The 288358-nt window shown below is 37.0% G+C and overlaps 2 protein-coding genes and 2 long non-coding RNA genes across 5 annotated transcripts; 3 read left to right on the top strand and 1 right to left on the bottom strand.

Annotated features, from left to right (window-relative positions):
• Nucleotides 1-692: 692 nt before the first annotated feature.
• On the top strand, nucleotides 693-12314 carry TDO2 (tryptophan 2,3-dioxygenase). Its single transcript, XM_048304306.1, has 12 exons — nucleotides 693-780; nucleotides 1132-1237; nucleotides 2323-2413; nucleotides 3599-3669; nucleotides 5266-5393; nucleotides 7080-7266; nucleotides 8044-8151; nucleotides 9112-9223; nucleotides 9348-9405; nucleotides 9912-9991; nucleotides 10569-10659; nucleotides 11524-12314. The coding sequence occupies exons 1-12, from the start codon at nucleotides 746-748 to the stop codon at nucleotides 11675-11677; spliced, it is 1221 nt and encodes a 406-aa protein (XP_048160263.1). The 5' UTR covers nucleotides 693-745; the 3' UTR covers nucleotides 11678-12314.
• A 56-nt stretch (nucleotides 12315-12370) lies between these two features.
• Nucleotides 12371-21901, bottom strand: CTSO (cathepsin O). The gene is made up of 8 exons (XM_048304307.1): nucleotides 21573-21901; nucleotides 20783-20888; nucleotides 19637-19770; nucleotides 18413-18580; nucleotides 16891-17012; nucleotides 15532-15695; nucleotides 14985-15077; nucleotides 12371-13649 (listed from the first exon to the last, which is right to left on the bottom strand). Exons 1-8 carry the CDS (start codon nucleotides 21747-21749, stop codon nucleotides 13615-13617), a joined length of 999 nt encoding a protein of 332 aa, XP_048160264.1. The 5' UTR covers nucleotides 21750-21901; the 3' UTR covers nucleotides 12371-13614.
• A 39845-nt stretch (nucleotides 21902-61746) lies between these two features.
• On the top strand, nucleotides 61747-205442 carry LOC125326800. Its single transcript, XR_007204008.1, has 4 exons — nucleotides 61747-61821; nucleotides 61936-62041; nucleotides 196642-198778; nucleotides 205321-205442. It is a non-coding gene; the product is annotated as an uncharacterized LOC125326800 (long non-coding RNA).
• Nucleotides 205443-254975: 49533 nt separating this feature from the next.
• On the top strand, nucleotides 254976-273610 carry LOC125326749. Of its 2 annotated transcripts, XR_007203978.1 has the most exons (3): nucleotides 254976-255758; nucleotides 269358-269403; nucleotides 269501-269661. It is a non-coding gene; the product is annotated as an uncharacterized LOC125326749 (long non-coding RNA). The 2 variants fall into 2 exon arrangements; XR_007203977.1 differs by lacking the exons at nucleotides 254976-255758; nucleotides 269501-269661 and adding an exon at nucleotides 273527-273610 and having other exon boundaries at nucleotides 266825-269403.
• Nucleotides 273611-288358: the final 14748 nt, after the last annotated feature.

Raw genomic sequence — 288358 nt, forward strand, 5'->3', positions numbered from 1 at the left:
AAGCTGATGACCAGATAGAATTGAGTAACATTTGTCAATAAATGAGAGAGAAACTTCTGTGCAAGGAGATAAAATTAAGAAATTATTATGAATTAAATAACTGGAAAACCATCCTGACAGGTACATGAAGCTTTTAGTTCTTTACTTAATCTGTGTACATTTAAAAAAATTATATGTATTACTTGAAATCTCTTTGAATAAGCCCTATTTAGTCTGCCACATAAATATGTTTCTCCCCTTCCCCTCCTCCTTTCCCCTTTCCACACGTTTGATTTTTTTAAACTTAATAGTATCCTGATACAAAAGGCTGTACGTTAAAAACCTACTTTAACAATTCCTGAATTTATTAAATACTGCCTTTTTATCACACACAGGCCTCTCATTGACTTACACCTTACACACTATACCTTACACCTGCACCCAAAGAAGCAACTGGTGGAAACCTTGCAGTAAAAGCACAAAAAGCTTGTACCATAGGATGAAGCATGTCATCCATTCATTTTTTAACTGGCAGAGAAAAACACAATCCTGGAGAGCCAATGACACATGAACTTCCTGACCTTTGTGTTGTGATAGTTTCTGTAATTATTGAATAATGGGGATGGGCTGGGGGCTAAGGAGGGGAATTTGGGGGCTGGCCTTGGCAATGAGATAAGGTTACATATAAGGGAGCTGCAGCAGGTTTGGGAACACTACCAGAGTGTATTCCCCGGTGCACAGCTCAGCGAGTTTGGATCCTGAAATCATGACTGGTTGCCCCTTTGCGGGGAAGAATTACCTGTGAGTACTTCCTCTCTGTGTTTTGCTTTATATATTCAATTCAAATGGTATTGTGTTAGTGCAAAATAAGAAATTCCAGAGAGGAATTACTAATTATCAACAAGTAGACAGCTGTAGCTATCGCTAAATTACTAGAGATCATACAAGGTCTTGTTACTTCATGATCTAGATGTGATGCTCCCAGCTGTTACTGTGACAAGAGGAATTTCAGTTTTTATCAAAAGCCTGCTTTACTGGTTCTGTTTATCAAAAGAAAGCATCATTTGAATTGTAGGTGGATCTGTTAGTAGAAAGGTATATTCATAATTCTTTAATTAAATAGTTTACATATTTACTTCATTTTCTTCTTAGATTTAATTTTAACAAGCTATCTTTGGAAGATGAGAATGATGACAAGTCTCAAGAAGGAATAAATAAAGCCAGCAAAGGTGGGCTTATCTATGGAGAATACCTACAAGTAAGTTTAAGGATTTCATGTTAGCTGTCCTGGTTGCTCTTGTAACTTGAGGCAGAACATGTGTTTGACACTTCTCCCTGCAGTCAGCTAGTTGCTAAGACAGGTCTCCAGGTGTTACAGTCACAGGTGCCCACCTCAGCTGGGACCTCAAGGTGGACTGTGGGAAAGGCTTCTCAAACTGCAAGGAAGATGGGGTTGGTAGGGAATTATCCATATTGGTAAGCCTAAACTGTAAAGTGACACACCACAAAAAGCTTTCTTTGGTCTGGCAATCATCACTCAGCAATTTCTGCACGTCAGCAGGCTGTGTGCAACTTCCTTGAAAGTCCAGAATACTTGACTGGAAAAGTGTATTTCAGAAATCTAGGGGGTGGGATGATGACAAAGGGGTGATATAAAAAAAACCCAAACAAAACCTGCAAAAATTAGAAGTAATTAAGAAATAAGTAAAAATAAAATGCCATAGGTAAAAAAGAATCCAGATTTTCTTTTTTTTCTGACAGCATGAACTAAAGTGAAGGGAATAACTCTATAATTGTGAACTGATTTGTTGATATACTGTTTGGAATCTTACAAAGATTTATTTGAAAACAGGTATGATTAAATTGTAAATTTGGCTAAGAAAAAAAAATTAGTCATGTCAGAACTGAAATTCTACAGCCTCAAATCAGAACTCTTTTGCAGATGTTATTGAACCGTTACTCAGAATTTTACTATAGGAACTCTGTTTTCATGGGACACAACAGTATAGACCTAAAATCTGGAAAGCATGCTGGATATTTTGTTTTCTCTATTTTTATATATATATATATATAAAAAACTAAAAATACCCTTAAAATTATTTTCAAAACTTTATTACTTGAGGTACCTAAATGTTCCATTTTAGGCAAGATGTTTTTTAAGTTAAAAAGTAAAAGTCATACCTGAGACACTTTAGTCAAACTTCTCATAGAACCTAGAGTGTGATGTCTGTTTGTGTATTTTTAAAAAATATTATCGTTAAAAATTAGCTATACACAGTAGGACTACCATTGCTAATAGTAGAATTGAGAGCTTTACAGAACAGTCTTACCTTTATTTTTAAGCTGAACAAAATATTGAATGCTCAAGAACTTGAGAGTGAGAAGAAAGGGAAGAAAATCCACGATGAGCATCTTTTCATTGTGACACATCAAGGTAAGTGGAGGAATGCAGTCGTGGTTGACCAACATTTTTGCCACAGGGAGTTATTTGGTGCCGACACACGCAATTCACAATTTGTTTCATTTTAGACACTAGCACAGCAATAGCTCTGTCTTTTATCTGCTTTCATATTTGTATATATTCCTATATAATTTGTAAGACTGTAATCAACTCTATGCTTGTGAAGCCATAAGTTATTACTGTATCCCGCAGCCGTAGGGAGGAGAGGAGAGAAGATCCAGCAGGCAGGAATTGTGCAGCAAGATTGAATCATTTAATTATTTTACAAACTCTGTTATAGACTTTTTTCTTCATAGTGTAATTGGACAAAGGATCAGCCACCCCCTGGGGTGATTGGCTAGAATCCTAAAGCATCCATTGTCAAAATATTTTTCTACTGTACCATAAACATAGTTCTACAAGGTCACAGGTGTTCATAGTTTACAGAACTTCTGCAAATATCCTTGCGAGAGAGAAAAGTATCCCACGGGCTTAGAAAGGAGCAGGAAAATTTCTCACTAACAGCATTTTTGTATCCACAATAAGTATAACCTTTGGATTTGGTAAACCAAGGTATGGATGGTTTTATTCTCAGAGAAATTAAGGTGGTGAAAATCTTGGTGTCGTCCAAGCAACAGGCTGCTATGCAGTTTATTGTAGGCAAATTTTGTGTGTTGCTTTGTGCCTTCTCTGAAACTTCAATCCAGTTTTGACCACCTAGAATCTGTCTAGAAATCAGCACACTGGTTAGGCACTCCATAATGCCCATCTCTGCCTATTTTCCAGAGCCTGGCCTGATGATGTTTTCTGTTATTGACAGAAAACATGCAGATTGTAAGCAGCTCTGGAGTTAGATTTTATTGAAGTATCAGATCTGGATTTTCTCTCTCCTCCTTTTGTAATGAACAATCTGTAGATCAAATATCTGACATGTAAAAACATATTTTTAAAAATTCTGTCAATATTCCCGACTCTAGATTATTTCATGGAATACTTTCAGTAAAGGACAGAATACTGTAACAAGTAATAGTGTATGTGTCAGCATCTTCTTGTGCACTGGCAGTGTCAATGCAGGCCATTCATTTCAAATCAACATGCAAGAATTTTTCTTTCTTGGTGCTAAGAAGAAAAAACAAAGTAACCTTGAAGTTGATGCTAACAGTGTCTTTCTTGTTGTAGCATATGAACTTTGGTTTAAGCAGATTTTGTGGGAAATGGACTCTGTGCGAGTGATCTTTCAAAATGGTCATGTAAGTTAAAAACAAATATTAATTTTTAGAAAATTCAGCCCCGTTTCTCTCTTGTTTCCTGCCTCTGAGCCTGATATACTTGGGGTTACTAAAGCAACAAGTGCTCTTTTTAGAAAGAGCATCAAAAGACCAAGTAAAATTTGGCCAAGTGGCTCTTATATCCTCATACTACAGATCTTTGATCAGCAAAATCTTATTTCCTCTGGAAGTTTGCCTTTTGTGTAGATCACCTTTCAAGGCCAATTTCATTGGCCATGCTCTCATATTCTCCTGCTAGTGCTGGGTAACTGCAGAAACGTAACTTGGAGATATTCTACTGCAGAAAAAGCAGCCTCAGAGGCAAAACTGAAAAGCAGAAGGCTCACAAGAATTTTTATGTTGAAAAGTCATTTCTGCATTTGCTCAGTTTTTGAAGTCTACAGATTTGAACTCTTTGCATTTGTCCAAAGTTAAACACATGTTATAACAATAGGCAACAATGGAAAACTCTTGACTTGATACTACATCCACAGAAAAAACTGACTGCATGCAGTTTGAGAAATACCTTGAGGACATCATGACCATGTGTCTACAAAGTAAATTTGAAACTAGACCAGACTGAAAAAAGGAACCTTATTTTCACAAGGTGCAATGAAAATGTTCTCTGTTGCCCACTATATTCCTAATTTCATTGGCTTTTTAGTTTAACATTTTATCAAATTATAACTGACCAAAATCAGTTCTTAAGAAGAATAATCTTTCAATATTTATTTTTGTGAAAAATGAAGCCATGCTTGTAATTAGAATTTGAAATGTCAATGTTAAGGTCAAGTACACAGCCAAGCAATTAGGGAAATGGTTATCATTTGCCATTTTTTGTAGTTTGATATTTCCTGGTTGCATGCCCAGATTTTAGAGAGAAGTTTAATCCCATTGAAACTGAAAGGAATTTTAGCAGACACCTCTGCAGGCAAAGTGTTCAACTTAGCCAAAAAAAGAACTTCTGTATTCTCCATTTAATATTTTCTATTTCCCACCACTTTTTTTCTATTTCCCACTTTTCTCTTCTTCTCTGCTTGCTACTGCACAATTCCGATGAACATGTTTTAGATGCGCTCTCCTGATGTAGCTGTCAGATATTCTGCTTCTCAACTTCTAAGTAATTCCCATACCTGCCTTATGGCTTGTTCATTCACAAAAATAGGAATCATTCTGGAAGTAATTATAACAGAAAGTATATAATTTTTGTATTATGTAATATGAAGTTACAATAATATTGTAATTATTAGAATTCATAAATTATTTTGCTTTAGAATGTAATTTCTTTGACTTCTATTTTAGTCAAAAACATAGAAAAGAAAAATCCCTATATGATAGGCCTACTTGTAATGTAACATCAGTCAGAAAAAAACAGATTTCAATCTGTGAAAATTATAGTTTCAGTTTTCAGTTGAAACCAGAGTGCTCTATTCCATATGAGATTCTGCTGCTATGGATTTCACATGGGAAGGACTTGGGAACTGTAGTGATGTACAACAGTGAAAAGACATGAAATAACTAGGTAGGATCTAGAGAAAACACCATTCTGTCTGGTAATGATCTTTATTTTTTCTACAGGTAAGAGATGAGAGAAACATGCTGAAGGTTATTACTCGAATGAACAGAATTTCACTGATTCTGAAATTACTTGTGGAACAATTCTCAGTTTTGGAAACTATGACTGCATTGGACTTCTTTGATTTCAGGTGAAGACTTCTTATTCCACACAGTAATCCACCAGTAAGCTGGTAATTCCCATCCTTAGAACTGACTGTGAGTTTTGCATGCCTGCTGGTGTTTTTCAGCAAGCTGAGAACTCACCTTGGAGAGGCAAACATGACATTAAAGTGCAAGGGTCAATTACGAAATTGAGCCCGAGTGTGAGTCCAGCGTGTTCTGCAAAGAAGTACAAGTGTTGACGTTTTGGGGCAGGGTGCTGCTGACTGGTTTCAGAGTCAAAAGTTAAAACAGCAGAAAAAACACAAATAGCTCATGGTTCTGTTAACAATATAGTTGAAATTTGGCACTGCAGAGCTGAAGCCTTGTTCTATGGCAAATCATAGAAATGCTTGGGTGGGAGAAATGCACTCCCTCTAGATTATCAAACAGGCATTTCAGCTGTCTTGGTTTGCATGGTGTTTCCTTGGGTCTGCAGCGCTGGAGGCTTCAAGTGGCTGAAGGAAGCATTGCTGTCCCTTGTCCTTTTTCCCCAATAATTTCTGCTCTCCAGTAGCAGCTCAGTGTATTGCTGGGCTCGGTGGTGGGTAGCTCTTCTGCCTTCTGCCCAGGCATTCTCTGGGATCCTTTGGCTTGTCTCACTTCTCCCATGGCATTTCTTTCTCCTCCCTCACTACATCTAGGTCCTTCCACCACACTACCATGCATGACAGTTTCATCCACTGTTTGCCTTCCCTGTTCTTCTGCTTGTGTCATTTGTGCATATCTGTCTGCCTGGTGACCTCAGTGCCATCCAGCATCCCATCCACTTCTGCATTTTGGAACCCTTTTCCTTCTATCTTTTAATGTTCACTAATAAAAAGAGCAGGAAACTACAATTTTTCTTCACTTTTTTAAAGTTTGAAATGTCTGTATCATCTATCATTACATTACAGCAGGGGAAATCCATGGGCTAATCGTCTGTTTTGATCCATACTTCCTTCACCTTTTCAACCACATACTGTCATTTGATAAGTAAACCTAAGATTTAATCAGTGATCTGCCTCTGTCAAGTCTTGTACTCGCTATTCAAAATGCATTACAATTATCTAGCAATGTAGGATTTCAGGTTACTTTCACTAGTAATTGTTTTTCAGCATGGTCAGATGATTTAACTCGAAAAGACTCCATTAATGAATCCCTCAAAAAAACCCACTGGAAGTTTTTCTGAACATTATTCTACTGTATAGAATAAGGCAATATATAATATTGCACACATATATGTAGTAATATATAGGAATTATGCTGTATAGCAAGACTTTAAAGTGCATTTGTTGACACTTTTTTGCTGTGAAAATTTTTGTAATAGCAATTTGGTGTGAAACTGCCTGTTCTGTTTGGAAAAAAAATGGCATTCACTAATGTTGCCTCCTGTACATTGTGTGCACAAAGCTGCCATTTTAAAACACAGTGTAAACATAAATGTGTGAATGTATCTCTGTATGCACAAACAAGATAGAAATAGAAAATAAGATTGTTGTACAAACATTGTAGTTGCATTAAGGTTGCATGTTTTTTTTCTTTTCTTAAATGCAGTCATATAAAAAAATGCTGAGATAGCTGTTTGTTATTCTTCAAATATGAAATATGGGTGGGGTTTTCTGAGAAAAAGATAAACTCACCATTGTAAAATAACATCCTGCATTTTTGTATCTTCTTTTCCTTTGTTCCCAAAGATACCACCTAAGCCCAGCCTCAGGTTTTCAGAGCCTGCAGTTTCGCTTGCTAGAGAACAAGATTGGCGTTCCCCAAAGTCTGAGAGTCCCTTACAACAGAAGGCATTACCGTGATAACTTCAAGGGACAGGATTATGAACTACTGCTTCAATCAGAACAAGAACCAACACTACTGCAACTTGTGGAGGTAACAGTGTCTGTCTTAAGCCCTGCTTCATTTTCCCCCATCTCCCGAGAATGTCCTTCATTAGTGTCAGCGACAAATTCTCCTACCTTAAGAGAAGCAAGCGTGCCGGCAAATCCTCTGTCAATTGTGTTTTGGATTCTTTACAAATTTTGCATGAAAGGGAGTTAGTTGTTAGTAAACCAACTGACTTTTCACAGCATCTCCTTTCATCTGAAAATTCTGGCTGTTAAACTGGCAAATTGCATTGTGGAAGTGTGAACTGAGAATGTAAATGTACTGTTTCATTTGCATGTTTTCATGACTGTAGGCCCTTCTGGGAAGAAAATTTTAAAAATAGTCCCACTGTTGGTGATGGCTATTCAAGAGGTTAAAAACTATAGATGGCTCTGTATCTTCCTTCTGAGATTTATCATTAATATTACTCTATATATATATATATGTAGAATAAGATTTGTTTTCCTGTAGTTTGTTTTAATGATATCCTTAGAATGAGACAGCTTCTGTATTCCAACACTGGCCGTTCAATCTGGAAGCTGAGGGGGGTTGGTATGGCACCATTATGCAGGTGTAAATTATCTGCATGGACATGCTGAATTTAGCAATAAGCACTTCTACAGGATACTAAACCAGAACTGTAGTATAATTTATGTTGCTATAACTTGTAATTCTAGGATAATGCACTTGCCTTGTTATTGTTTGTACATATTACTACTATTATTATTACTACTATTATTATTACTACTACCACTAATATTATTACTATTATTATTATTAAAGGCATGGCTGGAAAGAACTCCAGGACTCGATTCAGAAGAATTTGATTTTTGGGGACAATTTGAAGAGAATGTTTTAAAAGGTCTGGAAGAGGAATTTGCCTTGATACAGGTACAGAGTGTACTCTTGAACTACCCATAAGCAAAGACATCTGGCAAAATGATAGTCTGCCATAAGTTGAACTTTTGGCTCACTCACAGTTTCTCACTCACTTCACTTAATCTTCATCAGTCTCTGTCTGCAAGAAGCAGAAAAAAATGCAAATTCTTAAGGAAATAGGAATATTTTTTAAATTTGACATCTAAAATGATTTAAAACATGAGATACATGGATGATTTTGATGGCAAAAGGGATGGATTAGTATCAATGGGAGGGCTGAACTTGATTCTGCTGAAACTACAACTCCACCTTTAGTTAGTACTTGCATCTACAATCCACAGTAAATATGAAGTTTGGGCCCCTAAGCTGTGAATATGGATTGTCACCATAAACAGTCCATTTCTGTTTAACAGTATATGGCAATTTGCTGCTATGTGATCATTTGAATTATGCTGGCAAAAAAGGACTAGAAAATCCCTGAATATTTTAAGACCTGTGGCTTTAAATAACATTTTTAATTTTTTCATTTTTAATGAAAAAAATAGTAAGAATTAATCAACTTCCGGAGAATATCTGTTTATGACTTTCTAACTTATCTAAACTTTTTTTATTTACAATTTTCTTGCCCACAGCTCTGCAAGGATGTAATTTTTTTGCCTTGAAAACAAATAAATCAGACTTCAAACAAATTAAATTTTTTTAAGGCCTCTAGACCAAAATAAGTGATAAATTGCCAGCTTGTTTGAATATTCATTTATCTGAGTTATGCTGGAATCTATTTAATTGTACATTTCTTGGTAATTGTACTTTTCAAAGGACAGTGACTCATGTATCTTATTTGCAAATACAGTTCTTACATCTAAGATGCAAACTTCAGAGTATTTATTTAAATAAAAGTTGCATAATGAGTCATTCAAGTGCTTAATTTTCCCTACTGAATTCTAAAACTTGTCTTTGTTTTAAATACCAAAGGCCAAGGCAGAATCAGAAGAAAAAGATGACTTATTGTCTGAATTCCAAAAACAGAGAGATGTATTACTTTCATTATTTGATGAAAAACGCCATGAACATCTGCTCAGTAAAGGTAGATTGCATTACCATATGTCAATATGCACTTTGTATGTTTTATACATCTTATTTATAACCACATAATAACATTAAAATTGCAGGAGAATGAGCAACAAACTAAGGACACTTTTATCTTGCAGGAGAGAGACGACTGTCCTACAAAGCACTGAAGGGGGCCTTGATGATCTACTTTTACAGGTAATGCTGTGTGTCTTTGATGGTGACTGGCAGGAGGAGAGGTGAAGGGTAAGAACAGCAGCCCAGGTTTAGTTAGGCTGGAACAGGCTGTGGAAAGCAATCTACTTCAGCCCTCCACAGGAACCCTGATTAGTCAGATACAGCTCGAAGGTCAGACCAGGCTGCTCAGGGCCGTGTTCAGCCAAGTTCTGAGTATCTTCAAGGATGGAGGTTGCACATCCCCTCTGGGCAGCTGGTTCTTGTCTGATCAGATGCTGCTTCTCTGATTGTGACTAGTAAATGCCTTGTTCTACCTGTCCTAGAAAGATTTGGAGTCCTTTTCCAAGTACAAGGGAAAAGGGGCAGATCAAGACTTACATGGCAGAAGCATTTGTTGAAGTATCTACCGATATTTCAGTACTAATTTTGGAAAACTATACTTTAAGTCACTGAGCATTGGTGAAATGCAACTTTGAAAAATAACAGCACATGCTAAGAGGTCTCACTCTTCTCTTTCACTTTCCAAGGGAGGAGCCTCGTTTCCAGGTTCCCTTTCAGCTTCTTACCTCCCTTATGGATCTCGATGTGCTCATGACTAAATGGAGATGTAAGTTTGACTTTTTTGACTGTGACACTCCCTCTTCTGGACGCAAATAAATTGTTCTGTCTCTGAGTTACACCCAGTCTAAGAATTGAGCTTTGGAGTTCATGCTTTAGGAATGACTTTTTTTTTTTGTTTGTACTTCAGCCAAGAGGAAAGATAAAGAGCTGCTTCTGTGACCATTAGATACATAGGTATAGCTACCACTTGTATGACGGGCTTTAAGTGTACTATCTTATTTCAAGGCCAATTATATATTTTTCAATGTATCCCAAGTGGTCATAATGACATGTCTTTATATGCAAACATTCCTTCTGCTCCTTCCCTATCTAGGCATACATAACTGAATATATAATTCTGTACTAACAGAACATAGTAATGTTTAATAATTAGTGTATTCATTCTGAAGTAACAATAATTTTGTATTAATTGACTGAAGAATGGCAGAATTAAATCCTGCATTGCTGAAGACCTAATAGTTCTATAGCCCTGTAAAGATCTCTGAATAACCTTTAATAAATGTGACTCTTTAGTTATATCTAAACACTGACCATGTGCCATTTTCTCCTGTTGTATCATTTAGATAACCATGTCTGTTTGGTGCACAGAATGATTGGCAGCAAGGCTGGCACTGGAGGCTCATCAGGCTACCACTACTTGCGCTCAACAGTGAGGTAGGAATAACATGTTTCCCCTGTTACCTGCAGTAATGCAGTTCATAAATACTCTAATGCTGGGAGACTTATTTCAGACGGCTCACTGGAGGCCAAAGGGCTGCTGCTTCTCTTCTAGAACTCTAGCATCTCCACCTGGTTGTTGTACATTTATTTATCAGTGACATATATAAATTCCAAGGCTTCTAGGGAATAAGAATTCCTTTTGATCACTCACACGAAGTGCCATCTATAATTTGCAGCCAAGGGGTCCAGGTGTTACAGTGCTAGCAATAATATTAACCCTGCATTGTTTAGTTTGTGTGCCAGCTAGCCCAAGTCCACAGAGGTGACACAGGCTGGAAGTGAGTCCCAGCTACTGTGTAACTGAGCTTCTTTATTCCCTGGCATGACCTCTAATTGCACAACCTCCTTACAGGAGGATCTTTGAGGTTTGTTCTCAAAGAGCACTGAACCACCACGTATGGCTGTGAGCAACTACTATCACAACCATTGGAAGAGAGGGCAGAGTAGAAAGTGGATGGTTAGACTGCTAGTGAAAATTAAATGTCCACTGTGGATTTTAGAAAGCTCTCCCACTCTTCCTTCATGTCAGGTTAAGATTGTTTCTAGATAAATTTTACAAGAGATCACACCCTACGTACTCTGAATTCTCAGAAGAAAGATGTTACTATAGAACCCTACTTCCTTTTTAAGCCTAATCTGCTATGCCCTAAAAAGTTAGGACCGGATTCTTGCTCTGCAATATTCAGGAGGGTTAGTGCAAGGAATCTTATTAAATACATGAGAAGGAATGGTTACAGAGGATTTAGAAATTATGGCCTTCTATGCTGATGGAATTATTGTTCCGATTGTCTTTTTCAGTGACAGATACAAGGTGTTTGTGGATTTGTTCAATCTTTCAACATTTCTAGTGCCAAGACACTGGATACCAAAGATGAACCCAACCATTCATAAATTCCTTTACACAGCAGAATACTGTGACAGCTCCTACTTCAGCAGTGATGACTCTGACTAGCCTGCCTTTCTAGGCTGGTTGCTGTAAAGAACTTCCTGACTTTCACCTTGAGTGGTGCTACCAGCTATTCTCACAAAGAGTGTGGGCGTGTAAATATCTATTTATGTATGACACCTTTGTGAATAGTATAATTGGCTTGTGAAAGAAAGTAATTGCTTGTAGAAAAAATAAATCTGTGTTGAGTTAGCCCACATTACGAGTACAATGATACTCCAATTCAACCTAATGACCAATTTAACTCTTAGTTGACTTCTTAAAGTCTACACCTAGAGAAAGGGAGAAAATTACATGCAATTGTTATGATCATGACTTATTTGTACATAGTTTTGTATTTGCTCGTTTGCCTAATGTCTAGTTGAGGATATAATCAGTCTCATTGCCTTCAGAAGAATATTTGTTTCTGAGCTCTAGTGCAATTTCAAAAGGAATTTTGGGTTACAAGTTTCAAAAGCTAGATTCAAAAGAGTAGGTCCTGAATCTGTAGAAACCAAAGCATCCTGAACCTGTAATACATCAAGAATCATGTTGCTATCTATGGGTTACATGTGAATGTAAATCCCTTACGTAGAAATACTGTTAAAAATAGCAGATTATAAGTACTTACTTTGCATTTCAAATAAAGCAGTATTAAAGCTCATCTTTTGTTAAGTCTTCTTCTAAAGCAAACTCTAAAGTTCAAACAAGAGTATGACAGGCATTTAAAGTGGTTTTTATTCAAATTGGTATATAATAAAAGGCAACTTTGGCTATAGAATACTGATAAAGCAGTGTCGTCTTCTCATTAAATGGACCTTTGTCTTTTTAAGTGCTTCCTTTGGAAAGACACATAGGCTGGAATTTCTGGTAAGTTCTCCCTACTCCAGCATCTCAGGGTACTTATACCTGGCAGTAGCACCTCAAAAACACTGGTGGCACATCTGTGTTTCATATTGCTATGACTACATTACTCTTATCTATGCCTATTAGGAACTTTGGCAGTTGTTTTCCAGTTATGGAAGTGTGCTATCTGTTGTTTGTAAGCCACTCAGGGAAGGCCAGACTACACAACAGTCAGAGTACAGAAGACTTCACATTTTGTTCAACTGAAGTTTTCAGCCAAGTAAATTCAGTAAGTAGCAAAACCTGAAGTAAAGAAACACCACACTTGGTCTTCCTTTCATTTAAAATATTAACAATTAGAACAGGCTATTATAAATACTCACTGCATTTGTCATAAAAAGGTTATAAAAAACTAATCTAAAAACATGGTGCAGTAATTGAGTGCAAAATTAACAGAATTTCTTCAATACTTTTTCTAGTAGGCCTCCTTAAAAGATACAGGTAAAGCATTCCAGGTGAAAAATTCAGAGCATTTTAGAATTACATGTTTGGTTGTGAGTTCTAGTTACATTTGCCCACAGCTGCAGTTTCAGAGGTCAGCGAAGCTGGAACCCCTTTTTCATTACCACCAAGTCCCACCTCTGAATTCAATTAATGAGGGAAATTCAACACTCACTCTATTTGATGTATTCTGTAATTGCTGACTTTGTAAACTGTTACTCATGACTCTTCTTATATTCAAATAATTTCAAATATACTCTTATACTATTGATTTTTTTCCTTCTCATTTGCCATCACTTCTTTTCTTTCAAGATTTTTCTATGGAGTAGTATTCAACACCTGGATAAAGCTCACATTTGAGGCTTCAGTCCATCTTTGTAACTTCTTTTTGTGCACTCTGGAGTTGATTCTGAGTCTTCTTACTCCATGAGAAATTTGGCACACAACACACATTTCAAATAAAAGCATTTTTAACAACTTCAGCCAGGAGTTGCAGGAATTGTCCTTACAGCCATTTGTTATATTTAAAGACGTTGTTTTGAATTACACCTTCATATACAGTGTATGTCCTAATGATACTTGTGGTCTTTGATCAGTTGTAGAGGCCCAGCTACGTGTCAAACAAATACTGCTGAAACTGTATCTGCTATACCTATAAAGGAAATAAAATTTGGTTTTAATAAATACTGGAGACTTCCCAGAATTCATATTCATACAATGGCCCCTCCCCTCCATGCTATGACAGTAGGAATCCAGGGAATCAGCTGCAACCCTTTTATTTAATTTCTTCCTTGCCTTGCACTATGTATAGTTGAAAACCTAATCTCCTCCTTCCTCCGCTTTTATGTTCAAAATTTTGTATCCTGGTGCTATCAGAGCACCTCTAAATCAGAAGACAATATCTCTGTGGAAAATGAGCAACTACTGTCCTTTGCTGGATTGTTCTGGTGTGGTAAACTGCAAAAAATGTGAAAGACCCTGCTTTTTGAAAGAACAGGTTTTGAAAATAACACATCTGTTCTCCCTGCCATCTCTATTATTGACTTGCTTTATCACTACTTCTTAATTTCTCTTTCCAAATTGCTTACACAGCAACAGTAAGAACAAAAGATTCAGCAACATGAGAAAGCTATGACTGGATACATTGCTCTGATCTTTACTAAGTGCAGGCAAACTGAATGTTGTCTGTTCTTTATTTGCAGAAGTCTTGGGTAATCTAACACCTTTTGCAGTGGCTGAGAGCTACTGTGAAACACATGTGGAAGGGAAAGCCAAGGGGTTACTCTAATACATAAAATTACAACAGATACACAACGCTTCCTATGTAGTGGCAATATCCCACCAATCTGGTTCAGCAATCTAATGATAAACAGGAGCTTGACTTGTCTTACCTCTGTATCCAGCAGAAACTGGGTAATTAATGTTAAAGAAATCCCCCAAATACAAAGAAAAATTTCATGCAAACAATAATAGGGCAGGAGATCAAACTAGCACTATAAAAAGATGTATCTCTGTCCTGCAAGAAAAGCCACAAGCAGGGTGCACAATTCCCAGGCAGATTCGCTTTTCACACTTGTTTGCTGAGCTGAGCCCAGAGATAATGGCACCAAGCAGACAAGGACAGCAAGTACAGTGATGGCACCCACCTAGAACCACCACACATGGCTGGATACTCTACAATTACCTCTACCTGATAAGGGACAACAGTACTTTGATTATTTATGTCTCATATAGCTTTACCTTTACATGGTGCTTTTCAGTCATTCAACTAGGTGGCTTCGTTGAACTAGCAGCCACTTTATTTATTTTTCCATCTGGACTCATTTAACCTGTTTTGAAGTATAGCAGTGATTTGTACTGCCTCTCTGAGGATCCCATTATACCTCTGTTACATTATTGTATGTATTATATTACTTTTTTACAGCCATTGAGAAACATATCCCAGCCCATGGCCTTTACCACCTTACTTATTTTTTGTCAGACTTACCACAGATATTGCTGCCTATCTTAACACGAACGTAGCCATCTATTCCCCATGTCGGCCCCCAAGAGTTCTGTACAATCCAGTAAGGGATGCTACCTGCAAGAGACATTCATTTCATGAACAAGAGACAGCACGAAATTTGGGAAGCTTTGGCCTCCTAACACTCCACAGAATTAATTAGCATTTTAGTATCTCATAGTTTCTGATGGATTGATGATATAGGCCAGTGAAACCAACTGTTGTTCATATCCAGAACAGAGCTAATATTCTGGTATGGGAAGACTGGATATGGGCTCTTCTAGCATAAGAGACACACACAGCCATGTTCTTGACTTTATAAGGATGAAGTCCCACAGAACTGAAGGAACAACAAAAAAAAAAAAAGAGTTTTTCTCCTGGGATCAGGCTACGTTTCCAGAACTGATGTGACATCAAACCAAACAGCTTCCAAAAGAAAACCAAGTTCTGGATTTTAATCACTTGTCCCACAAAAGGCAAGTAGCAAGTAAAACAAACCTACTGTGCTCAAGTTCAGCTGGTGGAAACGCACCTGTTCTGTCAAAACCAGTGATAAGAACAGCATGGTTTGCTCTTCCACTGGAGCAGTGATATTGTATGATTCCACCGAGATAATCCTGCCAGCTAACGGCATCGACTGTCACTGCCAAAGGGCCCCAGCTGACAAGCATCCTCATCATTTCCTCTTCTTGACCACTGTGAAAGAAGTGAGTAAAAATGCTAAGTTACTGAAGTTAGCACACTTAAGTGATTAGGGTGATTGTAATCTACTTGTTAAGGACAGTTTAAAAATCAAATAACTAAACTCTTTCCTCCAAGTTCTACATACCACATAACACACATCAGTAATTATGTATTTCATATACTACAACACAGTCATAAAAATACAGGACATACAAACTATGGGACAGGTGCAGATCCAAAGACATAATGCTATTAAAAAGCAGCAGGTTTCTAGGTCAAGCTAGTGGGCAATAGAGAGCACTACATACTTTTTGTACATCACTCTTCTCAATCAAAACCAGCTTTGGACAAATCATTAGTCCATATTAGAATTTCCCACTGTTTTTTAAACCTACAGAAGTACCTCTCATACATAATAATACACTAACATATGTCTCAAACTTATTAAAACACAGGACACTTCCACTATCAGCCATTTAGCATTAGCATCCTCATACAGCTTTATTTATCTAATATACTGGAACAGAAAATTTTCATCACTGCATGATTATGTTCAATAACTAAATTTGGCAAATAGAGATTGGCAAAGATATGATTGATTTTAGTTACTTATATCGAGCAGTAACACAATTCCTAGTTGGAACAGTATTTCTTGTCTTTATTCAGTATGTAGATGTATTGTACGGCTAAAACTCAGAAACAAAGTTTCTTCACACAGAGCCTAAAATGCTGAAGTCTATAGAATTCAGTTGGTAACACTGTTTCTAAACTCATGGGCTGGAGAAGATGTGGGTGGATATGTAAATGCATGAGTACTGAAGTAACTGAATGCTTCTTAATTTTTCAATAAATTCCAGTTACTATCGGTAGGCTTTACTGTTTCTGATAATATAGCAGTATAATGTTCATTTATTAAAAACTGTAACTAACTCTATGTTCCAGTTTATAGCCAATTTAAAAGACCTAATTTCAAGACACAAGCTTTCTCATTTGAACAGGCTTAGTGATAGCAGTGTTGAGTGGATTCGTTGTGCCATGCCATTACTGTCAAGGAGTTAATCAATGCATTAATCCTACACAGCTACAGAACTGATGTAATCAGCCTCATAACCTTTGCCTGGTCAATGCACTATTCACTCCAGCTTATTCCATGATTGCTGAACACAGAAGGAAAGTACAGCAAATAAAAAGAATCAATAATAGCTACCTGAAGTCATATGCAGCAAATCCTGTTATTGAAACTCCAAAATCTGAGCGATCAAAATAATGGCACAGTCCTGTCTGAGCTTTAAAAGTGTATTCTGAATCTCTCACGAGTTTTACTTTTGTCTGCAAGAAGGTAATTGAGTAAGAATTTAATGCATTTGACTTTACTACTATGCAGCTCAAAAAGTATAGAAAACTACCACATAACCCACTCAAAATTAAGTGTGTGTTGGGCAGGATTAGAAATAAGAATGTGACACTGTGAAATATGTATTTACTACCTCTAGTTTCCTTGTTCCCCGAGACAGCTTCAGAAGGGATTCAGAAATCTTTAAATAAGGAATGAAATTTAAAAGGCATCTCTGGTTTAAACTATCCTCATAAGCAATCCTGTCAATTTCAAGACACAGAGATACTCATTCAATGAATGACTATGCATTCTCTTCAAATGACTTCCACACACAAAATTACCCTCTCCTTGGGAGAGTTCAAGAGGCACAAATATCCCAAAAAGTTACATAAAATACTGTAAAGTCCAATTCTGTTCTTAGCATCTAACTCTCATGCTAGTATATGATGTATGATCAGCCTCTTATACTTTCCATGTCTTCTGCAGTACAGTATGTTTATGACAGTGATTTCCTCAGTCTAATTCATCTGTGGTCCTGCTGCTGCCAAGCAAGAGGGAATTCTGCTTCACAGGAATCAAGGTGAGTATCCTTTGTTGTTCTTGATATTCAAACTTAAACAAGCCATCTAGACTTATTAGCCATGGGTATATTACTCTTCAGGGATAGAATTACAGTCTCTTAAAATAAGGGGGTTTTTTTTAGTTCAAGAAACTGAAGAATTCTTTTTATATTCTTGTAATTCAGGCTAAGAGAGTACTTTTTATTTCAAAGACACCAAAATGTTTTTGTTTACCTATGTTATTTTTTGAATTTTTCACTAAATGAAATGTGTTAGCAACAACTGACGTAGAAACTTTGTCTGCATTTTCAATGGTTTTGGCTGCAAGTGAAACAAAGGTACAAGCAATTCATTTCATTCCGAGGTTTTATATAATTTTACAGTGTTTGCAACAGAAACTACTGAGATTTGAAAAGAGAAAATGTCAAGATCCTTCCTTTTCCCCAGATGCTGGTGCCTCAAATCCACAAAATGGCATACGCATAAGTGAATCTGTCTACTCTGGTACTTGTATGCCTACAAATGAATTCAGGAATGTTATTTTCAACCCCTGTGGACTGATTTGTTATGTTCACAAGAACATATATGGAGCATAAAGTTCCAATCAGATTTCAATTCTGCTTGAACAAATTCTCTCTTGGTTCCAAACTAAATAAATAAGCATACATACCTATACACTGATGCATATGTGTATGCATATATGCACACACACACACACATTTAAAAAATAGAATCTGTACATTTCACCTTCTCCATCAATTTTTTCCAATAAATAAGAATGGTAATATGAAAGCTGATGAAGTCTTTTGAGACTTTCATGAAGAGTTTCAGACCTGGTTCAGCCAGCTCAAAGCGCTAACAGTGGATCCCCCGTTGCAGCCGTAATTATTGTATGAGCAGTCAATAACTTGCTGCACACTGAGCTCTTCCAGGGTGTTTCTTTTAATTGCATAGGCAGACTCTATGCCACCTACAACGCTGAAAGCCCAGCAGCCTCCACACTGAGAGAGAGAAAAGGGAAATGGGGGAGAAAGCAAAAGTCAGCTTTGTTTTTGAAGCCTGATATGAAAAGAAGAAAAGAGGCAAAGGAGTCTTGCCATGCTCTTCATTTAATACATCATCCTTGAACTCTGTTTTTTAGGCAATAAGAAATGTAATAATCCATTTAAAATGCTGAACTGTTTTCCCCCCTGTACTGCTCTGTGAAAACTAGAAATGCATTATGGGTGTCTTACTTTAAGGACTCCTTCCTGATGAAAGTTTGCTCTTGAAGATAGGTCTGAGGATGCTTTTTACTGTGAGATATCTGTTTTCCAAAGAAAAATGTGGCCTCAGGATGAAACTGGTTTTTAACCACATTAGCAAGTTTTTCTAAAATTTTGTAGAAACAGATTACAGTTTAAGAAATGATAAAGTAAATTAAACATTATAGAAAAATTCTTAGACAATTACAATCTATACTGCAGTTCTAAGCTCTTTAAAATAAGAAGCACGATTTATTCCTCACAAGGTCCTAAGTGAAGCATGGAAAGGAGACACTGGGGATTTAATAGCTTGTTTTTTACCAGTGACCATAATCACTTTGGGATAAACTGCAATTGTGTGGGGTCTGCTTACTCTCCTATCACAAATGCATCCCCTGAGGAGTTCATTGGTAAAGATATGGATGGTGACCAGCCAAGGGGATTCAGTCATGGCAGAAAAACAACAGGAAAGGATCTAAACCTATCCACGTTAACCAGGGGGATGAGGTTAAGTACTAAACTTACCTTGGTTCCTTCAGAAAAATACAAAACGCACATGGTGCAAAATATTTGCTGAATTAGTTAACTAGATCAAAAAAAAATTACACACAGTTTCTAAATGCACAACTTCTACACCTCATACTTTAAAGTCTAATACCACCTGGCATAAAATGCTACATGACTTTGTGTACATTCAACCAGCCATTCTGGTGCCAGTGCTCCAAGGAATCTTCAAGCAAAACCTTGCAAAGCTTCCACTGTGCTCTACAGCCTGTGTGCTGAGAACCAGGAACAGAAAACACCAGGACTTACTGTTTGCTGATTTCTCACTTGTGCAATGACTTTCTTGTCCCTCCAGTCAAACTTCTTTGGCAGAGGTTTTTCCTTCCCCTTTGGCACTTTTATGTATCTGGGAAGTTTGTGAGGTATGCTTCTCAAGTAAATAGCTAAACACAGAATACAAACATCTATAAATCTATGAACAGAAAAAATCCCATGAACAACTTTACTAGAATTCAGAGGTAACTTTGATCTACAAAGATCTACAAAGATCTACAAAGTTACAACCATGAGATTATATCTCATTCTAAAATCCATAGAAAATTCATGTATTTTATAATAATCATTATACTCCAGAATGAATGTAAATATTTCTGCAGTTCCACAAAGAACAAAAACACTCTATGTAGGGAATGTGGGTAGAAAAGTGTTAAGATTTTCTGAAGTTGAACAATAACCATAACCACTCCACAAAACAAATTTCACTTGAAAATTTCCAAAACATTTTACTTACTTAAAAAATACTTTCTTTTAGCCATGTATAGAGAAAATAAGAGAATAAAGTAAAGATTCTGGAATACCTGCAAGTTGCTGTTTTTTCACTAAAAAATTTGTTTAATTATTTAAAATTAAAACAAAATGTTAAATCCTTTGATGAATAGAAAATGTAACAACAGACATGAACAGCAAGAAGGGAAGGTTAGATCAGGTATCAGACAAATTTTCTAGAAAAAATGAAATAAGTATGTCATATTGCTCCAGAAAGCCACAGCTGTCATTGTGCAGCCATGGACCTCCAAGCATTGTCTGGACTGTAGTCAGATTTTGTGCCGGGGTAGGGAATACGAATTTACTTGAGAATTTACTCGAAATTTACTTACTTTTTAAAAACTGTTGCAACTGAAAAAAGCTTTAAAGCACCATCAGAAGAAAGAAGGAAAAATAGAACTGCCTGAATACTAAAACATATTCAGGCTGTGGGCAATTCAACCTTGCAAGACTACAGAACATGAAGAGGATTGTTGTATCCTCCAGAAGTACTTACAGTTTGGTACCAGCCATTGTAAATTAGCTGACTATCAGGACAGGAAGAATCTGTAAATGTGAAAGACACAAGGTTCTGGGAAAGAATAAAAAAAAAATAACAGAAAATGCACTAGAAGCAACCAGAAAATGTACCTTTGAACTCTTCAGGAAACAGGTGAGAAAACTGATTTATTCCATAGATAGCAGTCGTATTATCTTTTGATGATGAATTCAATAATCTAATTCTTTCAGCGCTTTCCTGAAGGAATACAAAAATAATTGTGGGCATTATTAAATTAGCAGCAGGGACAAAACCGTAAGAGCAGAAAAAGAAAAGGTTAGCAACAGTAAACACAAAATTAGATAACAAGAACTGTTCACCTCAAATTCATCCTGTATCCCTAGCAAACCAATAGGAAAGCCATTAGACTAATTTAAACTCCAACAAATACCAAAAAAGCATTTGTTAAGTGCAAGAAATTGACATGAATCAGACAAAACAGGCAAGCTGAGAACAAGTGCCAAACTCATCTGATGTCCTTCTTTGACAAGCACAACAAACCTTGTGGTTCAGAGATATGCAAGAATGTCTTCAGACAAGAGTTAACCCCATCACTTTATGTCTTTATAAAGCAAAAGAACAGCATAATGACCTAGAGGCCTCCCCGCCTCGCCCGCCGGTCCCGTGTCGCGGGGCAGCCGCTCTGGCGGCCGGCGGAGACCCGCGGGGCTGGCACGAAGGGAGCGCCCGCAGGAAGCGGCAGCGGGCGGGCGCGTCCCGGCCCTGCGGGAGGGGAGCTCCGCCTGCCCCCGCCTCCCGGCCTCCATCACCTGGCCCTCAGCGGCTCGGCGGCACCTCGCCCGCCCTCCTCCTCCGGCAGAACCCGCACCAGCCCCGCGGTGCGGCGCGGATGGCGAGCGAAGTGCGGGCCGGGACACCCACCCGCATAGCCGCCGCTTCTTCTCGCTCCCGGCCGCCTCCATCCCACGCAGGGCGGCCCCGACCGCCGCCGCCGCCCTCCTCCCGAAGCCGGGTGCCTGCAGGTGCCGGGAGGGCGGCACTGCCCGCCCGCAGCAGGCAGAGGAGCAGCGCCAGCACCCGCATCGGCCAGCGTGTCATGGCGGGGTTGGCCGGGGCACGCACCCGCACCCGCACCCGCACCCGCGGAGCTGAGGCCCGTCGGCTTCCGAGCGGGAAAGGGGCTGAGCCCTGAAACCCTTCCTGCCCGGCCCGTGGCCGGAGGCTGCGCCCGCTGCCGCTTCCCGCAGAGCCGGGCCCGGCGGGGCGGGGCCAGGCGGGGCATCCAGGAGCGCCCGCCCCGCCCCGCCGCCCAGGGCCGGGAAAGCTCTGCCGGCGGGGGTGGTGGGGCAGCGAGGCTGAGCTGTGCTTGACCGTGCTCCGTGGCATCTGGGCAAAGCTGTGTTTCTAGCGGTGTTTTTCCATGTGGGAGACGCGCTCCAGGCGCGCAGGGCTGCAAAGGAGGGGCAAAGGGATGCTGAGCGTTCAGTTATCTGCCAGGTTATAAATTCGTGCAAGCTCTTCTCCGAGAGGAAAGTTAATTGGTACCTGCAAGCTGGGCTGCCAGTAGGAGAGTGAAGCAGCAGGAATGCAGGTTACAGGCTTTAGCAAGGGAAGGCACGGGCGGGGAGGGCGGCGCTGCCTGGTGCTGCGCAGCCGGTGCCCGCAGCCGCTGGGTCCCAGTGAGATTGGTTGTGCTGAAAGAACACACGGAGAGAAACCATGACTTTCCTCAGAGACCGGTCATACTGGTACTTGAGCAAGAAGGACAGTGTTCAGCTTTTAAAAGCTCCATTAGGCCATTATGAGTTAACTTCAATCACCAGGTATTTTTACGCAGTACCTGTAAACAGGATATTTATATGTTTTAAACCTGCTGTACGTTTCAGCTCTCTCTGCTGCTTTCTCCCCACGCACCCTCTTGTTAACACAACTTGAAGGCACCGGTCCCCTGGCCTGGGGTGCCGGTAGCACACCTGGCAGCACTGTGCTTGGGGAACAAACCTGTGGGGATCACGATCCAGCTTTGTCTTTGCTCTCCTTCTCCCATGGAATGGCTGTTGGGGGATTGCTGAACTGCCACCAGTTTTGTTACAAGGAGGGCTATTTATGGCTGATGGACAGAGTACAGAAGATCTTGTTAGCTGGGCAGATTTTATTGGTTGTTCTGATACAGTTTATCATTATATACCCAGGAGTGGCATTGGAGAAGTTATTACAATTTATTACAAACCCATGTTGACAGATTGAGGTCTGGTATCAGCATGATGACTAAATAGGATGAAGACAGTAACAGAAGAACTGAGTGGTGAAATGTTTTTGAGGATGGTCTGAACCTCAGCAGCCAAATTCTGAGGCAAATTCCATCAAAATGTGACTGAGCACTGAGATCCTCATGAGAAGTGCAGGGTGTAGTGGCTGGCAGGAGTGTCAAAGGAAAGCTTGCTGTGGTCACCATAGCTTTGGCTGTACTGAGTGTACATTGAGCCTTAATGCAACAGTCACATGGTTTTATTCTCTGTGGTGCAGTATAACGGAACAGGAAAGAAGTTACTCTGCCAGTAAGTGTAAGCAACAAAAAGATGCTGAAATTATGCTTTATTTAAAAACATACTTTTCATTAAAAATTTAAGATTTTCCACCAGTCCAACATGATCAACTTTCTCTAAATTGGCATGCTGCCCTTGAAATCTGTTGTTTTGGGATTGTGATTATCTCAAACTGAATACATTGTCTTGTTTTTAATGTATCATCATTAAATTTTAAACTGGTCAACTTAGCTTTTATAGGGCAAAGACATTAACTTTCAGGGTTTTTTTGGTTATTATTTTTATAGACTATGCCCTTTTCAAACAGTATTCTTGATTGGAGAAGCCGTTTTGTTTTGTGTGTGGACTTCAAGGGTTACTTTTCCCGTGGAACACATGAGGGCAGCAAAGGACTTCTGAAAATGTAGTTGCAAACCACGTAGCTTTAATTTTTATTTTAATTAAAATAAATAACCCCCAAGCAAACAAAGAAGCAAAAAAATCCCTTCCTATTTTGGGAAAATGGATATATCTCAGATTGTTTTGCATTAAAAATTCTGTATATTATAGGAAGAGGAAAAGGCTTGTTTCCCCTGGATTTGCCCTCTGTGTATGAAGTAGGTGTTTCAATTTATCTTGTTCTGGAGGAGAGAGTGTAAGAAAAGTCAGTGTCTCCTCTGGTGACTTTCTCAGGGGGAATAAAGTGTAACAAACAGCCAAAGGTAGGCGACTGACAGCAAAAGTGTTTCAGAAGGTTTTATTTTTCCACTGAACTACCTACTGTGCTATAAAAACATTTTGTGCCTGCTCTTAGATAAACAAAATCCCACTGAAGTACACAGAGAGCTCAGTCTGCAAGCATGCAGTCCCTGCTCTTCTTTGAATTACTCCAGTGTAAATTTAGCCATGCTTTGTTAAGATAAAAGAAAATACACTTGTAAAAATAATGTCAGAACAAGGCCCGTAAAAAGAATAGGACATAAAAGTGTTTGGTGTGTGTGTTTGTTTTGGGTTGTTTTGTTCCACTGAGTTTTTAAAAAGGCTTTATTGATACAATTCTGACTGCTTCATTGACACAGGTAAGCCATATATTAGTTACACTAGTCATCTCAGACAGATGATGAAAATACTTTTATGCTTTTTTTCCCTCTTTCTAAATTCTGATTTAGAATTTTATAATTGTAAATAGTTTTTAAAAAATATATTTTAATGAAATATTATGAATCTCTATCCCATTCTGCCTATCCAGAATTTGATGAGTTGAAACAATGCATACTAAGGGAAGAAGCAATAATGTATATATGTTTAGGAACCTCTAAACTCATTGTAAGTTGTTTTCTTTAAATGAGGATATTCTTTTATTAAGAGAATTTGCTTCCCATCAGGTGCAAAACACTAATTTCTAAAATTACTCGTAACACTGCAGTGTTATTAATGGGTGGGTTTTTATAGCATTACAGGTTCAGATTGAAAGATCATGTTAACATTTGCTAGTCAGGCTTTTTTTTTTTTTCCTCCAGTGATTTTTGCTTACCTGTTTGAAATAGTTAGTTGAATCTGGTTGGACAGCCCAGCTTCAGTGCCCTCTGTGTTTATAATTATCACAGCAAACAGGGCAAAATATAAGAAATTACTTCTGAATTGGTGAGAGGTTTGCCAAGGACTGGTGTTGCTGCCCCTAAGGGCAGAATTGAGCTGTATTAATGAACCTTCAGGTAGGAGCGATGCCTTTACAGCACTTTGGGAGGTATCTACTTAGCAGCAGTTGGACTCCTATTGTGGGCATACAAGATGTTTAACAAAGGGAAAATAAATCCATCTGTATTGTGTGGTCTTCAGCTGCAGAGAGAAATATTCCAAGCCCAGCAGATGGGGCTAAGTGCCTTTTCTTAGAAAGGCTGTGGGGAAAAGTTGTATCAGGGTAAGTCCAAGGATTTGCTTGTTTTAAGACCTTGCAGAGGTGCTGTTTGCTAATACAGTTGGCACTGGTAACAATTATTAAATGTAAGCAAAGCAAGTGAAAATTGCAGTCTTGGGATGAAATCTATCCCTGTGAGGGTAAATGAGTGGTGTTGATGTAGCCAATGTTCAGAAGTTGTCTTTTCTGAGCCCCAAGGTAGACTTTTTGAAATCTGTGACAAGCAGAGAAAATTGCACATGGGAGCACTTGGGTTTGCAGGAATAACGAAACTGCCAGGGGCTGCCTTAGGTATATCATGACAAACATCTGTGTTGACCATGAAGTCTCTCCTGCTAGAATGATCTTCCTTTGCAAATAATGAAATAACTGTAGGATCTGCTTCTCAAAGGTGACTTGTCTGTATCCCAGCTGAATATCCTTAACACCAGTAAGTCTCTAGCTCTTTTAAAAATGTTCTTCAATCTTGTCAGTAGGGGATGAATTATGAGTGAAGAAGGCTGGCAGTAGAGCTAATAATTCAAATCAAACAGTGAATCAAAAAATAAGAATGCAGAAAGGAACAGCACCTAATCTTGAGTGAGACTGAATTAAGAAATCTTGTCAACTTTAAGGAGCTGAGAATTCACTTTCTCTGAGAAATCTGATTTGCTGATACTCTGATTTTCTGTCTTTATTGCCCGTCCCACTTGCCAGTGTCTACAAATTCACATTAAATATTTTCAGCTGAGAAAATTTCTCAGATCTAGGTCATTCAAGTCTTATTTTCTTGTTGGCTTTTTGCTCCAGAAAGTGGGCTAAGTGGTCAGCTTTTCGGGAAGAAATTCAGGCAATATTTGGTGCAGCATGGCTTAAGGGCACAAGCATAAACATTTATTCACTGTAATTGTTCTTATATCTTCCATCAAACTGTTTGACCACGGGAAGTGGACAAAGAGCTCTTATGTAGAAGTAATGCTGTTTTACAGAATCTACTTCGCAGCTTTCTGTAAATGCTCCAGTTAATTTGTTTGGATATGTTTCATGAATTCATCAGTGACTTTGTTGGTAGGGGAATCTAGCAATAGGTTAAGAGGGTTTGCAAAATTCACCTGAAAGGAGAAACAAAATTAAAGAGAAAAGTACCGTTTAGGAGTTGAGGTATTTCTATCCTACATAGATTTTTGAACTCATTTTTGGAGGATCTGTTTGCTGACTTTCTCCATGCGTGATTATAATTCAAAAATGCTGTTGAATCATCCCAATCTTATATTCTTTCTGCTTCATATGCAATACCTTCCTCTTTTGTTTTACTGTGAAACTTAAAAGAACGGATTTACAGTCACATTGATGTGAATGAGTTGTGACTTACTGCTATGATTATAATGCTATTGAAGCTATACTTTGTCCCTGTAGTGCTTTTTATCCATAGAACTCCAATGCCCTTTGTGGGAAGGTCAGCAATGTAAAACCAATGCCAAATTTACACGTCAGGCATGAGATCTGTGTCCATGACTAACCTATGCACAGAAACAGGGGATCTGTTTTATATCAGTGGTTGAGTTTTTTTATTGTGTAAAGTTTTGGTGGAAGGTCAACTTGTTTTGTTGCTTTATGCTTTGGTCTAAAAGGCTTTCATGTAAGAGAAGTGACTGTCCTGCCTTCCCTCCTGCTGCTTGTGTGAAATGCACCTCCACATTACCGCTGTTTCCACACATGCTGCTAAAGAGGATGAGCTTTTTCTGAAGTCTTGCAGCTCTGACATGCCAGGAGGATATTAGGACCCAGCTGCCTGTTGCAAATGGGAGGATTAGTATGCAGGAAAATAGATTTAGAGAAAGAGGTATAGGACTATGCCCTTTCTTACCTCTTTTGTTGCTGTGGGAAGCACACAACCTGCCATGGTTGTGATCTTCAGTCTGCATCTATAGCCAGTATAAGAGTGCCATGTCATTATCCTGGTATTTTAATCACAGAATGGGTGAGATTGGAAGGAACCACTGTAGTCATCTAGTCCAGCCTCACTGCTCAAGCAGGGACCCCTAGAGCATGTTACTCAAGGTTATGTGCAGATGATTTTGAATATCTCCAGGGAAGGACACTCCATGACCTCTCTGGGCAATCTGTACCAGTGCTCAGTCACCTGCACAGTAAAGTTTTCCTCATGTTCAGGTGCATCAGTTTCTGCCCATTGCCTCTTGTCCTATTGCTCAGCACCACTGAGCAGAGCCTGGCTCTGTCCTCCTGCCACCCTCCCTGCAGGTACTGACAGACATTGATGAGGTCCCCTCTCAGTTATCTCTTTTAATGGCTGAACAGGCCCAGCTCCCTCAGCCTGTCAGAGGGATGGTCCAGACCCCTCATCATTTTTGTTGCCCTCCTCTGGAGCTGCTCCAGGAGCTCCACGTCTCTCTTGTCCTGAGGAGCCCAGAACTGGACACAGCACTGCAGATGTGCCTCACCAGGGCTGAGCTTCCTCATCCTGCTGGAATGTTCTTCCTAAGGCACCCCAGGACACCATCAGCCTTTCTGGCTATAAGGGCCCTGGTAACTCATGGACAGGTTCTTGTGTACTAGGACCCCCAGGTCCTTCTCTGCAGAGCTGCTTTCCAGCAGGTCACCCCCAGCCTGTACTGGAGCATGGGTTTATTTTTCTCTGGGTGCAGGACCCCACATTTGCCTTTGTTGAATTTTGGAGAGTTCCTCTTGTTCAGTTGCAAGAACCGATTCTTCTTTTTAGAAAGAAAGAAGTGCAGCAGGAATGTGTCATGTACACTTCCGCTGATAAAAGTTTGGAGATGAAAGGTAAAAATGCTTTTGTTATGCAGAAAGGCAAAATGCTTTAGGATTCATAAAGGTGTCCTTTCACTTGACTTAATGAAATCATCTTATAAATAGGAATTTGGACATATTTTGAAGTTAGGGGACCATAGGATAATTTATTATGCATATGTAAAGCAACAGTCTAGCAAATGCTGGGCTTGTAGTTGTTTATACATCATGTGACTTTTGAACTTAAATTGTTATTTTAACATAATTTCAAATAGATGTTGACTTTTCAATTGAGCTGATGCTTTTTTATGACTCTAAATAAAAGTTTAGTTTCACTGTTCTATGGTCCTACTGGTCATTTTAGATAGTGTAAAGCAGGAGGAGCTCCATGTAAGTGTGTAATTATAGTGATGTGAAGTTAATACCATGGTGAACACAGCTGAGCCTGGGATATTTGTCTTAGTTATGGACTTTGAACTTGTGTCTACAGCTTGTCAGGGGGAAGGGAGAAATCCTATTGCAGCTTCTAGTTTTCTTCTTACAAACCAGTACTGTCGGCCTCCTGTGTAAGACCATAAACGGCAGTGCACACAGAGTTTCCCAGATGATTAAATTACATTGTTTTGAAAAAATTAGATTATGTCAGGAACTGTTGCACAAAAAAAAAAAAAAAAAAAGAAGAAATTCCATTAATTAGTCAAATATTTATTGTATTTGGGTTGATTTAAAACATAACGACAGCTTACTTCACCCTTTCTCTGTTAGAAAAAGTCAATTTTAGTTTTAAAAGGGTAGTTCAGGTTTTGGGTCTTAAGGTCTGACTTGTTTTGGTTCATGAGGATACTGAGCAGCTCTTCTAATTTTCCCAGGAAGTAGAAACTTTATATGTCATATAATGTAGTTTCTTAGTGATGGGTTAGCATTCTCTGTTATTATTCTTTAAAAAGGACTCAAGAAATATGTTCTGCTTTTACAAAAAGCCCTTGACATTATCATTTTTCTCATAGGTTTTTTTTTAGATGTGTTTTAATAACCGGGCTAGCCACATACACAGCATCTACAGTGTGTTTGTTGCAATAGCTCAATATCCAAAGACTATGAATAGACAACATGGTAGAATTTGAGGAAAAGTAATACATGTTTAATATTACATGAAAAGGATTTAATATCTAATTTAACACCTACATTTAAGTTTCGCTTAAAATGAACAACATTACAGTAATATATTTTAAACAACAGTTTTTAAATAGATTGAGGTAATTCTTAAGGCAACATTTTGTCTGAAGAAATAAATTTATGTATATAGGAGATGTTCATGCTAAAACTGTGTGAAAGCGTTTTATACTTGGCACCCCTGAGCAGAGCCTGGCTCTGTCCTCCTGTCACCGTCCCTGCAGATACTGACAGACACTGATGAGGTCCCCTCTCAGTTGTCTCTTTTCATGGCTGAACAGGCCCAGCTCCCTCAGCCTGTCCTCATAAGAGATGTCCCACTGAGTTGTGTTGAGTTACCATTTGTCACTGGGTTTTAATACTGATGGTGAAACATTGTGTCAAATTATGGGTTTTTGTCTTTGTGTGGTCATTTCTGGGGAATGTAGCCACAATATTCATGGACAGATGGGAGGTTGGTACACGCTCTGTCTTCTCTAAGAGGAGCAACTATCTCTCCTAGTTGTTCAGGGTGTGTTGCCAGTCATTTTGTGTGGAGCACTGCTCTATATTGACAGGTTACCCTGTATGTTTCTATGCACATAGCTTTTTTTTTTTTTTTTTTTTTGAGACTGAGATGCTTATCCTTCTTTTGAACTAAACAGAATTTCTTGTTGGAATTGTTAAAGAAGTTGTAGTAACCTCTACCAGGCTACCTAGAGCCAACACCAGACATGCTGCTTCTTTTGGTTGATGGTGCATATACAATAGGGTTAATATTTCCTGTGTTAAAAACACAAACAGTTTCTCTCATTCAGTTGGTCACGCTTAAGTATTTTGAAATGACTGAGAACTTAGTGAAACTAAATTATGTGTAATTTGAGTTGAGAAGAACTGCAGATATTTGGACTACATTTCTTGGCCCAATGTACTTCATTTCGATGTTAAGAAGAGAGGATATTTTTAGTTAACGCCACCATTTATTTCCAGCCAAAATGAATGCAAAGAGAGTATGAAGTCCTACAGAATCAGATTTCACATTTGTAGACTGCTGAAGGAAATGAGCACAAATGACTGCTTAGAAGATTTTTATTATATACCTTTGTGGTCCAGATTTGGGAAGAATGTGCATTACCTGAGAAGTCATCAATTTAAAGCACAGGCTGGCTGGCCCTAGCAGTTAAAGAACTGTGATGTTTTTTGCCTTAACAATTTATTGTAATTTGGAGCCAACGAAATGTTTGCAATTAAAATGGACACTAAATGCTGTGGCAAGAGGTGCTTACCTAAGCCCAGCTTCCAGAGCTTTCAGGAACTCATTTTCCCCAGCAGGCCTGCCATATTACAATCTGTCCTTGCTAATTACACAGGTGGTCTGCCTTAAACAGTGCAGAGTTTGAATTGCCACAGGACTTTTTCTTTATAAAGAGCATATTTCTTTGGAGCCTGCAACCACAATGCACTAGCTGCACCCTGTGAGCTCCTCTTTGCCATGCAGTAGGCAGCCTATGAAGTAGAGATAATGTGCTTATCAGCAAAGCAAGTGCTGGGAGCCTACTTTTCCTTAAGATTGGTCCTATAGCTGTGGGATAACTTTACTCAGATCCTTTGTTTTGAATCTGAATAGACTTGGGTTAATTTTGCTCCTTTGTTTGAACTTTATTAAAGGGAATTTAATATTTTTCATTCTTCTGCTCTTTGAGTGTGATTCTGTGTAGTGAAAGGTATCCTCTGGGTCATGCAGCAGGAGGAGAGCAGCAGAGGTAGCCAGCTGGGCAGGGGCAGCGAGGCAGTGCAGGAAAGTACCACCAGGGAAATGGCCAGAAAGTCATGATTTCCAAGTAGGCCTGGCCTGGCTGTATTTTCAGTGCATGTCAGCAAAGGAAGTAAAGCCACTAGGGTAGGGTGATTTTCCCCTTTATAACATTAAGAAATACATTCTTGATGGAGCCAAATGTATTGGAGAGAGAACAATTTCTGCCTACACAGAGAGAATGTGTCCCCTTCAATGTTCCCAGTTATATCCTGCAGTGGCCAGGGCTGACTGCAGACTTGGCAGCCGCCCACGTCCCTGGTGAGCAGCTGGTGCAGCCATCCCATGCTCAAGAGATACCAGGTGACCTGCAGACAAAAATGGAGATATTCATTGTTTTATTTGGATGTAGGGTCAAATGGCTGGTACTTTCTAATTTTCCTTTTGATAAAGGTGTTGACCATTTTAAGGACCGCAAAGTTAAGATAATGACGTCTCATTTGAACGCCAAGTATGTTGTGTGCTGTGTTTTCCTTGTTCATTAGAAGAATATCCCATCAGACTGTATTGTTTGGATCACCCCTTTTTTCTAATCCTCTTGGAATGTGAAGATTGTTTTCCAACCTCTTGCAAATCAAAATAAAAAAGAAGACAAAGACCAGCAGCTGCTCTGTTTGATAGAAATCCAAGCATAAGTCTCTCCTAAAGTACAGATATAATGCCTAACTAGAATTGCAAGGAGTGCTGCACCATGAAAACTTGATAGGTCATTGATAAGTTGCACACCCCTCTGGCATGCCTGGTTAACCTTCCTTAAATTCATTGAAAAGCTCTCAAGTGGATTTTAGCCTCTGGCTGCTTTTTTTTCTAGACTAATCCTGCAGTTATTGAGTTACCACCTCTGGGGAGTAGGAAGAGAGTCATGATAAAACATGATAAAAATCTAAATCAATTTCTCCATGGCTTGCCAAGTGAAATATCCCTACAAATGCACTTGGTTCACTGAAATATCAAACTCCAGATTGTTGAAGTAGTGTTCAGTAATTGTAGAGAAGATAAACTGGTTTGAATACAAATTTAGCTCTTAAATACTGGCTAGTCATCAGAGATGACTCCAATTTTGACTTCACAACTTAGTTGTTGCCCAGTCCCCTTTGATTCTTGTAACCACTCTGAAGACTGAAAATGTCAGGGCAGCAGCTGTGTCACTAACCAAAATGCAGCACTAAATTGGGTGCTCAGTGAGTTTTACTGAGCGGTCTTATGTTCTGTAAGTAGGAAAAAATATCTTGAAAATAAGTGGTCCCACTGCTTTGGGAAAGAATAATTGAAAATGATGATTAATTTATAAATTCTTTTCACTTTAATTTTAAATAAATTACTCTGGAGGCAATTAAGAATTTCTTCCCATGTAATGAGTTAAATTCATGTGAGTTAAAGTGATGGTCTAGAAATGGCTTAGATTTATTTTGGGCAAGTACAGTCTATCAAGTTAGAAGTTATTAATATATTTTCTAACAGTCTTTCAATAAACAAAGAAGCCTCACTGGGACTGGTGATATAAATACTGTTTGTAAGTGATTTATCTTCACCTCACTCTTTGAGGTCTTTGTCCAAGACTTAAGTTCAAATTTTGCCTGATATTATTTCAGGAAGACAAACAATTAATGCTTGTGAATCAATGAGTTATGGGCAAAATACATTCCTTTGCTGAATAGTTTTAATCTGATTAAAAGATATTTGAAGAACTGTATATAATATATCAGTTATCACCTTTGAAAATACTGTAAACAATTTTACTTTTCTGCACTGCAGGTACTTAGCAATAGTCAGGGATTTCAAGCAAGTTTCCTTGCATTAAAGAGTTAATTTAAAGGACAAATTAAAAAATCATGATCTAAAGCCTGTGGAGAATCTCTATCACCAGTTTCTAGTCCTAAGGCCTCTATCATCTTTTCTAAACACAAAATCAAACTAATGGTTTACTGTGGAGTTAATTCACTGTTAATTAACTATAAACCCAGAAGGATAAAAAGCAGGGTTCTACAAAAGGACTTGAAAAGTATATTTCATCATCTCTCAGCTAATTCTCATTAACATGTAGCTAAAGGAAAACTGAGGTGCCTAGTAGTATAATATCTATATATTAGTATAATATCAGCTAATAGTATAGTATCTCAGGTATTATGGAGACATTCAGGTGTATTCCTGCTGTGAGCAAGGAGAGGAGTCCTCTGGGAAAACCAGTGGCATTGATGAGGGCATGGTGGAGCTGCTGTCATTCCTCCTTCAGCCTGATCCATGCTAGCTTATACAGGCTCCATGATATTAAAAAGTAAACTAAATGCAGAGAATTTGATGATGATGATGATGATAATAATAATAAAAATATGTAGTAATAGAAGAAATGTATATATGTATGTAATTAACACAGTGCAGTCTTAAACATGAATGATAATTTTTTTATTATAGAGTATAAACCTACTTTATATACATAACTATATTGTCTAAAGTTATAAGCTTGAATTACTGTAAGTTTATTTAAAGTGCATGTTACTTATAAAGAAAGCATTTAAGAGTTGAAATGCAGCAATTGAAATGTTTTTAAACAGTATTTTACAATTCTTTTCACAGTTATTTATGAAAGAAAGTATTTCAGTTAAATATTATTCAGAGTGTATTTCAACAGGTGACAGTTTTTTCCTAAGAGATTCTGGGTGGTGATGGTAAAGATCTACATTTTCCAGGTTGCAGCTACCAAGATAGGGTCATACTCAATCTTTACTCAGTACCCGTTATTTTAGTAGCAGAACCACTTGATGTAGAAGTATTTACAAGGGTGCATGGCTTTTTGTTGCATCGTTTTTATCTGTCAAACCCTGCCAGTCTGTGGGAAAAAGAATGAATGCTGAGAAATATCTCAGTGCATCATAGGTGAGCAATATATAAAATGTGAGCACATTTTTTAAAAATCTGCAGCTGGAATAAGAAATCACAATAAAGTTCACCAAAATTAATGGGTGTAGAGGTGATCAGAACTTCTAAGATCTGATTGTCTGGAAACTATCTGTAAGTGCATTTCACAGCAAGAGTCAAGCAGGCTTTTTGTACAGAACAGGAAGTCAGACACAAAATGTATCAATAAAAGATACTGAATAAACTGCACCACAGTGACATGTATCTATTCTTAGAATTTCAGGGGTTAATTTAAACCTCAATCTTATACCATATTACCATTTTAAACTCTGTCTGGTCTGATGTATGTCCCACTCAGGCAGTAGCAGGGATGAAAATGGTATTCTGGAGTTGTAGAATACTGTACGTAGGATAGAGGTGCTGGCTGAAATAAACCTCTGTGTAACTCTTCTGCCTGAGAATCAGTTGCACTCAAACATAACTTAATATCAGGGAATACTAATATTATATGTCGTATCTAAGTCTTATTTTTTCACTACTTTTCCCTCAATCATAATCTGCTGCACCATGTAAGAATGTAGCCATTAAAGGGAGGTTTCAATGTGTACCTGTAAAAATACCAACAAAAAGTTTGTATTATTCTTGTGCTGTTACATGCTAGCTTTCCTGAAAAAAAAGCTGCCTAACTAGAAAGCTAAAGCAGTCAGAGCTTCTGTGCCTTATTTTTAGTCTAAAATAACCCTCTTTCAATTTATAGCCATTCTTCCTTGTGCTATCCCTACATATCCTTGAAAAATTCCCTCTCCAGCTTTCTTGTAGGCTCCTTTTACATTCTGGAAGTATCTTTGTTTTAAAAGCTTTTTTTGATCAATCAGAAAAAAGAAAAAGCAACAAAAAAATCCCCAAACACACTGAACCCAAAAGTTTTTTTACTTTTGATTCTGATTCCATGCAGTTAGCTGTTCCCCCCTCAATTCTTCAAAAGCTGATTTTATCCAGTTCCTGTGACCAGTAAGTGAGCTTTGTGACAGTGTTTCTTCTATTGTGTCAAGCTTCATATATGAACTTCAGATTTAACTAAAATTGATTTGTTCTTTTCTATCCTACATCTATATTATACCTATTTCGAGAAGAAAAAGCTTGAGTGGCAACTCAAATTTTCGTCTGCAGTTTCCTCCCCGTGAAATAAGTAGAGATTTTAAAAAGAATGCTGCACCTACAGAGATGTACAGACTAAGAATGTCCAGAAGGTACTATTACCAGTTGTACTTCCTTGTGCAGGTAAGCATGATTACTTCAGAGATTTATCTAACTCTGTAGCTTCTTAATATGCTGTGTCCCAAGAGCTATCAGCTGTGACTTCTGCTTTTGCTATTCCCTACGCCACCTGCCGATGCACAGAGTTCTGTGTGGGTTAGGACTCTGAAGACTCTCCTGGCTCCACAGCCTGTAGTATCACATCTCAGATGCTGCTCTGTTTTCCCTTTCTGTATTCCTCTGTTTCACTCAGTCTTGTTCCAATGAGACTATGAGTAGGCTTCCTTAGTCTACACCTGCCTCCATAAGGGCAGCTGTCTCAGGCTGGCAGTACTGCAGTGTCTACAAAAAAAGGAGATGTTTTACATTATCTTTACAGTGCTGCAGTTCTTAAAATGGATTTCTTTTATTAAATCAACATCATAGTAATGAGTGCCTTAACCACTGCCATAATCTCATTAACTTTTCTTGCTGTTGGTATAGAAATATATATTTGCGGTGTTCTGAAATAGATAAGCAAGTTAACAGAAGGTGGAAATAACAAGAAAACCACGGGGGTTATTACTATTTTACTTCCTTGAAATGTGATTATCTGTTAAACCCTGTTAGCTAAAGCAGATATTGAAATAGAAAAAGCTGACGTTAGGTTGGTGTTATATAATATATAAAATAGTGTGTCTGATCATCAAAGTTATAAGTGAGGAAATGACTTAAAGCTGTGAAAGGGGAAGTTTAGATTGACTATTAGGAAAAAGTTGTTCACTGAGGGAGTGATCAAGCACTAGAACAAGATCCTCCAGGCAGTGATCATGACTCCATGTCTGTTGGTGTTAAAGTGTTTGCTCTTAGATATAAGGTTTAACTTTTAGGTTATCCTGTGTGGATTCAGGAGTTAGACTTCATGGTCCTTTGGGTCCCATCCAACTCAGGATATTCTATAGTATAGTATATATATTCTACTGTTGAATTTTCTTCTGAAACTCTTGTCTTCTCACATCCTTTTATATTATCACCAGTCTGTAATACATTCCAAAGTATTCAATGCAGGGATTTTCTGCTGTCCTATTTGTGACTCTGTAACGTCATAGTTAATGCAGAACTTTTATTAGCTCATACACTTACATACAGGATGTCAAGAAAGAGAGTGATATGGGTTTTTTTTCTTTTTTAAATGCATTAGTGGAAGAGGAGGTAAAAAGTAGGAGTCAGCTCCGTGTGACTATTCTGCTGTCTTTTGATAGCTGATGTATCCATACTTTATTGTTGCAATTATTCCCCAGTGCTGCCTTAGGATTGTTTTACTATGTCTTCATGGAAGCTCAACTATGGTCACAAAAAGTTGTGTTTTAGCAGTAAAAATCAGCTTCAGGTGTAATGGCTGCAGTGAATACAGATCAAGATCTCGGCAAAATCTCTCTGGGATGTTTGACAGATTTCACTCTTTGCTAAAAGAAGGAAACATGTCTTGCTAAAACAGTAGCATTTTACTCCCATTGTTTACAGATGTATAGGAATGCAGGCTGTAAAGGGGTAAAGAATTAGGCATTCAGTTTTGATACTGGGCTGGTAAGATAATTTTGCTCCTGGTAAGCTACTTCAGGAAATTACAGTATCAAATGCTTTGCAGCTTGCATTTATTTTCCCAGAGCAAAATTTTCAGTGTATGATGTTATATATAATTCAAACTTCTGCTTACAGATACATTGATCTTTATATTGAGGTAAACAGTGCAAAGAAAATGAGACCAAGGTTTGGTGTCTGCTCATAATGAAATACTAATTCCAACCCCCTACTCCACAGAATTAATTACATAATTTAGTGGTCAGACACCCAATGGCATAACAGAGATTGTTTTTCTGAGCCAAATGAAGATTTCTGCACATCACATATCAAAAGACCAGAACAATGAAGAGGAAGTAAATGATAGTATGTTCAAAAACAATAGTGCCAAATTCTTATTTTGTGGCTGTAAGGTGATGTTATAAGGACACTCAGGTTGGTGTAACCATACAACATTTGTGAGATGACTCATAGCAGTCTCTTCCTAGCTCCCTACCCATGTGAACTGAGTACAGGATTTATGAGGTGATACACAGTAACTTTCCTTTCTACCAGCACTGTCTTGGCCTTGGTTGAAAATCCAAGTTCTTTCTTGGCTAATGAAAAGGTTTGGTTTGCCTTTTGTGCTTACATGCTATGCTAGAGTAGAGCAATAAACAGAGCTTGCCTGGTTTGCTGTGAAGAGTTATGACAGTGTGAAGTGCTCAAGTGTGGGATACTGTAGCCCAGATGCTCTTAAAAACATAAGCAATGAAGATGAGTTTACTGTCTACAGGAATCAAGCTACAAAAGTCCAGTCTGGAGACTTCTAACTGCAGAAAATAATTTAGGTGCCCCTGTAGACAAGCTGAACTTGTGAAAGTGATGTATCCTCTCAATAAAGAAGGCCAACTACATACTAGACTAAAAGCAAGGGCATAGAGAGCAGGTGGAGGGAAGTGATTATTTCCCTCTGTTTGCTGCTTGTGAGACTGCATCTGAAATATTGTGTTCAGCTCTGGACTCCCCAGTACAAGAAATACATAAATATACTGGAGTGAGTCCAGAGAAAGGCCATCGGGATGCTAGAACAAATTATATACAAAGAGAGGCTGAGAGAGCTGGGTTTGTTAAGCCTGAAGAAGGAAAGATCCTGTTGCTGTCCTAAACTGTCTGGTGAGTAATTAGAAAGATGAAGCCAAACTCTTCTGGTAGGTGCACAATGACAGAACAAGAGGCATCAGAGAAAAGTTGCAATGAGGTAAATCCGATTAAATAGTAGAAAAATAGTTTTACATTGGGGGTGGTCAGACATTAAATCTGAGAATGATTGTGTAATCTCCAACATCAAAGATATTCAGAACTCAAGCAGAGAACCTCAGCTAGGCAAATTTGATCTCATGAGAGATTTCTAAACTGTATTATTCTGATTTTTATTTTGTAGTCTGCCAAAAATGGTAGAAAATTTTATTTATAGATACTATTCAACAAAAGGTTTGCCTTGAGGGGATATTTCAGAGCAACCTGTGGTACTGATTGTGGAAGCTCATTCCTGTCTCAGTTGAATGTAGCCTTTATTTATCAGAGTGCACCAGAGTGAAAAAATGTTCAGTCACTGTTGTTTGAGCCAACAGCTCTGTTTCTCTTCAGATAGCTAAGAGAGAGAAAATGACTTTCCAACAATGGATATATTAGAGAGGTCTGCTGTATATCTCCGTGTATCCCTTCAAACTTCTTCTGCTTTCACCAGAAACTAAGTGGGTTCACTTGCCCTTTTGTTGCAGCTGACATTTTGTGCTAGAATAGCAGAGTAATTGGACTTTATTGTTATGTTTTGTCCTAAAATTTATCATAGTCTCCTCCATCAAATAAGATGTGTGTTAGTGTTTTTTTGGGGTTTTTTTGGTAATAAGGTATTATGAGCACTTGAAAAAATAGTACAGTTCTTTAAACCTTCTTCCATTACTTGGATTAAAATATGGCTTTGAATTCGAATATGTGGGTTATTTGTGCTTTTCCGACTGGCAAGGACAGAAGAAAATCACACTTTCTGTGAATTTATTCACCAAGAGTTGCATAATATACATAGGCTGATGGTGAAAACTGTCATGTAAATTGATACTATGCTTGAGCCCATCTGAAGCTTCTCCTTCTGATTGCTGCTGCTTCTCAAAGGAAAGGAGAGCTTTTGTGCTGGTGCTACTTTTAGTGAGGACTCTAGTCTCAATGAAAACATACCCAGTTCCTATCTTAAAGTAATGAATTTCTTGCATATAAAGTCAATGCAATACTTTTAAATGCTCATCTGAATAATAATCCATGTAATTTTGACAATAACAGAATTATTTAAATTGTTGTTTAAGGCTACAGAGATTAAATCACCTGAATTGTTTATATTTCACACCAGTTAAAATCAGGGCAGGGAGTTTTTTTTACCTAATTATTTGCTTACATAATTTTCTGAAGAGAGTCAAAGGTAGTGGTATTTGTGATAGAGATGACAGTCATATCCACATCATTTGTACATGGGAGATCCAATAAAGATGAAGAAAACTAAATGTGAAAAGGGACAAAATTCATTAACCTATCTTAGCAAAATAATTAAACCCGTGTTAGTGAACAGGTTTTCACAGTATCATCCGATGTAATGAACAATTTGTCTTGTAAACAAGATAATTACTAATACTTTATTCTGCTTGTCCTTGATTGTTTTGACAGAAAAAGAGAATGTAATTTTGATTAAAGGGGAACTTTTCAATTTAAGCTGTTTGGAGAACTGTAGAATTGTTATATATGAAATATGTGTTGTTCTAGTGACTCCACCCTCCTGTTCTATTTGTTTATTTTCTTGCATGTTTTCATTAAGAGCCTATTTTGTACTTGGTTGCTGCCTCTGTGCCCAATTTTGTGTCTGTGTAGCTAACAGATAACCCCTGCTTTAACAAGGGGTGGCAAACAATTTGTTTATATATATCTTAATTTTTTTTTAGTATTTTCTACAATATTTTCCTAACACATGTAGGAAGCTTTAGATCACAACTTCACAGTCTTAGGCCCAGTTTTGTAACTTTTCTCATATCTAAATTTATTTTTTCTCAGTTGTTTATTAATAATTCAGTTAAATTCTAAAGGTTTCATGGTGTATAAAGCACTAGATGCTTCAGAGGTATTCATACTATCTGCACTAGATAATTTTCATCAGCTATCTTAATCAATTGTTGGGCACGATGACTTTACAGTGTTGCCTTTAAGTAGCTGAGAGTAGGCGTTATGAATGTTTCATGGCTTTTATCTATTTTCTGCAGATTCTAAATTGTATCTCCATCCATGCCCTTTAAACTGCAATGAGTATGTTAGAGGAAAAGGAATAGAAATGTCACAATCTGTCCTCTTTATTCAGAATTCCCAACTGTGAGAAGAAACACAGCATAATGGTGAGAACAGTGTCTTTGACCGTGCCCAGGTGTAATGGGTTGACTAGCCTGCAGAAAAGCACACACCCAGCCACTGCCCCCACAGCAGGACAGAGGAGAGAATTAGAAGAGCAAAAGCTGGCAACCCCTGGGTTGAGATGAAGCAGCAAAGCTGCTGCATGTGCAAGTAGAACAGTAAAATCAGAAATATGTTCACTATCTGTTGTTGGCAGGCCGAGGTCCATCCAATTCCTGAAAAGCAAGGGCTCAGCATGCATAATGGTTGCTTGGGAAAATGAAAACCATAACCAAAACCCTGCTCCTTCTCCTTGCCCTGAGCTCTTATTGCAGAGCATAATGGCATATCATAGGAAATGTCCCTTTGGTCAGTTTGGGTCCACTGTCCCAACCGCGCCCCTTTCCAACCTCATGTCACACCTCTGGCCTACTTGCTGAGGTGGGCAGAGTAGTGAAAGGAAAGAAAAGTGGTGCTGTGAAAGCCAGAACACTGGTGTGTTAATAACACTGGTTTAATCACAAATCCAAAATACATCATGATAGGGGCTGTAGAGGATTAACTCCATCCCAGCCAGACCCTGTACACCAGAGAAGGCAGCGTTTGTTCAGGGGAATAGTTTGCTTTCTCTCTCCCTGTAATAAAGTTATCACTGAGGAAAAGATAGCAAGATATATAGCTCATAAATATAATATCTGCTTAAAAGTCTCATTCTTTTTTGCTTAAAATATGCTAGATCAAAAGAAGGGAACTGTAAAAGCTTGCATGTACTGATTAAAAAATAATAAATTGATGAACTGTCTTGAGCACTGTGACTATGCCACCATTAAGGACCTTAGGCTGTTTCCACCCTTGCTGTTTTTCACTTTTTACACCAAAATCAATATTAGTTGTCAATCTTTAATTAGTGTATTTTGTAAACATACCTACATTCTGAACTGCCTTCAGGTAATTTCCTTTGTGATTATATCTAATATTTCATTGATTTGTATAGAATTTCTCAAAATAACTGAGGAAGGTTAAAAAGAAAAAAAGAAACGATTAATAAATGTTTTCCGAAAACTAACCCACTGAAGAATTTCTGGCTTTCTGTTAGCACTAGCAGCAAAGGAAGAAAAGGGAAAAAATAATAGCTCAAAGGCTGTGCTTCTGTGCATAAAGTTTTGTTTTCATTTGAATATCCACTTCATGGTAGAGTGAATTTAGCTTTGTTTGAAGGAGTAGGAAAGGTCAAGGATGTATATAGCTTTGACTTTGAATGCTTTCTGAACTAACTGCACTTAAGTCCTGGCAGGAGGTTGCCATGCATGACTTCTGTTGATGCACAGTCACTTCTCATGCTTGTGGATATTTGTTCTCAAAAAAGAGGCTAAGTCAGATGTTTTAGAAAGATCTAGGAAAAAAGTTGTTACCTTGGTGATGTAAAGGCCATAATGCAGAGAATAGACTCTTAGACTGTTCTTAGGCTCTCTCAGATCCTACAAAACATGTTTTCCCATATTAATAAACTATTGTGTGGTTTCAGCAGTGAGTTTTGCCTGATTTTGTAGCATCAGCTCTAGAATTCAAGTAGAGGCTACATCTGGAGCAGTATGGTTGACTTCAGTATTCATTTCTCTCTTGGTTTTTCTTACTTGCTGAGTTTATCTCTGCTGCAGTTTTCTGTCTCTGTGAAAAGTATGTAACCTAAGGCAATCCTGCCTCTCTCCAGACTGTTGCATGCAAACCAACTTAAAAGAAACCTAAACCAACTAAAATGTCTTATTGTGCTAAAACCAGTCCTTGTTTGGTCCCAACAACACTAGGGCAGTGTTTGTCCAACAGCAATGTGCTAACTTTGTAGTAGTAGCTCAGTTGATTTCCTGAGATGATGATGAAAACTAATACCGCAAAGCTATGCAAATTGTGTAACATAGAGGACACGTTTAGGTGCCTATGCATAACTGAGCCTTCGGTATTTGGGCAAAGAGTTGATTTGCATACTTGAATATATTTTGCACCTTATTTGATCACTAACTAATCAGTGCATACAGATGGCAATCAGATTTCTGTTCTGAATACACAAGTAGTACCTTGTGAATTCAATCAAGGGCTGTGAAGCTGCAGATGGGGAGCTCTACTCAGTTGGAGTGAAAAGTTATTAATATATCTCCTGTGATTATGAAAGTGGAGGAAACAGGATTTTTTTCATTAGTACTTTGAAAGGACTTGCTAATTTATTCGTATGTGGAAGATAGTTGAGAAAGTAAAAATTGGCTGTGGACTGACTCCAACTCTGCATCCCAATTTTTATTTTTAAATTTTATCTACAAGAATAATATAAGTGTTATCACTTACTGAGGAGCAAGTGAATGGAATGAGTACTTTCAATACTTTTGGAGTACTTTCAAAGATTTCCCATTTCTGTCTTTCACCTTAGGGGAAGGAAGAATTTCTGTGGATGCTATGTGCCCACATGGGCTTGCATATTCCAGAGAAGATCACTAAGACTGTAACACTGTAACTGATTCTTGTTTCCTAATTGCTGTAAATTTTGCCAGCAGTTAAAGAATCCATATGGATGAGTCTGAAATCTGAAGATTCCATTTGCTATTTTCTGGTCTTCTAAATTTTAATTCTGTGTTAATAGTTCAGCTGGTAAATTGCAACTGAAAGATGTCCCTGCCCATGGCAAAAGAGTTGGCATTAGGTGGTCTTTAAAGTCCTTCCAAGCTAAGACATTCTGTGATCTATTAGAACATCAAGCAACTTTTATATGATCTTAAGATTTCTATATTCTCTTGTAAAACTGTGTATTTTTGTTTTGTATTTCAATAGCTTTTGAGAGGTACATTACTCTGCTTTGCTAATCAGTCATGCAGGTAGCATTTTTTAAAAAGTTGGTAAATGGTGAGCTTAAATACACTGTGACTTGTAGTGCTACTTTTTTTTCAATCTTCTTGTTCAGTAGTCCATAGCCATTTCAGCCTTGGAAGTTATTTCTTTCCATGAATGTTGTCAGCTATAAAACACAAGCTATTGACCTATCAGCAGACTTCTCCCTGAAAACAATTAAACTTCAGAGCCCTGTTCTTTCAAGGACCTTGAACTTCTAACTGGCTTGACCTTCGATTGACTCCTCAGCCTGCTTTGCACTGAACTGAAATTTCTGTGATGGTAACATCATTAAGAATGCAATTTCCTTTCCCTCTGAAATATTAGCTACATTGGCAAAAGCCTTCCTACAAGCATTTTCATATGTGCAAAAAGCTGCTGTTCAAGGGAAAACACTGCTGTTGCTTCTTGCAATAGGGTTTTCGTTAGATATAATGCAGTGATAAAATAAAATGATCTCTGCATTAGGTGAATCTTCTGGCCTGTTTCCTATGACTAGAAAGATTTTAATCCAGCCTTGTAATCCTGGCCAGCATTTTAATGCTTGTGTATTTTACTGAAAAGGTGCAATTGATATGCAAGCTATATTTTTGTTATCTTTTGTGTTGCAAACCAAGCTGCTGCTGGTTTTTAACTGAAACTATTGTGTAGCTGTTTCATTACTAGTTTACTCAGCAGCAGCTTACAACACAAGATTGTTATTAATGTAAAAATTGTAAGATAAATGGGTTTCATGTTTTGTTATTTAATTTACATTCCTATTAGATGGAGTAATCAAGTAGACTAAGGCAGCTTCTTAAAATAATGAGATTTTCTTTTATCAGAGTAGACATTTGTTTTAAATGAATCATTAATCTTGTAGTTAAAGCACTGATTAAGAATATTCTTTGATTTGCATTCCTTTGTCTAAATTTGATTTAGGACAGAGGTAATTATAAAAGAGGTTGATAAAACTATTTATTATAAAAAATAATATCGCTAGTATCTTGTATATCCTTTGTTATTCATCGTCTGTGCTCCATTTTACTTATTGGACCTAACCTTTCAAGCTGTGAGATAAATTGTATTAATATTTTCCTTTTCAATAACTCAAGTACTATAGGCCTAGTCAAGTTAATCTAAAATACTTCTGCATTTTCAGAGGTGTCAGTGAGTGCTTGGAGCTACAGTTTCTGGGGCTCTCCACAGGCCTTTCCTGCCCATGTTAGCTTTGGTGTGGTGACCACATTCTATACAGCCTAGGGAAGTGCAGACACACTCTGCAGTGCCTGTGCAGGGCACTGAATGTGCCCGCAGTTGTGGCCTCTGTGTTGGGTTTTGGCTGGGAGGAGGCACCTGCTGCCTGTGAACTTCCTGCTGCCTGGCAGCACAGCCCAGCAGTGCGAGGAGCTGCTTTTCCACAGCTGGGGAGCAGGAGGCTTGACGTTCAGAGGTGTGAAGCTTTAAAAGCTATGGAATCACTGTAAAAAATTATATCTAGAAATAGAAATAGTTACACAAAACTGTCTGTTAGATGATAGGAAAAAAAGACTCAGATATCAGCACACAATTTTATGCCCTGCTGTTTGAAATCCTTTTTGTCATTCAAGTTTAAGCATGTAGGGAAGTGTTAAAGAAGTGCGGTGAGTCACAACTGCAGCACAACAAGCGTGATGTCAGTGGCCTGTAATGGGCTCTGACTGGTCACTGTTTCTGCTCTGTCCACGTCTCAGCCTTCTTTAATTGAGGGTAGAGTACTGTTTGTATTTTCGGGGTCAAGGCTTCCGTTTATATGCAGATGCACATGACTTTCCATGTTTGCCCTCTTCCTTTCTCACTTGTTTGCTCACATTGTATTTTTCTCTTTGCCTGAAGAAAATAAAAAGTGTAATAATAGTCTATTCTCTTAATTCTGAGGACAAGAACAAACCAGAAATTTGCTATTTATCTCCCTTCCCCTCTTCGCACTTGCACAGACACATTTCAGAACTGAAGCTTCTACTTTCATGAATTTTAGAAAAAAATTGACTTCTCTTACCCAAAATTAAAGGCTCTAAATATAAAAAAATAGTTACCATATGAAATCTCACAAAGATGCTGCAGGGCAAGTAAGAAGATTTTCATATGACTGTAAACATACCTAATTTTTCCATTGCTGAACAGCCCACAAGTATGAAATACTTATTTTATCTCTTAAGCAGTTATCAGCTAAAAAGGAAAAAAAAAACCTTTGTGGTAGCATTTCAGATGCTAATTGTATTTCAGAAGCATATCTCTTAAACAGAATTCTTGTCTAAGAGTCTTAAGTGCAATATTTTTAAGTCTAAATGTAAACTAACAGTTCATAGATGTAAATTATGATTTTTTTTTTTGGTTATTACTCTCTTCCTTTTGTGACTTTGAAATTTTGCCTCAAGGTCAGGTTGGAAAAGGATTGTACATTGCCAGTCATTGGTTCCCGGAATTCAATGTAAATTTAAAACAGACTGCCCCTTTGCAATTAAATGGTGTTTACAGGCAGAGTTACTAGCATCACTTTGTAACAGCTTCTGATATAAAGAGTGTGCCACTCTAATGCTCCAGACCAAAGGCAGATGAGACATTTGTCTAAAAGAGAAAACATCTCCTTTGTGCAAAGCTGTCAACAGTAGTGCACTATAAATCAAGAACTTGCAGGTGTTGATGCTCCATCTTCTCTCCTTTGTGAACACAGAGACAACAATGACTGCAGATATTCCATGCAGGAGTTTAGAGCCGTAGGTTGGGTTTTCTTTCTTTGGTTATCCCTGGTACATGTTTGTCTCAATTGTCTCTTTTGTTAAGTTGCATGGATAGATCCTTCATTGACACATGTTCCACAGGTCTGTTTTAGTTCTGCAGGTGTGTGCTAGGCTGGACTGTGCCTTGTTATGCACCCAAGTAATGAGATTCCAAAAGCAGAATCAATGTGTTTTCAAGTAAAATGGTCGATGAGTATTTTTTAAGCTAATTTAATACTTCTTTTTAAGACTAGGCTGTTTTGTGATAAAGATAATACTATTAAAATTGTGTGATAATTTTTATTTAATTAACTTTCAGAACTATAGGAAACCTGTAGGAGAACTACAGCTCACCTTCCCTAGGGATGCCTTTCCTCGGGATGCTTCCCTCATGGTAGCTGTGTCTGGGTTCCTTGTTTGGAACCATGCACTGAACTGGGACATTTGTATGTACCTTGGCTGTGGCTGAGGCTTTGACTTGTGTACAGACTGCTGATTATGATTTGACTTGGTTGTTAAGTAATGTTTTCTGCTAATTATTGTGTTATCCTGCTTTTGTTGGTATCACCCAGTGTTGCAGTCAAATCTTAGAATTGGATACCTTTTGTTTGGTGAGTGAGGTTTTTTTTTTGAACTCTTCACTGTTGCTTTCATGTCAGGCAATGACCATTGCTGATACTTGAGTATCTTGTGTGGAAAGGCTTGATCTGGAAGTATTAATTGGAGATGGAAGCTGTGTGATTTATCTGTGAATCTAAGAACACCCTGGGAAGCACAAAAGTGAAAAGGAATAAGTTGGTCACTCTCTGCATCCGACTGCTGAGGGCTTCCTTAGGATGTGTGATGATTGGCTATGTCATGGCACACAGTGGTAATTCCTCAGAATTCATACTCATGGCAATGCACTGTTTATCCACTGCTTATGTGACAGCTGTTGCCCTCATAGCAGAGTGTGTTTGCACTCCAGCAAGAAACTTGTTCTATTAACTTAGTCTTAGATTTCAGTTCACAGCCTGCTCATCTTCAAAGATGGCAGTAAACTCTCTTGATGGAGTGCAAAGTTTTTTTTCCAGAGGTCCAACTTCCATCTAATCCCTCCTTAGCCTTAAGCCACCTAAACTTGTCTTACTGTGGCTCAGAGCTTCATGCCAATGCAACACACAGTCTTCAGAAATGATTGGTTTGTTATTGCTGTGCTTAAACAATTTATCTGCTTTAAAAGGAAAAAAAAAGACAAAAAAAAAAAGAAAAAACCCACAAATGGTATCCATAATTTTTAAATTGCAGGAGAAATGGTTTAAAAATATGAGGACTTGTACTTTTTTATATGAACTACTTTTCTGTGGTCACTTCTATACACTTACTGGGAATTATTTCTGCCTACAGCTGTTTTGTAATATAGAAACAAGTCTTTCTGTAACAATATCTTTATACTTTCCTGTAAAATTGTTATGAGCAGTATTTTTGTACATACCTATATAAGCTAGATATGATTACGATGTGTTGTGGATTTGTTCTAAGAGTGACCTTTAGCAAAATATAGTTGTTTCTCAGATTGCAGGTGAGATAACAACGTTGGAAGCAGTAGTGGAAGCTTTTAAGATGTTACAGTGGGCATCTCAAATCTATAAATGTGTTTGGAGGAAAAGGGAATAAAATGAGGAAAAAAGCAGGCAACTGATACTGGTAGGGATCCGTCTTCGTTGGGAAGGAAGAAAAGAGACCTGGGGCAGCACAGGGGAGACAAGCTGAGATCTGAGGCTTTAGCGCATTTGGTGCCACTAAGCATGACTGTCTCAGCACTGTAAATAACACTCTGCTTTTGGGAGGAAAGAGTGGGGGATTGTTGGTTTAGAACTAACTTCTGTCAACAGTTCTCTTCAGAATAATATGTAAGGAAGGGAACAACAGTGCCATGAAAGACTTGCAAGCTGGATCATTCTTTTTTGATCCATAAAGAGAACTTCCTAGGCCAAACCTGAGGAATATAGGGCAACAAACGCCTTCCTGAGGATATAGGTATAAGAACAAGAAATGCCCAGTGGGCTGCCTGCAATGCTTCTAATGTCTAGATTTGAAATGTGTGGGAAAGCGAAGGTGTCCTGCAGGACCTGTGGAGATAGCATTATTCCAATGAATGAACTCTGCTGTGGTGGTCTCGACTGGAGTCTCAGATGCTTCTTCTGTCCTGTCAAAACTATATTTTCTGATTGCCTGACTTCTTTTTCTAAGTAAATGTAAAAAATCTCCTTTGACTAGAAAACCTCAGAAATTTATACTAAAATGTGGGAGGTATTACCATTTCTTAGGAAGCAATGTTAAAGAGAAAAAAAGGCTTAACTTATGGCATTGTTTCATACCTTACTAAATTGCTTCTAGTGTGTATATCCTCCTTCTTACAATAAATTTAATAGAACAGAAATCATTCATTATTATGCTGGACAATGTCTTACACAGAGTAATGTGACCATACTGATTCTTCTAAAAATCATCCACAGTTCCTGATTTTGATTAGTATACTTGCTGGTGGATGTGATTGCAGGAAGCATTTGCATTTGTTTGGAGTTTTGGAGTTCAAACATCCTAACTCTTTTATATAACCTGCAAATTGGAGAGGTTTAACATACCACTTAAATATCATGCCTGTTTTTATTACAGAGTCTCCCCCATTTTACTCTGAAGTTTTGAGATTATGGCACTATTTAGGATCTTTGTATTATCTCTGTTCCTTTAAACTCTCCTACCTAGTGGTTCATGCAGAAATGCTTGTGCTTGTGCCTTTCAGGGTGAATTTTTTGCTTTTGCTTATCTTTGCTTTGTGGAACCCGATCTCTGAGATTTTTGGATAGATGTGAAAAGATCTTTGTTTCAATGGTAAAATGGGGTTTTATTCTGATCTGTCTGGGGATTAGTGTATTTTCATTCTTCTCCTACTGTGCTGAGAAGAAAAAAGTAGTTTTTATGGCAAAACATGCAATTCAGAGGTAAGCAATTAATTTTCATTATTTATTCCTTCAAGTGAAAAATCTCCTTGAGATATTTAGTCATTAGGATCTTTGCACAGGTCAGGACAACTCAGACACCCATGAACAGTACTTGATGGAATTGTGTGTGTGTGTGTTTGTCATGTGAGCCACACAAGACCTCTCTTTTTTTTCCTGGAAAATGAGATTTTTATCCTTAGGCCACTCTTTTCTCCTTTTTAATGGTCATTCAATATATATAAGTAGTTTATTAATCATCATTCTTTACTCTCTAGGAAAATATTCTGTGTGTGCAGTAGGCACAAAATTCCTCAGTAAATGAACTAGATATGCTATTGCTATTTTCTCCCATAAATCCAGACCTGCTGAGATTTTATCTGCTGGTACAAACCTAAAATGAAATTTCTATTATCAAATCTCCTCAGAAAAACCCCAACCTTTGTCTGCCGATTGCTATTATAAACAGGCATGCTGAGAAGCGAGAAGGCTACAGTAGGAAAGTGCTGTTTTTCTATTCAGTGGCTGGTCTTCTGCAGTGGGAGTCCTGGATAATCATTCTAGTGTATAATTTTCTCTTTTTGATGGAAGTTAAGGATTCTGCTTTATTATCCAGTAAAGTTTATTAAGTGTAAAATAATTCTGTATTGAAATAGAACAGTTCAGAGGTATTTGATGGGACAGCCACAGCAGTGTAGCTAAGAAATAAAATATGTACTGAATTGAAGGGGGAGGAATTGCTCCCTTTAGTTCATATTATAGCATGACAAGTGTCAGGCTTCTAATGCATCAATTTCCTTGTTTCCGTGGTTTGCAATTTACAGGGTCTCAAGAACATTGGTTAGCTCTTATCTCTTATTGGAACAGGATGAGTTTCAGTGTCCTAAATACTGGCATGTTGTGCTCTGTTGTCTCTAAGACAAGCCAGAGAATGTAACTCTAGTTAAGTTTGTGTGTCAATGCTGGTTTATGGAATTGGTGTAGAAGTCAGTGGAGGTTCGAAAATTGGAGGGTGGTGGGGATTTTGTTGTTGTTGTTTTTTTATCTTGCTGCAAAGAGAAGCCTGTTTGACTTCTGAAATAGGTGAAATAAGCATTCAGAAAACACTAGTCATTCTATAATTCTTAGTAAATATGTTAATGCATCATGAATATGCCAAATTATATTCTTTTTATTAAATAACCATAGGAAAAATTGGATATTGTCTTAAGGGTTGAAGTTAAAGTGGTGGTGCAGTATTCAGTTTGTAGTATGAGTGTTTCAGAGTTGCACAGCAGTTGTATTCTGCATCTGCTAGAAGCAGCTTCACACATGCTCACTTGTTTTATGAACATAAGTATTTGATTTCTCATGCGGTCTCTTGGGAGATTAGACTTGGCCACAGCAGTAGCCTCAGAAAGTTTTCTTGATCTCCTTGCATCTGGTAAGTGTTAATATGGATCGAAATAAGGACTTGTTTACACAGTACATGTGTATTTGTATCTTACCTTAAAATGAAACCAGAGGTTACAGCAGCCCAACTATCCCCAGATTTTTCAAGCACGTGCTAGCCTTATGCCTCTCTGTAAAGCATTTTCTTTACTCATTCATCTCTTTTACCTGTCAGGGAATTCTAGAGGAGACGGTTGTACCCATTTCAAGTGCAAAGATCGTATAAAGTGTCAGTACAAAGCTTAGAACAAGATTGTAAAACCATTGCAAAATATCACCTTTGCATTTTAAAATTATAGGTATGTGACTGTAAGTCTCCTGGCATATCTCTCACGTCTGTTATTAGTGATGTATTGTCTTCTTTGAAGCATGTGTGTACACAGACCTGTCTGCCTTGTTCACCTTACCTGCCACTCTGGTCAGTCCTAGGAGTTCTTGTGTGTTCTCAGTACTCAGTGAATTCTCAGTGCTCTGACTCCACTGACAAGGGCCACAGCAAATGGTGACTTCTGCATGCGACCTGTGTCTATAGCCCTTTTAATAGTAGGACTATACAGATGGAATGAATCTCCCTTGTGAGACCCACGTGCATTACTGTGTCCAGGTCTGGGGTCTTCAACACAAGAAGCACCTGGCCCTGCTAGAGAGTGTCCAGAGGAGGGCCACTAAGTTGGTCAGAGGTATGGAGTACCTCTCCTGTGAAGACAGGCTGAGAGTAATGGGGTTGTTCAGCTGTGAGAAGAATAAGCTTTGGGGGGACCATAAAGCAGTCTTGCAGTACTTTAAGGGGGCTTGTAAAAAGGAGAGAGAGAGGGCCTTTGTATACGGGCAGATAGTGACAGGACAAGGGGCAATGGTTTTAAATTGGAAGGGGGTGGGTTTAGTCAGATTTTAGGAAGACATTTTTTTACTGTGGGGGTGGTAAGGTACTGTAACAGGTTGCCCAGAGAAGCTGGGGATGCCCCATCCCTGGAAGTGTTCAAGGTCCTGAATAACCTGGTCTAGTGAGTGGCAACCCTGCCCACAGCAAGGGATTTGGAACTAGATGATCTTGAAGGTGTCTTCCAACCCACACCTTTGTGATTCTGTGATTCTATACTGATTATTTGGGATGGTAATACCAATTATTTGGGACTTTAATACCAATTATTTGGGAAAAGGTTCAGTGTCATTTGGGCATACAAGACATACTATCTTGTTTGCAGTCCCAAAGTTCAGTTAGTTAAGTGCCCAGCATATTTCAATATTTTCTTTGTGAGAACTCACAAGCTCTGTAAAGTAAACATGAGATTATTCATATGAAGAAAATTAATCTCAACACTTTCAGTTAGACTTTAGACATGTAGATAAAGTAAATGCCTGAATGCTTCAATGTATCATATAATTTTTCTAGCATGCAATGATAAATCTGTCAAAAGACAATGTATTTTCCTTAACCTGTTCAATTAAGGGTAACTATTTTGTTAATTTAAGCATTGGCAGACTTCACATGAGATATGTTTTTAAGGTGTGTTTTGTGACCTATTCACTTTACCTTAGTATGAAGTCCCATTTTGTATACATAAGGATTGAAAGTAATGTAATTTATTTATTGTGAATAAACAGTGAATGTTTTGTTGTCCGGAGTACCATGGAGGAGAAACTCTTGCATGTTTAACTCCCCACCCCACCTCCTACTCCTTCACTGGAATGCTGAACTATTGTTTACTGTAGCCAGTAATTGATAAGAATTGATATCTATAAACCAGCATTCCTTCCAAGTGTCTCATAGTTCATATTCAAAGTCTTTGCTATAATTCCAGATCAAAGGCAGGTTCCCTCTCTCCTCTCAAAGATCTCTAAAGCAGTGCCTTATATTACTCGTAATTTTGAATGGTAGTAAGTCTGATGGGTTTTATACCTAACAGAATGATTTAAGAGAAGTAGGGAATGGTAATGGGCTGATAGCTCTACCATACATAAAGTGAAAACATATGCATCTAGTTCCAGTCACAGGAGCTTTTATGAAATAAAAATGTTGCGGTGGTAATACGATGAGCCACATGCCTGGAGATTGCTGTTAACTACTCAAGATACATCTCCTGAATATCCTCTGAAATAATTTAGTGACAAAGGATACCTCCATTTTTGTTTTATTTATTTTTTTTTTTTTTAAACCAATACTATATAAGAAGTAGTCATAAAAATGTTGTTTGAACGAATAACAGTTATTTATAATTCCACAGACTCTGATGAGGAAATACAGTAATTCCATATGTGTTTCCATAAGGGTTTCTGTGATAAATTTTTATTTTTTAAAACTTTCTTAATTATCACTCAATTTGATCACTTTGAATGTTGGTATTTAAATTATGCAGCATTTATTGCCTTAATTTATAATGTCATTGTGAGGGTACCACTCCCTCATTTCAGGTAATGAGTTTTGCTTCATTTCAACAACTTTTAATTGTGATGTGGCATCAATTATAAAACTTTGCTTTGGTTTTCTTTTCACTTTTTTCTTTTTGTCCCCGCCTAAATTGCCTTTACTAAATATAGATTTCTTTGCATGCCATTATTCAGTAGGAGAAAATGGATGTCAATATTCACACGTTCTTCCTCTTTTTTAAAAAAAAAATCTCTACAAGGTGTATATGTTTTATCTTGATATTTTTAGAGAAATATCTACATAAAAGAATAGGTAAGTATGTTCTCCTAGAGAGAACCAGAGATGTATAGATTTTTACTATAGGGAGGGAGTGATGCGTTGATGGGGCTACCTAAAAACAGAGGCTAGACAAAATTAAGAGAATAAAAGCAGTTATATTTATGGAAGGGCCTTCAAGGGCCATTACGGCAGTCAAAGCCCCAGGAGCTGCACCCAAAATGGATGATGGCTTTTCATACTTTTATAGATATGGTCCATTTGCATATCAGGGGTTAATCCTCCAATTACAGCTTCAGGTAATGAAGTCATTTACTCCAAGTTTGCTCCCCCCTAACACACCATTGTTTACATTTCTCAGGGCCTGGGACAGGAAGGTGTCCTTGAGTTTCAGGCCTAGAGAGGAATTGTTTTGACTGACCAAAATGGGAGAGCAGTAGCTAACACTGTATATGGAGTTTAGAGTTATACACTTAAGAATTACAGGATATGAAATATACAAAAGCTAAAGTCCTAAGGCATCAGGAGAATCAAAAACTTTCTTCGCAATAAAGATTTCATCTGTGTTTCCACATTTGTTGAAATTATAATGTGCTGTATATTTTATAAGGTTTAGGAATCCTTATTGCTTTATTGCAGTGAATGTGTGCCAACCTTAATACTTGAATGTATTTTATCATAAATAATTATTTTTTCTTCTCATTTTTCACATTATTACTTACACTTGTACAATAATAGTTTATTACTGTTTTCTAATGATTTATTACTATTTTGCACTAAATGTTGTGGTAAAGGTTTTTTCTTCAAAGATATGTTGGCATATTTCATGTTTTACTCCATGATTTCATTGAGACTGACTCACTAATCCATCCTTTTTGTGTTGTGTCCTGTTTCACTTCTGCTAGTATAGTTTTATTTTACCTCACTTGGTATAATTTTCCTATAATCTGGTATAATTTGTAGTGTAAGGACTATTTTGCCAAAAATTTTTGAAGACTAATGTGTAAGAGAAAATACTATGGGGCAATTTCTGCCATCACTTGTGCAACTTGGTAGAAGTTCACCCTGTAAATCTGGTGAGGAATAGTGGGCATGAAATAATTTATTCAAGTTTGTGATAAGCACAGAGTGCCAGTGAGGAAAGACAAATAAAAACTTAAGGATCTGAATAAATACCACTGAGACCAATGGGAAAATTTCATTCAACTACTTAGATTAGTCTTAATGGAAATGCAGCACTCAAGTATTGGTAAACTTGATGTTTCAACTGGCATGTGGAAGCATACCAGTCATTACCATAATTTTGCACAGCCTTGCAAAAGCAAATCCTCAAATCTGTTTGGGAATATATATAAGTTACTGAGAATATGGTTGCTTATCTTGTATATATATTCTGTTCAAGTCAGAGTTTGCATATGGACCACAGAGAGAATTCCTTATGGTTCTCCAGGTCACATGAAGTTTCTTCTCTAGAATGTTCAATATTTTTCTCAAATACTTCCCTGGAAGGGAAATTTTTGCATTATTTTCTTTATGTGATAGAATAATATTTTGACTCAAAGTGTACTTATTTTTGGACTGTTTTGTTCTAAAATTAAAAAAAGTTGAGTAATATGCAAAGCTTAAAACAATAAAGTTATGATTTATGTGGAATTGTACTTCACAGGCAGTGGTGCAGCACAAAGAATATTTAAATGATTTTCAAAGCATCACATAAGAACTTTGTATTAAAGGTAAAACAGTTTTCCAAGTCAGTAGTTAAAGGTCATTTCCATTTGGTCATCACCTTTTCTTTAATGTTTCCAGAAAATGTAGTACATTTTATTCTCAATCATTGCAGAGAAAAAATCAGGGGTCTTAGATACTTGTTGTTCATTATAGATACCTATTTCATTCTTTAAGCTCCATTTCCTCTTTCCATGCATCAGAGCGGGTTGTTTTTTGCAATAATAAATTATTTGAACTGCTAAAGAGGTGGTTTTGAAATTTTTTTTTTTCCAACTGGAAAATGCACAGAACTTGTGTGGAAATAGAGCAGTCTGTAAAACTTAACTGAAAACACTACTCCAACTCAGGAATCATATGTTGATCTATTCAAGGTTAATTTCTCACATAAATGACCTGTAAGAAGTACCTGAAAATCAAAATAAGGTCCCTGTAGTTTGTTTATGTAACTATAAGTGAGACTGAAATGGGCAGATCGACTGACAAGGAGTCATTTCTGTCTGGCTGCTCTCTTCTGTTTGCTGCATGAAAATCTCAAAATGTCTTAGGTCCATGATGGAATAGCATAGGAAGTGCTTGCATTTTAAAAAGGCATAATGGGTCATGAAAGCCAGTTGCCTTCAAGCTCTATGAAATGTAACCATCTTTCCGGGTTTTCGTTTTGTTTGTTTGTTTGTGTGTATGGAACCTCCTTGACTTGTAACCCAAAGTGGGTAAGTGTTCTGTAAATATTTGTGTCCTAGTGGTGTGATTTAGCAGAACTAGAACTGATCAGTAGGAACTTGTCTCCTTACCTTATCAACCTTCAACAAGGGTGGACTCCACCTAAATGTGGAGTCTGGAGCTTCTGACAAGATAAGAGCTTTAAATTGCAAACAATCCATTTTAGCAGTGTGCAAAGGAACCTCAGTTAATTTGGTTGAGGGTCTGTTTTTGTAATTATCAAGAAAGATTTGCCTTGATAGTGATATTGTTTTGGAGAATGTATGATTTTTTGGGAAAGTTGTCCAATGTCTATTGTTTTCTGGGTTCATTTTTTTTATTTTATTCTTTGTTGTTATGGGATATGTCCCTTTAATATAATTGAAGCAAATACCTTGTGTATGGAATAAATACAGAGCTTTTAAGAGCTCTATAGGTTGCTAGTGCTATTTTAATTGAACTAAAATTGATAAATAAAACAGTTGATACAGAAGTGTCATACCGACGATGAGATCTGTAGGAGTCTTTTGTGTTTTCCTGCTATGGGATATACTGGTTATATTGTTATTTCAGAAAAAGTCATTTGCTCTTCAAACAGCTTGGCGTTTAGGGGCTTTTCCTAGAGGAAGGCTCCTGTGGCTATCCTGCATTCCCTACCTGAAGTATGACATTGAGCTCCTATGTCAGGTATTTTGTAAAAAGACCCAACACTTGACACCTTCCATGATACCCCTGATAGCCTTTATTTAAGAAAAAAGTTTAACTAATCTTTTGGAGAATCCTTCAGTGATGTATGGATAAAGATTTGGTGGGGAAGGAGTACAGGAAGGAGGGCCAAGCTGACTTGTGATTGTTTCAGTCAGTTGGAAAGTCTTGTACTTCCCATCAGGCATTTATATTATAGTGGTATATGGTTAGATGACAAAACTAAGTTTTTATAGTAGCTATCCACCTTTATTTTCTATTTAAAAAGAGGAAAATTCATTTCCTTTAACAGTAGACAGTAGAATGTGGCATATAAATTTAAACACCTTTTTTAATTTTTCATGGTGACTCATTAAAAATGAATGGCTATGGAAAGGCAGGAGCTCAAAAATTTCACCCTTTGGCAGTCTCTTTTCTGCGACAAGTTTCTCTTGTTCTTCTTTATGGTGGATTATAAGAAATGTGAAATGTTCTGAGTTGTGTTTTGTCTCTATTATTCCTTGTAGTATTGATACCTGCTTTATATTCATACAGATAATTTATTCATATTCACCTGTAGGGCATTTTGCATGCTGTCACATGTAGTGGAAAATGCATACGAGTGATTCACTGAATATTGATTTAATAGAACTGTAGAGTAGTTCAGTTTGGAAGGGATCTCAGGAGGTTTCTAGTGCAAGCCACTGTTCAAAGCAGGGTCAATCCTCAGGTCAGCCTGGGCTGCTCAGGGCTTGATCCAGCTGTATCCTGAAAACCTCCAAGGCTGGAAACTGCACAGCCTCTTTTGGCAGCCTGTTTTGTTTGTCTGACTGTCCTAACAGGGAAAAAGCATCAGGCTGATCAGGTCAGATATACCCTTAGTAAATCCATTCTGGCTTTTCTCAATCACCAAGCTTGGCACGTACTAAATATGAAGGCTAAATAACTTCTCAAGTGCATGAAATGTGGCAGATTTGTTAAGCCATTATCCTAGAGAGTAATTTCAGAGGAACCTTGGTGTACACTGGAAACACAAATGGAAACATTTTGATGGTCTGGTGGGTACTATTGACCTTGAACCCTTTTTCTCAGATTCATCGTTTCTTCATGTCTTTGCATTTAATTTCTGTTCCTGCTGTATAAAGTCCTAGGCACAAGGGAAAGTGGGAAAGTTTTTTATAGATGTTTTTTTGCTTTAGAATGTGAATACTGATTTTTTTGTAGTTAGTTCTAAAATTTCTGTTAGTGTTTTGTCATTCTGGAATGTCTCTGAGCCACAGAAAATCTTTTACTTCGTACTGCAGTATAAATAATGGATATTTAAGAAAGTCATGGTTATGCAACTGATAAGCTTATCTAAAAGTGTGAATCTTCTTTGCTGCTAAGCAAGAAGCAGTTGTCTATAAAAGTAGCAACACTTCAATGAGTATCTCAGTTTAATCAGCTTTCAGTAAGTTTTTATCAGAAGAAATATTAGAGTTCTTAACAGTACAAAACCTTCACTATCTTACTTTTAATGTCACATCCCTTCCTATTCCTTTTAGTTGTATGACATAGGCCAACATGACATGACTAGACCCAAGCTCCAGTGGAATGACGTATTCTATTTTCTAGTCAGATTGTTTAAGCCTCATGTCTCAACTGGTATAGCAACTGCAGTGTTGAATATAGATGTACTTTACAGCTGACTGTCAAAGACATATGGCCCATAGGTAAACCTAATACTTCTTTTTATATGTCTGAGGAAAGAATTAATGAAACCACATTTTAAAACCGATTTGGCAATGGATTTTGTTAGCTATGGACAGAAATGAGAAAGAAGTAATGGTATGTAGTAAATGTTGAGGCAATCCCAAATAGAGAAATTATTAGGCACAAGGTCTTTAATAAGTGCATTTCTTTTCCATTTGATTTAAATATTCTATAAATGTTAAATTAATCTAAATAAAATCTGAAAAAGGTGGGGCATAGAAGGTTTAAATATAGTAGATCTATTGTAGCTAGCTACCAAATAAATTCTACATAAGCAGACTTTTCTTTAAGTGTTTCTTCTTCAGTCTAGCTCTCAATTGTATTTGTTGGATGCATTAAGGAGCAGCTAACCAAAAATATGGGTATTTCTGATCTAGTGTAGTATAGTGGTACTAACTGGGGTAAAAAAGTGACGCTGAGTAAACCTTCATTTATTAACATGGAGTTAATGAGCTAAGCTTTATTACACCAGTAAAAATGCTTCCAGTTTAAGAAAGAATTTCTATTTTATATGAGTATATAAACCATATGTTGTATATGCTTAATGAGAAGTGTTTATAACTTGATTTTATATTTTGATTGACAATGATTCCTCCCATCCCTTTGTTGCCTTTCCCTGGCCTTAAAATTAAGAACCAAACATGGTTTAAGGGAAAAGGGGTTTTTACCTCAGTATTTATTTAAGGATCCTTAAGGTGCACCACTTTGTCCAGGTGAAATTCTGCCAGAATGCACACCGAAATGCACACATACGATAGATCATGTATACAATTTATAGGCCTTGCAAGTTAGCATATCTATCAAAGATTCCCCAATGAGAGGCTCGAATGAACCCCCCCATCCCAGGAAATGCCCCCCTGGATGGGCTTATTTTAGTTTACAGGATGTTCTAGGGAAGACCTTGGTTTCTCAGGATAGCTTAGGGCTTTCTGGCCTCCAACTGTGAGGCCTCCAGGATGTTTGGTCTCCTGGCTTTACGGAATATTGGGTCTAAGCTAAGTTATCAGACTTAAGGAATTACAAGTATGCATGCTAAAAGCACTGGGGATACATAAAAGCTATATTAAAGAGTATATATAAAAGGTATATATAAAAAAGGGCAAAAAATCATCATGGCATCACCTTTTTAAACAGAGGAGTTTGCAGAGTCTTGCAGACACGTTCTAGGTTAGTGAGTTATTCTGTTGCTCATTGTGTGGTTAAATGAAATAACTGAAGAGCACAGGAATTACAGGCTGGTGGTAGTGCTATTACTGTGCCTGATATATCCTAAAGACACTGAAATGCTGCCTGTGGGGGATATGCCTAAGAACACATTTTCACAGCTGTAACTCCACTTCCATTTTTTATGTGTGTCTTGCCAATTTTAGCTTTAACATATTTAGTAAGTTTTTAATTTCTTTTGTCCATTTCAAAACTGCAATGAATTCTATAGCTAATACAGAAAAAAACCCCAAAACGATAGTTGTGAACACAGACAAAGCCAGATAAATTACAAAGGCAACAGGGGTTTTCAGTTACCAACCTGTCTGGGCATGTAGTCAGAGGTTCATCGTGCCACCCTTATTTTTATTAATTGTTTTTATTTGGTTCACTCTTCAAGATTTAAAGAATGAGAATGAGTGACTTATGTGGTGTTTGAAATTAATTTGTTTAGTGTAAAAAAAATTGGGGGTAGAAGTTGAAAAATTGAGAGCCTCTATTTTTTCTTTAAAAAAGAATGTATTTGAACAAGGAAAAAGATGATTATGGTTTGCTTAATCCTCTGTCACATGGATGTTAAAATGTAAGACTGTATTGGAAGTTCTTCAAATTTGTTAGGACTAAAGTTATAACTTACTTTGGAGAGTTATGTCTAATGATCCATCATTAATAATAAACACTTGCGCAGCCTTAAGGATTGATTTTAACTCGTGGAGAAAATAAGCTGTTAAAAAATAAGCTGTAAAAAGGTAATTCAAGTCATACAAAATTGTTCTCAGATCCAGATAATTATTTTATTCTGGCCTTTTAAATAATTGAGTTGTGTATTACATCACTCTTTCCATTTCAAAGGTACCTGAAATGAACCAGAAAGAATAGTGCTAGTTGTCTGTCATCTTAGTACCCATTTCCCCCCACCCCATGCTGTTTTTTGCCAACTTGCAGCCCAATTCAAAGCTTACAATTACATTGTTAGGGAAATAGAAGAAAATGTTCTGTCAGTCAACTATTAGCAAGAGATACCAGGAATGCAAAATATTTTACATATTTGTTCATTGGATTATGGAGCAGAAATCATCTGTAACATTGAAAACTACAAATGCATACACTGACTTTTATTCTTTCTTGTGAAAGAAGCAACTATAAAACAAAATAAAACAAAACAAAACCCTCCAAACACTTAACTGATGTTACCACTGGCACTTTTTTAGGTCTATTCCCTCTGCTATGCTGCCACTGTCTTTTCTCAAAATACTGTTTTTCTCATTATGAATCTTTTTCCAGGGAAACATGGAGAAGGAAATTGAAAAAGTAGCAAGGCTAGTCTCTGAATTGGTTTTGCCACTGCTCTTAAAAAGATTTGTTGAGATGGACCCAGAGTACTTGTTACCTTGCCAACCATAAAGTAAGTGCATACAAGTTCTTTTATTGGTAAATGAAGAGCTGAATGGCTGTTCCCTCAGTCCAGATCTCTAGTGCAGTGTCCAGGTATGCAGGACCATTACTTCTACGAAGCTAACCATCCCTTCCTATAACAGAAACAACCACACAGAGCCCATAGAAAAGCTTTTCTTCGAAGGAAGAAAACTGGCAAACTTGAGCAGAGAGAGTCATAGGAATAGGGATGAATGTAAAAAGGAAGGCTCTCTGTCAAGAAGAATGGAGGAGTTGGTCACCTTAAAAATAGATGACTTTGAAATACATGAGACATGCTTCCTGCTTATATATCTTACAATGAAGAAATTTAATCCAGATATGGTTTAAATGACCCAAATCCAAGTCCTTTATGCAAAATCAGACCCTTCTTTACTAAAAACCAAAATTAAACTCCTGTGAGTAAGGGCTTATGAGACAAATTAACAAAGTACAGAAATGTAAGCAGGCATGATTGTAATGAAAATTTTGTTCTGATTAGTAAGAAAGTTCAGCTAGGTCATGAATACAGGTTGTTTGTTTGCTTCTTTTTCTGAGGAATTGAAACTATGCTAACCTATGAACCTATCATTTACTTTGAATAATCAATTTTTATAAAAATATATTTTTTAATTTTTTCATTGAGTCAGTGAGTGCTGTTCTTCTAATGAGAATTTTGTTGCATATTTCACTGCAACTCCTCCTTCCCACATTATTTACTGTGAGAATGTGACCTTATTCTGGGTCATGATTCAGTTTAATATTTTAGTATGTTTTTTATCCTGGAAGAAAGGACAATATGTAATAGATCACAACATGAACAAGGTTATTTTCATGAAGATTATTTGCTGTAATTTTTCAGTAGCACTCTGGTAAAGAACCTTTATGGTTGCCATTAACCCTGAGTACAGGGTTATTTTATCCTTCCTGAATTGCTGAAAGAGCTTTAAATGAAAATAAAGCTTTCTGCCAGGAGAAACTAGAAATGTCTGTTTATAACAAATGTTTAAAAGGCTGATAAACTCTCAAACTGAGACAGCGTAAATATGAATGATGTGTACAGTTGTTATTGTAATTTATTGAGAGGGGGTTGATGGACAAAACATTTCCATATGTTTTTTCTGTGAATTCTAAATTAGGACTTGCAGAATTCTACGTAATGATCTAAAACAAAAAAGCCTGTGTACTCAGGCAGGCAGGTGTAGGAAAGCTATTGGTCTTATATAGATAGCCATACATTACGAGAAATTTACCTTCCAAGTCTACAGCCTAGGCCTATATGTGCAGATGTGCTGTAAATATTCTGATCCACCAGAAGCAGCGTTTCCTTAAGCATTTAGAGATGTCAGAATTATTTTTAATAATTAACAGAAAGTCTAGTAGAAAATGAGAAATATGAACTACCTAGCCTTTTTCATGTGTTGACATCTGTGTTACAGGCAATAAGTGAGATTTTACTGGCTTCACTGGTCTGCTCTGATCCATCAAAATCTCTGTGGAGCGAATTTATGTTGATTATGAGTCTAATTACAATTCCTTTTTTGAAATCTAATTGCTTGTACAAGGTAGAAGAATGAACAAGTAGGAGGTTGCTACCCTCTGTACATGTTGGGTAAAATTCCAGCTGGCAGGGCACTGCTTTCCTCATCTCATTTATCCTCTGTGCTTTAGCCTTGATCTGAACATAATAGTAGCTTCTTTTATTTTCAGCCTGATTTGGGTTCCACATTCTCTGGGAATTATTCCTGGTCTACAGAGATGTAAAGGAAGGAAAAATAGAACTGTAAGTCTCTTTTAAAAAAATCAGGGTCTTTGGGATATTTATATATATATATATATATAATATATATAAAAGCTGATTCAGATTCATTGGACTTTTTTTTCCTTCTTCACTTAGATCATGGCCAAATAAAAATTCTCTAGGAATAAAAAAAACCCCCCGTAGGATTGCGAACAATGTGGTTACATGGGGGAGAGTGGTTCCAAGGTTATTCATCCCTCAGGTATGTAACTGTGAATGGACTTAGTATTTTCATGTGGAAGGGTCTTTTATCAAAAATGAGGTGGTACTACAGAGTGAAGGAAACACAAAAATCTTGTGAATTCTTCCAGAACAGAGATTAGTGCCATAGGTTATAGAACCACTTTATGACGGTAAGACCATTCTCTTTCAGAAGTATCTACGAGTGTACAGCTTACTGGAAAATGAGCAACAAAATTTGGGACAATAGTGGTGTAAGTATTATTTGTAGAACTTAGGCCTTACCTGTCTCACAACCAGTGCCCTTAGTGGAACCTTAACTGGGTACCAACAGGCATTGCCCAGAGGAAGGAGCTGTCAGGGGAAATTTCCTTTGGCAATCCCCTTTGGCAGCCTTTTCCTGGCCCTATACATACTGTAGCTCTGGGATCTCTTTGGCAACCTCTCCCTGCCAGCCCTAACTAGATGGTCAGATAAGTCTTTACCTTGGACCAACAGCCATGACCCATAGAGAAAGGTTTCAGGGGAAATTTCTTTTTTTTGCCTTCCTTTTTGGCAGGCCTTTTATCCTTATTTACACTAGGTGTATCTCTAGGGTGTGTTGTTTTCTCAACATTAATTCTATGCCTTCATCTGAGCCTTAACCCAACATCTATAAAACGAATTTTTTTTGCAGCCCACCTCTTGCTTTGGCATCCCCTTTTCAGCCTTACTTGGCAGCTTTAGGCTTTCTTTGTTCACAAACTTTAAGAAAAATTGCAGGTCTTAAGGACAGTTTATGAGTGTGTGTTTGGCAACTTTTATTCTTTTAGGAAAATGTATCAGTCCTTCATTGTTATGCTGAATGTGCAGTAAATTCATATGCTGCATGCTGAATAGGCAGGCTGTTAGTGCTACTCTTCTCAAACCCTTGTTCTGACATAATTTAGTTTATACTAAAATTCATTCTGAGGGGAGATAGTTACTTTTATGGTATGGAATGAACAGAAAGACCTAAACTCCTTCAGATGAACATATGTGATATCTAAAAGTCTATTTAAAGACTATGTAAAGAAGATATTTCTCTATCATCTAACTGCTATATTCTCTCAATCCCCTAAAGTAATTGAAATACCTAATTCTGTAGATGTTGCATTCATGATGCATACAGAACCAGTGTGCATAACAAGGCTGTAAGCACTTCTGTATTTTACTTCAAGGAAGAAGCGGTCTCAGGTGATTTGAGTGAATATTGCTGTCACACTTATTTTAAAGCAAGTTCAACTACATTTTAAACTGGAAATTTAATAACATATGATACCTTTCATTTGAGCATCTGTTAGAAAGAAATATATTTTCTTCTCTGTGTAGAGGGAGAAGAATCACCTTTGCTCGTTAGGCACATGCAGAATGTAATGTCACATGATATGTCTGTTCTACTGGCAGATTTTGTAACATGGCTGGAATGATAAAGCTCACAACATCATTAAAGTGGCAAGAGTTTAACAATCCCTGGTTTACTGCTTAAAATATAACCTTCTGGTGTTTCAGAAATTCATGAAGTTTTCAAGTCTTGGAGATAAAAAAAAAAGTATGATAAAGTTACTTCATCTTGAACTATGCAGTAGAGGTGGAATACTAACCTATATGCGGGTGATTCCATTTTGGTAGGAAAAGGCTTAAAAATATATATGATCAAGTTCTAAAAATTAATAGAAGTGATAGCTGAGGAGGAAAGTGATGACAAGCAGAAATGTTACTCACAAAATTCCACAGTTCTGGAATTAAGGGGCAGTCCCTGAAACCACTAGGATGTCAGTATAAAATAGATACTTTTTCATGCAGAATGTAGAAATTCTCAAATTTCTCACTCCAGCAAATTGTGGAGTGGCAGAGTTTGAAACAGACTTTAGCTGCATGCAACAGAGGATGTCACAATAGAATCTTTTACGTTGTTAAACATCAATCCCTACCCAGAAAGTGATTGAGCTGCTCAGCAGAAGTTGCTCCAGAAAACTAAGCCTCCTCTACCATTAGAAAGGAGAAAACCAAGGATCCATCCCCTTCTGTCCTCTGGCCTTATTGAATAGTTTTCCACCTTCATCCTCTGCAGGACATGGTATGTGATCTGGTCACAAGGATTGTATTGTGCAAAACTAGCATGCATACTTTTTAATGTCCTTTTGAAGTGGAATAGTATTGATTGTAGATTGTTTTAAAAGAAAGTATCAGAATCACTGCATATACCCTTAAATGATATTCACTTTCAAAAGGCCTGTTAGCTATTATTGTGGAGATTAACTTGAACAGTGAGAAATGTGGGCAGAGATCTTTGATAGTATTGTTTTCTTAGCTTATGCTTCAGTGAAAACTAGGAAATAGCCTGTATTTAAACTTGTGAGTCTATCTCCCCAGAAGCCTGTTAATTGCTGAGTGATGACCCTGTGTGGTGAGAGCATATTGATTTTTCATCTTTTAGTCAACTCAAATTAACTCTTTGTTTCAGAAAAGGTCATATTTGTTATTTAATTGTGAATTATTAGAAGTAATTGAGCATTGGTTTGTGTGTTGGTAAACAGGATATAATGTTAATTTGTCTTCTCAAACTGTGGTACATTTTAAAGTTTCTTTTTGTTGTTTATGTAGTAATTGCTTTCAGATTTTTCATTTATTTTCCACTGGGTTTTCCCTGATGATATAACGTTCAGATTCTTTTTACACAAAATGTCAATTTTTGATGAAAACACATCATTTCTAGTAATGTTTGCCTTTCTAGACAGTGTGGAAGATGGATTCATATACCTGGCTGAGCCATAAAATAAGAATTTTAATTTATAATTACTTGTGCTTTGGCTAGTTCTCCCTGAAATGTTAGGAATCAGGACTTACCCCCAGCAGACATTTGTATTTGATCTCAAATAGTTTCAAAGTAATTTTTTCTTGTAGTAAAGGTAGAACATGTGATTTAACGTATTATTGCTGCATGCCATGGAGAGTTTAATCTTTGTTAATATGCAGTGAAACAGCATGTTTTCTTAGATCCAGAGCCTCAAAAGCCCTTGGGTCTCAGCTATGGAATGGAGTTCCCAACTGAAATTCCTGACATGGTGCTGCCAAACTTGCCTTCAGCTGAAGTTTTCTGGGCATCTAGGCATGTACAGAAATTTTGCTTCCATTGTATCCCAGTTAGATGACCAGGCACATGTTTTGTGCTCAATCCTGCTCCAGATCCTCACAAAAGGGTCCTTCAAGGGTTTACTGAGAGAGGCTACATTCAATAAGCCTCTTCTTTGATACACCACAGGCATGTGCTTGAATTCCTTTTGCTCAATATTGTAGCTCCATTTTGCAGAGGTATGTTAGTCTGAGATCTCTTGTCTTTCCCTTGTGTGAGGGATTTTACTCTATTTTTTCCACGTAGGTGAATGTTGGAGTTGGAGGCTTTTGCTAATTTGTTTGGAGGCACTTGCCATTCTTTTATTGAAACAGTTGCAGTATGCCATGAGCAACCAAAATATTGTTGGAGCAGGTAAAAAGCAAGCAAAACTGTTTGAAGGGATTTGGAAATTCTGAAGAGGCCTATTCTTCAACTTCTACTTCAAGACAAAGTCAATTTAGAATAGACAGATATTTTATTGAAAGCACAAATCCAATCTTCAGAACAGGTGTCCTTTCAAATTTTTTTTTTTCTTTTAACATCTTCCAGCAGCTCTTCCCCTGCCCATGTTCCCTCTCCACAAGGCTGAGAGATTTTGGGCTGTTGCAGTGCTTAATGTTCTTCCTGCCTGCCAAAATCTCCTATGAAAATCCAGTAGACAGTTGTTATTCTAGATTAGTTATTCTCAGCTTTTTCTTAGTGTGTGGACCTCTTTAGAAAATTCCCATTAATAGTGTTATACAGCATAAGAACCTTTCTTTATGCACTGTGGATTTTTTTAGAGGCAGTTGAGACACAGCTTGTATTATCTATAGAAGAAGAATATTTGTTGCATCTTCATGGTTCCTCTCTGAGAATACTACTTCCTTTTAGATAGAAAACTGAATTTAATTTTTGTTTTTGTTTCACATGATCTGGATTTAGGTTAATGATCTCTAAATAAGAAACCTCATCAATTACAAGTAATTTGGTTTAAATTCCCCAGCTTTTTTTTTTCCAGCAGAGAACATCCAGAGCTAATAATTACTTCAGAGTAAATTATTCACCATGAGTATATAATGTATACATTAATATATTTAATTCTTCTGATAAGCTGACTGTAAGCCTGAGATACTCCATAAAAGCAGCAAGCCTATATTTAGAATAGCTTTACTTCTTTTCATAAAGACAAGCCATCTTCAAAGTGTATGTGCGTACATACATTGTGGGAGTGGGGCACTTAGAGGTTATACCTCTAGCAGTTTGGTTCACTTAAAGTTAATTTATTTTCTTATATAACTTGATTCCTTTTCACCAAGGCTGAAAAAAAAAATCAATTTCTATGATACGTCACCTCTTCAAAGTTGTTAGCAGTGCTGCTGATTCATGACATGATTACCATGCCTTCAGAAGTTCAATTAGCTCAATCTGAAATAGAATTTCCAAAGGCAGTGTTATCCTTTGAGGTAATATAAATGTCAGAAAAAATGTACTAGCTGAATAAATACCATCCACTTACAGTTAAATACTAAGACTGCAGATGGATTCTACTTATGGCACTTAAGCAAACAGAGCCATACTGTAGAAAAGGTTGCAAATATGCCTTTCAACCCTGTGAATTCTGTCCAAGAAGAATCAATATTAACAAAAAATAGGCTTGCAGAGTTCTAAAGTAAGGTGCTTCTCTAAGTTCTGTATTGTTGTGAAAGTCTTTCTGCTTTGAAATCAAATGCACTTGAATCCATTTATTTGCTGTTGCATTTTTTTGTGTACTGCTGATACTCTAAGTTCTGAAATTTCACTAAATTTCAAATTAAACTTCACATAAATTAAGAAAACAGAATTATTTCCATTTTGGAAGAGTTTAACTGTTTTGGTGAATAGAAGGTTTGGCACCCAGTGCAGCTGCTATGGATGTGTGCTGGGCTCTTCAACTTTGCACATCATGGATACACCTCTGGCTTTTCTTTGGAGGGGTGACAGTTGCATGCTCTGTACAGTCTTCACTTCTGTTAATCTGGTAATATGAAAAATGGATTTAGGATAAAAGTAGTCACTGAAAAGGGAGATTGATAGACAAAGTGATTTAAACCTAGCCCAAGGTTACTGTGTGTTTTTTCTTAAGGGGGCAGAAGAATATCCCCCAAAAAACTATGATCTGTGGTGACAGCTGGGGTAAATGAGGTGGGTATGCTTGACTGGCAGGTTTATATGAAGGGTTTTGTATTGTGCAGCATGTAATACGTAACAAAGCTGGCTTTAATAGTTTGCCTACTGGGCCTCAAAGGCTTTCAGTCAGTTTCTTTTCAGAAGGTGTTTGTAGTGCTCCTTCTCTTCATGTTGCTATGGAACTTATGGGGTGTGTGGGGTATACAGCTTACTGTAACAGATCCAAGGCTTAAGAATAGTATAGGTTTAAGGCTTTCACATAAGCATATGAACAGTGCAAAACAGACAGTGGAAGTTTTCAGAAAAACATTCAGAAGCAGTGTGGTTATTGGGACTTGGATTTTTTTGGGATATGTGATATTCCCTGACACTAGATTCTCTGGATTCAATATACCTCATAGAATATTCTAAGAGCTGCCTAGGCACACAATGATATGCCTTGCCCAGACGTCATCAACATCTTGGTGTTTTTTCTACATCAGACCTTAATCTAGGACAATTAAGGAGACAGTAGGTGCAGTAAAAGCAGTATGTTTGGTGCTTTTGCAAACACCTTGTTGCAGCTGTGTTCTGCAAACCCACATGTTGTAAAAAATATGCAGAAAAAACTAATGTTGTATTTTGCTTCAGCCAAATGATGATATAAGGGAACAGGTTGGGGTTCCAGTGCACAGCTGAAAGTTATGAGGCAAAGAAGAATAATTTAGTAAAGGATGCTCCTCTTTCTAGCATTAAATCAATCAAAACAATGGTTTAGGTTCAATATTCTCACCAGCAAAAATTCCTCCATGAGCCAAAATGGAGAACAGGACAACCTGTTCATTTTCAGTTCCTGTGCAGTGAAAATGTTGTGGTATTACGAATCAGCTTCTGAAAGCTGCTAGAACTATCAGGCATAATCCAAGCCCTGCAATTTATTTTGAAACATTATTCTCTAAATCTTAATATGTCTCACCATCATTTTTTCAACTATTGGTTAGTGTTTCTGAGATGCAGATGACCTTTATTACACAGACTCTGGGGTAACAGCTCGAGCATTTTTTTTCCAGGGCATAATGGATGGATTTGATATGAACAGCTTGCTTTTAGGTTTAGTGTTGGAAAAAGTAATTACTATAAGGCAATTGCACTGCTGTTGGTTTTGTTTGGAACATAAGGTGACTATTCCAGCACAATTTTGGATGAAATCTGGTTATATTTTGATAAAATCCCAAGTAAATATTCGCCAGTAAGAATCATGCTCTGATAAACATCCCATATCTATAAACAAAAATTGTAGTGGTAACCAAGCAAAACTTCATATTTCTTACACTGGTCAGATGACCCTGGTGCTGCACAGGACTGGTGTTGAAGGGAAAAAGACCCTGGATGCAGGTTGAAAGTTCAGTGGTTTTTTTTTTTTTCATGACATGTCAGCTTTTGATTTTGTGTGGTGTTTGCCTTATTATATATTTTACTTTTTTCTTGATTAAAAATTAAAATACTAACTTGTCATGGTTTGGGAATGGTATTTTACAATTTAGTAGTCTCACTAAAACCATGCCACTGCTCACTTCTGCCGTTCTCCTCCAACTGGAAGCACAAAAGGCAAAGATCGTGGGTGGAGCTGCCCTGTGACATAGGAACTGGCTTTCTGACTATTTATTTTTTGTAATTACCAGAAACATTAGAGTGAGTCTAGAACTATAGGAGCTCAAATAGACACCTGTATTGTTCACTAAATAGTTACACATTTGTGATGTCATAACTGGCTATTGTAGAAATGATTACAGGGTACCAGAGTTTTGACTTAAAGTGTTGAGTAAGAGAAGAAACCAATTAGCACTTATAGGAAAAATTGTCATTTCTTGAACAATCTCAGCAAGAGAGACACAACTATCTTGATTTCTTCCTAAAGTAATATTCTCCAGTTTTTTGAAAGCTGTCAGAGTAAGCATTTTGCTCTTGCTAAGAGATACCCTTGAAGTGTGTCGTATGATGTTATGCAGAATATATGCTGTCGAAGTACAGAGATTTGGAAGAGCCTGTGGGACAGGTGAATGAAAGGATTTGTAAATCTTCTTCATCAAGTATTAAAAGTATTACCATAGAGAAGATAGTTCTCTGCCTGTATAATGCAATGGGAGGCAGGTACTTTCAGTTCTTTCCAAATTCAGGTCTTAAGCTTCATGGGTCTCTTCAGAAGGTTTGCTTTTGATTAACTCTACATAACTTGCACAGCGTCTACTTCATGAACTTCTGAATTTTATTTTTTTTTTTTTGCAAAACCAAGTGATACCACTGAACAATTTAAAAGCAAATCTATTATGCTCTTTTTGATGAGGAAAACAAGAATATAGCTTTACTGATAAGAAGTCCAACAATACTGAAGGAGTAGCACCTCAACTACCTTATCTCTCCAGGACACAAATTAGATAAGTATGGAGTCTGACAAATGGTATTTTTGTAAAGCTCCAAATATCTTGAAAATAATGAACTTAGTGTAATCCAATCAAAAATATTCCTAACTTTGCTTCAGGTTTATAAGTATACTTTTCTTCAGCTAAGAAGTATATTTTTAACTGAAATGTGAGTCACAGACTGGCCCCACAGTTATCTGTGTAAGATTCAAGGAAATTGGAGAACGCTGTAAAACAGATTGAAGTTCAAAACTGTTCTAATGAATAGCTTTATCCAGAAACAACTATTTTGTTTTATAAGGACAAATAGCTCCTTTTTTTTATGTTGACAAATTAGAAGCACTGCTGCGACTGTGACTGAAACACTTTCTTGGTAGGTCAGTGCTATTTAAAGATCACACAAAAGCTACCAAAGGAAACACACAAAGAAAGGGCAAACGTTTGACTCTTTGCTGGAAGTGACCAACAACAAATAGAGTTTATGTGGAACTTTTAAGGGAGGTGATTAATTTAGGAAGGCATGGAAAGGAAAATAGGAACACCTGAATGTGGTAACACTTTGTGTTTAGTAAGCACTTTGTGTGTAATAAGCGGTGTTATTTGTAATTGTGAAAGTCATATTCTGAAGCCTTTAACTTAAGATATTTTGATGTGACTTTCAGAGAGTCAGAGTTAAAGGATATGGAAATGATAATGTACTCCACAGCAGAAGTTATTCCTAGGCTTTTAGTTATGCAAGCTCTGAAATGGGGTTTATCAGTCTTACAAAATACACAAATTGTTAAAGACCAGTTTGATATTAGATTAATAGCAAAACTAGAGAAGGATGAGTGGGAAATATGCAGCATGAAATAACTAAGAGAAAGTTGCATAACTTTGAATTAACCAAGTAATATTTTCCAAAATTAGTGGTTATTAGATTTTTCTTCAAAACAAAACTATAAAAAATAATATTTTATAATTTGCCAGTTGATCACAACTTACAATATACAGGTACTTTATGTTTCATTGTTTGCTAAAATTATTTTAAAACTTCTTGAAAATATTTGGGAACATATAATTGCATAACTAATATTGTGCTGCCCTTGTTTAATGCTGTGGTAACAAAGGCCTTAACTTTTCTCTTTTAAATGCTGCTTATCATTCTATGTACTCATAGCCATGTTCTTTCAGCTTTCAACACTTTCATTTTTATTAATTTCATGAATTATTGTTTACTTTTTAATTCTGCAGTCTTGGATTTCAATGTTCTTAGGTCTTGTCAGTACCAGAGATATCTGTATCCTTCTTTGATTAAGTTAATGTAGCAGCAGACCTAAGGGTGGATTTCTGATTATTTCATGCATTTTGTGAGATTGAGACACATCGGACTGGATGGCTCCTGTTTTCAGCTATTACTCTCATCAGGATAAAATCGAGTTTTTTGGTATCACTTGTATATAATGACTTTAGATTTGATTTTGAATCCTCTGGTATGAATGATTGTGTGAAACTGAGCATCTGATAATACTACAATCAGATGAAGTCTGGATTAGTAAAGTATCAAATTGAAATATAGGGTATACAGGTTCTCTTTACTGTTAGTCCAAGGACAGAGCAGTGATGAGAGAGGTGCTTCATTTCTATGTGCTGGACTTAACCTGCCTGTAAAGTGGGTATAACTATGCTAATACATGTAAAGTGCATGCATTAGATGTTTAAAGCACTGTAGGAGAAAAGTTACTATTAAAGGCATGATTCCTGTGTTATCTCTGTTCAGTCTAGTCTGGGAAATCCCAGTCTAACTGCTGGACAACTGGACTCTTTTGAATAATTGAAGTTTTTAACTTAACACTGTTGTTTTTCTTGGTTTTTTTGTTTGTTTTGATTTTGCTTTGTTTTGGCTTTTTTTTGTTTTTTTGGGGGGGGATTGGGTTGCTTCTTTTTATTCATGAGCATCTTGTTTTATTTCAAAATGAAGAAGTAGCTCTGTTCTTTCAAAGATTTATATGTATACCTGTAGTATAAAGTGGTGTACTTTAAGAGCCTTACGAAACAAGTCAGATCAGTAATCTAAAAGTGGCATGGAAATAAAAAGTTCTCTTTCCTCTAGAAGTATACCAAGATAATATACAGATGTTAAGTCACATTCCCAATTTTTAATCCTCTGTGGAGGTGATTCCCTTTTTCTGAAGTTTTGCCTGTACACTAGAAGTGCATGTATGGAATTAGGAGGATTGGGCAACTAGAAATTAGTGAAATACTGATAATATCTTGTTTTGAGTAAAAACATTAATACAAACTCTAGTTTGCTCCTAGTAGTATGAAATTTGTTTCTTGTTAATGCTCTCAAGTATAGGTCTTCTGTTGCTAAGGTCCTCCTTGATCGTCCTAGTTTGTCATGAAGAATTACTGCTCAAAAAGGTGGTTTTGACCTTACCTTATGTTGGTGTGGCCTCTTGCAGCAGCTTCCAGCACACCAAGGTTCCAGGGAGGATTGACAGGACAAAGAGAACTAAACTCTCTAACCGCAGCAAAACACAAGACTACAGGACATCAAATAGCACTGTAAAGAGAAGCTGAAAGGAATTTCTCTTCACACATTAGAAAATCTTTGATTCTCTGTTTCATGTCTCACCAGCTTGGGCAGGGGATGTTCCTCTGTCTCCAACTACATTACTGGGTGGCAGTACTGTAAGAGAGTGGCTGCTATTTTCAGGGGCTTGTCTAGTATGAACAGAAGAATAAAGCCAGTGTAATAGTAATAATTAAAGTAGTATGTAATAACACTGAAAAGTACCTCTCTATCCAAGTAATTGTGTGAAACAAAAATTTCTTTTATACTTTGCCCGTAGACTAAAAGGAAACCAGAAAAGAAACACTAATAAACCATAGCAAATATAATAAAATAAGGTGGTTTTTTCCTGCATGCAAGCATGATTTTTTGAACTATACTATTCATATGAAGTAGAACATCTCTAGATGTGGAAGGAAGAAAGGTTTACTTATAAATAGCCAAAAAGTAGGTCTGTAATCTGGTATGAGAACTACATCCCTATTTCAAATCAGTAGGAATCAAAAAACCCCAGAATTTGTGACATCTAGGCAAGATCATAAAAGATGATGATACACTGGCTTGTCACAGTTTCTTTGAAAACTTTGCTTATGACTGTTTTTTAAGGTCCTGTGTGGTAGTCAGATAAAAAGAATGTTCATTGGTCAGTTAGGAAGGCAAAAGAAGCCAGAGTATATGTGATTTCAGAGGGGCTTAGAGGATTATGCTATACTGTGTAAAAGCAAAACAGTAATTAAGGTCTCCAGATCGAAAACATGTATATATGCAAGAAAACATCTAAAATAAAACAAAACCATTCAGATTCAGCCACTGACTATGGTTTTTGCTACATTCGTGTGATGAAAGGGTTGAGGGAGGTGAGGGGTTTTAGTTGTTTTTGGGTTTTTTTTTTCCCTTAAGATGAATTTAAATAGTTTCAGGCTGAGATTCTCATTAACTAGGAAAACATTAGGATGAAATAACTCGAATAGCACCTATGTAACCTGTCGAATAGATCTACAGCCACAATTACTGAAAGGCTTTCATGTGCAAAGTGTATCCTCAAACTTTAATAGAGTGTTTGAAATCAAGTTCATCTGATAATGACTAAGTTGAAAATATTGACAGGTTCCAGGTAAAAAGCTGTTTTCTTTGTCATCAACAAGTGGCAAATAATTGATCATTCAGTGGAAGAATGGTTACTTGAGAGTTTAACTAGGTGACTTAGTATCCTGTAGTGTAATTCTTGATACATCACTTCCTCGTTGCCTTAACAATTTTGCTTTAAATACCCTGTACTTGACTTATAAAACTTATTTCCACCTTCTTTTTATTTAGAAAAAAGGTTGGTATATAAGCACATTTGTTTGTGGGGAAATAGAAACAGCCACTCTTCTCTATAATTTTTAGGAACCGTTATTCAAATTGCTTTTTAAAAATTCTGTCCATGTCTTGAATGGAAATTTTAATTAGGTTCTGGATGCCAGTCTTGTGATGTAAGGTATAGAATACACAGAAGCACAGAGGCTTCCTGTACCAAAAATGTTAAATTTTTTTTTCATAATAACTGTGACCTTTTTAAACCATTTTAAAATTAGTTTCTTGATTTCTTAATTTTGAGTCAGATTATATATAAACGCTGTTGTTCTCCTTTGGAGGAAGTCTTGCATCATTTAGTAATAAAACAAATATGCTTTGTTATACTCTTTAAAATCTCAGCAGTTCTAGCTCATATCTGATGTGCATGGGTACTGCAGTCACTAAGAGATGACATAATGTCCTATAGTGCATTTCACATGAATCTATACAATTCTAAGGGAAATGTAAAATACATAGTACATGCCTATATTCTTTTCTATAAAACATGTGTGGTGTAATTTGAATCTCCTGAGGAATCTGATGAATATTTCTTCCCCTTGAAAATTAAAGGGAAACAAAATAAAATACTCCCTACAATATTTATGGTCTATATATTGACTAAGATGGAGACTATACCTAGTTGCATTTCAAATAATGAAAATGCATTTCTTTTCTATCTAATTGGGAATTGGGATGGCTTTATAAGCCTGTTTTGGTGTCCCTGAGGACATTGCCAGGGAAAATGTAAAACCCACATGGTCTCCACAACTCTCTCCTAAGACCATGTTTTTGTCTTGGAAGTAACACAGTGTAATATGAGATACAGCAGTTGCCAAGGTAACTGTTCTTTTCTCATTTGATAGCAGCAGGTGAATGGTTGCCTGGATATCCACAGTAATTTGCTGGGGCTTTAGTAATTCACGAAGGATGTACACATTCTTTTCCAGGTTTGTTTTTCTCTCACAGAAGCTTTGACTAAAATCCCAAGGTACATGATAAGTATTAAAATATTATTCAATATTATTAAATAATTATTCTTCCTTTAGTGCTGTTTTTTTAATATTAATATTTTAATACTGTTTTAAATGCAGAATATTAGACCAAGATCTTTTTATATTATGATAGCTCTTTTCAGAGGAACTTATTTTCTGATTTTTTTTTAATCTTGGTTAACTATTTAAAAACCCTTCAGAAATTTAACTACTTAACACTATATTCAAATCTGAAGCTAATGAGACAAATCCTGCAAGTGGAATTTCTGGTTTGTTTCTATTGCACTTTCCTTTAGTGAAAACAGTAAGATGTTAGAATGAGAGACCAGTCTTATTTTCAAACTCTGCTGCAGCATTCTCCTGAATTTAAAAGGAAATACACTCAGCAAAGAGGTGTTCAGATTTCATGGACTTTGAGAATAGATGTGAAAGTTCTCATGAAATGTGACATAATAATTTCTTTCAGTGATTAGAACCTAAGTTGTCATTGTGTCATTATTCAGTTTTAGATTTACTGTATAAGACTTACAGTTTTATTCAGTCTGTTGGCAGGTCCAGAAAGAATCTGTTGTATTGTTTATACCACAGTTTATTAGCTTATTACATACACATAATCAGAATGGGAAGAAAATCTTAAATTTGGGACAAACAGAATGTGTTTTAGAGGTTTCACTTGTTCATGAAGTTGACTATACAAGCCCCTAAACATGTCATATGTATGTGGCCTGAGTTCCAGCTGTTAAATACCCCAGAACTGAACAATCTCCTCACATAATCACTAAATTTAGCCCTTTCTTTAAGAAATAGCATTTCTTAAAGAAAAATATATATTTCTCCATAGTTCTTTTTCTATTATGAATAATACCAATGTCCCCAAATAATAACATTACAAACAAGCTGGCAGTACATAAGTAACCAGCTAAATAAAACCACCAGCCATATTTATGAAGAGAAGGACAAGACAAAATCAAACCCATTCCACCTAAGAATTAAATACATACTCTCAGTGGAACTGTTCTGTATACTGGCAATCATGACATTCTGAGAGATTTGATGGAAATCTTGCATTTATTTAATTTATATAGGTTTTCTCTTTATGGACACTTGATTTCTGAAAAGTAGAATTAGTGCTGGAAATGAGTCTTCTAAAGCTGACAGTGAAACTGCATTATAACAGAAGTTTAGTCTGCTTTCTTTCAGTTACTGAAATAAAATGGAAGGTATGCTATTGTTGTATGGGTTAGACAACTCTTGGCTCAGAAGTAAATTGTTTTGCCTGTCTAAAAAGGAGTTGGGGAACAAGTAGATTTTTAGGCATCCATCTTAGCCAAGACTACCATCTGACAGGTAGACTCAACATCTTGACACCACTGTAAATGTTAATGTTAGCTCTGCTTTGTTTTGATAGCCTTGTCAGACACTTATTCACCAATAGTACTTATTTAAGTAGATCAGACTCTTAGAATTAACAAAACTACTTTAATTCCCACTCTGAAGGACACATTTTTACTGAGGCGTGTAACTTCAATCAGATGTGATAGTTGTTTTCTTCTCCCTTCATGACTTGGCACTAAATCCTGTAGCTCAAATGAATGACAGCAGTGACCAAAGCACAGCTCTAAGATTCTAGATTGACTTAGAAGTTACCTGAAGTGCAGCAATTTGTAACAAATAAACCTCTACAAGGCTTCTGGAGAAGCTTTCATAAAAATTATTTTTTAAATGTTTAATTATTAAAATAAATTTCTATCTCTTCCTGTAAAGATTTCCAAACTCATATCTGCTATTAAACACAGGTGAACCAAAAGAATGTTACTGTAGCTGCTAGTAATTTCTGAACAACAGAAAAAAATGCCTCATTGATATATACTTATTCCCTCTGGTTCTAAATATCATGTTTTCAATTTATAAAGTCTCTCATTAGTGGAACAGGATGGAAAACACAGTCCTTTTAAGCTGAAAAACAAGTACTCCTGTTTATTTCAGTAGGGCAAAACTGACGCTTCTTCAACAATACCCTGGAAGTTTGCAACTTCAGTACAGTTATAGGTAAAAAGCAAAATTAACCCAACCAAACATAAAACATCAAACAAAACTGAGGGTACTTAGCTCCTCCTAAAGTTGCGTTTCTCTGTGGTAATTATATTATTTCTCCCATAGGTGTAATAGGGCTTCTAGAAGTTGTTAGTACCAGGCATGTGTTTTCTTCGAAATGACTATTGTTGCAGAGGTGAATCATCAAATGTGTTGTGTTTTCAAAATTCTTCTTACTTTATAGAAGTAAAGGTTGGCAGTTGCTGGGAATTTTAACAGCTCTGACAAATTTAACCTGTGAAATACAGACCTGGGAGTCCAGAAAATAGCTTTGAAAGGATTCAGTATTACATTTCAATAGAAGAACCACTGAATTTAATTTTTTCTTAACTATGATGTTTAAAGTTTGGCGCTTTTTGTGTGTCCAGAAGCTGCAGAACAGATGTAATATTTATGAAAAGATTAACGACATAGTAATGTTTGAAAACATGGTGATATATTGTGACATGAGTGATCTTTGTAAGTTGTTAGAAAACGGTGTGTTCTGCAGCAAACTTCTCAGCATCTTTGTCTACTTTATCTACTCTTCTTGCGGCTGAGTTTTGATATCTAAAAGGGTAGGTGGAAGTCCCTGGAGAGCAACTGCTTGAACAATCTCTTTGCAGAAGAGTAAAATTACATATATAAAGCTTTCTTAGGTGAGTTGTTTCTTCCTTAAAATACGAGTGAAAAGATTTTCAGGCCACAGATTGAATTTCTGTCTCTTGATCAATAGCAAATCAATATCAGATCGATTAAAAATATGTCTGAATGTCTTTTAAATTTTCTATAGTGTTTCAGTGCAACTGCTTATATAAACACTTTTTTTCCTTATTGAAATGATACAGAAGTAATTTTACTGGCTATAATCCTTCCAGGGTAAATTAGTTTGAGGTGGAGGAAAAAGCTGTGAGAGAACAAGTGCTTGGACTCCTGAAGTCTAGAAGCAGAAATGTATCATTTGAGCTGCTTTAGTTAGAGGAACTAAAGCAGTTAATAGAAGTGAGTCCTGTGAGTGAAGAGGTAGGTTAAAATAGATTTTAAAAGAGAGGTAGGTTAAAATAGTTTTGGATAAGCAGCTATACTGAGGCAGTCACATGTTTAACAGCAGATTGAATTGAGCCTTGTGAAGATCAGAGCTCCTAAAACTGGTTTCTAGAAATAAGCTGAGAATGCTCTTTTACCAGGCAGTGGGAGCCCAGTGTGTGTGTTAGGGCTTCACTGCACTGTGGCAGTAAATGATGTTATGGACTGTGTGTGTATTACTGACTCTTATAAATGGAATTTATCAATGTAACTGGTTTTGAAAATAATGATTTTAAATAATGGATTTGAAGTGAGTAAAGTTTTTCCTATTGCTTATGATGTACCATTTAAGAAAGCAAGCTACACTGATTAGAAAAAAAAAATTGTTAAATCACAGTTTGATCTTGTGTTGGTCCAAACGGCCACCACAAAACAAATGCTGGTAAAATCCTACTTTGAGTTATTTTGACAACATAAACAATATTTAGGGACTTAAAAGTTGAATGTGTGCAAATTCCATCCAGTATAATGTAAAACTTCATCTCCAGCTTTCATTAGGCATTCTCAAGTTCTGTATATTGTGGCTAAATACAATCCAGGCATTTATGAGTGCAGATGGTGGTTTTAACCAGCTGTACTACTGTGATGTAAAAGGAATTCCTTGTAACATAGAAGGGCACCTCATCAGCTGAGGGGAATGCAAGGAGAAGCCATCTAAATGAGCCCATAGAAACATCTGTTGCAGTCATAAATATATATGAGTCTGTTCAGCTGTACAGAATTAAAATTATGTTTCACTAACACTTACTTTAATAAGCTATAAAAGAGATTGCATTGCAAATTATAGATGCTGACTGAATTTTAAAATCAAACTAATGCTTATTTTTGTGTTGCCTTTTCACATCAGGATAACATTGTTTCCCTTAATAAAGCTAGAAATAAAGCAATTTGGCAAAGCAAGTAGCAGGCTTACCCTGAGATTTTGTGAAGAGTCATAGTTTGGGCTAGAAATGATTGATAAATTTGAAATATATTTTGTATATTACTCTTCACATAAGAAAAAAAATTAGGAAACTATCTGCTCTTTATCCAGGTCTAAAGTTTCTTTCATGTTCCTGTCATCTTAGAACTAGCAAAAACTTTTTTTAATGAAGTTCCTCATTGTCTTCAATGGTTAATGGATTAAATTAATTTATAAATTAGGTCAATTGTTTTGCAATACTTATAGTCTTAGAGAGCTCTTGTCAATGCTGGTAAGGTCACAATAAGTTTCTATACACTTGAGAGCAAAAAAGAGAATGAGTCATACCCATATCCCAAGGGTGGGATTGTTTTAAGTCTTGGCGGCAGAATTCCCATTCACCTAAATAAGACAAAATTTTAGCCTCTTTTCATCTCTTCTATTTCTTACCTGCAAAATAACTTTCTTAACATGTTTTCAAAGTTGTGCTTCTGTCAGGCCCCTGTAATTTTTCTTTCTGCTTTTTTTTGTTTTCCAGAATGATCTTGTGGTTTAACCCCAGCCAACAACTAAGCACCACACAACCACTTCCACTTCTCCTCTCTCCCCACCACTGCAGTGCAAAATAAAAAAACTCTTGGGCTGAGATAAAGACAGTTTAATAGGGAAAGCAAAAGCTGTTCACACACAGAGCACAAGGGATTTGTTTATTACTTCCCATGAGCAGGCAGGTGTTCAGCCGTCTTCAGGAAAGCAGGGCTCCATTGTGTGTAGTGATTACCTGGGAAGATCAGTGCCGTCACTTCAAATATCCTCCTGTTCCTTCTTCCCTCAGCTTCATATGCTGACCATGGATTATCATGGAGTATCAGCTTTGGTCAGTTGAGGTCAGCTGTCCCAAATGTGTCACCTCCCAGCTTCTTGTGCACCTGCAGTCTCCTTGCTGGTGGAGTGGTGTGAGTAGTAGAAAAGGCTTTGACTCAGTGTAAGCACTGCTCAGCAGTAACTAAAACATCCCTATATTGCCCAGTGTTTTCAGTACATATCCAAAACACAGCCCCATCCTAGCTACTGTGAAGACAATTTACTCTATCCCAGCTAAAACCAGCACAAATGGCTAATTCCAGTCTTTTCTCAAGTTGACTACTTGTGTGCCCTCTTTAGAGTGGTGAACTCCATTGATGATGATTTTTTTCCATTATTCTATTATCATTTTATTCTACAGGTATAACTTTGATTTTTGCTACAAATACTGTTTCCACTTACTGATAGTCTTCAACCAAATATATAATACATGCCATAATCATTCTATCTCAGTACCCTTATCAACAGCTATTTAAATGCAACACAGGTTTTATGTCTGTCTGGACTTGCCAATCTAGCTGACATAATTTGGATTTATTAGAAAAGTTCTAAATACTGTGACACTTTCAATTAAAAATAAAACTCCTGAAGTAGTCTGAAGAACATGCAAGTTGATATGTAGCAGTTCAGTTTTTAAAATAACCCCCTATTTAACTATAAATACTGTCATTAGTACTTGAAAAGCAGATTACTTACTTGCAATGCTTAGCAGTGCATTGAAATTGTTATCTCAGAATATTTGAATTGTGATTTAAACCAAACATTGAAATATATTAATCTTTTTACTCCTCATTTAGGAAGAATACAATAATGAAAAAATTAATGGTCTGAAATTTGTTTGTATGCACTACTCAAAGAGAAGCTTCGATAATTCCTGCTCCTGAAGGACTATTTCTGTCAGGCCTTGTTATGCTTGACTTGTATCATCCTTAGGAGCTGCTCTGTCAAATTGATGTTTATTTGATATATATTTAATTTCTCTTCAGTAAATTTGTCCAGACACATGCATTGTGCGCACACATGCCTTCTTGTATGCTAAGAAGATAAGCAGAAAGGGACACCAGGAGATGTCAATCCATGTTTTAGGTAGTTGTGGCTGACTGTATGCTGATGGGCATCTTCAGCTTGACTGCACCTTCTACGAACATTCGCTGGGTCCTACCTCAAGGTGGAGCTGTTATATTTGCAATAGAGACAGCACTTGAAAAGCGTTTTCCTCCCCCAAATCCTGTTTCTGATTTAAATAGATGTATGAGCTCTACTGGTAAAGAAAAACGACAAGCAATTTTCCTCCCCCTCAGCAAAAGCTGGAGTCGTCAGTGTGGCACGTAGGTGGCTGGGCCTACAACACTGACTTTTATTCAATCTGACATCACCTTTTGCAGGTTCAGGAAGATACATACCTTTCACTTACAGTAGGTATCCAGCAGGATTATGACAATATGCGCATTCCAGCTGTCAAAAGCAGTGCTGTTCTTCTTGTGGCTCTTTGTAATTGGGAATGTTTTCCCAGAAGAGTGTGTGTGTACGTATTGTGTTCTAATTAAGACTGTATGAGACAGTGATGGCAGGCTGTCAAATCAATGGGACACTGGGTATATTTTAGTCTTCATGCTATAGTCTAAATAACCTTTTAAGGACTCTGTTCTCTCGATGTGGTAAATAAATGCTGAATGTTTCATACTTAATAGGCTTTGGAGTAATGTGTTCCACATGGCTTTATTGCTGGAATGAGACCTTCTTATCACTAAATACACAATAGTGACATGAGGTCATTTCAGCATGAAGAAATGCATAAATCTCATAGATGAAGGAAGTCAGTTTATTGTGAAGTTTAGTTAAACAGGAATACTCTAAAGTAAACCTTGGTGGCAACTTTAAGGAAAATGAGAGAAACCCATAAATACTTAATCTAGTCATCTTTGAGCTCTCAGTTTAGTTACTGTGAATGTCTATCTTAGCTGGATCTGTGAAAGTGATGCTCATTTACTGTTTATTTTTACTTTTTTTTTGAGTGAGAATATCTTTATTCTGGTAACTTAGAACATTGAATATATCATACATTTCAAAAGCTTCTTTCTTCAGAGTAGCCTCTCAACAGGTGTAATAAATGACCTGCTTGTAGTTCATTTTGTGTGAAGTTTACCAGAAGTGAGAAGAAATTAAATTAGACCCTGAATAGCTTGTGTGACCAGAACTGGGAGCAGGTCTGGGGGGCTGTCTGATGGGCTGGGTACAAAGTGCCCATTGGTGTGGGGGTTCACATTTTTAAGCCAGTATTCTATACAGAGTTGGGTGACATTTTTTCGTTAAGACATTTATTCACTGAAAAATGAGGCTTCTAATTGCTGGCAGTATTGGTGAAATGGGATTCAATTAGCGTTGACTGGCAAAAAATGGAAAAAAAGAAACATTCTTGAGTGGTGAAATATTTTAGTGTTCTAAAAACCAACATTTTGATCATTTGGGCCTCGACTAGGAACAAGGAGACTTGAAGATAATGCACAAAACTGAAGATAAATTCCATATTTAAATTCAAATCTTGGTTTTAATGGAGGTTTTATTTGCACATTAACAATGAATGGTTTTGCCCATTTTGTCTAATTGCCTCCAACTATTTAATTTTTTTACCTGTTCCTTAGAATTCTTTTTGTCCTTCTAATATATGTATTAGTTCATGCAGGGAGAGAATTCACTTCAGGTAAGTACCCTTCATCACTGGAACATATTGCTAAAAAAACCAGCAACATTGATTCATATCTTAGTGATGTAAATGATAATTCTGCTTCAAAACTAGTTCTCCTATTAAAAATTACTGGGGTGAAAGTAGTTCCAGCTGGTTGAAATATTCAGTCTTCCCTAAATCATACTGGGCCCTAAATATGAATGAGAAAGACTGAAAACTGTGATAGCTTGAGCTTTTGGATTGTTTGGGGAGCACTTACTCAGGAGGAGTTAAACCTTGTGTTGTGGAACTAGTCTGTTTACCTTAGTCGGTGTTGGTTGTCTTGCCCAGTGCTTTTCAGAGTATTTAGGGACATGTTTAATACCCTTGATGAAAACAGATGTTGAAATTCTCTGCTAACTGGAGTCCAAGGTATTTGGCTGTGCAGTCAGTTCTGCAAATTTACTTCTGAGTTTTCTATGTCTTTTAGGTGCCCTGGGTCCAGTTTGTGAGTAACTTTGGTTCTTGCCTCATATGCTATTTATGGTTCTTGGATGGTTCATGTCTGTTCTGAGAAAGAGAAAGATAATTCCTTACAGCAATATTTAAAGTTATTTGAAACTAATTGGAGGCTGTCTGGCACTCAGAGCACAATTTTGTCAGTTTATCCTAAGTTGGTGAGAATTAACTTGAACTTGCTTTCAGACTGAGAAGCAACTGAACACAGCCTTGGCAGTCGTCAGGACTGTATTGCAGTATTATTATTATTATTACTACTACTCCATTGTAGGATGCATGTATGGGTGCTTCCTCTTTGTTTTACAGGGAAGTTTCTTAATTTTAGGGCTTGAGTCCAGAAGAATTAAAAATAGTGTGGAATAAACCTTCTATCGCTGTCCCATCTTTCTTCTCAGCTTATGCTGAGAACTATGCTTTCTGTCTTTCTGTTCAGCTTTTCAGAAGTACTGCAGATAGCAGCATTTAAAAATCAAACTTTCAGTCCCAGCCAGTTTCAGTCCCTGCTCTTGCTTCTCTACGCTGGTTCTAGCTGGCAGCTTCAGCTCAGCTTGGGTTGGAGTGCCTGGTGTTGTCAGAAGCAACTTTTGTTATCCTCTTAGCAGAAGTGATCTGAAAAACATGGCAGAGGGAAGAAGACGAGCTGAATAAGCTTCTAGCCAGCTAATAAGGGTACATTCACAAATCCAGCAGGGCTTGAATGTCTGAAAAGCATACTAATGTTCACATTTCCTGAGAAGGGCTTGCTGCTGCCCTTCTGTCAGACAAAGGTATGTCATCAGGAAAGAATCCCTAAAATTTATGAGCTGCAGACTCATTTGCATTTTTCAGCCTTTACTGGTATTTTAGATATACAGATAAAGTAATGAATAGAGTATTCAAAACACATCCCCATTTTCTTTAAACTTTCTGGCACATTTCAGTTATTAAAACTAAAACGAAATCTTAGAGAAAAATTTAATAATGTTGAGAGACTGAATTGATTATAAAATTGAAATACAGATGACAGCCAAGTTGTCCTGGACTTGTCCTATCCCTTCTCTCTCAATGCAGTGGTCTCAATCTTCATCCTCCTCCAAATCATTTTCAGAGAGAATGAACTTGGAACATTTCCTTGGGATTTCAGCAAGTTGTGATGCTCTACAAATATCAACTATACTTATTTAAGATGACTCTGTACTGGATATTATGATGCTTTCAGAATGTATCTGAATATCTGAAAGTACTGTATTTTGTGCCAATAAGAGTGGGTACATATTTGATCTGGCACATGCTGAACAGATATCACCTATATATAAGAATAGATCCTATACAGAGCACTGTTGTGTGAATCAATTTTCCTGAATGAATGTCTTTGGCATAGTAGAAAGAACAAGAATCTGTGGGGAAGAAGACCCTCAAACAAACATGTAAAGTGAATTCTCTAGGAAATGTGTTTTAATACATCTGTAATTTTTTATTTGTACATCACACATATAATGGACTTTATTAAGTAATCCTAAAAAACCAAACCAAAATTAACCTAATAGGTTATTTTTTCTATCAGGCAGGCTGTCACACTATTTAGAAGTCCTGGAAACCTTGCTTTTATAACCAAGACAACATCTCTTGAGCACTGAGTTACCCGGTTCTGTTCATGCTCTTCTGCTGTGTCCATCACCAAGTTATTTGTTTTCCTGATCTGTTCCTATGGGAACCATGTGGTTTTAATTAGATGTTATGACGTGGGATTATCTTTTTGCTTTGGCAAGATTGCTTAATGTCATTCCATCTCTGTAATGAAAAAATATGTATTTTTCAGTTGGCATAAAAATATCGTCAAACGATAAACTAGTGGTGATACTTCCCCTAAATTCTGCTAGTGTGATATTCTGGGACTCCTTGTTTCTTCTTTAGGGTTTTTTGCTGTTGTTTTTAAAGTACTCTCTTTAAATAAAGTCTTAAAAAGTCTTTCTGTACTGTGCTGATGTGGTGGATGAAGGCAGTAAATATAGCCATCATGTAAGATGTAAGCAGAAGTAGGACTGCATTTACTTGCAGAGGAGGAGTCAGATAAAGCAGCCTACCATTTAGGATTTGAAGGGGTATGACAACAGCCTTTGTATTCAGAAGTTTTGGATTTCTTAAAAAACCCCCATGTTTGCTCAGAGTAGTATACCCTCAAGTTGTAGAAACAGTACTGCTCACAGCTGTTTCTGAATCAGAACTAATGTATGCAGCAGTAATAATGTTAAAGAAAAATGACTGCCTGGCGCCTGATTTTTCCAGGAAGCATTTGTTTGACAGGTAGACCTATTGAGAAGCTGGCAAAAAGTCAGCAGGAGCACTGGAGGTAATGCATGGTCAGAAGGAGGCCTAGAGGCAGTGGCTGTGTCTACTCCTCTTCTTTTGACTTCTCATCTTCCATTTTGTGATTTAGTGACCTTTTATAGTTCAGCAGACAAGGGGGCTAGCTGGAAAATACATCAGTGGGGCTTCAGAGACAATATTATTTCAAGATACACAAAATACAGTTGTACAGTAGTGGTGTTGAGGGGAGTATGAGAATCAGACCATTTTTGCCCAGGTGTTTCTTGTATGGATTTAGTCACGTATGTTGCCACGGGTAGTGTCAAAGCATTCTGTGAGTGCAGTGCTTGAAAAAATAGTTATGACCAGCATTATTCTGGAATGTGCTGTCTGAGAAATACATTAAAACCTACAGAAACTGAAGCCCTTAATGGAACTTGTCTGAGCCTTCTAGTGATGAGTAATTTTCAAGGTTATTTCATAATATTTCATACTAAGGTGAAAGTTGATAATATAATTTCAGTACTATTTCTCTTTATGCTGAGAGAAATCTGCTAAAGATAATCTGCTGAGAAAACTCTGTTAATTACTGTAGTTTTCGGAATAAATTTCTTTCCCTTTCCCCCCCACCCTTTCTTGTTTGAAAGGTTTTATGGGACCTCAGCATAAATCTTGTACAATAAAACGTAGGTAATTATATTTAGTTTTTGGAGTTTAACCCCTTGAATTAAGAAAGATATCATGGCTTTCTGCTAAGAAATTGCTAGTTTTTGTAATAAAGCAGCAAACCTACATTTTTCTGGCCCTCTCAACCACAGCTTCCAGAAAAAAGAACCTTACTTTTACAATGCACTGGGGATAGTAAAGGATGTGTGTGTAGGCTGAAGTAGTGTAAGGTTAGCGCATCCTTTTATGTTAAGTGTTTTTCTAAGCTTACATAAACAGAAAATTAGAAAATTTTCTACCATAATATCAATACATGTGTTGTTGTCTACTTAGGGAGAATAGAATGACCTCTTGATTTCTATTTTATGGCAGAAAAACTTCAACTATAGTTTTGTAGTTACATATTTCTGATTATTTTTTAAGCCTGCAGAGTAAGAAAGGCTGACATTATATCCAGGTTTTACCCAATAGCCTTATGATTTCATGTCAGTCTCTAGTGTTTTCATGAAAATACAGATTGGAAAGTTAGCATTTCCTTACATGTTATTTACAAGAGGATGAAATGGTTAATTCTTTTGTATTTGTATTAATTAAGTCGGAACTAATTACAAAACATCATGGATCATGAGCTGAAATGACTTGTGTATTTCTATAGTTGCTTTTTAGAGCAAGCAATATTTCTGTTGAGACTTGCCATACATCTTCAGACAGAACAATCGATACAGGGATTTCTATGCTATTGGTCATTCTTGATTTCTTAACATTACTGATATATAAGTATTAAGATATCTTTTATAAAGCACGGACTTTATATGGAGATGAAAGTTATGTATGAATGAAGTGGGAGTGTTTTATAATTACAGTGCCTTAGCCAAATGATCTAAGCCTGTGGTGTCCATAGACACACTTGCTCTGCAAACTCAGTTTAACTGCTCTTTAACTGATAGGGACTCACTGAGTATGTGCAAATGCATTTGCAGGAATTAATTGTTATTTTCTTGTTTTGTATAATCTCAGACTTCACTGACTTTAGTTGTAATCAACGATGCTCACAGTTTCTAAAATCAGATACATCATAAAGTGTGTTCCAGTACTTTCTGTTGACTTTAACAGTAAGCAATAGTGAAATCTGACGTTACAGTTTAAGGACAACAGTTGTCACATCATTATCCTTTTTGTATTCTTACTGTAGAAATTGGTTTTGCCCATGCATATGTTAAAAGAGAACAAATTTCTCTCTTGAGCCCTTCTGTGCTACTCAATAAGTACAGAAAACCATGCCTCTGATAGTAATATGTATTTTGAATCATATTCAAAAAGAGAGTGGAGAGGAAATTAACTCCATTATCACAAGCTCCTGTCACTTGTCTTTTGTAGTAAGACCTGTGGAGATTGTGTTGCATGGAAAGGAAAATTGGGCTGCTTTCATTCATTTTCTGATCTAATTAATTGTAGTATTGCAACATGAACTAGAGAACAACTTTAGTTAAGTACCTGTGTATTGATGGCTGGGCATACCCCACATTCTACTACCATTTTAATTGTATTTGAACATTCTTTGTTAGTGCAGGAAACTATCTTCCAACAGCTCAAATATCAGGTTTGCATGCATTCTCTTTAATAAGCCAGAGTTAATGTCATCATGATGTTCACCTGAAACAGTCTTCTAACTGAGGCTTTCTTTGTGTGCTGTTTAGTGATTTGCTTTCCTTTTGCTATTTGCTATTTAGGTTTTGATTGGTTTGGAAGATTTTGAATTTTTTGGAAGATTTTTCAAAACTTTGCAAATGTGTTGTAACAACCTGCAACAGTCAAGCTATCCTGTGTTTAGCATTGTACGTTTTAATTTTTGTTTTCCTTATTTTTTTTAAAATCAGCTTGAGGTGTAATGTTGTTCATACAATAAAATATTTCGGGATCGCATCCTTTCAGTGTGTTACTGTCTCACTTTGCCTAAAGCATTTGAACAGCTGTCTTTAATAGTTTAATGACCTCATTGCTCAAGTATTTGCTGGATTTAATTCCAAATTTCCACTTACAAGATAACCTTACTTTGGAGTAATGCTTAAGACTTTATATGTGTTTTAATTGGATCAGTATTTTAAGTCTATTCTAATTTTTCTCTAAGGAATATCTCAGCATATGAGAACAATTTTTGGTTACTCACTGTAGGACAACATTTACACGGTATTAATTGAACAAACTTCTGAATCTGTAAAGTGAATTATGCAAACTACCAAAATTTTATCACCAATTTTATAAAAATGTATCAAGTAAAATATTATTAACTTGTTAATAGCTACCTTATTTACATGTGAGTGGCCTGTTCCATTCTTCATTTTTCTCAGAATTCAATTATTGCATACCCCAAACTGAGGCTTTTTGTTGTATTATTATTAAATATACTGATTTTTATTAGTTTTGATTTGAAGCGTTTTATTGAGTGATTTGGGTGGGGTTTTATCGTTTGGTTTTTTTTCAGGGGGTGGGTTGTGGTGTTGGTTTGCTTTGCTTTTATTTTTATCAGGAGCAGTCTAATTGCTTATTATATATAAAAGTTGCATTAGTGCCACTCTCAGTACCGTAAATTATTTAGTTATGCGTGGATGCTTTTGTCATGGATGCTCAGCATTGTCTCTTATCTGTGTGTAGAAATAAGTCAAGCAGTTTGAATGCTGTTGAGGTCAACTAATCTCCTTCCAGTTTTCATTTCTATTTTTAATAGGATACTATTTTTGCTTTGCTCTCTAGATTTTTTGCTAGTCTTTTATTTCTCCAAAATATCCAATATCCATACTCATAAGTGTATGGATTTCTGGATATCAGTACTGTCTCACAGTATATAGCTTTGTTGAAGTCAAAGTGTAGTGGGTGGTTGTGAGTTTTCTTGGGTATGGCTTTTGGTTTGACTTTTTTTTCTGCTGCTTATAGGCAAAACCAGAGAGTTGATGCCTGTGTCATGGTATGATGCTGGCCTGATGCCAGGCACCCATGAGAGTCGCTCACTCACCCTCCCCTGCTGCAGCTGGGCAGAGAAGAGAGGGGGAAAAAACTTAACGAAGGCTTCATTAGTTGAGATAAAGACGGGGACAAAATACTTCAAGGGCAAAAAACAGGCTTAACTTAAAGTTACAAAGTGAATTTATTGCTAACAGAATCAGAGGAGGATAATGAGAAGTAAAATAGGCCCTTAGAACACCTTCCTCAGCCCCAGCCCTTCCCTCCTTCCAACCAACAGCACGGGGAGACAGGGCATGGGGGTTTGGTCAGTCCATCACCGAGATTCTCTTCTGCTGCTCCGGGAGAGAAGTCTTCCCCTGTGAGACCATGGGGTCATTCCCACAGGAGACAGCTCTCCACTAACCTCTCCAACATGGGTCCACTCTCACGGGCAGCAGCCCCACCGCACCCTCCCACGGGCACACAGCCCTCCCAAACTGCTGCGCCGGGGCTCTCTCTTTCCATGGGGTGCAGCCCTCCAAGGACAGGCTGCTCCAGCCTGGAAGCAGGGCCCTCTCTCTCTGCCAGGTGTTCCACTGGATCACAGCCTCCTCCAGGCTTCCACCAGCTCCGGCACAGGCACCTCCCCCACGGGCTGCGGGTGGATCTCTGCATCCCCTGTGGATCCCCATGGGCTGCAGGGGCACAGCGGCTTCACCATGGTCTGCACCATGGCCTGCAGAGGAACCTCGGCTCCAGTGCCTGGAGCACCTCCTCCCCCTCCTTCTGCACTGACCTTGGTGTCACCATGTTGTTTTCCTCACCTATTCTCACCTCCTCCTCTTCTCTGACTAGAATCCTGTTAAATTCTCTATTTTTCTTTTACCTCTGTCTCACCAGTTCTTTTACTCAGAGTTTGGATTGAAACGCAGGAGATGTAGAGTTCCTCTTTGCACTCAGATGTTTATTATTTCTTTTCTATAGCACAGCTGCACGGAATGTGCCTCTAAGTTAACAAGGTGGAAATGGCCCCTGAGTGCTACCTTCCAAGGTGTTTTAAAGTCCAATCTATCCAATCATGGAATTCCAACTAATTTAGTTTTACTTATAATCCAGTAACTAATCATTTATGATCCACACTGTGGATTTTTTGAACCAATACCAGAACACCCAGATTTGTGAAGAAGGAAAAAGGAACAAGAGCTACCCACACCCAAAATCTTCCATTTTGTTACATGCATATTATTATATCCCAGAAACCTAAATTTTCTACTTCTCTACCTATTCCACCCAGTGATATTACTGTAATTACACAGCAATAATCTCAGTGCTATCACATAATTTGGGAGGTTTTTCCCAAGGCCTCAGGTAAAATGCAGCGTGCTTCTGAGAATCATTTCCTGTCAGCACTGAAGGACTGAAATTTTCTGAACTCAGGGTTCCAACAGAATCCAAAATCTTGTGACTTTGTTTTGATTTTCTTCTTAAATATATCATCACAGAGGCATTACCAGCCTCTCTCATTGGCCCAGTTTTGGCCAGCAGCATGTCCGTCTTTCAGAGCCATCAGAGATTTGCTCTGCTGGACATGGTGGAAACTTCCTGGACGTTCTCACAGGAGCCACCTCTATGGCCCCCCTGCTACCAAAAACCAGGCTGAAGACCAATACAGCCTGAAACTGAAGTCCTAATAAAAATCACAAGGAAAATGCCTTTGTGTCTATGAGCACAACCAATGTGGTGCACTCAGAACAAATTTATTTGCCAAAACATCAGGGAGTAAGTGGTTGTTCCTGGAGATTGTTGCTTGTGTATTGGCAATAATTGGAAAAGCTGGCAGTCTTAAGATAAAGTATCTAGCTACAAAGTAATACTAAAATATCCTGAAAATTATGTTTTCAGGACCTTATATACTGTGAATTTGGTGTTGAACTAGCAGTATCAGAGAACTGGATTTTTATGCCTCGATCTAAGAGGCTGCTGTGTTCTACCCTACATTCTCAAAGGACAAGGTGTATCAGTGGTTTGGAGTGTGGTGCTACACTTTGGGTCTTGTTGGGAAACATTTCCTCTCTTAGTTTGTGCAACTAGACTTTGTAATTAAAGCTGTTCAGATCTTCCTCTAACAAGTTTGAAAAGGCTTAATAAAAAGCTGGTAGTTTTTTTATTAATATTTTCACCAAAATAAACAATTCAGAGCTCTTGAAGTAGTTCTGTTAGATGAGTCTGAAGTAGTTTTGAATTTAAGACCTGTACTTGTTGGCCGCATTATTAGAGATTTGTCACTACCTCATTTCCCAGCACATTCTGATTTTAACCTTATATATGATTTTACCTTATATGCAAGGTAAATGCAGAGCATGGATAGAAGATTAGTCCCTTTAGGAGATGTTGGTAAGGTTTGACAAGTGTCTGGATATAGAATGGGTTTGGGCAGCAAAAAGTAGCTGCCACAGCCACCCAAGCATCATGGTACTAGCTGTTGATGCAAGGGGATAAAAATATTTCAGAAATCTCTGACATGTGGGAGGAATTGAGTCCTTATACACAAACGTAAGACCTTGAAATTCCAAGGTGTTTCACTGGTGCTCTGGACTTGGCTGTGATACTCTATTATAACTGCAGGTCTTCCAATGTGTATGTAGGAATAAAAAGAAGTTAAAGGAGGGAGGAGTCCCTTTAAAACCAAACCTAAAATCTGGCCCATAAAATGTCAGTAGGACACTGATCACTCTTCCCCGAGGTGCAGTTAAGTAAAACTAAGTGTAGTTCCCTGCTGTTGTCCCTCAATAACATTACATTGTTTCCATGAATTTACTGGCTGGCACCTGCTCCTTTCTCATCCTAGGTGTGATCCAGCCTTCTGACATGGACAGCTGCTGGATTGGCTCAAGCAGGGCTGTGGGTGGTCTAGCGTGGCTTCTAGCTAGGCGAGTGATCCAGTTCTGTAATCTGTCACCTTTTGCTGGCAGCTGTAGTGAGGAGGTGAAGACAAGCTGGAATTAAGAGGGGAAAAAAAAAAAAGCTGTCCTCCTTGTCCCACTGGAAGCTCTTGTCAAACAGCTGGGGGGGACAGGAGGAGACTGGTCTGCCAGTACTGCTCCCTGCTCTGAGAGAAGGAAGCCCAGGGACTCAGTACCCTTAGTTTGGCACTGGTATTGAAGAATTTACTGAATTTCTAAACCTGAAGGAAACTGTTTTCCTATTTATCTCTATCAATTTGCTCGCAAAATTTTTTATCAATTTGGTAAACAATGTAACTTGGTAGTATGTCAATGTATTGCATAGAAACCTGGCTTTTTTCTGGCTTGGTTTCTGTCTTTTTAGCAGATACTCCTATATTTGCTGGTTTACCTGATTTTATTTCTCACACACTCTTGCAGAATTCACTTAACACAGAATTCATCTTTACATCACATGGGAGCAGATCTAGTTCTGTTTGGATTGGGATGGTTTTTTGAAGACTACAGCTGGTGTCAGCTTTCTGTTACGGCAGTGGTCTTAAACAGGGGAAAAAAATTGTAAATCATTAGGTATCAATGCCTTGTTGTTAATCACATCCTTTAAACCATACAGGTATTCAATTTGAATACTGAAATCCTAACATACTTAAAATGCAGATAAAGGAAAACTGCTGAAATTACTTCTGGGCAACTTTTATTTGTCTGCTAGGTGAGGACTAGTTCTTGATGGCATAGTGGAAAAGGAATTTCTACTTTTTTTGGTCTATGCATCTGGTCCTCTTACATGTGTCTTGAGAACTTGGCAAACATGAGCCTCGAAGCAGTGCTTGGATTCTCTCAGAGAGGAATAAAAGCTAAACCTTTTTTATTTTTTTTTTTAAATTAATTTTATTTCTGTAGTGCCTGTGAGACATTAAATATACTTTTGGCTAGATTACTTGATTGTATGGCTCTGGGTAAAAGATCTATCCCAACTGTCCCTTGTTGCCAGAGGTAAAAATTCTGCCTTTTTCAGGAAATCTGGTTATCACTTTGACTAGAAAAGTAACCTTAAAATACTTGGTTCTTTGTGAACTAAATTCTTTTTTCATTTTTGCATCTTCATGTCTATCTTCGTGCATCTGTCATGTCTATAAAACCAACTGCTTAACACATGTGATTTTAATGTGTTGTAAAATTACAGTTTAATATAACAATTTACTTTAATGAAGTAAATATAAAGTAGTAAATAGAAAGCAGCTTCAAATGTATTCAGAAATGGCTATTAATTTACCAGAATGCTTTGCAATAGAAACTTTGTCTCTTACATGAACTAAGCAGTTTTTGAAAATTACTATTTCCCATTTGAAAATTTTTGACTTCTTAGGAGAAAAGAGAGACATAATTTTTCTCTGGTGCTTCTTTCCTTTCCTCCTCCCACCGCCACCAGTCAAAAGGAAACCTAGAAATACTGCGAAATATCTCACGTGAATTAATTCAAGTGCCTTATGTCCCACACGCTTGTCCCTAAAGACCCAGTTTTCAGTTTAGATTGTTTCCCATGACATGCTGCAGAGATTCCATAAGTTAATTTATTTTGCAGTGCTTTAACAAGAACAAAAAGTTTGAAAAATATTTTTTGTAAGGGACTATGGGACTTTTTCTTAACTAAATATTTTATTTTGTTATCTGAAATGTTTTTAGTTGTAATATTTTTTTCTAATATTTTAATATTTGAAAATTTGCAATTTATACCTTTTCAGCTGTATTTAATTCCATAAGTTTCAATGTTTCCATTTTGGTCTTGAATTTGTTATAATATTTCTTCCATTAGTGCACAGTATTTCATCAGTCATCATTATAGCAAATGTCTTTAAAGATAGTACATTTTCTCTTAGTCTTTTGGCTAAAACCACAACCACTTGCTTCTGCTTTTCATTCCTGTGTCACAAAATAGCAAAATACAAGAAGCAATATTTTCACATACTACTATATAACAGTATGTAACAGAATAAAAGCTGCTTTGCAAATGCCTCGCTTTCCATGCAAATTAACTTATTTAAGTTAAATAATGGAATTAGTTTTATTGAACTTATTAATGGTTTGGCAGGCCATGGGTCCTCAGCCCCCAAAGTTCACAGGCAGGCTTTGGGGCTGTAAAAATTCCAGTGCTTTTTAAGTGCTGTATAGAAAGGAGATTTTCAAGCAGAAAAGGCTGAAAAGGCTCAGCTTCAAAGCTTTTGCATCTCAGACTCCAGGGTTTCTGAAGGCAATACTGAGTCAAATCTGACTATTGGGACATAATCTTCTCCAGTTTAAGAAAGTCCCTATTGACCTCAATTAGAGTAGGCTCAGACTACTAGAAGATGCCATAGTACACTGTGTACTACAAAGGCTTTGGCTCTTATAATTTTCAGAGTATCAGTATTAAAATTGGGTACTATCTTATTCTGTGCAACAAGAGATTTTGTGGTTAGAGAGAGCTTGTCTTCCTGAGTCTTGCCTTTAGGTCAGATCTAAAGAATTTCTGTTGGGAATTATAAGGTTTGCTCCCGAATTCACATTTTTGAGAGTAAATAGTGTTGTGCAGGTTAGCAAAAATGTAAATTGGCAATAACCTTGTCACAGAGTGGATACAGCTTGGATAATAATGAAGTAGTTTTCATAGTTTTCTCAGTTAAAGGCAAGTACCTGATATTTCATTGCATTTCTGGGAGAGAGGGATTTATGGGGAAAAGACAGAAAATTAAAAAAAAATTAAAAATCCCTAAACCATGCTCTTTAAATTACTTATAGGTTATCAACAGTTAAGGCTTGACATGTTGATTCTGCACTTGGCTTCATGAAGCAAAACCAGATTTTTCTCCTTCTCTCTTACGATGCATATCTTGGAAAACACAGCTGTCTTTGGAAGAACTCTTACCATTCTTGCCATGGTGCCAAAATCAGTTCTCTAAGAATAAGAGATCAAGAGAACTCTTGAATATTGTTGCTCATCCTTAAATTAGGAAAAGAAGTGCAATAACAAAAGAGAATTGTATAACTTAGAATAATAAACCCAAATCCTAGGTAAGTGACTGAAAGAGAATAGAGAGGAACAAAGTAAAATCTGTTTAGTAGAATTACAAACATGTGCTAACACTTTATTTCACTGATTTAAAATATATCACCCCTTTTAGCTTTCCTATAATGTTTGTACTACTGGAATGTCACAAACCCTTTATTTTAACTTTTCTGATGATCAGAAAAAATAAGTAGACTGAGAAAGAGGTGTTTGTCAAAGCACATCATAATTATTTTGGTAGCTTGCATACGAGGGTCAGCTTTTTACTTTTCTGAGTGAGTTCTTCATTTGTACAGTGGCTTTTAATTTTGATCTTTTACCCTAAAATATTTTAAAGTGAAGAGAACTGGAGAGGGGGTGAGGGGATGCAGTAACTAGTCACAATGAGGTGTTTGTGTTGGTTCACAAATCAATTGGTAAATACACACTTTATTGTAGGACACTGCAAGGATGCTTCTTAATCTGGAAGTTTTTCCAGTGATTTTATTCTTGGAAATTACAGAATATTAAGAATTCCAGAACATGAAAATGTACATCTGTAATATGATACTGGTAGCTGGAATAGCTGTCCAGAAAGTCAGTTAAGAATATTTCATCCTGGAATTTTTGAAGAACAAAAGCAAACACTATTTATATTTGTGCCATGTAGTAATGAGTAAAATTTTTACCTGAAACAAGTTTCCTATTTAAAACTAATTCACTCCCACCAAGCCACATCATCATCATATTATTCCTAAACTAAAAAGCAATATAAAATAGAGCATATTTGAAGCATTAGGTTCAGATTAAAAAAATCTTACTACTGCGAAGGATGCATTTCTTCACATGGCATTTTAAATTTCCCAAAAGTGTGAAACAGACGAATGAGAAAATACAGATTGGATGAGAAGAATTTATGTTAGAAATTTTTATTTCTATGCCATGTTTTATTATTAATAAGATAATATCTCATAGCAGGAACTTTCAATAAGAGAGCATTAGCAGGGTGTTTTCGTTTTTTGTTTGGTTTTTTTTTCCCTTTCATAATTTTTTTCTTAGAAGGAAGTACATTTCAGTGTGGATAAGCTAGTTTTCTTTTATATTCATATACTAGCAGGTATGCTTCAAAGAAAAAAAAAAAAAGTAAAGTGGCAAGTTCCTTTAAGATATATTTCTTTATTTCCCTTAAAACCAAGTTGCCAACCTAATTTCTATTGTGAAGTAGCTTCTGCAATATATAAGAAACAAAAGAAGGATTTTGCAGCCCAGGGAGTCTTACTGTTTCTTCTATGGCATGGCTGCATTAAAAAAAAATGAAAGGGGAAAACAATGCACTTATTTTTCTGCTCAATGCCACTGCATGGAGAATTGTTGATGCAGGCCCTATGGACTTGCATGGAATCTTAATAGCTGTACTGTTGCATACATATGCTTATGTATCATTCTGTGCTCATCTAAACTAGGTACCTTCCCTTTAACTATAGGTTTACTGATGAACCTAAAAGGAATCAGTGTTTATGGAAGTGATATTACAACCCTCCAATTACCTCTTTCTGCCAATCCATTTACTAGTGGTAGTATTTTATTGTATTTAAACAAAACACTCCGTTCAGTTCTGTGTGATAACAAAGCAGGTGTAGCCAGTTGTTATTCACGTGAATTCTGTGCACAGCAGAACACATCTTTTCAGCTGGATTCTATTTTCTGAGTTTATCTATGTCATACAGATAGTGAGTCTGTTAATTTATAGTGGGGCTACCAAAACATTATTCTTCTGGAACATACAGTTTTGTGGACATGTATCGAATCTTTTTCAGCATACTTATGTTGAGAATAGTGTGGCTGGCTAACCACGCTCCTGATAATGTACTTGATGGCAAGTGAGGCAAGGCTGGGGACGCCAGCGAGGTCTCATTCCAAGAGATGAAATGCCATATTTATTGAAGACACATTATTGTCTGTATGTCCTAGAATTCAGGGACACTACTTTAGCTTGATCATAATTCTTGGTTTTGCTTCAAGGCTTCTCACTCTGTACCTCACAGATACAACATCAGTGGAAAAGAGCAAAGAAAAGGACTGAGTATGTTGATGGGAGGACTGAAGAGTACACAGGTCCAAACACATACAGAAGTAGGTGTAATGAGTTTCCCAGGTCCTTCTAGGATTGCTTATGACTTTGTTCTAGTTCTATAGATGTTATATCATTGTGAAGGGAAGGTATTAACAAGGCAGATTATATCTTAATGGTTTTTCCATGGAAGACATTTGAGAGCGACTTCATCAATTCAAAGGATAGAAAAGATTATGATCTTAGTAATGAGGCTTCTTCCTCCAGAAGTTAATAAGTACTGTTATTTGTCGGCATTCTTTAACCATGTTCCCATGTAAGCCCATTTTAGTATTTAGGTTCCCTAGTTTTCCTTACACATTAGTCAACACCAGAAGAAAGATAAATTTCATGTATCTACTTGATTAGGAGCATTCGCCCTGTCTTTCTTTATTTGTTTGGGAGGAATTGTTGGTGGTTTTTGGTTTTGTTGGTATTTTGGTTTTGTTTGGGTGGGTTTTTTTGGTTTTTGTTTGCATCTTGTTTTGGTTTTTGTTTTTGAGTGGGACATTGTTATTATGGTAGGCTTTGGGTATTTTATGGAAGAAAAGTGGATAGTGGCGAGTTAGCCTGATTAATTTCATCTACTTAATCTGCAGTAAAATTTTGTACTTTGACTTGTGTGGTCTCTGTGACTGACGAATAAAATGTGCCTGTATCCAAACACTGTGAGGCATCTATATTTGATCTATTTTGTTTTAAATAAATTTATGAGGAATATAGTTCAAGTCTGGTTCAGGTCTCCAGGTTCAGAGCCTGGTTTTACTTAGTTGCCTTATAGTCTTTGCTTAAATTGGACTTTCACTGCTTGTCTCAAAAGACATGGTCGCTTCTTAGTTATCCGGGGTGGAATCCATGTGGGATAAGCATTACAGAGAAGAGAGAACTGCCTGGCAATGAGGGTGAGTTTGGAAATGCTTTGTTTACAACTGTGGTGAGAAATTGAGTGAAATTTTTGAGAGAAAGCTGAAGGATGTTTATTAATTCATGGGTATCTGCTCCATGCCCACTCACACAGGTGCAACACATACTCCTGGTTAAAAGAATCTGATCTGGGTGTGCATTTATGTGAACAGAACATATCCAAGTATTGCATTTGCTGTGAGAGATGATCCTTCCGTGCATGCAAATATTTTATTTCCTAACTATACGTACTGTAGGCTCTGAAATGAAGTTATTTTTGTCTCATGAGAAAGACCACTTGTGTGTTAAATGGATTTATCATCATCTTTGGTCTTATTTTAAGATTCAAACTAGATTTAGCTTCAATCTTTCTTTAGGCTGAATCTAAAGAAAAATGAAAACAGTTTTGTTCTGCATTGAATGTATATATATGAAAAAATGGGAAGAAACTATTATTGTTAACTGTTGTTTTTAATTTCAGGTGACTTTTTTTCCTAATGCCTTATAATATAAATACTTTCTTACCCTTCCTAGTTATCACAATGGTCTCTCTTTTACCTTGTATTAATAAGGAACGTCTTTTTTGTCATAGCCTTAGTAAATTTGTAAACTACAGTACTATTTTTTTACTTCAGCAGTTTTTCCTATACATGCCTGAGGCACAGCAGCAGTGAAAGAAGGAGGAAGCATAATGCTTGTTTTCCATATATACACCTTCCATATAGTACTAAATAGCTTCAAATAAGGGAAACAGGAGTAATTTTGCTGATAAAAATCTCATCTTTGCACCTACATTTATGAAAGACCTTCCTTTTTGAAACAACTGTTTTTGCAAAAAGACAAAGAAAACACTGCTGTAGAAAGAAAAAGTGTGTTACAAAATAAATATTAGTGCCCATGAACAAAAAGACATCAATAGGACACTCTAATATGTATTTCCTTGTTTTCCTTATACCATCCACTGCCTAACCTTTTACTGTTTTGATTACAAGCCATGCCTTTAAAAAATTAAAATGTCCAGTCTAACCACTTCTGTTTCATCAGGTTAGCTGTTTGAATACTATTAGAAGAGGGTAATGATGCATAAACAGATTGAATTGGTAATACAATAGCAGTGGTTTTTTTCAGATACAGGGTAACTACAAAATGAGGAAGATATTTTGTTTCGATTATTAAATGCTTCCTAAGTCAGTGAGTGCCTCAGAGAAAAGCAGAAAACTTCAATCATCCATTTTCAGTATTTGCCCACACAGAAGTGCTGTAAGAGCTGCTGGAGACCACAGGTTTCAGACAACTGCACCCTTTCACAACAGCTTTTAATTAAAATGAGATATGTTCACTTCCATTCCCACCACCCATTCCCCCCTCAATACTGTGAGTGGAATCCTGTTTCAAAATCTGATTTTTTGATAGTTAGAAATCTTCTTTTAATAGATATTTTTCATCCAGTTGTTCTTTCCCCAGTGTTGTTCTCTATAATAACTATTTGATAAATCTGTTACCTGTTGTATCCAGGATTACTCTACAATCTATTTCTGGAAAGTCAGTCTCCTGTAATGATGTGATTCTTCACTTTCTGTAATAGCATTATATAGATCTTTAATATATCCAGGGTAACATATCTATGTGGCAGGAAATGGGCCCCATTAAACTTCCTTTAGTACCTTTGTCAATTTTGGTTTTTTTAATTTCCTTCATGAAATGGACTTTTTTTGTTTTTTACTATTTTTTGATCTCTGACAAAAGAGGGGATGCTTTGTGCCTTCACAGTGTGAAAGATAGGTTTTCTTAGAGCCACTTTTTGCCTCTATCAGGTGGCAGCATCTTTTAATTTGAAACCATGTCATTATATTAAAGTGGGTAACATCACTGTAGATATGGGTAGTTATACTTGTTATGGAAAACCAGGTCCTATTAAATGGATGAAAATTGCTTAGAAAGAAAAAAGTCATATGTGTGATAGAAAACTTGCTACCTGAATAGAATACTTAAAATATGATGCAGAAAGAGAAAACTTCTTGCTCTATATTTAATAGCACCATAGATCTCCTTGTAATCACAGAACAGAATGACATCTGAGCTGGAAAGGGTCCACAAGGATCAAGTCCAATTCTCTGTGAAGAGCCCATACATTTGATCCGCATTCCATCCGTGTGGATCAAACCCCCAACCTTGGTGTTATCAGCACCATGCTAATGTTGTCAGGCCTGCTTTTTTTAATAGATGGACCTGGTGAGGATAGGCTGAGAGAAATGAAAAAGGGTATGAATAGACAATAAAAAAAATTAAAATCAGATCTTTAAGAACCAATATCATCTTAGCCAAATATGAATATTTGTTAATTAGCAATTTGAATTAATTTAGAAGTAAATGTTGAACACTGTATTAGAGAGTAACTGAAGCAGAGGAATGACAGCTCAATTTTTGTTAAAGACTAGCACATAAAAATGTGTAATATTTCTGTAGTTCTTCTTAATTAAGCTGATTCTTAGCAATGTAAGAATAGAAAGATTAATATAAAAGTGTTAAAGCAGCTGCTGTAGTTTTTGTCAGGAAATGAGCCAGCCTGGAGAATCAGAGTTATAACAAGTTCCTTCATGGACCACAAGTACGAGGCCAGTGAGGAAAAGAGAAAAGGTTTTTGATACTTGTCTTTCTAACAGACTTTAAAATAGAAAGTTTTAGTGTTATGGGAAAAATATATCAGAACACTCTCCTTTTGAGTACTGCACCTTAGGAGAATGTTTGATTAACGAGGAAGGGATTGATTTCGTGCAAGTTAAGATGATATTGTTATGTTTTTTATTATTGAAAAATCAGTCTCTCTGAACCACCAGAGACTATAGGTTGTGAATTGATACAGTTCCTCCTCCCACACTTGCTTTAATCACTTGGCTAACAACAGCAGTTTCACTTCTTGTTCTTGACTGCTGAGAAATAGATCTTAACTTCTGAGCTAAGCAAAAGTTCATAGGTACTATTTTTATTGTTGAGACTATATATAATGACTTAGAAATATTTTCAGATCCTTTAAGGAGGTGACTTTTAGACCACTTTCAGAAAAAATGAAAGTAATTTTATTAAAACTTGATGACTATTTTTACCAGAGCTCTGTAACTTTAAACAGAAGGTCATTTAAACCTATGAAGCCAAGAACATGAGAATAAGATATAAAAAAGTGTAATGGATCTTGGTTGGATGGTGTGTTCATCTTTACTGTCGAATTGCACCAAGATGTTGTATTGCTATATATTTTGTAATTTGGAGTGACATCTTGTTTTTGTTTCAACCCTGGAGAGCTAAATATTACAAAAAACTCCATCTTTATTGAACCAAGAATTTCCAGTTCCTAAGGTTCATAAGGAGCCTCTGGAAGGGATTTGATCCAAACATCCCAACTTTCCACTGGATTCAAACTGAATCGTGGAAGTTTCAGATGGGCATGTTTTGAAATGGCCACTTGTCTGCTGGTAAACCAACCAAACATGTTGAGAATGGTTTCTTTGGCCTTGAGTGAGTGAGACAAATGTTATCTAGGCCTGATGCATTGGCCAGAGTCTCCTAGACATTTTCTTTTGGTTGTTTCACTGGGAAAGAAAGCTGCATTGCTTAAGGCAATCAGTGAGATGATAAGGCACAAGTGTAATACCTGATTGAGCTTCATGTTCAACAGCTTTATCCCACATAGGAATCTCTGATCTGCAACATAACTTATACCACACTCTTACATACAAAATTTACACCCTTAATTTTCTCACACTTTTGCATAAAATTCAGTCCACAATTCTTGCACAGGAAGATAACTGATGTCTGTGTCATCAACAACAGTGTTGACACTGATTCACGTCTGCGTGCTCTACCGACTGAGCTAGCCAGGCTTCACGTTCCTTGCTGGAATCCACTTTGGTCCTGCACCTGTTAAGACACAAACATTACCTTTGCCCTACGTTATTAGTTCAAACGCACTTTCAGTTTTCCCTGTCTCTGGATTTCTGATCTATACCAAAGGGTTTGCCTATATGATGTTGGAAAAATTTCTAATTATAGGCGAATTTGGTTTTGCAAAAGAGCTGTTTAAAAAATTTAAAACGTACAGCGCTTTATTCAAGCGCATTTGAGGCGTAGCCTCTGTCTCCCCCCTTTTTTTGTTTAACCAAAAGGGGATTTTTAAAGTTTGGTGGTTTTTTTCAATGATTGCTTACCCTGTAGGAGAATGAGGAATACCGAAGGAGTGACATGCACTCTGACTCATTAAGAATTAATGTAGCTCTTTTGCTATATAAGCTAGACTACTGTTTGTTTTTATTTTTTAAAGTACATCTAATGATGCAAATGCTTGCAGAAAATGCTGACATGCATGTTCTAATATCTCTCCTGTATGCGGGGAAGCAAATACCGCAAGGAGGGTGAGACGTGTAGAGTTTTGCCAGGAGAAAAAAGGAGGCGAATGGGACTTCATGCTTCTCAGTCTCCAGACAGGTGTTTATTAATTCTTATCTAAGGAGTACAAGCCACTGGCACAGCCTAGACATAGTACAGAGCAGAGAGTGCAGCAAGAAGACAACTTATCAAGACTTCACAGCCTTTTTAAAGGTAAATTACCCAATGAAAGCTTAAAATGCAAGATATTTTCACTTTTTTACCAATGTCCAACAAGTTCCTAAATCACATAGACAGGAACTGAGGAATTCTTTACCCAATCATCCCAAACCACTATTGCTGCAAAATATGGAGTTAGTGAAGAAAGAAGCTTTTAACTACAACTTATCCTCCATTTGGTGGTTTTCTACTTCTATCTATTTACTATGCAAGTAGACCTAAAAACTCTAAATTTTTCACCCTGTGATAATCTCACATAGTATTCTATCACCTAATTCACACCATTGTAGTTTCAAATTCTTCCCAGAGGCTAGGGAAATTTTCCCATGGACAAAGGTCAAAAACAGTGCTGTCCAGGGGGGTAAAACCTTTCAAAACAGGCAGAGAAATATCCTCTGCATTCTAGGTTCCCACAAAAAAGTTTTTAAGTGACTATGTCAAAAGTGTGCTACTTTAACAATTAGTACAATAAGATAAGGTGAGAGGTGTTTACCATTATGACTGTCTCTTTGTCATTAGAGATAAGCATTTCTTCTTGACAGGGAATTTTGCCTGTTCATCCATCTGTCCTCAGCCCTCACACAGGGGTGCTCATCATCTCTCTATCAGAAAACATTCAGTGAAAATTGGTATAGTGGCAAAGAACCAAATGATTTTTTATGGATTTTCTGTTGTCCCCCTTTTAAAGTATATGCATTTTTGGATTTGAAGTTTCAATTTTTCTTTTTTTTTGGGGGACTGAAGAAATGTTAATGACTTGAGGATAGTATAAAATCCCATTGATAAAAAATTCAGATTTCAAAAAAGTGTATCACATGAAGAGGGTTGTAGAGGTGCTAGATACAGTAATGCCTTTTCCTGGTCTTAAAATGTAGGCAAAAAGCACTAGGAATACAGAAGCTGTAAAAAGGTATAACGGGTATAATAGGGGTAAAAAAGAAAAAGCAAAAATCTTCATGGCATCAACAGAAATCTGTAATATAGGTTATTTGCCAGGAAAGTACTGGGTTTTAGTGTTTATAGAACAATGCAACTTAAATCTCTTAATATCTGCTCTGTCAACCCACTTCAGCTTCTAAATTATTCATATAATTTGCAATCTTTAAGCATAGTCTGTATATGCCTTTACTTGCATTCCCTTTCTTTCCCTGTGCTGCGATGGATATTGCTCTTGCTGTTACTAGTAACTATTAATAATAAAACTCCTATAAGCATTGCTGTTTTGGCAGGGCAAGGAAAGGACTCTAATTTATATCATCCTATATAAACATTTTGATCATGCGAGGAGAAAAATAATTTTAAATCAAGAAGAGAAAATGTGAAGGCAATCTGTTCCCTGTCATGTGCTCCCATGCCATGCCACGTTCTCTGGATAAAGTTCAGGGTGAAGAGTACCTTTGTGGTAGCTGAACATCTGATGTTTTGTGATGTAATAGCTGATTCTGATGAGGAAAGTTTAAAATTTAGTTAATAAATCGATTTATTTTGATTCTGTAACCACAGACTGCATTATAGCCACCTCCATCAGCAGCAACAATAAAGTCTAGTTAAATGCTCACAAGGAATGTAAAGAGTGTAGCTTTCATCTATACTGAAGCTGAAGAAACTTAGGCTCTTGACCTCGTTTTCTGAGTATCAGACCCCAGATTAAGGCAATCTGTGTTTCTTACATCTGAATTCTGCGCATGCATGGAAACAGGATTTTGGCGTGTTTTGAAAATTTATTTATTTATATTTTTTTACATGAAGCAGCTATTCTGAATGGGCACTCGTTTCCCAAGAAATGAAAGGTAAGAGCATGGTCCATGACAAAGCTTTATCTTGGTATTAGAGGAGTTTATTTGGGGAACCCTCAATACTTTCAGAAAAAAAACCTACTTATCCAATATAAATATGTATTGTCTAGTGCCTAGAAGGAGTGTTCTGATCCAGATCCTTTCCAGGATCTTGTTTTGTACTCAGGCTTTTGTAGAATGTGGTAACAGATACAGCAAATTTGAGAATGCCAGGAGTGCAACAGTCTTTAGTTGACAAATCATCAATTTAATGCAATAAAACATCTTTCTTTTTTTTATTATTATGATTGTAGTTCAATTCATGACCTCTTCACAAATACCAAAGTCAAGTGGTCCCAGTATAATTCTGAATATGTAGCTAATAACAAAGCTACAATAATACCAGCTAAAGAATAAAAATAGAAATCATCCATTCATTTGTGGAACACCGTTCTTTTCATTTTCTCATGCTTCTGTTTATAACTCTTTGTGCAAATAGGTTAAGCAGCTTGCAGTGTGACTTAGAGGATAAGGTAAATGCTCTAAAATGTAGTTGTCAAAGAATGGGTCTCTTTGCTTTCCATTCTCATGTGAATTATCCTTTCTGAGATGCAAACAAGCTTAGGCAGATGAAAAAGCTGCTACATGCAACTTTAATATGGACTCTGTGGAAGAGTCAGCCACTAGATACCAGAATTCTGAGTCTGATGGTCTATCTCTTTAATCAGCATGAGGATTTATTTGGTATGTTTCCTGACACAGGATATACAATCTGATAATCCTTAGCCAACAAACTGGCTGTGGCACTATGCTCTTGCTGCTGATGTGCACTGCATACAGATTACTTAAACTAAAATGATCTCCTCTTGTGTTCTGATGTGTGCTTTACAAAGATAAAAACAGACTAATTCCCCTTTGCCAGCTGGGTCATTCACTTTGTTAGGCATCTAACCAGAATTCATAATATGATCAATTACAACTTAGAAATGGAAAAAATATGCAATATAAATACATCTCCTAATGAATAATCACATTGAATTGGGTTAAAACACACTTCTCATTAAACATTACTGTAAATGGCACTAAGTTGTCTCAGAAAGAATTATTGCTCCTTACATTAGTGTTTTGACCATGTGTAGTCCCTGATGCTGTGAGTGGCTTGTTTTCTGAATATATCTGTCTGTGGCCCCACACAGGGCTGGAAAAAGATTTTCATACTCTCTTCAGATCTTGAACTGATTAGAAACAGAAATGTTTCATTAACTTTTTTCTTGGACACATTCCCCCTTTAGAGCTATGTAATAAGAGAAAGGAAGGAGATGGGAGATGTTAGAACCTCTGGATTCTTTGCCGTAGCTGTGAACACAGCCTTTTTGCAGAGGATTCTTCTGAGCAATTGTTTTCAGCTGTGAGGATGTGTCAGGCAGATGGTCTAGTGAAGAGCAATAGTTGTAGCCCACTGCTATAGAGCAAGATGACAGAATTTATCTTTGACAAGCAAGTAAACAAGTGGCAATCATGTAAGCGGTTTCTTAAAACCACACTTAAATACTGGTGGTTATTTTTGGGAGATCAAAACACTAATTTCATGCAGTTGTCATCTATTGAATATGTGATGTTCCTTGCTAGTGCAAGGAAGATGCTGTAAATTTTTTGGTCCCTTTAGAAATTCTTCTTCAATTTAAACATTTTTCTGTACTTCAAATGTGACATTGTGTACAAGCTGAGGAAGAAAATAAAGAAGCAAACCAACATCATAATGGAAGGAAGGAAGTTATTATCCGTTTGACCAATTAGACAAGTGATTCTTGAGTTCTGACTGCTATGCTGAACTCTGAGATGAATGCCAAAATTTATCCAGCCCAGAGGTGGTTCCATTTACACCCTAGAATGTGAAAAACATTTTCACTTGTAATTTAGAATGTAACTTTCCTTACAGAAGACATTTGCTAGGTATTTCAAGGTGCTATTTGAAAAATAAAGATTCTTATTTCACTTTTTGCAGTTCCCTACTGAGAAACCACAAAGACTTACACTTATTTTTTATTAAATTTTTGCAGATACTGTATGTATGTAAATAATAAATGTTGCTGTACTACTTCGTTACTTGGCAGCCCAGTGAAATATTTCATGTAAGAATTTAGGAAAATGTTTCATATTGAGTGACTATATCTCTAGTTAATAAGCCTCCTAAAGCTTTCTTATTACACAGAAATCACAGCAAAGTTGATGCTTTCAAAACCAAATATTACAAGATAATTCTAAGAGATCACTAGAATATCAGTACATTTTAAAATTATCTTGAAGCATGTCCAATATTTCTGTCTCAGCCTTTTCCACTCCAAGTACCCCAATTTACCTTCTGCAAGATACTTTTCATACTATTATTATCAACAATAATATCTCAAGTCTAAGAAAACACCTTCAATCTACCAGCTGAAATTTACTAAATATATTTAGCATATCATAAAAACAATAAAAATCTCTCAGAGTGTTAGGAAAATGTGACCATCGCTTCTTTTTAGCCTTGTTTATATTTTTAAAACATTCAAGCAGTCAAGAGAAGCAAGACTTCTATGAATATCTTATTCTAGTTTTGCTCATCATTTTTTTGGTTTAGTTTCCATTAACCTGGCATTTTGGACTGGGAGGAAGAGAGGAGTAAAATTAACATGAATTAATATGCATAACCCTGTGCTGGATGAAACTCTTGAGTCTGTGCAGTTCTCTGCTGTTACTGCTTGAGGAGTTGTTCTAATGGCCATGTTACACAGCCCCTCTTTCCAACGTTTCCGAACAGTGGTTTTGGCTGGGTTTTCAGTTTGGTTGATTGGGTTTGGGTTGTTTCTTTTTTCCTAATTTCACTCTGAGGAGAAAGACAAAGGATTTTTGGGAAGAGTTGTGCTACCATGTTTTAAAGAGAATTGGAAAATTCTGTAGAAAATGGAAGGATAGATGGTTCCGAGGTCGTTGTCCAATTCTTCTTAGCAGCCGAAAAATATTCAGTGTTCTGGATCTGTGTTTCAGAGAGTACTTTAAAATACAGAATATTTTATTTCATTTCAGGAAGCTCTCTTTTATTCTTAATGGCAACCCCCTAACATTTAAAAGCCTATAAAATCTGCCATTACACAGAAAATTTAGGGAAGAGAGTAGTGTAGTACTTCTAAATACTGCACTGGTAATTAGATACTGGATGGCATAGCTACTGCTGATTATTGACTTCTCTGTTCTTCATATAATCTAAGTGCTTAAAGGATAACAGAAAATGTCACTGCTTTCCCTGAAGGAAATTGGAAAATCTAATTTGTCATGAGATTTTTCAGTGGAGCTAAAGACAGTAAATTAGGAAGTATATTTTCTACTGCTCACAGACTCTGACATTGGACTCCATGTGCTTGCAAAGCAGCTGTCAGTGAAGGCAACATTTTATACTGAACAGCACGTGTGCAAAATCATGAATGATGTTAGTTAAATTTTACTTCCCGATACAGAGCTGATTTGAAAAAAATACAGACTATAAACATGCATGTAGTGGATGTATTTAATGGATGTTGTAAGTCCTTCCTCATTATTGAAATACTTCTCACCCTGCCCCCAATGAAAACCAAATTCCACAGCAAGCAGAAATTGAGTATTCTTCCAGTATAACATTTCCTCAAGCATCCATACCTAATTCAAAGTAGCAATTATGAGATTTACATATGTATGTTGCCTTTTTAATGAGGAATCCTCAAAGTTTTTCATATTATATTAGCAAAATTTAAATTAATACCTGAAAGGCAGCCCTTCCCAAGGACTGTGACTGTTGTCTGACAGTGAAAATTGGAATAAAACCATTTACCTTTTCATACTGAAAATATAGATAGCTGGACCTTTAATGGGAGGCAGGACAGACTGCCCTGATAAGGTTCAGGGCATAGCAGGTTCAGCTGCATCAACCAGACCTGCTTATAAGCAGAGAGTAGCTGAAAGGAAAAAATACTAAAGAAATTATGAAGTAGTGAAATATTTTTTGTCAGACCTTTGGAAGAGTAACAAGGCTGGAATCTGAAGGACAATACATTAGTGTTCTGCAATATTTATAAAGTGTGGGACAGAAGAGGCTAATAATTTGTGTGTGTGTAAAATTTGTATTTACCTTGCCCTGTTTGTTTTCTTTTTCTTGTATTTATAATCCTGCATTTTCAGGATGTTTTGCTCTACGTGGGGAGCTTAACATTGCCATTATATGTACAACAAATAAATCTGTCCTTGAGTATCTCCTTGCTATCAAATCTCAAAGCAACAACTATGCAGATGCTATAATTATTTGGAAGGCCACTTACATCCTAGGATTTGTTTTTTCCTTCCTCTGCTGAGTGAGAGTAGTTTGTTACAAGTGCTGAAGAAGCAAAAAAAAAAGGTTTTTATTTCCTTCTTATGAAAAATACTCCTTTTAGAATTAAGATATTCATAATCATAAATTCTTAAAATTCTCAACAGTTAGAAGACTACTGAACATGAGAAATTTTTCTGAGAATGTATTGCGTAAAAGCAGATATACGATATTAAGGATACTTTTGCACTGATGCTTTCTACATTTTGTGCTATGTATGTATATATTCTTTTTTGATATATAATCTGGTACTGGGAAATGGCTTTTAATTTGTTGTTCCTATAGTTTTAGCAGGACTACATTCCACTAATTTAAGAAAAAATACATTAATTCATCCTTGGTTAATTATTTAAATGTTGGCTAGCATATAGTATATACCGAGGACAGCTGAAAGAAAACAGAGATAAGGGAATTCTAATATAACAAAATGCCTTTTAACACAGAGCTTTGGAAGATTATTAAGATTGGAATAAAAAGGGTATGAGATTAATTTTCTGCAATATTAATGTTTGCTGCAGAAGAGCCTTGTATAGTTTTTATGCGTGCGTGGAGTTGGTGACTTCAAAGTAAGCAATGTGATGAGGACTAAAAGTCAGGGAACAAGGAATGAGAAGCTGTGATGCCCTCATGCTGCTTTTCCAGAGACAAAAGTTGTGGAGAGCTGAGTAAACAGAGGGAATACTAGGACAGCAGTTCAGGGGAGCTTGCTGGAAAGAAAAGTTTACATGGGCTATTTCTGCTGTATGAGGAGCCCAAAGAAGATTTTTCATGAGATTCCGCAAAAATGAGAAGGTCACTGTATTGCACCTGGCCAAAAGTCAGGTTAAGTATGAGCTTAGCGGAAAACAACCCCTCCATCTCTTCTCTGGACTTTATTTCTGTATTGATAAGTTTACCTGCATTTATAGCACATGGTACATAGATAATTTTGGTATTTCATCAATGAGTTCTGTTAAAGATCCCTGGTGAGTGCTGTCTGGCTCTGGTGGTGTGCTATCCTCTGCTTGGCCTGTGTGTACTCTCTTCTGCAGGATTCCCAAGTTAGGACCTCAATGCTTTCTTCCTCAGAGAACCAATTCAGAGAATGCACTTTGCTTCTTTGCAATAATCTTGTCCTTTCCCTGTACTGTCTCTATGCCATGAATGCCAATTGGCATTATAGACACTTTGGTGGGCTCTTTTTTTTCTGAGGTGTTAGAAAAAGGATATAGAACTAGTTTTGATCCCTATGTCTCCTTGCTCCTCAAACTCCTTTTTCACCCTTGCTAACTACATTATTAAATTTAATCTGCTGAAGTTTATGATCCTTTCTTTATTGTTCCTTTGGTTAAAATTTTATTATTTTAATGTTATCTTCTTATTACTATTCCATACATAGGATTCTAGCTTTTGTGTGGAACTACTTCCGGGTAAATTTTTGTAAACATTACCCTATTAAATGAAAATTCCAGATATCAAAATAAAAGAAATGCTCTCTAAAAGCACAAGACCAGGTCTTTTTTTTTGAAAAGCATATGAAAATTCCTGTCAAATTTTATGAATAAGGCCCCTTCCCTACCAAAAGTACCTTGGGTGTTGAAAAATTTTGCAGAGGAGAAACAAGCAAAATCTAAAAATCCATGAGCACATAAGCTAAGAGTAATGGCATAATTTAAATTGTTAAAAAATTCTTTCAAAGGAAAGTAACTAGAAAGAAAGCAAATGATGTAAGCCATAACCTTCTAAAGTCACTTTTTTGTCATGGTGTCTTTTTCCCAACTTCATCCCTCCTTGAATTTTAAAATTTAAAACTTTTTGAAATTCACTTGCTAAACCATCCTAAGGCGATTTTTGGTATTTCAACAATAAATAAATTACAACACATTGCCCTTTTGTATTATACCAAAAGGGCATGGACTGTTAAGTATTTTTCTTATTATGCTTAGAATACTTTTTCAAATAGTTTGCTGTATGCTGACGTTCCCACACTTTTATTTTCAGAATGCTGAAGGTTCTCAAGTTTATTATAGTTTATGCTTGTATTTATTAAGTTGGATAAATGTAATATTATGTTAATAAATCCTGACACATTTTCATAATTGTTCCCAAGAGAAAAGCATCCAAGCCAAAGGCATGAGTCAAAGTATATTCCTCCCTCTCTTACTTTATTTGTATGTGCCCGGACAGTTACCAAGTCTCTTCGCAGTGCACTGGATTCATAGCCTGAGTGACAGAAATTACTGCAGGAGATGGAAAAATGCAGTGAATTTCCCTTTAAGTCTGCAGTATCCTTAAAGCTATAGCTGTCCTATTTTTATCATCTTAGAGACTGTTTCTCAAGCAGTGAATGCATTTCAACATATTCACAGGATGATACTCCTTATCTGTAGATCTTTGGGGCTCAAGGATTCTAAGGGTGTTCTATTATTTTGTAAAATAATACTGAACTGGATGGTAATGTGAATAATGCATATTATGCTGGAGACAAAGCATATTTCCTGGATATTATGGGACCCATATTGCTAATACCAGTCCACTTGTACAACAATAGGGAATTCTCTTTTCTGGAATTGAAAAAACTGAGTTTCTGTGCCATCAGTGCTAGGAAATACACTGATAGGCTGTGCACAGGGAGAAGAATTGCACTGTTGTCAAACAGTCCTAGTGGTGTCTGAAGCCTAAGGTTACCTGATTTCATTAATATGCCTTGCCGTTTCTCATACCTGTTTGTCTTAGTCTCCCTAAACAGCAGAAGAAAAAAATCACAGCCATTAAACCTTCATACTTGGAAGAATTCCAGAAAGAAGAAAAAAACATTGCTTGAAGTTTATAAAAAGTTTGATGAAAGAATGGGAAAAGATGTCATGAGAAAGACCTGTGGAGTACATTGGCCTTGTTGTTGTGAATTTATAGAGCGTAATACTTCAGAGGACTAATGCATTTTGGGCACTGTAGGTGAATTCAAGAAATGGAAGAAACATTTACAATTAATCTGAAGTCCAAGCTCTGTTGTATGAAGAAAATAAGTTTATTTCTCTTATTAATTCAGTACCCAAAATTTTAAAACATTCTTGTCAGAGAAATCAGCAGGTAAACTATTTTCTTAAAGAGACCTTGAGGGAGAACAATAGTTAAGTATGTGGAATGGAGAAGACAGAAATTAGTACTATGAATGAAAAATTCACTATTACTCAAGTGGTATTCTTTTTATTTCATGTACTCATGTATCTTTGCAGGAAAGAGAGCCAATCATTGGCAAACCATTGATAGCCATTCCATAGAGATTGCAAGGTACATTTTTTATGTTCTGAACAGTTGGGATTGGATGTCTAAGAAAAAGGAAACAGAAAGGATACATTAGTATGATAGTTTTTAGGGACTTAAATGAAATGTGTTAGAGCATTTTAATATGTTTAGGCATCCTAAGTTTTCATGTAAGGAAGCTTTTCTGTGCTAGTATGCAATCTTTTGTGATGATGCAAAGGCTGCCTCATGGATCCTGTGTGCCTTTCAGCTTTCAACAGCACAGGACCAAGGTGTGTTTGTGGACCATGTGTTGGAAACACCTCTAACTGTCTAGCTGAGTGTCTAGGAAAAACAATTCTCATCTGGAGAGCTGAAACTAAGAGGACTGAGAACATAGGATTGGCCAGATAGGAGAACTGGGAGAAGCTACTGTGAAGTGACTGTGATGTTTTTGGGGAAATGATCTGCGCACAAGGGAAGGTACAGAAGAAAGCAAGAAAATGTGGGAAGGCATTAGCATGAATGTAAAAGAGAAACTGATAGAGAACACAACAGTAATAAAAGATGAGTGTAACAAGGGAGGCTGAGTTACAGGAAAGTGAAGTTTGGTTTGGTATGCTGGCCATTTGAATTAATGTTAATTTTTCTTTTCAGTGCACTTTGGTTCTCCGTGCTTTATTTTGCTGGTGGTTTTTTTTTTGTTGTTGTTTGGTTGGTTTTGGGGTTTTTTGGTGGTTGTTTGGGGTTTTTTTTGGTTGTTGTTTTGTTGTTGGTGGTTTTAGTTTGCCTGGGGGTTTTTGTTGTTTGTTTATTTGGGTTTTGGTTTGGTTTTTGGTTTGGTTTTTGGTTTGCTTTTTTTTCTCAAGCCAGAAAGACTAGGGCAGAGCTGAGGTGTCTCTGGAGCTTATTTGGGCTCTGGTCATCTCAGAAAGCAGTAGTATGGTACAGGGCTCTCTACTGCTCCAGAAGGAATCCATGCAATTATTAACTGTGCCTGGAAGAAATCGTGACCAAATCGTGAGGTAGGACTACCGTCTTTTTTTCCCACTCTCATTGTTTTTCATTATGGAATATGCTTTTCTGCCTGCTGGACTGATGTGTGTATCACATTTCCTTTCACACACTTGTGTGAAAATGTTCAAAGAGTCCCAGTTGTGCCTTAAACCTGAATGCTCAGTGAGGCCTGTATTGGTAGTGAAAGCTAAATATACTGGAACATAAGAGGGACTGAAACCCCAGCATGGTCTAGCAGGATGCCTGCGCAGCGTTGCATACTGAAAGCCTGACACTGTGACAGCCTTTGGCATGGACTGCAGATTTAGGAATGGAGCTACTGAGGAATTCAGTAAGCAAGTAAGCTAAAAAAAGCAAGGCAGGATTCTGTTGACTTTTTTTTTCTGAGAAACCTCACTGGAATCAAGCATTCTCCATAAAATATTGACCTGGAAAACACCAGTAAAAACATACCTCCAAATTTTCTGGTTGACTCTAAAATCCAGAATTATACTTCTTCTGTGTTGTGTTACTTGAGTTCTTGTTATCAAAACAATTATGAAGGAAGATTAATGACCAATGGCTGATTTTCTGAACTCTCTGTAAAGGGTCACTTTAATTTTCTGTATTTTTTTTAATGCATCGTCAAGGATAAAACTGAAACATAGGAGGAAGTGTGTTCTTTTTCCTCAAAATCCAGAACTGCATTTTCTTCAGGTGGTACCAGCTTGCTTGGGATAAGTTCATTCCATTGCCCTAGATACTGAGGATTAAAATATTTGAGTGAACTAACAATACCAATAAGAGAGACTATAGATAAAGGTTTATCTGTTCTACTATTACATAAATACTAGAATCAAGTCTAGGTATCTGTTTAGTTCTGTTAGATATAGTTAGAATACAGATATATCTATAGCATTGTGGGAACTTTCTTGATCTAAGTGGGAATATTAAAAACAATATATTAAAATCTTTTCATTCTACCTACCTAGTCTTTCAGTTTTATAAGGATACCAATAGATTTCAACACGGAAAATGCAAGAAGGAGAAATCTTTTGGACATCATTTCTTTACAGAATTTGGGACATTAAGATTAAACTAAGTAATGTTAAGACATTTATAATTCTTCAGGCTTGCCTTCATTCTAGTACTAATTTTGATGATGCTGGTGTCAAACAATCCTCCCAGGTACTATACACATAAAATCCAACTGCTTATCCCAAAACACGATTCATGAGTGCCACAGGGAGCACCAATTAGGCAAACTGCATTCCAGATGGTGCATTCTCTGACTTTGGATATTTGCTTGAAATGATACAGTGTAAAACAAATAAAGCAGAAACCTTGTTGCTGTCTAAATATAGTATCTAGAAGGAAAACGACCTTAGCAATTTGCCTGGGCTTTAGTTTTAGAAAGTGCAGGCAATGAATTGAGTGAATTCATGATACTGAAGCCCTCTTGGCAAGTGCACGGTAGAAACAAGGTGTTTCACAAATCTGTTTTTAAGGATCAGTTCTGCAGCAATTACACAGAACACTCAGATTGCCTGTGTATGAAAAAAAAGCGTTATATACCTCTGGTGTGCTTCATCATTATAAATGATTATAAGACTATAAAGATGTGCATCTTTGTTTTAGTCCTCTGAGAGTGGCTCTTCCTCTTTCTACACTTTGACCGGAGTTGTGTAGTAATACTGTCTCTAGGAGTGGATTTGAAAAGTCCTCTGCTAGAATAAGCACAGGGCAAAGATCAAACATCACAGTGTAATTTTCCCCCCTCATTTCTTAGTTTATTGGTGCTCAGAGGGAAGCACATCAAGTGTGAATGTGCATTGTGGAATTTGTGGTTTGTTGCATGAAAATTCTTGCAGGCCTTGGTTACTTAACATAAAACCACAAAAATATTTAGAACCTATTACAGAAGCAAACAAAGGGAAGAAACCCAGTGGATAAGAAACAATCTGTTTATGTTGATGTTATGCTTTAATGGACAGAGAGAGAAACAAACTAATTTTTTTTTTCCTTCTTAGTCAGCTTCTGTGTGTAGAAATGGCATTTATAGAAGCTTTACAGTGCTGTGAACCATCACTGAATGTCAGCTGGCTCTTGTGCTCTTTCTGCTTGAAATGTGCTGAACTTTGGTGAGGGAGACATTCAAGGGGAGCCTAAATATCTACTTCTGCAGTGATATCATGGTTTCTTTACATTTTATGGAAGCTCTCCCCATTAGAGGAGGGAACAGATTTTTGTCTCCACAAACGTCTACAATGTTCAGTTCTTTGGGTTGATATGAGGAAATATATTTTCTTCTTCCTATCTCCCTAAGCAGAACTAATCTGAGTGCTTCTCTTGTTTTCCTTGTCTGACAACTTTGAAATAAAATTGTAAAAACAGAGCTGCACAATATATTTGAAAATTACTAATGTTCTAATTTTTTTTCAATGGAAACTTTCTTCACAGTGAACCAATCTTACCATAATATATATCAGTTAGTGTATCTCTCACTCTACAGAGTTAGAGATTTTCAGAGTACATTGTAGAAATAAATTATAGTTCACTCTGGTGTGGTTTTAGATTGGTATTATTGACAGATCTGTTTTGAATGTTACCTTTCATGTGTTTATACTTTATCAGTAGTTTAGTTTATCCCAATGTTTCTCTGAATATTGAACTTAAGCCATTTGATTTACATTTCTATGTCCTTCTTCTCTCATTTTTCAAAAGTATCTTTCCTGTTTGACATGGCTTTTTAAAGAGAACTACTTATGGCTTTGAGTTTTCATTGGCAGTTTGATACAGTATTCTAAAATGCAGACTGTTATGTCCAGTCCCTCTGACAACATCTAATTTATCTATATTTGCTTCAACCTGTTCTTTACTTACCCAGTACTTACCCCTTAAATACAGGTGTGAAAAGTGATAGCAAGCAAATCATAGTTGACTTCTTAATGCATATTGATGATCATAAGAAAATAAATACTTCTAAATTGTGTTTGGAGTTTGGTTTTAAGGTGGATTAACAGCCTAAATTTAACCTCAGTTAATCCAAGATGTATATTTTAGAGCTAAAAACTGAAGCTGATAATTAACGTAAATCATATAACTTCTGTCCCTGTTATACCACAATTGTCTTAACTTTACAGAGAAGCTATGTACCACCCTCTGGCACATACTCAGATTGCACATATAAACTCAGTTTGAGAGCTATCTTTTTTTCTGCAGTCTCAATATTAATGCTGTTTTGAATTGTTTTTTTAATGAGTTGGATCAAATAAATCACATTTTTCAAACTAGTATTCCTCTTCCTGCATTCATGGAATGATATTAGAATACTTTGTTGCAGTATACCAGGATTTAAAACATGTGACTGTGTCAGCATGAAACTGAGTTTTTTCCTAGTTTGAATCTTGCAGTACTGTTCTCTGCAGGTAAATTCATAAAAAGAGATAAGGTCCTGCCCATTTGATTTATTGCATTTGGACTGCCATTTTACTATCTTTCCTTAATAGGTATAAGTGCCTACATAAGGTTCTCGGCAGTAGTCAAAGTCTGTCACTTCCTCTAAATCATGTTCTGGTCTTTCTGTTCCTTTGTATTCATGTCTTTTGTGGAAGAAGAAACTACATTAACTTTGCTGACTATAGAAACTTCTGTCATGATTGGGGGCAGATGTGTTGTGTTTGGGTGTGTTAACAAATAATCTCAATTACATGTAAAATATAGTTGTATAATTCAGCTTAATTTCTTTTCCAAGCAATTTAAGAAAAGTCTGTGAAAGTAACACTGCAGCTTGAGTAGTGTTGTCTATAAGATGTACTTACACCAGTTTCAACTGAACTGTTTCAGAGCTTAATAAAGCTCTGGTTTTTCAAAGACCACAAGACTTCTGAAATCTCTCCCTGCCATTTGATCAGTGTTGGATGATCTGAAAAAGAGGTGCCATTCATAGCTGTGCAAAACATGGTGGGTTTATAATTTTTTTTAAAGACTTTAATCTACTTGCCTTTATGTTCATTGAATTTTGGCTTGTGTTTGGATTCAGCTGGATCCCAGAACTCCAAGTAAAATACTGGTTTCACCCAATTTCACACTGCAGCCATGCAAAACCCACACATTTCTGACAGGTTTTGATGTGAAACCATAAGATATCTTGGCCCAAGTTCATACAAAAACTATGTGAACCTTTCAGTTAATGTGGGCTCTGTTCCCAGTTTGTAATGAAACATTAAACCAAGCAGGTTTTTTGCATGGCTTTGTATATGTTGTACATGTTTTGTTTAGAACCCGTGTCAAAACATTTCCGACACCCTAAAAGCAAGTCAGTTCTTCTATAGCCTTCAGTGTATAATTGCTTTTTCAGTAGAAACCAGAGGAAGATGTTGAGCTGAAGCCCTTTGAAGGGAGGCTGCTGCCAGAACGTCTCCTATTCAGTTACTGTGGATCAGAATCTCATTCTCTATTTCCTCATTAGCCAATTTGTTTCAGCATTAAACTTTGTGTGTGATTTCATAGGAAAGAGAAATAGGGCCCTGGATATTCTACTGTGGTTTTGGTTCAACTCTTAGCTGGGTCATGTCCTGCTCACTGTTGGTTCAAGGTTTTAGTGGGACAGTTATAAATTCCTACTTATTTTGGGTCCATTGTATCAGTAACTAAAATATTCTTTCTGTTATTACAAATATTGTGATTATTAAGCCTGGACAGAGAAGTATTCTTATGGAGAGTGGATATATTTCCTTTTTTGGAGAAGGTAGTCAAGCAATGGGCTTTGATTTAATCACTGTTTTGTGATCCTGCATATAATATCAAGGAAAGGCAAAAGCTACAGGTATTTTCATCAGTGTAAAAATATGATCCAATTCTGTGTAGAAGCAAGTATTTTAAGAACATATTCAGTTATGTAATCATTACCTATATGTCCCTTTTATTTTTTCCTGTGCTGACATCTACAAAGATTTCGCTGATTGTGAAATATGTTGTTATTTGCTTTTAAATCTATGGCAGTATTACATTTCAAACTAATTAATTCTGCTAAGACTTCTACAGAAAACTGTGCCAGTCTCTACAAATCTTAAATTTGATTGAATAAGGCTTTCAAAATTTACAATTCTATTCAGTTTATAAAAGCAAGTATTTGTTTTACCTTGCAAAACTGCTAATTTCTTAGAACAGATTTCTTTTTTAAATTACTAGGGATTTTTTGCAATTTCCTGTTGGTCTGAAAATAAGTAAAAGTGACACGCATTTGTTACGAAAAAAATCTGTTCTTTTTATTTAGGAAAATCTCTTCTCAAAGCCATTACTAATGGCAGTTGTGACTGAGTGAGGTCTATAAGACTTGACACTTTTAGAGCTTTTCAGCTCCAGAAATCCCCAAATATTTGAGAAGTTTAATTGTCCATGCATGGGAAAAACAGAAGTCGTAGCTCAAAGAGAAGCTTCTCAGTGGTTATTATCCACCTTAACCAGACCCTTCCCTTGGAGAAGCGTAGCGACAAGTGGCACTTTGCTCTTTCTGCTCTAAAGCAAGACACTTGCTCCTAACCCAGCCTCTACCTTAAAAGCAGTGAAAAAGTGGGGAATGGGTTACATTCAACTCATCACAGGCACCCATGGAAGCCAGTGCTGTAAGGAAATGTGAGTGCACTGTGGGAAAGAAGACATTTGCTACAGCAGCTGCATTCCAGGCCAAGACTTGCAGCAAGGCAGAACCAGGAGGCAGCTTTGGGGTCCCATGCATGTCATGCTTTGTCTCGCTGGACATCTCAAACTTCATAAGATGGCATGACAAAGACTGCTAGAAATCATGAGTTCATGTAGTCAGGGAAATGCGGAAATGCCTTAGATGAATTTAATAGGGCACATATAATTTGAGGACTCTATTTTTTCTTGGCACTACTAGAAATGCCTTTCATAGTTTCCAGTCTATCTTTAGCCTCATCTTAGGCTTAGATTGTGCACTGCTTGGGGAGGAGGCAACCTTGTTTTCTCGTTTCTGCTTTTCCAAGTGCAAGGGATCTCAGCCTGTTCCGTGTTCATACATCAATTTGTAATCATGTAGTAACACTTGCTAAATTCAGCAAAACAAGAAGTGAGCTTAAAAGCACATAACAGTGGTTTCTGATAGCTTGAAGCAAGCAGTGGTGAAACCTGCTTATCTTTTAAGTCTCTTAGCTAAAATGAAGTCAGCATTGTTTATAAGAAGAGAATCGTGTAACTTAGAAGTCTTTATAAAAGTTTCTTATGAAAAGCTCACAGAGCTAAATTGTTGTTACTGGTTGTAAGAAATGAGAGTTTCAGTTGTGAGGTCTATTTGTTGCATAGCAATGGAGTTTGAATAGCTTATAATTATGAACCATAAAGAACATCTAGCAGATATTTTCCCTCCTCTCCACCAGCAGATGAGATTTCATATACTTTCCGTTTTTTGATGAATGCCAAGATTGCTCTTCAGTGCTATTCATGAAGACAATTTACACAGGTTTTGGTTGCTTACAGCAATTCTTGGGGTAATACTGAAGTTTTTTGCTTCTGTTTTACTAAACTTTCCAGTGTTACCAGTAAGTCTATCTATAAGAACATTTTGTTCTAATTGATCTCTCATTCCTATATATCACCATCGACATGTATATTTGGGTCATAATTTGAGTAGATATAGTTGCTTTTCTTCCTGTGCATCAGAATGCTGACCCTGCTCCAGCTGTTTTCAGTGAGTAAGATCTAATATCTAATCTTATAATATTGTTTATAGTGGGCTACATCCCACCTAACTAACAGTCTATGGTAAACAGTTAAATCAAGTGTGTTCTCCTTTGTGACATTATTTTGCTCCTGCAGAGAGAAAGAATGTAGAGGAAAGTAAACGTTACGTTCTTCATTTGCTCAAGTTAAATACTAGATATACTGCATCAAAAATGTATTCTGCTTTGATGGCATTTAGATTGTATTCCAGGAATTTCCTATTCCCTTTTTGACTCAGGTTTTAGAAGGAAGACAAAGGAGGATGGAAATAACAAAGTACTCAGCTATGCCAATGTCATTGAAATACAGATTTGCTTCTGCTGACTCCAGTAGCTCCTTCTCAGGCCTGTGGGAGCCATGGTTCCTTATACTTCCCTTGAGAGTGCATCTTTCAGCACTCTCCCTGTAGCATTTGCTGCACAAGAAGGCCCTATAGCCTGTTACCACCTGCATTGTCTTTTGCTGCTCAAATGATATTGTCAAGGGGAGACCCAAAGTAGTAAAACTGGTTCCCCTACTCATGTCACCTACTTTTGATACAAGCCCTCAGCATTTGTGTGAGATCTATCCTACAAGCTGCAGTGAATGACTTCTGCAAGGGGTACAGCCAGAGGTAAACTTCATCCCTTCCAAGGCTACACTTTTCCTTTCCCACACTGGCACAGTAGGATGCATGCACAAGCAGCATCTGCCCGTCTGAGGCTGAACAGAATTGTTGTGCCTACTGTATACTATAGATCATATTCCAAACATCCCTTCCTGTTGTACTTCTGTTCCCTGGACGAATATTTGCAGTTTGAGAGTGGGTTTGGGTTTATTATTATTATTATTATTATTATTATTATTATTATTATTTTTGAACTACTCCTATTTTAAACTACTCCCATTTTTAAAGGCAGCCACAGCATTCTACTGTATGTAGCATGTGAACAAACCATAAACAAGTAGATGTTTAATGATAATTATTTCATTCATCTTTAGTAGAACTTAATAATTATTGTGATTATGTTATTAAATGGAACTCTTCAGTTAGCTCATAATATGTAACATGGTTTAGATATTCAGCAAAGTATCGGAAAAAATCACAGCATACCTTCAATGTGTACACAACTCTAGTTTGATGATTAGTTCTCTTGGGATTGCTACTGGCTGGAGTAATGTACTGTAATTAAAAAACTAAATTATAACCAAGCAGAAAAATGTAACACTGAATTATCTTAAAATAGTATAAACCAAAACTAATCATGCTGAGAAACTAATAGGCCAAACCAAAAATTATAATCTGCTACTAATTACGATGACATGGAGACATGCAATTAAAAACTAATTGCTAGCTGAGTTTTTCTTTTTTAAAAAAGGTCTTGATGCAGTTCATTAAAACTGATTTTGTTCTTGAATGTTTACTGGCATTTTTTTAATATCTAGTGTTAAAGAAGGGAATTTAAAGGTCTAAATCTGGGACACCATGATAACTTTATTTCATGCTAGATTTTATTGCACATGCAGTATACAGCAGTTATGGGACAGAAGCTTTGCTAATGAGTTGGCCCATATGTTGAATTAACTCACTTATTTAAAGTGAGAAATTAAGTTTAGAATTCTCTTTGCCAGCTTTGCTCAGAACAGTAGCTAATTAAAACTTGGCAGCAGAACTGTGGGTGAAACTTTGGTATGATATCCTTCAAAAGGCAATATAGGGCTATAGTATGTTATAAAAGGTGGTGGTGCTTGCTTTAGGAATTAAGTCTTAATTCTCTGCTAGTTTTTATTGTTTCATTCAACTTGTTACTCTTAGTGACATCAGTTATACTCATGATTTCCTATAAAATAATGCCTAATTTATCGTCTCTCATTATAAAATATCTGAATGCATTTATTGTTATTGACAGATGATCAGACTTCTTGTCCAATAGATGTTTTTACATGAAGATTATCTCTAGAATATCTCTGAAAAGGTGAATGGCATTTCATAGCTTTTATCTTCTAGAGGGGTATGGCGATTTTTATTCTACCTGTGTCACGTGAATAATTAAAAAAAAAATATAGGAAACTTATTTCTTCAGGTGCTTGAACTATTTTAATTGCCATGCACCTAAAATTTTTGGGGCTATCCTCAAATATTGATTCAGACAAACATTGTTACCTTTACATTGTTACCTACACATTGACATTGGTAAAATTAATGCGCACCAGTTGTTTTCTGGCCTGCACATACAAAGAACTCAGATTTAACCCAGAAATAATAAAAGCCTTATCTCTGGAATCACAGATTCCAAAATAACTGTATTTACAAAGTTTGAACACATTCTTGGCCTTTCTGAAAATCAATGAGCATTTCTGAGTATTTATTGATCATAAAAAGACATAGCCAAAAGTAGCATATGTTGACTGCAGCTCAAAAATCATAAAACTACCAGTCAGAAAAGAGCCTGTCTTTCAGTTTTATTTAGAAAAATTAAGAAATGAGAGATTAAGAATTTAAACAATTTTTTAAAATTTCCCTATACGCTTTTAAAATAGAGAATTGAAAAGTGTTTCATCAATTTCTGTTCGTGCGGGAGAAATTTGTATGTGTAAATATGCATACATATATATATATATATAGTCAAACATAATATATGCAGAATGCATTCTTAAATTTGAAAAGCTTTGTTTGGGTGTTTGGAATTTTCAGCCCATAAGGCTAAACATTTCAGCTCTCTATGGCAAGATGGTACAGTCTGACTGAGAGAAACATATTAAACCACTACAGCATACAAAATTCATTTACTGTAAGCATAATTTTAAAGCATTTGTTTTGAAATCCCTATATTCTGCCAAAGCCAGTTAAAGCCGTGAACTCAGCCTTTCAACAGTCAAGTAAATAACAGTAATGATAATGATAATAGTGTTTTAGCATCTGTTCTTAGGCACTGCATCAAAGAATCATAGAATCATTTAGGCTGGAAAAGACCTCTAAGATCATCTAGTCCAAACACTAACTCAGCACTGCCAAGTCCATCACTGAGCCATGTCCCAAAGTGCCACATCCACACATCTTTTAAATACCTCCAGGGATGGTGGCTCAACCCCTTCCCTGGCATCCTGTTCAACTGTTTAAGCTCCATTTCAGTGAAGGAAAAATGTGTCTGTTGTTCTACAGTAAATACCAGATCTGCACAGTTGTGAAGCTGTCTATAGGAGAAAAATAATTTGGGGAACAAAAATTATGCAATCATACAATCATTGAGGTTGAATGGGACCTCTGAAAACAATCTATGTTAATTTGACTGGGAGAAGTAATTATTTTTCTTGAAATTAAATCAGTCTCAAAGGGTAGCTATGTTACATTTAGCTATTGTGTTTATAGTGAGTCAATAATAGACAGATAATATTGAGATATGCACTGAAGCAGTTGGACCGTTATGAATTCAGTATCAATCAGTGAGAGAAAATCAGGCTTACAGTAGATATTTTACCCTTAGGTGCACTACAGAAAAAACAGATGAAAATAATCTTAACTTGGTCTTGACTGAAAGACTGAAAGAAGTGATGGGTATCATAAAATAGATTATTAGCCGATTTTCTACCTTAATGAAGAAGAAAAAAAATAGGTTTTTAGTATTTGAGCTATATCTATCTACCAGAGCTTCAGATGCATGTTTTCAGGTAGATGCAGCCTTGCTAGAATGCATTGTTTTGTTAAAATATACTGTCTAGGTGTGGTTTTTATTTTGAAAAGGGGAAGGTAGATAGTGGTCTGCTTTCTGATCAAAGATTTGCTTATTCAAGTCCTTACTGTGTTTGATCCAAAATACAAATCATGAAAAATTCTTGCTAAGCAGGAACTTAAACCTTGTGTATTCATTTTGCCTTAATCACTTACGTAGTCTGATTGGGGAGGGAGGGAAAAAAGGTGAAAGTTTAATTACTTCTTTATTTGGTAAAAAAGCATAGATATATGGTCTAATCAGCTGCTGCCAATTGATTGAACTGTTGAGAGACAGATGCTAAGAAAGTTATGTTGAGCAATCCACGTAGTGCAGGTAGCTCAGGGGGCAGCTGCAGGTTGAGCCCTGGGTGAGGAAAGCCCAAGGCAAGAGGTTATGACCTGGCACTGACCCTTTGAACAAAGGGCACGGGGACCTGTGGCCCAGCCGGGTGATTGGACACCAGAGACACAGCAGGAGCTGGGGACCCCCAGATTGTGGCACACTCAGACTGTGAGGATAGGAAAAGCCCAGGAGTTCCTTTGCTCAGGGTCCCTCCTCTGAGGCACCAGGTCCAACTGTTATTTTACCATTTAGTCTTTGAACCAAGATAAAATTATTTGAGAATTGGGATGTCTGGGACTCTACTATGGGAAATCTGGGGCCAAAGCTGTAAGGAAATGTGGTCTGACTGTGAATGTGGGGTGTGTAGGAGTGAAGGGGCCTCGGTCCCAGCTCAGATGGGTGCAAGAGTGATTGCTGGAGTGGATCCTGAGTGGTCAGACAGGGAAGTGTCCATAGTAACTAGGAATTTACAGAAATACTTCCACTTCCACAAAAAAGAAGTACATGATAGATTAGAGTCACGGTCTTTATTTTGGAGTTTGGAAAAGATGTGACAGTTTTTGGGTTTCGGTGGAAAACGGTGACAGTATTGTCACCCTACTGTGACTCATAAGAAAGATGCTTGGAAAAAGTGGGGTTTGAGTTTTTCCCTGTTTTATTTTGGTTCCTGAAACCAGCTGAAGGAATTTTTGTGCTTAATACAATTACTGTAGCTGCCTCCTTGCCCAGTATTCAAAATATTCCTATAGGCTGTACAAAATGACTAATTAGCTAATGTAGGACTTTAGATTCTGCTGCAGTGCCTGTGTGATTTTTTGAAATATTTTTTTTCCTTCATAAATACCAAGTGTTGGTGTAATTATGCGCCTGCTGAAGTTAGCTGTGCCACCAACTTTGGGAATTTTAAAATCGTTGAAAATTCCTTTCCTATGATACTGTTGATGTTGTATTGAGTGGCATTTGAAGGTAAATATATTAATCCAAATATGCCACCAGTTTTCTGTTTTCAAAATATGTGAAAATATATGAAGAGAAAGGGGGAATTTGTCAGTGTATGTTAACTTACTTGTACATATGTAAACCAAAACATTTTACCTTCTCCGTCTGTTTTGAGGAATTCATTAGTGCTACCATACCTATTTCACTGCAGACGTAACCAAAGTCAATGTGCTTTGCTTCTTAGTTACTGCTTCCTACTCCATTTATGTTCCTGCTTGATTGTTTTGCTCTTTCCAACCTAATAAATAATTTTGGCCATTGTCTGAAATGTCCAGTATTTCAAAGGGAGTTTGAGGAAAAAAATGTACACTTGCCAAGCATAAATTATTGAAACTTACAGCTTGATTAGGTGCCAGCATTGGGGGCATGGAATATTAAGCTCTACAGTTTACTTCTTGCAGTTTCTTAATGTATCCACACCAATCTGCTCCAGAGGAAAAATTTAGTTATTGTAGTAAATGCAATTTTCCCAAGCTTCTCAGTGATGATAGAACCAGTGTAAGCCTATTCCCTATCCTTAAATTTTACTTCTCACAGTCATAAGTTTGGTTTATAAGTGAGCAAAGAATAATAGGTGCCATAGCTCTTGTGTAAAAAAAACCCAACCAGCCAACTAGCCAAAAGATTATTATATGTAGCATAATTAGAATATGCATCTATAGTGACAATCATTCAGCTTGATCAAACATGATAAGGCACTTTTCTAATACTGAGAAGTTAAGAGCAGTAGTTAAAGCCTTGGTATCATGTATGGAACATGGTATCATATTAGGAACATTGTGTGGAACAAAGGTCCCTGCGTGGGCTGTTAAAGACTAAGTGAAATCTTGTGGTATTCAAAGCAGCCAAAGCACCAAGCAATTGAAAGTTTTCTTTCCCACATTTAGAGCTAACCAAAAGGAAACACAAAGAAAAAAAAAATCCATTTTAAATCCTTTTTTCCGGGGTAGAGAAAAACTTCTCCCTGTAGTCAAGGTAGCTGCCACAAACTTTCTATCAGAAAACTGAACATGATTTTTACTTATTTGGGGGAAAAAAAAAAGTGCTAATTCTGCAGGTGTTCTGATTGAAAAAAGATCTGAACTGCCATTTTCTGTCTTATATACTTTACAGAAATGAATCAATCCCCATATCAAATGGGGAACTGAACTTTTAGAGTGAGTTACTGCATAGAAATATGCTTACCAGGATGCAGAATTTCTTTTGAGAGAATCTTTCTTGACAGGTTCAGCTTGATAAATGAGCAATGGTGTTTTGATTAAAATAAATACAAATTGATTGGATTTGTATAGAAAGTAGTCTTGGAGCTATTCATCCCAACCAAGGTTATGTCAGCTTGGGATGCTCTTAGAAGCATAATAGGCTCTAGAAAGCTTTGAAGTGAAAAACAAGATGATCTAAAAAGTTCAGATACTTCTATGGCTAAGCAGCCACTGGTGGGGAGTTTACAGAATCACAGGGAGTTTTTTGGGAAGAGTTGGCTGCCCAAGGTCAAATTAGGTATGTGCCTTTTTAAACTTATTTATCTGCCATCTTTTATTCAGATGCTCACATAATTTGCTCAGTCAAAGAAAAAAAAATATTTAAGAGAAACTGACAAGAGGAGAGGTGGGAAACCAAAAGTCACAAGAGGTGATGGATTTTATAATTGATAAAGTTTGAGGTGGTTGAATAAAGCATCAGTAATAGGGGTACAGTTGTGGTCTACAAAATGCATTGATTAGGAAAAACTGCTAGTATTTTCTTACTCTGCAGCTGTCTAATCTTATGATTTATCTTTGAATTTTCCTGTGTGTGGCATCAACCCATTTGTCATTGCTACTTCTGCTTTTTTTTGTTGTCATTTGTTTACCTTCTTTCAGAAACAGTCTTGAATTTTGCATTGGTTTTAACCCTTTTCTTTGTTTCTTTTCTGACATCATTCTGTTCTTCAGATAGCAGGCAATTAGCTTTGATACATACCTCTCCTAAGGACTTTCTCACTCCTTGGGCTTCTTTTGTTTGTTTTTCTTAATACCTTTCTCTATGACTGTTGCAGAAATGTTTATACAAAAGGTATATTAGATCAGTTGGAGAACTTCTCCCAAACTGTGCCTGCGGTTCATATAAGCAAAGGACCCTAAACTATGACTTTGCATGAGGTCTGAAGGCCCCACAGGTCTTTCTGACAACCTTTATTATGAATGCCACCTAACAGAAAAAAAATAACCAATTAATTTTTGACAGCAAATCCATATTTTATAAAGAGTTTGGTGGTGTATATAATGTGTGTGATAGGAATTGTATTTACACAGAGAAAAAACATTAATTTTGTAAGATCTGTGTTAGTAAGGTAAAATTCTTTATGAAAACTGCTTTTTACTGAGCTATTTTTAAGCCAAACAGTGTGGCCACAAGTGATAACAGATATTGCTGATTTGAGATAAAATATCAAACACTGCTGCAAAGAAAGTGCAAATAATATTTTATTAATGTCAGTTTTCTTTCTCTTACCTTACATAACTAATTATGGGTGAAAGAGAAGTAAGTTCACTTTTCATGTAAGGTTATTAACTTGACGGTGTCCCTTTAAGTTGTGAGGATGTGCAGAGTAGTTAGGAATGTGAGATACTGTAGGGTACCAAATGTGTGATGTGATGTTGCTAGGCAACTCACTTATTGTTTTAAACAAACCACATAGAGCTGGCAACAGCTGTCAAAGCTCTTGGCTCTTGACAGTAACACAGACCTCAAAAGAACTTAGAACAAAGATCTTCCAAAATAAGCTCTAATATATAACACAATCCCATAGTGCTAGCAAGTGTGTGAACCTATTTGTTAAGTTAGCAGATACAGTTATCTTTTACAATTCTATAACCAAATATTTCTGACAACTATGTAATTTGTTTACATACATTTAAAAAAAAAACCCTGTTAGTACATCAATTTGTCTTTTTAAAAGAATGCCTTTCACAGCTGCCAATAGTAGCAGATCTGTTTGTATGTATTCAAGGAGCACTGTATGTGTTCAGCCAAGAAAGGCAAAATGTTCATAGAGAATAGCCATGCGTATGTGTTTGTGGATTTCTTCCTTTTCTCTGCTGTTGAGTTGTATATATTTTGATATGTCAGACACAGATCAATTTTGTCAGTATTGCAGTCCATAAAAATAGATGTAGGTGTAGCACACTAACACCTACCAATATGGCAAAGCTTTTAAAACAGGAACCAACCCCCAAGACTTCAAAAGAGAGCCCAGTACTGAAATAACCCAAGATCTGTCAAAATTTTTCACACTAGGAGATAAGTAGGTCTGTAAATTTCCTCTTGTCTGGAAATACATCTGGAATGCCAAAACTGCTCCTTATGGGTTTTCCCCTTCCTCCTGACTGCTTGAAAAAAAACCAGCTTAAATCCAGCAGTGGGGCAGTACTGAGCTTCTGCTAATATTCCTGTCTTAGTGCAGCATCACGGTTCACATGCAGCATCACACGAGCTTGTCTGGCAGGCTGTTGCATTATTCACACTCCAGCAGAGTGCAGGTGAAGTCAGTGTCTGAGTGTCCGGGTAGTCTCCTCATTGCTGTATGAATGATCTCACCATCACACCACTGGCAGGAGCCTTGCTTTATCTCTGCCTCTAATTGTTCTCTTTTCTCTATTCTGGTCAACAAAATGCAGACTTGAATGTCTAGCTAAAGCTGTCTAGTTAAATGTCTAGTTAAAGCTGTCACAGGAATCTTCTGAGCTCTAGAGACACTTTCTGTGGCAAAATGGATGTTTAAATATAGGGAATAGCGGTTTTTCAAGTTGCTTCTCACTCTACAAATGACAGACTAGCAGAGATTAAGCTTGACTGCCCTAGACCATAGAATGTATGCTTTTCTACTTTGTTTGATGTTTTGCTGTCTATCTATCCAGTTAAGATTTTAATTCCACCCTGAAGGGAGAATTTTTTCCAATATACATTTTGTCAAACCTCAGCCTTGTCTTTTGAAAAATTCAGAACATGACAATAGCTCAGTGATTCAGACTATGAGTCTACATAACATGATATCCTGACTCTAAGGCACCCATATACTGATGCCTTAAGAAGACTGAAAACCAGGGATAAAAAGGGATATAAAACTTCCTCAAGGTATTCTCGTTCTCTGACTGTATCTTGGCTAACACGATTTCCTGAGCTGTGTATCATTTAGCTATTTAGGTATTTAGTGTTAACATGGTTCCTATTTAGTAACATTTAATAGTTCACCTTGCACACTCTTCCTCTGAATCCACAAAACTCTCTGCATCCACGATGTCTCTGATTAGGAGTTACACAATTCTGTGCAATGAATCACAGCCTTTTGTTTGTTCCAAGCCTGTATCTCTTAGTTTAACTTCATCATGCCCAGTGCTCATGTAAACAGAGGCAGTGAATAATCCGGTCAGCTCTCTACCATGCCTATGCAATTTATGTTTTTGTAGGCTTCTAACTCCTCTTTACTCAAATTGAACAATCCTGGGCTACTTAGTTGTTCATATGGAAAGTGTTACTTTTCGTTGCTTGGCTTTTTGCAGTTCTTTTGTGTCCTTTTTGGGAATAGGAGAGAAGGATATGCAAGGGGTATAAGAAGGAAATTTTTTACTGTGGTGTAAGGTTGTTTTTTTTCATTTTCCTTTCATATTAATTCCTAGAATTTATGTTGCTTTTTTGACTACTGCCTGGTATTAGTCCACTGTTCATAGTGACAAATTGTTGTTTTCCCACCCCAAGACATTTCATTACAGAAATGATGTTCAATTCTTCCCCACAGTACAGATTTATCACTTTTCCAGAAACTCTGTCTGACAGCAGCCAATCTAACTGCTCATTTGTTGTTGTTTTCTCTAGTTTCAAAAAGAGTGGAACATTTAAAAAAAAAATTAAGTACTGATTGAGGAAAGAGAAGGTCATCCAAATGTCTTTATCTGTCAACTGTTATCTGTGAGGCAGGGTTTTCCCTCAGTGGGATCAAATGGAGGGCAGCAATTCAACCTGAAGTCTCTGTGGGAACGTTACAGAATATTTGAACATCTGCTTTGAGAACCTACTTGAAAAATAACCCTGCACAATAGAGGAGGAGCATATGGTGCTGCATGCTGAAGACCACTGGTAATACTGCTGGCACAAGCAAAAAGAGCAAAGAGCTCATATAGGCTACAGGGAGTGTCTTGGTTTGAAAGACAGGTGTCTGCTAAGGAAGGCAGAAGCCTCCCTTGGAATGGCAGATGCAACCCCCTTCCCTCCGAGTTATTATAATTTTGAAATCAAGGGGGCTTTTAGGCAAAGATATGGGAAATAGGAATAACAGTTCTTTACTATGATATATCTATATGTGTATAACCAGTCAAACAAACAGCAATAACCGTGGCAGTAACAGCAAACAATCACAAACCCAGTGCCAGCCTTCTCGGCTGTCAGGCCCTTTCCCCTCGGGTGCAGTTCCGCTCGCAGCCGGCAGGGGCGCTGGCGGCTCCCGGTGAGCAGGGCAGGTGCGATGGTTCCCCCGCGGCTGCAGGGGGCGCTCCGGAGCGAGCTCGGGAAACCCGCGGCTCTGGTGCCCTGGGATCCCGAGAAGGGATGGAACAAAGGCTTCACAAACCCCTGGGCAGCCGATCCCGGTGTCCGGCCGGACCCTTGGAAACAGCAGGCTGGAGCGGCAGGCTGGAACGGCAGGCTGGAACGGCAGGGACGGGCACAAATCCCGGATGGCAGACGAGGTGTATCCAAACGGGGAACACCCCGGAGGTCTGGGCAGGCAGGTCGAGCAGGGCTACAACGTAGTGAAGGCTTGAAGCAGCAGCGGGGCAGGGCAGCCACGGCCCAGCTCCCAGTGGGACGGGGAAGGCGGGCTTGGGATCCTGGGGCTTCTCCAGCAGAAGGAAAAACGGTCGAAGAAAGCATCTTCCCTCTCACTCCGAACGCCAAGACCGACTGCTTACACACCCAGGTGAAACAAAAGAGCAGCCAGGTCTTTTGTTTTTCTGAAGTAGTCGGCCATTTGTTCCCCTAGCAACATGTATGGGGGGAAAATTCCTTTAACAGAAAAAGAAACAAAAAAACCAGGAGTGCTCCTAAAACCCCAACAGGGAGGTTCTTCATTCAATAATATATGTAATTGTGTACTTTTTAAATAATAGTATAGTAGTTATGAAATTATGGATAGGAAAATGATCGCTATAATGTGAAAGTCGATGGAAATTAAAGTGCCCTTAAAATTAACCAGAATATATCCATATATAATAATGTTTCCTCTGTTGTGTATTTGGAACTAATACTGTGGTATTTGCATTTATTTCTGCAGGCAGATAGTTAAGATCATAGGGAAAAAATGGAAAAAACCCCCACAATTCTTGTGTAATGAAAAGATGGCTATTACCAGATGTTCTCCCAATATAAATCAGAGCCTATTTTTCAGGCCTGCTGAAAAACAAAGTTTTGCTTCATCCCTTGGTTTTGGGTCTGCAGCATAGACAGAAGTGTTGCAAATTCTGGATAAATTATTGAGGTCTGTCTACATTGCTGTTGCATGAGTTGGCAGGCTGATGGACAAGTAAATGTATTTATGGTTTTAATCCTGTGTACTGTACTATCAAGGTTATGCCTATAGATGTGTCAAGTCAGCAACGTTGGTTTTATGGCCTGAGTCATGAGAGGGTCCAGTTTTCCCTATGATAATTGAGACAGTTTTTGAAGGTATTCCAGTTTAGTCATTCATGGGTTGTAAGTATTAACTTTAGTTTAACACTGTTTTAATATAGCTTCAGAAAAGAATGTGTTTTGGCTTTATATGGCACTAACACAGTTGGACACAATGTGTAAATTATATGGTTCTAGATATTTAGTATATACAGAAAATTGTACACATACATTGAAATTCAGTGTCTTCTTTTACAGAAGTTGAAAAAGATTTTTCTATAACTTTTTTTTCTGTGATGCAGAGATAGTTATATGGAGCTTAAGGTCTAGGCTTCCAACTTTGAAGGACTGGTTACATAAATGAAAGATTGGAAAGGATCACAGTCTAATATTCTCTCTGAGAAACTTTTCCAGTTTTAAGACCACCCTGAACTTATGGTCAATAAGGAAAAAAAAAATCATTTCTCTAAAAAACCAAGTTACATTTATGTCTACTGTCTTTCTTACTGGCCCAGTTTTCTATTTCCCAGCATGAGTTAGAATCCACATTAGCACGGCCATCTCAGGAAAACATGTACAAGATGACACTTTAGCCATTCTATCCTGTACTACCCTATTTAGCCAGATTTGTTGTTTTAATACTTTTTATTCATTTCTATCATGGTTGTAAAAAAGAGAAAACTGGTAGTATTAAGCTGTGAAATACCTTTTTGCCTAGAGCACACACAACATTACACATTGTCAAACTAAAGCTTGATAAGTAGTGGTAAATTTCATGACATGGAAAATTTATGTGAACTCAAGTATCTTTTTCACAGGTTGAATTATCAAATAACGATCATCGTTTGCCAAATTCTATTTGAAAATATTTAGATTTCTTTACACAGAATTTTCAACATCTGCATCTTTTCCATTGGGTTAAATTACACTTCCCTATGCATGCAAATCCTGCTTAATGTAGTAGTAATTGCATGAATAAACTATCCTGCTTTCTCAAGTCATATGAACTGTTAGTTATAAATATCTAAACTCTTAAGATTTAACTTAGGAATTCAAAAGGAGCATCTGTAGCACATACAGGATATTGCGCACTGTAAACTTGTCAAATTAGAAAAATTCCAAGTAACATATAATTAACTTTGGGTGAAATGTAATTCAGTACACTCAGAAAATTGCTGTTGCTATCATAACAATGGAAAGAAACTTCTGATATTTACTCTTACTTACATACTTTGTAGATTGCAGTAAAAACTTTAAAATGTTAATCGTGTTCACAGTTGCTTGGTAGGTAATAAGGAACAAACCAGAACATACTTGTGTTTCAACGTCATTTTTATAGCTAGATGGTTACAACAGCTCAAGATGGTTTCCCCATAAACATTACTAACACCCAGAGACAGAAGGGTACCATTTAATGTGACACACCAGAACCATATTTGACTTAGTTATGTTCCTTTCCTCTAAATGCTATCCCTGAGTGAATTGCTTTTTCAAAGAAGAAATTTGTGTCTAAAAAGCTTGCAAAATCACAGCCTGAAATTTCCTTTTCTAAAAAAAAAAAAAAAAAAAAAGAAAAAGTAGTAGGAGCCAAGAAACTTCAAAGGATCAAGTTTGCAATTATGGCAAAACTGTGGAAAAAACATAGTATGTGAATTTGCTGTTTACAAATGTACAGTGCTGTGAGGAAACCTACCTATCTCTGAGGTACTGTGGTTCAGCAGAGTAAAGATTTAGCTCTCCAGATCTTCACAGCTCATTTTACTTCTGAGACAGTACTGTGACAGAGCAGTTCAACAGACTAATTACACTATTTTGCATGCAAGTGGTGAAATGCGTAGGTAAATGCAGATCTGGCACACTAGCACTTCAGGGAGAAGTGATTTTTGTAAGGATGGAAAATGGAATGAGTAAGAGTGTATCAGATTTTATTTTTAATCTCTCTTGGTTTTTCACCAGGATTGCTAGGAACCTTCTAGTTCCAGTTGCAGATAGTGATGTACTGAGTTAATCAGTGCCATATCTAGGAGGTGTTGATTGCTTTGTTCAAATTTAGTGAAACTACAGCAGCAGGAATTTTCACCTATTCTTCAAAAGCTCATTCATCTCCCTGGATGCCTAAAATGCTTACCCTGCTTCAGAGCTGCTAGTATTGAACTCTTTAGAGTAAAGAGGGCTCGGATATGCTAATCAGATATCCATCTGCAAATACTCAATCCAGCAGCAGAGAGTAAAGTGTGAGCCTGTCAGCATTTGTAGCTGTCCAACACTTAGGGGATGAGTAGCCGCAGCAGTAAAGCCACTAAAGTTGAAAACATGGGTGTTTGGATGCCAAAGTACTGCTGAAACTCCAGAGACACAACTTAGCTATGCTGTTTTGAATTTTTGTCATATATCTTTTTGTCAGTTTATACGTATATTTATAAATATAAATAAATATATATGTATTTATACATATATATATATATATGAATTTTTGTCAGTTTTATCTGCTTGGTACTAAACAGTGGTAGTTAGACATTCACTAGTAGGAGCCCAATAAGGGACAAACCATGAAGAAATAAAATTGCAAAACAAAAATAGACTTTATTTTTAAGCATTCTCTCAAATTAAAATGGTTCATTTTCCTAAGACTACCTGTAAGTCACTAAATCTAAAAAATAGGCTGTTAGCAAAATAAAATAAATAAATAAATCAATTCCCAATGCTTGGACGGACATTGGAGAAAAAACCTATAGAAGGAGGGTGAATGGACTTTTCCCGCTATCTGATGCGCATAAATTAGATACTGACCTGTTGAGTTGGTTTATCGAGCCTGTTAATACTGAGTGGAGTTAGGTGACAAAAGGAAATATTAAGATGTATTGTCATATTGATTCTTCGTTCTTAAATCAAGATTTCTGAGAAATAAATGTAGTTATTTACTTTGAAACAATTACTTATAAGTCATTGCAATGTCAGAGGATGTTGAAAGACAAATATTAAGTGTTGTGCATGGCTACATCTCAAAGACCTAATTTGGATCTTCTGGCCTTAAGTAGAGTAAGATTTGAGGAATCAAGTCTGTCATGTACTAGTGCATTTGAGCAGAATGTTTTTGTGACACCTTGTCCTTAATGACATTATTATCTGTAGGTACTAAATGCCTTTTAAAAATCTGGCACTTGCTGCTTGATGAGTCATCACAAAGAAGCCAGGGAGATGGAGGGTATGAAGCTGGCTTCCAAAACATACCAATTATCAGTTTCTCTCTTATCCTGTTTATTCCTTGTTGTTTGTTTGTTTGCTATTTTGTTGTTTTTGGGTTTTTTTGGTAGTTGTTTTTTTCCAGAAGTAAGGGGTTGTAGAACCAATATGTGTATTAATAACTACAGAGGGAAAATCACTAAGGAGGGTGTCATGAGTGCTGAGAGAAAGACCTGATAAAAGCTCTTTACCTCACTGTCTAATATTGTATTTGAAGGATTTCAAGAGCAGTATGAGGGCCCTGTCTCCTGGTTTCATTTACTCCTTGTCTAGCCAGTGTATTTATTGACTCACATTAAATACATCATTATTTGCACACACATAAATTAAAGCAAACCAAAGTCCTTTATTTCTGGTTGTTTATTGACGTCATTGGTTGACAGTGAAACAGGGTGGATGAAATAAAACATGTCAGTTACTTGAGGATGACAGAGCATGTGCTGATGCAGGATGATTTCATTGCCTTTTACTGCCTAAAAGCCTGTAGCTAAGCATTGCAATCATTCTGGGCACATATCAGTTAGGCTCTGCTGGGCTGGTACTTCACCTGAGAAAACTGACGTGAGCTACGCTGTTCTAAATCTCAACCTTTCAAAAATATGAAACTTTCAAAAGAGAGACTATTAATAACCCCAAGATACATATTTCGAAATGAATCATTATACACTTCTAGGAGCATATTGGTTACCATTTCTGCCATATGTTTATACATTCTTGATCCACATCCATCTGGCACAGAAATCGGTCAGAATGTGTTGAAAAGTGATTTGAAAGATCTTAAAAGCCAAGTGCAAATTTGTACTCTGGCTTGGGTAGACTACAGAAAAAAAGCCTTTTTCAACATTCAATATAGTATTTTAAATTAAATAGATTGCACACCTTTGAAAATTGTCATTAAACAAACTTAAAAAGAAGTCGAAGTGATTAATTACCTGTATTCTTTGAATCACTATTTGAAAAGAAAATAAGAGTAACCTGAAAGTGTCTTTGGACATTTCTCAGGGCAGAGCAGCCTTGTCTTTACTTTTAGTTAGTATACAAAAATAATATTTGATATTGAGCTTTAAATATTTAAGACAAAGTTTTTTCTTTGCAGAAGGACATCAGGATGTAAAATTTCAAATGGTCATACTTTTTCCATTTGCCAATTAAATTGAAACTCAAATTGACTAATTTATATAGAGGCTTGTATTTTAATGTATATGTACTATAGCACAAAGTTAGATCTTTTTCCTTGTTGGATTTAGAAAAATCCTTTCTTATCGTCAGTTCAAGTTAATCAAAGGTTTTTAGCAGACACAAGCATTTTGTATTTAATTTTTATGTTCTCCATTCTGCATAGAGAGATGTTATAGTACTAAGTCCATTCAAGCTTAAAGAAGTGAAAACTAATTTATTGGCAGGGATTTTTAAAAGTTTTCAGGAAATGTAGCTAAATAAGTGATTTGCAACAGTTTATGGTATTAGAGAACTTGAATTTTTCATGTTTGAAAAATTGAATTTGTGTTGGCATTTTGAATTCTTAGAGTTCACATGTTTCCCTGATTGGGGGGTTTATGCTTTGAATAACAGAAAAACAGAGTGAGTTCATGGTCATTACAAACCTTCTCACAGATCTATTGGATTGCTAAAAAAAGACTGTCTATCCAAGGTACTAAGATTTTGAAATCATGAAAAGAGTTTGAGCATGAAGTGCTTTATTGAGGAACTCACAGAAGAGGAATTTTCATGATAAAGAAGTCTGGAACTGGATGTGCTTAGTGTTGAGACAGCTTTTGTCAGAAGGACTTACCTAATCAGTTTTCCTCTAGTAGTTTCAGAAACATTGCCTGAACTATGTATTTTTGTTTACAGGATCCAAGTTACACCTGGCATTCACTGCAGAAGTAATACTAAATGTAATTACCAGAAGACATGAATGTAAGAAAGCATTATTAAGAATAATTAAATTTAAAACTAATTTTACTGCTCCAAGAAATCTAGGAGCTAGAATGCATTATTGTCTATTTACTGGTGTAGTAGTTGTGCCTGAAAAACAGAAAAGCAGATGTCTGTTCTGTGACTGTGCTACATGGTTGCTCAGAGGACAGCCAGGGAATAGGACAGTAGCAGTGACAAGATTTTATCTCCTTTAAGGACTATTTATGTCTACTGTCTCTCATTGCCAGACTTGAAACTGAGCTCAGGAGTAGAATAAGGCCAAATTCCCATCTCCACTACTGAGTTAAGAAGCAGCTAAAACCAGTATTTACATTGCTTATGTTTTTCTGAGAAACAAAAATGCCTCAGGAATCCTATGTGAGTTAGCACATTTGGGGCTGACACCAAGCTGGATGAGAGTGTCGATCTGCTGGAGATAGGAAGCTGTGCAGGGGAACCTGGACAGGCTGAATGAATGGGCTGAGGCCAACTGTATGACACTCAACAAGACCACATGCTGGGTGCTACACTTTGGCCACAACAACCCCATGCAGCTCTACAGGCAGGAGGAAGAGTGCTCGGAAAGCTGCCCAGTGGAAAAGGACCTGGGGGTGCGGATCAAGAGCAGCTGAACATGAGCCAGCTGTGCCCAGGTGGCCAAGAAGGCCAATGGCATCCTGGCCTGTATCAGCAATGGTGTGGCCAGCAGCACCAGGGCAGTGACTGTCCCCCTGTACTCACCACTGGTGAAGCCTCACCTCCAATCCTGTGTTCAGTTCTGGGCCCCTCACTACAAGAAGGACATTGAGGTGCTGGAGTGAGAATCTTCTCTGGGTGCTGCCCGAGAGAATGGCAATGAGGTTGGTGAAGGGTCTGGAGTGCAAGTCTTATGAGGAGCAGCTGAGGGAACTCTGGGTGTTTCAGTTGGAGAAAAGGAGGCTGGGGGTAGATTTTATTGCTCTCTACAACTGCCTGAAAGGAGGTTGTAGCCAGGTGGGGGTTGGCCTCTTTTCCCGGGTGAGCAGTGACAGGACAAGAAGACATAATCTAAAGCTGCATCAAGGGAGGTGTAGGTTGGACAATAGGAAGAATTCTTCACGAAAAGGGTGATTAGATATTGACTGCCCAGGGAGGTGGTGGAGTCACCGTCCCTGGAGGGGTTTAACAAAACACCGGATGTGGCACTTAGGGCCATGGTCTAGTTGACATGGTGGTGTTCAGTCGTAGGTTGGACCCAATGATGTCAGAGGTCTTTTCCAACTGAACTGATTCTGTGATTCTGTGAATCTTAAAACCAGTGTTAAGAGCATAAACCAGTCTTTGAATTAGTGATGACAACATCTTGTTAGTGGTAAGTTGCAAGTGTCTCCAGCTGTATGCTTCTTGCACTCTGAAATACTTTGGATGGTATTTGTGAGCACAATCTATTATGGAAAGGTGCATGATGAGTGTATAATTAAAAGTATCTATGCCACTGATGTACTTATGCAGCCCCGAATTCCAACTGTCTTCTCAATTAAATACAAATAATTAAAATGCCAACTATTAGCATCCTGTAATTATGACTCTTACCAGTTCCATCATTATCCACTCATTTCCCTACATGGTAATACCCACCTGGAGAGAACCCTGTATCTACAGTCTTCAGTAACCAGCAGGATGTTGGGTTTTTTCTTTATTTGATAAAAGAATAGAAAGTTAATAATAATCCTTCAGACATGGCTTGCATGTATCAATTCTAGAAGTTTTTCACTATAAAAAAAAAAAAGAAAATGTGTTTGATCAAAAAATGACTTAGTGAGTTTTAAATAATGTTACATATGATTTAGTAAATTATCATTTCAACAAATTCCTATCCATTTTCACATGTGCATATTCAGTACTAAGAGAGGATTATTATCCTCTGAGAATAGAGTGTTTTTTACTGATATAGTGGGTGGTTTAAAATTAAGTACATTGGATGTAGTTTTATGCACATTAAAATTATACCGCAATTAGTACAAATGTTTTGAACAACCTGAAAAGAACATGGTTATTCCTACCTCTGCCTTTAGTTAGAATGTTGATATTTAGGGTTTGATTAATATTGTGTTTGCTTTAATTCTGGAATCTGACATTTTCAACTGAAGTTGCTTTCTTGTCTGACTTCAAGTGTTCAGGTGCTCTGGTGGAGTGGAACTTGTTAGGGTGCTGCTTACTAATTGGGTGCCTGCTGACCAGGGAAATGCCACATTAAAAGTGTAGAAAGTTATATAGTTCATCTGCCTAATGAGCCATTCAAAATACCAACCATGAATCCCAGCTTCAATCTCCTGTGTACTGAATTTGACATGGCCCTGCTGACTGTACTGATCTTAAGGGACCCAAATGAGGGTTGCCTTGTTTCCATCTGCTTATGGGAAGTCCTTGGGAAGTGCCCTTCAGGGTATATCTCCTGTTCCAATATCCACCTCATGAGTCTCACATGTGATATGCTAGAATTAAGAACCTGAAGTTGCCATTCAGCTGGGACAGTTCACATCTGGAAACAACTGAGTCCCTCATTATCCCACACATGACATGTAGGCCATGTCATGACACTCTTGTGCCACCTTTGCCTTTTGTCAGGTTGCAGCTGCTCCAAGATGTCACATTTTCCAGAATATTCCCTTAATTACCAACATCCAGGTTATCATACCACATAAAAGGTGTTAGATAATCCCACCAGTGGACACTACTGAAATACACCTAGAACTGCCAAAGGTGGGATCAGTTCAAGCTTTTACTGTCATTTTTCTGTAGAGATTGGTGTAGCAAAGAAAGGAATATTATTAAAATACAGAGATGCTAAAATCTATAAATAGAAGCAGTAAGCTTGTGCTTCTTTCTTCTTCCTAGTCTTTCTCTGTTTCTTTTTGTCCCTCCTTTGGTCTTTTTTCTCTTTCACTGTCATTGCAAATGTTAAAAAATGCTAAAATGTGAGATGCCTTGTTGAATTCTGGGAAAAACAATAGACATTTCCATAATAGCTGGACAATTGACTGTATAAAGCTCTAGTGTCATAAAATGTACTTTTAAATTTGTATCAAATGATATATGAATACCACAGTTTCCTAAGTATCTCAGAAAGCATTAATCAGCACAGCCTGAGTAGGAACAACTTAATTTTTTTTGTCAGCGGTGCTTTATCTGCTTAAACTTGGTTTGTACATATTTCCATGACAACTAAGGGAAAAATAAACTCTGAAACCAAAATTCAGTGAAAGCAAGACAAAACAACCTGCTTTGATTCATGCTGCTCTAATAAATGTGAGTTTGGCAATCAGCTGTGAATATTTTTTTTCTGTAACAGATAGAACTTTTATTTATTCTCTTGCTTGAAAAAAACAAAAGTGGGACATTTATGGAAATTTGGGGCTTTTTTTTCTTCACAGAGTTTTGTTTTGAAACCTTTGCATTTACCGATTTTTCTTCTTTGTAATGCTAATGATTGTTGTCTTGGGTTTAAAATCCTTTCTGCTGTATCTGTTTTTCTAATCTGCCTTGAAGAGATCTTTAAATATGACTGAGGTCAAAAGATAAGACATAAAAGTAGCAAGTTTTGTGCTCTGATATTATGTTTCCTTGAAGAGATGCATTTTATGTTTGCCTGGGATGGCTCATATTTCTCCCAAATAAGTAGATCAACACCCTCTGGAAAAAAATGGAGATACTTCTGACTGGGAGCCTCAGATCTCACAACTCTTTGGCAGACTTACTAGGTACAATTTTATTGTGTCTCCATACAAGTTAACAGCACATGCAAATCATTTTAGTGTTTCATCTTTGATTCTCTGTGATTGGTATCTATTTACCAAGCTTAAAGCTATAAACTTCTCGTATAAATACAGTTTCCAAACATGTGGGAAAGAAGAAGCCACAAAAATGGAAGTAGTAAGAGGCTAGAACCCAGCTCCTGACTTAAGGATTTGAAAAACTACCTGTTTTTCAAGGTAGTATTGATGTGAACTGTTATTTGTCCTACGTCACAAAACCATTGATACTGGCCTTTGAGTTAAATTCTGAAGTTATGTGATTTGAACACAAACTAGCCTTGGAAAATAAGGTTTCTGTTGTGTGAAATCAGTTGTTCCACTTAAAACATGGAAAAAGCCACAAACAAAACAAAACCAAACCAGGTAATTTGGGTAGATTTTTTGACAAATAGAAAATTTGATATGTTTGGGTTTGAGAAATATTTTTCTTTGAAAATGTGAATTGTTACTTTTTCAGATTCCCTTATTATTAAAATCTACTGAATATGTATTTTTGGGAAAGAATTTTCTTTTTTTCCCATCAATGTGATTGCAAACAGCTTGCTGTGAAAATTAAATACTATTTGCCATCCTCATTATGCTTGATAGTTCTGACTTCTTGCCCAAATCCTGCTCTCTAATTACCTGATGACTTCAAAAAGGACTTTAGATAGTAACACAAAAAAAAAAAAAGAGAAAAAGTCAGCAACCTCCCCATAACTCAGGAACAAAGAATTATAGAATTTTGTACTGTTCCTTGTTTTCTGACAACAAAAGTGTTAAAATTAGACTGGTTTATGATTGAATTTTTGAACAGATATATTTTTAAATAATTTTGCTCAAAATAAGTATATTTGCATGTATAGCTATCTTACTGTAAAGTCTGATGTCAGATTATTTTTTGGCTTATTGAACCATATTTGATGATGTGGTGTCTTCCCTATTTAATTTACCACTATGTGCAAGTATCTTCCTGCCAAACCTGCCTTATTCATGTACATAGATCCATCTGGCTTATAGAGTTTGCTTCCAAATGTAAGAATTCATACAAGGAGCAGTGCTTATTCTAAGGCAATTGGAGTGTGCTCAGTGCAGAAAGTAGAAAAACCCAACCCTGAGCTGTTCTTCGACATTTAGATATTGCTTCCTAGAGCTAAAACTTGATGAACATTTTGTTTTAAAAAATTAAACAGATGAGATTCATCCAGGGACAAAATGAATTCAATTTAAGTTCAGTAAATAATTATTGTATGATGTTGTTCACTGAGCCTTACAGATTAGTTTGGCTGACTTGGTCTTTGAATATATTTCTCAATAGCCTCTTTTTGCTGTGCTTCCTTGTGTCAAAAATAGCTTTTTGAAATAATTCAGTCTAATCTATGTGGAAAGTCAGGAAACACAGTTTTGTGCTAGCAAAAAGTAATAGCAGACCTACATTTGTTATACATTTGAAAGGCTAAGTGCAACTTTTGCTTAAAGCTGAAGGATGCTGAGCCTGTTGACCTCATGCAGCAAAGGGCTTCACCAACCAAGGGATTGCAGTCCCAGTCAAGGGATGGATCTTGCACATGTGGATGATTTGACTGCCTTTGGTGGGGTTTACTCCTGGGTTTCTGCAACAGAGCAGATTGCTTTGCTTAGCAGCACTGTGAGGTGAAGGCAATTCAGGCATAATGAGTTATTGGTTGTTATGGGAATACACTTTGGCTGCTGACCAGATACTGCAAGGAGAAGTTGCTGGCTGCAGGCTGGGCTGCAGTTCATGCACCCATGTAAAAATAAACTGCTAGATAATAAATACTCTAAATCCCTATTTACAGTGTCTCTTAGGGCAGTATGATCACATGCTACAGCAGGCTAATGCACAATCTCAGTCTCGGTTATGCATTATCTGCATAATTGGGCTGCGCTTTGCTTAACTAGAAGGATCTAAAAAAAATAATTGAGAACTGGGTGGGGCACATGGGTGGCATTGAATGTATAGTCATCCTTTGTTGCCTTTGGTTTGTCCTGGAATTTCATTAGTAGACATCCTGAGAGTGTTTAATTGTTCATTTTAATTGAGAATAAAAGCCTCTATGATTTATTCAGATTATTTCAGAAGATAAATATCCATGGCTGTTCATGAAATTGGATGTAAATTATATGTTGGTTTTTGGGTCAATAGCATTTTAGGTCTTAAAGAATAAAACACATACTGAAAAGAAATCATATTTCCTACACACTTTCACCTTGTAATTTTCTGTGGTCATAGTAAACATATTCAAGTCTTATAGTGCACTTTGCTTTCTGTGGCAACATCTGTAGAAGTATTACATAAAGTTAGGCAAGACACACCTATTAGTTCTTGTTATTTCCACTACAACAAGTGTTCTTACAACAAGTGTTCTTACAGCAAGCCCCTGCATGTCCCGGGTACCCTTCAGCTCTGTCCTTTGTGTTCTTGGAATTTAGCTGGGGCAGCCAAGCTGTGTTTCAGAGGACCTTGTTTTGGTTAAGTGTGTGGTTATGCTTAAAGGAAAAAGCAACAGGTAAAGCAGCATCCTACCTTTTGTTTTAAACTGTGATTAAGGCTCAGGTATTGTGTAATCATACTCTGCTTATGATGATTGCCTTGGGTTTTTGTTGGGATTTAAGGAAGATAGAAGTTGTACCTTCTACACTATTATAATGCAATTCTGGAGTTTTTATTGCTGGCATCAAGACTGAAAAAATTCTACTCTTAGGATCTTGTGGCTGTGAGTCCTGGACTGTGTGCACCTGGTTAAGAACAAATAAATTGTACCCTTAATCAAAATTATAACTTAACATGCATTTTATATATGTGGAAATAATAGACTGCTATAAGCAACTGTCTTTGCCCTACCCTCCAGGTGTTTGGAATCAGGATTTCAGCCATAATCTGGCCCATTAGAAGTACTAGAAATAGGAGGGAAGTTGAAACAAATCTAAAAAACATTTTGTCTTTTATAAGGTTTTCCATTAAGAATGAAGAGTGTCCCCTGTGTGACCTATAGCAAGAAAATTGCTGGAGAATTTTGGTTTGTGGTTTGAATTACCTTCTTCTAAGTGACTTCTTTGTGTAAAAGAAATTTGTACTTAGAAAATTATTGTGAGCCGTATAGTAGGGAGGGAACTATAGGGAATGAAGCATATGTGTCCTAAACGGACCTAGAATTGGAAAAATTATGACTACCAATACCTACAGAAAGAGAAAAAAAAAATTGAATGCCTAACTGGTTCAAAAAGGAATGAATTCCATAAAGTTTTAAGACTTAATCCCAATTTTTCTCTAATTGCATTAAAAGGCCAAATGATTCTGGCCTCTTTTTTTTTTCCCTGCAAGAGAAGGTAAAGCTGGCAAAATGTCATGCAAGTTATTTCATATGTGCAAACCGCTATTTAGAATTTCCTGTGCTGCAGCAACATACGGATTTCTATTTGGAAAAACAAGGAAAGATCAGCACTGATATTTGGAGAGAGCAGCACTAATATTCTCTACAATTGTTAAAGTTGTTTTGATGGCTAAAAATACCGCCAGTTGCTATGGCAATTGGAATTTGAAGGCTCACATATTCCTGCTGCTTCTACTCCCTTTCAAAAATTTATCAAAACAAACCTTTTCTTGCCCATAAGTTATAATCTTTAGCTGTTATATTAGCTGGTTTACATAATGCTTATTTCCTGCCTGCACAGTTATGAGTTGCTTTAGGAGAAAAGCGCTGGAACATACTTTATAAGCTGTAAGCATACACAGGTTACTGATAAATGTTAGGGTTGAGGACTAAATAATTTCAACAACCCAAATAATTTCGTAAGCACCATAATAAGCACATATAAATGGCTTTTTGCTATTATAAGTATGCTTTAAAATGTTGAATATTAAAGGTGTGATAGAAGGTAAGTGTAAGTATCCAGCATCTGTTCGCTTCAGTTCTACATCTGGCTGATTTTTATTTTTCAGCTCCATAGATTCATTCAAGATGTCTTTGACATTCTTCAGCTTAGCAAATTCTGATCCCTTGGTTTTTGTCTGCATTTTGCTGGCTGTGTCCTGGGATAGCTTTTTAAAAAAATTCTGTCTTAGGCTGGACAATATTTGATTGGTATCCTTGGCAATTTATTTCACTCTGATTTTTCCTAGAGCATGACATTATACAGTAAACTAGACGGCATCTCTCCAAAAGGCAAAACCATTTTTATCAATTAATAAACTTGTTTTGTGTAGTGTTCTCACATATGTGGTGTCATTTCTAGAAAAACAATTCTCCTTGAAGTGTTTCAGTATTTCTTACTGATCAGCTTTTTTCCTCCACTTGTTGTTTCTCACTAGTGGTGTCTGTTTGGAATTTCAATCAACTTCACCCAGTGATTGGTGGCTGTAAGGCTTTGTAGACTGAAGCTGGCTGTAAAGGCAAAGTCTCAGGCCAGTGGCTAAATGATGGCATAAATAGTCCAAGCCAAACAAGATTCTCTCTTCTGTGTCTAAAATAAATCAAAAGGTTTTGTAGAGTAAGATTTGCATTTTAGGATGTGAATGCTACCTAACAAGCGTATTGTGAGACCAGATATATAAGCTTATAGTATCAGGATGGGTTTGAGAATTGTGTCCACGGATTTGGATAGCCTCATAAATTGGATTGTATTTTTGGCTGAATTTTTAACAGCTACCAATTTTAGTTCATCCTGAGTGGATTAAACATAAAACTGCAATGATCCAAATTTCCAACCTTGGACAAAATTCCCTGTATTACCTTTTTTAATGAAATTTTTCTTTTTTTTCTTTCTATCTGCAAAAGGTACTAATAAATATGGTGCCTGTTTAAGGCATTGAGCTCATCCCATGCCGAAGAAAAACTCAGGCCCTTTTTCTATATAAAAATCAGAGGTGTTCGATCTGCCTGCTGCTTACATCCAGTTTGTTTGGTATGACAGAACACAATTGCCCAAGAGCTCAAGATTGACCTAGTGCTGCCCTTACTGAAGCCAGAGGTACTTCTGTCACTGAGAGACAGGATTAGGAGCAGATATGATCAAACACAGAGCCCTTTAGGAGGCATTACAAAGCCTGTTTGTGGCTTTGTCTGCACCCTCGGCTGGTGTGCCTGGGAGCAGGAGCAGGCTTGCCAAGGCTGCTGTCCTTGTGCTCTGTGGGTTGCAGCAGCAGCACTGAGCAGGCAGAGCTGCACTGGGCAGGCAGGAGGGGCTGGGATGTGCTGAGTTACTGCCCGGTGCTGCTGTGCCTGTCCTGTCCTATGCCAAGCTCTATCAATTCAATTCCTGAGTTAAAGCCAGGATGTTGTACATATCTGGAGTACAGGCATGTCATGGTTTTGCTGGATAAACATGAACTAATGTTGAAAGAATTTTAGGATTAATTTGCCTGTAATAAAGAGGAGAAAGCAGTGAGAATACAGCTTTTGTGATCTTTATTTGCTGCTGAATGTTTATAAAACTCAAGAGGTGTGTCATATAAGGGTGGTGTACATACTCTGCTCTGTTTGCAGGACTGGTGCAAAATAAAGAAAATAAACACAAAGCACTTTAATTAGCTCTAGCTGTTATCTTAGAAGTGAAATGCTTAGAAGAGCTGAATGGATGTGGGGATCTTAAATATTTTGTCAATGATTAGGAGTGTATTTGGTTTATATTGACTTATATATGTGGGTAATTCTCTGAAAACATCAATCTTTATTCTTTTCTTCATATATTGTGACTGAGCAATCATATATTGCTTGCTTGCCACTCGGGTCATTAGCATATTCTTCACCTTTCTTTTTATAAAAAAAATTAACCAGAATACATCAAATCTCCATCTTGCTCTGGATTTAAAATATCCTTCCTTCAGGCAAAATTAACTTTTAATTTCAAAAAGGAATTTCATAAAATTCTTTTCTGTCAGCAATCAAGAATTAAAAGTACCATTTTTTAAATCTCTTAAAATTGAACAAATGTGTACTTCATTAACTATGGTTCTAATTGGATACAATATTTTTGAGAAGTTTTTTAAGAAGTTTATGTATCATGCGGTAAGTATTTTGGATAAGTTGATTATATAGTGTAGAATTATATCAAATGACACCAAATCTGAATCTCTCCACCACTGTGGAAGGAAATTTGAAGTTTGATCTATTCAAAGCCAGCATTTCAGCTTCAGAATCCCAACCAGGTATTTCTACAAGACTTTGCCCTAAATTAATGGTGATCTCCTAGGGATGGGTTATTTTAATGACTAAGTCTAAAAAATTCCAGTTCTAAAACAAATAGATTGATGCAAACTTGAAAAATACATCAAAGAGAGATTAAAAAATGACAAGTTAGTGGTGAAATATAATCTCTTTTCTCCAAATTCTAAATTTAAAATCTCTAAATTTAAACCAGTAAGTTAAATTTAAAAATCCTTACCATTCAGATACCATTTATTTTTTCCCCTTTTTAGAAATTGGCATCGTTATGTGTGCAGATTTATTTTGTATTTCATATACTTTAGAGCACATAGGAACTTAACTTTGTTTGAGAGTTGAGTTTCCATTATCCAATGAGTAAAAAACCAAACAAAATGTTAAATGTCATCTGACTGGAGGGTGAAGTACCTTGCCTATTTTGAGGACCATGGTGGTTTCCGTAGTAACTGAAGAGGAACCTATCAGCATGCAGAGCTTACTATTCCCTTCTATTTCTGTTTTGTATATATTTAATAGTAGGACACTTGGAATTATTTGTAGCTCCTTAAATATAGATGTCAGACTGCTAGTATTTGCACTTCTAATTACTGTGAGAATCAGAACTGTACCAGTAAATTGCAGACCGAGCTGACAGTCATCAATATATTGACATGTAAACCACTATAATTGGCACTTCTTACTGAGCCATGCTATATCTCACTTTTGGTGTGAGAGAAAGGATCTTTACTTTATAGTTTTATCGGTGCCATTCAGTCACTGAGAACATACAGGATTACTCTGAGCATGGGTAAACCCATTGTATACCCAGTACTTTAGAATCTATTATACAAAATTAGAGATCAGGTGAATTTTTTATGGTGAGACATATAACCTCTGTTCAAGCTGGCCAGAGATACAGAATATACTACAACAATAGACTACACCTTGAAAAGTGAAGAAGATTCAATGAAATAGGAGAAAAATTATTAGAGTTATTCCTAGAAGGAAGAACTAAGTCAACTGGGCTTATCTAACCTAAAGAGAAGAGAAAAAAGACTTTCAGAGAACACTATTTTTTCAAATACATAAAAGACGGCAGGAAAATTGAAGGGAACTGTTCATCACAGTGAAGTGAGATCAGGCAAGAATGAAACAGTTCCAATTTCAGCAAGGGATTTTCTACTATATAATATTGGAAACTAGCTAAAGGTGAAGATAAAGAAGTGAAATAAATTGCCTATAACAGTTTGGAGTTTCCACTTTGGAAACCTTCAAGAAGTGATTGCTTGTAGATCTGTCAAGTTGATTTCTGCCTTCAGGCACAGTTAAGGACAAAACAAGCACTTTAATTCCTATCTGCTAGAATTCCTGGATCTTTTTTTTTTGATAAATTTTATGTGAGACTTCTAAATACAGTTAATATATTTAATCAGTGAGTGCTCTAATATAAGCCAAGAGAAAAAAAAAGAAGCAATATTAACAAAAGGAATAAAAGAGAGAGTGGTTCAGAAAATAGGATTTATCTCAGAGCTGTTGTAATACTACTACTACTACTACTAAAAGTGTTAAGGTTTTGCCAGTGAGTTTTATGAAAGATAATCTAGTACTACTAAAATTGTACTTTTGAAATGCCCATTCCTGACAATATATACTGTAATTCAAAATAATAATAGAATAAAAGAACATTAATACCTTTCAAAATCAAATTTATTAGACAGCAAGGCTACTATTTTATTGAGAGATACCACCCAGTTTTGTTGCTATTGCATATTGTAAGTTTTCAGCAATACATATATTGAGGTACTTCAGTACAAACAATCCTCTGTCCTCCACACGATCTTTGTGTAAAAATACGTTCAATGTCTGTCACAAATTATTCACAGATTGCACTGGAAGGCAACATTGCTTGATTTTAGAATACACTTCAGAATCTGTACAGCAGACCTTGCAGGTCTTGAAAATGAGCCATTCCAAATGTCATTTCCTAGTTATTGACTTCTCTCCTGGTTCTGAAACCTATAAGGAGATTTCTCTATGACTATTTTTCTCTGTGGGAGTTTAGAACAGTACACTAGGATGCATATAATCTCCTGATCACACTGCACACTGTTATCTCCTCATAAACCCAGCTAAGCTGGGTGCATCTCTTAGCCACTTCTGTCCTGCTTAATAGTCCACAAATGACTTATGATAACACAGTTGAAGCAATGAATAATAAAACAGCAGAGGGAAATGAATGTCAGTGCAAGCACAGTAATGCACATCTAGGTAATAAACTGTAACTGTCTACTGCTTTGGGAAGGGGTGTTTCTAGAAAATCTTTTCAGTAAACAGAGCAGAGCTAGTCAGCATTGTTACTAGTTCTAGTTTGTGTGGGTCATCATAAAACTCATCCCCCTGTGCTTGTTTTTGTGCCTGGTCTTCAAATGATCCTCATAATCTCGCTCATGGCTGATTCTTTACTGCCTTGATACATCTCAGACATGAGACAGCAGAGCAAATCAAGTAAAGAAGAGAATGAATGAAGTATACACAGCTAGGGACAGAGTTTTCTCCCAGACACTATATTCTCATACTTTCAGCATTCCTACAATTCATCATTTTGTGACTCAGGCAACATGACACACATACACTGAACATGATACCTTCTTTCTTCCATCCCAAAACTTCATGAGTGGTTTGCCTTGGTTATGTGATTTAATCACCATTTTGCTTTTCTAGGTATTGACTTATCATGGTCATGTTTTCTTCTGTTTTGGCCACTCTGTCTAAATTTCTCAATCCTTCTGCATAATGCTTTTTGAAGCTGTGGGAAAGTCAAGACATGTCCATCAGAAGTAGCTAGAAAAGAGGGGCAGGGTACCTAGAGAGCAATTGGTATTATTATTAAAACTGAGGTAAAGAAGGCATTAAGTACCTTGTTCTTTGTCACTGTGTTTCCCCCTGTATCCAATAAAGGATGGAGACTGTCCTTAGTTCTCCTTTTGCTGCTAATGTATTTATAGAAACATTTTTTATTGTCTTTTATGGCAGTGATCAGATTAAGTCCTAGTTGGGGTTTGTCCCTTCTAATTTTCTGCCTGCATGACCTCACAACATGCTTGTAGTCCTCCTAAGATGCCCTCCCCTTCTCCCAAAGGCCATAAACTGTCTTTTTTTTTTCTGAACTCCAGCCAAAGCTCTCTGTTCAGCTATGCTGTTCTGCTCACCATCTCATGTTTTGGCATATGGGAACGCCTTGGTCCTATGCCTTTAATATTTTCTTCTTGAAGAATGTCTTTGAAGAATGACTCCTTTGCCCTTCAGGACTGCCTCCCAAGGTACTCTCCAAACCAGTCTCCTAAACAGTAGACCAGTCTCCTAAAAGTCTGCCCTCTGTAAGTCCAAGGCAGCAGTTCTGTTGACTCCCTTCCTTACTTCCCTGAGAGTTGAAAACTCTATCTTGTCATGATCACTGAGCCCAAGACGGTTTCCAACGATCACATCTCCCGCCAATCCTTCTCTGTTCACAAACAAGAGGTCCAGTGGTGCACCTTCCCCAGCTGACTCCCTCACCATCCACATCGGGAAGTTATCTGCCACAAAATCCAGGAACCTCCTGGACTTTTTCCTCTGCTGTGTTGTATTTCCAGGAGACATCTGGTAAGTTGAAGTTCCCTATGAGAATAAGGGCTTGTGATTGTGGGACTTCTCCCTGCTGCTTGTAGAATATTTCATCTGCCTCTTCATCCTGGTTGGGTGGTCTATAACAGACTCCCACCAGGATGTCTGCCTTGCTGGTCTATAAATACTCAACCCTATCATCACCATCATTAGCTCTAGACAATTAAAACACTCCCTAGTATACAGGGCCACACCACTGCCTCCTAAAAGGTAAAGTTTGGAAAGGAAAAATGAAATGATAGCTTGAGTCTAAGTTCAGAAATGTAAGGTTCTGACTGTATTATGTTTTATTAGAAGTGTCTAGATTCTGGGTTTGAGAACAGATTTAAAAACTATTTAAAAATTTAATTTGCTTTCTTACTCATTAAAAATCAATACTGTTTTTCTCAACTAACTTGAATAACTTTGTCTCATTGGCTTTTTGAACATACTATTTGCTATCATTTCTAGAGTGATTGAATTAATGAATATTCATTAATAAGTATGCTGAACCACATAGACCCTCTCAATTTTCCAAAGGTTACTTTTCTCCACCGAGAAAATTATCAATTATTCTACATTTCTGTCTCATGTCTTTCCCTTAGTTATTTATTCAAGTGAGAAACACAGACCTAGTTTGACACAAATCACTGAAACAAGATGCTTAATTGTAGAAAAGCATTGCTGCTGTGGTAGAGTTTATTAGAACTGCTCACTCTGCCTTCTCATTATCCACAGAAAGGATTAATACAGGTTTCTCTATTATGACGATTTCATGCCAAGATTGTATAAGAAAAAAAAAAGAAATTCCCCATAAATGTCTTCAGTGTAGTGCATCTTAGTGTGATCTCAACAACATGAGAATTGTCAAAGTGACATTAGAAAAGATAAGTAGATGGCAGTAGTTATTCACTAAACAGTTCTGACTTACCTCATATCAAAAGATTTAGCAACAATTCTCCCTAGAACAATCTGAGCCAGGACAACTAAGTTACTTGTTGTTCCTCAGTATTCAAGAATAGCTCAGAGATGTGTCTGTAAAGAATGCTACTTTGTTATATATACCCTTTTGTGTTTTGGCTTACCACTGAAAATGAAGTGAACCAAGAAACCTCCAAGACTGAGACAAATGCAGGCATTGTCACATTCATTCCAGTGAGATGAAATGGCCAGGAGCCTCAATAGTATTTTGGTAAACAAATTAATGCATCATTAATGCAAGAAAACCACATGTGGGCTAAGACATGATGAAATTATTTGTTCTTCCAGCTTGGGTTTTTTTTTGTTCTACCAGTAAAATATTTTGGTTTCTGAGACTGCTAGGAATATACTAGGTTTTCGGTGGAGTAAATTTATTACTTTTTACTTGCTGCTGCTTGAGGGTTAATGTTAAACAAAAATGCCCCAAATCTGAGTGCAGATGCTTAAAACTTATCTTGAGTTTACATAGCTTACTAAATCAAGAACTAATTCTTAGCATTGAAACTAAAACCAGGATAAAAATAAAAGCAAGTGATTTTGCTACAATAATAGGCAAAATATTAAAAAAAGAAAGTTGAAGGACTACTTTTGCTATACAGGTAAAATTTGCTGTGTAAATAACTATGAATATAAGGAATCATTCATAGAGAAGCAGGAAAAGCTCCTGACAGTAGAAGGTAGATAATTGTAACAATCTGTCCAAATATTTCACTATAAATTAACTGAAAAGGAGTTATAATGAAGAAAGACTAGGATCACAGTTCATTGAACAGTTCAATGTAATTGAGTTCCTGAAGTGATATGGTATGGATTAAGGGCTCAACTTTATTGGGTCAAAGGATTAATTGTCCTTTTAAGGTGAAATTTCATGAGGTTGCTGAGCCAGTTTAACAGAGAGTGAGTTGGGGGAATGAGTGCCACTTTTAGCAGCAGCAATTGCCTGTTATCTGGTGATACTTCCCTTTTCTAAAACTTTAGCTATAATGCCTTATAGCATCTAGAGACAAATGGGAAAACTGTGTAAGTCAGGAGAAAAATCCTCACAAGATTCTGAGGGGGTAGAAAAGGAGAATTTATTTAGCCTGAGTGGGCACTGCAGCAGTTGAATACCTCACTTATTCATCACTTAGTTAGTTTGGATGATATTCAAAGGTCTTGTTATGTTTATGACTAAAAATATATTTGTAAGTGATTTACTTGTGAAGCAAAAAAACCAAAACATGTCTGCAGTGTCTTTCTTAAGTTTACTTTATGGCATTTGTAATATTTGTAATAATTTGTAACTTTATGGCATAGTATATTTTAGGTTCTTTCATATATCTGACTCCTTATTCAGAGATATAACCATTGGACAGTTTCAGTACTTGAAGAGAGTAAAAAAAATCCATGTGACCTTCCTAACACCACCTGCTTGTCACATGGATGACCAAAACAGGTCTTCTGACTGACAGCCAAGTATTTATCCCTACTCTGGTTTGTTTCTAGGTGAACTTAACAGAACTAGTCCTGTTGGTGTGAATAAAGCAGCAGCTACAGAACTCTTACAAAAAAAAGACATGTAACCCTTACGAATACTGCAATTGTTGATAATGGGAACAGAATTATGGCTTAAAAATGTGAATCTCAGCTTTTGACATTATAAAATGCATACCCAGGTGTGGAATTAAAAATTTAAAATTTCTTTTTCTATTCCTTTGTAAAAGCTTCATCTTGTTTAGTGGCATGTATCTTGTGGGTCAGAAGATTCTCTAAGCAGTATCTGGTGTTTTGAGATCTCCAAGTTATGATTCCAAGAACTTAATTTCATATCTTTTCCTAGATATACAGCTTGTATATTCTGGTTCATGGTGGAGTCTTGGCTTTGTTTGTTTGTTCTGTTTGTGGGTTTTTTGGGTTTTTTTAATGCTGTTCATTTTGCTTCACAATATAGTAGTATTAGTAGGAGAAAATAACTTTAAAACTCTAATTTGCCTGTCTGAAGTCTATGCCATAAAACCAATTCATTTTGACCCACATCTGCTTAGTGTTTTCACCTTTTGAGAATATGTTATAAGGGCAGCTCCAGCATATAAATGTCATTTATGGAGAAACAGGGGAAAATAGCAGATGGTATTTTGCTGTAACAATGTGGTCACTTCAAAGCTCATGGCATTACTGCTACTGTGTAGTATCCTGGTCATGTAACTAATGACAGCAAAGATCCCTGCTGTGCTTAATTTTTCTGAGGTTTCTATAAATGGTGCAAAAAATTCTTTAGAATTACAGTGCTCCATGCAGGCCTGAAACTTTTGTGTACTTCTATTTTTCTTGATGATCTCTTTGTAGAACGATTTTTAATACGAGACATACACGTATTTTTTTGTGTGTACTGTCTAGTGTATTTACATTACATGCTTCCCAAAATCACTTGGTAACACTGCAAACCTGTTAGTACCCTTAAAATGGAAGACCAAAGGAGCTGAGTTTCTCAGTGATAGAGTTGAGATGATTTAATAATACCCACTGATAACTCGAGCCTCACAGTCTCTGTTTCATGTCATTCTCAGACGTATGCTTTATGCTACTCTCTTTGCTCAGCTATTTAGAGATATACAAGATTATATATTAATGCTTTCAAAACTGTCTATATTGAACTATTCTAGCAGTAGAAATGTTAAATATTGTTAACCAATACAGTGGAAATCATATTCTAATAATACTATGTTTGAAATCAGGTTTAGGAAATAGCTCCAAATCTTCTCTTTTTAAGACTTCAAATGCATGACACCTTAGAAGGATTTCTGCCCATGCCTCTAGTGATAGAATTGTTTTAGGGAGACTCAAATATTCAAGGGATTTTAAAATGATTGAAGCATCCAGTGTAAATCTCTTCAGAAGCTACATGTACAACTCTTCACTTCTTTTGAAGATTTCAAATACAATTTTTAGTATCTATTTCATTATATTATTTCAAATACTAGTTAGAAGAAAAGATGCCTATAATTTTCTCATGATACCACTGTGTCTTCTTTCTGCATCTTGAATGAAGTCACTGGCATTTAAAGTGAGCAATCTCCAGGAGGCAATCTGCTTTTCCCTTGCACTTAATATTTCCTTAAAAGTAATTTGAAATAGGCAAATAAACAATCACAAAACTTAAAGTAATTGCTGCACTTGATTTTGAAATTTCCTGTTAATTAATAAGATATAACAGATTTACGCTTCTTTAATTATATTTAATTTAATAAACTTTTAAATGCTGGAGAGGTTTCTGAATGGAGAGCTGTTACAACTTGCCCCTGAAGGTGAGGGTAGCTCAGGTTCTTGTAATGGATTCCTCAGGAGATCTACTAACCCCTTAGGTGACCCTTAGAGTGAAATGACACTGAATGACTGGTGTTTATAAATATACATATACATATACATATATATGTATGTGGTTTATTTTAGTACAGTTTGGTTGCAACGGAAGGCAGGTTTAGTTTAGCTGTTTTGGTTGTTACTATCTATAGAAATGGAACAATATAAAGGAATAAAAACAACACGTCAGAAAATGTATGAGGGGTAAAAAAGAAGGAGAAAGAAAGGATAAGAGTAGAAAGACATCACCACCTGTTGATCCAGAGATGAGACTTGGCTGTTGCAGTTTCAATGCCTGTTGGTCAAAGTGATGGTTGCAGTCTTGATCCTCCAGGGGTGGGGGAAATCCCGTGAAACACAAAGTCCATTTGGGTAAAAATACACTGAGGTTAGGTGGGAACACCACAGTATCTCCCCTGGGGGGAAATTTTACACTGTCTGTTGCAACACTGTGGATCATGCACAGTCCTCTGCTGAAAGGTCCCAGAAATGAGTCTGGGGGGCGCTTTGGGGGTCTTTGATGGTTTATGAGCCGTTCTAAGACATGAAGCTGCCTCTCACATCAGCTCAGTTGAGCCAGTTATGCCCAGTGAGAAGGGATCAACATTCTCAGGCCTACATGTGTGAATATGAATGTCCCATAGGGATGTGACCCCCCCAGGCTGGGATGGGGAGAGGACAATGGCATGGCAAAAAGCACTATCCCACCTCGAAGGATCTGCTTATCATCAGCCATTTCCCTTATCTGGCTCAAACCCCAGAGCCTCTCGTTGTGGGTGTTCACCCACACTATCTTACGCAGACCAGAGGCTTCGCCACTACATGCTCAAAAACTCCCTTCCTGCCCTTCTGGGCTTGCAAACATAGCCCCAGCAAAGCACCCTGCCACCTCCACATATTGCTAAATACTTGAGCCATTAACCATTAACATCTCAGTCTCTCACAAGTGCCAAGTCCTAAACATCTGAGAATGACAGATTACACACATTTGGTTTTGTGACTCACTATACATTTTGTATTTTGGCTTATTAACATTATATTAGCACCAGATCTCAGCATTTTGACCATAAAATAATTGCATAACAAACCCGTCAAATAGTTGAGGTTGACCTATAAGTATGTTTTTTTCTGCTATTACATTTCTTTCCACAGCCTGTTTAAGTCAATGTATTCTTACTGACAAGGCTATTTTGGACAGGAGCTAAATGTAAATCTGTCTCACTCCTCTCTAAGTGTTGTCATTGAAATCAGGGAGGAATTAGTCACTATTGCTGATTTTCAAAACTGAAGTGTAGTTCTACTCAGTCTTGAGAACCTGAACTTCTCTGAGCAGGGTTCTGGGTTCTTGCTGTATTTTAATGACCTGGAAGTTAACCATCACTGTTTAACAAGTCTTTAGATTCTTTCTGTGCTTGTGGTAGATAAATATGCACCTCCACCCTGAGACAGGAATGTAAAATAGATGGGCTGGTTTAGAAGCATGTAGATGATTAAAGATCATACTGAGGTAAGACTGAATCCCAATTTTTATTTAAACTGTCATAGTTTCACCCCAAAATGAACCTCTGACTACTACTATAAGCATATGTTAAAGTAAGTAGCTTATTAAGGATCTGTCAGTAAGGAATTCTTGAGACAGAACGTACAACAAATAATAGCCATTGGAAATATTTTATTTCAAGTCTCTCCATTCCGTATTGAGTGCTCTGGTTTCCATCTTGTAGAGATATTTATGTCTTTTCTTTATTTAGCCTGTAATTATTCTGTACATTGAAAAACAATTTTCATAGGAGAGCGCCTTGTTCCAGACTAGGTCATAGCCAAGTGATCAAGGCTTTTTCATGAGGTAGGTGCATATTTCCTCAGTCAAAAGACATATTGAACCTTACTGTCTTCTATGGTAAAGGAAAACAGTGCCAGAATTATGAAAAATAAAAGTGAAGCATCACTTCCAGTTGATGTACTCAGAATTCTGGCTGCCTCAAGAAAAGTGCTATCTGAGCAGGGTTTTGTAAGATATAAGTTGTATGTTTGAGAGCTACACTGAAAATTAAGTGTTGACTCTCTCTGTGCATCTGTCACAGTGTTTCTGCTGGCTTGGTCATCCACCTCTTTCTCAAGATTTATGTTTCCGCACCTCTGTAAGTTCCCCAGGGAAAGTTATTTGAAAATTTTGGTTTTAAGTCTAGCAGAGATTCAGTACTGGTAAGGATATTTCAGAGAGGTAACACATTTTCAATATGTCTCACAACTAATGGGTGATTCTTTATTTATATCTTGATAAAGTCTAATTTCCTCTATCTGTGTTAGGATTCAAAGAAAAATTAAAAGTCTTGTTAAATGCTTGATGTTTAAACATGACATTAACAAAATTTGTCTCTTTCTCAGTACAAACTCTTTGTAATATAGCACTGAATGTGTTTATATTTCCATTCCATTGTTAATGAGTAAACAGATAAATAGTGACAGATAAATAACGGCAAACCAAACTGAAATCTATTGTGATAGACTGAGCACAATAGTACTGCAAGCTAACTGTTAATCTTTTCTTCCTATCTTGATATTGCAGTCTAGATTTACCCTCTGGAAGGATTACAGTAAAGCAGGTTGGAATATAGAATTAGCAGAAGAAAGTGGCTTATCTTTGCTTTATGATACTACCCTAAATTCTCTGCCCATTGACAGTGAGGCTTAACCTGGACTTTTCTTTCTCAAATACATATAAGACTATAACTTCTATAATGGTTTTCTTATTCTAAAGTCTTGTACCCTGTTTTTAAGGTCTATTAAGTAACTATTTTTGCTGCTATAACCATTTTAAAAATAGTATTTTCATCATCTATAACCTTGCAGAGTGATATTTGCACCCATGTAGTTGTGTGACTAAATGTATTTGGGCACTAATTTAATTTCTACTTTTCTCAAGGTCTAGCAAATAGAAAAATCTGTCTTGGTTTTGAATTTTTTATGTATCTGTGTGTGCCTCCTTACTTTCTCTGAAGCCCATCACGGACAGCTTAAATATGTGTACCAAAATATTTATACATAAAACTGGTACTATGACTTTGAACTAATTCCCATTAAATGGGAAGAATAATTGGGCATCTTAATGAAGTATTATTTATCACTGAGGACAAAATTTTGCCTCTCCGGGGTGAACTAATAATTAGGCTGATTTGAAAAGCATCTGTTTTACTTGTAAATCCTGAATGGGGGTCTCCTGTGTAAATAAATGAATGGCCTTCCTAGAAGCAAGCATATATCTGCAAGTTGTGTCAAAGCTCATGTGTATGCTGTGTCAGTGTCTGTCGTATTTATGGATGGATATAAGATGATGGAGAGCTAATAGCTGACTTTGCGTTGTGGATCTTTTCAGTATGAAGTTACTGATTCATGTTGATTGAAAGAAACATTAATTTAGCAATCTCAGCTTTATAGAATTGCTATTTTTTCAGAGGCTATAGATATTTTTCCAAAATCTCAGCTTTTCACTTTCTCAGCCTGCCATGTCATCTGCAAGACACCCATTTCTCTTCCTCTCATTCTGCACTAAATTCTCCTAAATGTGTAATTCTTTTAAATCTGGTGGCATACATAGGCTATTACTCTGTTTGCTGGGTTCATGGCTGCTTGTTAAGTTGTGGCAACTGAATTGTGTGCCTTAGACCTCAGTTTCTTTAACGATTGTCTCTTAATCAATCCCTGGTTTTGGATTTTCAAAAGTGGGATAGTTATTTTGCAAGAGTGAAGCAGAGGAGTGGTACTGCTACCCTTTTGTCATGTGTCTAGAGTAAAAGGAGTTGTTTCCAGTCTAAAGGGAGTACTTGGTACTGCTTGAGTACAGCTGGGAACTGTATTTTTTTCCTGGATAACATATCTTTATTTCTTATATGACACAGACAACAGAGATGAATGTATAGAATCCATAATGTAAAGACAGAGATTTTGCAGGGAGGAGGATCTATGCTGCTGAGTTCCATGGGGAAAAAATACAAGGAAGACAATAAATACTGAATTCTCTTAGCACAGTGTAAAGAAGTAAATAGCGATAGCAAAATCATTCTTTTGAAATCCCTTTAGGTAAAGAGAATATTTTACTCAGTTTTATCCCTAAATTTGGCTTCTGGTACATCTGAGGTGTTTTAGACGTTGACAAATATTTTTAGCAAACTTGTATATGTAATTTCACACATCACCAGCATCTTAAAGCCATTGAATGATGGGCAAGACAGTGTAAGATGCATGATAGACATTTTACAAACCAGATGAGCTCTTGCTATAGAACATCCATTTCAGCTAATAACATAAATCTTATGAGGAGAAATTTTCTAATTATTTCCAAATTATAGTAACATTTCTGGTACTTTCCAAACAAAATTTTATGGTGATGTGTGAAAAGGAAGAAGACACTCAAGAGAATAACAGTCTGAGACAAACTGGCATATGTATTCCACTGCAATATCCTCTGTCTCTACTATAAAAATATAATAATGCTTGGGACCAATTCACAAACTGGTTTCCTTTAATCTGTAGGATGCCTGTAGACAACATGCACGTGGCTTTCTTCTTCTTTTACTGTGTTATCAGCTGATCTCCCTTTGATGTTGCAGATGACTGCACATAGAGAAAAAAAAAGAATGATGGATTACACTTGATTTTTGAAAAGATTTGACAAGCTGAATATACAGGAGCCATATAGTATTTGTTATTGCAAAAAAATCACATAATTTATAAATGTTTGAGTCTTGAACATGTGATCAAATTGGATAATAATCCAGTGTGAACACGCTTTTTTATTGTTTCTGTCTGCCACACAGCTGTAAAATTGGCCCAGAAATGCTATTTATCAGACATGAAAATATTCTTCTGAAACCTAATGAATGAAGCACATAGTGTAGACAGCACATTCAGTGTGAAAATGAAACATGTTTCTCCTTCTATGGTTCTATGAAAGTGGAAGAGATGAATGGAAATATTATGCTTCCACGGGGCTAACATAATTTATGTAATTGCCTAGGATAACTATGTTTTTGAATATCTGTATTCCTCAAAGCTTTTTAAAATGCAAAGAAATTGAAAACAGGGGTTTAAAACTAGGTTTTGTGATTTTCAGGACACTTAGCTGAAATTTTACATTCTGTTGTACTGTGAATGATATTGCTATCCAGTATGGTATTGACTTTTCATTTAACATGAAAATGATTTTCAAACATTGCTGAAATATGACTTACTAGTTACTTATCTTGAGTTCTCAAAATAGTGAGAGCAGTCAGCCTTACTGTGGTCCGTCTTAATGTCTGTGCAATTAGCTGAAAATTAATCTCAGTGTTTAAATTCAGTCATTGCCATAAATATTGGGATAATGGACTTCATTCCCATGTCAAAATTGTCAAGTTTAAATAAAAGTTCTCCTTTAATGGGTATGTGTATCTATACATTCCAAATGGTATATAAAATCCAGTACTTAGGTTTAAAGTTGCTGCAGAAGATGAGCATGAATCATAACCCAATAAATAGGGACAGTGTGTCTTGAGAGTCTTTGCCGTGGTCAATACTCAAGTTATGTGACAAATACTTGGGGTCTCTGATTGAATTTTCAGTCACTGCAAGTCACTGTTCTGTGTCTAATGGCCACATCAGTTTATTCAGCTGCTGACCTGTATGTCTGGTATTACGGACTATTGCAAATTGGGTGAATCTGGAGTTTTAAGTCTAGCATCAGCTAGAGAGCTTCCCTTTATGACTTCAAATCTTCTTAGCATTCATCTTTCCAGACAAATTTTCTCTTAGCTAATGTAACAATGCTGCCTGGTATTTCTAATTCAAAGACACCTACTGACCCTTATTCTCCTTGAGCTCTGCAGACATTTTCCATTCAGTGTGAGGGTGAAGCTTAATCTATGATTTCTGATTATATGCCTCTTGGAAGTACTGTGGTGATTTGTCATGTAAGGCCTGACTCCATAGAAAGCATTACAGCCCTTTATGCTCCTACCAGATGTTCCATACATACTTTTCTGGAAACTAATGAAGTAATGTAAATAAAAAAGATATTGTCAGTCCTAAAAATCTGTATTAAACCATTTCCTGCTCTCTCAGGTTATGAATCTGAATTATCCTTGTTACGTTATTAAACTAATTTTTCTTGTTTCTTGTACAGCTGCCAGTTAAGCTGAACAACATCAGGTACTAAGCAAAAGAAATAGTAAAAAATATTTAAATCCAGTGTCTCCTATAGTTGCGCACAGCTTTTATTGTCCGTGAGACTATGACATGTCCAGTAATTTATACTTATCTTAAAGTTCTGTTGATTAGATTTACTTCAGATGCAACTTAATTTGTCACTAAATTCAAAACATATCGTTTGTAATGATATCACAAGGAATTTTCCACACAAGTTGATCTAATGATTTTTGATAGTGGTATTTATTGCATTGTATGTGTATTACATTAAAAGCAAATAGTCTAGTGTCTCTCTGATAGTTGAAGAATTCCACTGCAATATCCTCTGTCTTTACAAATATAATGCTTGGGACTAATTCACGAACCAGCTTCCTTTAATCTGTAGGATGGCTGTAGACAACATGCACGTGTCTTTCTTCTTATTTTACTGTTATCAGCAATCATATATTAAAATATTACAGCCACTGCTTACTGATGCTAAGCAGACAGTAGTTAAGTGATAAAATCTTGAAGAAGGAGGTAGGGATTTTTTTTTTATTTTTATCTTTTACTAAGACCGGCGTCATAAAGTCCTTTGAACTGACATTATTGAATGATTTTAATGCAGGTGCCTACCATCACAAGATGATAGGGATGTTGATGCCATGGAAAGATGATGTATGGTCATGCAATGGGGGATTGCCATCCCTGTTAGAGGTGGCAGGAAGGTGACAAAAAGATTTATTCACATTGCAGCCTGTTGTTTTCTGTAGTGCCTTTGGGAGGAGATTGACAAGCAGAACATTGTGAGCTGTGTGAGCTGTTCTGATGACTTATTGCAGTTTTCACTCAGGAGATCATGTGTTTATTCTTTTGTGTAATCTTGGTACTTGTCTGCCTAGCTGTAATTCAGCTATAACTTGGTCTTTGAGGTTTTTTTTGCCATTACTCTACTCTGAGAGCACATTGTGGAGTTTCCATGTTAGATGATTCCTTCATCATTCCTATTTGCCAAGAGCATTGTTCTCATTGGTGTCTATATTATGCTGCTTTTTCTCTCATTTTATAAAGTTTATTTTATAAAGGCCTTTTCTTAATGTGAGAAAGGTCATAGGTACCCAGGGGTGTGATATCTGTCTATGACAGTAGAAAACATAGATGTGAAATAAAGAATTTGTCCTCATTAATATCCACTGGGGGAATAAAGGCTGAACTAGGAAAACTTGTGACTTGTAATGAAAATCACATTGTTTATGTTCATTTAAACCAAATTCAGCCTTTTGGCACTGAAAACATCTGCAGCTTCAGTTTTTGCATACTATAAATTGCTGCTTGTGTTATCATTTCAGCCCTTATGGATCCATTTCCATTTATTCTCCAGAAAATATTTTTCTTTTTGAATTGAAAATTTTCAAGCTCAAAGGTTGGATCTTCTTATATCCTCAGATGATGACTGGACAGAAGGCAATAGCATACCTTTTAATACTCTTTGTACCATTTAGTACTTTACATATTTATCAGGGATTTTGTATTCTGAGCATGTCTTGAAAACATGAATTATTTTCAGGACTCTTTTTTGAGGAATTGTGTATTATTATTATTATTATTATTATTATGTGGAGTAAAACATTAAAATAGAAGTGGACATTTTCTCACATGGAAATTGCTAAAGTTCTTCAGGTGGTGGGTTTTGCACTCATGGAGTTGGTAGCCTGAAATCCCTTTCAATAGATTATTACATCTAATGGAATGAAGTTTGAATAAAAGAAGCTCCTCAGCATTCTGTAGTGGTAGACTTGTGGCAGAAGTTGAAACTCTTGATTTGGCAGCACTTTAGCTTGACAAAGAAGGAGTTGAGATACATCTATAAAGTCAAATACACACAATCCGCAAGTGGCTTCACATACATTTCAAGAAATTGGGATAGAAGCCAGTTTTCTTCTGGCAGCCATGTAGGGCTGTACAAAGCCTGAGCTAAGCCATTCATCTTTGCACCGTGACCATGTGGGCATGTCTGCAAAGAGAAGGGCTTGTTTACAGGGGAATGGATTGTACCCAGAGCAGTAACTAACTCCAGCTAGGATCAAAGGAATTTCATATGTGACACTGAGAATCATTTGTGGCACTGACTTAGTGCTCTAGAGAAATTAATCTCCTTGGCAGTTCATCATTGCAAAACTGCTCCTGTGTGTTTTTAGATGGCTGCATACTTTACCACTATTACAGGAATTTGCTGTATCATTAATCATATTTGGATTTTTTTTTTCCTGGAGCCTTGGCTGTCATACAGTAATGAAAATACCTGGTAAAGTATGATCACATCATCCATTACTGTTTTAATATAAATGGTTTTGATAAGGTTTGAAAGAAGATGAGCCAAACTGTTGGATTCTGCAAAAGTGCAGCTTTCAGGTAGCTCTGGAAAGAACACCCAGGGTTTGCATATGAAAAGAAATGTCTTTGTCAGCTTTAAAAACAGGCATGCAATTTTGTTAAATGTCAGTGACAAGCTCCTACCTAAGTCAACAAAGTGATTTTGTCTGTGAACAAATTGTTCAGATTCATTTTTGTGGAGCAGTGCTTATCTAAAATTTGGATTCCATGAGACTGGGACTAAATGTCAGCCGTAAAGTGGTCTCACAATAAATCTTTCTTCTTAGAGAGTTGCAAAAGATATTTCTGTTAATTGTGGCAACTTCAATAAATTATACTTGTACAATATTTTGAGTAGAGACAAGTTCTACCAAAAATGCTCAAATTAAATATAAACAAGAGTAAGTAATTTTTTCTCTCATTTCTTGTGTTTAATTAAACAGATTTATTTTGAAATTTTCATCTGCCTGCTAAACCTTACATATCTGGACTTTTCATTTCAGGTAAGATCTGACAGATAAATAGACATATTTTTCGCATTTTTATTTCAGAGTAAAACTATAAAAACATGTAAAAATGGGAACTATGAGTAGGTTTAAGTAGAAAATGTCAAGGAGGAGATTGGAGATGATCACTTTCAAAAATCGAGAGGATATCCCTGCAAAATTACTTACCCATTTTCTGGGACAAATTATAAATATATTGGCAAAAATAAGGGCATAACTATTGGAGGGGAGAGTTCAACCAGTCATCAGTGTTTGCTGTAGTAATAATACTGTTAGCAGATTTTCAAAAAAAAAAATTTCATGCTTTGTATTTTGTGGGTTTCTTCTTTTCTTCGTGGGATTCTCAGAGATCAAGGCCTTACAGGTCTCTCTTCTTTATTTTATTTTGCCTTTCATCTCCCACTTCCCCTCTGGTAAGTTGCAAATTAATGGTATGAACATCTTGCTTTTGCTCCTTTTTATATTGCCATTGACAGTTTTGGTTTGCTCCCTTTGCTTTCAGATCCCATTTTTTATTCTTATTTTCTCTACCTTGATATTGTAGCATATGGAAAAGTTATATGAAAAATATTCTTTTTAAAAAATTAGTCACTTTAGACCAGTAACTTCCAGCATGTAAGGCATAAAAATGTGCCGTCAAAGACCAACCCTTCCTTTCCTGGGAAGCCATATGAGGAGAGGCTGAGGTCACTTGGTCTGTTCAGCCTGGGGAAGAGGAGACTGAGGGGAGACCTCATTGGGGTCTTCAGCATCCTCACAAAGGAAAGCAAAGGAACAGGTACTGATGTCTTCTTTGTGGTGATCAGTGACAGGACCTGAGGGAATGGCCTGAGGCTGTGCCAGGGGAGGTTTAGGTTGGATATTAGGAAAAGGTTCTTCAACCCAGAAGGTGGCTGGGCACTGAACAGGCTCCACAGGGAAGTGGTCTCAGCACATAAGTGACCACTGCCAGAGTTCAAGAAGCATTTGGACAATGCTCTCAGGCTCATGGTGTCACTCTTGGGGCTGTCCTGTGCAGGGGCAGGAGTTGGACTTCAGTGATCTTTGTGAGTCCCTTCCAACTCAGCGTTTTCTATGATTCTATGAAGTCAATCACCTTGATGCAAGAATTAGAATTCATAGTGGAACTTAAAACATATCCATATTCTCTGTTTCTTTAGAGCCTCTTTCTTGTGAACCGGAAATAGGCAAACCTTTTATATTTAGCACTATACTGTAGGGGGTTTTTTCTCTACATGCTGTACAAATGAAACTCTTGAATGTGAGAAAGAAACAAGCCTGACACTGCCGAAAATTCCGGGAAGCATGGAAGAAAGTAGATTACACACTATCTGAGAACAGGAAAGACATCCTGTTTTCTTTGAAGCCTGCAAGCCTTGAGGAAATGAACAAACTGTCAGGCAGATGGATTTATTACAGGCCTGCAACTGGGTTGCGTGCGAAGGACTGAACAGAGATTCTCACACTGAGTGTGTAAGTACTGTCTTAACTCTGCAATAAACAGACTCATTTTGCTCTCAGCTTTTGAGTCTCACACTCATGCACCACACTTGAAAACTCAAGTTTATGTTAATTAAAAAAAAAAATCTCACTGTAAAAAGCCATACGCTAGGCCTCTTCCAGTATTTCCAGTATTTCAGTTGAAATAGTGGTAAAAAATAAAATACATAAAGGGAATAAAAATAGAGAAGTGAAATTTTGTTCCACGAGGATGTCTTTTTATTTTATGTGCCTCAAATATCCAGTCACAGAGGCAGTTAAAAAGTCAAAGAGTGTGGCTAATTCCTGGCAGTGATAAAAAGCTAAGGAAACAGATGTTCTGATGCCACTCGTCAAAAATACGAAGACACTGGTATTTTGGATAAAAACCCATTAAAAGGACATGGGTTTAGCAACATGAAAGGACAAAAACTACCATTTCCTTCATGAGAAATGTCACCATTTTCCATTAACACTAATAAAACCCAAAGGCATTCTTTGCACAATTCCTATTTAAAATACGTATTTTCTGCCTACTGGTAGCATCATACTGGTTGTATGTTACCTCAAACTACTCTGATTGACTGACATGTTTCGTGCTAATTCTTTAGGATCCTATTTATGGACATATTTGAATATGGATTTATTATTTCTGTGATGGAAATTCCAGCAGACTCCATATGGATGATTGTGCCTAAGTGTGATCTGTCTGTTTGTCCTAAAGAACTGAATAATTAACTTGAAATCAGTGGGAATTATTGTATGCTGAAAAGAAAAAACAGGATCCAAGTAACTTAACACTTCATTGCTGGGATCAATTAAAGAGTTGGATGTGGAATAATGGTATGGTAGAGGTATTGTGTCCAAATGAATTAAGGAGATAAGATCTTCATTGCTTTTTATGAAGTTGTGGTTAGTATAGTTTCAGTTTTACTGTGACAAATGTGTTCCCTTATTCCATACAGATTTTAAACAAATCAAAACAAAATGTCTAGACAAGCTTTTACTTTTAGTTCTGGAATAAGGCACAAGCGAGGCAACATCCCTGCTCAGGGATATGCAAATAAGAAAATTTTTAATAACCAATTGACTGTTAAAAAACTAACAATTGACATCAAAGTCAGGACTAATGTATGGCAGAATAAATAATTACATTTCGATCTTAGGTATAGCAGATTTATTATGTTTTTGTGGATCTATTTTAATTTTGGAAACAGGAAACACTAACATGACAGTCCAGAAGATGACACACCACTGCCTTACCATGTTCAGCAAGGTGCAACTCATTAGACAAGTCACATCTATGTATATATAACAAATGCTTATGTATCTTACTGCCCACGAAATGCTGGGCAAGGGAGAAGAGTGAATAATGAACAGTGCAGAGTTAACAGTTTCCAGAAAAAACAGACATCATAGTGATAAAGGGACCATAGTGATAAAGGAACCAATTCCACTGCTGCTTAGTGAGTCTAGTGCTACCCCTGGAAATGCATATTTATGATGAATATGTAAATGAAACAACCATCCTTGGCTCTGACTAGGTATAAAGCACTGAACAAATGGAGGATTAAAAATGAAGGCAAATACTCTTTATGTTACAAAACGTCTTTTAAATAAAAAATGCTGGCAAAAATACACTAGTATAGAATGGAAACACCAAGAGAAATGCTATTTTTATAGTGATTTACTGGAAAATTCCTTGAAGAAAAACAATTCCTTTGCATAAAACATTTGATGCTAATGCCACAAGAATTTTCTTAGCTATGGAGTTTCCATTGAGGTAACTCTCTAAAATGTTTCATTTTGGTTACATTGTAGACAACCCAAACGTGGCAAAGGAGATTATTTCAATTTTATTAATAACTCTAAATAATACTCAGAGAACAGGAAAGATAAATCTCAGGGCTAAGCAAACATTAATGCAGTGAAAGATATTCAAGGCAGAAAATAGTGTGAGGTAGGATGCCAAAGGCAAATACTTCACAGGGTGATTATTCTTTAAGCAGATGATGCATAGAGGACTGGACTGGGTTTTGTGGCACAGTAGGTATCACACAGCACATATTGCTCTAAGAATAATGAAAACATTTGCCATCCCCAAAATTAAGGCAAAAATGTATCATGCTATAACTAATGAGCTGTCTGAGTTATTTTTGACTCAGTTTATTAAGAAAAGATTGGAGCAAACCACAGCAATAAATCTCTAGAACACATACATCCCAGACTGATTTGCATTCAAGGTCATGACAAAGTTCAGCAAAAATGCAGATCTGAGCAGAACAACTCTTCATGTATCATGGATTGCTGTGTTTCTTTTCTTTCTAGGCAGCTCTAAAGAATAATGATGATTATTATATCATGGTGGATAAGATGTTAGGGACAGTATGTACATGTGCATATTTGTCTTTCAGTGTTTGTTGCATGCCCAATTGTAGCTTTCCAGCTAGAGTGGAAAACATTCAATACTCAACTTCACAAGTTTATAAAAAAAACCCAAAGTAGCTGTTGAGTCATGAGGAATATTTTATCTGAGAAGATATTCATACTTCTTGATTTTATACATCCAACAAAAATGCCTCACACAGAAACTTATATTCCTGTGTTATGAATGAGAAAAAAAAAATTATTTGAAGTGGTAGTTTAGGACCTGGGAGCTCATCTTATATCTGACTCTGGTGTGCATCGTCACTAGATTCAAACTCCATTTCAGTCATCTGATTTCTCCGGCAAAACCAAAGTACTTAAAATAGGCTTCAGCTCATCTAGGATCTTAACTTTCTCCATTAATTTTATGTGGAGATAACCCCACCTTAGTAATTTTGTTTAGGTTTTAAGGTAAATCAATTGGATATTTAGATACCCTCTGAGCAGTAGTTATCTGTATCACAAATCTGGGTAATTTAATTTACATGTGATTTTAGATGGCATAATTTTATATCTTTTTATAGTTCAATCAGGGGATAAATGGCAGTAATATAGATATACTAAAAAGTAAAGTGTGAAATATACCAAGTCTTCAATGAAACCTAGAGTGAATTTCAGGGTTTATTGAAGTAAATCAGCTTATTTTTTAAAGTGCAAACCCTAATTTATACTCTGTGGCTAATAATTAGTCTGCTTTTCTCTCTGGAGTTCATCAGTGTGGTCCCCATCAGCTTAATGATGCTGCTCTTGTTGTGTGATATCTGCACTGTGTCTTCTTTTCTTCTATTTTGTTTTTATGCCTGGCAGTATGTAGCTTTTGCATTCCTGTGATTGTAGCCCTTGGATAAAAAGGTTGCAGTGGATGAGAAAATGATTCTTCTCAAATAAGAGAATCATTTCCTACATATAGGAAGAAACAGTACTGCAGAGAGACCACTAATCTGATAGTTACTGTATATTTTTATATAAATATAAATATATTCTGCCTTGTGAAGGAATCTCAGGAGTCATGCTCATTATTGCTATCACCACTAAAAACTTCTGGAAGAAAACCAAATAATTAAAACATCTATCACCAATGAAATCTCTAGTCATCTAGTCTCTGCATTAGAGAACACTGACTAAAGACGCTGACACAAGACAGTGTATGAGGCTAAGCCAATTTAACTCATTTCAAAGATACTCCTATAAAAATGGAACAAAAACCCAGGAGATTGAAGAAAAAAACATGATATTTTTTTAGATTTTTTGAAACAGGGGATAGAGATGGATGGATTCTTTTTTATTCAAAAATACCAAGCATTAATGAAAAAAAAAAAAGGAACTAATGGTAGCCAGTTGGAAAGAATGAAAAGCTTTTTTTGTCAGTTATTTTGTTTGTATTCAGTTAAATTTAAAGCCCTTAGATTTGTCATGTACAGCAAATCCTAAAGGCAGTCATTTAATTCCTTCAACAGGTTTTACTTTAAGAGAGAATTCCTACAAATCTTGTGAGTCTCTCTTGCTGCAGTGCCAAAAAGATATAACGTGAACAAAGGCAGACGAGGATGTGGTGTGTCAAATGAATCTCTTTCTTAAGTGTTCCTGTGCTTCTGTAAAATTGCTTTTTTCACGTAGCCTGATTATACAGTTTGCATATGAAACATTTTCCTGCCAGTGGTATTTTGCTGAAATAAAAATTCTCCAGGAAAAGCAATATTTTTTCAAAAAATTTCCATTTTAGTTCTAGGTTAGGTCAACTTTAATCTCCCTATTGCCTGGGTCACTTTCTTCTTTGTTCTTTTGTGTTTGTTGCATTATACAGAAACCAGAGTGCCCAGATGCCCCACAGAATTGTGCCCAATTATGTCCTGCCTCCATATTTGGATAGGTGGGAATGATTGCTACCATAATCACAGACTGGTTTCCATGCACATAAAATCTACACATGGAGATCCCACAGGAGTGTGAGGTGCTGAAACTGGAACCCTGGTGAACCGAGTGTTGTGCTGTGACAAACAAGCCTTTACCCTTAGTGGCCTTTTAATAGTTCTCTTTCCATATGTATGTTTCAGAAGAGGGAAGAGGTGCTGGTGATTATTTTGCCACCACGTATCGCCATGGTCTTGCAAGGCTTCTGTATTACTTTCTTGGGTAGAAATAGCAATGAAGATAGCTGAGGATTGCTTGTGCAGGCTAGCAAATGTATGGTCTCTGGAGCACTGTTGCCACCCTGTCCTCATTGCTGTTGTCTCTGCTCCATAGATGGAAGCTTCTTTGAGTATGTCTGCGTCTTTTGTACTTATGTGCTGAATTTCTCCTTAGCCATATTAATCTCATCTGTGTTTGGCATATTTTAGTAGTTAGAGTGACTCAAAATCTTCCGTCTCCTTTTCTTCCTTCCTTCTCTACCAGTGATGCAAATGATTTTCCTATAGAAAGAAGGAAACCTGGGCTGGCTACATGCTTTTGCATTTCACTACAGCCTCACTAATAAATCTTCTGGAAATTACAGCAGCAACCTTAAGGGCTTATAAAACAACTGGACCAAAGGTGCCACTGTACAGAGCCAAGCTGGAAGTCTTAACACATGCAGGTTGGATAAACTACTCAAGAATATTTCAGAGCTGACTGTATTTTGATTTTTGCAGCTGTAAGAATCTAACCACCAGTCTAAGTTATAATGCTGCGACATACCACTCTATGTGAGCTGAAATAATCCCTTGTTGTATAGTAATGGTGAACAATGTCCTTTGGAAGCATAAATTGGAAGCATTATTAGATGAAGTAATTTCATTTCCCTTTGTTCTGCAAATTTTTTTACCATTACTCATGAACTAGTCAGGGTATATACACATATCTTTTTATAATGTATTTTATGTCAGCTGAAATTTAAAGTGTGTAGAAATAGACACAATGAACTAGAAGACTAGAAGTCTTACTGATACCGTCATTCATTCCTCACTGTTCCCTATTTCAACAGGCAGAAAAGTTGTAAATGTTAGACTTATTTAATAATTTAAGCACCTCACAGAGCTGAGTCTGGGTAAAGGTGAATATACTGAAGACATAGTTCAAAAAAACCCCCCAAACACTCTGTCTGCCACTACTTCTTTGAAGTGACTGAACACTTGAAGTGTAGATTTTTAGCAATAAAAGCCTCTAGACATTTTGCTGCTTTTGTGAAACTCTTAGGTTGCTTTGGGTTAAGACATTTAGCACTTGTCTCCCAAATAAACCCACTTAGAATGCAGATGCTCCTGCTTGCATGTATAAACATGTATTCATATACACACTCACACACATATATATTAATTATTCATTAGATGAAACAAATAAACATTCTTCATGGCAGAGAGAGCTCTTCCTTTGCAGTTGAGACTGCCACATCCAATATAAATGTATAGACATGAGGAGTCTTGCTCCATCATTGCATCATAGCAAATCTTGAAATCTGTTTTGCAGAGTGGCATGGTGAATACACCCCAGAGGCTCACTGCTGGGATATCCATATGAAAAAGAGTGTTTAAATTATCTGATTATCAAAATAATTAGAAAAAGAGAGTACATTTTCAGTATCTATGGGAATAAACACTTTATCAGAACTGTAAGCACAAATAGCTGATCTCTGTTGGAAGCTTATTGATATAAAAGTTGCTTTGCCTTGGTTTAAAAAAAGTGGAACCAATAAATAAGATATTTTTATAAACAAGTTTATAGCAAAATCCTACCCATGTGGGAAAAAGCTGTATGGCAATGAAAGAAGCAACTCAGTAAAGTGCTATTCTCTTTCTCTCCAGTGTTTTTTCAACAGGATCAGTGCAGTTAATTACCAAAGGCTTCAGATGGGCTGATAAACAGGGAACTATATGTCTCACAAATATAGTAGCTGAGTTTAACTATGCTTATGCTAAATTTAGGCTTCTATATGAGCCGCTATTTTATCATTGTCTGGACGGATCTTTCTGTGGTCCTTGACATGTTAGTGGCCTATGTGAAAAAAAAGTCTTCCATTAACACCTAGTTATTATTCAATAAATATTCAAAGTGTAGCTGCTTTGTTTTGGGTTGTGGCAGGAAAATGAGCTGGTAACTGCATGGGAAATAGGCAAGAAATGAGGTTTGTAAGCATAAGAGATTTATTTGCGTCCTTAATTAGACAAAAAAGGGATAGAGAGAAGAAGACAAAGAAGAAAAACAGAGGGAACATATGAATGAGGGAAGAATTAGGAAATGCTTGAGATTGGAGGAGAGAACTTGGAGGTGAGGAGATAAGCTTTCAAATTTCTTATGGGAGAATTTGCTTATAATTCTTTAAGGGCTTGGAAGGAAGAAAGTAAAGCAAGTTCTGTAGACTAGGAAAGTGACACCTCATTTTGCCACCTTTCTGTTTAAAAAAAACCAGCTATAGTCGTTACAGTGTTATAAAAGGAAGCAGGATAAAGGGATAGTTTGAGCAGTGAATCAAAGGTGACAAGAGGCAGCTAGGAACAGAGAAGCTGTATTGTCAACTGGAACAATGGGAGAACCAAAAGTAAAGGGGTTTGACTCAACTGCAAAGCAAATCCACTGAAAAACATTTCTTATAATGGATAGTATGTGTGCTTGAAGTATTAGAATGATTCCATTTAGTAACTTAATGCTCTTCTTTAAGGTATTCTATTTTCTTCCTTTTTTTTTGGTTTTTTTTTTTTTTTTGTTTTGTTTTTTTTTTTGGTGCAGTGTATATCTAGTGATTAAAACTCACAAAATGTTTTTTTGTGCATTATCATGTCACAAGTCTCATGTCAGTCAACTCAAGTCCAGTCTTTATTCAGGGTACTAAGTTTTCTACTTTGATAACATTGATAAAATAAATAAAAAAGCAGACCTCTCTTAAATTCTAATTTTATTTTTAGTCTTAGAGTGAAAAACATGTAGTAAGCTGTAAGTGGTGGTGCTTCCTGCATCGTCTGTATTTAAAATACAGAATGCTGTCTGTCCTTCAGACCTGATTTGCTTCCAAGGAAAGTCAGAATATCATAACCGAGTTTCTACTATTCTGAGGTTTTATGAACACTATTTTTCTGATCAGTTTACAGCTTTTTTTTTTTTTACTTATTTTATTTGTGTAACAGGTAGCATTTATAGACTGCAGATTGTCTTATGAATTAGATTAAGTCCTTCAAGGTTATAGAACTGCCTTAGCAACACAATTTCCCTCCTGAGCTGTGTTTCAGAGAAAGGAAGAAAAATTGCTGCTGTCATGGCTGCTGAATTCAGTGCTTCCAGCAGCTCTGAAAGACTTTGTAGAAAAGAGCAAGGCAGTAGCAAGTGTAAGACAGAATATACATTTCCAAAGCAAGTCCACTAGTAGCAAACTGTGAACACACAGTGCAAGAAAGACAAAAGTGTGTTACATCATGAATCACATCAAAACAAATAATTTTGGAGGTCATCAGTAACAGAGGACTGTGATGGAGCAGTAAGATAGGGAATGGCAATTTCAAAATAATAGCAGGTGCAATAAATTAAACTGGAAAGAAGGGAATCCTAAAATACTGTAGTTGGCTTCAATCTCAGGTTCTGGGCTGCACTCTGAATTTTCAGCTTGAAGACAAAATGAAACCCATGAAAAATAGATACTAAGACCTGGAACTTTTTGCTAGGTGGAGAACAGGAAGGATGGAAACACACTGTGCTTTACAGGAGCTTTTTCCAGCTGTGGTTAAGGCTGTAAGTAATTGATAACAGGTGACCTAACTCAGCATGGAGAAGCCCTAACCCAGTTCTGGTAGAATTTTGATAAGAACTTTTTTTAAACACACATTGAATTTAGGTATAGATTTTTAATAACCAGTTGCACACTATATCACCAACTGTTATCAATATGGAAATTCAATTAATCCTAACACATTTGGAATAGTTACAGTAATGTTGTAGCTGCTGTAAGAACTCAGTTGGACACAGGGCATTTTCTTCTCCAGCTGTCTCTCTTCCAATATGCAAGGCTGCGGTACAGATGGAATTACAACCAGACCAGGCTTGGCTGTGCTCTTGTAGAGCTTCTTGGGTTCTTGTGCCACAGGGAGGAGCTCTGCAAAAAGCCAAGTTGAGGAGGTGTTGGCACCAGCATCTCAGTGGTGAAGTACACTTGCCTCAAGGCCCGGGTCGCTATTGTGAGAGCAGAGACTATCCTGAAAAGAAGGTGCTTAGCAAATCAGAGCTGCACTGGTGTGATATAACCTGCGTGGTGCTGGAAAAGGGAGCCTTCAGGCTGTGTGTTTCCCAGAGAAGTGTTACAGAGGGAAGGAAAGCTGTACCTCTCAGCTGTCTGTGGTAAGAGCTAGCTAGCTTCATATCTGACTTGCATGAATAGAAGATAGTTTGTATACTTCCTTAAATCACAGCCTGCAAGGAACCCAATCACTTTCTTCAAATCTCCCTGTACAGAAGGGCCAACATTTGGCTCCCAATTTGCCGTATCAAGTTGCTATCTACATACAAAATTTTTGCCTGGAAGTAAGAAGCCGAAAAAAACACAACTGGGGAAAACAGAATGGCACACAGTTGACTGTTGCCAGCACTGAGACTAAAATAATCTGTGTCTCAAAAGCAAACACATGATAGACATGTTCTAGTGAAAGGTATTTGTGCAATGCATCACATGCATTTGTACTGTCATGAGGAGACTGTTATGACTAATATATAATGTATATGGTCTTTTAAGGCCAAAAAATAGCACTGAGCGAATAAGGTAGATTTACAGTTTAATAGTCCGTTTTGAGGACGTATAACAAGATAAATTTGAAAAATGTAAGCTACACCATCTCCAGATCAGTAACTGTAAGAAACCGAAGAGATGTTTCAGTTCAGAGGAAATTTATGTTATTTATTTAAAATCTATAACCTTAGCTGTTACTATGATAAAAGTATCAGTGCAGAAATCTTTAGTACATTAGCAGTATTTAGTAAATCACCAGGTAAATAGAATATTTCAGCTTCTGGAAAGTACAAATGTTGCCACTAAGAAAAAAACCCTGTAGCATAACAAGTTACTGTGCCCTTAATAAAACTGGAAAAAAAAAAAACCAAAACATTTTTGAATATCAGTATGCAAAATAAATGTATGACTTCAGAGCTCTGGTATGAGAAATGAGGAGCTTTTAAGGTCTATCCACAAACTTTGATAAGGAATTGGGATTCTTCAGCAATTTTTAAAGTTGAATTGCAGTTTTTGACATTTTCAATCCAAACATTTTAGCAATTTTCTTTTGCACTGCTATTACTGTTATTTTATTATAAACCAGAATTCCATGTAAAGATGGAGCTTCACTGTGCTAGAATTTTTGCTGTGTTAGAGTAGGTGCAGCTGTCAATTTACATCCTTTAGGTTCAAGTTGGTAAAAGCTGTTTGCAAAAAGCAATCTGCAACTTTGTGATTGCTTAAGTCCAAAGCATGCATATTTGTAAAACTAAGAACTAAGTATGTGTGAGATATGGTACTTCTGGGAGTTAAGGGGAAATAGGTATTATTGCTAACCAAAACAGTTTTTCAGGGCACTCAAAATAATGCAAATAGGAAAGAAAAAAAATCTGTCTTCTTAACTTCTGGTTTTGGTGCCATATTTTTAGTTTATTTGCAAAATTATGAAATTGTTGCCATCCCAGTTATTAAGAATTAATAGAAAGAGAGACTGGTCAAGAAATCACAGTATTCAACAGTCGCAGGTTGGAAGAGACCACAGTGGGGTGATCTGGCCCAACCTTCCTTCTCAATGAGAGTCTTCCTAGAGCACATGGCAGAGGATTGCATCCGGAGGGTTCTTGAATATCTCCAGTGAGAGAGATTCAGTATTCCATGAGCTGGGACTTCCTTTCTAGCATTTTTAGTTGTGGTGGCATTTTTAGTTGTTTCGGAACCAAACTGAAAAATTGGCTGCATAACAGACATTGTATTCCAGATATTTCAGGGGATATGTCACCTTCTGATCCTTCCCCTAATTTCTAGGCCAAGTAAAAACTAATTTTGGTTCTGCAGTCAAGGGAAGTCTACAATGCAGTGGGGAACTTGAATTACATCTTCAATCAAACTAGCAGGGATAGGTAATGAAAGTGTCAGCAGAAATTTTGGTGTGGGCTGGAAAGGAGGATGTTTGTTTCCACTCGCTTCTCTTGGCCACCCCACAGTGAGGTCCGAACAGGTTGGCCTGTTCCTGCTGACATTACCCCCCCTGCCCACAGTGCAGTCATTCCTCGACAGCAGGTTGAAAGCAGCAGTTCTAAATCTGCTGATGGACAAACAGCCCATAGTGTCTACTCTGCCATCTGGGAATCGTGGCAGTCTCTAAGTTCCATCCTACTAAACCAAGTCATGTTGTTGCAAACCCTGAGCCTAGCAACAGGAAAAACAGCTATGTTTTTTTGTCAATATAATTTACACTTATAAACAGTTATTTATATGCTTTTTTCTTTGTGCCTAGTTTATTCAATGCTAAATGAAGGTGAAATTCTTCCTAAACATGTTTGAAATTGCACATATTTATGAGGATATATCTCACAGTTTTCTATTTAATTAAAGCCCAAAGAGCCTTTGTTCAGTCTGCATTTATTTTTCAGTTGTGTGGGTGTGTATTCATGTATTTTCCTTAAATTGTATTTGTGCTATCTCATTTCTTCAGTGAAAGATTTTGAAGCAATAAAATGGTGCATGTGTTACCATAGTGATAAAAATCTTAGAGTATCAAAAATAGTATCTTGTTAAATCCCACTGTAGGGTTGGTACCCCTGCAGTTCCAGCATCACTGTCTTTTACTCAGAATTTTCTGTTTTTTCTTTGAAATATGGAATGAGTGTGATATCATATGGTAGTCATATATGAAATGAAGATGTCCATTAGCAAGCACACTTCACATGAGAGTGAAATGTGACGGGTTATGAGAATAAAATAAGGCATGATTCCAAGTCCCAGGAAAGATACAGGATGTGGCAGTTTTCTAATTTATGCTACAGGAATCTAAGTGTAAATATGTTAAGGCCAAATTAGTTATGTAGCTGTTAAATGAGTAGAAGAGAAAGGAGCATATTAGCAAAATCTTATGATCCCTGGATGCCAGTTATAAGTTTTAATATTAATTAAAATCTTCCAACAATGAATATGCACAAATAGGAATCTTTGGACAAAACCATTTGAACATTCAGCCGTTGATATCAAACTACAAGGGGTTTGTAACAGTGCAGAGATATTATAGATGTAGGTATGTATCTGATTCCTTAGTGTTAATAGTGACAGGATATTTCAGTGTGCCAGAAGTCTGTTGTGCAAAATGATAAAACTGCTTTCAATAAATCAACCCTTTGTTTCAAAAACTTATTTCCAAATGTTGGACTTGACATCTGAAATTTGTGAACTAAATTTTGTATCAAAAGATAATTAAAGGACTCCTAGTGCTCCAAGTCAACCTGCATATGCTCAAATTTGATTTGAGGTCTTTTGTATTGTGTAGAAATCACTGTACATGAGAAGAATGTTATGCTGTAGTAAAAAATGTCATATTCACAGTAGGAAAAAAATTGATTTACATTCTGATTTAATTTTCTTATTTACTTTAAATGTTACATATTGAAAAATTTTCAGTTTCCTCAGTAGATTTTTAACTCACGCATAAGTCTCCAAATAGTGAGGTTTCTGAGACTGCCCACTGTTTTTCTTCCCTTGCAAGCCAAATCACCTTTTCTACAATAAAATATAAGTGTTTTTATATTTAACATCAGGTTGAGGAAAAATCAACTTCCTCAGATCTCTTCTTTCCCTATGTGTTTCTGTCTCCAAGTGGTTTTTGAAAGTCAACCTCTTTTCATGTTTCCTCAGGTGCTTCGTAACACAACTGTGAAAGCAGTGTTGTGGTTTCATTCATAATGCGTATCTCGGATACTTTAGTCTTTTCCTGTGGACAAAATTAAGGATGAAAGATGTTGGATTCTGTGGCAAGACTTGGCATGACTTATAGACCCACTTCATTAATCTGCAGGTGTTTGCTTTGGAAGGCAATTAGGCATCTCTATTCTTCTGAAGTTTCCCATACATTAATATCCCTGTCTGTCTCCTTGCTCTTTTGATTTTTTTAATGTGTTTCATAACATAAAGATCAATATTGAAAAGGCAGTGGCTTCTCACATTCCTGTAGATTTGTGATGATATTTATTAAATATAAATGATTAACCTAATAAAGCCTGAGAGCTATACTAAACACTTCTAAAATTTACAATTTTTTTTTCAGTTACCCTGGTGTTTAACACTTCCTTGTGAGATAGGTGTTTATAGAGTTTATTAGAATTATTTACTATATTAACCTTTGTTAAATGACCATAATATTGGTATATCTTTTCCTGAAAGAACATAACTGAATTGCCTGTGCCACAGTTCCTTCCACTGTGGCAACTGGCAATGCTTTAAACCTCTCCTGAAGTCCCATTCCCTAATCAGTGGTAATTCTGAAAGTTAATAGGTTGAAATAGCAATATTGGCTTCTGAAAAAAATACTTCAGTAGGAATTACACATCTTTAGTTGTATACCATGGTGCTACCTGTCGTCGCAGTAGTTTCTCAGGAATAAGAGTTTATATCCAGAAAAGAGATCGTAATGTATTAAATACCACATGGTGCCTACAAAAGAAAGAAATTGTCAGATATCTGGGTTACAATCATGAGTTTTTCTATTTGTCAGTAATACTGTATCATTTGCAAGTATTTATTAGCCTCTTTATAGCTTCTTATTCAGAACAGGTGCACCATTGTTATGATAAACTTATGGATGTCTTTAGTAGAGTTACTAAAGTAATCTATTATCTATGTAATTATACAAAGAACATTTTTCCAATTGAAATGAATTTTACATGAATCAGGAAATTATCTATAAATATCAGAGCTAATAATTTATCATTAGTTGCAATTAAATTACCAATGTAGCAGAGCAGTGTTAGAATTTACAGACATTTCAATCAATACTTTATGAAAAAAACCCAGTTTTTCTGTTGCTGATGTGCTGTACACTTTTCTTCCTGTATAGGGTGTCACAAATCATGTTTCAATATTTCCATTTTTATTGTTTACATAAGAGGGAAAAAAATACCAATGGCATAGAACACATCAATTTTGGGCAATATCTTCGTACTTTAATAGAAATTTATATTTTTACTAGGAAATCAATAGTAATTTTTGTAGTAAGAACTGATAAATAGGAGCAGGGCTGAGATCATGCATATTTATTAATTTACACATGGATTTTTTGTTTGTTTGCTTGTTTAGAAGTAGGAAAAATGCTTTAGAATTTGGATCTGTCAGCATTGCTTTTCTGTGTCACTCATTTGGCCTTTCCTGTGCCTTCTTTAGTGTCTGAATATTAGCTTGAAAAGATATGTATTGGTATATGTTTCAAGTGATCTGGTCTTCCTTTTGAATCCCATATTGATTAAGCCTGCTTAGTTATTTGGAATGCAAAGTGTCTGCTGACAGGTTATGAGAATGCCTGCTGGAAAGGAAACATAATGACATGGCATAGACTGATTGCTCTAAATTACATGGAACATGCAAGGTTTGTTTACAAACTCTTGGAGGGAAGGTACTGTGGTTTTCCCACTGCAGACTGATATCAAAAGAACTCTGTGATGCTCCTATTGTGCTGCAAGATATGATTTGGTTATGTTATTGGATCATTTAGTGTGTTTGATGAGAAGTGAAAGTGAAATACCAGGAACACGCAAATAATGTTGTACTTACAGTGTTTTGAAATTCTTGCTTAATTAGCTGCAGGGCAAAACCACTCTGCTTTTGAAAAAAGCCCCAGAGGATTTTAATTTTGCTAAGATGATATCTAAACAATGGTTACGAGAATGGCACTGGAGATGGGAAGTATACCTTGTTCCCTTTACATGTCTCATTTCTGTTAATTTTTTAAAAAGTATCTTTATTCAGTTGTTGCTTCTAAATAAGGCTTCAAAATATGCCCTAGTGTTAGATTCTTTAATATCCAGTATATTGTACTCCAAGGATCCCAATACAATCAAAAAGGGAGTACTATCTATTTTAAAAATCTATGCCTTCATTAGGTTGTTCTCTCAAATTCTCCAGTAAACTTTCCCCTGAAACAATAGGTTTTTCCGTTAGGAACACTTTTTTTCCCCCCCAAAGAGATAATAGTAAGTTCAGAATTACAAGGACACTAGAAATAGAAAATCTGCAGTTTTTCAGGGATACTTCATTATAATTTTTTCATTCATTGCACTTAATCTCAGGAAAAATGTGAATTTTCAGTAACTCCTCCAGATAGATATTCAATTTACTATTACATGCATATACTTGTATTGAAAGAAGAGCTGAAAATTTGCTTCTACAAAGACTTTTTGTTAATGGCAAGCAATGCACTAGGAAAGTAGGTTAAAAATATGTTGCTAGGAAACAGAAGAGGATCCTAGCAACTGCTTCTGAAAATGAAAATTGTATGCCTGTGTAAGGATAGAGCTTCAACCCACAGCAATCCAGCGAGCTAATATTGTTTTGTAACGAGGATGAATTCTGTAGCCTCAATCTTTGCTATTTGATTAGTAAAATCATATTTATTATTTAGAATTGTGTTCTTATAGAAAGAAAATGATTTTTGGCCCATTATAGTATCTTACAATGTACTGGTAACATGCTCAGTATTTAGCTGGACCAGAATTGTAAGCTTTTGAGATCCACATCCCTCATTTATATGCAGGACTCACCAGTTAGAAAGATGCTCATTAACCTGTGGCTTTATGCAATCAATACTTTAACAGAGTATTTGTTTTATTGAATTTTTATTGTTATGTTCAGGGATTTAACACCTCAGGGATGAAGCATGCAGTTGTGATCCCAAATTGTTTTTAGGAAAAGAAATAATAAGGGATTTTTGAAATATACGTAGCCTGCTCTTCTTTCAGCACTAGTTTCATTTCCTTCCTGGACTTTCATTTTTCCATCTTCTTTTCCCTCTTGCTGTCATTTTCCACAATATTTCACCTCATAGCATTTGTACTTTTCTTTTTCTGTTAAACCTTTTCTCCCTTCCTCTTAAGGAAACTGCATTTCTTACACAGTCATCCTCCCTTCTATTTTGCCAGACCTTGCCTTCTCTTCTCTCTCTTACTCTTCCCTCTCCCCTGATCCACATAGTTATGTTCATTTTCCCTAATGAACCTTTGCATTGGAAAATGGGGTATTAGTTACAGGACACTGTAACGCTACAATTCGTTCTAGTGTTGCTAACTACCTGCAAGGCAGATAGGCTTTTATTGGTGAAAGCAGCAGAATGGTAGAGAAAACTCCTTTTTATCTTCCGTGTCCAGGCTAATGCGGTGCAAGCTCAGGACCACTTGATCTACATCCACGTTACTTTTCTATCTGCATATGTATAGACACTTAAATACAGTCACAGGTAGCATATCATCCTAAATTTGTATGTGTATTCTTACATGTGTGTGTGAGAGGCTGTCCTGATCTTTCCCACAATGTCAAGATAAGAACTGATATAGTAGTACTATCAAATAGGTCAACATGCAGAGCTGGTGTAGGTTCCAGCATGAGTTATCCTTCTGTATTATACACTTGAGTCATTCTTGAAGCAATAGAAAGAGTTAAATTTGTAAAAAAACCAGGCAGTTATTTTGCTATGATGTGCTGTACCCTGCAGTTCAAGGCCTGTTGAGGAGTAGGAAATCAGAAAGAGACCTTGATATCAAAAAGGACAGAAACAAGGGATGACAGGTAAAGAAAAGACAATCAGATGTGATTGAATTTACTCTCTGCAACTATCTCAGCTAAACTAGCTATGCATGTAAGCAGATATTGCTAAGGAGTAGCTTTGGAGAAATTATGATTTATGAAGTGGGAAACTTCTGGAGGAAGAAAATGAGTGAGTCAGGTCATTGTGAGGAATCAGCTGGTTTTTATAGGTATATGATGGGGAAGACTGTGGAAATTGAAAAAAAGTAATCCTCTTTCTTCCTTGTGGTTTGGAGGATCTGACTATCACAAAAAATAACTGATTAGAGGTGCAGGGGTATAAGTTATCTTTTATGACTATTTGGGGGGGTTTAGTTTGGGCATGTCAGTGATGTATTTGTAGGAGCTGTTGTGATGCAGTTGGGCAGCTCTTCTCTCACTCACCAGTCAGAAAGTAGCCAGTCAAGACCTGAACCAAAACAGCAATTTTCCTCCTATTCATCTACTGACTCTTTTTATGTCCTTCTTCTTCAAAAGCTTAGGGAAATAACTTTCAGACTTTATTCTTTGCAAACTGAGGAAAAACACTGGACTGTCTGTGTCCTCAGAGGCAGGAGCTGGATCCAAATGTGGGGCTTCTCTCTTATTTGTTACTATGGTTTCAGAGCATGGTTTTCTTTGCTAAGATGTATCTCAGGTACAAAGACCTTGATCATTTAAAGGACTATCGTTCAGAGCAGTTAATTTCAAGTTATTCTGGACAGCAGTAGAAAAAAGGTGTAGAAGTTCCAGCACTGCTTCCGCTCATAACTGTGGAAGGTAATATTTACCAAATAAGCTGCTGTAACCTACAAAACAGCCATCTGTGAATTCATGTGAAGTATAGCCCTGGGAAAGAATACACTAAGTCTTGGTTCTTGCCTGTTCTTGGAAGATCCTTGCTTGTGAGATAGTCTAAGAATACTTAAGCTAAGAGAAATGTGGTTAATCAATATTAGTAACTGATATCTCAGTTGGGAGAGGACACACAGATGTGAGTCAATACACACACACATGTTCACGTGTACATACACTTATAAATCAACCCACAGGCAGTAAACTCATTTGGCTGTTACAAAGTTACTTTCATTACAACTAACAGTTAAAAGGAATCTATTTGCCTCATGCAATTGCATGCATCACTCCTTGCTGTAATATTGACTTCTCACTCCCAGTGGTGTTGAAGAGTATTTTTAGTGTTACTCCAGTTTCATCAAATTAATGGGTAAAAGATGATTTGTTTCAACATGTATTTTTTCTTCTCTGTGTCTTTAACTTGGAAGCAATTTCTAGACCATAGAGTTTGTGTATAGTTTAATATTAGTGCAGAAACTTCTGCTTTATTGAGATTGAACTTGTTTCTCCCCTTTGCAATGAGAGTAGAATTGTGTCACCATGGCTGCAGGTTAAGAAGGAAGAAACTTGTGTGGTAGGATATTTAAATGATGTGGTTGTAAGTAAAACAGCAGAAGACAGTTATGCATAATGCAAAATGAACAAAGTTCTTCCTGGGAGCAATAATTTTTTAGAATTCTACTATGTGTGAAAGTTATCTTGAACTGCATAATCTCCTAAACCTTTCTCAAACATTTCATACTTAAAACCAAACAGAATTTTATGTAGTATACAACCATATTTTAATAATAAAGCTTATGCTAGTCTGTTTAAGGAGGAATAGAAATGTATTGTAAGTATCTTGTATCACTCACACCTGATGAAACAGGATAAAAAGATTGGGTTGCCAAAAAGTACAGGACCAAAGAGTGGGATATAGTTTTTCTGAGGTAATGAAGCTCTTTCAACTGTAGAATACTGAAGCTTCTACTAGTCTTTAAGCAGAGTTGCTAACCAGGCAAGGATTTAAATGACCTCTACTGTTTCCAGATTAGCAAGCGGTCAGAAATGCTAAAGTAGAAGTAATATTAACTACTTCTATGTGCTTGTATAACTTGAGGATAGATATTAAGGAACTACCTACATGATTACAAAGGTGGATGTGGGAAAAAATTTTAAGATTTTGGAAATCTCAGACAATAATATAAATGTCTTGCTGCAAGTCTGTTATTTATACAAGTTCTGTAGCATTGTAGTTTATGTACTTCTAAATACATCTATAAGTAAAAACAAAATACTATATAAAATTGTGTGCAACTTAAGAAAAGGACACAGGATAGCTTTTAAAAGATGCAAGGAAGCACAACATGCTTAGTTTAAGAAAATTAAAGTTTTTCCTATGTTTTATCTGCTAAGAAACTTCAAAATCCCAGTAGGGTTTTAGGCATCCAAATATCACAGTAATTTACAAATTGATGCCCACTTTAGTAACATTATTTCTAAAAAATCAACATCTCCAGTCATATCCAGAACTAGTGAATTGTATGCACATTTGTACTGTAGCTTATGGGATGGCATTGCTTTTAGTAAGGTCATACATAAGTGATAATATGTGGAAGAAACCTATGTGTGTGAAAAAGCTTAACAAGTACATGAAAACACAGGAGATGAACTTTTTTAGGGTATGTGAGATGGTAGAAATCACTGGAGGGAAGATAACTATTCCTGAACTAGGGATTGTGTCCAGGGCTACCATAACATCCTGAGTATCTCCCTTTTAGAAGAACTTGTTCCTCTTCCATGATAATGTTATGGGTCATTGGAGAAACAGATCCATTTTGTACCTGCATTTGTTTTTTTTGTTTTAAGACTTTTTTCAACACTCCTTTCTACTGTGGAGGAACTAAAGCTATGGTATGTGCACTGTAAACATGAGAAATGTACCTGGCTTCAGTGTCTGTCAGACCAATCCACTGCCAGCCTTGTGCAGTATGGAGATTTTGCACAGACTCATTTAATAAAGGTTAACTCTGCCTAGAAAAAATTATGTACAGTAGCTGCTAAGATAATAATGGGGCATTCTCCCTTCAAGGGAACAAACTTATTTTGAAGTGACTAACAGTGCAGTCCTTGTAAACACAGTGAAAACCTCAGTAAATTAAGAAATACTAAAGAATAATTATCCCTCTGTTGCGGGTCTTGATTAATGAGTAATTGAATCTCTCAAGCTGCTGAATATGGAGTTTAAGTTTTGATGAAATTAGATCTCTGTGGTGTGAGCTGATCTCCCATTTTAACTCAAATAAAATACCCATTGCAGGAATTAGTTGGATGATCTTACTCAGATCCTCAAAATATTTTGCTTTGCATTACTAAACCACTTAATTGTTTATCAAAAGTTGGTGAAAGTGTTGATTTCCAATATATCAGGTCAGGATGAAACAGCTCTGTTAAAAAAGGTGCTAGCACAGAGTAAACTCCAAGTATGATATTCTGCTTTTCTTTTGCTTCATTAAAAACAAAGACTGATCACGTTAGATTTCTCCTTGTGTATATACTCATGTATTTGAAAGCATGGGGGGAATGCAGTGGGAGAGGTGGATAAATTGGGAATGAGAGATGATTTGTCTATTTTCCACTACATTTAGTTCCACATCTTGTTATTTTCTGGAGTATTTTCATTTGGCTTATTTCTGTTTGAAAGAAATACCTTGCGTTTCATATATTCAAAGGTGTATTTTTTTGAGGACCTTGACAGAAAATTGGCTGTCATGAATAATTTCTCTGTGAATGTCAGTCACTTAAGTCTCTAAGCATGGCTGAACACACAACATGTTTAATGAAACTTTAACAGACCCAAAAATTTGGTTTATGTGAACAAACGTTCATGATTAAATTAAGGATTGTTTCCAGTCCAAAGCCCAGCAAAAACAATCCTAATGGCTCCAGCACGCTAAGAAGGATTAAAGAAAATGTGTGCTAAAGCTGACAGTGATCACTGATCAAAACTTCAGTCTTTTTAGCCCTAAGGTAACTGGGTCAGATTTCATCATTGTAATCCTTAAGGTATAAAATAGAAATTGAACTTGCATGGTGATGCAAGCTGGCTATGAAATTAGGAGGCCTTGGCTCACAAAATATGAAAAGTTGGCATACTCAATGGAAATGATGTTCAAAGCAGTTCACGGTAAGAATGAGAAAAACAGCTTGTGCCGCTTTGGAAAAAAAGCAAAATTAATGTCGAAGTAGGAATAAAAATAGTGATCCCTTGAAGTTTCTAAATGTTTAGAAATTGTCTATTGTGAAACTTCTGTGTGTAAAATATAAAAGCTATTTTTTTGTGAATAAATAAACATTTAGGAAAAGATCCAAGTAGCTACATATAATAGTATATTTTCTAAAAAATAAAGCTAATAAAAAACCTAGCACTTGAAAGCAATTTGAGAAAATAATGAATAAAGGCATTTTCCTTTTGATACAGGTTTTTATGGTTGCATTTGTTACTAATCAACAGAAGTTTCTTCTGAGTAGATAGGGGGACTATTTATTCTATCTCACAAGCATAATTCTTTATATTGAATTCTAGGTTTTTAACTCGGCAAGAGGATTGGAATTTGAAATGTACATCAGGAGGAAGCATTACTTAGTGAGAATATCTGAACTGCGAGCACAACATGTTAGTTCCAATTTTACTTTTCTTTTCAAAATAGAACCAGAGCATTGTGTCTATAGGACTCCTCCTGAGATACGGGCAGAGACCTCTAAACAGAGTACTGGTTAAAAAAGAAGTCCAATGTCTTACCTCCTTCCCCATGCTCTGGGTGTCAGCCCAGGAGTCTCAATGCTTGACAGAAGCATCAGCATAATCAGCTGTCACAGTTCAACAAAATACCCATCCCAACTCAATGTGCTACAGCACCTATTCAGGAACACTGTGATCCCAAGAGCCATCATTTATTTAATCATGCAGACAAACAGGTAAAACTCTGAGTGGTACACACTGAAGGAATAAGGCTCTCTTCAGCAATTTATGTGAAAGTGATATTTTTCTTTTTGAGGTGTTCCGCTGGGTGCTGCTAGAGGCCCTCTAAAGACAGAGAGTACAAAGGGTGCACGATGCACTGTTGAGTAGGTGGGCTGTGACCACCTTGTGCTTCTTGTGAACTGTTTCAACACCATGTGAGCTTCTGCCAACTTTTTTTCCCCTCTTTATTTTTGCCTGTTGATCTTTTGAGTAAAAACCAAAATTAAGACTGTATAGTTTGGTATGTGTCTCTAAAGAGGAGAAAAAGGGTTACAAAGGATGTTAATTTAGAAAGGCACTAGTGAAAAGTGATGATGAGAAACTGCCACAAACATATTTATGAAATAAAATATACATTCTAAGCAGTGAGTGGCCACTGAATTACTCCCATCTAAGACATCTTGAAAATTGACTGGATGCCTGGGGGAGCAGCAGGACAGGGAGTGGAATATGCTGCAGTACTGGTAGCTGCAGGAGCTGGAGCCTGGTTTTTGACTGCTGTTGTGTACATGCATGTGCCTTACACTACCCTGAAAGAGATACTTCCCTTTCCTATATACCCCATGCTCTTCCACTGCTCCAAAGCTGGCAATTGCAGCAGGCTTGTATAATTAGCAGCTAAACCGTGAGTAAATCAAGCCATGCCTCATGGCTGGGCATATCTATTTAGCTGTTAAAGGTTTCATGTGGGAAGAAAGTATCAAACTGGAAATATCAGGAGGGGCTGTGATAAAGCACATGAGCACATAAAAGCTGAGCTGGCAGGGGGTTGGAGAACAGTCCTCCTTGGAAAGAGAAGGCAGCAGGCTGGATTCACCTGAAAAACCCTGACCAAGGATTAATTTAATGCCATGGACTTTTGATTCTGAACCTTAATGATCTGTGTATACTTCCTATTAAAATACAATTATTTTTGGTTAAGTTTATTGTCTGCCACCTATTTTGGAAGACAGTCTCCTAATAATGTTCCATTTATTGAAATAAATTTAGGATATTTCAAGTGCTGGAAATGTGGTTATTTCCAGGGACTTCTGCCTAGAAAAAAACATTGGCATAGGACTGGAAGAACAGATCTCCCATGCACATTTTCTCTCTTTCACACTCACAACATATCTTTAAATTGCAGTATGTATTTACATCCAGACCCACATAAGAAATTTAGGAGGTGATTTAGGAAATAAGAAAAATGATAAACAAACATAGCTTTCATGAGCAGCACTTGTACAGAATATGGGAATGTGAGATGTAATGATGAAAAAGGAACAGAGCATGAGCACCATATTTATGGTGATGCAAACAGAAATAAAATAAGTAAGAACATTAAGATTCAATTGAAATATATAAAGGTGCTGTGAAGTAGAGGCCTGTTCAAGCAGTGGGGTGATTTCTGCTGGAAGGAGTGCTGTCACTGAAGTAAGTTCAGAATACACTGGAAAAAAATACGATTATGAGTAATCATACTTTGACAGAAGATAGAAGTAACACTGTCTCTATTTCTTTGGAGAAACAACAGGACAAAACAACAGACAGAAAGCATGCATTTTCCTAAAAAAATTCAATACAGTACTCTGAGTCAAAAATGTGGGAAGATGATGTTACTCATCAGCATTTCTGTAGTTTTACTGATAGTCAGAATGTCCTGTTCTGCTTTGATATATGCATGTTTGATTAAGATAATGATTGGTTAATTGTAATGATGATTATCTGATGCTAATTTTAAGTGGTTAAAGGTGAAGCTCACCAGTGGAAACTGTTGGTTAATCTGCAGTAACCTAGCGTAATATTAGTTACTCCATTTTCATATATTCATGCAAGCTGTTGTGTCAAAATCACTCCTTGTATTAATGGGGAGGCAAAACTGTAGTAATCGTTTTCATTTGCATAGGGTGCCTCCTCACAGTTCCTCAAGGAACACTGAGAAGCTCCAAGAAGAGTTTCAGCCTGACTTGAGGGGTAGGAGGTTGTCTTTTGCCAGTGAGTAAGGGGAAAGGTCAGATAAAATGCTGGTACTGAATGTCAGCCTGGGGGTCTGTTCAACTCAGATGTCTTAGTGCCCTCCACCTGAAGAGTCATTTGAAGAACTGAACAAACATGACATGAGGTAAAACTGGGAGCTGTATACAGCTGGAAGAGGCATGTGTGCTTTCATGGAGATAGAGCTTGCCTTCTTACCTGTCTCCAGAGTAATTCAGTAGGAAGAGGCTGATGACTCTAGCTGGGATTTAAGAAGCAGCTCTTTGGGGAGAAAAGCAGATCTGTAAAGAGTCACTGCAAATCCTGTTCTGTGTTGCTCCAAAATGTAAGTGGACTTTGGTAGATAAATTAATTACGGTCATCATGAAACAAATGGAATAATCTCACTGCTGTCTTGGAAGAGAGACCCACTGCCAGAGTTCTCAGGAGGACTTAATGCATAATTTACTGTTTAGTTGCCTATATGTATGTCTATGTGTATTTTATTCATATTCTGAAAAAAAATCTTAAATATAATTATATTCAAAATTTTGCTTGAGAAAGCCATATGAAGAAGCTGCATTTAGATTTCCCACATTTTAGCATAGATATCAGCTAGGTTTATTTATTTATTGTGAGGGGCCCTTGATGTGTTGTATCTGGCCCTTTTTTTTGCCATAAGCCACCTGGCAAAGGGCTTTTAAAGTGTTCAGCTGAAGCTGAAGCAGTAGAACCAATGTACACAGTAGTTAATTAAATTGGCCAAAGCACTTTTGGCTCCAGCTCTAAGGAAAGGACTTATTAATATTTTCCAGTTTGCTTTCAATGATGTGAAAATTATTAGCAGCACACTATTCCAATATAGGATGAGATAGTTTATCAGAAAATTTTGAATTGACCTCTCTAATTTTGAATTAAACTCTGTCTATGAAAAATCTATTTTCAGTGTGCTGTGATAGCAAAAATACTCTTAAAACAATAATTTATATGATGGATCTTTAAGATTGCATACAATTTTACTGGACATTTATGAAATTACCAGCATGTACTTTTAAAAAGAATTGTAAGGCTGAACCTCATTTACACTGGGTTTTAGTGGAACAGTAAACTGCAGCGGAAATTAAAAGAGTATAAAATATGAAAATATCATATTTGTTATGCTTTCATGCTGTCAGTGCCATTATACCATCATACATTGCTTATTCTTGCTAATATTTTGGTTTCCAAATCGAGGAATTATTGAAGAGTGGACTTATATTTTAAGAAAATTATTATTCCTAGAAATTCAAGGAGACTATTTAAATGTTCTTCATAAGTAGGATCAGTTTTAAAATGGAGGAAGAACCCAGACTTCAGTACACACACAGAGGTAAGTTTATGCTCTGATGTATCTCTTTTTCACCAAATAGACTCTAGGGTATAGTTCTAGGTCATTTGGGCAGAAATTTGAAAATAGGCACCAAAGTTTGTTTTTTTCCTCCTAAGAACTCAATTCAGCAAAAGCATTTAGGCTAGACTAGATCTATAGAACACTGGTTTTCTACCTTTGCATTAAGAGTGGTAAATCTTGCCGGTATGCATAGCCTTCCAATATAATTCTGGACAGAAACTTTCTGCAGTAGCTTTCTCTTCTTTGACAAATATCTGAAAAAGTCCTATACTGTATTCAGTTTTTACAGTAAAGTCTTTAAGCTTGTACTTAACTCTATGCAAAATGTTTGGGGCTTTTTTCTGATTAAAAGCTAATACTTGTTGACATTGTTCAGGCCATCCCTAGACTTTTTGTGCTTCATATTTGTATCCTGAATTTTAATCTACATGATTTCCCTTCCTAAATTTCTTTAAAATTATATGACATTGTACAAAAAGTAGGGCTCAGAAATGTGAAGGTTGCTAATGAATGTGTATGTACTTTTTAGCCTGTTAGACCTTACCTTTTATCTCTACCCTATTTGTTAATATGAAATTAGCTATTGTAGGTTAATTTAAAGAAGTAATGAAATCAAGAGCTAGAAATATGACAATCTAAAAATAATTCAGAATGAAAATATTAAATGAAAAGGCATATTAACAAAAACATCAGGATTGATAAGGTAACAAAGGATGCAATGAGTTCCTTTCTTATTGATTTCATTGAGTAAGTTTAAAAATCCTGTTTGTAATGTTTCATTTTAATCCTGGTTCTCATCTGTTTGTGTATTGCACAGTTGTCTGTGCATGGGTTCCTAGGAATACCACAGTGCTTTAGCAGCAGAGGAATTAAACAGCTCACACTAGAATGCTGGACATTATCTAGAGTTGTACAAAGCTGGCCTAGAGAAAAATATTCTGTGAATTATTTAGGGCTATAGCTATGACATCTGTTTTCAATCAATCTGTTCATTGGTACAAGTTATATATTGATAGCCTTACTGAAATATCAGTGGCTTAGTTAACAGGAGAATGTTGTAAATTAGATAGGAAGCTACTGCTAGAAGATGTACTTGGGAGTTAGGAGATACAAATAAATTTAGAGCCATTCATAAATTTAGAACCATTTTTTCCTTACACTTCACACATAACTCCTTTAATTTTTGTTGTTGTTGTTTGCTTTGGTTGGGGGGTTTTAATCATTTTTATAGAATAATTGTGAAGAATAAAATTCTGATGATAATAGGATACACATATATTTTGCATGAGCATGCCCATAGAAAAAAATCTTACTGTCCAAAAATTGCCCAACGTCTCATGCCAAGTCAAAGGTATTTGAATGTGTCATCTGAGAGAAGGGCTCTGTTCTTGAGCAGCTTCTTGCAGTAGAGGTCAGAGCTGCAGTAACTTTAAAAACTGCTAAAGCCTTATATATCTTTGTAGCAAAGTTGATGTGTGAGTTCAGATAGTTGCAAAATAACTTTCCAAACCCTACCTAGCCTAAGCAGGGCTATTACACACAATATTTTGATGTTCTACTAGAGTGTTGCAAAAGTCCATAATTTCATTTACTGCTTTCCTAATCTCAGATGGAGATCAGACTGTCATTTGGATCTTATATCTCTGCTATATCTGATTGCAACCCAAAGATTTCTGAACCTGGCTGCCTAAGCCCTAGATGAAAACTGCTGTTGATTGGCTTCATGACCATCTAGGTTTTTAGGTCTTCACTTTTGGCCATATACGTGCCTCTCAATCTGAATTATCCTCCTATGATTTCCCTTTCAAAATCAGTACAGTTCCACAAAAAGCCTGTGTTTTGAAGAATTAGAATTTCTTGATGTTTCACCAAAAATTCCAGACAAGTTCTAACCATTTTCCAGACCCACCCATTTTTTACTGATTATAACTTGCCTAAAATCACACTAAAAATATGTGAAGGAGGACATGCCTGCACTGGCAAATAGAGGCAGGTCTGAGCTCCCTTTGGTTGTGTTAGCCTGCAAAAACCTGGGAAATACTGGGCAGAGACACCCATGCAGGTTCAATTAAATTCCAGCTACCTTAGTGCAGCACCTTCATACAGCCTAATATGACCAGCTGAGAACTCACTGTTAGCTCATTGTGCTCACAGCAGCATGCAGAACGTGGTAATTTTACATGTGGTCTTCAGCATCCTCTGTTTATGAAGTCTGCTCCTCCCAGTGAACATACCTTCAAAATGGCCCTTTTTCCCGTCCATTCCAAGTAGTCACCAAACTGGTGGAGAATGATATTCTCTTTTATCTGCTGAATCTGTACATGGAACACTGGAAATGAGTGATTGTTTTCATTACTTGAATTTGCTTAAACTAATTCCATCGCCACTGATCTTAGCTGGTATATAAGGAGAGGTATGCTCCTGTACAGGGTGATTACACAACACTTCTACAGTAAACCCAAAGCATGAGGGATTCTGAGACTGAATTGTGCAGATTCTGGCTACACTGTCCATTCATCGTGGCACTTTGGCTGGAGCTCAGATATCAGAAATCTCGGACAAATGCACAGAACTTTGTTGTGTTAATAATGGAGACTAAGATTTCTTACACACTGGCTGCAGTCCCCTCTGGCTATAAATCCATGTTTGACTAATGAAAAAGTAATAGAACTAACAAGTGGCACGTAGAGCTGCAGCATGAATGAAGCCCCATTTCCTATGGACTGGTGCCTTGCAGTTGTTTGGCCTTGATGGTTAAGGTACAAAAATGCTGTGGCTTTTCTTAATACTGAATATTTATAAGTGCTGGCATGCAGATTGTCAGGTATCATAAAAATTTTGCACTCCTTTTACAGTCTTTCCTTCAGCCACAAACTTACAGAATCTGATCTCACTCCTCAGTTTTATATTTATGCAAAATGCATGGAAACACAATAATCTTTGAGATCAGTGTCCTTTTGTTTCATTTCCACTGAAATCAGACTGTGAGTTCCAAAGCTATTTAGGAAGCACACACAGATACATAAGAAGTGTACTGAGACAATGTTTGACAGCAGAGCAAACTATGGCAGAAACAGCACTGTATTTTTCTTAACTGTCATTAGTGAAAAGTTAGAGTACATTTTTCATAATTCTGGATGTCTGCAGGGGAAAATTGTTGTCTTAAAAATTTCTGCTTTGACAAGTTTGGACTAAATCTTGATTTGTGCCTTAGGAAATAATGCCAAATGAACTAGCTGTCTTGGAAGTTTCAAGACACAGAAATAAGATGATGGACAATAAAGCAGGAGATTACAAGACTATAGACTTGTGAAATTTAGATTGGTTTTGAAGCTTCAATTTGGCACTAACTTAAAACCCAATTGGCTGAAGTTCATTAAGAAATTTCTTTTACAGTAACCTTGTCTCTTCTTGTAAACAATAAGTTGGAGGTCAGTTCTTAATATTTTATAATTTTTGTGACTTTTAAACCTTACAAAGCAAATACAGATACCTTGTCTAACTTTTAAAGATCAAAGAAGATAATTTTTAGTGAAAAGTAATAAATATTTCTGATTGTGTTTATAACATTGATTTAGTACTGATTAAAACAGAAAACCTAGTTTTTCTCTGATATAATATACTCCTGTGATGCATATAAATTACGATTTGTAAAATACAAGTTATCAGAGCCTTTAGCACCAGTAAAATACTATTCTTGGCAGACATCAGTTTCAATGAAATTTGAACCACAGTTTATGCAAAGTTCTCATAAGAAATTCACGCGTTCATCTGTGTAAGGCTGAAAAAGTCAGACCAGCAATGACCTGTGCAAAGTATGGAGAGGTCTGGAGAATGAGCACATGGAAGTGGCACTGACTACCTGCATCTAACTGCCTGCTCACAGATGCTGATGTCTCACACAGCTCACTTCTCACTTTTCCTCTGCTTTAGAATGTGACCACACAATAGCCCCTTCTCCCTCCTGACGTTGTCTCGTGACGCTGCTCCTCTGATTTCTGCAGATTTATGGAGAAATCTACCAAGAGAGAGCTGAGTTATGAGGCAATATATTTATTTCTCAGGGGAGTTACCTCGTTAGGAACCCTCTTTGCATTTGCCAGTTCAATGCAAGTTTGTTCACTGGACAGCGAACAGGCACTTACACGTGTACTGACTTACACATGCACATACACAGAGGAACAGTAGCTTTGAAACTGCATCCTAGAAGCAAAAAGATCATATTTTAAACTGAATAGCCTCTGCATTTGTGAATTAAATGGCTGTTTTTATAGCTGAACTTAATACTGAGATATTTGCAACCCATTCACCATAATCCTGAGGTATAGAAGAGAAAAGTATGAGTTTCTGAAGGGAGCAAGGGAGTATGTACTCTGGTTGCCAGCACCAATAGAAACAAAATGATATTTTTGAGAAGAAGGAAGTGTTATTTATGTCTGGGGTTTTTTTTCTTTGGCAGCACGTATTGTATCTGTTTTAATTTCTGATATCCTTGCTCTTTTGATTTGATCTCAATGTTCAACTGAGCTATATTCCAAGGCTTACACTCTAATAACTATTAAAATTCAGAAGTGTAAAAGAGACATGTTAAAACTCATAATCAGAAACTAGTGATTTCCAGATTAGTATGCTACATCTGTTCTAACTTCCAGCTATGGACCGTATTATCTTGAGGCCTTGATGAACAGCAGAGAATACTGAGGAACATGTGGAAATCAATTTGCTATGCTATAGGGTACTTCTGGAAAGCTGCACAAACCTGTGCAGTCTCAGATGCATCCACAAACTGTGTTAGTAACTTTTTTTTTCCCTTGCAATTTTCAGTCTTTACTGGAATATCTGAAACAAATGATGCTAGACTGATAATGACAGATAAGGTGCTTTGTTAGTCTACATCAAGGTACAAAAGAACCCTTTGAAGTTCTTTAAGCATGTCCAGCTGAAAACCTATAAAACATGTCTGAACACTGAAGTTGTGTAGTGATGAATTCTTCTGATTTCCTTTAGAGCTGTCAAAAATATAACACATTTTCTGTGCTACCTCGAGGTCCTGCTACTCTTACCTAAAAACTCTCTCAATTTATATGTTATTGTCTCTTTTGAATAATAAGATTTTCAAAATTATCTCAATTACTTAGATCGTAAAACCCTTCAAATGGTTTTTAAAAAGTTATCTAAATAAATTCAATTTCCTAAGGGTGTATACAAGAAAGACCCGTAGAAACAAAACGAAAAAAAGATGATCAGAGGGCTGGAACACCTCTCCTATGGAGACAGGCTGAGAGAGTTGGGGGTGTTCAGCCTGGGGAAGACAAGGCTCCAGGGGGACCTTAGAGCACCTTCCAGTACCTAAAGGGCTCCCCTACAAAAGAGCTGGAGATTGACTTTTTACAAGGGCATGTAGTGAGAGGACAAGGGGGAATGACCTTGTGCCGAAATGAAAGAGGGTGCCTGGAAACATTCAAGGTCAGGTTGTCCATAGCTCTGGGCTCTGATCTAGTTGATGATGTGCCTGCTCACTGCAGGGGGGTTGAACTAGATGAGCTTTACAAGGTCTATGACAACATTCTATGACTAACATTCTATGACTCTATGAATAATTTCATGAATCAACACCTGAAATTTAGTCTGAATAACATGTAATATTACATTCCTATATCACCAATGACTGCAATGTATTTCTGTTTGGAAAAAAACTGAGTTGGTACTTTCAATCAGTGTTTTCCAAAGGCTTTGATGAAGTATGTGGAAATGCTTTTAAGAATCAATATAAATGTTCTTAAGACTAAATTTTAGCTTGGTAATTTGAAAACATTGGGATTTTGAATTTATCTTTGTTCTCTGTACAGTAATCAGAGTATTTAGAAACACAGGAACTGTGACATCCATGATTTAGGGGTGGAAGAAAACTCAGGGGAAGCATTGTATGTACTTGCTCTACTCTTCTGCTCTCCCTGGACCTCCACTTTGGATCACTGTCAGGAGCAAAATATGAACTAGGCAGACCTTTGGTGTGACTCATGTTCTTGTAAGTGCTCTCTGCCTTTTTTCTGTCACTTGAACTGTATTTCATTACAATAGTGAAGCCTGTAAGCTCAGGGAGTGTGCATGTTTTTTCACTCTGCCCAGCATAAAGGGGCATTGAACTCTGCCACCTCTTACTGCTGCCCTGGAAAAAGAAAAATAACATGACTAATATCATATACTACATTATTTTCTGCTTCTAAAGTAAAACTGTAGGGAATTTAGTAATCAATTTAAGGAAATAAAAATGAACTTTCATGGAAGTGATGAGAATGGAATTAAAGAGTAAACTGAAACACTAAATCAATGTTCAGGTAATTATGTGATCTTTTTCAAGTTTACTGAACCTAAAATAAGCTAGGACATTTGGCCTTCACTATGAATGCATCCATAATACCAACACCTGTATTCATGTTTTAATGCTGTTATTTTAGTAATCCCAGATCATGACATGCTGCTATCCTCTGCTTAGTCAGCTCTCCAGTTAATGTGGTGGTTTTTATAGCTGTGTAAATAATTTCAAAATAAATATTGCAAAGTTAACTGAAAGCAAAGCAAAATACGTGTGTCAGCAACACGTTTGACAATTTAGACTGAAGTCTAAAAATATTTCTGTAAGATTATTTTGTAATGAAGTAGTCTTCTGGCTTAGGGAAATTCCTGAGAAACTGGATGGATGTGCCAATAAAGTGTTTCTACATACTCACACCTCCCTTATTCCTTAGCTGGTGGTTGAAGATACAGGACTAGATGGACATTTGCTGTGACTCAGAAAAGCTGTTCTTTCCCTAGGCTGTTACATGCCACTGATATGTGCATCTCCTCTTTCCCCACTGGTAATTTCATCAACTAAATGAAGGTTTCAGATGGCACGGTCCATGGAAACTTCTGATAGATCAGTACATTATTTGAATGATTCAATATTGCTGACATGGGATTAGATGAGTTGTTTTAAGGATCAATGGAAGCGTGCGTGCGTGACCCTAATGTCTCTCAGAATAGAAATGAATTGCCATTTCTCTTGTTCATCTTGACTGTTCTTCTAGAATATACTCCATTGTTTTACTACCATAACTCTTTGCCAACCCATGTTCACCTTTTAAAAATAATCCTGCAAAAGGAAATAGATGTAAGGTTTCTCTCACCAGGCTCGCTAATTAAGTGAAATAATTGTTTTCAGTTACGTCTTGCTGACTGTTTATAACAGTTAAGTGATGTGTCATCAAGTGTGGCCCATCAGAGTTTGTAAATTTAATTCTTTAGCAAGGACTTTTAGGACATGCCACTGCTGCCAGTAATATCCTATATATCTATGATAACTGATGAGCGTAGTTTCTTCTTGAGACTTAAAATACAATGCCTATGTCTAATTGTAGAGTATATTCCTATTAAAGTGCTTATCTGGCAAAGAGGCATTTAAATATTTCTTCCATAGTGATATGAAAACATATGTTAAATATGTGGGCTGTTTTTATATTATGGCTGAATGCATATAAATTAAGAAGTGTATCAATACTTTTAACTATTCCTGATTTATATTGAATTGAATTAAAGCAAAATTTGGCACGTATTTTTATATTATCTTAGAGCAATACTCATGCTGCAGAACAAATTATATTTCCCAAAGTTTCAGACCTTGTATCTGGGCTTTTAAATGTTCTTTCTTGAATTCTCAGATTTATTTAATCTTTTACAGTTCTCTGAGGCAGAAGAAATGTTATTGAAAAATAATTCCATGCAATCCAAGAGACTTCTACCAGAAGGGATGCAGTGCTGGATCTGGTGGTCACCAACGTAAGGGAGCGAATCAGGGACATCAAGATTGGAGGCAGCCTGATGGAGTTTGTGGAGTTTACAGTCCTAAAGGATATGAGTCAGATAAGGATTAAAGATTTGGTGCCTGAACTTTCGGAAAGAAAACTTCTATCTCTTTAAGGAAATAGTCAATAGGATCCCCTGGGAGACTGCCTTCAGGGATAAGGGAGTGAAATGGAGCTGGCAGATATTTAAGGAAGTCTTCCATAGAGTGCAAGAACTCACAATTCCCAGGACCAAGAAAATGGGCAAGGAAAGCAAGAGACTAGAATGGCTGAATGGAACTCAGGGAATGAGGGAACTGCTGGTCAAACTAAAGGGAAAGAAGCAAATGCACAGGCACTGGACACAAGGACAGGCGACCTGGGAAGGGCACAGAGCTGACGTATGGTTGTGTACTTGGCAAAGAATAGCAGGAAGGGCTTCTACAGGTATCTAAACCAGAAGAAGAAGGTCAAAGAAGCTGTGCCATCCTGATAAATGAACTGACAAACTGGTAAAAATGGAGAAGGCTGATGTGCTCAACAACTTCTTTGACTGAGTTTTCAATGGCAGCTTCTCTTCCCACACCTCTTGAGTGGATAGATGGCAGGATGGGGGAGAAAAGTCCATCCCACTGTAAGAAAAGATCATTTTCATGACCACCTGAGAAACCTGAATGTACATGAGTCTACGGGATCCAGTGAGATGCATTCCAGAGTGCTGAGGAGGTTGGCTGCCATTTACCTAAGCAGTGTTAGCTGCAGACAGTGAATAAAAGCTCCCAGAATGACATACCTCTTTGAATCAAAACCATCCCTCATGACACTAAAAGGAGTGTGGTTTTTCCACTTGGCATTCCTGCTATACCTTCACAATCTCTGGACAGGCATTACAGCCCCTGAAGCAAAGCAGTCTTAAACACAGCAATTTCAAATCCTGCCTCCTCTGATATCTGTGGCAAAAATCCCAATGGAGACAAGATTTCACCATGTTTATTAAAGCTCCAAGGTATTCCTTGATGTTTATGAGATTCCATTATGCAAACGGAATACTATAAAAGTTCCTTTGACAGCAATTTCCCGTCCACTGGCATAAAAGCAGATCTTGTTTGGCACAAACATTAGCAGCTGGCACAAGCCATAGTTAAACCCACTAGTCCCAAGACTAGAGAGACGCAAACATGTAAAACACAACCATTTTACCACCTCTCCTAGTCCTGTCTTCCATAAAATAGATCTCAGCTGACACAGAGAGCTGCGTAATTTCTTCCAAAAACTAAACATTGAGAAATTAATTCTCCAGTATGTTGTGCGCTGTGTAAAGAATGCACGTGAATGTGAGGTGTTGTAAGGTTCTATTAGCACTCATTTAGGATGACTTTACATTGCTCACAATTGGCAAAACCACAAGTGAGTCACATGGGTTAAACTACAACACATGGTCATCCTAAATGCACACCAAGAAAGTCTGCACCAGGAAGGCCACTGAGTCATTGGTGAAGCACTTATTAAGTAGTTGACAAGAGTTATTCACCTCTGGAAAGTAACTCTGGCTCACTATGGCATACCACAGAAAAGAATGACACTTGCTTTTGTTTCTATGATGTGAAGATGAAGATTTGATTTGCAGTTATTTGAGTCTAATCAGCAAACCTAGGACAGTCCAGCTTAACAGACTTGTGAGCATGAGAAAAATAAAAACAACATACACTTTTTTGTACCCTAATTGTGTGCTTATGTATCAGTCAAAAGCTTCAATAAAGACACAACTCATAGAACAACAATTTAAATAAAACAGTTAATTCTAGACTGTGGCATTTTCCAGGATATAGTTGACATATCTAATATGTGAAATTATGTCTCTTGCAATATGGCTGGCTTTATATTCAAAAGAACAAATGGTTAAATTTATATCCCTATACAGTTATGGAGGGGAAGACTGCTTCAACAAACTTTTTGCCTTGTGCTGTCATCCTAAATTCTGTATGCAGCTCTTCTGCTAACACCCTGAATGTGACATGCTGCTCTCGAAAACAGGTATTGGAATAGTATTTTCAGTATATTTGTCTTCTTTCCTTAGTGAGTCCCTCTATTACCAGCTTACATTTCCTGGTACACTTTGGTGTCCTATTTTGAGTCATCAGTTTAGAGTCTTCCACAGTTTTGTCCCAAACAGTATAGCTGCTAATATGTAAAAGAAAGACTGAAAGGGTTAGACCTGCAACTTGTTTGAGACTGAATGGAAAATAAAAGTTAAATTTATTGTATTATCTTATTGATTTACTATGGCCATACAATTAATGCTGTGATAAAAGGGAATAAACTGAATGTTGTGAACTATAACTGTAACTAGATCTGGGATAACAAGGACATCCTGTAACAAAAATCTAATCTATTTACTTCCATGCCTGGTATTACTTGCAAATTTCTCTTGTTCTTCTTTCCTACGTACATAGGGCTTCTTTCTTGCTCTTTCCATTTTCAGTTATTTCTTACTTTCTCACTTTTGCAATCTTCCCTATAAAAATTTCGTATGAAAATCTTGTTCAGACCGGTAAGTTTTGTAACAATGACAATATTTTACTCTCAATTGCAGTTTCAGCCAGAATACTTCACTTCATAGAAATAAGACACTTTTCAAAAGCAGACCTTTCTGGGAATGAGAACAGGTGGCAGTATAATGATAAAAATGCCAGACAGTAGCAAAGAATAAACCATTATTGTTAAAAAAGGCATCATTATGCTGTTAATATTCAAGCAAAAATTTACAAAATATTTTCTTTGTTATTTTTTTAATGATACTGTCATTCTGCAAGATTTAGTCATAATTGCATTCACATCATTTAATATATTCTGCTGATGAGTACTTGGAGTGGCTGAGTCAGTGAGAGCATTTGAACCTGTGATGCCAGACAGTCTAAACTTGCTGTGTTAGGATATCCCTTTCCTGATTTCTTTTTGCTTTTTAATGGAATGTCTTTTTTAGATTTACTTAGAAATTTCTATCTCTAGTGCCAGGATGTTCGGCAGCTACTGGGATGATTTACTTAGTTGTGAATTTGCTATCTTACTTTTAATCCCAGTCAAATGATCCACCTGCCTGGTACTCACTTCCCTGACAGTTTCTCCAATAAATCTCAGAAATAGGATTGGTATACTGGTTTGTGTATTATGGTGAATAGTTTTTTTCCTTAAGTTGCTAATATTGTGTATTTTTTTAGCTTTGAAATCAAAGAGTTTTGTTCAAATAATATGCAAATCCAGTCATACTTTGTCACTGTAACTGTCATAGAATATGAGATATCCATAGGGTGACCAAAGAATTCACATTAGGCTCACTAAGGGAAATCTACATGTTCTATGTTTACAGGATGAACAGAAAGCAAATAAAAGCTACATATGGTACAATCTTATTATATGTTTACAATGTTTATAAATAACTCAGTTTTCAAAATGTATCTGCTCAGCAGAAAGTTAAACATCAGTGAGTTAATGTTTAACCAGATGGGCATAAGCCCACGTTTTAGGAGAGGTACCATGTTCCAAATTGCAGAACATGTGCCATGCTACAGCATTCTAGAGCAGTTAGAGCTCTGTTGATTATCAGGGCATGCATGCACATCCATGTTTAGCTAAAGATTCCCTGTCCAGGATGTCAGAGATACAAAGTGAGTGTATCATTGTTCAAGGGACAAAGCAGAATACTTCAGAACGGAGCAGCATTATCTCCCTAAGAGTCTTGCCTGGATCTTGCCTGTGTAGCATTTCTGTTAGGGTACAAGATTTTTTATAAAAATATTCATTTGATTATGTTTTTGTTATTCTCATAGAAACTAACATCCTGGATTAAGTAAAATCCAGTGCCTCTGAATTACATTTTTTGCAACCAGTAAGCTGGATGGAGGTAGTCTAGTAGCTAAACTGGAAGTAAGATGAGATTTCTGTGCCCTGGTTGCTTGGCATGTAGCTGTTGACTTTGAAGGAAATGTGAATCTATTACAGTGCTTTGGAGCTATACACTTAAGTGAACAGATTTTTTTTCACAGAAGTTCAGCAGTGGAGATATTTACTAGAATGAAAGTGATGTCATTTCAATCACCTTCTGTTTGATTTAGAGTAAGGGCTTGAAGTTATTTCTGTCACGCCTTAAGAAATGGCAGGTAAAGTGGGCAGTCTGAGAGATTTATTTCCCAACCTCTCAGACTGGAATTGCTAAATTTTGAAGAAATAAATGCTAATTTCAGGAGTACTTTAAACCTCTTTTTTCTGTGACATTATTAAGTGTCATGGTTATGAAACTGGAGAACCACTTTCTCATATTTGATGGTGTGGGTGTTTCTGCCTGTACATGTCTGTCTCCTGCCATCATTCAATGACTGTTTTAGTTTGGGCAGAGGAGCGACAGAAAGCGTTGGGTGAGCACTAAACCACTGAATTTTTGTGTAAAGTAGAAGCAAAGCCTCTCCTAAATCTGGTTTCATCCCAAGCCTTTTTATGGAGGTCTCACTAGTGAGTATGCTTTCAGAGCATCCTAAGGACTCAAAAGAACAGGTGAGTACAAGATCTGTTGGGCGATTCACACCAGCAGCATCAGAATTTGAGAATTGCAAGTATGTGATGACATAGGGAGCAAATACTATGTTAGACAAGTACACCCATTTTGGATCAAAGGGAACCAAAGTATTTATTCTCCAGAGTACCTGTGCTTCAAACCATCTAACACGAATTAAATTTTTAAGTCTGAGGGGATAGCTTTTTCCCTGCCTTTTTCACAGAGGCATTGCTGTTAGCTTACTGGTAACTGTTTTAATCACAGCAGGTGGCTAACCTTGGACTATTTCACATTGTGTTATTTTCTCCAGTATAACTGCATAAAGCAATAGAATATGGTAACTGGTAAGGAAAGAGAATGTGGCACATGTATTACAGGAAAGAGCACTTAAAATGCAAGATGCAATTTTCAAAATATTTAAACAGTAACATTTTCACACTTTTTATTAACATCAGGGAGATTTTTCAGCCTATACATTAGGATTTTTTTTCTTTAAGTAGAGGTTTTATTATTGCAAATAATTTCAGTTTTGCTCAAGGTTGTTACTTGGTATCCAGAACAACCTAATGTGCAAATTAAGGGAGAAAAATGCATCCTAAAATGAGCACATACACATCTAGTCAGAAGACGACAGCAACACTTCTATCTGTAATCCAGATTTTCTGTGCTTTTATCTCTTAACCTTGTTCCTTTTACTTTTCTGTAGTTATGACAAAGTTGCAGGAAAGTTTTTGTCTTCAAAGGAGCCTCTTCAGTTTTGAAGTTCAGTCCACTCAGAAATGGATGACGCATTGCTGATTTAAAGGCAGTGTTTCAAAGTTTTTGTAATGAGAAGCTTTATTTTCAAAATATAAGCTTTTTCGGTGTGTTCAGAGAATCAAACATCTCCAGGAAAACTGCCACATTTTTTTCCCCTTTCTTTTTGTGGTGCTTTAAGAGGCACTAAATTATTTCTGGAGGATTTTGTGTTGAAAAGCAGCCTTTGCTGAGGACAGTGTCATGCTTGCATAACTGCATGACATATTTTTCCAATTTGCACCACAAGAGAAGAAATAAAGTTTATAGCATTTATCAGGCACTGGGTAGAGTGCCAAATCCCAGACAAGGTTTTTCTGAAGTTTGCACGTGCCAGGAAGGTAATGGATAATGGATTGGTAGTAAAATGTTGATGCCAGGGGAAAATACTGGCCTGCCATGAAAGTCCCAAAAGGAAAAAGGAAAGCTATAGCATAGGAAGTCTATTGCCAAAAAGCAATGAGATCAAGTAAATGAGTGCCATTTTTATGCACTGCCAAGCAGCAACATGAGTGACATTTTTATGGTTGCAAGCTTGTTTTTCTAATTCTGACCTTCCCAACTGAATAAAAATGCACTAAGGTTAATTCCTCCCATCAGGCCTCTGAGGTGCTCTCTCCCAGTGTTACTATGATCACTGAATAGGAGCCATCAGCAATGGCCCGAAGATGAGACTTCCCTCGGCAGAGCCACTCACAGGTTGGATAAAACAAAGGAGAGTCCTATGGAAAAGACAAAGTTGATTTTCCCTCCTTGAGTAGTTCTCTCATAGAGAGCTACATTTGTCTTCATATTCACTCTCTACACTGCAGCTTTCATATTTCAGGTATGTTTACCATACCACAAAAACACTGCTGGGCCTCTGCTAAAGTGGAAGGTTGGAGGTAGGTTGTTGTTCTGTGACTTAAGAGAAGTAATGGGTTTATGTCTGATCTGATCCATGCCATTTCATTAAAGAAAATTGGAAAGACAGAGACTCCTAAACATTTAATATGGCAATAATTTCATATATTTTTTTAAATTCTAGTTTGTTTCCCTGTGATACGATAGCGTATAAGGTGTTAAATTCAGTTATTTTCTTAACTGAAGAGAGACAGTATGTAACACAGCAAGCTTTAAACAGCAGTAGGAGCCAAATTTATAGGAAATTGAAATGCTGTGAAAACTGGGAGAAATATTTTTGCAAATAGTACTTTTTTCTGGCCTTAATTTTGTATGTTTTCTAAAAGAGGGTAAACTATTTTAGAAACTGATTAAAATGCAGTCTTTATTGCATTCTACATATTGCAAGCACAGAGGTGGGTTTTTTGAGGGTTTGTTTTTTGGTTTTTTTTGTTTGTTTTTTTTTTTTTTTTGGCTAAAGAGAGAATTAAAAAGATGACTCACTATTTCACCAGCCAGAAAAATCAGAGAAGAAAAAGCTAATTCCATGGGTAGAACTCTAGCTAGAATTTAAGACACAAACTCCAGTTGCTGTGCTACTGAATACTTCCAACACATTCCTGAATATATTGCTTGGTTTCTGTTGCACTTTGGCTTGGCTCAGCAGCACTCCTGTGCCTTACAGGCCATATTGAGGCAAAGCTGCAATAAAGGCTTTGGAGGGCTCAGTGCTACAGGCACAGTACAGACATCCTCTATAGAATCTTACAGGTCTAAGGGTGTGACAAGGAGAGACTTTGCTTAGTGAACAGATTACAAAAAAAATGTGTCATAATCAGGTAGTGTGGGCTACAGAGCTTCTAATACTCATCAATAGCATGCAAACAGGAGCTCAGGGTTTATAAAAATGAGTTTAATCAATTAATGACGGCCTTTGCTTGTATCTCGTTAGGTATCCCAGCTGCTATTCAAGCTGGTGCTTGCAAAGGTCCATGGATACACAAGTGTCTCCACAACCAGAAACCAAATAAAGGAGGTTATTGTATGCTGGTTTTAACAGTGAGGAGTAACAGGGTTCCTAAATTACCACAGGAAAACCCATTTTATTAATATTTAAGCAGATAATGCAGTTATTCTTTCCTATAAGTGATAGAATCTTGCATGTGCTAAAGGTGCTGAGTTGAACTTTCAACGATAAGATGTGCAGGGGTCATTTTACTTGTATCCATTACAGCTGAAGGAGCTCATTTCTCTCCTTGAGAGGCAGAAATAAAGAAGGTTTCTTGCATGCTGACCCTCCTTTACATGCCTAGGCAGACAACAATTTGAAAACTATGATTAGTTTACCAGGTTAAGTTAATTCTTTAAACTCTTCTGGGAACTGGTATTGCTGTGCCTTTTTCTGAGTTTTCCAAACAATAAATATTCTAACTTGGTTCTCTGGAAAGTAATTTTTCTGTTGCAGGGAGTATGTTGTAATCACTTCTGTCATCTATCCATATTTATTCCTTGTTAAGCCGTAGTAGTAAAGATTTCCAGCGAATAGTTTTGTCTCTAAATATCATGATAAATTTTATGCTGTATGTTCCTTCTCTCATTGTTGCTTTTAATTACAATCTTGCTTCTTTTTTGCTTTTAGTAGATATGACTATTATCTGGGATTTTTTGATGTATTCTAAAATAAAGAGAAAAAGCCTTCATATATATATATATGATGATAATGCAATGTATTGATAAAATATTTGTAATGTAATTTGCTCCTGAGTAAGCAGTAGTGGATCAAATTTTGTCTTAGAATGTATGATATTGAATTCACATGAAAGAGAAATCCTGAACATTAGTGATATATTTTTATGATAATTTGGTTATCACCACAGCCTGATCATAGCCTTAGACTACTTGAAACTATTGCATTACCTTGGCTGTTTCCTTTGCCCAAACATCTTCTGTTTCATATTCTATGTTTATTTTTAAACTATCAAAACACTTACTACAATCTCCTTTGTTTTCTTATGAATCATATTCCTCACAAAAGTAAAATTAAAGTATTTTTTGTGTAAAGTCTCAATGGGAATGTGAGAGCTGTTTTTAAAGTTTATCTCCCTGAACCTGCTTAACTGCAATTTTTAGGAATGGTTAGGAACCAGAAATGGTGTAGAAAAAATACCAAAGTTTAAAAAGATGTGAAGGGTTACATTATTTTTCATTTCTCATTTTGTCTAATCTTAGGTGCCAGAGGTTACTGGTGATTACTGCTGATTAAGGCTGCAGGCTGGGGAATTTTTTCCAGTCTAGATCTGGGAAAGGCTTTTCCTCTCAGTCTCCTCTCTTATGTTGTTTTTTGTATTAGCAGGAGTGAAGACTTGCAGTACAGAAATGTTTGCTGTTGAAAGGCCATAAGTTTGATTTATTTATTTGTATTTGGTGGTGGCTGCTTGTGTTATTCCTAGGAGGCAATGGGAAAAAGGAAGTGTTGGAGAGACATCTTGAGACTTGTAATAAACCTACTGTATGTAAGAAGAAAGGTAGATCTAGGTTATGCCAAGCAGATATGTTCTGGAGGAGGGTGACTTTCTATTTAGTGTGCATAGCGCTCATGTGTTGGCAATACTGTTAAGTGTTGGAATGTGGAATTGTCTGGGAGAGAGGAATCCTGGCTTTTGTATGTATCTTCTTCTGGCTTGGAAAAACTTTCATACACCAAGTTGTTCTGATCCAAATATGGCTTTCAGTTAAAATCATTAAGGGTAAAGGATGCAAATTGTGAAGGTCCATACCCATACTAGGGACTGCTTGTTTTAACAAAGAGAAATTTCTTTATTCCTGTATAAGCTGTGTCACTGCTTACTGATATGTGTGCTATAATTATATAATTACTGAAGGTTTTGCCTTGTTTATCCTAGAGCCAAATAATTCTACAGAGTATAAATATTGATCCCCTCCTCTGTTTTATTGAATATTGAACTTTCATTCACTAATGGAACTGTACATGTGATCTTAGAATAGTATTACACCCCTTTTTTGTTTTGTTTTCACTTGGAAAATCTAATTTTAAAAGGATGAAGTAATAGGTAAAGTTGCAGCTAAAGAAAGTCTGTTAATACTGGAAACTCTACAGCAGAAAATCTTTATTATTTTACTCTCATTTTCCTCTCTTCTAAAGTGTAAATCATGGGTTTCATTGGGAATTTTGCTTCTTGGTAAACCTTTAAATAAATCCTTATCATATTAAAAACCAAATATGAAAAATACTCTTTGTAATTCATGAGTTTCTGAAATCAGTGAGGAGCTTGCTCGTTAGATTAGGCTTTTTTTAATCTATAAAATATATAACTTCTCACTTGATACACCCAGCCAAAAACACTGCAACGCTTCCCCTCAAGATGTAACCACAGTTTTCTTAAGCCTTCTGATGTAAATAGATTTCCTTTTTATGTCTTTTAAGAGGCATTAAAATGGAATAATTATATTCATGGGAAGTAATATGAAGTTAAAAAGCACAGGGAATGGTGTCTTGTAGCTTTGTTTCTGTGGGCCATGGTGACCTGGCAGCATTTGGGTAGCTGGTAAGTGAAGGCACCTGCTACAAATTCCCTCCATAATGTAATTTTTGTTTCTTTTTTCTGAAGCTACTCTTTGGTTCTCTGCCAGAGAACTTTCTCAGTCAGTCTGTTTTTGTTCAGTCGAGACCAGACACGTTTATTTCATGCATTTTCCATGTTGAGGTGATGCGGCTTCAGACCGCTCACTGAAAACAGAGTGAGGCCCCAGTCATTAATGCTGGCTGAGGGGAGAGCATGTTGTAGCCCAAGAATTTGGGATGGCATTTGAAAGTAGTTTTAGACATCCTTCATGATTTGGTGATTTTTGGTTGTGTAACATAATCTGAGGGTTCTGTGGTGAGTATACACTGTTCTTGGAGATGCCGTGTCATTTGAAAGTGCGAATGGCCATGGATTGGTGGTTTTTGCTTTGGATGCCTGTTTGTTTCAGTTTTTTGTTTGCTTGTTATTCTAGACTGCCTAACTACTTGCTGTGGGCACATGATGAAAGATTGGACAATTGGGATTTGTTATCGATTTATGAGGCATTAAATATTAATTAGTGTTGGTGCTTTAGGTTACAGAAGGAAAAAAATAATGTCTGGTCATCAAGAACAATAAAGAAGTTTTGGACAGTAGGGAATGTTTTTAGAGATCATGTTGGACTTAATTACTGTGCTTTTTGATAGTGATGGGGGAAGCACATTATACTCAAAATAGCTCACCAAGACTGCTTTGAGTTGCTTTAATTTAGAGAATTAAAAAACTTTTAATGGGAAAGCAGTCTCTCAACAGAGAGAAAACAGTAAATTATTTTGATTTTCTTTGTCTTGTAAAAGTATACAAAACTTTTAGAAAAGTATAGTTGTGTGTATATCTGCAAATCTATCTACACACTTACGTGTATATGTACACACCATAATGAATTTTACTCAGGTTGTCAAGGATTGGTGGTCCTTCCAATAAGTGGCAGAAGTAGCACCCAAAATACAGGTGCACCACACCACAGGGCTTATTTAGAAACTTCCAAAATCTTTCTCAAATGACAGTTTTTGGTCAAATACTGCGCATGTAGGCTTTGGTATGGAGTGGTCTTAAGAATTGTCATGCTGTTTAAATAATTTCAGCAGCATATAAGAACCAACCAGTCACACATTTTCTTTTCAAGCTTCTAAAAGAATTTCACCAGCATGAATTAAACTGTCACAACAGTGGTAGATGTTCTTATAGAATTGAACTATAGTTTTCCCTTTGTACTATTACGACATTGGACATTGTAAATCTCAGCAGGCTCAGTGAGTGGAAATGGAATGTCACGAACACTAAATTCCAGAGCTGTCAAATCAGGACACAAAAATAATATTAACTCTTCTATCACCCTACATTATAAAACTCTTCTGTATAACACTGAACATGGCAACGACTTTGGTGAAACTGTGTCTTGGTTCATGCCTTGAAAAAGCAGTTATGGCAAATAACCTGAGCAGAGAGAGAGGGGAGTTTGGGGAGCTGGATCCCTTCATTTCGGAATTACTAGTTACTATAGCAGTGATAGCTGAGATTTCCATCAAAACAATGCAGAGGGCTTTCAAATTGAACTAAGCTTAAGCAGTCCAAGTGTCAAGGGCATTGTAGCCTTCTGTTTTGTTAGGAGTTACATAGACTAATCAATTAGAAAAAATTGACAAAAAATTAAGCATGTCTCTGAGTAAAGGCTTCATTGGTCTGAGTCCTAATAATTTCTGTGCAGAATTGAAAGCAGACTTAATGTTGCAGGCTTTCCAATTTGAATTTTTAGGATCAGGCTAGCCTTCCAAACAGATACACTGGTAGCCCACTCCAAGAGCAAGAAAAATTCCTATTGCCCCTTGAGATGTTGTAAGAGTCCTCTAGATTTTGATCAAAATACAGAGGTAAACAGGGTAGAAGAGCCAACTGACTATAAGGCAAAATAACAGCCTTCAGCTGAACATTTAGAGAAGCTTAAGTATCTTGGCCAGTAAGGCTTTTGACAGTCCTGTTATTCTGTTTGTCAGCTTTGAATCTGTGTTGTCAAAATCTTGCAGATAACTTGCAAATGGATATCTTTTTCAGGCAGGCTTCTTTAAAGGTAAGTGACTTTGAATTTCATGCTTGCAAACCAATCAACAAACTGCAATCATTTGCCGTTGCCATAAAAATTTATCTGAAGATTTAATATGGTAGCAAAAGTAACATAACTTTATATTAAAGGAACATAATGAAAACATATTTGTCACATACAGTTTTAAAAGATAGATACAAGCAAAACCAATAGAACAATCATAAAAGCATGCATTTTCCTGTGGGCCATCTACAGTCTATATAACATGCTAAGAAGCCAATATAGACCTGGAAAAATTCCATTTGCTAGACATTAAAAAAGAGAAGCCTTTTACTTTTAGATGAGGTATGCCCACAGTCTGGTGAGGAGATCAGAAGGGCAAGCAAAACCAGCTGAAAGAAGACCAAGAAATGTGTTACACTGCTTTAGTCATTGGCCTGTCTTATTTGAAATTCTTTTGTTTCCACAGAGCCTATAAATTCTTTCTTGAAGCTTCGGTAAAATTATGTAGCCCTATAAACATCTGAGCTGCAAATCAGACTTTGTTCAGAAGTTTGGATCTGTGACATGAAGAAAATAATTAAAATGATTCCTTGAAAACAAAGGGCAGACTGAATACTCTGGCAGAACCTTAGAGACTTTAATTGCTGGTCTTAAGGGATGAAGGTTCCCCTTGCCTTGAGTATACCTTGGGTTCTCCAGCAAAAGTTACTATCAATGAAACTTCTAAGGGAATGAGTCTGGCAAAGAAAAAAAGCCAATTAAAAAACCCCAAAGAAAGGAAGGAAGTAGAGGACATTTGAAATGCAACTGAATTTCCTTCTGGATATTAAATGACAGTGGAGGAAGCAGGGTTCTTGTTACATCTGAATCTGTTTGCCTGGAAAGCTCTGGCAAAAACTATCCTGCACGTTCCTCACAGAGCTCTGATTGCTGTCGCCCCACTCTCTTACGGAGTCTAATGCTGTATTTCGCATAACTTGATCTGGGACCTATAAAATCCTTTGGAGAAAAATGTTAGAATTACTTCAGCTATTCTGGATTTGGGTTTGCTTTTTTACTCTAAGTTTTGGAGAGTAGTGTTGCTACTGTGTGTAGACGCTTTTAAGTGACCACATAGAATAAAAGACTGGAGCTATTATATTACTGTGAGAAGTTAAAAGTGAGGGAATTGCAAAGTATCATCATTAGCCATTAAGGTGCTTTCTAACTTAAGAGACCTAATGTGATTTAAGGTAAAAATCCTTGCCTTCGGAAGTACTCTGCTTACTGTCGTGCTGAAGAAACATCCCTTTCAGTTCTTAGCTCCTCAGCAAAGAACATAAGCTCCATCATCCAGTACACTTAGATCACCTTTTATGAAGTAAACAGAGCCAAAGTGCTCTGAAAGGAAAATGGAAAATACTGCCAGATCCTTTTGTAGAGCTACCAGTATTGAAGCCAGTAGCTGTATTTGCTCTGACTCACACTAAGTTGTTGCCCTTGCCCTTCTACTCCTCCCCACTCTCAGCAAAGCCGTGATTAAGTGCTAGAAAGAAAGACTGTGTTTCAGACAGCTTTGGGATGGTGGGAAAGAAGTGATCTGTGATTTAATCCAAGTGGCTTCCTGGGTGTGAATGGGTAATGCAGAGACCTCAAAGTCTGTGTAGAATAACAAATAGGAAGCAGCTTCAGGCTGTAAAATTATTTGATGCTTTTGCAGGCATCACCCAGTTTTCTAAGTCTTGAATGTTCCATGCAGGACAATGTGTGTCTTGAAAAACTCAAGGCATAACCTCAAGTGTATTTATGCTCATAATATCTGGACTAATTATCAGTTGGAAGACATATCTATAAAATCTGTGTCCCTTCATCTGATACAGAAAGAAATCCCCTTAAGATGGGGTTTTTTCCAGATTAGCTGCTTTGGTGAATTGTACCACAATCAGGAGCTTGGAGGAACGGAAGACCTAGAGAGAGAGATAGAGATTGTCCTTATTTAACAAGTTTGTTCCTTCCATTGTTAATAAAAGTTATCCCAGTAGTCTTTCTGTAAAAATCTGTACATCTCTGTGTTCTGCGTGTCAACATTTTAGAATGTGATACAGAAGTTCCTGGTGTGGGTAACAAGCTAGCCTGGTAGTAAGAGTAGCACATCTGTGCACTGTGGCTATGGTAATAAACATTAACACTAAGAACAGAGCCTGCTAAATACCTTTTCCTTTTTTTTCCCCTCCCCCTTTTTAAGTTGCTGGAAAACACCATGTTTTTCCTCCTATTTTTCAGTCAGGACACAAGTGAAGAGCTATTTGAAAGATGTGTGAAAGAAATGAACCTTGTAAACGTGAACATGTAAAATACTTCAGTAAATACTTTGGCATTAAGATTAAAATTGGAGCATGTTCCATCTCCCTGCATGTTGTCTTCCCTCTCACTTCCTCCTCCTCACTACTGTCTGGATTTGCTTGTCTTCAGCTGACCTGAATTATGGTACTATCCCATACAGGACTTTTGGGCAGGGCTGGTGTCACAGGCTGAGCTCCTTCAGTAAATTAATGCCTGTCATCTTTTTTTCTCTACAGTAGCCAGCTTGACACAGATCAGAAAGTAGGGCAGTGTACTTTTTTTTAAATTCATAATAAATCTAGTATGCTTTTTTTATTTTTCTGCAGGTTGCATTGTCTCAGAATAGATCTGATCTAGCCTCCACAAACATACCACTATCCAGCAACTGAAATGATTTTAAAAGAACAAATAAGGTTAAGTTGGCAGTGGATATATCTCTTGATGAGACTTCAGAAAAATTTATGTCACCCGTAAGTACAAAATGATGAAGTCTGTTTCCAGATGGAAAAGGCAGTCTTTTAATGTGTGAGGTGGGAGAGGAAATGGCATTGAATGTTTTTTGATCATCATTTCCTTGAAATCTTTCATATGCAACATCCCCTGAGAGCATTTTTCTGAGAGGAACAAGTATTCAGTGACTTCCTAGGAACAAAAATAAGCCAATGTGTCTGTCTTTGAGAAGTTATACTGGAGTACATATGCCTTCTTTCTCTCTCCTGTGTTTTCAAACAGCCTCCCAGGGCAATATTATGAAAATTTAAAAATATTTTTATGCTGTCTTTAGTAAATGTGATTGCCCAAGATATTAAACTCTAAAGGATGTCATTAATCAATAGAAATGATACATTTAAGGCCAAAGAAAATTTGTTTTTCCTTTGTGTTTACATCTTTCTCATTTAATATGTGAGTTTTGTTGATCATCTGGGATAAAACTGTTTCCCACTTGAGGCCATTTAAATTAATTATCACAAAGCCTTATTTGTGTAAATATTTTATTTTTTTCTTCACAGAAAAATAATTAAATAAAAAAGTAAAAGGGCACCAGATGCCAGAAGCTATCATGTTTTCTGCAACATTGCTAAAAGTCAAGATGGTATATCCTGATTTTGCCTACAGAAATAAGCATTTGTCTTTGGGTAAATATGTCTATAAATTCACATTCACATGTGTCATCATCAGTCTCACCAGTTTCCTGCACGTCAGCCAAGGAAACGAGAGTCCTAGGGACCTAGGGTGAAAAAATGAGAGCCAACAGCTCCAGAGACAGGGAAAATGGAATTATGATATTTGTTGAGAAGCAGTTTTTAGAGTGAATATTCCAAAGCCCCTGCTTGTGTTTTGTTTATTTTGTATTTGGGAGACTCCTTCTGTCAGACGTGGAACTCTATTGCTTGCAAAGCACTGCTGACGAATTTCCCAATGCAGCACCCAGGTGAGGTGAGGTAGACTGTGTCAGCTGGTGAGAGGTTTGGTGAAACCCTAGACTGTGCAGAGGTGTCGTTCTTGTGCTGCAGCTCTATGTGAAGTGCACTGGTCTCTGAAATGTGCAGTTGCTCCAAACAAGGTCTGGATTTCTTGCAAGGCTGTTCCTAGAGCTGCCCAGGGCTGTGTGTCTGTGATGGGCCTGTTGCTGTGGGAGCTAATTAAGTTCTAAAGTCAGCAGTAAGATTTCCTTCTGCTTTGATTCCCTGGAGAGGATGAGCAAGTCCTTTTCAAATGCAAATCTTCAGTGTGCAGCCAAAGTAGAGGGAATAAAGATGGGAAGGAGAATAAATCTGTCTTAAGCTTCAGGCATTTTCAAATTGCTTGTGCTACTGGTACACTGTTCTAACATTTCTTTTTTCATTTCTGCAGAGCATTACCTTGCATAAGCTCTGCGATGCTAAAATCAGTCTGATGTTTAGGAGTGATTTTTCTTTTCTATGTGCAGGAAGTTGGTGGTTTTGGTGGGAGTCTACATACTTCTCTCCCTGACAATGGGGAAGTAGAAAGCTTCCTGCTGCCCCAGAATGATCATGTGCAGTTTTGGACCTTTTCCAGTAATGCACATTATGGGGTTTTTCTGTTTGTTGGTTGTTTTTATGTAGGTTTTTTTCTTTTTCCCCAGAAGTAAATAGAAGCACAGGATGTGGCATGAAGGGAAGAATTCTGCCAGTGTCAATTTGTAGCGCTCTTCTGACTGGGCTCAGGGAGTTACCATTGTCCTTGTTCCCTTCATTTCTTTTGCCTGTGAGAGCCCCTACCTTATGGTTTCATCATTGCCTAATACTGGATTGCAGAGAATTAATTTTAGATTTCCTTTTTTGACTTGCAGAAATACTTTATTCTGAAACTTGTCATCAGTGCTAAATTACTAATTACAAAGTACATTCTTCCAGCATTCCCAAAGTAGCTATTTCCACAAAAGCCTGCAAAGCGTTCAGCACCTTTCCTGCAAGGACATGCAGAAGCCTATAATTTGGGAACCAAACTATGTTCAGTGGATGTTTAATCAAAAGTTGAAACTAAAAGATGACTGTTGTTACTTGCAAGAAGATGTTGTCTGCTTGATGATTTTAAAGCTGCCTTCTCCATGAAACCCTTACAATTTACATGCTTTAGGAAAATCTCTTAATGGCTAGGTCAAGATTGCTGCTGCAGTTGGAGAGAAAGTACTGTAAGTGTTGCTTCTGTGTTCCCTTAACCTGGGACTGGCTGTCCACTGAGTTCCTTCGAGTAAATCAGCCTTTAGTTCTCTCTCTTACTGCCATCAGTGCCACTATGGGTCCTTGAACTGCAATCATGGGATAGGGCAGTAACAGGTAAATGCAAGAGAGGGCAGTGTTGCTGGGAGGTGTGATACTATTGGATGCTAGAGAATAAAGCATTAGGGCAGATACGGTGCTGAATCACCCAAAACCTCCCTGAATCACCCCAAAAATGTCTTGGATCAGTTAAAGGAAGAACAAGTATCATCTGTTTTGCAGATGGGGCAGTTGTGATGTATCTATTCAAATGAATGATCAATGAATCAAAATACCAGTTTTCCTGATTGTGTAACCAACATCAAGGCTGTTCAGCAGTCTTAATTTCGGGGTAGTATTAGGATTTCACTGCTGTAGTTCCATTGACTTCAATGGCATGACTTCTGCTTCTCAGGGGAACAGAAAAAGTAGCTGGACTCATGTTTCCGAAGTTTCTTTTAATTCTAGTTACTAAGTAGGTCATGACTTTTGCTTACCATGTGTTTCCCATAAAAGCCCTGGCTGCCTTGAGTGCTATATGATAGGTTGTCTGGAAGCTGCAGACAAAGTGCATACACTATGCTAGAGACACTTCCTGAAATGTCTTGTGTACAGTAGCTGTGGCTGCCACATGCTGCTTATGCTACAGTGTCTGCATGTGGTCACAGTTACAGTGTTCACACTGCAGCATTCCCCAGAAAACTATCCAGTGATGAAAGGGCTTCAGTGCACACAGGATGATGCAAAAACAAGTTAAAAATAAATCTGTGCAACATCTAAGGAGAGGGAAAAAAGACTGGGAAGGACAATGCAAGCCCGTGCTTTTGTGGACAGTGGCAGGGAAGGGAGAACTAAAAGCACATGTCAAAACAAATACATTGAGGGATATAAGAAATATTCTCTCCTTCCAGATTTACCTTCTGTAACAGAAACCAAGGTTGAGAGTTAAAAGAAAACTAATCTGTGTTGTGTCAATGTAGAATAGCACGGTCTTAGCTTGTGGAAGGCAGGTTAAAGGGTGATGACCCAAAGCCAGCACTTTACTGAGCTATTTTATTAAATTGACTGTTTATTTGGCATGTGGCAATAGCAAACTACCAGGATTTTCATGCTGGGGAAAGTGTGTGGGAAGGGCTGTTTTGGGGTTTATGTTGCCACTTTGCTAATGGTTATAAACTTTCAAGTCTGGAAACTGACCATTTGTGTGTTAAAATGGAAGAAAAAAATAAGTTTACTAGGTTTTTTTACCTTTTTTCCTTTCTTGAAAACCTGTGTTTCTTCAGCCCTGCTGAATTCAATGCAAAATCTTCCACTTTCAGTTATCATAGGACACCATTTAATATTCACATCATCGCTCAGTCTTGTGGTGTAGGTGGTCTTGTCCCAGCTGTGGTTTCCTTTCACACCGCGGTTGTGCTGCATACAAAGGATACACCCCTGGGACAGCATAGCTGTCTTCAGTGATACTCCAGAAGGGACACTGATGACTTGGCAATATTTCTGGGAAGGGGAGTCGTTTGCAGACACCATTGCCCGCAGTGTGGTTGAGCTGTAGAGCAGACAGATGAGCTGCTGGCGTCTGGTGTGTTCTCCCTCAGCAAAGGCTCAGTGCCAGGGTATGACATCATGGACTAATGGATCAGGTGGGTGCTGGTGCATCAGGACTACTGCTTTTGTATTAAGGAACAGTTTCCTATAAAGTCCAGAGGTCAACTTTGATGAAGGATGAGGTCTAGGCAGACAGACTTTGGGCTGAATCCTGCAATTCACTGCTCCTGCAAAGAGACAATGAGTAGCCCCAAATTCTGGGATTGAGCTTATACTGGTTAAAATTTGTGGACTTTCTGCTGAAAAAAAGAAAAAATTACCAATCCTGTTGGAATTCTTAATGGCTTTGAAAGACAAAGATTTAGAACCCAACATTCTTGTTATTAAAAAAAAAAATAAAACTGCAGAGTTAGTTTCATGTACATGAGTGATCTCTTTTTGGTTACTTCTGTACAAAGTTTTAATAAATTCCTCTGTAATTTGGGAGAAGGGGCAGAACATAACCCCTGGCATGGAATAGAGAAATTCTGAATAAAAATGATGAGCATAAAATCTTCCTGTCTGCGCTCTAGTATGCTTTCACCATGTGACATACAGGTATGGTAACCGAGGAAACTATGTGATGTTTTAAGTGGGTTTTGGAATAGGGAGCCTTTTCTGAACAGACAGAACCTTGAATGGATGGATCAGGAAAAAGGCAAATGTCTTGCTGAAAAATCTGTCTTCTCTGCATCTAAATGAGTTGGGACTGTAAGGCTTTTATGAGGAAAAGCTGATGATTAAATCTTTTGAGTGCACATAAGCACGTAATAAATCTGGATCTGAACTCTGCAGTGTGACTGACTGTACAGCAGGGTGTATCTGAAAAGCTATAACTTTGAAATCTGTGGAAAGATTTTGCAGTCCATTCTCCAGTTCTGCACTTTGAATTAATCAGTTGCAATTTATACTTCTGTTTTGATTATGGAGCACTTGAGTAACTTACATAGCAGTACAGGAGCTAGATTTATAGTGGAAATGTATTAATCCTTGTGAGATAAATATCTAAAATCCTATTTGTAGTCTAAATAGAAGGAAAATGTGTGGGAAGGTGAGCGGGATCTGGCTGTGTATTTAGTCTTCAGTAATTGTTTAGGAGGGGTGTTCATAGATTAATAGGAGCAGTCTTCTTGGTTGCAAGGAAAATTCTCACTGGGTTGTGTGAATGTCTGTTCTCTGGGTTTATTCTGTAGTATTACTCTGACTTATTCATTAGCAGGTTTACCCTGATTAAATGAGATTCAGCTCATGTTTCTGGTGAATGTTAATAAACAGTCATGTTATGGCCAGGTGTATTAGATCTGAATTCATTTTGCTAGTCAAACTCACTTAGAAACTGTTGTAAACCCCAGGAAACTATTTGAGAGTATAAATGGCATCTTATTTTTCAGGTGGCTGAATCTGAACTTTGATTAAGTATCATGAAAAACTTCGAAGTAAATTTGAAGGAGCTCATCTTGCCTCAGAGGGGCAGAAAAAGACAGGGAGGTACAGGGTCCTACACTGTCCAGGTTAGATTCATGATGTTTCATGCACCAGTCTGAAGTGGGAGAGGAGAAACCAAAATGCAACCAAGTTTGCTATATCCTCTATGTTTTCCTTGGATGTATAGGATCACTTTCCAAACATGGAGAGGGAGAGTTCAGAATTTGACAAAAAGTTATTGTTACCAACTGGGAAATGAATGTGCTTGTAGGGTAGAAGGGGATGCTGGTTTAATTATTCTTGTACATCCTGTCTTTTGATAGGGCCAATTCACAAAACCCTGAGTGTGCTGTTTGTTTGATCTGCAAATCAAGATTCCTCTCACTTGATGAGGAAGAATAGCTACTGTAGAAATGGCAGAGCATATTGTAAGGAATATGAGACTCTTCAAGCCTTAATTAGGGAACAGGAAAAGGAAAGAGAAATGACAGTGCCAATGAACTCACTTGCAAAAATCAAAAATTTTGGTTTCATTGTTGTAGAGGGTAATCAAATAAAGCTTTGCAAAAATGCTGATGCTTTTTTGCACCAGTACTTAGGTCAGAACAGTTAGTTGCAGGTGTCATTGCAAACTGCTTTTGACTCTTTCAAAGGGTGGGGACAGCAGGTTCAGAAGACGCGTTCACTCTGTACTAGAATGGGAAAGCTTTTGATAGCCTTGTTTGGAGGGTGGTTTAGTTTCTGCTTGGGGTTTTGTTGTTCTTTTCTCTTTCTCTTTCTATTTCTTTGTTGTTGTTCTGGTTTTGCTTTGTACTGTACCTCTATGTCAGAAGACTTAATTCAAAGGAGAACTTGAGTTTAAGACCCAAAAAAGGAAGGAAGGCAGGATGTAGTTCTCTAGAATTTTCCGTCGTTATGTAACTAGGAGAAGAAAAATGGATATTCTTTCAAAGATGTCTTGTTTTGCTTCTTCAAAGAGTTAGTTAGCCTCTTGCCATTTTCCACAAGTGAAAATAAAGTATTTGTGTCTTACTTTGATAAAGTGGCCCCAATTATTTATTTGTTTTTTTCCTGGATTGTTTCAACATTAGTCAGGACTCCCTTCTGGAGCAATGTCAAGAAACCTTGACTTATCTGTGATAATGTCTTCTGACAGATATACATCATGATGTGAGGAATGATTTGACTGTACCTTTCCCTGTACTAAATTTCTCTTTACTCCTCTGCCTGACTCAGACATTTTACCATTTCTCTGTGGAAATGAAGGCCTGTCCACAGTTGTCGAAGCTCTCTAAACTGTCCCCAGTGCATTCTCCTGTGTCACTGATGAATGTGACAGATCTGGTGTGAAGAAAAAAATGAGCAGAAGGAGATAGGAAGGGGTCAGTGTGTCCCTTCCCATCTAAATTACAGCAAAATTTACCAAAAAAACCCCTTTGTGGGCTAACATATTTATGCAAAACAACTATTCATGTTGTGTACCCATCTCACTGGTTCTTTTCTCAATAAGTACAAAAGATTCCCCTTCCTGCAAATTACCAAGTGGAACTGAGGGGCCAGCAGCATGAGATGTTGTACAGCAATATCACTAGTGACCTATAAAAGCTATTCAGAACATTTCGTAGCTGTTACACTTACCCGAAGATAACTGTATAGCAAAGCTAAAATATTACTTTTTTTCATGAGTGAGGCATGCTGCTCTGTCAGTCTTGATTGTACCTATTGGATTCTTGTGCACACACACACATATGGTTGATTATGCAGTTAGGCTATATGTGCTGCATCTTATTTATCTGTTTGCCAGGATCAATTCTTTATGGTTGCATTTATGCTTTAATTTATAATTGGTTTTCAGAACATGACATCTATCCTGAATAGATCTGTTAGTATTCATGGGTTTGGATGTCCTTTAATTTGCTTTACTATCAAAAGAGGCTATACATAAGACAGAAATATTCATGTCTCATCCTCCTTCATTTTCAGTTTAGGCTGCATCAGTTTTATTCCACTCAGTAAGCCTAAGGGCCATTATATAGCTGTGAATACAGTTCTTTCAGTAAAAAAAAAATTAGCCTGAACTTTGGCTCTTTTTTTTAGGTAGAGGGTTTTTTGTGAGGCCACTCAGAAGTGGAGTACTCTATTTTTCTCTTTCATAATGAATTTTGGAAAAAGCAGGTTGGATACTGGGAACACACTGACCTCCTTGCCCTCACCACACGAGTCCTAAAGGATTTTTTCTCCTCAAAGTGTCTTGCTACATAAACAGATGACCTACCTGTTTACCAGACTCATTCCTGGATATGAAATAAATTCCAGTGACTCAGTGCTTCCTATTAAGTAATATTACCAGTATTCAGGGGAAGGTGGTGGAATTTTCCATGCTTTCTGTGGCAAATTGTTTATTTCCAGCACGTCTGAAAGACTTACTGCAGATGCCTTTCTGATATCATTTCCTTTTAGAAACTGAAGAGGTATTTTTGGTATCTCAATACCAGGTAATATACAAGTATTTATACATTAATAATATTACACCAGTAATCATTTCCCCAATTGTAAAATTAATGGAACAGCTGCAAACAGTTTTCAGATATGCTATAAGAAATGTGAATGTAATGTGAACAATTTTCTACAGTCACAATATGAAAGGCTGCTGCTGCCTGTGGACCATTCCGTGGTCCATTGTTATTTTATTTAATCATCGTCTTTGATCTTCTACAACACCAGTCAGAAATTTTAGGTGGGGTCCTGCACTTATCTGTAAGGGATGACTTTGTTGCTGCATAGATCCCCATGCGATTGTCGTCGAGGCTCTGTCTATATGTGGCCATTTACATGACAAAAATGGATCTGGGCATGTAGCGAATCATGTGTTCCCCATGAGTGCATTTTTATTTCAAAGACTAAGAAATAAGTAAGATCCTGTTCTGCCCTTTTGTGCCTGCCTGGGTACTGCAGTATCCTTTGTCTACTTGAAAAAGAGGTCAAGAGCTCAGTGGGTAAGAAAGCCGAACTTTTAAGGTTTATTTTCCAGGGTGAAGGCAAGCAGGAACATAATATTTCTGTAATCTCTATTGGTGAAGATTCCTCTCTGAGTCTTTCCTAAGCTGTGTGCTAAACAGTTGGGAGGGAATGGGTATGCACGCAGTTTTTTATGCGTGTACTTATATGAACAACGATGGATATTGGGAGCCATTTCTAATATATTTTTTTCTATTTTGATGAAAACTGTACAGAAATCAATTCTAGTTGGCTACTTCCCATGAATGCAGTTTGCACAGGCTTCATACCTGGCTGAATGAAATGCTGGTGTAGAAAAAGAAATGCTAAATTAACTTGTTGGTTAAAAGATCTTACATGGTAATCATACCCCTTTATATCAAACCAAGCTACTTTTGCTTCAGGTGTGAGTTAGAACTTACCAGATGCTGAGTTGGGAGCCAGTGACGCTGTGTGAGTTTGCCCTAGCTAAGGCACCAGAACACCCCAGTATGCATCGTGTTGTGTATCATCTCACAGTAGAGTCATTATTGTGATTGGTTTTGGTGGAAGTCCTAGGTCTCCTATTGTAGCTTTGCTTCTCTCCTTCAGATTGTTTTCATAGCTCCGCTGAAGTGTGAAAGACAGATCTCCTACATGATCTGGAGTGTAACTTGGAGTGATTTACATGGCTGAATCATTGATCTGACTTACAGTGACTTGAAGCTTGATGGTTAGCTGTAAATGGAGAATAATTGAACTGAGGGCAGTGGCACAGGTATAAAAAGGGTTATGGAAGAATAATGAAGTCCTGGAAAGCAGAATGAATTGGTATCTTGAACAAAAATTATAAGGCTGAACAAATTCTTTTGAAAAACTATTTAGCTGAACTCATCCTATTAAACTCTTGTGTGGCCATAGCCAAAGAAGAAGTAATTCTTGTCTTGGCCGAGAGTTTACGGTGCAGTACTTTTAATGCTGAATATAGAGAGATATATTTAGCATGCATATATAACAGTAGCTTTGAATAATGTATTGTGCTATTATAGCTAAATGTCTCACCCCAAGATGAATGCACAATAGATTCTTTTTTCCTCCTCTAAAGATTTTGATTGAACGTCAAATTTAAAATCAGTAAAAAACCACTTATTTGATAATTTAAAATCTGGAAAGTAGATCATGAGTGTCAGACACTGATTTTAGTGATGGGGTACAGTATCCTTAACAAATGTTACCTCTTTCCCTGTGTGTTTCCTTGTGTACACCTGATTTACTTGATCATCACCATATTTTTAACCTTTAGTTTTATAGGCATTGTCTGTATTTCAGTTAAGGGATTGGAGGGCTACAAAAGACTGTCCTCTGGAATGTTCCCTAATTTTATTTTATTACAAAGTACTTAAGTGTAATGTTTCCATATGTGTTGTAGCATTTTGTATCCTAAATAACTCAAATGATAGGCAGGCATTATCATTATATCATTTCTTCATGACTCATTTCCTTAAAGCGAAGCTGTGACCAGTTGGTCTTTTATTTAAGGAGAAATACTGTTAATCTGTCAACTCTGTCATGCACTGAGAATGCATGAAATTCATTCTCCCTGCATCTACCTACATACTTGCTTAGTATAATATATTTTTAAATTATGCTTGGGGTGTTAGTGGATTTTTTTGGTAGCTTACATTAAAAATTCAACAAAGCTGTAGGCTTTTTAAGCCCATAGTGTTTTTTAATCAGTGAGTTATGTGTATTTCAATTTACGGAGCATTTATTTTCTTATTATTTATTTGAAAGGCCACCATATCTAATTTTAGAAGTAAAAATAAAGTTAATTGTATTTTCCATTGAAGGGTTGCAATTTCTTGTGAGCTGCTGCAATCTTTTTGCTCTCTTTCCAGCAAGACAACTTCAATAAATGTCAGATGTAGAATGCCATGACATATAATGACATTGCTGCAGCAGAGCTTGTAGATTTGTCACATGTATCTTAGACCTTTGTCACCAAAACTACCTGGCAGAAAAAAAAAATCCAGTGTGTTTTTCATTTCTTTTTGCTTTCCTCCTTCCCAGAGTGATCCCTTCTAGACACCATGCCTAACTCCTCTCTCTAATATATTAAGGTAAATGAAGAGCAAAAAGATCAGTGTCATACCTGTAATAGTGTTGCCCTTGTTGAAGGAGAGAGGCTTTTGCCTGAGAATTGTGATTCCATCTCAGGGGAAAAGCCTTTGGTTTCTCTAGGGCTTTTGAGAAAGCTGAGTTGAAAGTTTGTTGTCCATCTTTTTGAAGTGTTCAGAACAAGGCAAGACACTTTCCCCCCAACCTTCCTGAAGCTCCTGATTATTATTTATTTGCTATTCAGTAGGACTGTGTGTACCTGTTGCAGACCTGCTCAGGTTCCAGCTGCCAGCTAGGAGCTAAACCGGTATGCTGTATCTGTCTTGAAAATGGATTTTTCAGGTTTCACAAAGGAATGTGGGAGATGTTATGCACTGGCACAGCAAAGTTCACTCAGAGCCCAACCTAGATCGTGGTCTGCTGTTTGAACAATCCCTGTCCTAGTGTCCCATGCTTAATTTGTCCTCTCTTGCTTTTCTCATTGGTTCATAGGATTTATGCCAGCAATAACAGCCAAAAGATTTTGTCTCCACTAAGTGGTTTGGATTATACATTGTATTTGTCAATCAAGCACCTCATGATTACAATTTTCCTCTCCCTTGTTGCATTGCTTGCCTGTCTGCAAATGTCACAGTACCCGCTTTCTTCTACTGTGGAAAAATGAGCATTATGTAAGGCTAGTTTTCCTGATCTTTTTAATCATGACTTTTACATGATTTTTCCCTGTAGAGTCACCATGGTAACACTTGTCTTTTTAAAAGCGATAGTTGCATTTGCTAATAGTAGCTATTTATAGAGTCATTGACCTGCTAGTAGAGGGGAAACTAGTGCTTTCACTACATAAAACCTTATTTGCAAAATCCAGATGCTCAGTAAAACCCAATTCCCTATATAACTAACATTCCTTGACTTTTGTAATTTTTCGTTAGATTTATCCTGCTAAATTGTTAAAATCCTGTTTTTTGAACTTTTGCATCCCTGTTTCTAGAGCACCAGCAGTTTAAATGACTGTGAGAGGAGTTACTCTTCTGTTTCTGCCACACAGGAGGCAGTGTCTCTTTCACGTTTTCTTTTATATGTGCATTTGTAAGTGTGTGTAACTTTAAAGAACTTGCTTGCAGTGCAGTGACAACCTCATGCTTACTCAGCAGTAAAATTTTTAACTATTAATTATTTTAATTGTAAACTTTATTTAAAAAAAATTAGTTGACTTTTGCTCATCAAACAAAAGGTATGGTATTGATTTCTAGTTTACTTTTAGGAATGGGTGATGCTGGAAAATGATGTAGAACAAGAATGTAGAATGCAGAATTAATATTCTTGTCATCTCCACAAATGAATGTGAGGTTTTCAAATGGTATAAGGTGCCATGCTGGAGGGATTTTAATTCCTAATATCTATTTACTTGAGTGTCTGCATTGCACAGCTTAGATGTCTTTTGTCCTTGGACTCTTCATGTATGTGTGTATAAATATCTTTCTGCAACGTTTACAGAAACTTTGTATGGCAGCCACATTCCTGTGGAGTAAGGGTGGGGTCTCTGCTGTGGATTTAATGCAACTGTTTCTCAGTCCTTGAGAACTTTGTCATCCCTACTTGACTCATTTGTCTTCTCTCCTCTCCCTGCCTTTAAAAGAGTTTGCTTTATTTGTTTATTTTAATCAAATATTATAACTGCAATGTCATCAGCTCAGCTTAGAATAAAAAGAAAAGCATATCCTGGTGGGCAAAACAGAGGCAGATCTCCATTGCACATTATCAGTGATACGTGGCTTGGAATTACAAATGAGTTTATGCATCTGTTTAATATAGCAAAGTATTTTAAAGAGAAGGAGTTAATGCACAATTTTTAAAAAAAGGGTTCCTAGCCAATGGTGATTCTGTAAGAAAAGATGGAAGTAAATATGAGAGGAGAACAGGAAAACTAAGTAAAGAAAATGTTTTTTATAAATCTAAAGAACTGATGCTGCATCACAGGATGGTTAGGATTAGAAGGGATCTCTGGAGCTCATCTAGTCCAAATCCCCTGCCAAGGTTGGGTCTCCTCGTGCAGGTGACACAGGAACTGTTCCAGTTGGGTTTTAAACGCCTCCAGAGAGAAGACTCCATGACCTCCTGGCCAGGCTGTTCCAGTGATCAACCACCCTCAAAGTAAAAAAGTTCTTCATGTTGAGCTGAAACTTCTTGTGGTTTTTTTTATGGTCATTACTCTTTGTCCAGTCTCTGGGCACCACTGAAAAGAGTCTGGCACAACTCTCTTGACACCCACCTTCGAGACATTTAAGTGAATTTATGAGTTCCCCTCTCCAGCTCCTGCAATCTCTCCTCCTAAGACAGATGCTCCAGACCCCAAATCATCTTTGTGACCTCTGTTGGACCTTGTCCAGTCTTCCTTGAATTGCAGGGACTGGAACTGGACACAGCACTCCAGTTGTGGCTTCTCTAGGGCCAAATAGAGTGGCAGGATCAATGATTTCAACCTGCTGGGTGCACTCTTGCAGATGTTCCCAAGGATCCCATTGGCCCCCCTGACCCCAAGGCTCCCACTGGCTCATGGACAGCTTGTCATCCACCAAGACTCCCAGCTCCTTCTCCACAGAGCTGCTGTCTAGTAGGTCAGTCCCCAGCCTGTGCTGGTATTTGGGATTATTCCTCCCCAGGTTGCAGGACCCTACACTTGCCCTTGTTGAACCTCATTAGGTTTCTCTCCATCTAGCTCTTCAGCCTATCAAGGTCCTGCTGAATGGCAGCACAGCCTTCAAGTGTATCAGCTTCTCCCATCCAGTTTTATCATCAGCAAGTTATTCTGAATTATCCTGTAAGGTATCAAAATACCTTGATCTTGCACCTCTGCAACAAAATATTTTGTATTTTGTCATGGAACAATAATTAAAAGAAAAATTGTGCTGAAAGGGAAGAGCCAGAGGGAATTATTTTAAAAAAAGTACACAAATGAACATTTGAACTGGAGTTGCACAACAGTGAATGCCAAGACTAACTATTGCTGTGTCTGTCAAGTTTGGGAATGTAAATGTCATGCCAAAAATGAAAGAAGCGTTCAGAAAGAAGTAAGAAATTTTACTGTTGCCAGAACTATACAGGAGTTCATTTAGATACTTTGCAAAATCTCACCAGGGTAATTCATGGTGAGAATTTAGAAAATGTGAGAGTTGTAACTGTTCAAACTATTGGAGAAAAATGATCATCTGAAGAGAAGTTTTCACTAAAGGCAATCTAATGAGCAAGCAACCAAACATCAGTAAAGATTTTACCTTGAATGTTTGACATGAAGTGACTTCATATGGTTCATTTCCCAGAGACCTAGGAGTTAAGAATTAGCTTGGAAGACAGCAGAGTTGTGATTGATACGAGTTTTGCACTTGTCTGCCTGTGGTGGATTTGAGGATGGTGCTCGCCTCTGCATCTCTGCTTTTATACATTTACTTCTGGAACCTGGAAGACTATCTTAGGATTTAGGGAGTAGGGCAGGATGGTTGTTGTAGGCTGTGTTTGATTTTTCTCCTCTAAAAGACAGACATGACTTTTGAAATTCAGAGAGGAGAAGGGTGGGGAATTTGGAAAGCTAGAACTTGAAATAACATGCGGGTAGAATTTCTGTCACATGGAACAAATTTTACTACACACTGGATTTAGTGTAATACGTGAAAGAAACCACCATTGCAAAATACTGTTATTGAGATTGTTCTTGATTCTTTATGGGATTGCTCAACCTCCTCAAATCAAGTTGTTAGTCCACAATCATACTCCTTTTGACCCTAATAAAGTGTATATGTGAAGCTGTATAAAGATGACAACATATGCTGGGTGTAAATACAACAGTCTAAAATACTGTGCTGTGTCTTTTAGTACCTTATAGCTGGTTTACACTGATACTGTAAATTTTTTGTTTTCCCAAACCTGATTCTAGTACATTTAAACCAAAATTTGGCTTAACACAGAAATCTAGCATGAGGAAGCAGGTGGAAGAGGGAGTACAAAATGTACACATTGGCAATTACTATTTGTACTTCCCAGCTAATAATAAGTTTTCATTCTTCAGTGAACAGAAAGCAAGTGAACTTAAAAATTAAAAACTTTTCAACTGTTGAAAAACATGGCTGCATCCACTAAAGAATAAGATCAAAGGAGATTCTTGGACTAGTCTCTCTCTGAAGGCTGCTCAGTCACAGCCTTGCTTGTGGAACACAGCTTTGAATCCCAGCTCAGTTCTGGCAGCTGGCAGCAGTTTATAAGGCTGCATTTTAACCCTCCATCTGCCTTGCCAATGCTATCTTTGGTCTGGTTCCATGGTATCTCAAGGATTATCTGTGTGCATACTCCAACAGTTTTGCATGTCTCTTGGCAATATCCGGCTTTAAACTTAATACAGTAGGAGGTCATTCTTCCCATTGCTATGCTTCTTATTTGTTTAGATTTCATGCAGTCACTGGATCTGCCACAAGCTTTAAATTCTTGCATGCTTGGTTGGCCAGCGGGAGCACGTGTATAACTTACTGATAAGTGACACATTTTTGTCATTGTTTCCAGACTGGTGTAGTTTTTATGCCTGCCGTTTTGTGTTCAGTGGTAATCTCTTTCAGCTGTTGTATGCTAAAGTGTCTTAATAAACTATTGCTTCAGACAAAGTACCTGAATAATTTCATTATGCTTATATAAACAATTATCTTTGTTGTTTTAACACTTATCTTTCTAAGTAGAGATGTTAAGGCACAGCTGAGATGAGGAAGTGGTAAACCAGTTTTCAGGGCTCAGGGTTTTAAAGGCTGGGTATTTGCCCACCACCTCCCTCACACCCATGCCCAGTGAGGGTAAATGGTACAAGAGTCACCTAAGGCAGCTCAGAGTTGACATTGCCTTAAAAATTTCAGTTGTGCGAGGGTGTCTGTGAAGTTTTATTTACTTGACTTTGTACTTACTAGAGAAAAACCAGGTATTTGTCCAAAGGAAAAAAGGGAAAATATCTTCTGTGGTACCCCTAGCTGCTATAAAGAGAGGTGTAGGGCATCACCAGGAATTTTGACCGTGACCTAAGAAATAAAATAAGATATATAAAAATTGACTAGTAATAGTCTGTTTTCATTTCACTTTCCAGAAGTCCTAAGAATGTAACACCATAAAAACTGAACTGAATATTATCAAATAATTTTTGACTGGGCTGTTACTTAAAAAAAGCTCTGCTCTGACTCATGTGGTACTTAATCAGAATGAAATGTGTCAAGAAGCTCTTAACTCTTACTGATGTTGCCAATTGTTTTTCTAGAGCATGATTCCTTGCTTTAAACTTGATGACTTCTTGAAACACTGTTACGGTTTTACCTTGTTCAAAGTTATTTTAAGCCTGACAATATCTCCCTCTAATTTGGATTTCTTCATCATATAACAACACTACATAAATGCATTTCACTCCTCTAACTTTTAAGAATAGATTAACTATTCTTAAACCTACCTTGGAACAACAGGTTTAGGTTTAATCCTGAACATGCACAGTCAAACTTTGGAAATGCCACTCACCCACTGCTAGCTTTTTCCAGAATGAAACAAGAAATTTCATTCTGATATTTCTGAAATCATTAGCCACTAGTCTCATGCCACCGTACAAAATGAAAAACCAAATGGTGGATAATTAACCAAAACATTATGTGTTACTCAAAATTTGTAGGCATATCAATTGGAAAGCCACACAGGGTTTCCCTGCGGTTTGCCGATTCCTGTGGAGAATTTCCAGCTGATGCCTGGCTGTCACAGTGATGGCTCGTGCCCCTGAGCGCAGCAGGGAGGATGGAGGGCAGGGATCATACCGTGCTGTTCGCTTTGGTGGCCACCGGGTGTCATTCTAGGAGCAGGCTTTGGCCAGCCCCGGAGCACGACTGTGGCAGCAGCGCTGGAGGCTTTGCACAGTAAGTTGCTTTGCAACCAATCAGCCTCTAAAGCAATGCTTATTTACCTTCTGTATCTACTTTTTTTTTTTTTTTAATAATTATTCTAAAGTATAAACAGTGCTAACTTCCATCTCTGCATTCAGAATGTGAAATGCTGGGATGCAACAAAAAATACTGAGGCATTTGTGTTAAGATGTTCTGTAAATGCTACACGTGCAGTTAGGGAAAATTCTGCATCTACTCATCAAATTTGCATGAGCTTTAATACAGCATTTGTGAAGATGTTAATATGTATTTTTAATGACTACTTCGTGGGCAGTTTTGAATCTGTACATAACTGACACTTTACAATTAAAGTGCAGGAAGAATGAGGAGGCAGAATGACTTTTAGACAGAAAAAAAATAATCTCTTTCCAGTTTGGCTTTTTTTTTTTCCCAAGTCATGTCCAATAGAGACGGAAATCCTAGAAAAGTTCCATAGCACCATGTAAGGGACCAATATGGGCTTAGGTGGGTGTTACACTGAAGAAAGCATTCTGAATTCAGTGTTTAACTTATTGCTGGGCTTGTTTTAAATAATTTTTAGGAGGGGTACAGCTGGAAGAATTAGCAAGTGGGTGCACTGGATATCTTCAAGAACAGGAATAGCAGCATGAAAAGAGCATGTGAAGAAAAGGAGATGAAAGGTTTAATGAGGTGGAGTAAGGTCCATGAGGCAAAAAGGACAGATTTTGGTAGGGCAGAGATTTATGAAGCTTTAAAAGTGAAAATGTGAAACCTGAACTTAAAGCAAAAGTACACTGGAAGAAAACTGGGTTGCAAAGAGGAGTAGAAGTTAGCATATTAGAGAGCACTTTCAATGTCCTGTAATGAGGAAAAAAAAGGATTTTTTTGTTCTGTATGTCTCTGTTTGCCTTCAGCTTAGCATATTTTCTTCTTTAATTGATAAAATACACAAAGTTGAAAGCATTGGTGTCCATCCTAATAAATAAATCTGGAGACCCATGTAGAATGCTACTAAATTGCTGAGAAGTTTTTCAGGAAAACTGGGAACGGACTTATAGTGAGGCTTTTCAAGTAACATGTACCAGAATTGAAGGTAGTGTTGGAATTATTGCTTCAGGTTGCATATGGTCTTAAAAAAAAAAAAACAAACCAGCCCAAAAAACCCCCCTGCTCCTTATGAAATGTTAGTTCCCACTTTTTCCATTTGGCATTTATCCCTCAACAAAGATATTTGGTGTTTAAATTTTAAATATATTTGTATATAATTATATAAAAAGTCATATATTTATGACTGTTATGCTGTTTTTCCTAGCTGGCACACAGGGACCTGTCAACTCCACCTTGACCTACAGAACTAAAACTGTTGCCCCTTGTCTTGTCACTATCTGCCCATATAAAATGTCCCTCTCCTTTTCATGAAACTCTTTTAGGTATTGGAAGGCCACATTGTGGCAATGGTATTAAACTGAAAGAGGACAGGTTTAAACGAGATATTAGGAAGAAATTCTTTACTGTGAGGGTGGTGAGACAATGGAACAGGTTGCCCAGGGAAATTGTGGCTGCCTCATCCCTGGAAGTGTTCCAGGCTGGGTTGGATGGGGCCCTGAGCAACCTGACCTAGCAAATGGCATCCCTGCTCATGGCAGGGATGGAGGTGGTCTGGAATTAGGTGATCTTTAAAGGTCTTTAAAGCCATTCTATGATTCTATGAATGCCCAGAGGCTGTCAGAGTGCTGATATTTTTGGTCTTCTTGATAAGCTGAGAGCAAGTTTTATGGTGAGTTTATATGATACAGGGAGTTTTAGGGTGTTAGGTGGAGAAGGGCAGACACATTTGTCTTCCCTGTGGAGGCTGATGCTCCTGCTGTCATCTTTGAGCTGGAGTAGTTCTCAGAATTCCCAAATGCAACTGGGTTGATTTAAAGATTTTTTTCTGAAGCAGTGGGACAACTTGTGATTGTCCAACAACCTGTGAGTTAAGTGAAATACAAGCTTTGGGTTTTCATTGGATCAGACAAAGGAACATTTAATTTTTTGTCATTTCACTACGGTTGCATTTCTAGGAGTGTCAGACCTTGAAAACTTGCCTCCTTTTGAACCGATAGATGTTTTAAAGGCTGTCACATCTACAGCCAGTAAGCTTTCTTGTGAAGGTACTTCCACAAAGGATATGGAATAAGGCTCTCAGAGAACTTGGTTTCTTTTGAGCTGTTTTTACATTAGAAAATTAGTCCTTTTTAAAACTCACATTTCAAGAAAGATCTGTGCCCCTGTTCTTTGTGCTTTGCACCATTATTGTCTGTACCATGCTATCTGAGCATCTGCTCATATTGACTTAATCAAGATTACCAGTCTCTCAAGTGGTGCTTTTCTTTCTCTTCCCTCTTGCCTCCCAAATTTTTCACCAGGAAGAGAGTGGTGTATATTATGTTCTGTATGTTTGAAAGGTCTTACATACACAGGCTACTGTGCAGGTGTTAAGAGATGGCAAAGCCAAAGTGGCATGTGAGTTTAGTTCAGAAGAGACATTCCTTGCAATAGTTGCTGATGTGAGGAAATCCTGACTTTAATTCAGGCCAGAATCTGCTTTCTAGGGATTTTGGACACCTTTTGTGTCAGGCTTTTGATGATTTGAAGGAAAAAGTCAGGGGACTCAAAACCATCTGGATGGCAGCTGAAACAACTGTCATCTCTCAACAACTGAAAGTAGCAAAACTGATAAAAAAGCGATCCAGGCAGGAGCAGAATGTCAGTGAAACCTGAGGGACAAGAGGGTGAATCAGCCAGGTATGGCTGAGCAGTTTAAAACTGAATGGGACAGCATTGTGCTACCAGCTGCTCCAGAACCTTTCCTGTGCATGATAGCATATTCCTCTGCTTCCACTAGCTCATTTTAATTAAGGTATGAAGTCATTTGAGTATTTCTTTGGCAAAAGCAATATGATCAGTGATTGTGAATGATCTTACTGCTGCTATTTTCCAAGTTTTAGCACTTTATTAAAAATCACTTTGTGTCATTTCTAATCACTGCTTTAAAGATTGTCACCCCTATTGCCAATAAAGTTGGTTACTGGAATAATACCATGAAGAAAATACAAGCTATGTCCATTCAGTGGCTACAGATAAGAGATTGGAGGTGGATTTCAGATTTTAAAATGCATGTTGGTGTTCCTTCCAGTGTTAAAATTTTTCTGTGTTCTGCTGGATGCATGCCACCTGTTTGGGAGTGAAAGAATTTGTCAGCTTCATTTTGCCGGAGGTAATAATAATACACAGTTCACCCAGAACTGTTGGTGTGTCTCTCAACCACCTTTCCTTTGCAACAGAGTATTTATTGACTTACACCTGCCTGAGGGAGCTTCTTCTCAGAAGCTGTCACAGGCAGTACAATTCCCACCCAGACTCTTTTTCAGGCTGATCCTTGACAGGAAACGCTCCTTAGCCCCTGGATGCTGTTAAAAACTTCAGTTTTCTCCTGATTCTTCTCTCATCTTCCTTCTCCCCCTGCCCTAGCTCTAGACAGGCTCAGCAGCAAAACAAAAAGATCTATACAGCAAATGTGTACAAACAGGATTTTAGGTTACAGATTGAAAATAAAGGTATTTTTGAAAAGCTTTAAACTAGAATTTTGTTTTATAGCTCAGATTCATAGCTGCCTAGCTTGCTTAATCTACTTTCTACCCCAGCATCAGTGCTAGGAATTCGGTGTGCTGTGACACCTTATTTCACAATGGTTGCTGTTGCTTCTGAATTTTCTTCCAGTGCCTCTTTCTGCTTTAGTGGTAAATTTTAGGAAAGGAATGAATTGCCATGAAAAAAGTGACAGCTAGAAAGAGAAAAGCTGGATACCTCACAGTGGTTTCAGATACCTCAGCTGATATGCAGTTTACTGGGACTTAAGTGAAGCACTTTTTACTGGATGGATACTAAAGAGCTACTCATGTTTTAGCCGGTCCAAGGGATTGCACAGCAGCTGTTCACTTTGACTTAGTAGTTTCATTTATATTAAATGTTACCACACACATAACACATATTCTATGAAGTCTGTGATTTCTAAACAAATACTAAATTTATCTTGTGAGTACATATGATCTTACTGACACAGATAATTGATACATCTAAGCCACATATTGTTGGCTTAGATGTATCTATGAGATCTAGTCTTGTTTTCAAGTGTGTTCCCAGTGTGTCTTCTTAATCCTGTATTGGAGAAAAAGGTTTTGTTTTTATTTTTATATCTTTTATAACAAGTTATGCTAAACAGTTTGGGGGGGTTGCAACAGATCTAATTATACTTTTGCGTTCTTAATGAGACAGAAAAATGTTATGTTGCATACAAGTAGTAATTACTGGAAGACTTAGAAGATACATTTGAAAAAAGATCTGCTGGTAACTGCCTAAAATACTGTAGCTGCTGCAGAGTTTGCTTAGTTTGCTTTTAATGTTGGGTTGGGTATATATTCATACACAATACATCTAGTTACCAAGTCTGACTTAACTAGTAGTTGTCGTGCTTATGACGTTGAACAAACAAAACGGAGAAAAATACCACTTTTTTTTTTTTTGAGGTTTATTTTCAATCAAGGTTTTGTTTGTTTTTATCTTCTTTTTAAAGGAATAATACTGTTGAAAATCTAAGAACGACAGGGTTTGAAAGTGTTATCTTGAGCTGGGTACTGCTGAAGCTGAATTTCACCATCCCTCTATCCTTCTTTTTCAATGTGGAACATCTTTAAAGGATGGGGGGATGTGGGGGTGGGGGTGGGGGGGGGGGGTGGGAAATATTAGTTTTACCAGAAGAGAATATTCTCCATGAATGTCTGCCTGTATAGAAGCACAGAGAGAAACATCTGCTGCTTCCCCAGTGATATCATGCTTTTCTTGAATAGTCATGGACTGCAAGGAGCACAGAATAAGGGAGGGAGTTTAGGCAGGCCCTATTAAGGCTTAATTGCCATGTTTGGGCAGTTTCTTACTCAGGAGCACTGGAAAGTGAGGCTTACCTTCTAGCTCAAAAAAACTTTCTTGTTTTCATTCTGGTAATATGATTCTAAATTGAGACCCTACATCTGTGCATTCATGGCCTGATCTCTTCTTAAAAGACAGAAGTTTTTTTGTTTTTTTTCAACAGGAGAAAACTCTATTTGTAGTTGTTAATTGTTGCATGGGATGGGATGTTCCTGGTAATCCAGTGTGGTGCAGTGTTTTGAGTATTGACCATCTTTAATTCTACTCAAATATATTTGAAAAAGAGAGTGTGTATTCAAATTCAACTTAAGCATGGAAATGCTTGAATCCAATGGTGACCACCTGTATCTATTTGGATAAAAAAGAATACTAAATATCAGAAAATTAGCTCTGTCCTTCTGCCCTGTTTTTTAGTGTCAGACACAAATGAGAAACTGATATCTCTTTTAGTAAGAGATGGTACTTGAGAGAAGGTAAAACAGAATTCTTTCTCCTTCCTCTAGTTCATAAGAAAATGTTCAGGTCATGTAACGGAAAACTAAAGCATGGAGGTTTGTGGTTGTTGGGAAAACAGTGTTTGGTGAAAGTCTTTCTCTCCCTTCAGGTATAGATTAACTAAAAGTTAGCTAACAAAGCTAGCAATAAAGTTCTATTCAGATAGTATATAAAATAGCTGCATTTAGTAATAATTAATACTGTGTAAATACTAGCAAGAATTAACTAAGATATGAAAATCTCTTTAGTTTAAATATTACTTTGTATGGTCTTCTTTTGCTCCAGCTCTCTCCAAGGCTTTGACTTCTATCTCCAGCAAACAGCCAGAATCAATATGCACTCTAATATCATTGGATCTGCACTTCCAACACAGAAATTTACTGCTGGTCTGATATGATTATAGCAATAAGAGAATTGTGTGCTTCATGGTTGTGCAATTAATGCCTTTTATGGTTGATTTTGCCCTAATCCCACTAAGCTGTGCAATATTTGTAGAGAGTTACTGAGTGACTGGAAGGCAACAAGTTCAGTTACATGTAGCTCCATTTTGGCATTAATTTAGTTCTCTGGAGATATTAAGCGAATTTTTATTAAGGGTAGGACAGATCCCCTTTGAGGGTTAATTGTCTAGCAACATAGATATTCTGAGTGGCACTCATTTTATTTTTTCTTTTGGAAGATTACAGATTCCTAATCATTTTATACCACCACCTTTTTCTGTCTCTATTGGAATAATTACTCTAGGTCATCATACTTACAAGCATAGGGTTTCATATTAGTTTCACTGACTGACTTTTCTCAAATATCTGTAAAAAATCATACAAATTCTCTCAGCTTTGACAGCTTTTGCAACAATCATGGCACATCCACATGGTCACCTATAATGCTTTGGAAATGAGGCCTGGAACATTTATTTAAATTGTGTTCTAGAAGTCTACAAAAAATATTGTGTCTTCTTACCAAATGTTTTAATTAGATAAGACTTTAGAGGCTGTAGTTGCAAATCATCACAATTTGCATGTCTGACGAGTGGAGGACCTAAATCTGATTCCAGAACCAGATGTTTTCTCCACACGCTGTTTTAGCAGACCGCTAATTTTTAAACTTGAAGTACAAAGTAGTAAGGTAAGATATATGAGAGTGAGGGTGAAAAGGAGAGCGTGATCAAAACCTTAAGTAGAAAGATAGCTGCAGTTTATGACACTGAAAATAGCAAACAAAATACACAATTAAATAGGATTGATCAAGATTTATTTATTGAACCTGTTCAGTTTTTTTTTTTTTAAATTGAAGTCACCACTGGAATATTAAGAAAGAATTTGGCCTGTAGGTTTTAGTATGCACTGCCATTTTGGGAAGTTCTCTGAGACTTGACTTGGAACTACACACAACTGATTTGTTTAGTTTTTATTTGGGTTTTTTGTGTTTGTTTGTTTTCCTTGCTGTGATCACTTATGACTGAGACAAAATATGTTCTTCAACATCATTGACTGTTTTATTAAAACAATTTTAAACTAGGTATTGCTTTCATCCATCTAATTTGCATCTGCATATAATATGCTTTTTCTGGTGTAGTAGTTCATAGGGCTGCTAAAATTCTAAGTCTTTGCTGAGGAAATCTCCAAACCAATGTTTTGGGAAAATAAGGGTCAAGGAGTGGGGAGACTTAAAGATTCTTGTTGGGGAGAGGGTAGATGCAGGGAGGGAACAGAATTATTATCCTTTATCTCTAGGAAGCTATTACATTTTCAAACAGCATGATGCATGCTTTGACTTCCTGTGGACGTGTTTTAGTTATTTACAATAGAAACCCACATAGTTGTCTTTTACAATTAATTTTTGTAACTTCCAAATGAGGCCAAAAACTTAGTATGTTTCTTTGTCAGGAACTAAATAGATAATTCTGCAGACTAAACTTCTATGAGTATGTTGGAGTGAAAACTGGTTTGGTTTAGACGGAAGTTAAAACGCATTTCCCCTAGTCAGTGGGGATTTGATCTTTTTCTATAGGTGATGTAATTTGTATGACTGGGTGAAGAAACTTATGATATGACAATTTTGGTTATAGGGCAGCTGGAGTTCAGTGACTTACGACTCTCAAAGTGAAATACAGGTTTGTACAGTAGTCCTCATTTCAATGCACTAAACCAGAAGTGGAACACTGGATTTGTCTCTAGTTACTGCAGACATTTAGTTGACAGGATGGGTCGCTTGCTCCTGCAGAGCACAGGACCAGCTGGCACCTGCAGAGAGCGTCACTGACACTTGTATAGGGACAGGTAATAACATTGATTACATTTTGCACTCATACACAAATACCATACTATGCATAAAAAATTTAAAAAGCTAAAACTCTCCCCAGGTCAAGTACCATTCTCTGTTAGTTCAGCTGTGTCCTTTTACAAGCTGTCTTTAGTGCTTTCATTGGTTGTGCTCTTCAAAGGCAAACACTGCTCCCTTTGGAGGCAGTTTCATAATCAATAGACTTCATTACAGGCAATGTTTTCCTTCACTTTGTTCATTTTGTTAACCCTAGATGACTCTTATAATCTCTCAGGAATCTAATCCCTAACTCTCTTTGGATCACTTCCATTCCCCAGCCCCCATCCTTATCCCACATAGTTTGGAGATACCACACAATGCCTCCTAGCAAAAACTTTCAGGAATTAACTTCTCTTTGCACTGTTGAACAAAGAGTGCACTTAATTATTCATCTGATATACTTGCCAAAACTATTGCCTTTTTTTTTCCTTAATGACTTTGTTTCCTATTCAACTTTTACTACCTGGTCCCATTAGGAACAAAAAATATATATATTTTTTTTTCAAATGTTTGGGAGAACAAAATTGTTCACAGGACTAGGTTTGGAGATGCAATAAACATACAGCTGTGAAGGATGTTAGATTTCCAATTGCCTTCCTAACCAGTACTTAAAATCTCTTTGAGATAAGAGAGATACAAAGGCTAAACTGATGCAATGTAGTGGAACACTAAATAACCTTTTTCTTTTATATTCTTTATTTGCACAATTTGATGGAATGGATCCTTTTACAAGGACAAGATTAACAGGAAGTGATCCAATATTAGTATGATGTGACAGATTTTGGTTTTTTTTCCTCGCTAGAATAGGAAATAGGGCACATATGCAAGGATTAGCTCAACCCAATATGCCTCAGTTTATGAAAGATCCTTAAAAGGTGAATCCTGATGTAGTTTGGCACAAAAATGCTGTGAGGAAGGTGAGCATTAAGCAATTTACTTTAGAATATATATATTACTTACGTGGGCCAAAGTATTTGTAGGAACATGTTGAAACTCTCGTTCTTTCTCTAACTTGCCTTAAAAGCATATCTCAGTATAATCTTATTCATTACTTCTCCTCTTTAATAGTATTTTTTCAGTTCATTTAAACCAGAAGCCAGTATGTCTTTTCAGATGGTGGGAAAGACTTCTATGGTAGAAAACAGCTAAAATCAGAAACTGAAATCTTTGAATGTTCACCAAGATGGAATAAATTATTGGCCTCTCATTATTTTGTAATTAGAATGTGAACATTGAATCCTGTGAGAGATAAGAGTATGAGAAAATTAAAAAGCAGATTCCTTTCATTCTACTTGCTTCTGATCAGGTCAGATAATGGCAGCATATGAAAAAAATCCAGTAGATGAACATGAAAAATTATTGATGATGTTTGAAATATTGCATAGTTGCCACAGACCTATCATGACATTTTTTCAGAAGAGGGCAAGCAGCTGCCTTATTAGCACTGCCAGACAGGGCCACACCCAGTAAATTCTGCTGCTTAAATCAGATTCTACACTTTTTGACATAAAAGCAGTAGCAATTTTTGGTACTTGTAACTCTTTATATTGTTTCAAAAGCAAAATTTAGTACTGCAGAGGAATTAAAACAAACTCTCCCTGTTCATTCTGTATTCTGAAGTACTCATATCCTGGGACCTGAAGGAATGATCAGCACAGGATTCTGCCTGTACTCTTCAATGCCCTGAGGTTATGAATATTTATTAAGAACCAAGCCTATTTCATAATTTACTGCTTTCTCAATGAACAGATAAAAGTCTAGGAGCATAACTAGAGTTAGTGTGATAAGGAGAATTATGACTACCAAGTTTCTACTATACTCCCAATTAACTCCCAATATTTCCTGCTAATTTCACTTTCCCTCTTGCTTAGAAATATGGATAAGCCTTACCTTGCTCAGCTATTTTCTGATTTTTTTCAATGGGCAGGGAAGTGAAAAGGTTAAGATATGCCTTTATTGTGGGATTTAATGCTTAACCATTATTCCAAAAAGTCACTTGTGACTTTTCCTTCAAAGACCAGTCTGCCCCTCTGTGACTGAATTCAAAAGGTCACTCAAGATCCCGTAGTAAGTAAGCTGTGTGCATTGATCCAGTTCATAAACTTGTATAAAATATGATTCAGTGTGCATGCTCCCATGAAATACATGATTAATTGTGTGGAAAGTCTTCAACCTGAAATTTGAACACTGCTGTGTGATGCAGGAAAGAACACTTTATCTCTCTGTGGGCTAATCATTTATTTAGAACTTACTGAGAAATCTGTTTGAGGACAGCAGATAACCATGGCTCATCCAGCCATGGGACATTAGCATTTCTAAAGAGGTGGAAGCAGTTTATAGTCCAAGAAAGACTTCAAACTGTTCTGTGGATAAATAGCAGGTACCAATTTTAGGTAGGCATCTCTCTTTCTAATGTAGCCCTGGGAAGAACTCGAACTTTTGAAATGGAGGAAAAAAGAAGTAGGGAGGTTGAGAGGAAGAAGTGTTTGTGCATAAACTGTGATTCTGCTTGCTGATAGTAAAATTGAAGACAAAGCTCTTGCAATACATGGGATTGAGTTACATGACTGAAAAACATCAGAGCAGCTTTGCAGTTCAGTACACAAAGTGAGAGACCATGGGATATGATCCCAAAAACTTGAGTTTTTTATTTAATACCCTTGGTTTACCTGCCTTTGTAATAACTTGTGTATGTTTGGGATTGCTAATGAATAGTTTACTCTTTTCCCAATCCCTTTATGTAAGGCTTCTTCAGAGTAAGAGCAGTACACACAATTCTATTTTACTGAATGAGATGATAAAATAAACCAAACCAACCAACCAAAAGCAAAGCAAACAAAAAAAGAAAAAGAGAGATAATGGATAGTTGGATAACTTTTATAGAGATCTAAGAAAATTCTTGTTGCTACCCAGAAGAGGTTTCTTTGTGAAGCTGGACATACAGGTATGGGTGTTCATAAATACGTCTGTATATGAGACATTTGTGGTGATCAGAAATATACCCAGCATAAAAAACATAAATGGGAAGAACAATAAAATGTTCTTTTCACATTTGAATTGCAAAAACAATGAAAGATTTTTTGAGGGTTTGTTTGTTTTCAACCCTCAACTTTAGCCAGACTATTATTTTTCTAGAATATTGCCTTACAGATAAGCCTGAGTTCCAGAAGGGACAATTATGATTTATTTCTTCTTGGCCCAGCTGTTGGACTCTCACACAACCCTTCTAGAGACTGCAGCTGATCACTTATCTAAGGTTTATATCACTTCTAAGGCTGCATTTATTGTAGTGCAGAGGGAGTAAGGCACTTGTCTGCAAGCTACTTCTTTAACAAGCACCTTCTCTAGACCATTTTGACAACTGGAGCATCAACTCTGTCCTTATAGCCCACCATTATAATTGAATGCTTCATCGTTCAAAGCAAGATCATAAATATGCTAGTTGTAATGTTACAACACTTCTGATTGCCCTGCTTATCAGTACCTTGTTCTATTCCACCTGATAGAGGAAGAGGGAAAAAACTTTAAACAGCCATGTTTTCAATCAAGTCATATCAGATTAAATAAACCCTGTTTTGAAGTTTATTTAATAGTCATCATCACTGGTGACATTAGAAATGCAAACAAGTGCTCTGGCAAAGCTGATGAATGAGTCATGACTAGAAAGGTTTAGTAGTTTGGTGGGATTTTTTTGTAATTATGAAGTATTTGTACTACCAGGACATTGTTTTAATATCTCTGTGCAGTCTGAATCCCTGGTAAACAGTCAGACTGAATTTTCAAAATATGTATTAAAGAACAAAGTGGACTACAAGTAGGAATCTTACAGACCTATATCTCATCTCTCAGCTGTTTCCATGTAACCCTCACTGCATACATTACTCCTTTCTGTGTCATGTGGTCTGTGCATAGTGTATATTTTCTTAGGAAAATAGCTGAAAATAATTCTGTAATTTCAAGCTGAGGATGTGCCATCCACTCTCTGCCTTTGCCATGTGTGCATTATATTCCAATTTTCCCTGGACTGCCAGAGTAATTTCTGTTGTCACTATGAGCAATGCATTAATTTCTCCCTTTAGATGAATTACTACAGCACTCCCACAGTAATGAGGGAAGGATACGAGTCTGTGCATCCACTAGGATTTGGGGCCCCAAGATTTATATCACTATAAGAGGGAAGAAGGTATGTTTCTGTGAGAGGGCAGAGCACCAGGAGCTGCTATATTAGTTAAAAAGAAGTATTCATAACAGTGCTAGGTATAAGAGTCAAGCCAATAAAAAGCTGAACCCTGGCTCTGGATGCAGAGAACCTGCACCTGACACAGGAATTTCTGCCAGCAGCCCAATTTGGTTTTCCTCTGTAGTCAGGAAGTTCAAGCAGCTGCATAATGATTACCTTAAATGCACACACACTAAGGTGGTGGCTACTGTTGGTTCTTTCTTTCAGGTGCATCCAAGTAGGAAAAGTCAGTATTTGGGCTCCTCTGTAGGCAAATTGTAGATCTACCACAATTTACTGTACATTTTTCTGCTTTTAAAATAAATGCTGAACCCAAGAGCGGTGTACATACCTTGGAAAGTACTTGCATAATAAGGCTAGTACTCCCTAGTGAATATTTTGTAGGCCTATGCAGTACAGTATCTGTGATTTTTCCTTTTTTTTTTTATTTGTGGTGGATTTTTCAGTTTTGTTTAGATTTAGCACACAAGAAATTCTCCAGGCTAGTGGTTACTGCAGCTGCCAGCCCACTCTGTCCTGAAAGAGAAGAATGCAGTGCTCTTGAACTTTATAGATCCAGCTGCATCAAAGGAGTTCTCACTGTACACATTTGTGTATTACATGATTTTATATATGATGTATTAAAAGAAAACAAAATTTCTCTCCTCCTTTCTTCTTACCATCACTAAATTTATTTGGTTTTATCAAGGATTAGCAAAATATGAACCTGGAAAGGATTATCTACCGCTTAGTTTTGAAAATATTCCTCCTCAGGACAATACTTTAGAAATTTTTTACAGTCTATAAAACCTACAGAAAATCATAAATTTTCTTTGGCAATCTTTTATTCGAACTGAAGGAAATTAAAATAAAGATAATTTAAATAGAAATAAAAAAAGAGAGAAAATGGTGGTCTGTTGGAGTTTAATGGAGAAAGCAGACTAAAATGTTTGCTTTATTTTAGCTAAAATAGACTTCCTGACTGTTCCTAAACAGTTGTCTACTTGTGCTCCTTTTTGAGAACTTTTTGCCTTCCAGGTTGGATATTGCATATTTAAATGCCTATTTTTGAAAATGGAGCTGATTTAGAAATTCTTACCTTGAACAAAATTCATAATTGCTTCCATTCTCTCTCATGTACTTACCAGCTTCTTTTTCTTTTTTTTTTAGCTCTTAGGTGGCTAAGCTGCCAAAAGTATGCACATAGCAGGTCCTGATTGTGTTTTATTGACAGTTAAATTACACACAGCTAATATTTCAGCAAATATTAGGTTTTTAAAGTTCTGCATGCATCACCCTAGTCTAATATCTAAGTTAATTATACAAATGAAGAGAAATGGAACACAGGGAGTAAAATCCTTTTTTTTTTTATTTTCTTAAGGCCATTTCATGTGTAGAAGCAATAAGCAGCTATTCAGACTTCTGGTCTAGAATGAAGGCACATCTTTTATTTCAGATTTTGCTAGATTCTTAGTACATAAGTACATTAGCATTTATATTAGATTTTGACTTTTATTTCTTCCTATCTTGCAGTTCTCTTCTTCATGGCATGCTGTGGGCATCAGTTACAGTTCAGAATAAGAATTCTGGTCTATTGTGAGCATTCCTTCCACAATTACATTCTTCAGTGAAGCTGTTAAAAAAGACAACAGTCATGGCAAACAGTCTGAAGTAAAGATGGGTGTTAAAATCATCACATGTCCATATTTTGGGGTGACCCTAAACCTTCTGTCAGATTAGGAAGATGACTTTAGAACTGCATCTTTTTTGAAACAGCATGAAGTCAGTGGGAAAGAAATATTTACAAATGTTTGTATTGAAACAAAACTAAATACACAAACAGCTAAATTTGCATCTTCACTTGTTATTACACCATCACAGGAAGTGGACCTCACAGTATCAAAATGAGCAGAAAACGGCCTCTGTTTTGGGGGGGCAGAGGGTTGTCTGTTTATTTGTTTAAATTTTGTTTTGTTAAATGGAAGAGAAAGAGCAGAAAGAAACTGATTTTCTGGTATATGGTGTAGCTATGTTGACCTGTTGCTGGCAAAGAACCAAGAAGTGTAGAGGTGGTTGCTGTAGTAAATGCTTTTTTTTCAACTGCCTTAAAACTACAGTTATCTGGGGGAGTTACTGCACCAGAATTGTTTGTCTTCACTCATCCTTAGAAAAGTTAGACTTTTTATCTAGAGGAGATCTGACCAACTGCATGATCAAGTTTCTAGGAAATCTGGAAAAGGCTTTATAAACAAGCTGTTTCAAACAGCCCAACTAAAAAACTGCCCTCATTTCTTGGAGGGAAGGAAGATCATTTATATGGTGAAAAACCTTTAATCTTTTAAGTTTTGAATTCAAGTTTTGTAGGGATGTAGAAGTAGTTCCAAGGTTATGTTAATGTAAAAACATTCTGCATTTGTTTCTATTATGTTCTCTCTGTATAAATGGCTTTATATAAAATGACAATGTGAGTCCACAGATCAATTTCATGTGTGTAGAACTGTGTCAACAGGATTTCGCAAATACTTGGATACATCCAAATATATGGTCTGTGATTGCTTTAGTCGGATAACTCTGCTAAAAGAGAGTCAACTCTGCTGTAGTACAGGAAAGTACAGCACTGAAATCCATAGAGATGTACTACTGCAGTATTAAATAAGGACCACATCCCATAGGAACACTGTTGATAGCTCATCCTTCATCTTGAGTGAACTGGAGCATATTTTGTAGGCAGTCTAAAGAATTGCTCTGTAAGGTTTGATGAGGATGCACGATTTTCCTACTTAAAGGACCATGCAGGGCCAAACACATACACAAAAAAGTGATATAAATGTCAGGTCTTTTGGACATCAGGCACTCAGTATTAAGCAGTGCAAAAATTGAGGCAGGATGGGAAGAGAGAGGAGCAGGATTTTACAACTGTGTTTTTATATAAAAGGATATTGTTTATTGTTACATAAGAACATAGTATTAACGGGAGTCATAAGGGCATGCAAATGGTGAAAGACAGATCACTTTCCTCTGGGTATTCCCATAACTTTCCTGTTTCCATATCTCTGAATATAATAGTGCCAGTTTAGCCAGTTTTCAGGTCAAAATGCATTTACTTTATTTTTTAATTCGGTAAATGTGTTCTCTGCAGTGAGAATCTAAATCTATATGAAATAGGAAAATGAGTGTACATTGTCATATTCCAGCTAGAGTCTTAAGTACCAGGCTGTATACATTCTTTGCTACCTTTCTCTTTGAGGAGACTCCAGCCTGCTCTGAATATCCCAGTAAAACATACAGAGCACACCTCGCTCCCGAGTCTCATCAGGACTTTCACAGATGTGGCCTGAAGGGGGTTCAAGGTATCCTGAACTATGGGGCACTAGTGGTACCTGATCGGTTCCTCTGCACTTAGATGGCATCTTGGAAGTGCCCTGATCTTCCTTGAAGGTCTGTGGTGCCTGGATTTTCGTAGAATCGGATCCCATGAGACAGAAATAGGTAACATCTGCTGAGGACCTGAGCCTTGACATCTATTTAAGAATAGTGCTGTGGCAGGGAAAGCTGTATGTGTGTTCTGATACAGATTAAGTGGTAAAATTGACTGAAGTCTTTTGACAAACATGTTAGGGTGGATTCATTTCATGCTTCAATTCTACTGCAAAATGTTGGTGAATCTTGCCAAGACATGGATCTGTTAGATTCCCTTCCTCTTTTGAAGCTTTGAATTGTTCATGTTACAGTGATCTGGATTTCCACTGATGTTACCTTGTAAGCAAGTAATTCCCAAAAGGTAAACTGCAGGGGTGAACAAATATTGAAAGACATAATCTATATAAACATGAGCTCTTCAGCAAGTGACTGACAGGAAAATTCAAATCTAGTCCTTGATATGAATTGAGAACTCTTTCTGTTGAATCTGATGAGGGACTGCTGCCATATTCTCCATTGCTAACTTTGAGAAGAATCAGCAGCGTGAGGGAAAACGAGTGCTTCAAGGATCTTTAGTAAAGGTGTTGCTATATATCAGGGCACTAGAGTTCAATTACTGTTTATGATACGGTATTTTGTAAGTTAGGTTTTGAAACGCTGTGACTAGAGACTCTTTCACCAGAAAACTGTATTGGAGATTTTACAACAGTTTTGAAGCTGTTAAAATGTTTTTCAAAATGGAAAATCAGTTAGACTTTGTTTCAAAAAAGGAGCATAAGAAAAAAGACCTGTTTAAACAGTCTCTGCTATAAGCACTTCCTGTGGCTGTGAAGGGCTATATAGACCCTGGAACTGAGAGAGGAAAAGGGCAAGCTTGAAAGGTGGAAGATTCCACCTCTCAAGTGGATGGACTGTATTTCATGGTTCTTGGAGTCACTGTAGTAGGGAAGCCTGTGTTTGAAAAGGGAGATGAGATATAGAAGAACAGGGCAGGCAAATCAGCTTCTTGCAAAAGAAATCTCAGCAGCAAAGGGAGAACAACTGACATCAATATTGCACTTGGAAAAAGCCAATGAGCTTGGAGTCTGTTGTGTAAAGATTTCTAGAATTATGGTAAAAAATGTGTTTCCCCTCACCTGACGTCTCAGTAAAGATGAAAAAAGCTTTTAATCCCTGAAGAATGATGGGCGATACAAGCTCATTTTCTATCCTCTGTTTTTAGACCTGGGAAGTATAGTCCAGAATCCTGTGTATCGACCAGCTAAAGCTGAAACGGCAAGAGGTGGGAAAGGGAGGGATCATCTTTTTGTTTATGTTTCTAAGGCAAATTTCAATGAATGAAGAAGATTATTTTTTAAGAAGTCACCTTTTATTGCAAAAGTCTCATGCTTGCTTTTTAGAAAAAAAAACCCAAACAAATTATGTGCCTAGTGCAGGGAACCTTCCCTGTGGGGTAAAGGATTTAAATATTTTGGGTCCCATAAAATAACGTAAAGCACAGCACAGAATGTTATAATGAGTAATAATGAGAGCTGGCAAAATCCTTCCTTTAGATCACAGACTGTGTTCTGTGTTACTGAATGTACTTGCAAAGGGCTATCTCAATCATCACCCCATCTTTCCAAGCCCCATGTTATTAAGCAGCAGCTGCAGTACTAGAAATGAAAGAAAAAGTCATTAAGGTCCTGTAAGGGTGAGAAATGTAGGCTCCATGCAGCAGCAGCTGCCAACTGTTGCAGTCTTGTAGGACAGTGGTTGTAGGGGTGACATTTCTGATCAGGCTATCATTAGGAGAGGGCGTTATGGATGGATTTGAGTGTGCTATGTAATTTCTTCAGATTTCCAGTGTGAAAAATTCTAAATGAAATATGCTTGCTATAGGAGAACTAATATTTTTTACATATCTTTGTAATGTACTGCAAGGTTCCATTCTTTTATCAGCAAAGATAACCATAGTAGTGCTAAAGATTGTGAATATGAGGCAGGAAAGTTAATTTACCAGGCATTTTGAAAAGAGAAGAAAATGATGGCGGGTGATGCAGACTTCCGCAGGATGCTACAGAGTAAGTTCTGCATTTTGCAAAAACCCAAATGCAGAGCATTTCTGTGTACCTACAATTAAAAGATTTAAAGGAAGATTAAAAATGATGAGCTGCAGCAATTCTGCATAGTTAGCTCTGGACATAAGATGCAATTTCCTCAAGCCAATGTACAAAACCACAGCTTTAATCTTATACCTTTAGGCTTTGTTTCAGAACAGGAGCTGGCAAAGTCAGTTTTTCCAAGTCTGATTCAGCATCTTCATTTGGAAAGTCTGCCTTGCTCATCATCTGAGTACATTATGGTTACATCATATAGTATCCCAGGGTCTTTTTTTTGTCAGTTCAGTAACATAATGTACCGGCATTGATGTGTGTAGTTGAGGATGAGGATCCTCAGGCAAGGTAGAGGCCTAAGAGGTAGGCTTCTTTCTGCATATTATTGCATATGCCACTCCATGCCCCACAACATGCATAATCATACTTTTCTGGAAAGAAGGTAGTAGAAGAAAATATCTAAATCTGCATTTAAATTTACAATTGCATAAGAGATAAATGTCTCAGAGATGTTTATTAGCAGTAACCAGTTCTTGCTCAGCTTTTTAAATCTAAGCTCAGCAATCTGAAGTCAGTTTGCTCATGCCCCTGCTTCCCTTCCTGGAGCCTAGCTACCTGTCCCAGTCTTGCTTGGGACAACTTTCTCTGCTGTATTTGCAACTTCAACCACTTCTACTGAATTTGGACATAGAAGGGAATGGGTTTTTCTCAAATCCCACTGCTTTCCATTCTGTAGAGGGTACTTGTCATCTGGAGTGAGACACAAAAGCCATAGCAGTTGGCTGCTGGATGTGTAGCCAAAAGAAAAGGAATTTGTTAGTAATTGTACCTGAAATGTGTTACTTGAAGACAATAAATGGATAATGAAGAATACAGGAAGGTAAGCGATTGTTGAAGCTTGTAAATGTATAGGAAATGTTAAGTGATATAACATGAACATAGAACTGAAGGAGAAGGTGTAGAAGTAGAGCTCATTTGAGAAGCTTTATACCTTTAGCCACTCACAGAAATAATAATTTTGTGTAGAGTACAAAAAATGCTCCAGAGCTCCCCAGTTGTGCTGCACAATTCAGTCAAACTTGAATTCTGCTTGACACGGTTCAATCATGGAGACCTAATACTTGGTGTTTCTAAGTCGTGAAGCACATTGCAGATCTGTAGAGGAGCAGCTGGTTAGCAAAATGAAAAATGTAGATAACACAGGTCTAGAAAAGTATTTTATTCTATTCTTAATATTTGGGTGATCATCAGATAAAAGGCTTTTTAGTCAGAAATGCTAGAGATTGTACTACTTTTATCTAATTAAAAATGGAGAGAAAACAAATAAAAGAATAAGCTATTGTTATGTAATATCATGCAAGTAAGTTAGAAATTGGCAAAAATAATTTCTATAAAAGATGTGACTAAGTATGGTCTGTATGAGTCCTGTCCTAGCTGCCTTAGCTAACTCATAAAACACAAATTTAACCATGGAATTGATTATTTACTGCGCATTTAGGTAACATTTACACAATAATTGGTCATGAAAATTCCTTTTGCTAATGCATTTTCTGTCACTTGATGTAGCTGTGTCTGAATATTAATATACCTTGTGCTTTAGGACATCCTGGATGTACCAAAGAAATGCTGACAAATCAGATCATTCAGCTGTAAAGTTCTCCTTGTGATCCCTGCTTCTCTGTTATGGCTTACATTATCACAGTACTTCTAATTCAAGCTCTCACATTTTTATAGAGGTGAGTAAGAAATATTGCTTGAATTACATGGCCCAAGGAAAGCAGGCAAGGAAAATTAACATGGGATAATTCAGGATCTAAGGCACACCACCACAACTGCTAATCATTTCTATATAAATAGCAGCTAGGCATGGGTTAAGGTAGACCTCTCAAGGTAACTGTGAGGACAGCTACTTAATTGTTGTTAAATGCATCAAAGATTTTGAAAGTAAAGAAATATTTGAAAAAGTCCAACAACTTTTTTTTTTTTTTTCTCCTCCCTTCCCTGCTCCAACCCCTTTCAGGTAAGAGGAGAAAGAAGGATACCATCCAAGTAAAATAGCCCCATCATATCTGTAATAAAAAGAGAGAAGAGAGGATTTTTATAGTTTTCCATTTTAAAGCATTTTTACGGATTAGAGTACCAGCAGGTCTCTTAGCTGTGTTTTGTGCCAAAAGCTTATAGAGTCAGTACCAAATAACTAACAGAATATAATTTCAGTGTGTGCTATTAGATGTTAATAAGTGTGTATTGAGGGGCAGCTCAAAACTAAATTTCACTAATGTTAATAAGAGCTTATAGAATATCTAAATAGAAATAACACTAGAAAAAGGAACATTTTTCTAGGATAAGAAGATTTGTAAGGAGTCATTGCTAGAAATGCAGTATTTTTCTCTTCTCCTTTCATTGATCTGACAAAAGCATTGGATGTGGTAAGTTGCTGCGGTCTTTGCAGCCTCACAGAAAATTCTTATCTGTTTAAGTAATTTGCGGTAGACTTCAGAACTGCTTCATATCACTACCAAATGAAGTTCAACAGACTGATACTTTCCATAGGATAACTCAGAGTCCATCTTGTAACTAGTCTGGTTCATGCTGTTCAGTACAGTGAGGTACATGATCACTGTGACTTTCAAATGAGCATTTGGATTTTTTAACTTCATGAGTGTCACTTATTCTCTCCAAATAGTCTAAAAAAGCTAAATGGACAAGTTAAGAATTCTTGATTATAGCCACACATAGGTTATCCACTCCAATTTCTGATTTACAAGTGCTGGAACAGAAATCGATTCTTCTCCAGACAGCTTTTAATTTGGCTGTCAGATGAAAAATTAGGGCTGCTAGAGGGAACAACAAAAAAGAGTGTTGACCCTCTAAACTGAACTCCTTGTCTGAAAGCTGCTCATTTTTCGGTGTTGGCTGAGTAATAATAAATGCCTACTGAGAAATGGACCCAGAAATAAAGGCATTACTGACAGGCACTTTCAAGAAAATAGTAGTCTGGCATCAGGCTCTCCACAAGGTGTATTAAAGTTTTGAGCTTCTTTTGTCATGCAGGATAACTCTTTGGGAGCTGGACAGGAGATAAATCTGTGGACTGGAGTTCTCCTATGGAAACACCAGCTTCCCCCTCTCTGGAGGACACTGTGCAATGAGGTGATCAGTGGCAATGTTCAGACTTTATGCTCACCAAGGTGTCACTGACTAAATTCCAGCTGTGAGAGATCACAGAAATTGTCCATTTGAACTAAATGCAAGTACTCAGTTCCCGTGCAGTGAGATTAAATGAGTTAACAGGAAGCACAGTTACTGCCAGAGGGGCTGCTGAAGCTGTAAACGTGCTCCTGACTACTTTCAACACAGCACGAGACTCTTCAAGATTGCAGCCACATGTAACGCTAGCACTGCAAGTAGCCTGCCTTTTTGAGGGAGCACACAGGTCTATCCAAACTCTTTGACTGGAAAATCATTCAAGTCAAAGGATGCACCCAGCAGCAGGTGTGCCTTGGCCCACAGACTGAATGGCAGCATAGATTATTTAATGCCTGTGTACTCACCAACCCTTTATTCACCTATGCCTCAAAGTGCTGTCATCCTCAGCTTTGAGAATTTTCCTCTAGTGACATCAAGAACTATATTAGCTATTACATTGTCCTTAATTTTAAACTTGCATCAAATTGTAAATAATAAGCTTCTGACTACTTGAGACAGAGGTAAACCTATCAAAACCACATTTGCTTATAGTCTAACTAGGATTAAAATTTTGTGCTCCCTCATGAATCTCCACAGAAATTTCAGAGTTGGGAAGGAAGTGTGAAAATTAGATATGAAATTACCCAAGGTTCTCTGGTAGAAGTATGTGTGGCTTTTTGTGAGAGTTTAGTGACTTGAATTACCCTTTTTTTTTCCTTCAGATCAGGGGAACATGTGCACATGCTTGTTTTACTATGGTAATTGGCTACATAAATAATAGACTTACACTGACAGTGAATGTAAATGTGTGCTAAGATTAAACTACGTTAGACAGAAGGGGGTTTTTTGTGGGTAATTGTCTGCAGCCAAGGGACAGTACGAGGTGATTCAATAACATCAGTGTTTTGAAGTGTTACAGCCAAATCTGCCAAAACTACTTCTGTCTGAGACTTAGGTCTCATAAATATTAATTTGTGTAAGTCCTGAGGTAGGACTTTCATACCCTGAACTTTTTTCCCTGTGTTTACAGCTAAAACCAGCTTGAGTTTTGCAGAGCTCTCCTTCTAACAGAATGAGACTAAAATTCTCCTATTATGCATTCATTAGTATCTTGCATTATGAGCATGAAAGATGCCCACTATTGTTCAAAGAGAGAAAAAGTTAGACTCTGTACCTTCAAGTGCTTACAATCTTTGGACCTCTTCCCTCCTGATGTGGTGTTTTGCAGTTGCCTGTAAAAGGTGCAGGACTTGATTCTAAATCATCCTACAAAACATTCAGGCTCTATTAAATAAATGTACTTTTGCTAAGGAGCTGAAGAAAAAAGCCACCAGTCTAACTTATTCCATAGAACCAAGAGGGTGATTAAATGTTCCAAATATGCAGAAGTCAAATGTCCCATTTCTGCTTTAAATCTTTTCCTTTTATAGGCTGTGGGTTATACTCCCTGCTTTGAAAACCTGTGCTGTTTAGGAACAAGAATTTATTTACAGTTTTAAAAACTTGCAACTAATCTTGGATGAATAGTCTGAATTAACCTTTGGCAGAGAAGTTGTAATTTCTAAGCCAACACATAACTGTATTTTGCATTAGTTTAGGAATACTGGGTACTTTGAGGGGTTAAGAATGAAATATTTTCCATGATTCATATCTCTTTTAGCTTGAAAAGTCAACAACTTGATTCCAGTGTAGCCAAAAGGGGTTTCCAGTCCAAAATGTCTCACTGCTTGCAATTAATTTGGGCTCTTGCAATTAGGGTTTTGTATCCCAATGCATTAATGCATGAAAGCAGCTGCACAATGAGTAGTGCCACATGTTTGAACTAAAAATAATCTGTGTATATCGTTGCTGTGCAAACAGTTGTACATTTTGGTCACTGAAGATAATCTCTGTGTTAGAACAGCAGAGATGCATATGCAGATGCGGTGCAAATTGTACAACTGTGAGGGGACAATTGTGTGTGCCTGCTTGTGCCACTTACCCACTCCTTTTTGTCCTAACAAATATGCTGAATCCTATTACTTAAATCCATGAAAAAGTACAACAAAACTTTTCGTAATAAACATACTTAGGCAAATGGAAACAACTTTATTTTCCATGAAGTAAGGATTTTGGAGCTTAGACAACTTGACATGGTGCTTAAGGGAGGGGGGGAAAAGGCTGTGCTACTTTAGAATGAATTCTGTCTTGCAGATGTATCTATGGGAGAGGGTAAAAAACCTTACCATGAAAATGGCATGCTTTCCAACTTTCCGAGCTCAGTCCTTCTTCCACTGTGCTGGTTTTGGCTGGGGTAGAGTTAAATTTCTTCACAGTGGCTAGTACAGGGCTATATTTTGGATTTGTGATGAACACAGGGTTGATAATATAGAGATATTTTTGTTATTGCTGAGCAGGGCTTTTCTGCTTTCTGTACTGCCACGCTGGTGAAGACATTGGGGGTGCATCAGAGGCTGGGAGGGTACACAGTCAGGACAGGTGACCCCAACACACCAAAGAGGTATTCTAGACCATATAGCATTGTGTTCAGTATGCAAAGTGAAAGGAAGAAGGAGGAAGGGGGGACATTTGGAGTGATAGCATTTGTCTTCCCAAGTAACCACTACAATGATGGTGCCCTGCTGTCCTGGAGATGGCCGAATACCTGCCAGCCTGTGGCAAGCAGTGGATTAATTCCTTCTTTTACTTTGCTTTTATGTGCTGCTTTTGCTTTCCCTATTAAACTCTCTTTATCTTAACCCACTATTTCTCTGGCTTTGACCCTTTCTATTCTCTCCCCAGTCCTGCTGGTTGGGGAGTGAGTGAGTAGCTGGGTGGTGCCTGATTGCTGACTGGGGCTAAATCACATCATCTGCTTACAGTTCAATGTTTTGTGGCACCATTGAAGAGTCTTTGCCTTTCCAGAAACTCCAGAAAATTTATTCTGATCTCCAGCCTGTTAACATTCAGTGACTGGGTGACTACTTTATCCAAACTCAGAGTAACCTTTGGGTCTCAAAGACACTTTTTCTACTTCCAGCCTTGCACCTTAATCTCTGCTCCCCATTCCAGAGTAAATTATACAGAGGAAAAGATTATGTCTAAGATTTTTTCTTTTGTTTCTGTTCTGTGGCCTACATCTTACACTGGTGGCTCTCCAGTGCAATACTGCACTAGACCAGAGCCTGGGTATTCACACATGCTGGGAACTGCTGCCAAAGTGCAACATAATGAAGGAGACTGCACCATGTTCCATTAGAAGATAACAGGACTGCCAGCTATCACTGCTTTGTAGGTATTAACATCCTAGGCAAGCTGTCCGTCTTTATTTTCCAAGCCTCAGTACAGCGCAATGTGCTTGACTGCCAACAGCCATAACTGACAGATTTTGGCTGCTGCCTTTCAGCACGGACTCCTGTCTCCAGTCAAAATGCTTGGATTATAAATTTCCTGTGGAAATTATGAAACTCCACTCCTGCAAGTAAGTTATGATCTTATTTGATGGGATGCAGTTGCAGGTGGCTGTTGACCAAATGAAAGCTGAACAGTCTGTGTGTGCCCTGTCTGAGCACAACAGAATGTCAATATTGGTGAAAAAACATGCCCAGTTATAGTACTAGCACATAATTTTTAACAGAGGATGTTATAATTATGATCTATAAACTAGGTGCTTATAACCATTTACCTGTCATTACATAAATATCTAATGTTTTCAATAGTTCTCTTATATCTGTTAAGTTGATAATGACAATATATTATCAAGCTGATACATCACTTTCTGGTTGTCCTTCTTCCAAAAATGCAGCATCAATTGAATACTGACAGTGGAGAAAGAGGGGCTGGGATCCTGAAGCTGAGCACACAAGAAAGGCAGAATAGAGATGGAAAAGTGTTTAGTTTCACATTCAGAAGGAGTCAAGAAAGGAAGTTCTTAAGTCCAAAGTGTTAGCTATAAAGAGGCTCTGATTTCTGATTAAAGAAGCTGACTGCTATTGCATCTCTTCCTGAGAAAATGGGAAACAAAACCAGATATATTCCCTCTAATTAGGATTACAGCTAAACCTGGTTATTAACTACTTCTAAACGTGAAACACTTGACTATTTAAGTCAGAAAGAGTGATGGTTTTTGAGTACTTCTTTCTCTTATTCCAGACATTGTCTCTGCTTTTAGCTCTGTGTTCATTTGTCCTTCCTTTTTTTTTGTTCTTTTTTTCTCTTTTGAGAGTGAGACGAGTAATATGTGCCCATGGAAGAACTTGCATTGTACAAGGGTTTCCACTCCATGTTGCCAGACAAGTAGATGTGGTTCTGGCATCTCATTTGTGCTCATTTGGGGTTGTTTACTGACAGTAAAAAAACAAATAAACAGAAGCTGTGAGATAGAATTGTTTTTATTTGTACTTTTGCCAAGATGTACTTGTGTACTCTCTCTGCGCCAGGATTTTCAGTAACAATGGTGTTAAACTGTCCCCTCTTCTCCCTTTGGTCATAATTAGTAAGCTCATTTGTTTTTATTTAAATTGGCTATTTTAGAAATGCTGTTATCAGTTAAAACAACTTCTCTTTTCTAGAATAATATCATGGTTGTGTGATTAAATCAAAAGTTCAGACTGCAAAAAAGACCTTGTAATGTAGAACTAAAGATGTATTAATTTCAAAATGTATTAAAGATTTCTGTGTTTCTCCCTCTCTTTACCATAGTAGTTTGTTTGGACAAATTTTAATATACTGGTTTGGCCCCAGAAATTTCAAGGTTCTGAAATCTGGATTTTTTTTTTTTTTTCATAGGCTTAAAGACCCTATACAACCAGCATCCCTTTACCTAAGTTTCATTCTCAAACTTTTATTTATAGACCGTGAACAAAGGAACTAAAATATTTGTAAATGCAGAAGAAAGAATTAGTATTCTTCAAAAATATCTAGAATTGTGGGTTTTGTGCCTTCCAAAAAAATAAGTGGTAGCTATTAACTTGTGTGAATTTCTCTGTTGATTTAGATAAAATTCTGAGAACCAGCCCTAAGCTTCAAAGCCTACCTTCAAGACCATGTACACCGTGGGGAGTACTTGGGAAGGTTTCATGACTAAAATGCAATCCAAACATTTAGGTTTCAAAACAGACACCTAAATGTGTCCAGTTAATAAACTGTCAGCATTAATTTTTTGCATCTAATCTGTCTCTTCACTTAGGTCTTGGTGTCTATTTTTCATCAGAATCCACATCCTAGAACCTTCTCTTTGTAGAATGTGGAAGGAATGGAAATCTCTTTTGGGTATAAAAGCCTCCTTCACTAGGCTGCCTGTCCAGCATGTCCAGCACACAGGGGAATTTCCTTCTCTGCTTGAAGAGATATGGAAACAGAAGGATGCAGGATATCTTGGAAACTGGGCTTTCTGTCCCCCTTCCCCCACCTTTTTGTTTTTCAGAAGCTGCACCAGCCTGAAATGTGGGGATAAAATGCATTGCCCAGTAAATCAGAGGGTGATCATAAGAAGGTATGTGACAATTTATTAGCTTTTTGTTCATCATCTGTCTGGGATGAAGAATAGTCCAAGTATGTCAGCATTTCATATTAAACAGCAGCTAAAGAAATAATATATTCATTGTTGGGAGTGGGAACTGAAAAGTAGCGCTCCCACCACTACCTTTCCTGGACCACAATTTGTCACTGTTTCCTTTGCTTACTGTTCCTTAGGCTGTGTTCATCTAACCTTCACCGCTGCAGAGACACTCTGTCTCAACAGCAGAAACAGAATGTCCTCCCCCATCCTCATTTTTGCACAGAAATATCCATGGTTTGACCAAAGTCAAACTTTCAGGATCTTAGATTCAGGGAAAACTTGTTTGTGAATCCCAAGCCCCTTTGTAGGTGGTATAACCAAGAGAGTTTGTAGCTCAGTCCCTGTATCAATGCTTTTGGCTATGCTCAGTTATGGGATAGTTTTAGTTTTCATTTTATCTTTGCTAGTAAATAAATAAAGGTGTGTGTCGACTCATAATTGCTTAGACATGTGAGCTGCTGTTGTTACATCTCCATTGTTTTTACTGCCTTGTACTTCAATGCCTATATGCTACCATCTAATTTGCCTTTTTTTTTCTCCCATATCCTTGGAAAATTCAACCTTGAGGAAAATTGGATGCATCTGGAAACATTCAAAAAGTGAAGATTCAGACACAAACTTTGAAGAGGAGGGCTAAGTACTAAGACACCTCAGGTTGCAGGATAAAGCAAGTAATACAGGGGTTTGAAAAAATTCAGTTTTGGATTCAAACACCTAAATTCCAATTCATGCCCACATTAGGCACCTAAATTTTGCTTTTTCCATATATTTTAAACAAACAGTAAGGGGTTTCTGTGGAATTCTCACAGCTTTTTACTGGCTAGGCTCATAGTTCAATGCCTTAGAAAGCCTCGGGCAGCCTAGAGAGGTAGCACGGGCAATCCAGCATTTCAGTAGCTCTGAAAGCGGCAAATGGTAGCTGCAAAGCTGATACCACCAGTAGAAGCAAAGAGGGAGAAATATAGTCTTCAGTTTGCCTAATTCCTGCAATTAGAAGCTTTCAAACAGAGACAGAAGCACACAGACGATCGTAAAAGGGATGCAAAGCCAAAGAGCGCGGGGCCCCCTCTCGGGCCCTTCTTTTATTGGGAGAAGGGGAAAGGGGAGGACTGGGGGCGGACCCGGGGTGACCGGCCAGTCAGACACTGCTCAAGAGTTTGAGGTACATTTGGTTTTGCCCACTCTTGGAACAAAGGAGTTCAGAGCACGTGGCAGAGGCAAGTCCTGGCTTGTGTTGGGGAGGGGGAAGGGAAGCTCGGAACAGGCAGCAACAGGTTTCTAACAAGTATTCTTTATAGATATACTCAGGTTCCTGGTATTGTAGTTCTATGTGAAATTGAACACATTTACTTTTAAAGTAAAGGAATGTTTAAGAAAGAAAAAGTCTCTTTTTAAGAAAACATCAAAATGCCAAAACAAAACCTAGACACCCAAAAAATCTTAATATCCATAATTTCTGGTGCATAAAGAACTGGACCTACTCAACTAGTGGTTCATTTAGACTTTCAGAAAGCTGCAGTATTCTAATAAAAATATGCATGTTGCTCATAATGACTTGCACTAAAATGGTGTTCATGTAGCCCAACTTCTGCATGAGAGACATTTCTCTTCCCTAAGAAAATGTAGACACCTAAATCCAGAACAGAGGATGAAGCTTGGCTGCTACAGACTAGCACTTATTCCCCCCAGGGAAAGGGGAAATGCATCACAGAAGTATTAACTAACTTCTAACTTTCCGAATATGAGCTGTGGCAAGAAGCAGAGTTGTGAGAAATCACAGGATGACAGTGGAAATCTTTGGCAGAATCCCACAACAGAGGAGACTGAATGATCAAAGAGGAGCTCTCAATAATCTGTGAGTACAGTCCTGCATTCCATGCTGAGCAGGAACACTGAGGCAGTGTGCTGCAAGCTCCTGGTGAATTAAGTGGTATTGGAACAACAGACCCAAATAATGCAGATATCCAAGTAAGCAACTCTGCTGTGTACTGCATTATTAAAATATGATTCAAGTAATGGAGGACTGTTCAAACCCATGTATCAGGGTCAGAGCTACTTGCACCTATTCTGCTTCAGGAACTTGGGAGAAAAAAGAATGGAAAACAGCAGATGTAAGGAAAGATTTAAAATGGAGGGTTTAAAATGCATATGGCTATTTAAGTTCTTTTTCACTGAAAAAGTTTAATAAAACATGGGGCACTATTTAATCAACCTGTGACTGAGCTGAAGCTCTTACCTACATTTTGATAAGCCATGCTATTAGAAGGAAGTTAAAGTACTTTGAACCACCTCAAAATACTGCTTAGAAGTATAAATTTGACCAATAATTAGGAAAAATAGTCATGTAAAACATGAAGTCTCTGTAGGTGAAATAAGGCACTAAAGATTATTCTTGATTTCCAGTGGCAGATAACTGTTTGATGAGTAGTATAGAGGGCTATTGATAGCCAATAAAAAAGAAGAAATCTATTCTTGTTTGTTTGTTCAAGTGAAATTAATTATTTACAGGCAATGTTTTTGCAGTAAATAAATTTATTTCTATGTAAATGTAAAGAGCAATCATTGCAGCAATTCTTCACAGAGCATAGTTTGGTGGGGGTTGTTTTGCTTGTGGGTTATTTTGGTTTTTTTGACTAGGAATCCCAAAGGAATCTAAATATAGATAATGTGGATCTGAATCAAAAACTGCTTCCTTTCTGTTTGGTGAATTGACAAGCTGCAAACAATTTATGAAAGAAAACATGCAATTTAACTGTAAAATGTAAACTAGTCAATCCAGTGAAACCTGATGGAAAGAAGGATGAAAACAAGCATGGAGTTACATTAGTAACAGCAACGCGCATTATGGGGGAAGAACAGAATGCTGTTATGCTGATTAGAAAAAAGTGCATACCATTTCTTTATAGTAACCCTAGAGTATTAAGAGGTTGTTTACTCTAAAACTTGCAAATATTAGTGCTTTTTACAAAAGTGCTAGTGGCTTTCTCCTGTAGCACCTTGTTGCCTGAGGATGGTTTCAGTCATCCTCTATTGTGCAATCCCTTCCAGGGGTCTGATGGCCTGGACTGCTCTTTTCCTTCCTCATGCTCTCAACAAGTCATGCTTCTGAACTCCAGACTGACAGGTTCAAATGCTGTGTCACCAGGGTAGCAGGATAAAGGGTCTGTTTGTTCCTTTTCGTCTTTGGAAAAGCAAATAAAGAAAATAAATAGTTTTATTAAGGAGGCAAAAATAAATTATCCTTTCCCACCAAAGCGCAGTAATGAGAGTGAGTTGGAATGAAAAACAGGAGCTGGAAAGAAATTTTTTCCCTCTTTGGCCAGTCTTCTCACATGCAAGTCCTTTCCCTAAAGAAATATTGCTGGATTTCACCATTTTTTTCCATTCCCAGAGAATCTCTTTTTGAAAGAGGGGACCTACTCTCTGTGCAGTACAATGTCAGGGCCTGAGGTTACTGTAGCTTATGGTTCCGGGTGCTCTAGTGCTGTAAGCTACTGAGGGACAAAACACTACATAAATCCTCTCCTGCACTTGGGAAACTTATTACTGGCTTCCTTATCATATCCAGACTCCTCCTTATCATATCCAGTAATGGGCCACAAAAGAATAATAATCCCAGTGGTTACTGTGCAGTAGAAGCTAGACTAGCCCTTTTACAAAAACAAAGCATTATTTTTGGGGCAATAATTACTCAGATTTGCTTGTGCTTGAGCAGTATAGTATATGGCAGTTTTTTTCAACTTCATACTATTTCAGCTATTATTATTATTATTATTATTAATCTCTGATCATAACAACCAGGGATAACCTCCTGTCTGCAGAAATTATCTGGATGTGAACAGTGACATATACCCTAGAGAAACAGGAGTTTGGGTGGGGGCAGGGCAGGAAAGAAGGGTCTAGATGCAGTACTTAGAAATCAGCCTTCTAAATTTTATTAGCTTTATTATGAGATGATATAGAGGCTGCCAATACTTGTTGAAGTTTTTCAATTAACCCTTCGTTTTCCACAGGGTTTTTTCAATTTTTTTTCCCCCACAGATTTAACCTCCCTTCTGTTTTCCCTTTGTTGCTGCTCTTCACTTACATAGTTTTTTTCAGCCATGGACTAGCTGAGAAGTGTGAAAAAAATGAATGTTTACACATGGCACAAAATATTCAGAGGTGTGCCAGCATTTTTTACTGTACTAGCTGTAGCAATAAGAACAAAGTATATGTTGAATAAACCCTCTAATTTCTGAAAGTTAACAAGGAAGACTTGTACCATAGCAGGAAGAATTTCTTTGTGGAAAGGGTGTCAAGCACTGGAACAGGCTGCCCAGTGAGGTGGTGGAGCCACCATCCCTGGAGGTATTCAAGAAATGACTGGCTGTGGTACTTAGTGCTCTGGTTTAGTTGACATGGTAGTGTTCAGTCAAAGGTCAGACTTGATGATCTGGGAGGTCTTTTCCAACCTTAATGATTCTATGATATGAAAAGCAAGAGCAAGAACTACAATCCTCTGTTTACTTGGTAGCTGTCCTAGAGTAATGTGTCCTGTAGCTAATTCTTGGGCTTAAATACGTTAGGCAAGTCTCTGGTGGTGCAATGGTTACCCAGGGTTTAGTGATAGAGCAGCATCAAACAGCTGCCCTTCCTCAAGGAGGTCATACTAGCATCAGTGACATGACTATTTGGAATGATAAAGGAGCACACAGGAGATGTGGCACAGACTTAAAGATGACAAGTAGGAATGGAACGGAACTTGCTCAGAGCAGATCCTAAGTCTTCTTCGCATGAAGAATTTTGTCCTGTGCTTTTAAGGCCATATGTGTAGTAGATAAAATTACGCCATTTCTGATACTTCTACCAAATAATTTCTTAACAATAACATCTTTTTTGAATAACTTTGGAAATCACCAAAGTTATTCAAAAATACAACTTACTATAATGTTTTAAATTGAAATAATTACAATCACTTAGAGAGAGTCTGTAGTTGATTTGGTTGGGGTTTTTTTCAAACAGAATTATTGCTCTTCCTCTTTTCTATGTCAGTAATATGTAGTAAAAAAAGAAAAGAGGAAAGTCAAATTTAACAACACTGCTACAATTACTAATGACCCAGTTTCATTGCAAGATGCAAAAAATATCTGGAAAGTCTATTCTATGTTCAATATGGCTTCTGTCATTCTTAGAAGATGCAGCCATATCTGATAAAAATATTGTATTTAAAACTTACATAGGCTTGTTCCAGTTCCACTAGTGGAGTCTGCAAAGCTAGGAAAAAGTAAAAAGGACCAAGTTAACATGAAAAATTACATACCTGACAAAAATTAGGACCTTTGTAGTGTGTCATGTTACCAATGCTTTGAGCCATTGGCAGTAACTGGTGTTTTCAAAGATGATGTAAATGAATCCTTTTCCAAGTTTAGAAATTAGTATAATGCAGGTCAGGTGCAGATTTCTGCTGTCTGTTTCCTCACCAGCCTACAAAGAGAAGGGCAGGGGCTTGAATAAGTCTGTGAAGGCAACGTTTTATTGCCCAGTACTCCTCATATGCTACCATGCATTGCTCCAGGTAAGTGTACCTGAGAAGTCAGTTACTTGTGAATACCAAAGCCAGCATCTTTATGTGCTTTTTGGAAAAAAAACATCTATGGTGTTTCACTATGCTATTACATGGTTTTAAATTAATTTCTATTTTGCTTAGGAAAAAGTAGGTGGCTGAGAAATGCAGTTTCGTTGTCAAAAAGCTAGGTGAGCACAGAATAATTCTTCATCATAGGTGCAACCTTTTTGTGTATAAAACTGCCAGTAAAATAAGCGGTAATTAAACATTAAAATTCTAAATGCTATCTGGCTTACAATTTAGGTCTGACAAATGGGTTTGGAAGTGACAAGCCAACACAGATCTACAGAACCAGTACAGACTGTTCCATCCCAGGCTTCACTCTGTCCCCTGTGGCATTGGTAGTCTTGGCTGGGCAGGTATTCTTAATATCCTGCCTAGCTATCCACAGACAAAACAAAGGAACAGAATTCTTACATTTTATTCTGAAGTCCCTTTTAGAAATACAGCTAATCAATTCCTAGTATTAATGATAGATACATAACTATACCATGAATAGATGTATTATTTCATATTAACTCCATTCCCAATATCATACTGAACAATGTGAAAATGAAGGTAGGTCATAGTTCATTGAAAAGATAAAATAGGAGCAGTTTCAAGAGGGTGTAATTATTGTAACTAACAGAAATTGCCTTTTTTTTTTTTAATATCCACGCTGATAATGAAATACAAAGCTCAGCTTATTCAAATGAGAGCAAAGGGACTAAAGGTAGATGATACTGACCCTTTAGGGATGGTAGTTAAAATGACGTACCAAAAGAAATTATCTCATAAAGATTTGGTTTGTAAGTCTTGCTACAGACTGATATTTCAGCCCTTTGTGTGCACCACCCTTTCACACAGTATTTGTGTTGGCACTTCATTGCCCCTTCCCACACGGCCTCACTAGGGTTTTTGGGAACTGATGCTATTTGGGAGGATTTTTTTCTTTAAATATCTTTCTGTGTAACAAAGCTCATAACATAAGGGAAGGCCAAGCCAAGAAAACTAATATAGTTAGGAAAGAAAGGAGGGTAGCCACAGCCAGCACACACTGGCTGTGGTAAGGGAGCCACTTTTCCATTTGGAGGTTTTGTGGATTTGAGCAGACCAAGTGGAACAACCTTCTATTTTGGGACTGTGAAAAAAAGTAAAAATCCCTTCTGGTATACCTTTCTCAACACTAGGTGCTCAACCATCAGAGGGAAAGTATAAACAAGAGTTTAAAAAAATCGTTTTGACTATACACATTATACAGACAGGGAATATTAGACCAAAGAAAACCTTGACCCCATGGAAATCACTAAATAAATGTTTCCTTCACTGGGAAATGTCTTCTACTTATTGCTTTCAGCATTAGATCTTTTTTCAAATCCAGCTTTTATTCCGGTTGCAAAGGGGAAAAAAAATTAATATTGTAAGGTTTATCCATCAAAAAACTGCCAGTGATATCACTACTACTCTTTCATCCTCAGCAGAATTATTTTCATTATGTTCTTTGCAAGCATGGAGAATAAATTATAAGAAGACCATCTGTTACTGTGTAGTACTACACCTGCTTAGTTGTCTTCTGGTGTACAATCTAAAACATTAAATGTCATCATTGGTATTGCATCTGCCACAGTAAAAATAACAAAAATCTGAAATTTAAGCTTGTGCCAAAGCTTTAATATACCTGTGAAACACAAAATTTTCTTCTGCAAATTGATGGGGAAGGTTGCTCAGCTGGAGACCTCAGACCTTGCTCTAAAACCTCTAGCCATTCAAATAACTCCTGCTCTGGTGGCCAGTGAGTTCTTTTGTGGTAATGCTACAGAGTAAATAATAATTGTTTCATTTTTGAAGTATTGTATTGTCTAAAACAGCATTTATAGGAAAAAAAAATGAAGTAGTAGCATTGAACATCTACCATATCAAAGCATATCACCTAAGATGAGCATCTCAGCATTGCTAACTTGCAATGGGGTGCTCTCAATCTGTAGCTTGCCCCACGCCAAACTTCATTTAAAATGGCTGAAAAGAGTCACTGTTCCTTCTAAATTCAGTCAGAAAGCCACACAATGAAAAAGGGCTGCTCCTTGTCACACTGAGAACCTCCTACATTGCACCAGTATGGCCCCCATGACAAATGAAGATCAGGAGACCATGCACATAGGAAAATAATTAGACTATGGTAAAATAATGACCTTCCTGAGAAAGTATGCGAAAGTAGTAGGAATGTCTGCAATCTGGCAGAAATCAATAACATAATAATTTACACATATACTACATTTACAGTCAATTTTAATTTATCTTTTAGCAACCCAACACAAAATAAGATGTGAGGTACAAGAACAAAAGTTCCTGATAGACATTTTTTTCTAATATTATTATATATAGGGATAGTGCATCTGTCATTAGAATACACATACACAGAACTGTTTCACATGCTAGCAGATAGATTGACAAAATATACCAAGTCAGCGATAAACTTTTTACAAGTGTTAATCACCTGTCTTTCATCTTCATAGACAGAAAAATACCTTCCCACTATGTGAACATGTGTCAGATAGGATTATAAATGTTCCATCACTATCCTCACAGTAAAAAATTGCATTAAAAAATACTAGGTTTTAAGTGTTCCCTTTTGCCTGTTCTTTCCTTGGCCATTTCTTACCTCATTTGTTGGTTTTGGCTACAAATGCAAACACTGAACTTTTACTTCACCACATATAACAGGCCAGATTTTGGTGACAGAAGCCTCCTGAGTGCCCAAAATGAAATTACAAACTACATTTGGCATGAAACTGTTAAGTCTTTGTTTTAGAGCTAGGTAATGCCACAATGCCCAAGGAAGGATGTCAAATTAGTGTCTTCCTTCCCAATCCTCCTTGATGGCAGAAAAGAAGATTTGCTACCAGCAGCCTTAGGGGCTTCCTCTCATAGAGCAACCACTGGTCAGGCAGGTGTGAGCAGGCAAGTAGCAGTGACTGTCAGGGCTGGAAAGAGATTGAAGTGTGGCACAGTGAGTGCATTCAGTGCCAGACACATCCAGGCAGGACAAATGGAAAAACATCAAAGTTTCGTATCTCACCCACACAACCAGCTTTTGCTCAGATCCTTATGATTTTTGAATTACTGGATTCTTATTCAGTCTTTGAATTCACACAACTTTCTAAAAGACTGAATTAGTTCCATGGGAAGTCGTTCTTCTGGGAGGTATAGGCATAGGCTAGAACAGACCAGTTCACTGCTCCTGAGGCATTAAGAATGTTATGCATGCACATACAAATCCCAAGATCCATTTCCCTCATCCCTGAAAAAACATTGAAGGAGGTAAAAAAAAAGGTAAATACTGAAAAAACAAAAAAGATAATGCAAAGGGTTTAGTCTCTCACACCACAAATATGACAAAGATGACATTGTTTTCCTGATGTGAAAGGTCTTGAGAGGAGTGAAGCTGCCACATCTGATCTTTAACATTGTGCCCCTTGGTGTAAACAGAGGAGACAGAACAAGCTTCCCATTTAATACACTTAACACTTATCGCCAGATGCATTTTCTAAAACCTAGAATGGCAAGTTAGAAATTCCATTTGGATTTTGTGGTGATGCTGCTGAAATGCTTTGTTAGCTCTCAGTTGAGCTTCTGTACTCCATTGTGGCTCCAGCCAAAAAGAACCTCTAGTTGTGCAAAAGTCTTGATTTTGGTATAACTTCTTTCCTATGAAGAATCAGTTGACCAACAGAAAATTAAGTAAATCTACTGGGTGGTGATGAGACCTTCTGATCTACTGGTACAGTATGGGAGTGCTACAGTCCCTTGCTCTGTAGCCACGAAGGGCCTTTACACCACGAATGAAAAACAAATTAATAGAACGCTTTGATATCCTTCCAATAAAGCCTCACCACATTCAAAGTCTCATAAATTCTGTTACTTGAAAAGCAACAGAATATACTCATATGGCTTTCAGTAGAGGAGCTCCTGGAAAGGGCTTTCTTGTTTCAAGAACCTCTGTAGAACGAGTTATAAAAACAACGGTAAATCTTCCCTACACATCCATTAAACACCAGAGTACAAACCACTATTATCTGATTTCTGTCCATGCAGTACTATTGAATTTCCAGTGAAGATGGTGAAATCAACACAGTAGTAGGAAAAAAGAAATATCACTCTCTTGAACAATCCTGAATGCAAGAATTGAGGTTTTACAGAATCATAGAATCATTAAGTTTGGAGAAGACATCCAAGGTTGTCAACCCCAACCTTCGACAGAACACCACCATGCCAACTAAACCATAGTGCTAAGTGCCACATCCAGTCATTTCTTGAACACTTACAGAGACAGTGACTCCCCCACTTCACTGAAAGGGTAGTTAAGCATTGGAACAGGCTTTCTGATGTCCAGCCTGAACCTCCCCCAGCACAACCTGAAGCCATTTCCTCTTGTCCTGTTGCAGTCTGTCCTGCGAGGAGAGACTGACCCCCACCTTGCTACAAGTTCCTTTCAAGTAGGTATAGAGTGCGATAAGGGGGCTCTCTCCTGAGCCTCCTTTTTACCAGGCTGATTCTGAACTAAAAACAATATGCGAAGCTGTTTAGAATGCTGCTCACATCCTGCTCCCCACTTTAGCAAGGAATTCTCATTCTCTGTACCTGAGTCCTTTTTTCATTTACCCAACTGAGAACTTGGTATCCCTCTGCTGCTACCTGACAGCCTGTTGTTACCTGTGCATAACAGGAAGTGTATTACAACTTTGTTTCCCACTGTATTTTATACTTACTGAAAAAACTGCTACATATTTTGGGGCATAGAAAACCTTAAAGAAACGTGAACTCCACTACTTAAAGTAACATTTGAAAAACAATCAAAGCAACCAAAAAGCTTCACAAACCCAGAAGCATGTGAACTTCCTTACATAATTTTACTGGTATATCTTTTGATACAGCCAATACACAAAGCTATTTTAATGGGACCTATAATAGGTTTTTAATATTAATATTCCTATAATATGCTTTTTTCTAACCATCACTTTTAGAGGCTTTTATAGCTAGATGCATGAGATGAAAAGCAATTCAGAAAGTGTCTTTTCCAGCTTTAAATATCAAACAAACTACTAGGGAGGTAGATTTACCACCTGAACCAGGACGCAAGAGAAATAGATATAAAAGAGGATTGAAAGCAGAAGGATCTTCAAGAAGTCATAAATAGAAATTTTTGTTTTCTCTACATCTTTCACTGCTTTCTTTTCTGGACAGATTCCCAGACTTGGGGGCTTGCTAGTGTATCTCCCCTACACTTCAGGCAAATTGAAAGCTTTCATTCACAAAGAAATTAATGCCTGACAATATGCATCAGCTTTTGCTAATAAACTCCATAAATCAAAGTTCACTACAAAAATAAATATCTTTCTAACATTACAGACGTTACCTATACTTGATACATTTGTGCTCATCCACAGGTGCATATGACAAAATGAAGTCTAGCACTTCTAGCAATTTTTAGTGTTGGAATGAACATCAAGAAGTCTGTTTCCATAATTTATTTTGTAAAACATTATTAAATAGTAGCCACTTAAATCTTTTCATAAGAGGACAGGAACTTTTCTGAGATCTAACCATACATTCACTCTGTATAAGTTGGGGAGCTACTCAATGATTTCTCATGCGCAGACAGTGAGTCTGCCTTTATACAGGAACATATATGTCAATGTACCACACCTACAGCTGAGCTTATCACCTACAGCTCAAAAGCAGCACCTCCATAATGTGTTTACAGCCTATTGCTCATACAGTTTATACCAGTGGAGACCTAAGACAAGCCTTGAAAAAAAAGCATTTTAAAAAGAAAATGAAATAATTAAAAAAAAAAAAGGGAACAGCTTCTTTTGCTGCCTGGGCTTACTTAACTTGATTGCAATATTCATGAGTGACACATGAGTTAAGGGGCAATGGTTCTTAACATGGTAAAAACAAAATAAAAGCATTTGAATTTTCTCAGCTCAATCACCATTTGGGACTGCAGTGTACCAGAAACACAGACAGAATCCTAATTTCCATTTCTGACACAGAATTTCACCTGATTGATGGCACCTTGACTGCTAACTTGATACTTGTCTGAGGTAAAAATCACTTTTCAGGCCTGCCCTACTCTGGTTCACATACTTCAAGTGTCCCTGTAGACCATATTTTATACAGTGGGCCTTTATGTAGTTTTGTGTAAGCTTCCAAGGACATGCTTGTAAGATTTTTTTCTTGTCTTCTTAAATTTATTTTAGTCAGGTTAATCTTTAAAGTTTACTTTGTTCCCAAGTGTCTGTAAGGATGAATGTTTGATCGTAATGTCTGAAAGCTCTTAACCATTTCCTTATTTGCACAGTAGAAGAAAGAAAAAAAGAAAAAATTTTCTTTTAATGAGATATTCCCCATGATGAGAATATTTTGAAGAGCTGCAAACATTACTGTAACAGTGGCATAAGTCAAACCATTCACTAAATGCTTCACAAGTTGTAGTTTCCTTTGCTAAGAATAATACCTTATTCTGTCTGGAGTTCAAAACACTTTTCTAAGATGTTAAGCCACTTCCCACAAACTTCACTCTCAGGAAGTTTGAGTTGGCTGTTTTTCCAAAGAGGTTTGAAGGATGCCAGTGTTCTCAGCTTTGTAAACTCAAAATGAACTTGTGTTCATGTTTCAGATCAAATGAATGGCTTGAGTTTTATGTTTTATTTTTTAATCACTGTGGTGGCACTTTGGAATCCAAATATCTGGTTCTCTTTTTCTTTTTTTTTTTGTAAGCGTTCACTCTCATATTTTGCCTAGTCTGTTTGACAGAACCATTAGCTTCAGACTTTCCACAGCAAAAATATGCAAACACAGATATTGTATTTCTAAATCAGAGGCTCAGGGGGAACTCAAAAAGGCTCCATAACAATAAATAAAACAAATAATAATCAAATGAAATAAATAATGCACAGTGGTCTCAACTTACCTGAACAGATCCACTGAAAACTGTCTCAAATTTATTTTCTTTTTTTGATCATACTTGTTAGATTTATAAGCCTTAGACATTTTTATTTAAATAATGAACTAAGTAGCAGTGATAACAGCACTAGCGGCAACATACTTTGCTTAGCTCTGCAGGAAAACAAACTGAACCAACCAAATAAAAGAAACAAAACAACTCAGTAGTTATCCCAAGGACTTCAAGAGCAGTATCAGGTCAAAAGCAAATACAGCTTCTCATGGATATAACACAAGAGAATTTTTACAAGTACCCTGTGTAAACAGTGAGTAAAAAAGAAACTAATAATAGCAAAATATAAAAAAATAGATTTAAGAGACTACAGGATTTCCGTTCAGTCACTAGATAGGATTATTTAAAATAAGGGGTGGAAAAGAGAATGAAAAGAGCACAGGGAGGCAGTGCTGCTATTGATTGTCAGCTGGTGTACACAGCCCATTACCCTTTTGGAGACAGCCTAACAAACTCCTTTAGTGATTGGAAGAATGTGCAGCTAATCTGAATATATTGCTTTTACTTTCATTTGTTATGTGCACCGGATACCACCCCATCATAGACAGAGACTGGATCCATCAAATTTATTACAGTTCATAGCAACAACTGTCAATACCTAGAAATCAGACAGGAAGCTTTCCAGAAGCTCAAAGTGTCTCCCAAATTATTGAAAGAACTGTAAAGGTTAATGTTTTACACATTTTCCATGTTTATTCATTTGAAGAGTTGGATGTTTGGGTGGTTTAAAAAAAAAAAAAGCTTTAGAAAAAATCAAAAGGAAACCCTAGAAGTCTTCAAAGAAACACAGCTACTACCAAATATAAACCAGCACTATAAAACAGTCACAATCACATAATTTAAAAATTGTTTTTCATGTAACTGAGCTACACTACAATAAATATTCTGGACAGTAGATGTCCTAATTGTAACTTGGCAACACCTTTTGGCTGCACCAACACATTTAAATGAAGTGTCAGACAGTTATTGGGTAAAATCCACCTTATATGGCAAAGAAAATACTTCAATTTGAGATGTGCAATAAGCAAAAACCACATAATATTAGGTTTTGCTTTTGAGATAAAATAAACATACAAAATGTGAATCTGATAAAAGTTCCACAGCTGTCGGGTTAAGTTTCTTTAAGAAAATATTTGTGACATTTTCCTCGTCTTAATGACATGGACAGGTAGAAAGATCCCTGAACTGTGTTAATGTGGTATTCCCAGCCAGGGAATTTATCATTAAAGCTGGTAAATTAATTCACAAAACAAAAATAACAAGACTGCTAGGGAGATCAAAGATAACCTCCATCGCCGATCAGTGTTGGAAAGGCAAGTCCATCACACTGTGTTAACACAAAGGTCAGATAAGCCCTTTTTTATACAAACAATAGGCAAAAGTGCTCTGAGACTGAGAGCCCATAAACCTGAGACAATATCTAAAAACGGATTCAAATTTTCTCCAGGTACCATCCAACCGACTAATCAATCCTCTCCAGACACAAGTTTTGTTGGCCAAATAAGTGCAAACAACAATTTTATTTACTCTATTGTAAGGGAGAAAAAGGTAGAGCATAAGGAAGTGCTACAAGTCACAGCATATGAAGTATAAATAACCTTAGGTTTTAGAAAATATAAGCCAGGGAACTGAGCATTTCTGGATAACAAACACAAGGGCTCATTTTAGACAAATGCATGCAGAAAGTCTTAAAATAACTGACAGTCTTACTTTGTAGTTCTACTTCTCTGTTTTTCCAAGATATTTTGGAAACTTTTGAAATCTGTCTTTTCTGTGGAGAATAAATTTCAGTTGCAAGAAAAAATTTATTCCACTATTTTCTTTTAATAACAAGAGACAAGCTGCAGTGTATTAAGAGTAACAGGTTATCATTTTCTACAATTATCCAATATATCAAAGAGAATTTAAGTGGGTTAAAAATATCACGGAACTAAACAATCACTCAAAGTTTGAGAACTTCTTGCTTCTGGAAAATGCCAGAGATGCCAAAACAGCTTACACAAGTCAGAAGCAAAAATTCAATGAATTTTTTCTTGATACTGACACTGTAACAAAGAAAGAGTCAGATTTCTTGACTGATGGATTCCAGAAATACAGGGAAACAAAAGGTATTTGAATACAGATCATCAAATTATATTAAAAAATCAATTAAAATATATGTCAGAGTTGGATCTAGACTGCAGACAAAGATTTGAGGGTGAGGAAAACTGGGAGGGTAAGATATACCATGTGTTTATCTGAACCTAAACATGCAAAATAAATTCACGTCTGGTATTTCCATCTACTAATACAACTCCAGTCTAAAGCTCACGACAAATTCACAGTAGTCAGCGCATGTTAAATGAAAAAGTTTCTGCTCTATACATTGAACTGACTACATCCCTCCACCCAAATACCTGCAAGTGTTGTTAACTAAAGCAAAGCATGCCCTGAAAAGGGAATTACTGTTACTGGATCTGAGCAAGGCCACTGGGATCTTTTGTTTTGAATCAAACCTAAATTAAACCATACAAGTGGACCATAGTATGATGTTCATTTCAAATACCTACAGATTCTAGATCTTAATTCAGAATACAATACATTATATAAGAAGATATTAAACATGCAGCTTTTGGACCATACATCCTTTGATTGCCAGGTTATACTCAGTAATTAAAGCTGGTAAACCCTATCAGCTGAGATAACCAGGATCGGGGGCCTGGTGGGAAAAGGAAACTCTCTACTGTGAGCTTTTCCCTTCCTATCCTTTCTGGTCATGTCTTTGCAGCTAAACAGTTCTCTCTTTCAGTAAGTCACATGACAGATGCTAGCTGTTAACCCAATTGAAACTATTTTTCTTTCCTTTCCAGTACATTCCAATCAGCAGCATGAACCACAAAGAATGCCCAGCGATTGGTGAGTGGCAGATGCCCGAATACCACGTTTTTCATCTCCTTTCAATATCCTTGACTCATGCATCCTGTCTGACCTAATGTTAGTTTCCTGATTGCAGTGTGTCTGTACCCTGGGACTCTAAACAAGGACCTGAACCATCCCAGAAATCTCACTCTTCCTTGCTAGACTTCAGCTACACTGTGCTTTTTGTGACTGTCTCAAAACTACCTTGTTTTGCCAATTCACATCTGTAATTTCTAAGTTTGCATTGATATAGCAGTCCATTTCTTTTCCTCTAATTTTAAAGTAATTCTAAGTCATCGTATTAAAAAATACTATTCAGTTCTGACTTTATTTGGCCTCTAAGAAGACAATGTACTGCCACCACCAGTTATACTCACCACACTCCTATTATTACATTATCACATTCTTCCACTCGAACAAAATGCCCCCAAAACAGATCTGAACCCGAAAAAAAGCATTCCTTGTTTGCAATGTACTTGTGCCTTTACTTGACCAATACTCTGAAATTCTCCTCTCCAGGTTACTGTCATTTTCTAGGTACTGTAGCAGTGATTTCACAATACTTAAGACCATTTAATATTTCTATGGGTATGGAGATGAAGTGCAGTGATGCCTAGTCCAAGGACCTGAGTTTTAAGGTAAAAGGATGCCTTTTAGAACAGAAGGCAAAATGGAAAAAAAGGGAAAAAAGAAAAAGACAAGAAAAAATTTGCTTTACTTTTCGCTCTGATTCAGGAATATCAGCCAGGAACAGAAAGAAGAGAAGAGAGTTGCCGAGTACTAATTTTTCTTAAGTACCCTAGTTGTGATTAAAGTACAAAGAGTTACAGTTCTGTAGCAAACTGATTAATAGAATTAGCTAAGGGTGCAAAGCAGTTTTCTTTTTTCATCCTTTTATGCCACACAGTTAATACCAAACTCAAATTAGTGTCATTGCCTTTATCTTTACATGCTACAGCAGCAGGCCATATAAATTATATGACAGAGTTGGACAAATGCTTTATCAAGCTACTAATTTCAAACTTCATCTGCATACATTTCCACGTTCAGTTATTTACCATGGAATCCTTTTTCTTTCACATTAAAACTTGTCACTATTTCCTTAACATTAAAAATATTTCCCCCAGACCTTGTGACAGGGATATACTCTTACCTCTATTTTACAGAAGGAACGAAGATACAAGATCCATACAGAAAGTCTGTGGCCCAGCCAAGACTCCAGATTTCCTGAGACTCAGTGCAACACTTTCTCCTCTGTAGCCTTTTGATCTTTTCTTTCCTTCGTGAATGACTAAGCTATAAAAGACCTCTGTCTGAAGAATAGGCTTTAAGAACAAATACACACTTCACATTATTTAGAAAAACTGATCAAACAAGCTTTTTAAACAAGACTTGAGTCTTACCCAATTCCAGCTACGTATTCAGCACGTGCAAGCTTATATGAAACTATAGGCACCTAATGTTGCAAACATGTTCAAAAGTTCAGCAAATATGAATTTGTGGCCAATGAATTGTGCTCAAACAGCCTACAAAAAAGCACATAGCCATCTTTAGTTCTCAAAAGATCAGTGCATGTACATTATTTGAGCAATGAGAAAATGTACAAGGCTAAAAGCCTGCAGGGTTCCAATTCAAATGTATTTACTCAAGTAACATCTAAGCAGTAATTGCCTCAATAATTGGTGGGTGGAGGACAGTGTCTCACCTTAAACTATGACAACAAAGGAAGAAATAGTAATAACAGCAGCAGCTGCATAATCTAGCACTTTGATCAGAAAGTTTAGGCAACAGATATAGATTTGTTTGGTCTGTTGTGTTTTTAAAATCAAGAATATTGCTATCATCCCAAGGTGTTGTCCACCCAAAAGAAACAAACTCAAAAAATGAGGAAAGTGAAGGATAAACTTGAAGGCAGGAAGTGGCAAAGCATATTTTGCAAGGTATAAAATCATACCTTGCTTCTTCATAGACTTCCGGTTGGGAAAGAAAGTTATCATATTTTCCTTTTTCTGCTGATTACTCACAATGTTTATTCTCCCTACCCAACGTCTCTGAAGGCATTAACCACTTTACCACCAGGCAGAGTGGTAACACACAAAGTAGAATCCCACTGCAGAATTGTGGGTGAACAAGACTCCCTTCTGCACCAAAATAATTCAGTAGCAATGCTACTGTTGAGACTTTCAAAATCATCTCCTAGTGATGCTATGGTGACCATGAAAAGTAACTTTTCCTCATTTCTGTTTTAAAGCACTGGGCACTCTCCTTTATTTGTGAAAACAAACAAGCACGGAACCAACCTAAGCCCAACTTTCAAATAATGGCATTTGTTTCTGATTGCACTAGCTTTATAAAATAATACAAAATTACTAATGACACAGTTCAGTTTACAATAATGCAGTTCAACACTGAAGAAATGTTGAGCAGAGTAAGGTGGTAAGTATCACAAGTTCACCCCAAGAAACTGTATAGGTTGTGCAATGCACAGCAGATTTCTATTGCGATTTTCACACTGTTGATAACAGACAGTGAAAAAAACCAAATGAGTGATTTTCATTTAAAATTGTTCAGAAGAGTCTTACTGGAATCCATCCTGTGAATCTGCATTATTCAGATGGCATTTAATTGCTCAATTTGTGGAAGGAAATGATAGCTCATAGTCCTTTTGATAGCTGCAAGGAAGCTACCGAAGATGTAGGAGAAAGAACTCATTATACTCCTCGCAGTATTTTTAAACTTCTCTATTCTTGAACCAAAGCATAGACTGCTCTTGATTATCTGTTCAGCCCATTTATAATGCATATTGTGCAGATTAAGACAAGAAATCTCTTCTTCCCGGCTGTGCAAGCATTGATCACAATAGCAGTCCCTCAGACCCATAATTTTCAGCCTCATTCACCAGTTTTTTCCAAGCTGTATTTACAGATCTCATAGTTATGCACATCAAAAGTTGATTCTCTGCCCTCTGAAGTGAGCACAGCATGGTGTGCAGGCAGGGAAGAAGTCTTCCTAAAAGAAGCATTTAAGAAAAAAAAAAGGTATTTTACCTTCACTGAGAAGTAACTATAAGGTTAAGTTTATAAAAAAGTGCTTTAACATTGGTGTATCTACACATCTTGTTGTATAGGTTTAGCATGATAGGTGTGATACCAAAATGGATACAAAACATAGAAATTAAATATCTTGCCAGCTTTTGTGGGTTTTGGTTTTTTGGGGGTTTTTTGGGGGTTTTTCTGGGGGGGTTGTTTTTTTGGTATGGGTATGTGGAGCTGGTTTGGTTGGTTCACTTTTGCCTCTATTGACTGTAATCCTTTTTAAACTATTGCTACACTTCCTTGACAAACCTTTGCTGAAGATGCCCTTTGGATGTAGAAGTGTTTTGAATTAAATGTAAGAATTAAGTGATTAGAACATCACAATTTTACTTCTTGGACATATTTGGCAATCATATTTCTTCAAATCAAAGGTCAATAGTTTCTTCTTGGAAGCTGTTTATAGTGCAGTGCAGAGTTTTCCAGGAACTGGGTTGCACTGATATTATACAGATATTTCTCCAGTATACAATAGGACTTACTAAGAACCCAATTCAAGTATCCTGCAGTTGCAAATGCAAAATGACAGAAGGTGACAGAAATGTGACATTTCACATACTCTAAACTCACAGCAGAGAATAAAGTACTACTGAAATTATTCTGAAACAGTCTGAATGTTAGAACTGACCACAGTTATTTGTATTACTGCTAGCTTTTTAAGATACATTTTATCTTGCACTTGTCAGGGAATGCAAATGTACAAAGATACAGAATGCCCACATTCATGATATTAAGAGAGCTTAGAGTGTATCTTTCTGGGGGTTGTTATGAAATATTTGTATGTTGCCACACACAGCTGATCTGATTGTTGTTAGCAAGTTGTATTGATGAAGTCGTGGCAGACTGGTGGCAGAAGCACATCAGACTGAGAGGAGCTTACTGGCCATGGATTCACATGGTACTGCATGCAGCACTCATTCAACCAGGTGTAGCCCAAGCAGGCCTGAATATAAACTACTGTTTTCAACTGACTCTCAAGAATGCAAAGAATTTAATTTTTAAGATTTATACCTTGTTCTTGTCCACAGGGAGCAGGAGCCCTAACAGTCTATTGCTCTGGATTCCAAGATTCCTCTCATATCATCTTATTAATAAAACTGTCAGTCACAAGACTGGCTTACATTTTGTTGTAGATTTCTTTATTTTTCTATGGCAAGAAGCTCACAAAGACTATTAATTGCTTTTGTTTGATCACCTACTCTATTAAAATGAAACTATATCTGTCTAAGGGATAAGTGCATTTAAAATCAAGTTACATTTTAAAATCCTGCATGGAAAAAACATGGAGTGGTTTGAGACAGTGAAAGTTTCTAGCACATAGAAGACTAATCTATGGTTGGTATCTGATATATATTCTTCACTGCTTATCACCAAATTCAGAAGGACTCCCTCTAAAAATGAGAGTCACCATGTGAATTTCAGTAAAGTCATACCAATAATTATCTTTTGGAGGAACAAAATAAAGGTTTGTTCACCATTCTATAACAAAGGGGATTTCTTTGGCAAATGGAGTCAGGCAAATCTCTCAGACACATGATATGATCCTTGGAGCTGTCCTGTGCAAGGTCAGGAGTTGGTTGCTTCCAACTCAGGATAATCTATGATTCTATTAAAAAAAAAAAAAGGTGGGAATACTGATTTGCTATTATACCTACATTTCAAGGCAGACAAGGGAGGACTGCAAATTCAAGTGCCTTAGTCACATCACATTTTACTAAAGCTGTACCCTGGCTGATCATGTATGAACACTGTGCAGCAGTACTTAAAAGTCTAAACTAAACATCTTGCCACAGTGCCTTCAATTTTATTTATATCAGCAGAGTTTGCATCTTCATTACCTCTCTGGTTGTTATGCTGCAGGACAATGGTGATCTCTCCTGATCTGCTGGAAGGTTTTGTAACACTGGTGATGAACTCAGTTCAGGCTTATTTTTACCAGCATAATTCAAAATATTTCCTGGCAGACTCAAGTTTGCTTGCCAGCATTTTTGTTTTGAGCAGTCTTCCCGCTAGACTTGAGAACCTACTCCAGTAAAGCCCCAAATCTGTACAGATATCTCCTTTTTTTTGTCTGTTTTGCATAGACTCACTGAATTTGCAGAAATCTAAATTTCTGCTGTTATTGCCACATTCTCTCACCTCAGATATTTTATAACCAATTCACCCATCGTTTTATTTTCTTCAAGACAACATTAATGAACTTTTAATTGGGCTAAATAAAATCAATTGGTATAGACAACAGCACAGTAAGCCTAAGACATTTACCATGGCAAGAAAAGCATTAGAGAAAGTAATAGTATATACCCATTTTTAAAAATGTCCAGGTACTTCAACTAGGTTAAGTCAGGGAGGTATCCAAATTTTAATATAGGAACAAACTTATAGACAATAATGGGCATTTGATACATATGTCATCCCTCTTACACCGCTGGCACATAGACTTAAAAGTGTAACAGCAGATTTGAATCCAAATAGGACAACAGTTGTTCTATTCTCAATGTTCTGAACTATCTTTTCTTCCACATCTTCTACCCACAAGATTTACGAATCACTCCATCAGAACCTGCCTCATTTGGGGGGGGGGGGGGGGGGGGGGAAAGGGGAGGAGCAAGGGGGAGGATGAGGAGGATGTTTAAGAAGTTGTCACTGTGTGAATTAGCTGCATCTCACACGATTTGCTCATGAATTTGGCTTGTGAAACTGCAGTGACTCCTGCTCCCCCTTCCCCACACAGGAATGATTGCCTCCTTTCCTTGCTCTGTGTGTGTATGCAGAGTTTCACAGCTCAAGCCCCAACTGCCCTTTGTACACAACCCAGCCGAGGTTCACAGCTTCAAGGCTTCAGTGACATCCCTGAATAGTTCGAAATCCAGAAGTACATGCAATTATCATTCAGCTACTGTGAGGACAGACAGAAGATTCAATTCACCATAATTTATGAGTTTCTCAAGACAGCATGATGAAGTTACATAGACATCTTGGACTGATTTCTTTGGGGGTGAATGCAGAACTTCCTTAGAAAGGGGTAGGCAAATTCGTAGGGATTGGGAGTTACCTGCTGGATTGGCCATAAACCTATTCTTTCAAGAAGAAAAACTTTTTTCTTTTGCATGTGTGGATGAGCAGAGATCTAAGCACATTTAGAAGCTTACCCCCAATAATCCAAGATTTGTTCTGAGTACTGGTTATCTACCGGGTTTTTTACGAGAAGAAATAGCATCATTATGTATGATGAGGAAAGGAAATCTTCCTACCTTAAAAATAGTTTTTAACCCAATAGGTACATGAAAATATTCTGTAGATGTGATTAGGAAACATGTCCTGACTCATTCTTTATCACTGCTGGACTTAAGTCATACTTTTTTCCTTTCAAGCCTTAAAGACAGCATTGATGCCAGAATGTTTTTGCTGCTTAAGAAATAATTAAACCATTTGCTCCCTTAATAATACATTGCTACTATTCTGAAGAAACTGAATTTTAATTTGAAACCAGCTTTGGATGCTGGGGTTTTTTTTCAGTCTAGTGCTGACACAAGCAATTAATCAATTCCTGTTCTTTTTTATTTCCATTCTCATCAAAGCTCCCAAGCTCCTGACTATAGACTCTGAGTAATTTGTTATTGAAAAACTGCTTCTTATGCTGTTCCTGTGACTTCTGTGAGAAAGAAACATTAGGAGTTTCTGGGCAAGAACTGACCCTAAAAGCAGTGTTTATTCTAATTCTTAAAGTGGGTTGCACCAGCATTATCAGAATCTGTCTAACAACAAAGTCTAAACACATCTTCAAGGGAATAATATAATTACAACAAAAATGGCTACAACATTTTCTGTGGAGCTGCCAAATTATAATCCTAGTAAGACATGTCTACAACACTTGCTAAATCTTCCAATTATCATCATATTGTTTGGGGGTTTTTTGTCTTGTGTGCTTTTGCAACCACATGTTTTTTATTTGCAGGTGAAACTGTAAAGGCATTTACATATAAAGTGCAGATTATCGGCAAATAATAGAAACCATGAATTCCATTGAAGAAATATCCACGAGAAAGGATTCTGTCCTCTTAGCTCAGCCTACATACTGTAGCTGAACTCAGAATATAACACAATTTGAAGCAATGGAGGTTTTATATACTATCTTCTCCTAAAATGTTGCCAGCCTGGAATATTCCTTATAACGAATGTAATGATTCCTATGCTATTCCTTTTTATATGCTTTAATTTTGAGCTCTAAACATTAATGTTTTCAGCTGGTCTGCAGTTCCTTGCAGTCCTTTTGCTGCACATAATATGCATCTTTAGTGTCTCAAGCCTTCAGCCACAACACGTCATCAAAACTAGCAAGACTACTGTTGATCCCACACATCTGGAAACCATAGCTTCAGGACAAAAAACAAAACACAACAAAACCCAAACAAAATGGAACAAACAGAAAACCACACAAAATGTCACCCCAGCAAAACCAACCAGAAATTCCCACTGCTAATTTTACTTGGTCATACACAACATATGTTTAAGTAGTTTTATATATCAGGATTGCACAGCTAACTTTGCAGTTCATTTCCATTTTTCATATAGTATGCATAATACTGATTTAAACTGTCTCTCTATTAAGCAATCTAAAAAAACACAATTTGCCATCAGAAAAAAAGTGTTTTGTACAACTGAAATGGACTTTAACTTATGATAAGAATTATGATTTTTAGTGATTCTTTACAAACTAACTTTTTGTAAAAATAGGTGTTTTCATTTAACTTATAAACAACAGAGGAGAAATGAACTCAGACAGTTCCCATACTCTTTTTTGGTATTGTTTCAGAGTATGCTATATTCCTAGACTCTAAGATCAGGATGGCAAGAATATTTTGATTTCCATTATTAAATAATGCAATTATTTGTGATAGCAAATGCTATCACTGAAGAGGAAGGGCACTGATCACCAGAGGAAAGATTTGCTTGTACTCCTGCAGCATTCTGCATGTCCACAGTTCACTGGTCAAATGGCTGTAGCAATATGGATTTGATTAATTACATTTCTGGGGAGTATTTTGATATGCATGGTGAGAGGGATGCTTGTGAATAGCCTAGCAAGTGCTGGCTCATAAATAACCCAAAAATAGAGATCTGTCCAAAAAATACACACAAGCAGATATTTCTGTATTTTTACTAAATAAACAAGCAGTTGGTTGGCTCCTGACATCCCAGTGCTTGGTAGAAATGCACACACAAATAGTCTCTTCCACCAAAACCCAAATATATATATAAAATCCATTTATCCAAGATGTAAAAGAATGGATGGATGCATATAGGTACATTCCCTGCTGGCTGTCATCCAGGGTTATTATGTGGGGCGGGAGCCAACCTCCAGAGCTGGTCAGCTCCCCTCACTGTACTCATTCAGTAACATCAGCCCAGTGTTTGAGCTGGGAGCCTCTGCTGTGGTAGCAACCATGAATCCTTAAATAAATCAGACAAGGTTAATTACCAGTGTGTTTATGTATAAAGATGATCTGTGACAAGAAAGATTAAATACAGGTAAAACACCAGGTTGGTTGTTTAAGCTTTTCATTGCTGTAGAAGTAATTTTCTATCTCATGATCACAGCTATCAGAGCACAGCTCTTTATTCTATTTGAGAAGGCAATTCCCTCAATGTTGCTTTATTTGATCAAAAATCAGCATCCACACAGCACATATTTCCCCCCTCATAGGCTATCTATGTCGCTAGGCTGGGCAGTAACTGAACAGCTCTCACATGCAGACGTATTGCAGACCTATAAAACATTACCACAATTTACTGAGCCTGGTAAGGATGCTTTTGTTACAGCTTTTGTTTTAAATCCAGTACTGTGTCTGCCTCCTAGGGCCATAAAGTAAGTCTCTTTAAAAAGAGCTAGAGATTTATTCTTCCACTTTGAATAAGTGAAAGTGTGTTTTGTTGAAAACTCCTGCAAATAAATGGATTTCCTATAGAATCCCCTTTTGTTTATGGCTTTGATGAAAGCATTTGGCACTTGATGGTTCCCAGGCTATCCCCAGCTTAAAAAAGAAGAAATCAAGTGGGCTGAGTGTTAAAATGTTTTCAACTAACCTCAAAGCAAGTGTAATATAAAGACTTGCATCAGGTGTCAAATTAGTATGGAAGGGTGGTGCCTCCTGTCTTGCCTCCTCGATATTTACACTCAGTTTACTGGCCAATTTTGTTCTTAAAGGAGAGCTACGGGCTGAACCTATTCAGGCAGCCACCTGAAAGCCAAACCTTTTCCTCCCAGTTTTACCACCTACTACTTCTTCCATTTCAATTTCTTCACAAAACTATGCAAAAATTGTTGAGATTACAGGCAGGTGCTGACTCCCCACAACCAGCCCTATTACAGAAAGAACTGCAGAGTGAATAAGACTGAAACTTATTTGAACACAATGAACTTCTGTTAAACTCCTCATAAGAGATTATGTTCCACTAGCAGAGTGGTTCAGAATAAAATTTCTAACAGAGAGCTATTGACACTATAAATACACAGAGGACACAATAAATTGGCACTTCTAAGAGGCTTTCTGTAGGATTGGTTAACAGCAGTCCCAGCTTTTGGTGAGCAAACATTTTTTACACTGAAGCAGAGAAATATTAAACAAATCTACATAAACTTTTGGGACAATACTAATTATTCATAATAAATTACCATGAATTAGTAAGATCTTTAACCCATAATACATCATGTGCAAATCTCAGAACTACCTATTCCCATTTGGAATAGCCAGGACTTTTTCCATTAATTATTTTGAGAAAACAAATACTTATAATTCTAATCTAATTCATTGTAACTATAACACTGAACTTAATATTGTCTCTTGTTTCATTGCACTTTTTGTTACTGTTCTTTAAAATAGATATGACACAGTCATGGTAAATTGATCCTAACTAGCAAATATCCACCTGATTGGATCAACTGTCTCTGAATGGTCTAAACAGCATGGTTCAAAGTCATTGGTTTTAGAGTAATTTGCAAAAATGCCACAGGCTTATGACCTCTTGTTTGATGCACGTTTCTATACTTCATTTATCCCCTGCTCTATGTCTAAAATAACTTCACCTTTCATGTGCTTTGAAACACAGTAACATAACTGAGCTCATAATAATTTCTGCACTTCAAGAAATAAGCAAATTAAGCATCATTTCTAGTCCATGGGATCTCATTTCACCCTCGTATCTCCTATGATACAGTTTAAACCTCCTGCCCAGAGACCACTACGAGCCCCCAACTTAGGTGTAAAAGATGTGCAAAAAATAATCATGGACACAGTTTTTTCAGCCCAGTGGACAATCAAAAGGACTCCATCCTTCCCTTCAGAGGGCTTGGGTTCCCAGTGCTCCCTTCTGTGAATCACTAAGTCAGATATTGTGTAAAGTAACTATTTCTTCAGCTTAGTTTCCTGTAGTAGCAAGTAACATCAGCTCACAGGAAGGGCCTGTATCCCAGTCCCAACACAGGCAAGTGATGTGAGTAGCACTTCTTATTTACAGTACAGTGAAAATGGTCCATAGCATAATTCTGCAAGGTGCAGAAAGAGAAGGAAAGCAAGCCAGCATCTTAAAGGTACAGTGAATAACCCTATGAAGACATCAGGTCAGTGCAAACATGTCTATATTTTCATTTTGAAGCACAAGTACAAGGGAAGCACAAGAGTAGGAAGAGAGTAGTAGAATTAGTAAGTGATAAAGTGATTGCAAAAAAGATTTTCAGTATTTGTTTCCACACAAGAAATTACTAAATCAATTGTTTTCATCCTGGCAAGGATAAAATTGAAGGGTAATGTGGCAGAGGCTCATAAAACCCCCTGTACTGTGAAAAAATAAGGGAAAAAAGTAATTCACTGCCTGTTTTAAAATAAGGGTTAAAGAAAGATGAGACTAGGATCAGAGCAGTCAAAACAAACCAAAATGAGGCTTCTTCTTAAAATACAATGTATAGTTAAGCTTGATGCCACCAAACTAACATGTATGTTTGTTGTTGTGCTTTATTGCTTGGTTTTTGTTTGATGGGTTTTTTTGAGGGTTTTTGTTTGTATGGGTTGGGTTTTTTCTTACATTCATCTGTGTAAGAAAATGAATTAAATCCAAAACCACTCCCTCTGCTTTGGGTAGTCCCTGAACCATGTATTTGCCTAATCTGTAAGAGTATTCAGAGAAATACCACCTCCACCATCACTGTGCTCTACCCTGATACTTTTTCATACTAACATTTTTAGGGAGAGAAGAATAAGCTTAGCACAGCTCTCACTGGTCTGATACACTGCTCACTATTGGCAGGCCTATGCAGAAAAAAGCACACTTTCACTGGAGGACATCCCCAAATCTGAAAATCAACAAGCTGAAAGTTACTTACTGAAGCAAAGCTCTTATGGAACATTAATTATTTGCATCATCTTCACAAACACCTATTAACAATGGTTCCTTTTTTCTTCTTTGTTTTCTCCTGCCATTTTCTCTTAATCATCAAAAAAAAAGATGGCTCTTCTTACTGCAAGCTGAAATAAGGGGCATACTACATGCCCCTTATTGAATAAGGAGCGTACTAGATTCCTAAATTACATTTCTCACTTTAATATGTTTGGAATCTATTTTATATGCTTGCCGATGACCCTTCCCTCCTGCTCTCCTCTCACCATAATTTAATCCAAACTGGGGACAATCCAGAGATTTGCTTCAAAAGCACATCCCTAACTTGAAATGCTAGTGCAGTCCAATGTGCCAACAGATCAGGAACATTATAAGATAAGACTGTAGGAAAATAAGGAAAGAATTTAGAGAGTACAAAACTGGACTTTTTAAATAACAATTGGACTTCTAAATAACAGCTTAGATACCCAAGAAAACCCTGTCAGTTCTGTTCTGTTGCCTCGTTCTCATACTTTATATTCAAACAGTCACGAAGCAGAACTAGGAGCAGGCATATTCTGGGGATGCATGAAAATATTTCAGCAAACAAAGTTGGGCATTCAAGCACTGCCCCTTTAGGAATCCTCTTACCTGTGGTAGCAAAGGATGCAAGTAGGTAGCTGCCTCTCACTCACTCACTTGTCCTAATGTCACAGAGGACAAAGACAAGGATAAACACAAGGTGAACTTTTCAGTTCATCTATTCTTTTATGTTTTGCATTAAGGTTAATGTTTTAAAGAAAATTGAATGGAAATGTTGTTCCTGTACTTTAAGCCAGTACTGAGTAATATTTCAATCTGTGTACCTGCTTAACCATGGTCTGAAAGTATCTGTCAGTATAGCTTTAAACAATGTTTAACAAATATTGCCTTCATGAATCGGGCTCATAGCCAGAATATTTTATCTAGTGCTGACTAAAATTGGTTATTTCTGAGGAAGGTACAAAATGGATACTTACAAAATAGCATGTTCAGAAGACAACTTTCCTTGGGTTCTGTTAACATTTCATCACTTAAAATCTAATCCATTTCTGTTCTGTGCCCCTTTGCCAAATACCTCTGCCACTTTCATACTTGAGTATAAACTAAAGAAAAGCTACTGGCTACTTTCTGGATTGTGTTTCCAGTCTCTGAGGGAAAGGCTAGGGAAAAAAAACCTGAGAAATGCTTGCAAACAACTCTTAGTGTGTTACACTAACAGTACATCTTCTTGGAGAGCAGCAGCCATCAGACCACATTAGCCTTTTTTGGCATCCCATCTCTTCTGCCTCCTTTTTGCTGCTGCTTTTTCCCACCTAAGAAGAATGCTGTATCAGCCTAACTTAAAAAATTAAATTCCATTATATCTTCTTGCCGTTTATGCTGTTCCTGTCTCCTCTTTCTCCGTTTGGTTCGGGATATCAACATGACAAAGCAGCAGCTGTATACATTAGCTGAAAACATTTCAGTTGTAATTGATCTGAGACATAATAACTAAAGTTCTCACTTGCAGTGCTCTCATCAGAGCTTCAGCTACAAAAAGATTTTTGCAATTTTACAGATTAATTCCCTTCAATCTTGGTGTAACTTTCCAAGTGGCTTCTGAGAAATCAGTCTGTGCATTCACTGGGGTAAGTCCTAGTACATAGCAATAGTCAGTAGTTATATGGGAAGGAGAACCATTAGAACAAAGACAGGAAAAAAGTGAACACAGATACCCCATATGGCAGGAATTCTCCTTTCCAATACAGTCACGAACAAAGCATGATAACCACAAGTTTTAGCAGTCCCAAAATGTAAATTGCTGTTTGTAATCAACTTCCTGCTCACTGATATAAGGCTTTCCAGGCAGTTCTTAGTTTTTGATTGTCATCCTGGGCCTACTGCATGTGTAAGACATATTAAAGCAATTTTCTCCTAAAATCACTCCAATGACTTTAAATTTAATACATTCTTTATTTTGTTACATTTATCATTAAGCACAGGTACTGTTCATCCTGTATGGGCACTTACCCTCTTAAAACATTATAGCTACAGGCTAATTACCAGACTACTTCTGGATCACTCAAGTCTGCAGTCATTACACACAGTTGTCATGGCAGAACAAGTTCAGAACAAGTGTGAAGGTATTCATGTTCACCTCTACCAGGATGCAGAGTCCAGCCAACAGAAATGCCTGCAGTTTTGGGAAATTATAAAGTGAGTAGGAAAATCTCCTCTCATGCTCAAGAGTGGCAGCAAAGCCCCTATTTTCTCTGTTCTAAAGGACTCCCCCCTCTCCTTCTGACTGTGCCTATCACAATCCTACCTGAACGCACTAACAGGATGGCCAGGGGCAGCCCCAGTGATGAAGACATTCACTTCAACAACACTGAATCCGTTCCACTGTCAAAGAAAATGGACCAGATTCACTCTCAGAAAACCTACACCAGTGCCTAGGCCTCCTTGTCCAGACATGAAAGAGAAGTGCCACAGCTGGTTAAATAATTCTGCTCAGAAGATTAAGTATGTAAGGCAGGCTGTCATGCTTCCCGTTGTCCTGATAGCCATGCACTTCACAAAAGATGCCAAGCGCTATTGCAAACACAGTTTGTACTTCCATGACAGTAAGTGCTCCTCTGTGTCTTTTCATTGCCACAGACCAGTGCTTTTGATCCATCAGCAGTTCTCAGGGCACATTCCCAAGGGAAATTCTTTGAAATGTACCTTCATTTTGATCACTGACCTCAAGCTGGTCTGCACCGTAAGCACTAGTGCAAAGAGCTGCAGTTGCTTTGTGCAGAACTTTATCTGATTACCAGATTTCAAAGAAGCTAAACCCAGGCTAATCCACCACATAAAAGAATCAAACTATTTTTAATGCACGTTCTCTCTTTTAAACCTTACAAGCGACCTAAAATTCAGACCACAATTTAGCACAGCTTTTTTTTTGTCTCAGAGCCAGTCTGCTACAGTTTATCACAGAAGATTATGCTGTATTAAGAATATTATTCTAGACATAATAGAGCATTAGAAATACTTAGGAAAATCAAACATACATACAAGAAATAAACCCCCACAAGAAATAAACCCCCACAAACACATAAAGAAGATGAAAATGTAACAGCTTAATCCATTCATAAACAATTAGCTGTTACTACGTTATTCTGGTATTACTAATATATCTTGCAAAGACATATATTTTGCTCAAATTAATGACTAACAAAGACTTCATGTAAAGACTAATTCATTTGCCTACTACATTTGTCACAGAAGTTCCTTCATAGTAAGTTGTGTGGATGTTTTTACACATAACATCTGCAACACTTTAAAAAAATATAAATGCTTATAATATATTGAGAGGCCCAGCTGTTGTGAGAATGAAGAAATCCTAATGATATCAGAAAGCAGGAATTATATTTCATTCACCCTTTTTGCCATGGTGAAAAGTCAGCCAACATGATCCAGATGTTTGTTCTGGGTGTTAGAGAGTGTCTATGTGGTAATTGTTGTGTGAGACACGAGCCTTTTCTTTGTAGTGCTGAAATAATTGATTTAACCCAGAAGTAAAGAATTCAGAAATACAGCAGCCCTCTTCCATTATTTTTCAGAGTGGAGGACGTGGTTTAACATTTTTTTCACATTTTGATACTTAACATGAAATCTCATGAAATTTTTCAGTGGCCAAACAAATCAAAAGGATAATGATAGAAGTAAAAAATGAAGTATTAGAATGGCAATTTAGGTTTCCTAACAAGTTGAACGAAATCCTAGTTTTTGGTAATATATGCCATTTGTCACTAAAGTTACAACATTCTTTTTGTAATTCTTTTCAGTTCTATATGACAATGATTCTACTTTTTTAATGGGGGAAAAATTGAAGTTTAGCTATTGAAAGCACACTGTTCCTCTAGACCAGCTTAGGCTTTTGGAAATTCACCAAACAGAGTCAGAGATTTAAATCAGCCATTAGTATTAACATTTATGGTAACATTACAAAAGAGCTTTAGCACCGCTACTCTCAGAAGCATCAGGTGAAGTGACAACTATTCCTGAGTACCAGAAAAGAAAGGAGCAGTAAATAGCTATACTTGCACTTGCATACAAGTTTCCATCATTACATTATAACAGGCTGAAAGAGTGTATATTTACATCACATCCCCTTTCTTAATCTGCTTTACAATACCAGCTGTGTAAAAAAAAAAATTAAAAAAAAAACACATAACATTTTCCATTGATTTCCCCAGTTGATGATCAATGCTTCTGTGACAGACAACCATCATGTTGCACAGCCTATGCAAAGTCAACAGCAGCATAAAAACAACTGTATTTGCAAAATTATTGGAGCTCTTGAGGCAGGAGAAAATGCAGTATTTTTACAAAAGGTCTGCTTCCCCTTGAACAGACTTAGGATAAAATGGAATGTATTCAACTGCAAGAGCCAGAGAAATCTTCTAAGAGAAGCACCCAGGGAATGCTCTAGCCTTGCTTCTTTTTGCTTTAATCTCCTTGCTGTTACCTTAGCATCACAGGCATAAATTAAAAGCCTTTTTATTATTATTTATTTAAATGAAGGTGGCAATGATAACTACAAAACTATCCCCCCCGATAGTGGACAATCAACTGTGATGTCCATAAAGTCTTCTCAACTGTAGCATAGTGACAATACAGTGCAAATATTTAACACAACCCACCAGGGTGATGCCAATCTTATGTGCAACACCTGACTTCAAAGACTACACCAGTTGGAAAAAAATAATGTGATCCATACAATGAAGAAATTTACAGCTGCAGTTAACTGAGTATTTATTGACAAATACTATTTGCTTCTTTTGCACCTGTGTTATGCACCAGATAGCAATTAGTCAGAAATTCTGGTCTTCAGATGCTACTTAAGTGAACAAGTTTGGATTGGCTATTTATTTTGTAATGCATAATTTATTGCCAAATGCTTCAGACCCAAAAAAGCTGCGATGGTGTTTGCTCACATCCAGCTTACAGTAATGGAATTAATCACACTTCTGCAAAGCCAGACACAAGCCTGGTTTCCTCTGGAAAGAGGTAGCATACATGGCGCAAAACTTAAAATCCTCCCAAGCAAATCCTACTGAAACTTCCCTGAGGTGATCAGGAAACTATAAACTTACAGTGAAGCTTGAATCTCTATCACACATCACATTCATGTATTAGCAATGAAAGGAGCTCTCCTAGGAAGACAGACAATGTCTGACCTCTTTTTTGGTACCAAAAATCTGTAACACCACACTGAAGTTTGACTGGGGGCAGGGTAAGAATGAATCCAAAATACAGACATCACATTCAGAAAGCTGGCTGGAGATTCACAACTCAACTAAGATGCAGAACATTTCAGGATAGTAGCTAAAACACAGATGAAATTCAAGCAATAAATTTCATTAAGAAGTTGGAACAACAGCGTCCTTTGCAAAAAAAGGTCTTGAATAAACTTCTAAAAAAGAAAGACAGGCAAACAAAACGCATTAAACATTATTTATTTTTGAGGTGTTCCTTGACTAGTGATTTCTTCAGAGCTTCTTAGATGAGGAAAACTTTGGGTTAAATCTCTTGTTATTTACATTAAAAAAAAAAAAATAAAATCCAGTCTGTAACAGCCTTTGCATATGAATAAGAATTAAGGGGAAAAACCAAAAAGAATGCAAACAAAACCCAATACCTAAAATTACTTAAACTACTAAATTGCCTAGATTATTCTAAACATTTCTAATATTTTTATGGAGAATGGAAAAAACAGGAACATGCCAGTTGGCTAGAAGAGCGAAATTTCTAAACAAATTGTTTATGTAAACACTCTACTTCCAGTGGTAGTGGTTAACATATAAAGACAAAGTTTTCTGTCTTGATAAAATACCAATTTTATACTTATTTATTTAATTGTTAAAGTAGCAGTTAAGGATCCTGGGTGTCTATAATTGTGTCACTAAATGTACCTGTCTAGTTTTGAAATAATCTCTCTTTATAGACAACAAAAAGAAATATTTCTGGGTAATTCTTTTTTTTTTTTTTTTTTTTGCCTTGAAGAAGGCATCTGGAACAGGTCAGAAGAATCACACCCTAAAGTTTTCTCTTTCTCTTCAAAGATTTTTGCAAGAGCTTGATGAGAAGCTAAGGGGTAGGCACCTACATCAGGAAACTCCTATGCCCCATTTCTGACAAAGCCTCTAGGGTTGGAGTCACCCTAGCTCTTAGGTGCAAGGTTCACACCGTTAAAATTTTGGGATTTTTTCCCCCCACTATGCATACAAGCCATCTCAGTGCCACTACAAACACCTTGTATCCTGTTTCTCTCACCAGAAGCGAAAAGAATAAAGAGCTCAAAAAGTAGAGCATGACAAGTTTGCTCAGAGGACATTGAAACAAAATAAAAACTTCCCAGAAAAATAGGACTCTCTCATATTGTTTCCTCCCTATTAAAAGATCCATAGTAACCTCCAGTTGTTCTGTCATAATAGTTATCTGGAAGTTTAGAGAACTGTACATGTTGCAAAATGGAGATTCTGTTTCAGCACATAAAACCATCTCTGAAATGAAAGAGGTTAAGGATCTTCTTATGTTAATGAAATTCCCCAAACAAATATTTACATGGGTGAAGATAAGTCTTCATACATGTTTAGCTTTGCAGGAGCCTGGGAAAAAGAGAAGTATGTTTTTTGCCAAACTAAAGACATCACATTGTGCTTTTGTGGAAATCTTCCCCCAGATTTCCCACCTTGACTGCTAATATAGGGCCTACATATGTTGGCAGGAAAGAAGTCAAGGAAAGAAAGTAAGTGACATTTGGGCTCAAAGTGCAGCAAGCTCTTGTTCACTTCAATGGAACTGAAATTCATCAGGATCATTATTCTTGTGTCTCATATTCTTGACAAACCACATTTTCCTTGTTTAATTGTTCAGCATTTCCTGCAGACCAGCAGACACATGAGACAGTCAGGGAAGCTACATGGTCACAGTGAGCTGAGTCCTTGTGAATACAGAGCTGATATTTTGTTTTGCATGGTTGCGAAGGCCATGTACCACAGCCTGACAGTTCGGAGCATGCAAACCACCATCCTAGCCCTTCATTATAAATACCACAGTTATCAAATATAGCCAGCAATGAAGTTCACAACAGACCACAAAATGATACTTTCTACAAAAGTCATAGTGGTCCTCCATTTCCACTCACACCTGGTTTTGATCAAAATATTTGCATGGATTTTTGGCTAGTTTAAGCCATATACTGGAGATGATACTATACACAGCTCACAATCCTGGAACAGGGGACCACAGAAGCAGCAGCCCTGCCAGCACTGCACTCCCCAACTACTTTGCTACACTACTAGCTTTGTGCCAATACACAGGATTTTTTTCCTCCCCACATTTATATAAAGACAAGGAATTCTGCATTTAAAAGTCCAAGGTATACTAGGTCATGATAACTAGTCAACTATCAA

This window comes from Corvus hawaiiensis, chromosome 5 (genome assembly GCF_020740725.1).
Source record: "Corvus hawaiiensis isolate bCorHaw1 chromosome 5, bCorHaw1.pri.cur, whole genome shotgun sequence".
Lineage (NCBI taxonomy): Eukaryota > Metazoa > Chordata > Aves > Passeriformes > Corvidae > Corvus > Corvus hawaiiensis.

Bases quoted from the DNA above. Each gene is read 5' to 3' on its own strand.
- TDO2 (XM_048304306.1), top strand. From the start codon at position 746: ATGACTGGTTGCCCCTTTGCGGGGAAGAATTACCT. The intron at 3,670-5,265 runs GTAAGTTAAAAA...TTTTTTCTACAG, and splicing joins TGATCTTTCAAAATGGTCAT to GTAAGAGATGAGAGAAACAT. The intron at 5,394-7,079 runs GTGAAGACTTCT...TTGTTCCCAAAG, and splicing joins TTGGACTTCTTTGATTTCAG to ATACCACCTAAGCCCAGCCT.
- CTSO (XM_048304307.1), bottom strand. From the start codon at position 21,749: ATGACACGCTGGCCGATGCGGGTGCTGGCGCTGCTCCTCTGCCTGCTG. The intron at 19,771-20,782 runs GTACATTTTCTG...TTCTGTGTTTAG, and splicing joins GTTTCCTGAAGAGTTCAAAG to CTATTTACTTGAGAAGCATA. The intron at 17,013-18,412 runs GTCTGAAACTCT...ACCTTCTTGCAG, and splicing joins CTTTGAGCTGGCTGAACCAG to ACAAAAGTAAAACTCGTGAG.